General features: G+C 41.7%; 2 protein-coding genes across 4 annotated transcripts; both read left to right on the top strand.

The window, feature by feature from the left end:
* Nucleotides 1-7,439: 7,439 nt before the first annotated feature.
* tbc1d16 (TBC1 domain family, member 16) lies at nt 7,440-127,807 on the top strand. Of its 3 annotated transcripts, XM_068058231.1 has the most exons (12): nt 7,440-7,720; nt 55,298-55,506; nt 67,770-68,397; nt 73,273-73,482; nt 77,483-77,630; nt 85,770-85,934; nt 90,466-90,614; nt 94,040-94,174; nt 96,792-96,978; nt 98,343-98,522; nt 104,522-104,668; nt 111,068-127,807. In XM_068058231.1, exons 2-12 carry the CDS (start codon nt 55,329-55,331, stop codon nt 111,305-111,307), a joined length of 2,367 nt encoding a protein of 788 aa, XP_067914332.1. In that variant the 5' UTR covers nt 7,440-7,720; nt 55,298-55,328; the 3' UTR covers nt 111,308-127,807. The 3 variants fall into 3 exon arrangements, with proteins under 3 accessions (XP_067914332.1, XP_067914334.1, XP_067914335.1); XM_068058233.1 differs by lacking the exon at nt 85,770-85,934; XM_068058234.1 differs by lacking the exons at nt 7,440-7,720; nt 67,770-68,397 and having other exon boundaries at nt 55,448-55,506.
* Nucleotides 127,808-169,144: 41,337 nt separating this feature from the next.
* cbx4 (chromobox homolog 4 (Pc class homolog, Drosophila)) lies at nt 169,145-176,291 on the top strand. The gene is made up of 5 exons (XM_068058230.1): nt 169,145-169,672; nt 169,784-169,827; nt 170,151-170,216; nt 172,560-172,626; nt 173,698-176,291. Exons 1-5 carry the CDS (start codon nt 169,604-169,606, stop codon nt 175,084-175,086), a joined length of 1,635 nt encoding a protein of 544 aa, XP_067914331.1. The 5' UTR covers nt 169,145-169,603; the 3' UTR covers nt 175,087-176,291.
* The last annotated feature ends 67,502 nt before the right edge of the window (nt 176,292-243,793 follow it).

The following is a 243,793-nucleotide window of genomic DNA, read 5'->3' as shown; positions in this document are numbered from 1 at the left end:
CGCCACAGGATTCCTAGCCTCTGACCTGCTCTTGTAGCCACGGTATGTATATGGCTACTCCTGTTCAGTTTCTGGTCAATGTTCCGGGGTACCGATCCTTCCGGCGTGACAGAGGTGGAGGTAAGAGAGGAGGAGGAGTTGCACTATTGATTAGGGAGGACATCACGGCAGTACTTAGAGAGGATGTCCCGGAGGGAATGTCCAGCGAGGCCATATGGGTAGAACTTAGAAATAAGAAAGGGGTGATCACTTTGATGGGATTATACTTTAGGCCCCCCAATAGTCAGAGGGAAGTGGAGGAGCATATATGTAGGGAAATCACAGATAGGTGTAGGAATTATAGGGTTGTAATAGTAGGTGATTTTAACTTCCCTAATATTGACTGGGATTGCCTTAGTGCTAAGGGATCAGATGGGGAAGAATTTGTTAAGTGTGTCCAGGATAGTTTTCTGAAGCAGTATGTGGATGGCCCTACGAGAGAAGGGGCTACATTTGACCTCCTCTTAGGAAATGAGGATGGTCAGGTGGTTGATGTGTCAGTGGGGGAGCACTTTGGGACCAGTGACTATAACTCTACTAGCTTCAAGATAGTTATGGAAAAGGATAGGACTGGTCCTCCGGTTGAAGTCCTAAATTGGGGGAAGGCTAATTTCGATGGCATCAGACAGGAACTCTCAAAAGTTGAATGGGAGAGGCTGTTTACAGGTAAAGGGACGTCTGGCAAGTGGGAGGCTTTTAAAAGTGAGATAGGAAGAGTTCAGGGCCGGCTTGTTCCTGTTAGATGGAAGGGCAAGGCTGGCAAGTTTAGGGAACCTTGGTTGACGAGGGATATTGAGGGTCTGGTCAGGACAAAGAAGGAGGCATATGTCAGGTATAGGCAGCTGGGATCGAGCAAGTCTCTCGAGGAGTATAGGGGATGTAGGATTACACTTAAGAAGGAAATTAGGAGGGTGAAAAGGGACCATGAGATTTCCCTGGCAGATAAGATAAAGGAGAATCCTAAAAGATTCTATCGGTATATTAAGAGTAAAAAGGTAGCTAGGGAGAGAGTAGGTCCCCTTAAGGGTCAGTGTGGCAATCTATGTGTGGAGCCACGGGAAATGGGCGAGGTCTTAAATGGATATTTCTTGTCCGTATTTACCGTGGAGAAGGTCATGGAAGCTAGTGAGTTCAAGGGAGGGAACACTGATATCCTGGAGCATATCAACATTACAAAGGAGGAGGTGTTGGAGGTTTTGAAGCGCATTAAGGTGGATAAGTCCCCAGGGCCTAACCAGGTGTATCCGAGGATGCTATGGGAAGCAAGGGAGGAGATTGCTGGGGCCCTGGCAGAGATTTTTGTATCATCGTTAGCCACGGGTGAGGTACCGGAAGACTGGAGGATAGCTAATGTTGTGTCTTTATTTAAGAAGGGCAGCAGGGATAAGCCAGGGAACTACAGGCCAATGAGCCTTACATCAGTGGTGGGAAAGTTATTGGAAGGGATTCTGAAAGACAGGATTTATATGCATCTGGAAAGGCATAGTCTGATTAGGGATAGTCAGCATGGCTTTGTGCCTGGGAAATCATGTCTCACGAATTTGATTGAGTTTTTTGAGCAGGTGACCAAGAGGATTGATGAGGGCAGGGCGATGGACGTTGTCTGCATGGACTTTAGCAAGGCCTTTGACAAGGTCCCGCATGGTAGGCTGGTCCAGAAGGTTCAAACACATGGGATCCAGAGTGAGCTAGCAAATTGGATACAAAATTGGCTTGGTGATAGGAGGCAGAGGGTGGTCGTGGAGGGTTGTTTTTCAGATTGGAGGCCGGTGACCAGTGGTGTGCCGCAGGGATCGGTGCTGGGCCCTCTGTTGTTTGTCATATATATTAATGACTTGGATGTGAATGTAAGGGGCATGATTAGTAAGTTTGCAGATGACACCAAAATTGGTGGTATAGTGGGCAGTGAAGAAGGTCGTCTAAGGTTACAACAGGATATAGATCAACTGGGAAAATGGGCAAGGAAGTGGCAAATGGAATTTAATGCAGACAAGTGTGAAGTGATGCATCTTGGGAAGTTAAATCAGGGCAGGACATATACAGTGAATGGCAGGGCCCTGGGGAGTGTTCTTGAACAGAGAGATCTTGGGGTGCAAGTACATAGTTCCCTGAAAGTGGCAACACAGGTAGACAGGGTGGTGAAGAAGGCGTATGGCATGCTTGCCTTCATCGGCTGAGGCATTGAGTACAAGAGTTGGGACGTCATGTTACAGTTGTACATAATGTTGGTTAGGCTACATTTGGAGTACTGTGTGCAGTTCTGGTCGCCGTACTACAGGAAAGATGTGATTAAGCTAGAGAGGGTGCAGAAAAGATTCACAAGGATGTTGCCTGGTTTGGAGGGCTTGAGTTATAAAGAGAGATTGGATAGGCTGGGTTTGTTTTCCCTGGAGCGAAGGAGGCAGAGAGGGGACATGATAGAGGTATATAAAATTACGAGAGGCTTATATAGGGCAGATAGAGAGTCTGTTTCCCATGGTTGGGGTGACTAAAACTAGAGGGCATAGAATTAAGGTGAGGGGGAGGAGGTTTAAAGGGGATCAAAAGGGTAAATTTTTCACACAAAGAATAGTGGGTATCTGGAATGAGCTGCCTGAGGAGGTGGTGGAGGCAGGAACAGTAGCGACATTTAAGAGACATCTGGACAGGTACTTGAATGAGCAAGGCATAGAGGGATATGGAATTAATGCAGGCAGGTGGGATTAGTATAGATAGGCATTATGGTCGGCAGGGACACGGTGGGCCTAAGGGACTATTTCTATGCTGTACGACTCTGACTCTATAATGGTAACCCCTCAGGATGTTGATAGTGGCGAATTCAGCGATAGTAATGCCATTGAATGTCAAAGGGAGATGGTTAGATTCTCTCTTGTTGGAGATGGTCATTGCCTGGCACTTGTATGGTGCGAATGTTACTTGCCACTTATCAGCCCAAACCTGGATATTGTCCAGGTCTTGCTGCATTTCTACATGGACTGCTTCAGTATCTGAGGAGTCGCGAATAGTGCTGAACATTGTGCAATCATCAGCGAACATCCCCACTTCTGACCTTATGATTGAAGGAAGGTCATTGATGAAGCAGCTGAAGATGGTTGTGTCCAGGACACTACCCTGAGGAACTCCTGCAGTGATGTCCTGGAGCTGAGATGATTGACCTCCAATGACCACAACCATCTTCCTTTGCGCTAGGTATGACTCCAACCAGTGGAGAGTTTTCCCCCCGATTCCCATTGACTCCAGTTTTGCTAGGACTCCTTGATGCCATACTCGGGTCAAATGCTGCCTTAATGTCAAGGGCAGTCACTCTCACCTCACCTCTTGAGTGGTCATGGTGGAACCCAAACTGAGCGTCAGTGAGCAGGTCATTGCTAAGCAAGTGCCGCTTGATAGCAGTGTCGACGACACCTTCCATCACTTTACTGATGACTGAGAGTAGACTGATGGGGTAATTGGCAGGTTTGGACATGTCCTGCTTTTTGTGTACAGGACATACCTGGGCAATTTTCCACATTGCCGGGTAGATGCCAGTGTTGTAGCTGTACTGGAACAGCTTGGCTAGGGGTGTGGCAAGTTCTGGAGCACAGGTCTTCAGTACTATTGAAAATAGTTTCCCACTTTCCCCTCTCTTTACCTTATAAACCCCCTCTGAATTTTGAATTTCCAAAGCATTGAGAACAACAACTTGTACTGAACAGACACTGAAGCTGAACACAGTGCTCCAGGCCAGATACAACTTCAGCCATCTTTTTGACTATAAGTCACATACCCTAGCTATATATCCTAATATTATATTTGGTTTCTTGAACATTGAACTAATGGCATTAATGAACTATCCACCCAAACCTGAGCTATCTTTCGTATTCTGTTAGCTCAAGCATGTTATCATATGATGTAAGCTCCAAATTCTCGATTCCATTTACAACCCCTCTGCCCATTATAATTACACATACAAATGGATGAAAAGGAAAAGGCCACAAGTTCAAGTCTCATCCAGGCATAGTGCAACTATATACACTATTTACCCACCGCTTACCCATGTAATCTCCTTCGAAAGACAAAAACAAATTGAAGCCAATTTCGGAAATATTCCTTTCCAACTAGCTATGGCAATGAAATAGACCATTCCTCATTGTCATCAAAGCTTTTATTTGTTTTCAGACTATCGGAACACTGGCAAGGTCATATTCACTCACCATCACCAGTTGTTCTTATGTGATTGTGGCGGTGCTCCCATGATGGTGCTAGTAGTTCCAGCATATTGACCCAGCAGCTATGAAGGAACAATGATATATGTCCATGTCCGGATGGTGTGTGACTTGGAGAGGAACTTAGAGGTGATGGTTCTCATGACATTACTTTTTTTTTTATAGCAGAGGTTTTTGGGAGGGAGGTGCTGTTGAAGTAACTTTGGTGAAAGCGCTGTAGTGCATCCTGAAGATTGTTTATACTGTAGTCACAGGGTGGGAGCAGTGGGGAAGTGGTGATTGGGGAAAGGGTTGATCAATCATCCGCTTTGTCCTGGATGGTGTTAAGCTTTGTGAGTATTGCCATGGTCAGGAGATGAACCAGCCTTTGCCCTGCTCTTTTTTTTTATTCATTCATGGGATGTGGGCATCGCTAGCCAGGCCAGCATTTATTGCCCATGCCTAATTGCCCTTGAGAAGGTGGTGGTGAGTTGCCTTCTTGAACCGCTGCAGTCCATTTGGGGTAGGTATACCCACAGTGCTGTTAGGGAGTTCCAGGATTTTGACCCAGTGACAGTGAAGTCAGAATGGTGTGTGACTTGGAGGGGAACTTGCAGGTGGTGGTGTTCCCATGCATTTGCTGCCCTTGTCCTTCTAGTTGGTAGAGGTCGCAGGTTTGGAAGGTGCTGTCTAAGGAGCCTTGGTGCATTGCTGCAGTGCATCTTGTAGATGTTACACACTGCTGCCACTGTGCGTTGGTGGTGGAGGAAGTGAATGTTTAAGGTGGTGGATGGGATGCCGATCAAGCAGGTTGTATTGTCCTGGATGGTGTCGAGCTTCCTGAGTGTTGTTGGCGCTGCATCCATCCAGGCAAGTGGAGAGTATTCTGTTACACATCTGACTGTAGATGGTGGACAGCCTTTCAGGAGTCAGGAGGTGGGTTACTCGCCACAGAATTGCTGAACTCGGGAATGTTAGCGCTGTGCAGTGTCTGAACTTTGCGGAATGTTAAACTCAGCAGTATTAACATTGCAATAAAAACAGAAAATGCTGACAACACTCAGCATGTCAGGCTGCATCTCTAAAGTGAAAAACCAAGTTAGCGTTTCAGGTTGATAATTCAGGTTCATAAAAGGTCATCGACCTCAAACGCTAACTCTGTTTCTCTACAGTTGCTGCTTGACCTCCTGACTGTTTCCAGCATTTTCTGCTTTTCTTCCAGAATTCCACCCTCTATGCAATATTTTCCTTTTGTTTCAGTGTTAACTACTACATTGTCTGAACTCAGAAATGTTTGCAGAGAGCTCAAAGGCTGCAATACAGATTCCAGCCTGAATTGATGAAATTACACAATCCAGGCAGAAAGCTGGGTGAGTAGTGTCTGTCCAATTACATCTCCCTGCGTTGTCTGTGTATACATATAGACCATCTTCACGCTCCGTTTTTCTAGCCTCTTCTAGAAATCATAGAAGGTTTACAGCACAGAAGGAGGCCACGGCCCATCATGTCTGTGCCAAAAACGTTCCACCTATTCTAATCCCACCTTCCAGCATTTGGTCCGTAGCCCTGCAGATTGTGGCACTTGAGGTGCATATCCAGACTACTTTTGAATGAGTTGAGGGTTTTTGCCTCAACTACCCTTTCAGGCAGTGAGTTCCAGACCCCCATCACCCTCTGGGTGAAAAAACATTTCCTCATCTCCCCTCTAATTTTTCTACCAATCACGTTAAATCTATGCCCCCTAGTCACTTACCTCTCTGCTAAGGTAAATAGGCCCTTCACCTCCACTCTATCCAGGCCCCTCAGAATTTTATACATTTCAATCAGATCTCCCCTTAGCCTTCTCTGTTCCAAGAACAACCCCAACCTACCCAATCTTTCCTCATAGCTGCATTTTTCCAGTTCCAGCAACATCCTCATAAATCTCCTCTGTACCGTCTCTAGTGCAATTACCTTCTTTCTGTAATGAGGTGCAGAACTACACACAGTACTCAAGTTGTGGCCTAACCAATGATTTATACAATTCCAGCATAACCTCCCTGCTCTTATATTCTGTACCTTGGCTAATAAAGGAAAGGATTCCATATGCCTTCTTAACCACCTTAACGACCTGTCCTGCTACCTTCAGGGATCTGTGGACATTTACTCAAAGATCCCTCATTTCATCTACGCCTCTCAGTATTTTCCCATTAATCGTGTATTCCTTTGCCTTGTTTGACCTCCCCAAATGCATCACCTCACACTTCTCCAACTTGAATTCCATTTGCCACTTTTCTGCCCATCTGACCAGACCATCAATATCTTCCTGCAGCCTACAGCTATCCTCCTCATTATCTACCACACGGCCAATCTTTGTGTCGCCTGCAAACTTCTTGATCATGCCCCCCACATTTTCGTCCAAATCATTAATATATACCACAAAATGCAGGGGACCCAGTACTAAGCCCTGTGGAACACCACTGGAAACAGCCCTCCAGTCGCAAAAACACCCGTCAACACCCTTTGTTTCCTGCCACTGTGCCAACTTTGTAACCACCTTGCTGCATTTCCCTGGATCCCATGGGATTTTAATTTTTTAACCAGTCTGCCAAGTGGGACCTTGTCAAAAGACTTGCTAAAATCCATGTAGACCACAATTTTAATCGCTCCACTATTGGTGGCTATGCTTCCAGTCGTCCAGGCCCTCATATCATCTCATGTGACTCAGTGTCAATTTTTCCTCTGATAGTTATTCCTGTGAAGCATCATTGGGACGTGTTTACTCTGTTAATGGCGCTATATAAATGCAAGTTGTTATAAAAACTGAAAGTGCTGGAAATACTCAGCAGGTCTGGCAACATCTGTGGAGAGAAAAGCAAAGTTAACGTTTCAGGTCAGTGATCAGTCATCAGAACTTTTGTATAAATGCAAGTTGTTGTTGGGCGCTGTAAACGCAGCCAACCTTTTAATGACAATATTAATCAAAGTTTCCAAACGGTGTTCAATTCTTCGATTTTTCCAGCAACAATAATACTCTTTTAAATTGTGAAACGGAGTTACCTCTCCCCGTCAGCCATGCTCCCCGTTGCTAAGAAACAATAACAACCACCCGCGGCTGCGGCCCGAGTCACGTGTTAGACTGTACCACTATTTGAGGAGGGGGGGGGGCGTTGGGCATTGCGGACTCGCGGTGCCACTAATGGGAGGCGAGAGGGAGTCACTGACCCCCCGGGTGGGGGACTGTGGAGTCGACGTGGAGGCCGCTCTGAGGGAGGGAGGAAGGAAGCAGCTGTCATTTTAGTCAGCTGTTGGAGACTGATTCGCTTCGTTTATGGTTTCCGATCCAGGATCTGCCTCTGACACACACACAATGAACCGGAACCTGTTCCTGCTAATGTTTGTCCAGGTTCAACGTGTCCCAGATTAGCAGGAAAAAGGTTGGCGAACAGCTGAGCACATCTGAATTCTGATTTAATCTTTGAAGGGATGTTGAGTCAGCTACATTGAGCTTTAAGAGGGTAAGTCCTTCTATATCTTGTTGCAAGTAGTTGTGTTTCATTTTAAAGGTATTTGGAGTTGTACACTCACATCAAAATGTGCTCCTTGTTTAAGGTGCTTCCCAGCACGGTTGAGAGAGCGCTTTTAAAGGCGCATTTTTGTCCGTTGGGAAGGTTAACAAATAGGGTAGTGGCTATTCCAGACAACAAAATCACTGTTTCATTAACATTGACAAACACGCTGGTAGACTGTAAATCTGCTTGTATAGTTTTCTAAAATCCTGGTTTCCTCCTCTTCGAAGGCACTGACTGCTGTTGAGTATAGTTCCCCCAAGCTTTCAACATTTCACCCACTGGACATACTCTAAGTATGAACCTGGACAATGGATGTTGACAGGTTATTTTCCCTGGATCTGGAGTAAGTCATCCTTTCGATTTGAAGACAAGAACAAAGAGTTGAACTGTATGTGTTGGGAAAGAGGCGAGTCGATGGAGGTTGGCAAGGACATGGGTGAATGGGATTTAGTTTAGGACAAGATGTGGACAGTGGCATTTTGAATGAGTTGGAGTTCGTGTAACGTGGAGCTTGGGAGAGTGGTAAGCAGGCCATTGGAAAAGTCGAGTTGAGATAACAGAAATGTGGTGGTGGAACTAAGTGGTCAGGGAGATCGATTGGATTTAGAGTTTGAAGTTAGTTCAGGGCGGAAATAGAACTCTGAGAATGTGCATAGTGTGACTTAGCCTGAACAAAAAACTGGTTGCATTTAGGGGGAGTTCTAGCTTAGTTACAAGTTGTTGTCACATGACAAAGTGATAAAACTGTGGTACTTTGTGGAGTCAAGATTGATAGTGGAAAGATAAAATTGGGCATTGTCATTGTATATATGAAAATTGCCAGATCTCTGCAGTTCGATTCTCTTAGGAACAGCATGTAAATGAAGAAAAGAAGGATGCCATGTTTGGAGTTAGGGGATACTCCATAATTGACGATGTGGAGTCAGAAGAGAAGCCATTGCTGTCAGTATGCTGATTACATTGGAAAGGTAGACATAGAATCAAAAGAGTGTGGTCTTCACAGGTATACCGTGCAGAAAAGACAATACATGGGAATGGAGTGAAAAAAGAACTTGGATTTATGTAATGCCTTTCATGACCTACAGATATCCCAAAGTGTTTTACAGCCAATTAAGTACTCTTGAAGTGTAGTCACTATTGTCATGGAGTAATGTGATAAAGACCAGGCAATCTGTTTTAGTGCTTGGTTGTGGGATAAATATTGTCCAGGACACTCAGAACTCCCCTGCTCTTTTAGTGCCAAGGGATCTTTTACATTCACCTGAGCGGATAGACAGAGCATGGTTTAACATCTCATCCAAAAGTCAGCACCTTGGAAGTTACCACCTCCAAGTGGTAATAGTCAAATGTCAGAGAAGTGCAGGAAGACATGTAGGGATGGTACACCATGGTTGCAAGGAAAGGGGAAGGGGTCAGTAACTGTGAGCCAGATTTAAGCTAGGACTAAGGTTGTTGATATACTCATCCAGGCTGAGGAGCATGATGTTGTGGATGGGGAGGGCCTTTATTCACAAGCTGGTGCATATTCTGGAGTGTAGTGTTGAGCAGGCTGGAGGTTGGGAGAGTGGAGATTAGTGGAGGAAAAGGATGTTAGGCTGTCTCCAGCCAACAAACTGGGTATGATATTTGTTGGAAAAAGTGGTTGAGACAGTTAAAATTGTTCTAGGAAAGACAGTGATAGTTGCTATTTTGGTCACAGCTGAAGATGCCTAGGGTAGAGCATGCTGTGGCCACATCCATGAATGGCTCAAGCCTGAAATGGTGATAGGAGAGGAGGAGATTAGGCGTTTGGCAGTCAGGAGATCAGGGTCAGACCACGTGGTGGAATGCATGATATTTTGGGATGTAGCTTGGACTGTTTGATCACTTAAAAACGGTATCAGTGAAATCATTGTAAGATTGCAGTTTATGTCCCTGTTGGATCCTACCAGGTTTTAACTTTGTCACACATTTTAGGTTGACCCGCCAGAAATTACTATCAATGTAGCTTTGGCGCATCCCCCATTTTTTTCTGACTTGCACTTTTTGTTCGTTTGATCATGTCATATTGTCATTGTATTATACACCTTGTTACAGAAGGGAAAGTCTTTGCAGGGACTGAAGGTAAAAAAAAAATAAACAAAACCAACATATTTATTCGTGGGATGTTGGTGTCACTGGCTAGGTCAGCATTTATTGTCCATCCCTAATTGCCGTTGAGAAGGTGGGGGTGAGCTGTCTTCTTGAACTGCTGCAGTCCTTGGGGTGTAGGTACACCAACAATGCTGTTAGGAAGGGAGTTCCAGGATTTTGACCCAGCGACAGTGAAGGAACAGTGATATATTCCCAAGTCAGGATGAAAGATCACAGAACTGAAACGTTAACTCCGCTTCTCTCTCCAAAGATGCTCCTGACCTGGGTATTTCCAGCACATTCTGTTTTTAATTCAGGATGGTGTGGGGCTTGGAGGGGAACTTATAGGTGGTGGTGTTCCTATGCATGCGCTGCTCTTGTCCTTCTAGGTAGTAGAGGTCATTGGTTTGGAAAGAGCCTTGGTGAGTTGCTGCAGTGCATCTTGTAGATGGTACACACTGCTGCCACTGTGTGTTAGTGGTGAAGGGAGCGAATGTTGAAGGGTGGATGGGGTGCCAATCAGGCAGGCTGCTTTGTCCTGGATGGTGTCGAGCTTCTTGAGTGTTGTTGGAGCTGGACCCATTCAAGCAAGTGGAGAGTATTCCATCAGACACTTGACTTGTGCCTTGTAGATGAGAGACAGGAGCTGAGTTACTTGCCACAGAATTCCCAGCCTCTGACCTGCTCTTGTAGCCACAGCATTTATGTGTCCAGTTCAGTTTCTGCTCAATGGTGACCCCCAGGATGTTGATGGTGTGGGATTCAGCGATTGTAATGTCTTTGTACGTCACGGGGAGATGGTTAGATTCTCTCTTGTTTGAGATTGTCATTGCCTGGCATTTGTGTGGTGTGAATATTACTTGCCACTTATCAACCCAAGCCTGGATGTTGTCCAGGTCTGCTTCAGACATGGGCTGCTTCAGTATCTGAGGAGTCGCAAATGGTGCTGAACATTGTGCAATCAGCAGCAAACATCCCCACTTCTGAGCTTATGATGGAGGGAAGGTCATTGATAAAGCAGGTGAAGTCCCTGAAGAACTCCTGCAGTGATGTCCTGGGGCTGAGATGATTGACCTCCAACAACCACAACCATCTGCCTTCGTGCTGGGTATGAGTCCAGAGCTTTCCCCCTGATTTTCATTCTCGTTGACACAAGTTTTACTCGGGCTCCTTGATGTCACTCTCACAACACCTCTGGAGTTCAGCTTTTTTGCCAATGTTTGGACCAAAGCTGCAATGAGGTCAGGAGCTGCGTGGCGGAACCCAAACTGAGCGTCGATGAGCAGGTTATTGCTAAGCAAGTGCTGCTTAATAGCACTGTCGACGACCCCTTCCATTGCTTTGCTGATCGAGAGTAGACTGATAGGGTGGTACTTGGCCAGCTTGGATTTTCCTGCTTTTTGTGCACAGTACATACCTGGGCAACGTTGCACATTGTTGGGTAGATGCCAGTGTTGTAGCTGTACTGGAACAGCTTGGCTAGGGGCTTGTGCTTCTGGAGCACAAGTCTTCAATACTACTGCCGTAATGTTGTCAGGGCCCAAATCCTTTGCAGTATCCAGTGCTTTCGGCTATTTCTTGATGTCACGTGGAGTGAATCAAATTGGCTGAAGACTGTCATCTTTGATGCTGGGGACCTCAGGATCATCCATGGCAATTCTGGCTGAAAAATGGATGAAATGCTTCAGCCTTGTCTTTTACACTGATGTGCTGGGCTCCCCCATCATTGAGGATGGGGATATTTGTGGAGCCTCCTCCTCCTGTCAGTTGTTTGATGGTCCACCACCATTCATGACTGGATGTGGCAGGACTGCAGAGCTTCGATCTGATCCGTTGGTTGTGGGATCGCTGAGCTCTGTCTATTGCACGCTGACATTCAATTGATCATTTTTAAAATGCCTGTCTATTTGCAAAAGTAATTTTATGCAGTGTATTCCTCATCCTTGGATTTTCTTAATCTTGCTGCTGAAAGGAGGAAAGTTAGTTGCAATTTTCACCAAGTGGCTTTCAATCATCATGTAAATCTGACATATTTGTATGAAATCAGTGAATTTTTATATGGTACCTTTGATACCTAGAACACAATGAACTGACATTTATGTATGTATAATTCTCTAAAGGGTATTGGAAGTTGTAGTTTAAAACTACCTTTTCATTGTTTGTGCTTTTGTGATATCTCTGTATAGCCCTCCCCAATAATTTGTACAGACTGAAGTATTTTGTTGTTCCTGCTGAGCATACATTCAATGCTTTTAAAATATTTAATTGCTTCAATTTGTCATTGCTTTCATAAACATCTGTAGTGGACACCTGGTGATAGTTCTCAGGGTATTTGGTGTACATGATGACTGCTTCAGCCACTGACATTTCCAGGAAATGCCTGTACATAAAATTTCCAGAGTCACTATTCTCTGGGAACATTGTCGGGCTGACATCCTTGGAGGCTTGGCCTCAAATTTGAGAGTCTTATGATGCACATTGAGGATGTGTTGTATTCTGAAAGATGTTTTCATTCTACTAAATGCTTGATTTTATGTTTAAAAAATATGAAATCCTGCAGTTCTTGGGGCCATTTAAAACTTGAACCTGAGTGAATGAGTAGGTGATAACTGAATTTTGTATCCCAAATTGAAATATATATTGTGATTTTTTATAATGAATAGTGATTATGATGTGTATCATCCTGCTTGTAATGCCAGGTGCAGATTCCACTTGCATTGCTGACCTTTCATTTTTCTCATTGATTGTTGCTATGGCAGCAATTGGCTGCTTAATCCTTCGAGGCCTACAGCACTAATTCTCTATAATGAGGAATAGAGCAAGGTTTGAAATTTATGTATGATTTTTGTATTTTAATATTACTAAAAAGCTTTGGAGATTCAAGTAAATGAAGCAGTAGTCCACTTCTGAATTAAATAAATGCAGTGACCAAGGGAGAGAAGGCTTGTTAATTAGGCGTGTACTGCAAAAGGCTTACAAGTAAAACTATAGAGTGATAAAATATTAATTTAGTAAATAAGAAAAAAATCTTGTACTAACTGAGTCATGCTTGGGAACTGTATTCATGCGTTTTGCAAAACTTAATTGACTGTAGCAGCACAGAGCACATGCTTATCTCTTTTCCACCCCCACCCTGTCTTTATAGCCCCACTGTGATGCGAAACCTATACAATTCAGGATGTGCATAGTAGTCCAAGGACAATCTGAATAATAATAAAAACAAAGTGCTGGAAAGCACTCAGCAGGTCTGGCAGCATCTGTGGAGAGAGAAGCAGAGTTAACGTTTCAGGTCAGTGACCTTTCATCAAAACTGGCAAGTGTTAGAAATGTAATAGGTTTTAAGCAAATAAAGTGGGGGTGGGGCAAATGAGAACAAAAGGGAAGGTGTTGATGGGACAGAGGGTCTGAAATGATTAAACTCAATGGTCCACTCCTCCATTACCCCCGACACCTCGTCCGCTTCCCACCACACCTTCCCATGCAATCGCAGGAGGTGAAATACCTGCACTTTTACCTCTTCTCTCCTCACTATCCAAGGCCCCAAACACTCCTTTCAGGTGAAGGAGTGATTTAGTATACTGTATTCGCTGCTCACAACGTGGTATCCTTTATATTGGGGAAACCAAATGCAGTGATAACTTTGCGGAACACCTCCACTCAGTCCAAAAAATGACCCCGAGCTTCCTGTCACTTGCCATTTCAATACACCTCCCTGCTCTCATGCCCACATCTCTGTCCTGGGCTTGTTGCAGTGTTCCAGTGAACATCAAAGCAAGCTTGAGGAACAGCACCTCATTTAGCGATTAGGCATGCTACAGCCTACAGGACTGAACATTGAGTTCACTAATTTCAGAGCATGACTGGCACCCCCTTTTTATTTTTAGCTTTACTTTTTATTATTTTTATTTCATTTTATTTTAGTTTGTTTCATCATTCAATTTTTTTTACCATGTGCCTGCCCACTTTTTTTCATGTTTGTGCTTTTGGCTAGGGCTTTCATTATTCTGTCATTTAACACCCTCTCTGCACTAACGCTTGTCTTTCACCACACTATTAACACACTCTTTGACTTTGCCCATGACCTCCTTGTCAGATTTTCTCTGTGACCCTCTGTCCTATGTTCCCTTTCCTTTTGTTCTCTTTTTGCCCCAAACCCACTTTATTTGCTTAAAACCTATTTCATTTCTAACCTTTGCTAGTTCTGATGGAAGGTCACTGACCTGAAACGTGAACTCTGCTTCTCTCTCCACAGATGCTGCCAGACCTGCTGAGTATTTTCCTGCACTTTTTCTGTTTTTATTTCAAATTTCCAGCATCTACAGTATTTTGTTTTTATTACAATCTGAATAATTGCATGTGGATTAGAGCTTCTGTTAACTTGAGTCTCAGTCCTAAGATTCTTGACTTTAAGCTTAGTTCTTGGCATTTGAATTTTTCTCTTGGCAGCATCAATGTTTTAGTGTCTAAAATCAGCATTACTTCTGCCAGTGTCTGCGTTAACATGAGTTTACATTTACCCCGGGGCCACAAATGCAAGCTGTAAATCCATCTGCAGTCCAATCTGTACCTTTTTTAGGTTTTGTTTGGAGTGGGAATTGTGAAATAATCTTACTTCATTCTCTTCATGGACTCTCTGGGCCACATACAATATGATGTAGAATGTCAACAGGCAACCACCGGGTATCCACCATTAAGTCTCTAAGTTGGTTGAGAGGAGACATGAAAACAGTCTGGATACAACTATATGCAATTGGCTTGAAGTGCTATTACCATTTGAACAATGTAAAGCTACTGAAAGATTTAATGCTAATGCATGTACAGATAAAGTAGCTTCCTCAACCCTTTTTTACTGCTGCATCCTGGACTGTTCCAGTTGTTCATTTTTGGAAATCTTGTGATGGGAGAGAAAGCAGCCAGTGTTTTGACAGAAGCAGTCTCTGAGGTATCGCTGCTGCTTGGCACTGACCTCACACCTGACGCTTTGGTGGAATGTTGCTGTCGAAGTCCCATTAGGAGGGTGTCCGGCTGTGATTAACAAGTCTTTGATCAAGGAGCCAACCTGCTCCGCCATTTTCCTTAAGTGGGCTATACAGCCTTTTGTACGCCCATATGTCGGAATTTACTCCAGGGTGGATTCTGCTGTTGGCAGGTAAGTATTTATCTAAGTTTGAATGGATGCTGGAGATCTATGACCATTCTGCAAGGATTACCTAAGGTTATAATGCAGTAAGGAACTAATCACTACAGAAGGAAAGAAAGGATTTTCTTAACACACCATTTTTCCACCCATTCTACTCCTTAATCCCCACCATCACTAGGCCCTTTTTTCCTGCATCCAAAGGCAATAGCTTGGAGAGAAGGTATTGTACCAAACCTAAATTTTATGTTCTTTTCAAAGATTATTTAGCCAATGTTGGCAAAATAATGCTGTCTTTCCTTCTGCTGATGGGTTGCACTTGAATTTTCTCAGGTGAGATTTATTCCTTAATGCTGCTCATGGAGCTATATGTTGTTGTTCATTCCTTTTGAAATGCCTCCAGGCGCGTATCCATTGTCTCTCGAGATAAGGAGGCCAAAGAAAAATATAGTGTGAAGAGGTTAAGGGAAGTCATTGTCAAGATCTCTACAGCAGACTGTCAGTGATGCAGATACCTAAACACTTAATTTAACTTTTTAAATAGAGATTTTTAAATTTGGGGAAACACTTGTTTCAAGCACTGATAAATTTTTGGAAACTGGGAGATTAATATTGTGCTCCTATTTTTAACTTTATTTTCTCTATCTGCATTAATTTTGAAGCCATTGTTTTTGGTCCCCGCTGCAAACTCTGTCCCCCGGCTACCGACTGCACCCTCTCCCTAGCGACAGTCTGAGATTAAGCCAGTCTATTCGCACCTTACTGTCACATTTGACCCCGAGGTGAACTTCCAACCTCCTATTCGTTCCATCATTAAAACCGCCTATTTCCACCTCTGTAACATCACCTGACTTCACCCCATCTCAGCTCATCTACTGCTGAAATCCTCATTCATGCCTTCGTTACTTCTAGACTTGACTATTCCAATGCGCTCCTGGCTGGTCTCCCACATTCTACTCTCTGTAAACTTGAACTCATACAAAACTCTGTTACCCATGTCTTAACTCGCACCAAGTTCCATTCGCCTATCGCCCCTGTGCTCGCTGATCTAAATTGGCTCCTGGTCAAGCAACATCTTGACTTTAAAATTTTCTTCCTTGTTTTCAAATCCTCGATGTCCGTGGCCTCCCCTTCCCTATCTTTGTAATCTCCTCCAGCCCCACAATCCTCCAAGATATCTGCACTTCTCTAACTCTGGTCTCATTAAGCATCTCTGATTTTAATCATTCCGCCATTGGTGACTGTGCTTTCAGTTTCCTAGGCCCCAAGTTTTGGAATAACCCCCCTACACCTCTTCGCCTCTCCACTTCGCTTTCCTCCTTTAAGATATTCCTTAAAACCAACCTCTTTGGCCCAGCTTTTGGTCATCTGACTTAATATCTCCTTTTGTGGCTCGGTGTCATAATTTGTTTTATAATGTTCCTGTGAACCGCCTTGGGACGTTTTATTACATTAAAGGCACAATATAAATATAAGTACTTCTCAGGAAGACTGAGTAGGTTGGAAAAATTAACATGGCCATTTTTAATCCGCAGAAGCAAATCTCATGTTGGCTGGTCAGCATTAACAGGAGGTCTGTAGTGGACTGTTTTACTTTATTGGATATATCGTGGCAGGTGACAATACCCATCCGGCAAGTGGACCTAAATAATCAGGCCTATCAAATTTAATCTGGTCAACAGCTTGTTACTAACTTGGACTTCACACTGGCTACCTGTTCACAATGCACCAATGGTTGCTTGAGTCTCAGTGGAAGAATGCACTTTATAGCACTCAACCAGAAAACAAGGAGAATCTGGTTAAGTCAGTCTCCGGTATCTGCTAGGTAAATTGGTCCCAGTCCAGTTGGGGGATTTTGGTTTCCATAATAGGATTCTGGGTACCTGAGCTACAAAGAAATGTCAGCCAGGGTCCTGTGTTTAATTGCCATCAGGACTGGGCATGAACTTTGCCTCCACAATCAATTAACTCACGTATGTTTGCTGTTCAGGCTCACATGAAGACTGTCCAGCTGGCCAGGTACCAGTTAAATCCCAACATCTCTGAAACTGTGCCGGCATAAATCATCTCCTTCAAAAGCAGAGAGTATGGGAAAAAGTTTGGAGAGAAAATAAACCTATAAATGTAATTATGCAGGCTGAATGCAGAGGGAAGCATCCAGATTATGTCAGTGACTTGGATTTGTAAATCTAGAAATTGACTTTAGCATCACACTCGGCAATGAGTTTAATGAGGAAATACATCATTTTGATAGCAACATGGTGGACTGAATTCTCTGATGCTACAGAATCCCTTTCTAAAGACTTGGGCTTTATTTGAGGTATTAATTGTAGATTGAGATAATCTTGAAATTAATATTTTCTTAATAGTGCAATGATTTTTTTTGCTTACCTTCAGTTGTCTGATTTTGCATTTGCACTTAGCTGGTTATTTTCCTGATGATAAACACTGTTTCAACATTGCATGTGCAAGTCATACCAATCCTGGCTCTGAAAAACAGTGATGCAATTTTCTTCTAAAATGTCAACATACCTTCAGTTGCATATACTTAGAAGATAGCCATAACAATCAGTGGTAATCTGTTGTGGATACCGTTTCCAAGGTATGAACTGTGCCCTATGCAACAGTGACTCCATTCTAATCGGTGCAAACTTGGTGTAACCCAGTCACTTTTAATGAGCTGCATTATAAAACAGCTGAGCTTCTGGTCAAAATACCCAGGCTAACCGTCTTTATAATCCAAGAAATGCATTACTAGGACATTCTAGATGATCAATCAATATATGATCCAGGCTGTTATTGATGAGCTGCTCTTTTGATACCAGCATACATTTTTTATAAAGCTTGTTATCCCACTTACAATTATGCAGAGCCTTGTCTAAACTGTTAAATTAAAACTAACTGACATGTAACTGGGGTTTGTAGATCTGGGCTTGCATTCTACCTACAATAATCACTACTTTATTGTCATGATCTATTTTATTTTTAACCATGTCTCTTCAAAATGTTTTTTGTATTTACTTTGGTATCAGTTCACATTATTTTTGACTTCTTCTTGGCCTTTATTTTTCAGTGCCAGAGTAATCTCTTGTTTCCTCTGTCACCTCTACTCTTTTATTGATCTCTTTCCAATTTTCAGTTTCAGGACTTATTCCTTCCCATTGGCTTCTGGTATTTTTTTTTTGGTCCCACTTGTGCTGTCTCCTTTCTCATTCCACTTTATTTTCTCTCTGGTGTTTATTTTCTTAATTATGTTAAACTTTTGATCAAATCTTGATTTGGCTACACTTGGCAAATTGTGCACAATATTGTGCACAATTCTGGTCTCCAGATTATCAAAAGGATACAAAGGCATTAGTGAGGGCGCAAAAAGATCCGCAAGGATGATACCAGAACGGAGAGGATATACTTATGAGGAAAAGCTGAACAGGCTGGGGCTGGTGCCTCTGGAAAGGAGAAGGCTGAGGGGTGACCTGATTGTGGTCTTTAAGGTAATGAAAGATTTCCACTTGTCCAAACTAAATGTCATAAGTATAAGTTACTCACTAATAAATTCAATAGGGACTTCAGGAGAAACATCTTTACCCAAAGAGTGGGGAACATGCTAGCATAAGGAGTAGTTAAAGCAAAGAGCATGGATGTGTTTAAGGGGAAACTTGATAAACACATGAGGGAGAAACGAGCAAAAGGATATGCTGAGATGGTGAGATGAAGTAGGGTGGGAGGAGGCTCGTGTGGCGCTTCAACACTGACACAAACCAGTTGGGTTGAGTGGCCTGTTTTCTGTACTGTACGCTCCATGTAACTTTATAAGGTCAGCCTGTGCTGCATACAATTCCCCAACCAACAAGGCAGATAGGTAGCCTTCTTTGTCAATGTGGATTAGTTTCATCTGCATTAAGGATCATGTATCAGAGTAGCTGCTATGAAGCAAAAAAATTTTTTTGGAAAAGCAGACAGTTAACCTTGTGGTATTCTAAGAAATTAGTATGAATTATTGATTAAACAGTCAATTCAACTTCAACAAAATGTCTGATAGCCAGACACATAAGACTTTGGCTTAGTACGAATGTTGGGTTTAGCAATAGATTTTAATTATAAAGGTGCACGGTTACTGTTTAACAATAAGTTCAGTGGTTTGCAGCAGCAGTTTTGAAACTGTCCTTGTGATGGATCGAAGAACCTCGACCCAACTTCTGAAAGATACTGGCAGCTACCTAAAGAAGAGTAATACAGAATACATTGTTTCTGTTGCAATAGGCTATTAAAATTTGCTATTAACTCACTTGCACCGAAAAAAGAACAAAATCAAATGATGTTGTGGACCCCCAAGGGCCTAAAAGCTTGAGTTTTAAAACCTATGGCGAATATACCACTCGAGCTAGACTGTAGAAATAAGCTAATGCAGTATGGTGCTTTAGTGTGTTATTGCAGTTTTTATAATAGGCACATAGGAGCAGGAGTAGGCCATTCAATTAGATCATAGCTGATCATCTACCTCAATGCCACTTTCCTGTGTTATCCACAGAATTTTGTAAGTTTTTTTAATGAGATCACCTGTCATTCTTTGAAACTCTAGAGAATACAGGCCTAGTTTCCTCAGTCTCTCCTCATAAAACAATCCCATCATTCCAGGGCTTAGTCTGGTGAACCTCCGTTGCACTCCCTCTATGACAAGTATATCCTTCCTGAGATAAGGAGACCAAAACTTCGCACAATTCTCCAGGTGCAGCCTCACCAAGGCTCTATACAAAAGCAGCAAGACTTCTTTCCTCCAGCACTCAAAACCTCCTGCGATGAAAGCTAATATACCATTTGCCTTTCTAATTGCTTGCTGCATCTGCATGCTAGCTTTTAGTGACTCATGAACATGGACAGCCAGGTCCCTTTGGACGTCAACACTGCCCAACCTCTCACCATTTAAGAAATACTCCGTCTTCCTGCTTTTTCTACCAAAGTGGATTATTTCACACTTATTCACATTATATTCCATCTGCCATGTTCTTGCCCATTTACTTGAAGCCTCATTGCATCCCCCTCACAACTTACATTCCCACCTGGTTTTCTGTCATCAGCAAATTTAGAAATATTTGATTTGGATGTGGGAACCAAATGTTTTATACAGATTGTGAACAGCTTTTGGCCCCAGCACTGATCTTTGCAGTAACCCACTAGCAACAGCCTGCCATCCTGAGAATGACCTGTTTATTCCTACTCTCTGTTTTCTGTCTCAATCCATAACAGTATATTACCCCAATCCCATGTGCTCTAATTTTGTTTACTAATCTCCTGTGTGGGACCTTTTCAAAAGCCTTCTGAAAATCCAAATCCGTCATATCCACTTATTCTTCTTTATCTATGCTACAAGTAGCATCCTCCAAAAAACTCCAATAAGTTTGTCGAACACTATTTCCCTTTCATAAATCTACGTTGACTCTGCCCAATCATATCATTACTTTCTAAGCATCTAGTTATCGCATCCTTTATAATAGATTCTAACATTTTCCCTACTACTGACATCAAACTAACAGGCTTTCTCTCTCCCTCCTTTCTTAAATAGTGGGGTTACATTTGCTACTTTGCAGTCTGCAAGAACCTTTCCAGAATCTATAGAATTTTGAATGAAACCACCAATGCAACTACTTTCTCTATAGCCACCTCCTTCAACGCTAATTGCTGTTTGCTCTTGCTTTGCATATTTTCCATATATACTAGCACATCTGTTGGAAAGCCAGATACCAAAATCCTGAATACTGGAGGATGTTTAAAAGGCTGTTTTTTTTTCTTTAAATGGGATCCTAGATTTTAAAAGCTTTAATCAGATTTTCTTTCAATAAAATAAGACAGTGGTTGAGATAATAGTGTGTAGATTTACACTCCTCCACAGAGTAGATAGAGTACAAGTGTAAAAACTAGGTACAGCAAAGTATAATGAATCTTCATGTTTATGCTTCATTCACAATGTAGGAGTGACTATGCAGCTGTGCTATTTTAATAGTACAATAAATTGTAAACCCCTCAAGTATACTGGGCAATTTATTCAAAAAGGTGGATATTAGCAAAATGAATGCTACATTCAGACAGAAATATTGCTTGCAGACTTCCCTGGCAGGAAGTCTAGTGCTCTAGTGCCCTCCTAGTGCTCAAACTTGACTCATACTTGCAAAACGGCTACTTGATTAAGTAAATGGATGTTTGCAAATGTCAATGGGAAAATACGCTGCCAAGAGCCACAATGTGCTTACAATAGAGGGAGGGAAATGAATGTTCCAGGAGTAATGTATGTACTGTAGTGATGTCATCATCATCTACGTATGTTTATCAAGTAATGGGAAAATTAGAGTCCTGAATCAAAGGTCTCTTATTCCTTCACCTTGTTCTTTGCAGAACTGCTGAAAATTTTACACTTCTCTACTTGGTTACAACCAGGCAAACGCAGTTTCCATAGATTGCAAATTTAGCACATTGCCTGACTGGTTATTCTAGTTTCTAATAGGAAAATAGAAACACGGGCAGGCAATTTTAGCCCCTCGAGCCTGTTCCACCATTCAATGGGATAATAGCTGATCGACAACTTAGATGAACTAACTTGGAAGTTATGGATTTGACGTGTTATTTGAGTTGCGTTTCTACTGTAACCTTGTTGCACCCATTATTCCTGTTTTTGTATTAATTTTTTTTAAACCTTTATGATTTTTATTAAATGTACCTTGATCATTCTAACTGAAGGACATTTTATTTAGTATGGTATGGTATCCTACATGCAGTAGCTGTCTACATTATGCTTCCTGTCTTGGTGAAAAGATGACTACACGCATGATTACTGTAGTGATAATCTTTCTCTCTATGTAAAACAGGACTTTTGGCTATTTCAGATATCTTATTTACTTAGAGGGCTGGCCGAACTAAGGGCTCTCAGATAAAATTGATAAGGGAACTCTGGACTCGAATATAAATTTTATAATGAGCTTTCTGCTTGTTTTTTGATAGTCAATCTAAAATCAATATCAAGGCTTCAGGCCTCTCAAGTATACATGTGCCTAGAATGCTTTAAAGCAAGCAGTCAGTATGCACAAATTTGCCTAATTTTATAAATGGGAAAAGAGTTAAATCTAAGATGTCACTCTCTCAAATTCTGTAGTCAGGGAGCTGTAAAATGACATAAAAACAAGAAATGCTGGAAACACTCAGCAGGTCTGGCAGAATTTGTGGAGAGAGAAGCAGAGTTAACGTTTCAGGTCAGTGACCCTTCATCAGAATTGAGTTCTGATGAAGGGTCACTGACCTAGAGTCATAGTTATACTGCACAGAAATAGGCCCTTCAGCCCATCAAGTCCATGCCAGCCATCAAGCACCTAACTATTCTAATCCCATTTTCCAGCACAGCCCGTAGCCTTGTATGCTATGGCGTTTCAAGTGCTCATCTAAGTAAATAAATAACCTGCTGAGTGTTTCCAGCATTTCTTGTCTTTATTTCAGATTTCCAGCATCTGCAGTATTTTGCTTTTATTTTAGCCATAAAATGACCACTGGTGTCCAAAATGTTAAGTAGTTACAAGAGTCTGATGTAATAAATGCTAAATAGTTGAATAGAATGTGAAATGGGCATTGCCTATTTTGAACGGAGAGCCACATAACCACAGTAAAGAGGGCCTCTTTGTTTCCTGCTGACCCTCAACAAGTAGGCTCTGCCTTTATTATGCAACAGTTAGCTGCATTTTTCAAGAGAGATGCCTTTTTATTTGCTACAATTGTGTCAGTAGGGTTATGCTCCCTGAATTGCAGCAGTGCTCTAGTTTCTTCTGAAGACTGAGTATTACATTACAAATGATACGCTCCCGCACAGTGGTACTTTAGTTATCTGAGGAAACTAGAGCACTGTGTTTGTGACCCATACATGACTGCACACACATTAAATCTGATTGTAGGATTGAGTCTGAGTGTTCAAGGGTTTGGACTTGTGGCAATATTTGTTCTGACTTGATTTCAAATTATGTTGCTATCTGCTTTGGATGCTGAAGTGTTCTCAGCTCTAGCTGAGACCTAAAGTTGGAGCATGAATTTGCACCATCAGCAAATCTGGAATTAAAAGCTAGTCTAATGGTGACCATGAAACCTCGTCCTCACCAATCTACATGTCACAGATGCATCTGTCCACGACAGTATTGTTAGGAGTGACCACCACACATTCCTTGTGGAGATGAAGTCACAGCTTCAGATTGAGGATAACCCCCACCATGCTAAATGGGATAGATTTCGAACAGATCCAGCAACTCAAAACTGGTCATCAATGAGACTGTGGGCCATCATCAGCAAGATTGTATTCAACCACAATCTGTAACCTCATGGCCTGGCATATCCCCCACTCTACCATTACCATCAAGCTGGGGGACCAACCTTGCGTTCAATGAAGGGTGCAGGAGGGCATGCCAGGAGCAGCACCAGGCATACCTAAAAATGAGGTGTCAGCCTGGTGAAGCTACAACACAGGACTACTTGCATGCCAAACTGCATCAGCAGCATGCAATAGACAGGGCTAAGTGATCAGATCTAAGCTTTGTATCCTGCTACATCCAGTCATGAATGGTGATGGAAAATTAAACAACTGACAGGAGGTGGAGGCTCCACAAATATCCCCATCCTCAACAATGGGGGAACCCAGCACATCAGTGCAAAAGACAAGGCTGAAGCATTTGCATCCATCTTCAGCCAGAAGTGCTGAGTGGATGATCCATCTTGGCCTCCTCCTGAGGTCCCCAGCTTGCCAGATGCCAGTTTTCATCCAATTCCATTCACTCCACATGATTTTTTTTTTAAGAGATACAGCACTGAAACAGGTCCTTAGGCCCACCGAGTCTGTGCTGACCAACAACCACCCATTTATACTAACCCTACACTAACCCCATATTCTTGACCAAAATCCCACCATTTTCCTACCACCTACCTACACTAGGGGCAATTTACAACGACCAATTTACCTATCAACCTGCAAGTCTTTTGGAAATGGGAGGAAACCGGAGCACCCGGTGGAAAACCACGCAGACACAGGGAGAACTTGCAAACTCCACACAGGCAGTACCCAGAATTGAACCCAGGTCTCTGGAGCTGCGAGGCTGCGGTGCTAACCATTGCGCCGCCCTCTCAAGAAATAGCTGAAAGCATTGGATACTGCAAAGGCTATGGGCCCTGACAACATTCCAGCAATAGTACTGAAGACGTGCTCCAGAACTAGCTGCGCCCCTAGCCAAGCTGTTCCAGTACAGCTAAAACACTGGCATCTACCCAGCAATGTGGAAAATTGCCCAAGTATGTCCTGTACACAAAAAGCAGGACAAATCCAACCCCGCCAATTGCCGTCCTATCAGTCTACTCTTGATCATCAGAAAAGTGATGGAAGGGGTCGTTGGCAGTGCTATCAAGCAGCACTTGCTCAGCAATAACCTACTCACTGACACTCCATTTGGGTTCTGCCAGATCCACTCGGCTCCTGATCTCATTACAGCCTTGGTCCAAACCTGGATAAAAGAGCTGAACTCCAGAGGTGAGGTGAGAGTGACTGCCCTTGACATCAGCAGCATTTGATCGAGTATGGCATCAAAGAGCCCTAGCATAACTGGAGTCAATGGGAATCAGGTGGAAAACTGTCCACTTATTGGAGTCATACCTCACACAAAGGAAGATGGTTGTGGTTGTTGGAGGTCAATCATCTCAGTCCCGGGACATCACTGCAGGAGTTCCTCAAGGTAGTACCCGAGGCCCAACCATCTTCAGCTGCTTCATCAATGACCTTCCCTCCATCATAAGGTCAGAAGTGGGGATGTTTGCTGCTGATTGGTGCTGAACATTGCACATTCGTGACTCCTCAGATACTGAAGCAGCCACTTCCAGATGCAGCAAAAACTGGATGACATCCATGCTTGGGCTGATAAGTGACAAGTAACAATGGTGCTACACAAGTGCCAGGCAATGACCATCTCAAACAAGAGAGAATCTAACCATCTCCCCTTGACTTTCAATAGCATTATCATTGCTGAATCCCCCACTATCAACATTCTGGGTGTTACCATTGACCAGAAACTGAACTGGAGCAGCCACTTAAATACTGTGGCTACAAGAGCAGGTCAGAGACTGGGAATTCTGTGACGCGTAACTTACTCATGACTCCCCATTGCCTGTCCACCATCTACAAGGCACAAGTCAGGAGTGTGATGGAATACTCTTCACGCCTGGATGAATGGAGCTCCAACAACACTCAAGAAGCTCGACACCATCCAGGACAAAGCAGCCCATTTGGCACCCCATCCATCGCCTTCAACATTCACTCCCATTATCGACGCACAGTGGCAGCAAGTGTGTACCATCTACAAGATGCACTGCAGCAACGCACCAAGGCTCCTTTAAACAGCACCTTCCAAACCTGTGACCTCTACCACCTAGAAGGACAAGGGCAGTAGATACATGGGAACACCACCACTTGCAAGTTCCCCTCCAAGCCACACACCATTCTGACTTTGGAACTATATCACCGTTCCTTCACTGTCGCTGGTCAAAATCCTGGCTCTCCCTTCCTAACAGCACTTTGGGTGGTACCTACACCCCAAGGACTGCAGCGATTTCAAGAAGGCAGCTCACCACCACCTTCGCAAGGGCAATTGGGGTTGGGCAATAAATGCTGGCATAGCCAGCTACACCCACATCCCATGAAAGGATAATTTTAAAAAGCTAGTTTGGAACTGATGGTGGAAATTCATTCTTCAATTTTGGGGTCACAAAGGAGGCTCTGTGGTAAATTGGCATAATGTTTAATTATTGTATTGTTTGTTGCAAAATTTCCACCCATAGAGGCAGCATTAATTCGGTGTGAAAGTTTAGAGCTCAGACAAACAAATCAGACGCTGCTTGTGATTGTAGACTACTGTCTTACATCCCATACTGGATAAGCAGAAATTTCCTCCAATTAAATATTGAGAAGACAGAAGCCATTGTCTTCAGTCCCTGGTATAAACTCAGCTCCCTATCCATTGACTTCATTCCTTTCCCAGGCAACTGTCTGGGGCTGAAAGAGACTGTACAAAACCTTGGTATCTGACTCTGAGCTAAGCTTCTGATCACATAACTATGCCATCATTAAGACTACCTATTTCCACCTCCATAACATCGCCTGACTCCAACCCTGCCTCAGCTTATCTGCTGCTGAACCTTCATCCTCTATATATGTTACCTCTGTATTTGACTTCCAACAGATTCCTGTCCCATTCTACCCTCCATAAACTTGAGGTCATCCAAAACTCTGCTGCCCATGTCCTCACTTGAAACTGCTCCCATTAACCCATCACCCCTCTCGTAGTCTTTGCTGACCTACATAAGTTCCCTGATGTGCAACACCTCTATTTAAATTCTCATCCTTGTTTGCAAAGTGCCCCTTGACCTTGCCTCTCCCTATCTCCTTAATCTCCAGTCCTACAGCCTTCTGAGATATCTGTGCTCCTCTAATTCTGGCCTGCTAAGCACCCCTGATTTTAATTGCTCAACAATTGGTGGCTGTGCCTTCAGCTGCTGTGGCTGCAAACTCTGCAATTCACTCCCTAAACGCCTTTGTGTCTCAGTCTCTCTTTCCTCCTTTTAAAAGGCTTCTTCAAACAGAACATTCGGCCATCTACCCTAATATATCCTTATGTGGCTCATTTTCTAATTTTGCTTTGTAATGTTCTTGTGAAGCCCTTTGGGATGTTTTATTACGATAAAGGTGCTATATAAATGCAAGTTTGTTGATTTTCCTGCCAAGTCTGTCCAGTGAATAGAACTATTCAATCTGCACTCTTTTTTGGGAGTGTATGTGGTATTTTGAAATGCTATAAATAGCTAATTACAATAATAGAGGTGCAATTGATGCACATTAGAACAGAGCAGAGATTGAGTTATGGAGGGCATGCGGGAGAGTGACAAGAGTTGAGACAAGAAGAAGAAAGTGTGTGGGAGGCAATCAGAGCCATCTGTTAATGAAGAATGGTTCACAAATCAAGTCACAGAAACAATTGATAAACAAGTTTACTTTTATCAAAATTTGTATAATTGGATCAGAATTTCAGTCTAAAGTACTTTCACAAAGTTTCTGAAATATTTGATTTAATTCTCTAATTAAATCAAATATTCCAGTCACTGGTATCCTGCTGGAGATCCATTATGTTGTCAGCTGGCTGACTAATGTGCCATGTCTAGCCACAAAACAACCCTTATTGTTTTATTTAAGTGGAAAGAATCTATTTTAGTGGGAACAACCCTTAATAGGAGAAAAGTCTTCAGATTGAAAGTATTCTTTCCTTCCTTCCTCAAAAGGATATTGGCCCGGATTTTGCGGTAATAATGACAACAAAACTGCCAGTACCTGCTTTCAATACACCTCTGAAACCAACAGCAACTTTTGGAGTCTGCACATGCACAGTTAAACATGGCAATCCAGAAGTTGCTGTCAGTGATTCTGTGCTTCAGATGGTGTGCTTTGAGATCTCCTGAGACTGCAGTCAATGCAAAATCATTGAACTGGCGAGAACTTCCACTCTTGCACCTTAGTCTCACTGTAAAAACACCTGGAAAAAGTTATACCTTGTTGAATGAAATACAGCTCGATTTTAAACAGTGTATAACTTCATAATTACTGCTAAACAGACTCACTGGCCCTGAAAAAGTAATTTTATATTTGAATGTCAAATTTCTCCATTATATTCCACATACCCTTAAATGATCTCGACTTTAAATTTTTTTAACTTCAACCTTAATCCCATGTGTATGTTCTAATCATTTACTTTGCTATCTGTGAAAGAAATAAAAATTAAAAGTGAAGGAATTCTGTGGTTTTTACTTCCTGGTTTGCTGTTTGTGCAAATACCTCAATGATTTGGCTGGTTACCGTCCTTGATGATATCACTGTTGCTGGATGCTTAGTGATCTCTTTAACACGGTGCTATAAACAAACTGACACTGGGAAAGGGGAAGTTCTTGCCAATGAGATGGCTAGATCTTTGTGGGCAGCTTTCTTTGGGGTTAGTGATGAGCACCTTTGCAGCACTGCTGACTGCAAAATCCAGCCCATAGTTTCTTTTTCAGTGGGCTTTTGTACAAAGAACGATATGCTAGACAACTTTATCTCCTACTTATTAGGTACTTGAATCATATGTGAAACTTAGTACATGCTAGTAAAGGCCTGCTACCCGACTCAGAACCTGACGGGATCCGATCACATGTGTCGGGGTCGGGTTGCACTTCCAGGTCTGGCATTCGGGCTCGGGCCGGGTCGGACTTAGTCCATCACAGGTAAGTGGCTCCACTGTTAATTTAATTTTTGAACTAGAAAGGTGGTTTTGTTATTTTAAGCTTGTGCAGATCAGCAAGAAAGTGAAAAATAGAAGGTAAGTTAACTGAGGGTCGGGTCTAGCACGGGGAAAAAGTGAAGGGACTGGACTCGGGTCAGATGTGGTTCTGTCAGGCTTGGGTCGGGGTTTTTTTTTTTTGCAGACCCGAGCAGGCCTTTACATGTTAGCAGTCATCTTGCTCAACATCTGTACAGTCAGCTGAAATGGTTGCTCCCAGTTCTGATTCTTCTGGTCTCTTTTTTTTGTCTAGCTCTAAACTTCCAGGGTTCTCTTCCCTTTTGTTCTCTTCCCTACCGCCACCCCCCTCCCCTTCACTTGCTTAAACCTAATATTTTTCTTACCTTTTCCAGTTCTGATGAAAGGTCACAGACCTGAAAAGTTAATTCTGCTTCTTTCTCCACAGATGCTGGCTGACCTGCTGAATATTTCCAGCTGTTTCTGTTTTTATTTCAGGTCTCTATTCTGGTTGCCTCTCCCAGGTTTTTGCTTCAGCCCTCCCTCCTTTCCATCCAGGCTTTCTGCTCACACCCCTAAGATTTCCACTGCTAGATTTGCTTCATTGTCCTCTTTTGCTGGCTTTAGCCCCAGCATCCGAGTGGATAAGTGAGAACAGGATACCAATACTTTTTGTATTTTTTTTGTTTGTTTGATAACTGATAACTGATTTTATTTTTGGACAGTCTCAGCTCTAGCCTTCCTGCTCCTTCTTAGTCTGAGCTCTCTACTCCTTTTTAAACTTGCGTTTCTCTCCCAGGCCCTGGGCCCTACTCTGATTTCGGATGTGCTGTGGAAAAAAACAGGAAGACCATTTAGCCCAGGATAGAAATATGTCCCAACATGGCTGCCAATTGCCCTTAGCTTTCTTAAGTGAAGGATAGAATTGGAGTAAGTTGATAAAGGAACATGTATTGGAGGTATATGGAACAAGGGAGATGTATCAAACAATGGGCGGCACAGTGGTGCAGTGGTTAGCACTGCAGCTTCACAGCTCCAGGGACCCGGGTTCGATTCCGGGTACTGCCTGTGTGGAGTTTGCAAGTTCTCCCTGTGTCTGCGTGGGTTTTCTCCGGGTGCTCCGGTTTCCTCCCACATGCCAAAGACTTGCAGGTTGGTAGGTAAATTGGCCATTATAAATTGTCACTAGTGTAGGTGGTAGGGAAATATAGGGACAGGTGGGGATGTTTGGTAGGAATATGGGATTAGTGTAGGATTAGTATAAATGGGTGGTTGATGTTCGGCACAGACTCGGTGGGCCGAAGGGCCTGTTTCAGTGCTGTATCTCTAATCTAATCTAATGAGAAAATATAACAACGTTTAAAAAAAAAAAAAAGAGTTTGAGACAAACAGAGTGATGCAGGAGTGCAGTGCATGATCTAGACTGACACTTCATGGCAGTGCCTTTTTTGGATGGGACATAGAGACCCTATCAGCTTTCCCAGGTAGATGTAAAAGATCCTACGGCACTATTTGAAGAAGAGTAGGGGAGTTCTCCGGAGTCCTCCAAATACTTATACTTGAGCCATTGCCACTATTCACCACATTTGTTGTTTGTGGGACCTTGCAGTTTTCAAATTAGTTGTTGCCTTTGAATACATCAAAACTGTGACTACACTTCAAAATAGATTAATTAGCTGTGAAGCCTTTTGGGATGTTCTCATGACACCAGTGATGCTATATAAATGTTTCTTACTGGGCTTTCAGTTGCTAGGTATGGCTCTGCTGCCATTCTTAAAGATGGGAACTACATGTGACTGTTTCTAGTCTGTGGTAAATTATCTAGTATTTATCAATTTATCGAGACACGTTTAGTCTCTCCAATGTAGAGGAGACCACATTGTGAGCAGCAAATATGACATAATAATTTGAAAGAACTACAAGTACATCGCTGTTTCACCTGTAAGGAGTATTTGGAGCCTTGGGCAGCGCGAAGGACAAGGTAAAAGGGCAGGTGTTGCATCTCCTGCACTTGCATGAAAAAGTGCCATAGGAAAGGGAGTGGATGTTGGGCCTGACCGAGGAGTGGGCCAGGTTGATCTGTTGAACACTGAAGCAGGTGGGGTGGAACATGAAAACAAGGGGAACCCTATTGTGGTCCTTGGAGGGAAGGGGTGAGAACAGAAGTGCGTGAACTAGATCCGACATAATCGATGGTCCCATTAGCCACAGTTAGGTGGAATCCTCGGTTGAAGAAAAAGGAAGAAATATTGGAAGCGCTAGTATGGAAGGTTGCATCATCTGAATGAATGCGACAGAGGTGGAGAAACCGGGAGAATGGCATAAGAGTCCTTACAGGAGGAAGGGTGTGAAGAAGTGTAGTCAAGGTAGCTGAGGGAGTTGATGGGCTTATAGTGAATATTGGTTGATGGCTTATCCCCTGAAATGGAGACAGAAAAGACAAGGAAGGGAAGAGTTGGAGATGGACTCTGTGAAGGTAAGGGAAAGGTGGACATTGGAAGAAAAGTCAATGAAATTTTCCAGTTCAGAAGCATTGGTTTGTCTCACTTTACACATAATGATATAATGTGGTAATTTTAAACTCTAATTTGAACAGTAATTTTGTGTTTTTAAGCTTTGATTGCCATGTTTTAAATCGAGGTGTTTTATTTTAAGCACCATCAGTTTAACTAGCTGCCCCTTCGCTGTCTCAGCTGAGTACACCACTTTTAAATAGTTTTAAATGCCTGTTTCTTCAAAACAAGCAGCACCATTTTTGTGTATATTTTAAATATATGTCCATTACAGCGATGTAAGCCTCGAACCAGTCAGCTTTTTTCTGTTCTTGCTTCCTATTTGTTGAGAGTGCAGCATTGTAAATGGTATCTCGAAGAACGTTCCATTTCACTTCTGCGCTCTGTTTGAATGCCGGAGAGCACCTGTTCAATGCAGTCGAGGAACTGTTGGTTCTTAGCTGGGCCGGCAGTATGGTTGACATTAATACAAGGACAGCCTTTCAGCTTTGAATGGAAACACTTTAAGGGTTGCAGTCTCACTTTGGTGCACACCAGAGAGATCTGTGTCACAGTCAGCACCCTGGTAGATGTGTTTGTTGAGGATTCAGTTGAGAGTCACAGCTGGTGCCAATGTCCTGACATTTGAAGTCAAGCGATCCGCTCATTAATTACGAGAAGTCGGGCAATAAAACTCTGCACTAAGAGTTGCTTGAAAGTAAGTCCAACAGACTGCTGGCACTGCACCAATGACTACTGGTTACAACTTTGCCAGAGTAAGCTTCATAAAATATACTAAAAATAAAATAACTAATTGAATAAAATATGTAGTTAATTGAAACACATTAAGGATGGCAGGTCAGGTGATGTGTCACGGCTGCAGCATGTGGAAGCTCCTAGATGCCAGTGTGATCCAGGGCAAACATGTCTGCAGTAAGTGTTTGCAGCTTGAAGAGCTTCGGCTCAGAGTCATTGAACTGAGGCCGAACTGCAGACACTGTGACACATCAGGGAGGGGGAAAGTTACCTGGACACTAACAGGAGGTGGTCATACCCCTTAGGATAGGGTCTTTTGATTTGTTCTGTGGTCAGGGACAGGAACAGGAGAGTGTGGCTGCAGCTGAGGCAAGTAAGGGGACCTAGAGGGCAGGACTGCAGGAGCCTCAGCCTTTGCGATTATCCAACAGATTTGAGGTTCTTTCAGCTTGTTTGGATGAGAGTGGGGGCTGCAGGGTGCATGAGCAAACTGACCATGGCACCAGGGTACAGGAAGCCATTCAAGTGGAGGGAGCAAAAAGGAATGTAGTGGTAGTAGGGGACAATATAGTTAGGGGGATTGACACTGTTCCCTGCAGCAACGAGCGAGAGTCCAGACGGCTGTGTTGCCTGCCCAGTGCCAGGGTTCGGGACATCTGCTCAGGGCTGGAGAGGAAGTTAAATGGGGAGGATCCAGTCGTTGTGGTCCATGTAGGTACCAATGATATAGACAGGACAAGGAAGGAGGTTCTGCATAGTCAGTATGAGGAGCTAGGCACCACATTAAGAAGCAGAATCTCAAAGGTATTAATCTCTGGATTATTACCCAAGCCATGTGCAAATTGGCATAGGGCAAATAAGATTGGGGAAATGAATGCGTGGCTCAAAGACTGGTGTGGTAGAAGTGGGTTCCGGTTCATGAGGGCACTGGCGCCAGTACTGGGGAAAGTGGTGGCTGTACCGTTGGGACGGTCTACACCTGAACCGTGCTGGGGCCGGTGTTCTAGCGAGCCGCATAACTAGGGAAGTAGAGAGAGTTTTAAACTGAATAGTGGGGGCAACGAATCAAATTTGGGAATGTGGTAAATCGAGGAGTAGAGACAGACGAGAGAGAAAGGTATTAATATGGAAAATGATAAACAGACTGTGACAGGAAGGGAGAGAGCGTACAAATCTAAGAATAAATCAACAGATAAGGCTAGAGGTTACAAAAATAATAAAAGGACAAAACTAAAGGCTCTATATCTGAATGCACGTAGCATTCAAAAGAAAACAGATGAACTGAGAGCCCAAATAGAAATAAATAAGTACCACCTGATGGACATTACAGAGAATGGCTGCAGGATGACAAAGATTCGGACCTGAATATTGAAGGGTACATGGCATTTAGGAAGGACAGGAAGCGAGGAAAAGGTGGAGGGGTGGCTCTGTTAATTAATGATGGTATTAGCGCAATAGAGAGGGATGACCTAAGTTCAGGAGACCAGGATGCAGAAGTAGTTTGGGTAGAGATGTGAATTGATGAAGGCAAGACGTCACTTGTGGGAGTGGTGTACAGGCCACCTAAGATTAACCACACTGTAGGACGGGGTATAAAGGAAGAAACAATGGACCTTGTCTGAAAGGTACAGCAATAATCATGGGGGATTTTAATCCACATATAGACTGGAATAATCAGATCAACAAAGGTAGCCTAGATGAGTTTATAGAATGTTTTCGGGATAGTTTCTTAGAACAGCACGTTATGGAGCCAACCAGAGAGCAGGCTATACTAGACCTGGTATTGTGCAACAAAATAGAATTAATTGATCACCTCATAGTGAAGGTCCCCCAAGGTAGCAGCGATTATAATATGATTGAATTTTACATTCAGTTTGAGGGGAGAAGAATGGGCCCCGGAGTAGTATTTTAAACTTAAATACAGGTAATTGAGGGTATGAACGCGGAGCTGGCAAATTAGGTTAAGGGATAGGTCGATCGAGATGCAGTGGCAGTGGGGATATTTCAGAATACACAGAATAGATACATTCCAACGAGAGAAAAATTCCAAAGGGGGGACCCGCTATCGTGGTTAACTAAAAAAGTTAAAGATAGTATCAAACTTAAAGAAAAAACATATATTTACGCAGAGATGGGTGGCAGGTTAGAAGATTGGACAAGATATAAAAACAGCAAAGACTGACTAAAAGATTGATAAGGAAGGTAAAATTAGAGTACGAGAGAAAGCTAGCTAGAAATATAAAGACAGATAGTAAGAGTTTCTATAGATATTTGAAAGAGTTAACAAAGTGAGCATTGGTCCCATGGAAGGAGGTGGAATAAGGAGGAGGATAAAAAGAGGTGGCAGATGAATTGAATAGGTATTTTGCATCAGTCTTCACTATAGGTAATACAAGTAACATCCCAGAATTAGCTGTAAGTCAGGAAATAGAGAGGGAGGAACCCAAGAAAATTACAATCACCAGGGAAGTGGTACTGAACAAATTGTTGGAGCTGTGGCTGACAAGTCCCTGGGTCCTGATGGACTTCATCCAAGGGTCTTAAAAGAGGTGGCTAGTGAGATAGTTGATGCATTAGTTTTAATTTCCCAAAATTCCCTAGGATTGGGGAAGGTCCCGTTAAATTGGAAAATAGAGAATGTAACTCCTTTTTTCAAAAAGGGAGACAGAAAGCAGGAAACTACAGGCCAGTTAGCTTAACATCTGTCTCGGGGGAAAATGTTAGAAGCGCAGTGGTTAGCACTGCAGCCTCACAGTTCCAGCGACCCGGGTTCAATTCTGGGTACTGCCTGTGCGGAGTTTGCAAGTTCTCCCTGTGACCGCGTGGGTTTTCGCTGGGTGCTCCGGTTTCCTCCCACTGCCAAAGACTTGCAGGTTGATAGGTAAATTGGTCATTATAAATTGCCCCTAGTAAAGGTAGGTGGGGATGTGGTAGGAATATGGGATTAGTGTAGGATTAGTATAAATGGGTGGTTGATGGTCGGCACAGACTCGGTGGGCCGAAGGGCCTGTTTCAGTGCTGTATCTCTAAATAAAATTTAAAAAATAAAAATGTTATAGCAGGGCGCTTAGTAAAATTCAAGGTAATCAGGCAGAGTCAACATGGTTTGATGAAAGGGAAATCATGTTTAACCAATTTATTGGAGTTCTTTGAGGGAGTTCCATGTGCTGTGGATGAAGGGGAACCGGTGGATTTATTGTACTTAGATTTCCAGAAGGCATTTGATAAGGTGCCACATCAAACAAGAAAGAAACATTTATTGCAAAAAATAAAAGCTCATGGTATGGGGGGTAACATATTGGCATGGATAGAACAAAGAACAGTACAGCACAGGAACAGGCCATTTGGCCCTCCAAGCCTGCGCCGATCTTGATGCCTGCCGAAACTAACACCTTCTGCACTTCCGGGGCCCATATCCCTCTATTCCCTTCCTATTCATATATTTGTCAAGATGTCTCTTAAACGTCGCTATCGTATCTGCTTCCACCACCTCCCCTGGCAGCAAGTTCCAGGCACTTGCCACCCTCTGGGTAAATAACTTGCCTCGCACATCCCCTCTAAACTTTGCCCCTCGCACCTTAAACCTATGTCCCCTAGTAACTGACTCTTCCACCCTGGGAAAAAGCTTCTGACTATCCACTCTGTCCATGCCGCTCATAACTTTGTAAACCTCTATCATGTCGCCCCTCCACCTCCGTCGTTCCAGTGAAAACAATCCGAGTTTATCCAACCTCTCCTCATAGCTAATGCCCTCCAGACCAGGCAACATCCTGGTCAACCTCCTCTGTACCCTCTCCAAAGCCTCCACGTCCTTCTGGTAGTGTGGCGACCAGAATTGCACGCAATATTCTAAGTGTGGCCTAACTAAGGTTCTGTACAGCTGCAACATGACTTGCCAATTTTTATACTCTATGCCCCGACCGATGAAGGCAAGCATGCCGAATGCCTTCTTGACTACCTTATCCACCTGCGTTGCCACTTTGTGACCTGTGGACCTGTACGCCCAGATCTCTCTGCCTGTCAATACTCCTAAGGGTTCTGCCATTTACTGTATCCCTCCCACCTGCATTAGACCTTCCAAAATGCATTACCTCATATTTGTCCGGATTAAACTCCATCTGCCATTTCTCCGCCCAAGTCTCCAACCAATCTATATCCTGCTGTATCCTCTGACAATCCTCAACATTATCCGCAACTCCACCAACCTTTGTGTCGTCCGCAAACTTACTAATCAGACCAGCTACATTTTCCTCCAAATCATTTATATATACTACAAACAGCAAAGGTCCCAGCACTGATCCCTGCGGAACACCACTAGTCACATCCCTCCATTCAGAAAAACACCCATCCACTGTTACCTTCTGTCTTCTGTGACCGAGCCAGTTCTGTATCCATCTTGCCAGCTCACCTCTGATCCCGTGTGACTTCACCTTTTGCACCAGTCTGCCATGCGGGACCTTGTCAAAGGCTTTACTAAAGTCCATATAGACAACATCCACCGCCCTTCCCTCATCAATCATCTTCGTCACTTCCTCAAAAAAACTCAATCAAATTAGTAAGACACGACCTCCCCTTCACAAGACCATGCTGTCTCTCGCTAATAAGTTCGTTTGTTTCCAAATGGGAGTAAATCCTGTCCCGCAGAATCCTCTCCAATAGTTTCCTTACCACTGACGTAAGGCTCACCGGCCTAGAATTTCTTGGATTATCCTTGCCACCCTTCTTAAACAAAGGAACAACATTGGCTATTCTCCAGTCCTCTGGGACCTCACCTGTAGCCAATGAGGATACAAAGATTTCTGTCAAGACCCCAGCAATTTCTTCCCTTGCCTCCCTCAGTATTCTAGGGTAGATCCCATCAGGCCCTGGGGACTTATCTACCTTTAATGCTTTGCAAGGCAACACCACCTCCTTTTTGATAATGAGATGACTGAGACTATCTACACTCCCTTCCCTAGGCTCATCATCCACCAAGTCCTTCTCCTTGGTGAATACTGATGCAAAGTACTCATTTAGCACCTCGCCCATTTCCTCTGGCTCCACGCATAGATTCCCATCTCTGTCCTTGAGTGGGCCAACCCTTTCCCTGGTTACCCTCTTGCTCTTTATATACGTATAAAAAGCCTTGGGATTTTCCTTAATCCTGGTTGCCAATGACTTTTCATGACCCCTTTTAGCCCTCCTATCTCCTTGCTTAAGTTCCTTCCTACTGTCTTTATATTCCTCAAGTGCTTCATCTGTTCCTAGCCTTCCAGCCCTTACAAATGCTTCCTTTTTCTTTTTGACTAGGCTCAATATCCCGTGTTATCCAAGCTTCCCGAAACTTGCCAAACTTGTCTTTCTTCCTCACAGGAACATGCTGGTCCTGGATTCTAATCAGCTGATGTTTGAAAGACTCCCACATGTCAGATGTTGATTTACCCTCAAACAGCTGCCCTCAATCTAAATTCTTCAGCTCCTGTCTAATATTGTTCTAATTAGCCTTCCCCCAATTTAGCACCTTCACCCGAGGACTACTCTTATCCTTATCCACAAGTACCTTTAAAACTTATGGAATTATGGTCACTGCTCCCGAAATGCTCCCCCACTGAAACTTTGACCACCTGGCCAGGCTCATTCCCCAATACCAGGTCCAGAATGGCCCCATCCCTAGTTGGACTATCTACATATTGTTTCAAGAAGCCCTCCTGGATGCTCCTCACAAATTCTGCCCCATCCAAGCCCCTAGCACCAAGTGAGTCCCAGTCAATATTGGGGAAGTTAAAATCACCCACCACTGCAACCCTGTTACCTTGACATCTTTCCAAAATCTGTCTACATATCTGCTCCTCTACCTCCCGCTGGCTGTTGGGAGGCCTGTAGTAAACCCCCAACATCGTGACTGCACCCTTCCTATTCCTGAGCTCCACCCATATTGCCTCGCTGCATGACCCCTCTGAGGTGTCCTTCCGCAGTACAGCTGTGATATTCTCCTTAACCAGTAATGCAACTCCCCCACCCCTTTTACATCCCCCTCTATCCCGCCTGAAGCTTCTAAAGCCTGGAACATTTAGCTGCCAATCCTGCCCTTCCCTCAACCAAGTCTCTGTTATAGTAACATCATATTTCCAAGTACTAATCCAAGCTCTAAGTTCATCTGCCTTACCTGTTATACTTCTCGCATTGAAACAAATGCACTTCAGACCACCAGTCCCGCTGTGCTCAGCAACATCTCCCTGCTTGCTCTTCCTCTTAGTCCTACTGGCCTTATTTACTCTGCCCTCCTCATTTACTTCACTAGCTGTCCTACTTCTATGGTTCCCACCCCCCCTGCCACACTAGTTTAAACCCTCCCGAGTGACGCTAGCAAACCTTGCAGCCCGGATATTAGTGCCCTTCCAGTTTAGATGCAACCCGTCCTTCCTGGACAAGTCCCATCTGTCCCTGAAGAGAGCCCAATGGTCCAGATATCTGAAACCCTCCCTTCTGCAGCTGCTCAGCCACGTGTTGAGCTGCACTATCTTCCTATTTCTAGCCTCACTGGCACATGGCACAGGGAGTAATCCAGAGATTACAACCCTAGAGGTCCTGTCTTTTAACTTTCTACCTAACTTCCTAAACTCTCCCTGCAGGACCTCCTCACTCTTCCTGCCTATGTCATTGGTACCGATGTGTACCACAACCTCTGGCTGTTCACCCTCCCCCTTCAGAATGTCCTCTGTCCGTTCAGAGACATCCTTGACCCTGGCACCAGGGAGGCAACATACCATCCTGGAGTCTCTTTCACGTCCACAGAAGCGCCTATCTGTGCCCCTGACTATAGAGTCCCCTATAACTATTGCTCTTCTGCGCTTTGTCCCTCCCTGCTGAACAACAGTGCCAACCGTGGTGCCACTGCTCTGGCTGCTGCTGTTTTCCCCTGATGGGCCATCCCCCCCCCCCAACAGTATCCAAAACGGTATACTTGTTCGACAGGGGGATAACCACAGGGGATTCCTGCATTGACTGCTTGCCCGTTCTCGCGGTCACCCATCTATCTGCCTGCACTTTGGGTGTAACCACTTCTCTAAAACTCTTGTCTATGACGCTTTCTGCCACCTGCATGCTCCTAAATGCATCCAGTTGCCGCTCCAACCGATCCATGCGGTCTGTGAGGAGCTGCAACTGGGTACACTTCCTGCAGATGTAGTCGCCCGGAACGCTGGAAGCGTCACGGACTTCCCACATCTCACAGGTGAAGCACTTCACCCCTCTAACTGACATTTCTATCACTAATTAGTTAGTTAATATAAAATAAATAAATACTTATTAAATCCTTACTAAATTATGATACACTTCACTATGTGGTCCCTAGTGCTGGATTTCTACAATAAATATTAAATGCTGTCCAAATACAGTAATCACCTCCCTCTGGTTTAGTTACTCTACTTATTAATTAGTTAATTAGTGTTTTAATCAATTTTTATCAGTTTTATTTTCAAATTCGGTACAGGTTCCCTACCAGCCAATTGGGTCACAGCTTTCCTGTGATGTCACTTTTTCAGTTTTTTTTTTTTCCCATCCTGCCGAAGCTGCCGAATTGCTAGGTAAGTACTTTATACTGAAACTTACCTTCCCAGCTGCCCCCTGGCTCGCATTCACTGCTACCACTATTCAAAAAGAAGCTGCCTAATCGCTAGGTAAGTACTTTATACTGAAACTGAAATAAGAAGATTGGCTAGCTAAGAGGAAATAGAGAGTAAGCATAAATGAGCCATTTTCTGGTTGGCGAGATGTAACAAGTGGTGTGCCACAGAGATCTGTGCAGGGGCCTCAACTTTTTACAGTTTATATAAATGATTTAGATGAAGAGACCAAAGGTATGGTTGCTAAATTTGCTGATGACACAAAGATAAGTAGGAAAGTAAGTTGTGAAGAAGACATAAGGAGGCTACAAAGGGATATAGATAGGTTAAATGAGTGGGCAAGGATTTGACAAATGGAGTATAATGTGGAAAAATGTGAAATTGTCCATTTTGGCATGAAGAATAAAAAAGCATATTATCTAAATGGTGAGAGATTGCAGAGCTCTGCAATATTGAGGGATCTGAGTGTCCTAGTGTATGAATCGCAAAAGGTTAGTATGCAGCTCCAGCATGTAATTAGGAAAGCTAATAAATTGTTATCGTTTATTGCGAGGGGAATTTAATACAAAAGTAGGGAGGCAACGCTTCAGCTATACAGGGCATTGGTGAGACCACATCTGGAGTGCTGTGTACAGTATTGGTCTCTTTATTTAAGAAAGGACGTAAATGCGTTGGGAGCCAGAAGGTTTACAAGACTAATACCTAGAATGGGCAGGTTGTCTTATGAGGAGAGGTTGGACAGGCTAGGCTTGTATCCGCTGGAATTTAGAAGAGTAAGAGGCAACATTGATTGAAACACATAAGATCCTGAGGGATCTTCATGTCAAATACATCTCCATTTGCTTCTTCCTCAAGCCCCTCTTTGGATCGATCAAACATCATGGGATGTGACATTTTTAATTCTGATCGTGGTGCAACCAGTGTTGGAGATACTGGTGTAATAGCTGGAGTTGGTTCTGGAGAAACTACATATTCTCTTTCAGGACTGTCAAGAGACACTTCTTCCGTGGCAGCAAAAAGGTCTTCACGGTCATCATCCAGCAAAATGTCAGACTTGGGACCATTAGACTTTATACTTATGTCTTCAGCTGGAAGACTGGCAGGTTTGGGTGAAGACTCCTGAGGGGTCTTGATGGGGTTGATGAGGAAAGAATGTTCTCCCTTGTGGGAGAATCTAGAACTAGGGGTCACTGTTTAGAAATAAGGGTGGCCCATTTAAGACCAAGATGAGGAGAAATTTGTTCTCTGAGGGTCTGAGTCTTTGGAACTCTCTACCTCAAAAGGCGGTGAAAGCAGAGTCCTTGAATATTTTTAAGGCAGAGGTAGCTAGATTCTTGATAAGGGGGTGAAAGGTTATTGGGTAGGCGGGAATGTGGAGTAATCAGTTCAGCCATGAACTTACTGAATGGCGGCGCAGGTTCAAGCGGCCACATGGCCTTCTCCTGCTCCTAGTTTGTATGTTCGTATGTAATATCCACTTGTCCCACACAGGGAAAGCTAGGGGCATGTATGATGGGATCAAAAAGGCAATAGGTCGTTCAGCAAAGGAAAGAGCTCCATTGAAAACAAAGGCAGAAGAGGTCATCACTGACTGCACTAAACAGATGGAGAGACGGGTGGAATACTACCTTAAGTTGTACTCCAGGAAGCTTGTGTCCTCAGTACCTTGCTCTGTGGCAGTGAGGCCTGGACAACGTATGTCAGCCAAGAGCGACGTCTCCGTTCATTCCATCTTCGCTGCCTATGGAGAATCCTTGGCATCAGGTGGCAGGACCGTATTTCCAATGCTGAAGTCCTCGAGGCGGCCAACATCCCCACCCTACTGAGCCAGCGGCGCTTGAGATGGCTTGGCCATGTGAGCCGCATGGAAGATGGCAGGATCCCCAAGGACGCATTGTACCGCGAGCTCGTCACTGGTATCGGACCCACCGGCCGTCCATGTCTCCGCTTTAAAGACGTATGCAAACGCGACATGAAGTCCTGTGACATTGACCACAAGTTGTGGGAGTCAGTTGCCAGTGATCGCCAGAGCTGGTGGACAGCCATAAAGGTGGGGCTAAAGAGTGGCGAGTCGAAGAGACTTAGCAGTTGGCAGGAAAAAAGACAAGCGTAAGGAGAGAGCCAACTGTGTAACAGCCCCGACAACCAATTTTATCTGCAGCGCCTGTAGAAGAGTCTGTCACTCAAGAATTGCCCTTTATAGCCACTCAAGGCACTGCTTCACAAACCATTGACCTCCACCGGGCGCTTACCCATTGTCCCTCGAGACATTGAGGCCAAAGAAAGAAAGACTCCAGGAAGTACACTGCCACTGGGGAAGCTCCAGACACCATAGAGAGCCTGCCTGTCATGGAAAAGTTAGATACCGAACTCTCAGTAAAGCTTTTGATTTGCTGGCCATTGGCAAAGCTCAAGGTCATGATGCTATACCATGTAAACTCAAGCTCGGGAAACCGGCACGAAGGCAGCATCTACACAAACCTTTCTGTATCTGCTGGAGGGAGGGGCAGTGCCTCAGAATATGTGTGATGCAAAGATTGTTACCTTGTACGAGAACAAAGGCAACTCCAACAACTACTATCGAGACATCTCCCTGCTGAATATCATGGTAAAAGTATTTGTCAGTGTTCGTCTTGTCAGACTGCAGATCTTGGCTGAACGCATCTATCCTGAATCTCAATGTGGTTTCTGAACTGGAAGATCCACAATCAACATGATCTTCAGTCCAGTAGTTGTAAGAAAAATGCCATGAACAAAGGAGAGAATGAAGATATTGCCTTCATCCCCAAGGCTTTCTAGTATGTGAGCAGAGGAGTTCTATTTGAGCTGCTGAAGAAAGTTGGCTGACCACTGAAGCTGCTCAGTATGTTATACTTCCATGACTACATGAGGGGCAAGGTCAGCTATGACGGGGTAACATTGGAACCCTTGGAGATCCGCAGTTGGGTCAAATGGTTGCATACTGGCGCTGACGCTCTTTGGCACCTTCTTGTCTTTGTTGCTGTCCTATGCCTTTAGTTCATCTACAGAGGGTGTCTACTTGCATACAAGGACCAATGGAAAAATGTTCAGCTGTGCATGCCTGAGATCCAAGACAAAAGTGCACCAAGTCGTCTTCAGAGAGGTGCTCTATGCTGATGATGTCACACTAGCATTCCATACTGAAGGACACCTTCAACAGTAATGGACAGACCCTCACATGTCTATAAAGTGTTTGGTTTGACCATCAACATCAGGAAGACAAATGTCATGGTCCAGGACGTTGCCATGTGATACTGGAGGTTGTTTGGCTTGACAATCACCAGCAATCTGTCATTTGATGCTGAAATCAACATGCACACAGCAAAAGCTTGAGCTGTTATGTCCAAGCTCAGAGGCAGCAGCAGTGACGGCAGATAAATCAGAGCAGGGGACTGCAGCGCTTCAAGAAGGTGGCTTACCATCTTAAGGGCAATTAGGGATGGGCAACAGATGCTGGCCTTGCTATGCTGTTCCCATCCCATGAAAGTATTTTTTTTAATAAAGAGTGGACCTGATTGGAGGTGGCGGTGGCTAATAAATCAGGGTGGCCGGGTGGGGGAGAGGTGGGGGGGAAGAGTGGATCTTGCAAGATGTATTCCAAAAAAAAAGCAAGAAATGAAATCACAGGATAGCAGGTAGGTGATTAGTTGGTGAGTTCTAAGTTTTATTTTTCTCTCCAAACTTGGGCAGTGGTTTAAGCTAGTTATGGGAAACTACAAAGTATTGTACAAAATTTACAGCTTAGCTAGGTAAACTAATTAAAATTTCAATTGGGGTAAGTTTAACAGTAACAAGGTACTAACTAGATCCTAAAAGAAGGAACAGATTTTTTTTCTTAGAACATGGATGGGCCGCTGAGACCTGTTGCTTGCAATTGCTGCGCCATATGGGAACTACAGGACACTTCATGTGTCTTGGGAGAACCAAGTGTATAGGAAGTGTCTCCAGTTGCTTGAGCTCGAGCTCGGGATTTCTGAGCTTGAAGGGCAGCTGCAGTCTTTGGAATTCTCTTCCCAGAGAGCAGTGGAGGCTGGGTCATTAAATATATTCAGGGCTGAGCTGGATAGATTTTTGATTTACAAGGGCGATGAGGGTTATGGGGGGCAGGCAGGACAGTGGAGTTAAGGCCACAACCTGATCAGCTGTGATCTTATTGAATGACAGAGCAGGCGCGAAAGGTTGAATGGCTGCCTCCTGCTCCTGTTTCTTATGATCTTGGGACTGGGAACAATGTCCTCGGGAGGTTCACAAGTGTGTTTGGGGAGGGATTAAACCGAGGTTGTCCGGCTTTTTCGCGTGATGTGGGGGGGGGGCCACATTACAGTTTTTGTCCTAAATAGGGGGCCGGTGAGAATTTCAGAAAGATAAAGGCATTAAAAATTTATCCTACTATTAATCATAACAAATGTGCATTTTTATGAAGAAGCTTAAAAATGAGATTAATTTATTGACTTAACTTTCTTGTCACTGTTGGACACTGAATTAGTGAGATACCTGACATTTTTTTGCTTGCACAAGTAGTCAACGTTTACCCACCTACTTGTAGCGGTGCTGAGTATTCCGGATAGATGTCCTCTGTGTTGTGTCCGCCCCACCCCCCCCACCCCCACCGTCTCTGTCAGTTGCAGAGAGTGGGAATGCTCAGCAGAGCAGCCTTGTGGTTGGTCAGTTTTTAAAATCACAAATCAGTTTCACAGCCGATTGTGTTGGTCGCAGGACCAGCAGTTTCCCAACTTTGGACAGATTTGTGTTTTCCGGTGGATTCCAATTTTTTTTTCTTTAAAGCCAACCGGAAAGCTCTGAATCTGTTCGAAGTAGGAAAACCGCTGTTCCCACTCCCAGCACCTGTCAGCTGTGAAACTGACATGTGATTTGTTTTGTGCTTTTAAAAGCCATTCTGGAAGAAGAAGCCAATGGGAAATTTGCCATCTCTGAAATTACCAGTTAAGGACCCCTGGCGAGGATGAGGAACGGCCCGGTACAGTTTATATCCATGGGCCAGATTCTAGCCCAGGAGCTGTGTGTTGGACAACTCTGGTTCAAACTAAATTGGCAGGGGATGGGCACCAGCATATAGAAGTAGAAAAAAGGAATAAGGTGCATAAAGGAGTGAGAGTGTTGGATAATACTAGAGATGGTCGTAGTACCATATTAGATGGGAGCAGACTAAGAAGAATTATGAGGAATACAAGGACAGGTTTAGAATGCATGTATGTAAACGCAGAACGTGTGGTGAATAAAGTTGATGAGCTATGTGGTGTTCTTGGGACTGAATGAAGATTCAGCCGAATTTAGTAAAAGATATGAGACCATGTTGAAAATAATGGATTCTTCTTTATTCTTTTGCTTCACTTTCTAGCCCCTCTGCTGGTATCTGTGTGTATAGTAGCCTCAAGTGAACAAAATGCACAGTGCAATTTTCAAAACACTCCATTCCTCCCCTTCTTAAGAAATGAGACACATAGCATGTTTCAATGGTTTGTTTCCAAAAGTGTAAACAATAAACTTAAATAGTTCACTTCGTAACATAGTTATAGAAACATAGACAAATAGGAGCAGGAGTAGGCCATTCGAAACAAAAACAAGAAATGCTGGATTCACTCAGCAGATCTGGCAGCATCTGTGGAAAGAGAAGCAGAGTTAACGTTTCGGGTCAGTGACCCTTCCATTCGAGCCTGATGCACCATTTATTATGATCATAGCTGATCATCCAACTCAATAACCTGTTCCCGCTTTCGCCCCATATCCTTTTGATCCCTTTAAACCCAAGAGCTATATCTAACTCCTCCTTGAAAGCATACAATGTTTTTGCCTCAACTGCTTTCTGTGGTAGCGAATTCCACAGCTTCACCACTGTCTGGGTGAAGAAATTTCTCCTCATCTCAATCTTGAATGGTTTACTCTGTATCCTTAGACTATGACCCCTGGTTCTGGACTCCCCACCCCCCCACTCCCATCGGGAACATCCTTCCTGCATCTACCCTGTCAAGTCCTGTTAGAATTTTATAGGTTTCTAGGAGATCCCCCCCCCCCCCTCACTCTTCTGAACTCCAGCGAATATAATCCTAACCAATTTAAGCGATTGACGTATGAGGGGAGATTAAATTTAGTGGATGTTTTCTCTCACGAGTAGGGTGTCATCTGACATCAGGTGTAGTCTCATTTGACTCGTTCTAAATTTGAGGTGGCAATGTCTGAATCTGATTCAGTGCTTATAAGTGGTGTTTTCAGTTCTTTGAACATTGATGCATTTCGTGTGATGATTTGTGAACCACGCTTAGCAGTGATCATTGATACTTTTGTGTTGGTCATGACAAATAGTTGGATGTCATAATGTGTTGTTTGCTTTTCAAAATGACCATCCTGTTTTACAAGTACTTTATCTCTTGGCTTTAGTGGTGTAACTCTCAGTTTCATGTTTCACTCTGCATTTACCTTCATTCGGTCCTTCGTTCTCAATCATTTTTGCGTACATGCTAATCAATAGCTCCGCAGCGTAGATCAGGAAGACGTGAGAATAGGATTTGCAAAGATGAGTGTAGCTGGAGGTTTTCCAGTACTCGTGTGAGATGTTGCTCTGTAATTAAGGAAACAATATAGCTCTTGTTTTTATGGCTTGCTCTCTGCTGTCGCTGTACATATTACTTTTTACAAGGTTCGCATAAATCTCTCAACTTCTCCATTTAGCTCTTGGCCAATGGGGTGTGATTTCTCAATGATTGAACCCTAGGTAATTCATGCATTTGCTGAACTCATCACTGTTGAATAGGGGTCCATTGCCACTTCTTACTATTTTGAGGGATTCCAAACAAGTCTAGGATCTGGTCAAGGTTTGGGATGACTGCTTTCATTGAAGTTGACATAACAATTTCCACAATTGGGAATTATTGTAGTCGTCCGTTTCAACAAGTTGACCTGTGTGAAAATCTGCAAAGTTAGCGCTAACTTCAATCTGTGGTCCTGGAGGTTGTTCGGACATTTTGAGAGGCTCTTAAAGCTTTGAAATTGGAGTTGCCTGACATGGCAAACACTGATTCATTTTTTTCTCTACCATGTAATCAATTCCTGGGAACTATACCTTTTCCCTAAGGAGTTGTATGATTTTGGTAACTCCCTGGTGTCCTTCATGTGCTATATCAACACATTGCCTTAATGAGTGTGGAATGACAGGACAGTTGTTACATAATATGTGACCACCAGGTGGAGTAGTAGGTGAAGGTAGGTAGTGCAGGAGTCCCCTGTGGCCATCCCCCTCTCAAACAGATATATCACTCTGAATACTGTTGGGGGGGATGGTCTCTTGGGAAAGCAGCAACAGCCAAGTTCGTGGCACCACGGATGGCTCTGCTGCACAGCAGGGGGGGTGGTGGGGGGAGGAAGACTGGGAGAGCCATAGTGATAGGAGATTCAATTGTAAGGGGAACAGATAGGCGTTTCTGTGGCCGCAAACGAGACTCCAGGATGGTATCTTGCCTCCCTGGTGCGAGGGTCAAGGATATCTCTGAGCGGCTGCAGGACATTCTGAAGTGGGAGGGTGAACAGCCAGTGGTCGTGGGACCAACGACATAGGTAGAAAAAGGGATGAGGTCCTGCAAGATGAATTTAAGGAGTTTGGTGCTAAATTAAAAAGCAGGACCTCAAAGGTAGTAATATCAGGATTACTTCCCATGCCACGTGTTAGTGAGTATAGGAACAGGAGAATAAACCAGATGAATGCATGGCTGGAGAAATGGTAAAGGCGGGAGGGATTTAGATTCCTGGGATATTGGGACCGGTTATGGGAAGTTGGGACCTGTACAAGTGGGACGGGTTACACCCAGGCAGGAGTGGAACCGATGTCCTTGCAGGGGTGTTTGCTAGTTCTATTGGGGAGGATTTAAACTAGAATGGCAGGGGGGATGGGATCCTGAGCGGGGAGACTGAGGAGGAGGAAACCAGGATAGAAACGAAAGACAGGAAACAAGAAGGCAAAAGTGGAAGGCATAGTAAACAAATAGGGCCATAGTGCGAAATAATGCTAAGATGAATAAGAATGTTAAAAAGACAAGCCTAAAGGCATGTTGTCTCAATGCGCGGAGTATTCGCAATAAGGTAGGTGAATTAACCGCGCAAATAGATGTAAATGAATATGATATAGTTGCGATTACGGAGACATGGCTGCAGGGTGACCAAGGGTGGGAACTGAACATCCAAGGGTATTCAATATTTAGGGAGTACAAGCAAAAAGGGCAAGGAGGTGGAGTAGCGTTGTTAGTAAAAGAGGAAATCAATACAATAGTGAGGAAGGATATTAGCTCAGAGAATCCTAATGTGGAATCTGTATGGGTGGAGCAAAGAAACACCAAGGGGCAGAAAACATTGGTGGGGGTTGTGTATATAGACCCCCAAACAGCGGTGGTGATGTAGAAGATGGCACTAAACAGGAAATTAGAGACGCATGCAATAAGGGTACAACTGTAATTATGGGTGACTTTAATCTACATATAGATTGAGCAAACCAAATTAGCAGTAATACTGCAGAGGAGGAATTCCTGGAGTGCGTACGTGATTTTTTTTTTTTTTGGACCAATACGTTGAGGAACCAACTGGAGAACAGGCCATCCTAGACTGGGTATTGTGTAATGAGAAAGAATTAGTTAACAATCTTGTGCGGGGTCCCTTGGGGAAGAGCGACCATAACATGATAGAATTCTTCATTAAGATGGTGAGTGAGAGAGAGAGTTGATTCCAAGACTAGGGTCCTGAATCTAAATAAAGGAAGGTATGAGGTGCAAGTTGGCTATGATAGATTGGGGAACGTTACTTAAAGGGTTGACGGTGGATAGGCAATGGCTAACATTTAAAGAGCGCATGGATGAATTACAACAATTGTTCATTCCTGTCTGGCACAAAAATAAAACAGGAAGAGTGGCTCAACCGTGGCTTACAAAATAAATTAGGGATAGTATTGGATCCAAGGAGGAGAAATATAAAATGGCCAGAACAAGCAGCAATCCTGAGGATTGGGAGCAGTTTAGAATTCAGCAAAGGAGGACAAAGGGATTGATTAAGAAGGGGAAAATAGAGTATGAGAGTAAGCTTGCAGAGAACATAAAAACTGACTGTAAAAGCTTCTATAGATATGTGGAGAAAAAGATTAGTGAAGCCAAATGTGGGTCTCTTACAGTCAGAAACGGAGGAATTTATAACGGGGAACAAAGAAATGGCAGACCAATTAAATACATACTTTGGTTTTGTCTTCACAAATGAGGACACTAACTACCTTCCAGAAATGTTGGGGAATGTAGGGTCTGGTGAGAAGGAGGAACTGTATGAAATCAGTATTAGTGGGGAAATGGCATTGGGGAAATTGATAGGTTTGAAGGCCAATAAATCCCCAGGGCCTGATAATCTACCTCCCAGAGTACTTAAGGAAGTGGCACTAAAAATAGTAGATGCATTGCTAGTCATTGTTCAAAATTCCACAGACTCTGGAATCGTTCCAACGGATTAGAGGGTAGCTAATATAACCCAACTATATTTTTTTAAAAAGGAGGTAGATTGAAAACGGGGAATTATAGACCGGTTAGCCTGACATTAGTAGTGGGGAAAATGCTAGAGTCCATTATATAAAATATGTCATAGCAGAGCACTTGGGAAAACAATGACAGGATCTGACAAAGTCGACATGGATTTACAAAAGGTTGTAAATTTACAAATGCTTGACAAATCTACTGGAATTTTTTGAGGATGAACTAGTAGAATAGATAAGGGAGAACCTGTGGACGTGGTGTATTTGGACTTTCAGAAGGCTTTCGAGAAGGTCCCACATAAGAGATTAGCGTGCAAAATTAAAGCACATGGGATTGGGGGTGAGGTACTGCCATGGATAGAGAACTGGTTGGCAAACCGGAAACCGAGTAGGAATAAATGTGTCTTTTTCCGAGTGGCAGACAGTGACTAGTGGGGTCCTGCAGGGATCAGTACTAGGACCCCAGCTATTCACAATATATATTAATGATATAGATGAGGGAACTAAATGTAATATATCCAAGTTTGCAGACAACACAAAGCTGAGTGGGAGTTGTGAGGAGGATGCAGAGAAGCTCCAGTGTGATTTGGACAGGTTGAGTGAGTGGGCAAATACATGGCAGATGCAGTATAATGTGGATAAGTGTGAGGTTATCCACTTTAGTGGCAAAAACAGAAAGGCAGATTATTATCTGAACGGCAATAGATTGGGAAAGGGAGAGGTGCAGCGAGACCTGTGTCCTTGTGCACCAGTCGCTGAAAGTAAGCATGCAGGTGCAGCAGGCAGTTAAGAAGGCAAATGGTATGCTGGCCTTCATAGCGAGAGGATTCGAGTACAGGAGCAAGGATGTCTTGCTGCAATTATACAAGGCCTTGGTGAGACCACATCTGGAGTATTGTGTGCAATTTAGGTCTCCTTATCTGAGGAAGGATGCTCTTGCTGTGGAGGAAGTGCAGCGAAGGTTCACCAGACTGATTCCTGGGATGGCAGGACTGACGTACGAAGAGAGATTGGGGCGATTAAGCTTGTATTCGCTGGAGTTTAGAAGAATGAGGGGATCTCATAGAAACTTACAAAATCCTAACAGGACTGGACAGACTAGATGCAGGAAGGATGTTCCCGATGGCGGGGGAGTCCAGGACCAGGGGTCACAGTCTAAGGATAAAGGGTAAGCCATTTAGGATTGAGATGAGGAGAGATTTCTTCACCCAGAGAGTGGTGAACCTATGGAATTCTCTACCACAGAAAGCAGTTGAGGCTAAATCATTAACTATATTCAATAAAGGTTTAGATATAGTTCTTGGGGTTAATGGGATCAAGGGATACAGGGAGAAAGCGGGAACAGGTTACTGAGTTTGGATGATCAGCCGTGATCGTGTTGAATGGTGGAGTGGGATCGAAGGGCCGAATGGCCTACTCCTGCTCCTATTTTACTATGTTTCTATGAGATCAGATGTGGTTGTAATAGTGAGCTCATTCCAGACATTGTGAAGATCTTGTGTTTGAGTGATTTCATTTGTGGACGCTTTCTCGATCACGTCTTTCCAGTTTCCATACCCTTCAAACGTAATTGCAAAGCCTTATCTTGTTTTGTTGCTGTTTTGACATCGGCTAGTTTTAGCAACTTTGGCACCGCATTAATGCTGATTGTAGTTGAGATATTGTTCAGCAACCTATCTCTCTCGACTAGTCGGATCAACTGTTGGCAATGGATGTCGCTAAAGGTAGTCCGTTGGGTTAAGCTTGCCTGGCTGATACTGAACGTGAAACTCGTATTCTTGTTTAGAGATACAGCACTAAAACAGGCCCTTCGGCCCACCGAGTCTGTGCCGACCATCAACCACCCATTTATACTAATCCTACACTAATCCCAGATTCCTACTACATCCCCACCTGTCCCTCTATTTCCCTACCACCTACCTATACTCGGGGCAATTTTATAATGGCCAATTAACCTATCAACCTGTAAGTCTTTGGCATGTGGGAGGAAACCCACGCAGACACAGGGAGAACTTGCAAACTCCACACAGGCAGTACCCAGAATCGAACCCGGGTCCCTGGAGCTGTGAGGCTGCGGTGCTAACCACTGCGCCGCCCTTTGAGTATCTGACGTTCTATTTGAATGTTTGGCTTGTGGGCTATATGGATTGTTGAACAAACTCCCTAGTGGTCCATGATTAGTTATTACTTTAAACTCGCTTCCATATAGGTAGAGATGAAAGTGTAAGGTACCCCATGTGAATCTATGCAAATAACATTGCTATACAGACGTTAGTGGTCTGCTTGCCGTTGTAATGATTGATGGGTTACCTGTCTTGTCTTTTTCTGTACGAGATCTGCGCCTAAGCCAACTGGGCATGGATGGTTTTCCCGGGGTCGAAATAGGCATTTGTGCAACTTGCTGACAAGCATTGTTTGATGTGGTGTACCGCCTGTTTGTGATTTAGTCCATTTCCACATGGTCTGTTTTTTGTCAGATCGCACAGAGGGGGCAAAAAGTGTAGCCAGGTCATGGATGAAACTACGATATTACGTGATTAGTCCGAGCAGACTCCGGACTTCTTGCATGTTTGTAGGATCTGCAGTGTTTGCAATGGCTTAAACTTTCCGTGGATCAGGTGATACTCCTTCTCCGCTGAACACATGACCGAAGAATTCAATTCTGCTTTAATTGAATAAGCACTCGTCTTTGTTCAAAGTGAAGTTACATTCTCTGAGACGTTGTAGGCATGCATGTAAGCATGTCTCGAGTTCAATTTCAGTGTGACCGTAGATGAGAATGTCATCACTAATGTTCAGCATGCCTTCAAATCCTTGAAGTGTAAATTGAATCAAGTGCTGAAATACCTCAGATGCTGAGCTGACTCCAAAGTTGAGCCTCTTGTATCGAAAAAGTCCAATTTGAGTAGAGAATACAGTAAGATATCTCCATTCTTCTGTAAGCTCAATTTGATGGTAGCCTGCATTGAGGTCAAGTTAAGCCAAGTGTTCAGAGCCATTCACTTTCTCTATCATATCATTGATTGTCGGTTGTCAAATGCCTTTCTCATTTTATGGCTTGGTTTGGTGATCGCATATCAACACAGCTTCTAATCTCCTTCTCACACACGAGTTTCTTGACGTCTTGTATGGGTGAGACCTAAGGGGTAGGCTCATCCCCAACTTTCTCAATGTCAAGGTCAGGTAGGTGTTGGAGTTCTTCCTCTGTCTGTTTCCTTACATGAAATGGTATTCGGCGCTGTTTGATGAGCAACTGGGAGCATATTTTGGTCAACGTGCAGCTTGCACGTAACACCTTTCAGTTTGCCAATACCAGTGAAATGATCAACACACAGTTCGAGAATGTTTTGTTATGTGTAGGAATCGTGTATGTGACTGCAATCATGCAGATCTGTTGCTGTGTTGAAATTGATAAGCATGTCACTTTCTCCAGATATGACATAGAATAGAGCATTTGTTCTAGTAAATTTGAATGAGACTGGTGTTTCAAAAGTCCTGAAAATTTTCAGTGGTTTGTCACTGTTGTAACGGAAAATTTTTGTCTTCCCTGGTTTGCAGAGAATGGGGCAATCCTGAAGTTTGTTGAATGTTTTGCCTCCCATGACATTTGACACATGGTCCTGTATCTTAGGGCATCTATGTCCGAGTAGCCAATGGTCACAGTCGCATGTGGCTATTTATTGTATCTGAGAGAGAGCTCAAAAGTATGTTCAGGGTCATCTGCCTCTACGTTAGCTACATTCTCTCGCCTTTTTGCTGTGGTAAGCATATGTGGCACCTTTTTGTTGATATTGGTCTTAAGTAGTTGATTTTACTGATGAGCGACAAACGCCAGCAAGCTTTGCACTGTTTCATTAGCAGTTTGGGTAAGCACTGCCACAGTGGAAACGTTTTTTGGACAAGTCGCAACTCTGTACGTGAGACGGCTGTTGTTGCTTTGCAGATGGTTTCCTGTGAGTGATGAACAGTGTTCACAGAAGTTTAAATTGGAGTGTGGTAGTTACAGTTAGCAGCCTCAACTTCAGTAACTCTGGACTCTTGAGAGCTATAGTGATCTTGCTAACTCCAGCAGCTCTGACAGCTGTCTGTCTTTCTCGAGTGCTTTTCATCGTAGTTGACTAGAGAGACGATCTTCGATTGTTTGTGTTTTGATTTCCCGTTCAACATGCTCACCATCTCTGAAGTCACATTTGGCTGCTAGTTGTCTTGTTCACATGCAATATTGTTCAGTTGTCTAGTTTGCTTCTTGCTCAGTGTGTCGAAATACAATAGTTTTGTATATGGTATTTTTCTTGGGTGTAAAGTAGGTTGTCAGTGCATTTTTTGCTGAGTTAGTCATTTTGCTCAAGCGAAAGTGTCTCAAAGATATCTTCTAATTCTTCATCTCCATAGTGAAGAAGTAGGGCCTTTTTCCTTTTGTCATCTGTGTTTGCAAATTCTGTCATCATGCCTTCGAACTGTCGCAGATACTTTTGCCAACATGGAAATACCGATGATGGTGCTGAACGTACATCAAAAGGTGGTAAGTTTGGCATAGACAACATCACTTTGATCAGCAACCCAGCGATAATGTGTGATCAAGGATCCGGGATTGCATTCCGTCTGGAGGAAATTTCTCTGCAATGATCCGAGATTAAATTTTTTTTGATTGGATGGTTATTTTGAAGAGATCAATGTGCTTGTATACACTGTACAAGCTTCCTGTGTCAGCTGAGTTTAGTGAAAAATAAGACTGCATGTGTTGAAAACAATGGATTCTTCTTTCCTTTAATTTCACTCTCCAGTCCCGGCATCTGTGTGTATAGTAGCCTTAAGTGAATAAAATGCACAATGCAATTTTCAAAACACTACAAGCACAAGTAACAGGCATAGGTGAGGATCTCAGCACCAGATGAGTTGAGGGAGGAGCCGGGTCGGACAGATATGGAGGTAGTAATGGGCAATCATGGTGATGGATATGTGTCCTCAGTACCTTGCTCTATGGCAGCGAGGCCTGGACAATGTATGTCAGCCAAGAGCGACGTCTCAATTCATTCCATCTTCGCTGCCTCTGGAGAATACTTGGCATCAGGTGGCAGGACCGTATCTCCAACACAGAAGTCCTCGAGGCGGCCAACATCCCCAGCTTGTACACGCTACTGAGTCAGCGGCACTTGAGATGGCTTGGCCATGTGAGCTGCATGGTAGATGGCAGGATCCCCAAAGACACATTGTACAGTGAGCTCGCCACTGGTATCAGACCCACCAGCCGTCCATGTCTCCGCTTTAAAGACGTCTGCAAACGTGACATGAAATCCTGTGACATTGATCACAAGTCGTGGGAGTCAGTTGCCAGCGTTCACCAGAGCTGGCGGGCAGCCATAAAGATGGGGCTAAAATGTGGCGAGTCGAAGAGACTTAGTAGTTGGCAGGAAAAAAGACAGAGGCACAAGGGGAGAGCCAACTGTGCAACAGCCCTGACAAACAAATTTCTCTGCAGCACCTGTGGAAGAGCCTGTCACTCTAGAATTGGCCTTTATAGCCACTCCAGGCGCTGCTTCACAAACCACTGACCACCTCCAGGCGCGTATCCATTGTCTCTCGAGATAAGAAGGCCAAAGAAGAAGAATGGGCAATCATGGTGATGGATATGTGGTCGAAGTTCATCTCTGTGTCAAATACAACTCCAACATTGCGAACAGTCTGGCTTAGCTTGAGAGTTGCCAGGGAGAGGAATAGAATTGGTGGCTAGGGAATGGAATTTGTGGTGGTTACTGAAGACAGTGGCTTCATCTTCCCAGTATTTATTTTGAGAAATTTTCAGCTCATCCAGTACTGGATTTTGGAAAAGCAGTGTGACAATTTTAGAGTCAATAGAGCGGTTGAGACAGGTGGTGGTGTGTTAAGCTGGGTGTTGTCAACGTACTTGTGGCACTTGATGTGTTTATGGATCTTGTCGCCGAGGGGCAGCATGTAGATGAGAAATAGGAGGGTGCCAAGGATAGATCCTTGGAGGACTCCAGAGGTAATGTTGCAGGAGAGGGAAGAGAAGCCACTGCAGGTGATTCTCTGCTATGAGTGCAGCCCTACCCAACTGGATAATGGCGGAGAAGCATTGGAAGATGATAGCATAGTCAACCGTGTCAAAGGCTGCAGACAGTTGGAGAACAACAAGGAGGCACAGAGAAGTCGAGGGTTTTTTTTTGAGGAGGGGTCTAATGGCAGTTTTGAAGGGGAGGAGTACAGTACCTGAGGAGAAGGAACTGTGAATAATATTCAAGGGAAGTAGGAAGGTCAGTAGTTTGATGGGAATAGGCTCAAGGGGTGGTAGAGAACAAGAAATTTAAATGCAAGGCATGAAGGGTGGAACAAGGTGAGCTGCTCAAAAGAGAAAGCGCCAGAGAGTAGGGGAACTGACCAAAGTATGATTTGGTGATGATGGCTACACAGTCATGGTTTATGCAGGGCAAGTGGTGGAAGGTATAGCCAGACTGGGCAGCTTTATTAAGGTGGCATCATCCCTCAGCTAGATTTTTGTCAACTATTTTAATTTTTTTTAATAGATGACATTTTTGTTTTGATCTAGGGTGAAGAATTCAGATGATGGAAATATATTCATGGAGATGTCTCTGGGTCAGCTCTTGCGGCGCGCATCTTCCAAAGCCTCTGACCTCCTGACCTTTAATCAGTCGAGTGGATCCTCCAGGATTCTTGATGGTGAAATTGTTTACTCAAAGAACAATGTTTGCGTCCATCCCTCAGACCTGCTGCGAGGTCTTGGAGAACACCACCCAGGTATGGTACAGGCAGTTGAACTCTTTATGGTTTTGTCTTGAACAGTCTTCACTTCTTAAAATGTCCCTAGTTTCATTAATATTGATTCTAATGAGCAAATTGGACTGCAAAATGAAGTCACAAGTACCTGTAGTAAAACTTGCAATTGCATCCAACCTACATTTGACCATATATTGGATTAGATAGAGATTTCACTCACCATGGACAAAATCAGGACAAACACTGGGGATGAACAGCAAGGTTGTACAATGTGGAAGGTAAGTGCCACACTGAATAAAAACTAGAGGCTATCAGCGTACCGCTTTTGAGTTTTATTTTAACCAATCAGCTCAAAAACAGCACTGATGGAGCTGCCCTGCTTGTTGGCCATGCAGTGGTCTATAATGCAGACCTGAAGGGCACAATAGAGTGAGCAGACATGCATTTAAGTTTTTTTTTTATATAAAAATAAGAGAATTCACTAAATCAACATATATCATTACAAATAATGCTGTTAATTAACATTAATCCTAACTCAAGATCACTGAAAGTCAGAAATATGACTCTCAAAAGCAGAATAAACCTCTTCTCTAGTTAGCTGTTAATGATATGAACAATTCCCTTTTTGTTTCAGTGCCACAAAATACAGCTTTTCTCTTTCCCTGCCCCTTATTTGCATTACATAAAAACATTTTGAGAGTTTTAAGTTAGCAATTGCTGACCTCACTCACTGTCTCAGAACCAGTGAAGCCGTATTGGAAGATTTTCAGATGGAAAAGGTTTACCACTACTTAATGAATTTCAGTTGTGGTTCTGAGATTTTTCAGCAAAATCGAGTGCACTTCCACATCATTCTATGTAACAAATCATTAAAAACCTTTCCCATACCATTTTAATAATAAAGAATATTCTTGAAATTTCACAGCTTTTTAAAAATTCTGCATTTAGTGTCGCAAATGTAGAACTTCGAACAAGCTGCTTAAACTGTATTTAATGTTTCGAAGGAATATTTTGAGTTGACTTTCTGGACTCCTATAAAATATTGGGCTTTTTGAGCCAATCCTTTCTGTACCCTACTGATTTGTTGCAGCAGAATTAACCATTTAGATATTGTAAAAAATCTAGCAGTTGCTATTTCACTAAGAAAATTGCCAATGTGTATCCAATTCTATTTGTATGTTCAGTCCCCAAATAAATGCCATCAAAAGAATTTGAATTAGGATTTCATAACTATAAATTAGTGATAAATATTGGCAGATTTGTTTGTGTAAAAGAACTTTGTCTTGTCTGCCAGGAAGTAAACTGTGTACTTTGCAATGTTATGAAAATGCTGTAGCAAAAAGCAGACAGTAGAAGGTACATATGGACTGTTGTATGGATACAAGTGAGCAGATTATTAGGGGGAAAAGGCATTTCACAATTACTGAAAATCTAGTAGATATGCTAATTTAATGGATTTTAAATTGGCTTTATATCAACATCTGTTTAAAATTCACCACTTCTACTCTTTTCTGTTAATTAATGTGCCAACCTTTACAGAAAACTCTTAATATCTCATGTCTGTTTGTCAAGCTGCTTCATGTGTTTTTACATGTTGGGACTGGAAATTTTGTATGTGAGGAAAGCAAGGAAGGATGCTTGACCTTGAAAAGTTCAGTCCCGTGTACTGAAAATGCTAAGCGAGTATTTGAATATTTCGTGACAGTGCTATGCTACCGAATTGTCTTTACATTAACGTTGGCTAAGAGAAATTAGAGTGCCCTCTAGTGTTGAAGCCACTGCACTTGACCCAGAAATAGATGGAGGTGAGCAAACAGAAGTACAAACCAAAGGTTTCCAAATATATATCATTGATCAGAAAATGGAAAAATAAGTTAATTGATAACTGAGTAAAAAATATTTTCTTGGTACCAATATTTGGAAAAGCGAAAAAGATAATGAGTAGATAATGCCAAGAGGTAGAATTGCCTTGATTCATTCTTTTCTAGGTTAAATGTATTTTTCATGTTCCCTAACAACAGCCATTGTACTGCAAATCTGTATAGAGAAGTTTAAAAAAAAATTTTAGCCGGTCACTGCTACAACAGTCGGGTTCTGATGAAAGGTCACAGACCTGAAACGCTTCTCTCTCCACAGAAGCTGCCTGACCTGCTGAGTATTTCCAGCACTTCGTTTTTATTTCAGATTTCCAATATCTGCAGTATTTTGCTTTCATATTACTGCTACAAGTGTTTGTGAACTGTCTCACTGAAGAGCATTTTTAAAAGGGTGGTTTGTATTTTCTTTTTTTTTAAAAAGCCATAAACAATAAGTTCTATGATAGGGAATGGTTTATTTAACATTATGCCTTCAGACCGAAATGCTGACTGTGATTGGCTGAGGAATAATCATGTGTGAAAATAATAACAATTTTCCAGTTAGTAACTATCTTCATCAAATGACACCATCAACAACAACAATTTGCATTTATATATCATCTTTAGCAAACATGTTCCAAGGCACTAAACAGAAACATAATCAGACAAAAATGGACATGACTTAAAGGAGATGTTAGAATGGGGCCAAAAGCTGGGTCAAAGAGGTGAATTTTATGGTGGGCCTTTAAGGATGCAGGAGAGGTGGAAAGCAGAGAATTCAAGAATGTAGGGTGTAGATGTCAATGATAAGCAAAGGGAGGAGGAAGAGACCAGAGCCATAGAAATGCAGAGTTCTGAGGGTTGTAAGGCTGGCTGAAATAGACCAGGGCAAGGCCATAAAGGAATTGAAACACAAGAACGAGAATTTTGAATTGAAGGCAGTGCAAGATTGGGAACCAGGGGATTGGATAGCAAGGACAGCGAAGATGGATGAGCGGGACTTGGTGCAAGATAGGAACTTGCAACAGAACTGTGTCCTCCTAGTGCTAGATTCTCCGGCCAGGGAAAACATCCTTCCAATGTCTACTCTGTCTAGCCCCTTAACGATGTTATTTGTTTCGATGAGATCACCTCTTTTTCTAATCAGCATCAGAGTATATAGGCCCTTTCTATTCAATCTCATAAGGAGATCCGTCTCACTCCACGAATCAATCCAGTGAACTTTTGTTGCACCCACTCCGAATATATCTTTCCTTGGGTAATGTCATGAAAGGGATTCTGTTTTTTTTGTTAAATTTTTTTTTTTAAAGCAATTTTATAGTTGAGCTAAATAAATGTTGGATCAGTTTTTAATCAAGAGGACAGGGAGCCAGATTGGCAACAATGTTGCTAATTGTCACATGGCTCAGGTTAGGCTTTGAACAGAAATCCTGGCAACGGGCAGAAAAGTGACAAGCACTCCTTTGATTGGACAAGCCCAGTAGCAACAAAGCACACCAGGGATGAGCAGAAGGTGTGTCGGTGTGTGTGTGTGTCGGTGTGTGTGTGTGTGTGTCGGTGTGTGTCGGTGTGTGTGTGTGTGTGTCGGTGGGTGTCTGTGTGTGTGTGTGTCGGTGGGTGTGTGTGTGTGTGTCGGGGGGTGTGTGTGTGTGTGTCGGGGGGTGTGTGTGTGTGTGTCGGGGGGTGTGTGTGTGTGTCGGGGGGTGTGTGTGTGTGTCGGGGTGTGTGTGTGTGTGTCGGGGTGTGTGTGTGTGTGTCGGTGTGTGTGTGTGTGTGTGTGTCGGTGTGTGTGTGTGTGTGTCGTGTCAACGAGTGACTGAATGCCCAGGAAGAACAGACTACAACAACCCAGCTCACTTAACCTTCAAATCCCTAAACGGTTCTGTGAACTTCGCTGTGTCCATTCATCTTGTTTCCTGTATTTCATGAAAGCCTGCTAAAAATAATTCTCATTGCCGCCTGAAGAGATCTGTTCTAAAGAGCCTGTCTGCGTGTGCTCCGACGTTAGACTGTGTGCCAGTTTGGTGCAGTCTGTCTCCTCTGTTGTATTTTTCCAGGGGTGGGCAAGTATCTGCCCGGGGGTGTTTTTTTTTTGTCTGTAATAGAGCTCTGATCCAAAAATCCCTTTTTTATCTTTTTTCGGTTAACCAATGTGTATGTGTGTGACTGTGAAGGGACTAACATAAAAGGGGAGTTTAAAATTTGGTTAAAGTAGAAAGGGGAAGTTTGAAATTTAATGTTCGATTTTTAAAAAAAAATTATTTGATCCATGTATATTGTTTTACTTCATTACTAGTTAAGACTTGTTTTATATCTGTTAATTTTGTTGTTCAGTAAAGAAACCTGGTAGGTGTGTTCCATTCTGGGAAAAATAGTGTATCTGATCGTATCGATAAGTGAGAATTTTTTTTTTAAATGTTGTGACCTGTGGAGAAGTGGGACTGAATTAACAGTGCACTCCTCCTATTTCAGTTTTAACAATAAGGAGACCAAAATTGTACCCAGTACTCCAGGTGTGGCCTCACCAAATCCCTATATAAGTGCAGCAAGACTTGCTTACTCTTAAACGCCAACCCCCTTGCAATAAAGGTTAACATACCATTTACCTTCCAAATAGCTGCCAGACTGGGTCTGCGGCAGGTGGTGGGGGAACCAACACGAGGGAACAACATACTTGACCTTGTCAGGAGCAGCACCAGGCATACCTCAAAATGAGGTGTCAAGCTGGTGAAGCTACTACCCAGGACTACTTGCATGCCAAACTGCATCAGCAGCATGCAATAGACAGAGCTAGCGATCCCATAACCAACGGATCAGATCTAAGCTCTGCAGTCCTGCCACATCCAGTCATGAATGGTGGTGGACAATTAAACAACTAACTGGAGGAGGTGGTTCCACAAATATCCTCATCCTCAATGATGGGGGAGCCCAGCACATCAGTGCGAAAGATAAGGCTGAAGTATTTGCAACAATCTTCAGCCAGAAGTGCCGAGTTGATGATCCATCTCAGCCCCCTCCTGAAGTCCCCAGCATTACAGATGCCAGACTTCAGCCAATTCGATTCACTCCGCGTGATATCAAGAAACGACTGAAGGCACTGAATACTGCAAAGGATATGGGTCCTGACAATATTCCAGCAATAGTACTGAAGACCTGTGCTCCAGAACGTGCCGCACCCCTAGCCAAGCTGTTCCAGTATATCTACAACACTGGCATCTACCCGGCAATGTGGAAAATTGCCCAGGTATGTCCTGTACACAAAAAGCAGGACAAGTCCAACCCGGCCAATTACCGCCCCATCAGTCTACTCTCAATCATCAGTAAAGTGATGGAAGGTGTCATCAAAAGTGGCATCAAGCGGTACTTGCTTAGCAATAACCTGCTCAATGATGCTCAGTTTGGGTTCCGCCAGGGCCACTCAGCTCCTGACCACATTACAGCCTTGGTTCAAACATGGACAAAAGGGCTGAACTCGTGAGGTGAGGTGAGAGTGACTGCCCTTGATATCAAGCCACCATTTGACTGAGTATGGCATCAAGGAGCCCGAGCAGAACTGGAGTCCATGGGAATCGGGGAGAAAACTCTCTGCTGGTTGGAGTCATTCCTAGCGCAAAGGAAGATGGCTGTGGTTGTTGGAGGTCAAACATCTGAGCTCCAGGACATCACTGCAGGAGTTCCTCAGGGTAGTGTCCTAGGCCCAACCATCTTCAGCTGCTTCATCAATGACCTTCCTTCTATCATAAAGTCAGAAGTGGGGATGTTCGCTGATGATTGCACAATGTTAAGCACCATTTGCGACGACTCAAATACTGAAGCAGTCTGTATAGAAATGCAGCAAGACCTGGACAATATCCAGGCTTGGGCTGATAAGTGGCAAGTAACATTTGCGCCACACAAGTGCCAGGTAATGACCATCTCCAACAAGAGAGAATCTAACCATCTCCCCTTGACATTTAACAGCATTACCATCGCTGAATCCCCCACTATCAACATCCTAGGGGCTACCATTGACCAGAAACTGAACTGGAGTAGCCATATAAATACCGTGGCTACAAGAGCAGGCCAGAGGCTAGGAATCCTGAGGCGAGTAACTCACTTCCTGACTCCCCAAAGCCTGTCCACCATCTACAAGGCACAAGTCAGGTGTGTGATGGAATACTCTCCACTTGCCTGGATGGATGCAGCTCCAACAACACTCAAGAAGCTCGACACCATCCAGAACAAAGCAGCCCACTTTGTTTGTTTGTGCATGGTGTGCCATTCACTCCCTCCACCACCGACGCACAGTGGCAGCAGTGTGTACCATCTACAAGATGCACTGCAGCAACACACCAAGGCTCCTTAGACAGCACCTTCCAAACCCGCGACCTCTACCACCTCGAAGGACAAGAGCAGCAGATGCATGGGAACACCACCACCTGCAAGTTCCCGTCCAAGTCACACACCATCCTGACTTGGAATTATATCGCCGTTACTTCACTGTCGCTGGGTCAAAATCCTGGAACACTCTTCCTAACAGCACTGTGGGTGTACCTACCTCACATGGACTGCAGCGGTTCATCACCACCTTCTGAAGGGCAATTACAGATTGGCCACATCCCATGAATGAATTAAAAAAAAAAAGAATTGGTTTGCGCTACCTTCATGTCAACTTTGTGATTCATGTACCCCAAATCCCTCGGAATACCAACATTTACTTGTCTCTCTCATCTCTCTCCACAGATGCTAACGTTTCAGGTCAGTGACTTTTCATCAGAACTGATGAAACGTCACTGACCTGAAATGTTAACTCTGCTTCTCTCTCCACAGATGCTGCCAGACCTACTGAGTATTTCCAGCACTTTCGGTTTTTATTTCGGATTTCCAGCAGTTGCAGTCTTTTTCTTCTTTGGCCTCCTTGTCTCGAGAGACAATGGGTATGCGCCTGGAGGTGGTCAGTGGATTGTGAAGCAGCGCCTGGAGTGGCTATAAAGGCCAATTCTAGAGTGACAGTCTCTTCCACAGGTGCTACAGATAAAATTGGTTGTCGGGGCTGTTACACAGTTGGCTCTCCCCTTGCGCTTCTGTCTTTTTTCCTGCCAACTACTAAGTCTGTTCGACTCGCCACACTTTAACCCTGCCTTTATGGCTGCCCGCCAGCTCTAGCGATCGCTGGCAACTGACTCCCACGACTTGTGATCAATGTCACAGGACTTCATGTCGCGTTTGCAGACGTCTTTAAAACTGAGACATGGACGGCTGATGGGTCTGATACCAGTGGCGAGCTCGCTGTACAATGTGTCCTTGGGGATCCTGCCATCTTCCATACGGCTCACATGGCCAAGCCATCTCAAGTGCCGCTGGCTCAGTAGGGTGTATATGCTGGGGATGTTGGCCGCCTCGAGGACTTCTGTGTTGGAGATACGGTCCTGCCACCTGATGCTAAGGATTCTCCGGAAGCAGCGAAGATGGAATGAATTGAGACGTCGCTCTTGGCTGACATACGTTGTCCAGGCCTCGCTGCCATAGAGCAAGGTACTGAGGACACAGGCTTGATACACTCGGACTTCTGTGTTCCGTGTCAGTGCGCCATTTTCCCACACTCTCTTGGCCAGTCTGGACATAGCAGTGGAAACTTTTCCCATGCGCTTGTTGATTTCTGCATCGAGAGACAGGTTACTGGTGATAGTTGAGCCTAGGTAGGTGAACTCTTGAACCACTTCCAGCGCGTGGTCGCCGATATTGATGGATGGAGCATTTCTGACGTCCTGTCCCATGATGTTCGTTTTCTTGAGGCTGATGGTTAGGCCAAATTCGTTGCAGGCAGCCGCAATCCTGTCGATGAGTCTCTGCAGACACTCTTCTGTGTGAGATGTTAAAGCAGCATTGTCCGCAAAGAGGAGTTCCCTGATGAGGACTTTCCGTACTTTGGTCTTCGCTCTTAGACGGGCAAGGTTGAACAACCTGCCCCCTGATCTTGTGTGGAGGAAAATTCCTTCTTCTGAAGACTTGAACGCATGTGAGAGCAGCAGGGAGTATTTTGCTTTTATTTACTTGTCTCTCCCCATCTTTAAAAAAGATTCTGTTTTTCCATTCTTCCTACTGAAGTGGATAATTTCACACTTCCCCACACTATACTCCATCTGTCTAATCACTTAACTGGTCTATATCCCATATAAGTGAGAAGGAGGAAGGGGCCAGAATAGATCTTTGCAGTCTACGTAATTAATGGGTACAGGGGTGGGAAGAGGAGCAATTTCTGGAGGTGCGCTGACTACAGTCAGATTTCGTGAAAGTAAAACCAAGTGAGGGCAGTCCCTTTGAGCTGGACAAGGAGGAGATGTGTTGGAAGAAAAAAGTGTAGTTATTCATGCCAAAGTCTGCTGAGGGATCAAGAAAACTGAGGTGGTATAACGTAGGGTGGTCACAGTCACAGAGCATGTCATTTATGACTTTGATCAGAGCCGTTTCATTGTTGTATGTAGCAGAGGCAGAAAGCTGATGGAGATTGAAGTGTGGGAAGGATGGGCAGGGATTTGGGAGGTCACAACACGTTGTGACATTGGCGTGGAAAAGGAAGTTGGAGATGGGGCTGCAGTTTATAAGGACAGAATGGTCATGGTTGGATTTTCTGACAAGTGAACAAAGTTGGTCATAATTTTTGTGGTGTCCTAGGAGCAAAAGATGGGTCCCATGGATGATGAACTTGAGGGCATGAGGGTCGATAAAGGAGCAACTAGACAATGATTCAAGTTCAGGACTATGACAGAGGAATCTTTGTGGAAGGTTTAACTTGTGAACAAAGGGAAGAGGGGAATTCAGCAGAGGTAAAGAAGTCTGTGAACTCATCCCACTTGTTAGAGGTGAGAGTGAAGGGGACGAGCGGGGTTTAAGGAGACTGTTTGGTAGTTGAGAAAAGAAGCTGAGGATTATCTTTGCTCTCGAGGATGATGATGGAGTTTTTTGCAGAGGAGAGAGAGGCCTGATGGTACTTAATTTTGTCCACTCAGTTCTGATTAAGCTCGATCAGGGTTGTCCAACATACAGCCTGTGGGCCAGAGTCCAGCCCACCAAAGGTTTTCATCCGGCCCACGGATAAACTATAAAATATAATCCTGCTTTCCTCGATCAACAGTTTACTGAAGTAGCTTCAACTACAGTCAATATTTGTTTTCTTTCCTTTTTGTATTGTAACACTGCTGTACTTTAATAATCAAACTTTGGGCACATTCTCTCAGTTTATTATGCTTCAGCCTTGAAATTTTGCTGTTCTAAACAAGCATATCAATGCTAAGTATATGAAATTCCTTCCCTACTTTAAAAAAAAAAGGCATTCACCCATTTATTTCAACAGGTTAAAATTGAAATAGATGAAGTAATTCCATTTAAATATGAGATATTCATTTAGTATAACCTCCAGGCTTATGTTTTACTATGACATACTTCCTCTACATGGTCTTCTTTGGCCTCTTTGTCTCCAGAGACAATGGGTAAGCACCTAGAGGTAGTCAGTGGTATGTGAAGCAGCACCTGGAGTGGCTATAAAGGCCAATTCTAGAGTGACAGACTCTTCCACAGGCGCTGAAGATAAAATTGTTTGTCGGGGATGTTACACAGTTGGCTCTCCTTGCGCTACTGTCTTTTTTCCTGCCAACTGCTAAGTCTCTTCGACTTGCCACTCTTTCACCCCGCCTTTATGGCTGTCCACCAGCTCTGGCGATCACTGGCAACTGACTCCCACGACTTGAGGTCAATGTCACAGGACTACATGGTGGATTATGAAAATGTACTGGAAATTTCTCTTTATCATGTAAATTGGAAATGTTTTCAAACTCATTAACCAAAGCAGACAGGCTGTAAAATTCAGTTGAATCTTTGTAAATCCATAACCACTGCAGTTTGGCCAGGGATGTTCCATGTAGGCTGCTGACATAAAAGAACAGCTTATATTTATATCCCAATTCACTTAGTCATTTCTGACACAACTGAAGCTAAATAAATGTAACTAAGGAGAACTGGATTTTACAAGTAATTGTTAGTTCATCAAAGATAACTAATAAGAGGACTAACCATATTTAACAATGGAAATTTGAATATTGCAAACACTCTGCCCTTGAATCAGGATTAAACATTTAACTGTACCATGGTCAGGATGTTTAGATAATAGGATTGTGTGAAGTGATTTGATGCATTTGAATTCACTTTAGTTCTATGCGATTATCTGGATTTAGCTACTGCTGTTGAGCGCTAATTCTGTCATTTCTTGTGGAAGGTTTAACCACTTTTATCTAAATGGAGTATCTTTCTGGTGTAAAGTCTAGGGGGAAATTTATCTCTCTGCTAATGCTGGCAAAATTGTAAATTCATTTAGTAAAATCAAAAACTGATTCTTTATATCAATGATACATAGAGACATACTTCTCCCTGACGCAGTTATTACTGAAATGTCCTGAATAGAAGAGAAGTAAATGAATAATTAGGAAGAAACTTTTCTGAACAGTTCTGCAATTTTGAAGGATGAAATTACAAGGGTGCTTCCATTAAAATATTTTTGCCTTTTCAGTTTTAAACAACACAAGGGTAAGTAGCATAATGTTAAATAGAGTATTCGGTCAACCATGTTTAAACCATTCTGAACCAAAAGTTTGTGCAACTCCTTTTTATTGGAGTTAATTAATCAATTAATTACTTTTGATTCGTATGGGTTTCGCTTAATGACTCCATGATGGAAGGGTCTTTATTCTGTTTCAGTTTCCTGTGTCCAGCTTGCCACTACTTTAGTTATGCCTGAGATTGCAATTTATGTTAAATACCTGACTGCATTTATGTTACAAATTTTACAACCATACAAGTAACATGATCAGTTAGTTAGCATTTTATTGAAAACAACATTTTCAGTTTTGTCCAAAAACATTGATTGAAGACTTGTTAAAACTTTGCAGTCAGGAGTGGGTTTAAGTATTTTCATTCAACTCTTTTATCTTCGAATAAACTACTCGGTGAAGGTGAACAGTCAGAAGCAACAGATTCATTCTTTTGGTAAAGAAACCAAAAGAACTAAAGTTGGAATCGTTAACTTTTCTGTGTTTGTTCCATTTTGGTTGTACAGGTTTATCAAATATCAAGGATTTCTTAGTGCTATGAAGTGCTTTTTCTACATTAAAGGTGCTATATAAATGCAAGTTGTTGAAGAAGATGTAAAGCTACTGAAGGAATGACTAACAAGACTTTTTAATGACCAAAATTTTTTCTTAAGAGAATAAGCATTGACAGAGGAACTTCTATCTTTTTTGAACAACATAATCAAAAAGTATTAGCTATTTGGCGCAAATTTCATTTGGATAGCTGAGATCCTCCTTTACAAAGACCATAAATATTTACTCACTGACTAGCTAGTGAAAAGATAATCAATTTACAAAATACTTTAAAACACCTTTATTTTAGTCTTGAAGACCTTCCATGTCACCAAACAGGATTTAATATGGTATCTTACTATCCGATTTAGCTTAACAGGATCGTTAAGAGATCAGTGTTTGCAAGAGCCCTTCTGCTACATGGATTAATCCAGTAGAATGCGATTTTAAGCCATGGCAATGTGTTATTGTGAATAACTCTTTTTTTAATGTATGAAACTGTAATGAAAGGAAGTCTTACCCCATGATCAAAACGACGTCAATGTCAGAATTCATTAAAAGTATGTTTTGGAAAGTTGTAGCTTTGAATGCAGTTGAAGGAATGAGCTATAATGCTATTACTCCTTGGTTGTAGTTTACATCCTTTTTTTTGTATGCCAAGGATGTGGAGACACTGGAAAAAGTACAGGGATAATGCCAGGGCTGGACTGTTATGGCTGTCAGGGAGACTGGAGGGGGCTGGGGTGATCGAGTGGATGTCATTGGAGTTGTGGAGGTTTGCTGGGGTGGTTGTGGACAAGATGTTTCCACTTGAGGGGAAATGAAAATTAGGTCATAAATATAAGATAATCACTAATAAATCCAATAGAGAATTCAGGAGAAACTTCTTTGCGCAAAGAGGAGGCTCATAGAATCATGGCAAGTTTAAGTGTGGAGCATAAACACTGGCACAGACCAGTTGGTCTGAATGGTCTGTTTCTGTGCTATACATTCTATGTATTGTGGGGAAGAGAGAAAGAAAGTTGTATAAAACATGGAATAAATGCCTTAAAGGTACCTGCTTTTTTTGTGGGATGTGGAGGATATTTAATTGAAAGGCAGTAATTTATTTTCTGTTTTTTTGCAATGTGATGTTTCCTTTCCTTATGACTGACATGATTATTGAACTGAATTAGTTTTGTAAGTGAAGGTTTTATTGTGTAGTGATATTTCATGCTTTTTTGGATTTTGCTTTTCTCAAAATAACATTTTGCCCTGGCTTCTCTTTTCTATACCCCTCCCCCCCACCACCCCCTCCACCATTCTTCAAATCTAGGATATTTATGCATACATTTGGAAAAGGATGAATTACTGGGAACAACACTTATAATCACCTGGATCCCAAACACCCGTATCCAACGACAGGATGAGGAGGCTTTAAGATACATCACTCCTGAAAGTTCTCCTGTTCGAAAAGTACAGCGTCGCAGATGCCGACATGCACACACATCTGTTGCACACCAACCAGTGAGCACTACAGGACAAAGACAAGCATTGGTTCCACCAGAGGAGGATGAGATCATAACTGTATCACAGAGCATGACTAACTCCATGCATATTGGATCAGCAGGAACAGAGCAGAGTACATCACTGCATTCCCCCACTTTGCAAATCTCCCATGGTGCACTACTGCAAGCTCATAGTGACTCAGAAACATCTGCGACAATAACATGCCAGGATGGCCAGAAAGATCTTGAGGTTCCTGAAGTAGGTCAAGATGAGGCTAATTCTAAGAGGGAGCAAGGAGAAGATGAAACATCATATGATCTAACCACTGATGATATCAGCAGGGACAGCACCATTGGCTCAGATTCTGATACGTTCTCATCTCCATTATGTCTGTCTCCAATTGGTGACCCTATGGCAGAAAGTAGCAGATCTGTGTTTCTTGATGCAGAAAACAGGTAGTGTCACTGGAAGTTCTGTTACCGATCTCACTATTATAGTTTTTATATACTTTATTGAAGAACTTGCCCCAGAAAATAAAGACAAACAAATAATAACTATTGCCATAAAAACTAAGCATAATATTCTATCTGGTGAAGCAGGGCAGCCATTATAAGTATAATATTGTATACAGGTCTTAAAAAGTTGAAATAAGATGGCATGAAACGTCTGAGCGTTTATTCTGAAAAGCAAGGGATTTGGTCAATCTGATGTTGCTTAGGCTGAAGCAGAGAGGGAATTGCAGGCTATCCTACCTGTATGTGGTAAAGAGAATGTAGTGGGGAAGAAAGAGCATGGAAAAACAGAGGGAAAGGAAGGAGAGATCCCTAAACTTGTTGGGTCACAGGCTGAGGTAGGTTGAAGGATTGCCAGTTTTTGAAAAAGAAAGGGGGAGCGAAGAAACTGGTTGCTTGTATCTGTGCTTCTGCTGCTCCCTGAAACCTTCTTGCTGAGTAGGACCTATCCTGGGCCTCCTGCTGTTTCTCAACATGCTGCACCTTGACAACATCAGAAGAAAATGTCAATTTCTACATGTACGCTGACGATACTAAGCTCTATTTCATCTAAACCTCGTGACCCTTCACTGCCTCTATATTGTTAGACTGCTTGTCTGACATTCAGCCTTGAATGTGACAAAATTTCCTCAAACTAAACATTGGGAAGACTGAAGCCAATGATGTCTTTGGCCTCCACTGCAAACACTGTTCCTAGCCACCATTTTTTTTTTTTCCATTTTTCTCCCAGGCCACAGGCTCTGAATCAACCAGACTGTTGGCAACCTCGACATTCTATTTAACCTTGAGCTGAGCTTCCAGCCCCATATCTTCTCCAACTTCCATCATAACATCACCGTGTCTCCACCCTGCTTCACCCATCTGCTGGTGAAACCCTCACATTTGCTTTGTGACCTGTAGACTTGACTATACCGATTCTCTTGTTGACTGGACTCCCATCTTCAGCCTGCATAAACTTGAGCTCATCCTAAACTTTGCAGACTGTATTATAACTTGCACCATGTCCCATTCACCAACTGCCCTACACTTGCTGACCTACATTGCTCCAAACCCTGAAATGCCTCAAATTTAAGATTCTCATCCTTGTGTTCAAATCTTTCCATGGCCTCGCCCCTCCCTACTTCTGCAACCATTTCCAACTCTACAGCCCTCCAAGAACTCTACATTTCTGCAACTCTGGTCTCTTGTCCATTCCACATTTCCTGGACCCCAGCATCGGCTGCCTTGCCTTCAGCTGCCAAGGTCCTAAGCTCTGGAATTCCCTTCCTAAAACACTCTACCTCTCGTTTGACCAAGCTTTTGTATAACCTGTTGTATTATCACTTTATATGGCTTGGTGCTAAATTTTGCATCAACACTCCTATGAAGCACTTTGGGATGGTTTACTGTGTTAAATATGCTATATAAATGCAAATTATTCCTGTTGTATACCAATGTTAGGTATGTTCGATGCCATCTTTACAATGTTTTCCCTAATATAATTTTATCTCTGCCATTAAAAATAATTGCTTTTAAGGTAGTTTTGGCCATGCATTTGATAAAGTCTTGAATTGACTGAATGTTAACATGAGAACAGAGATTGAATTTTGCCACTCAACACCTGTCACTACCTGTTATCATACTGAAAGATATTGGCTTCAAATTGTTCATAACTCAAATGAGCTGTCAGAAGACACTGTTGGGAATTCAACACAAGTGCTGTACATAAAGACTACTAAGTTAAGCATGTGTTTGACAGTCCATCAGCAAATTAGGATTCTATTTCTTCTGTCAACCAACCCCCCCCCCCCTCCCCCCACAAATTCTAAAGTTGTAAATATTAAGTTGTGTTTGGAATATGATCCCCAGGTTACTTCACAAATGAGGAAAGTGTGATAACCCATTTTCAAGTAAAACAGAATAGTCCCATTTTGATGTAATTAAGGTGTTTCATTACATTAGGTGGTCTTGAATAGTGAAGCTACATCAAAATGTAATTCCCTGTAATTATTTTGTTATTGGATTTAAAAAGGAAATTCTCCATCAAGTGGTACAATGACTATTTCAATTCATGATGTGACTGAAGTAGAAAAGATAAACCGAAGTGTTTTTTTTAAAAAGGTAGGGAGGAGAAAATGGTTCAACATATTGCTTACTCTTTTTGCTGTGGAATATTGTACAGTGCATGGAAATGGAGAAAAGAACAGAGAAAAATCTTTTTTAAAAGATAGAAGTAAGCAAGAAAACTGCCTGAGAAAGTAAATGCTACACAAAGAAGTGAGATAGCCTCTGTTCGATGGGGAAATTGGACAAAGAAAGAAAATGTAGAAGTTTTGTACAAATTGTGCATAATCTTTTGAGAAAATAATTTGAGAACTAGCTATTTGCATGGTAATGGGGCAACTTGCACCTAGCTGAGGTGTGACTATTTTGGGTGTATTTGTATATCAATTTTCGCTTTCTTTGTGATAGTTATGTCACTTGGCATTAACCATTTTATGATGCTGAACTGGGTAGCAAAGTAAGTATTTTGGCTTCATGGCTATTGAGTTTCACTATAATTGCTAAGATTGCTGTTTGTCGTGTTTGACACACATTCTATTTGCAGATTGCCTTGTAGATATGAAATTGTATTAGCTGAACTAACTTAGAAATACTCTTGTAGCCAGGTCTATTTTAAGTATCCGCTGTGTTAAAGTTTCTTTTCCATTGGAAGCTAACAAAACATATTTTTGATTACTTGTCAGTAAGTCATTGGAAGAGAGAGTCCCATGGTGACAAGAGAGATCCATTGAGACAGCTACTTTGTTGCATTCTGTTGTCCCATAGGCTTTATATAATTATTTAGCTATTCAGGATTCTCATGTCAAGTGTAAAGGAGTACTACTCCTGAGACTGAATTGGTATACGACAGCTAACGTGCCTTTGCTATGACTGCATCACCCAGAGGGAAAATTCAGGTGCTAAAGCTTTGGGGCTGAGATTGTAGCTATTTAATGATATAAAGTTAGGCAAAATAGTCCTAAGCACTCTGATGTACTATTTAAATATGCACAACCACAATATGCTTCTGTAAAGTGATTAAGCAATTAATAGTTAAGAATTGATGTGAGAAATAATACTCTTTAGCTAGGCAACACGTGCATTATGATATGTTTTCATAGTTGACTACCGTTATCAGAATATATTTCTAGCTTTTATTCCTTTCTTTCTTGCTCTCTCTTCCCTCACGCTAGCTGGACCGAAGCTATCCACACAAACATAGGCATACAATGTTCGAGTGATTAAGCTACAGTTCCAGGACTGTGCTCTACGGTAACTGGCTGTTAAGGGCTACATAAAAATAAGCGCAGTGTGCAACTCCCAATGAGTTACAGGGGAGCACCTGACCTCCACTCTACCGTTCACTAGTGACCCAGTCAACATCAGGGTCTAGACATGCAAGGACATGTGCCCATGAGTCTGTGTTCTTGGAATCTGGTTCAACATGCTTCATCTTGGGACCTGAAGGAAATTCTGTAGTTTCTGGTATTTCATACCACAACTCTGCCATACCTCTGATTTATCATATTTAATTTTAAATGCTTTTTATTCTGTACAATTTCACATCCATCTAGCATTCTGCAATCATATTTGTATAAACCCAATGTGCATCTCCTAGTGATTTGCATGGGAGCACCAGACATCTGATTTGTACCCATCATCAGTGACCCAATCAAAATCAGGAACTCTGTACAGGATGACTTGTGTCACTGGCCAATTCAAACAGCGATTTTAAAGTTAAATTTGCACTTCTAATATTTTCTATGGCTTGTTTTGCTATTTTTTTGGTAACAGTAGTTACCTTTCGTTTTTAACTACTGCAAAGGGCAAACTGATATGCAAACACATTTGTACTCCGTTTCCTGTCATCTTTGTAGCATTTTTGAATAAACTTGCCAATTAGTGCCAATTATGTATTATTTTGCTTTGTAGAACAGCAGTATGACTTATCTTTGACTATGTTCAAATCTGAAAGAAGAGTTTTGCAACTCACTGCGTGCTCTGTCATAGAGTCAGTCATAGGGAGATATAGCACCAAAACATTAATCCCATTTCCCTCTCACATCCCCACCTTCCCTCAATTCTCATACCACCTACCTACACTAGTGGCAATTTACAATGGCCTCTATTTAAAAGCTGGTATAATTCTGTATCTGCATTGGTGGAAAATATATTACATGAAATGAACTTGTTAGTGTATGAAGTAAGACCTTTGAGTTTAACCTCCTTGAATTTGGATTCTACTTCTAAATTTGGAAGCTCAAATGATATCAAGGAGCAGTAGAGAATATGTAGAAAGCATTAATCATAACTTTAGTAATAAAAACAGAAAATGCCAGAAGCACTCAACAGGTCGGGCAGCATCTTTGAAGAGAGGAGCAGAGTTAACATTTGAGATCAATGACCTTTTGTCAGAACAGCCGATGACCTGATGAAAGGTCATCAACGTGAAACGTTAACACTTTTTTTTCCTCTCTCTCTCTCTCTACAGATGCTGCCTGACCTGAGAGTTTCCAGCATTTTCTGTTTTTATTTCAGATTTCCAGCATCTGCAGTAGTTTTCATTTCCATTGTTGATTTGAATTTTTCGTTGGTAATGTTTCACTTTGAAAGGACCCTGATACTAAAATTGGCTGTTTAAACTATCAATTTGAATTTAAAATGGCAGTGAAGAGGTTACTGTTATCCAATTTAACAAACCATTACTTTGGATAAATTTATATTTTCCACTCTAATTTTACTTTAGAAAATATACTTTAATAATCACTTTCTTTCCCCTTTTTCCTCATTATACAGAGAGATGTGCGAAGAACATATGGCTAATTTGGCAAGCTCCATCTCAGACCACTCTTCTGATACACAGTACACTTTGCAGTTTTCTGAGAATTGTACACAACCACACAGCACAAAATGGGAAGAACAGCAGAAGGTGTTGGCACTTGAGCAACTCTATGGTGTTTTTAGAGTTGATTTGGGCCAAATGCGATCACTGCGCCTTTTTTTCAGGTTAGAAATCTAGCTCCCATTAGTATAAGGAATTTCTACATTTATTATTTCTTTCTCTCTTTCTCCCATATGTATTATTCATCTATAAAGAGAAGCTCCAAACAGTTTAACAAAAGATGCTCTCTCTAGTCCTGTTTGGATTGTTACCTGGAATAACTCCAACATGCTCTATGGGCCTAATTGACAGTTCTGATGAGGAAGATGCTACTGCCTGTGCTGCATGAAGGTGTGGTAAAGCCTGCATGTTGAAACCTATTGTGATGTATGTATATCATGTCATTAACATACAGTGTCTGATTAATAATGCAGTTGATGAGTTAGTTGAACTTGAGTTATTATGCTTGTACCTAAACAAAATGATCTGCAGCTCATGATTCTAGATGACTTTGTTCTGGATTAACATTTTTAGGAAGATTTAAATTTGGAGAAAAGTTTCCTTGAGATTAATAAATTAATAATGAATTTTAGTTTTTTTCAGGGGAGGGTTCTTATTTATTTAAAAAAAAGTGTCCATATCCAGGATGGAAATGTCTGAAACAAACATTGTGTACAAAATACCGGAATGATACTGATCTGTGTTTTGTTAATGGTTTCGTCTGCAATGATTGAATCTAGATTAAATTAGTCACAAATAAAATCCAATAACAGAGCTTTAAGGCTGCTTCTTATTGTCATGACAGACTTCTACAAACATTCTCAATGTATGCTATCAATCTGTCACTATCCTTGTTTCGAGTACAACTAAATTCTGCAAGTTTTCAAAAGATAAATATATTAAAATTCATTGACTTCTAAATTCCTTGTAACTGCTTATTGGTACCCATTCTTTGGATTCCAGATTCATCTATTTTCTCTTTTTGACTTTTTTTGCCTGGAAAAAGGATAACTTTTTGACCTTCTTTGTGCCACCATTGGTTAACATCAACAGAGCAGGCCTTTTTTTAAACTGAGAAACACAGGAAAGAGCCAAGACTCATTGTGAACAACACCACCAAGGTTAAAAGTTGTAAAAGACTTCTTTCAAATGTCTGTCTCATTCAAGACATAAAGGTTCTGAATAAAAAGTGTTTAGAGAAAAACTACTGAAGTTCATGCATCAGGTCTTCATTCTATTTACCTAATAAATTATAGAATTTGTGACATGCCATTGAATATGAAGTATCGCAGACATTGGTTTGTAGTAAATTGCAACTGTTTAAAGTTAGTTGTTAACTTGATCCTGCATAAACTGGATTGGACCAAATCAATGTGAGGCAGCTGCAAGCTGAAAGTTCTTTATCAATGAATGTTAACTGGGAAGTAATGCTGCTCCAAAAATTGCAGGTAACTCATTTTTGAAAGCTGCAGTGATTTCTTCAGCTTTTCTTAAGATGATAATGCAATAGTATTAATTTTTTCTTGTATCATTTTGCATTGGTTTTTTGTTGGAAATGTTCAATATATTTTTTTTTTTGAAAGTTGCTAAGTTTGCACATATTAAACTAAAAAATAAATTGTTTCAATATGAGTCCTTGCAATGTCAATGGAAATGAGCCAACAGGATACAGCTGTCACTACTAAAGGAGCAAGATGAATGGCATCACACAAGCCTGCAATCTTTAATAGAAATAGTTTGCTTAGTTTGATGCAGGCAATTTTGTAAATATTTTTATATCCAGAATAAAATTATTATTTTGAGGTTTCTTTTGAAGTGAAAGCAGTTAAATGTAATTTTGAAGTATTCAGTCTTGTAATTATTTCGTCCTTTTAATGTGAATTTAAATTATCCATTTAACCAAGAAATTGGACATATTGCAACATTTTAAAACAAATGTAATATTGATATAAATTTGTCAGGTGATTTGGAAAGGGTTACTTTATGTAATTTTAATATATATTTAATGCCAGTCTGACTGAGGAAATCTGGCTTTGAAGACTTGCATTGATTTTTTTTTTTTCAATTCCTTCCTTTTATTCTTTTGCTTACTTTGCATATCCCTTATGGCACCTGAATGTATTAACATCTAATTATGATTGTTATTCTGCTGATGTATAAGATCTCAAGGATATGAAAGCGGTCCTCTGATAACACCACTGTGCTGCAGAATTGCTGCCATGTTGTTATGAGTTAATGCCATTGAGCACTGAATGTTTTTTTTGCAGTTTTTAAAATGTACGAGTTCTGTCTTTCCACATCTGTAAATAGTTCATTTTGCTGCTTCTGACCAAAACTGCTAAAAGCAGTCATCCATTTCCCCACAAAGTTTGCAGGAGTCCCAGTTATGTTGCAGCTTCAGCGTTATGTTGTTAAATGATGTAGATTTGCTGCTTCATGCTAAGTTCATACTTTTGGTTGGTTGTGATCGGAAGTAGTACTGCTTTCACTCTCCAGTTTGGGAAATGGGAAAAGAGTACATTTCAAATAGAAACAGAAAATGCTGGAAATACTCAGCAGGTCAGGCAGTATGCATGGAGAAAGAAACAGAGTTAATGTTTCAGGTCAATGACCTTTCATCAGAACTCTGTTCATCGTCCTAAAACATTAACTCTGTTTCTCCCTCCACAGATGCTGCCCGAACTGAGTATTTCCAGCATTTTTCTGTTTTTTATTTCAGATTTCTATCACCCACAGTATTTTGCTTTTGTGCATTTCAAATATAACCTGTTTTATAATGGAATAAACAATTGTACTGAAAGAAAAAGGTGATCAGACAGCAAACACTAACAAAATACGTTATAAGTTTTAGATTAATTGCTACTGGAGTCCAGGGGAGATTTTTTTTAAAACTGCAAAGAAAGCTGTATTCTAAGACATGAACATTAGAATGCTCATTTTAAAAATATTTTATCTGTATGTATGTTCATGAAATTAGAAAGCTCATTTTGTCCATATAAAAGAATATAAGTAATCAAATAATGGCAAAGATGCTGCAAATGCCATCGCTCTTTTCTGTTGAATGTTCAATAAATTATGGGAAATGTATTTAAATGCTATTTCATTAAGAAAGAAATGTGGATTGCACCATCTCTTTGCAATTGCCTCTGGAGTGCATAGTGTGTTTCTCAATCAATAAACTCTAAACTCTAAGTGCTGTGTTCATTTCGTTAGTAGTTAGTACTTCAGAGCACTTGTCTATCTGAATAGAAGTAATGAAAGGGAAGGTTAAATTTAAAGAATCTGAGTACCAGGACACTTCTTAATGGATTGCAAAAAGGTTTGCGTGTACAACATATTTCTTCAGCAGTACAGCATTTTGCATATTTACTTGCATTCCATTTTGTTTTGCAAAGAAATGTATGTCAGATACCCCCGCTGCCCCAGTTATGTTTCTTTACTGTATTTATTAGCTTGATTGTTGAAACTGTCAGAATTGATCAGTGTAACAATATTGCCTATAAGATCCATATCTTTTTTCAACATTAAAGTTTTTACTGTAGTATGAAGCATAATATTAACTAACATTTAGTAGGCTGCTCAAATAATACATTTACAGGTGTTTTTCTGTTTTAAATGTATCAGGTCTGTCAGCATCTGTGGACAGATCTGAGAATCAACACTTCAGGCTCGTAATGCTTCTTCCAACGAAGCTTATAAGCCTAGACATTGTGCAGAGTGCAGAAAATAAGATGCTCATTGACCTTTGTTTTTCCTGCTTTTATTGATTTCCAGCATTTGCAGTATTTTTGCTTTATATCAAAAATATGTGTTAGTTGAATTTTTGATTTAGATCCTGATTCAAATCTGTGATTTCCAGCACAAAATTACGCCTGAGAAAAATATTTTGTTCTTAACTGATTCAGCGGCAGTAACCTCCATCAACTTGCCTCTCATAAACTCTGGAGACTATCGGGAAATCTATTTATAGTATCCTAACTAGATTTTTCTAATTTCAATCCATTCCTAGCAGATATGAATAATCATCCCTTGCCTTCAAAACAAATGCATGCAAAAGGTGGCTATATATAACTACGGGCAGTGTACAGAATATAATCTTTTGTTTCTCCAATGTATTGCTCCTAGTGATGAAGCATGCACATGTGGACAACTAGTCATTGCTAGCCGTGAAAGTCAGTACAAGATTTTCCATTTTCACCATGGTGGTCTTGATAAACTTAGTGAAGTGTTTCAACAATGGAAATATTGCACTGAGACCCATCAAAGAGATCAGGTATGTAATCAACATGACTTGAGATACTTGCATGATTACATTGATCCTGGGAGTAGGCAGTCAGTGCTAATTCTGGTTCTGCTCTTGGTCACTTGAAAACTATTTACATACCTCATGGTAATTTAACTACCTGGAAACAGATTCCAAATTTAATTGTATTGCACAGATGCAGATCACCATAATGCTTTCATAGATAGTGATACTTTGCTGTGACACTTTGTAATTCTGTTAAATGCTTTTAATATTGTCAGATGAAAGTTTCATTTTCTTTCTGTTCTTTAACCTAAATGTTCCTTCAGTCTTCTAGATATACCAAAAATTCAGTTGTATTACGCTAGCTTGCAAAGCATTTTCGGATGCAAAAGCATTTGAAGAAATCAATTAGCAGTTTCATCACAGCCAGCTTTTACACAAACTGGTAACAGACCATCAGTTAACACATCTCTGCCAGTAATTATGTTTTCAGAACAATCTGGTCCTTGCATGGTGACCCATGCAAACTAGATTATGGTTGAGAAGGGTTCTGGCTTGTGAAGCGTATTGCTGATGCCATGCTGAGGAATTCTCTGTCTCCCTCCTCCTATTCATTTGTTTCGAAGGTGGAAGGTGAGGATCTGAAGAAGAATGAAAGAAAATAGCGTTTAGATTAGAGGTGGGTTGCCCACATAACCCTCACATGTGGAGCTATTCTACAGAGTGATGCATAGGTACTTGGGTTTGCCTGTGGAGAGCCTTATTTGCAAGCTCCACATCACCAAGGAGATAGTTACAGTATTATGCTGTGTCCTCCAATCTGACCTTCAGACAAGATGACAACCGAGATGACACTGCTAGTGCCTTAAATGCTTATGCCTCATGTTCATTCCAAGCTGCCACAGGGCATATCAACATCAGTCAATGCACCAATGCATCAAACAGGTCATTGATGATATATGTCCGCAAGTGCATTAAAAATGTGTATTTTCCCCCCCAAAAACGCAACAGCGGTGAAATGGGCTGAAAATTATTTTCACATCAGATTCCCGAAAGTTTAGTCCATTATTGGCACCAATGTGACTATTTCTGCACAGGGTTCAAGCCCATACTTTTCATGAACAATGAGGCTTGCCACTCCAAGTTAGTAACCACTTCCCACACCATTTCCTGTTAAAACAATTCTTTGTACCTGGTCCATTTTAAGAAGGTAGATAGCAAGGAGCATGTTCTGTTCAATTGTGAGCAGCAGCATAAGAGCAACGATAGGTGTGTCACCAAGATCATTATTAAACATACTATAGGCATCTTGAAGTAGTGCTTCAGGTAACTTGTGGGTGACTTACAATAAGGCCTGACTTAAACTCTAAGAGCACTATAATCTGTCACCTCCTGCATTACTTTGCTATCCAAAGAGACCGAGTATGGAGGAGGAGGGCCACCCATAGGCAAGGGTGCAGCAAGAAAGGCAGAATCTACCAGAAGATTATTCCTGGTGAAATAAGAGGTACAGCAGGCTCTTGCAGAAGAAACATTACCTGATTACTACTAAAACATATCCTTAGCTTTGTCACCTCCCAGCTCTATTACTTACAGTGCTCTGCTTGCCTACCTCCCGAATACTGCCCTTCAACTCACCTTAAAACTTGAACTACATCTATCCCACATTAATTCCTGCTCGCCTTTTGTTTAGGAAGCTTCATTATAAAGGCACTGTATGTGGAAGACATTGTTACTTCCACCAGTTACTTCTGCTACTGGGCACTCTCGGGATGTCCACTAGTGTGCATGGGAGTAGGACTGAGGGTGCTGGTGAAGTCAATGATGTCCTATCTCGAGGGTTCTTTCCAGCATTGTGATGTTAAATAGGACACTAGGAGTCCTATGTCTCCATAGTATGAGTATCCATAACAGATGCTCCACTAGGGTTTAGGACCTCTGCCATTGGGGGGTCTGCTGCAGATAGCCTTGGAGTTGCCATGTTCTCTGTTAAGCAATTGTACACTGTTAGGCAGTGGAATCTTCCTCAGTTGTCATCAGACTTTGCAGGGTGCTTTAAGTTAATCCTTGGAAAGCATTCTTTCACATTCCGAGAAGCCCCAACTTCTGGCTTTAGCCCTCAGGTGTGCATGCACCGGTTCCTCTACAGCTGCTTCCACTTAATTCTGCTCGTTCATGCTCTGTGCTTCACCCTGTGCTCCCTCCTCAAACTGTCCTAATCTTCCAGAGTCAATGTACCTGTTCTGGTTGTTGCAACATTTGATGTCAATGATGATTTGTACTGTGAGGTATTACCTTACCCTCCAGCATTGAAAGCTTATGGCTTTTTTAAAAATTCTTTCATGGGATGTGGGTGTCACAGGCCAGGCCAGCATTTATTGCCCATCCCAAATTGCCCTTGAACTGAGTGGCTTGCTAGGCCATTTCATGTAAGGGCATGTAAGAGTCAACCACATTGCTGTGGATCTGGAGTCACATGTAGGCCAGACCAGGTAAGGACAGCAGATTTCCTTCCCTAAAGGACATTAGTGAACCAGATGGGTTTTTACAACAATCGACAATGGTTTCATGGGATGGGTTTTTACAACAATTGACAATGGTTTCATGGCCATCATTAGACTAGCTTTAAATTCCAGATTTTTTTTTTTTAATTGAATTCAAATTTCGCCTTCTGCTGTGGTGGGATTCGAATCCATGTCCCCAGAGCAATACCTGGGTCTCTGGGTTACTAGTCCAGTGACAATACCAGTACGCCACCGCCTCCCCTCTCCTGCTCTTTAGGGAATGCCTATAGCAATAGAAGAGAAACTTAGGTTTAAAAACCTGGCTGCAATTTATCCCTTCAACTCAAGCCTACATTGCATCATACTACATATCATGCTGTTGTGCTGCAGTGTATGGTGGAGATCATGAGTGAGTAGAGCGAGAGAGTGGGTGCCAAATGAATGGTGCTAACCCTGAGGTTCGGAAGGCTTCCAATTGCACTCCCCTTACATCCCATATTCCCTCTATCTACTGAACTTAGTTGTGTCTCCAAATTGACTTTACTGGCCTGAAGTTGCAGAGCATCCTTCTGTGCACTTTTGCTTTCTTCCTTTATGTGCCACCTCCACTCGCAAACAGCGGATTATTGAGATATTGGAAGTTTGAAGAATACAGATAATGACAAGTGCTTACCCTGCATTAGTAAATGATCATGCACAGGTATTGTTGGAAGCTTGCTTTATTGGCACAACTTTACAGATTTAAATAGGACAGTAGTCCTACATTTCAGGAGTAGCTACCAAGTTTGACTTGCAGCAATTCGGACATGCATGTGAATCTCTGAAAATGTTTGCATGATTTTCATGTGGCCTCAATCAAGCTGTAAGGTTGAGAGGAAATTGTTTTGAGGATGCATATTTTGCTTATTTAGCTTGGCAAGGCAAGTGCTGAGTATTCTGTCTTGGCCATTTTCCTGTTGCTGCCAAATTTTTGGCTCATTTTCACATTTCTGTGGGCAGTGGGGAATACATTTGCTCTTTTGGCCACAACCTCTCATACAGTGCATATGGTTGTTCACAGAAAGGGTGCCTTTCTGTCCAGTAGAGCATCCCCTTTCCTCCTTTCCTGCACTTACTTTAGTAGCACTTCCACTGCTTTATTTGAGAAAAGGGCAGTTGTCCTTTTTCCTCCATGTCATTGAATGAAGGACTGAGCTTTGCTGGAGTGCATTTTGTGGCTGACACCTAGAAAATCAACAGCAACCTGTTGCTTTTGCAGGACATTCCACCCCATGTTGTGAGCTGCTTGTTAACTGGGAGTTAAGTTGACACCCAGTTGAAGCTGAAGGCTTATTGTGGATATTTGATTAGGCCAAATTCAAGATTGTGCAAGGTCAGCCTTTTTGTATACTAACAGGAAAAATGTTCACCTATGAAAGAAAACAAAGACTTGCATTTATATAGTGGCTTTCACGATCAGAGGACGTCTTAAAGTGTTTATTGCCAATGAAGTACTTTTGATGTGTAGTCACTGTTGTAATCTAGGAAATGTGACAGCCAATTTGCACACATGTGATGATGACCAGATAATCTGTTTTTTTGATGTTGATTGAAGGATAAATATGAACCAGGACAACAGGGATAACTCCCCGGCTCTTCTTTGAAATAGTGCCATGGGATCTTGTACGTCCACCTCAGAGGAGAGATGGGGCCTCGGTTTAACTTCTCATCTGAAAGGCAGCACCTCCAACAGTGCAGCACTACTCCGTGCCGTACTGAAGTGTCATTCTAGATTATGTGCTCAAGTCCTTGGAGTGGGACCTGAACCCAAAAACCTTCTGACTCAAGAGGCGCGAGTGCTACCAACAGGCCCATGACTGATGTATGATCTAAACCCATTGTGTCAGGAACAGGATCAGAAAACCTATCTGCAGAAGATTACCAGCTCCTGGGGATTCATAATCCAGTGTAGTCAACACCTTCAGGACAAACAAAGAAAATTAGCAGAGTGGGGGTGGAAACATTTTAAAAGAATGAGCATAATTTTAATGTGGATTGGCTTAATAGATTACAAAGATCATCATCATCCCAGGCATTGTGCAACACAATAATAGAATAAATAGGAGTTCCGAAGAAGGGTCACTGACCCGAAACGTTAACTCTGCTTCTCTTTCCACAGATGCTGCCAGACCTGCTGAGTGATTCCAGCATTTCTTGTTTTTGTTTCAGATTTCCAGCATCCGCAGTATTTTGCTTTTATAATAGAATAAATAGGTTCACTCCAGAACAAGGGGCATCTTATAAACTGTACTTTAAGAAATTTATCACTTCCTTTTTCTCATCTCATCTGTTCATTTTATAGTTTCTCAGGAAATTGAGACAATATTTTGTGAAAAAAGTGGAGTAAACATTGGAGCCAACAAATTCGTCCAATAAATGTCAGTCCATATTGGCTTATAGAAGGTGTACTTTTACACAGTAGGATTGATTTGAAACAGTTTTTCTTTCCTTCCTTTCTCCACCCCTTTAAGCTGTTCTATTTAACAAACTGTGAAACCTCACCAAATGCTGTTAACCAAGTCCAAATATTATTTAAGGCTAGAATTTAGATTTGGGGCATCTTGATTAGCAGTCTACTGCTAGTGCTCCCTAATTTAATTTGCATCTTGTTAATTGATTTTGGGAGAGTAATCACTGAAGTGTTAAAATGCACAATTTTAATTTAGCATTTTGTGAAATCCCTTTGGCCTGAATTATAGCCTGGACCATCTGTGGCTTTGTGGAGACCTATTTAACTTTAGTCTCTAGAAATGTTTGCCCATTCCTTTGCAGTAATATATGTTAGTACGTTGATGTGCCTGGACATCCTGCTTTTTGTTTTTAATTATACATTAATTCATCTGTAGAGTGTTAATGGTATTTTAATTGTGTTCAGGTGGGCATTAACTGGGGTTTTACCTGTGCTCGTCTAAGTAGGAGCAGGCTGAAACTGTGGTTGTTGGATTGGAGATGCATGATATGTATTGTGTGTCTCTGTGTAAATAAAAGCTTGTATGTAAAGACGAGGCTCAAGTTCTATCCTTCGCCACCTGGCTATCTTAAGTTGCAACATGGAGGTTAGGCCAGATGAATGTGGAGGTCATTTTTTTGCTTGGTTCAAGATAATTCAGTGTACTACAGAGGCTTCCCACATGGTGAGTTCCCACTCCATCTCAGTTGTGCTATCTATGGTTGAGACCAAGTAGAGCTTTGGCATTTCCTTACACGAAAAAAATGTGGGAACACCAACAGTCAAGTCATAAGTAATTTCTGTGCATCTTTTTAAAAATTAGCAGGCAAGTCAAGTCACCATAAGCCATTTCTGTGCATTTTATGGCTGGGTCACTTTACAGTGCTAAATGCCCAAAAGCAGATTGCCAATCTACAACTTGAATGTGGAATCCCGATGGTTTAGAAGGAATGAAGCCTATACTTTTTGTTATCTGCTACGCTAAAATTATTCAAGTTCAACAGAAGTATGGGACGATCTGAGAACATAGTAGAGTTGCCAACCCTGCAGATGTGTCCTGGAGTCCTCAGGAATTAAAGATTAATCTCCTGTGCACTGCTGTGAACCATCCAGAAGAAAAATAATAGGGGAATTTTTTTTTAAGTTTTATTTTTACATTTTCTTTGAACCCTTGCATTCATCAGTTATAAAAATATTGGCTGACCAGTAGGGTCAGTTGAAGGTGAAAGGTCATGTGATGAAACCTCTAGGATTATGTTCAACCAGAGTTGGTAACGCTAGCATGTAGGTTCCTTGATGACCAACATTCATGCCTCCGTGCACAGGACACCTCCCTGCCAATTTTAGCTTCCTTTTTTATCTTCTCCTCCAAGCTCCCAAAAAGGATATAGAACATTTAGCCCCTAGTGGTATCATGATTTGGCATAGGCAGGACCAAATAAAGTAGCTGGTAGAATTCGTTTGTGTATGCCAAATGATTTTTAATATGATGTAGTCATTCACCTACCTAGGCTCAACTATCACCAGTAACCTGTCTCTAGATGCAGAAATCAACAAGCGCATGGGTAAGGCTTCCACTGCTATGTCCAGACTGGCCAAGAGAGTGTGGGAAAATGGCGCACTGACACGGAACACAAAAGTCCGAGTGTATCAGGCCTGTGTCCTCAGTACCTTGCTCTACGGCAGCGAGGCCTGGACAACGTATGCCAGCCAAGAGCGACGTCTCAATTCATTCCATCTTCGCTGCCTTCGGAGAATACTTGGCATCAGGTGGCAGGACTATATCTCCAACACAGAAGTCCTTGAAGCGGCCAACACCCCCAGCTTATACACACTACTGAGTCAGCGGCGCTTGAGATGGCTTGGCCATGTGAGCCGCATGGAAGATGGCAGGATCCCCAAAGACACATTGTACAGCGAGCTCGCCACTGGTATCAGACCCACCGGCCGTCCATGTCTCCGTTATAAAGACGTCTGCAAACGCGACATGAAATCGTGTGACATTGATCACAAGTCGTGGGAGTCAGTTGCCAGCATTCGCCAGAGCTGGCGGGCAGCCATAAAGACAGGGCTAAATTGTGGCGAGTCGAAGAGACTTAGTAGTTGGCAGGAAAAAAGACAGAGGCGCAAGGGGAGAGCCAACTGTGCAACAGCCCCAACAAACAAATTTCTCTGCAGCACCTGTGGAAGAGCCTGTCACTCCAGAATTGGCCTTTATAGCCACTCCAGGCGCTGCTTCACAAACCACTGACCACCTCCAGGCGCGTATCCATTGTCTCTCGAGATAAGGAGGCCCAAAAGAAAGAAAGTCATTCACACACACACACAATGCTGAAATGGACTGTTGTTTGAGTCCAGCAAGAGATGTCTGCCTGGAGTCCCACACCTAGCAAGGAGTTAGCAAGCTTGATTGCAGATTTGGCAGTTGTCAATGTGTAGTTAGGAGTGGAAAAAGTGACACAAAGGAGAGAGAGAAAGAGAGCTTGGAGTCAACATGTTTCAGGGATTCGCTGGTCTGTGAAGTGAAATTAGCCTGTTATCGAGGCAAGCGTCTCGTGATTTGTTTTCTGTCTCAAGGAACATTTTGAAATATACTAAAGACCATATCCTATTTATTTGTATATCCATACAAAATAAACCAGCTTGTTGGTTTACTGTTGGCCTTGTCTCATTAGTATTTATAATTCTGTCTTTGAAAGATGGGAGAAACGCACAAGGAGGCACATGTGAGATTGTAGTATCCAGTATAGACAAAAGGTTTCATTGCATACAACAGTCGATATCATATAATTTATGTATTGGGGTGTAAGGATAAGCTTTTGATCATAATGGATTTAAGATTTGGTTACAAGAGTGAGTGGCAATGCTGAAATGAGTGCAGAACTGAAATAATTCGTAGCCAATCCAAAAGAAACAAAGTTCATTCACCTGGGCTCCAATTCAAATTCTATGAATGAGAGTTCACCAGCCACGAGAGCTACAAATGGGCAACACTAGCTTCTATCTTAGCTCTCTTATGCAGGAGATATTTTCCTTTTGTATTTTGTGTATCTTAGTCTGAAGGAGCTGTGCTATTGCATTTTTTTGCTTTTACTTGTGTAGAACCATATATCAGTTCAAGGATGTAACTGCATTTTTTACAGCTGTATAACCTGTAAATGTCATTTCCTCCAGGTGTCTGATCTAAAGGCTTGCATGCAGTTCTCAATAAAACGCCCTAATCTGCCATCATCAGAAACGCACCCAGAGGAGAATATGTACAAACGGTTAGATGTCACCCTATGGCTAAACCACCTGAATGATGCTGGTCAGGTGGAAGAGGAATATAAACTCCGCAAGGTTTGAGAACTGCTTAACCATTCAATGTCTGTAGCGCTAGCTAGCCAACAGGTGGGACATGTTAAGGATGCTGCCCATGGTTTCCCACATGATTAGTGTTAAATGGTTCTAAGCCAAATGGTGAAGAATTAAGCTAGGCACAGATCCTTTTCTTGCTAGTCAATTTATTCACAGAATGTAGCATTACATAGCTGTGCCTCCTGCTTTCTCACACTTGTCCCAACAGGGCCTCCTTTTATATCTGCTCTAAGTCCTTATTAAACAATGCCCTTCACCTGTGTATTTTTAACAACATAATTAACCTACCATTAATAATTGTCCTGATTATTGGCAGGGTTGTCAGCAAAAAAGCTGAGAACAATAGGCTTCTTTGTTGCAAGAAAGGAGAAGAGAAAATCCTGTTGCTCGTCATTCCTTTCTTAGAAGCCATCTCTAGAGCAATGTAGGCAGATGCCTGAGCAAAGTGTTTTCTGTGAAATGGGACTCAAAGAAGAGTTTTGAGGATAATAGAGATGTGTTGAGTTGGTTAACCATAGTTCATTCTGGGCATCAGAAGGAAGAAGTATTACTTAACCAGTTTATGCTGCTTTGCAGTATGAACAGCTCCATTTCAGAGTGGGCCATAAAAAATCAGTGAGGCACAATGGTAGATCTCCAATCAGTTGAGCTACAGAATGTTCACTATAATGAATTCCATGATTCCACCATGGAATCACAGGAAAGAAAAGGTCATTCCAGTTATCATTGGCAACCAGGTGCCTAGAATGACATTGAGAGAAATCTTGGAACAGTTTTCTCTTTGTGCTCTCTCTCTTCCCCTCGCACATGCTCACACACTTCCTCGCTCTCTCTCCCTGCCCGCTCGCTCCCTCTGTCCCACATTCCCTTTCTTCCCATCCACCCCTGCTTACACCTGCCCACTCTTCTTCCTTTCTCCCACAGGCTTGCTTTCTTCTATTTTATCGGCTCTACTATAGGAAATGCAAAATCCATGATGCATATGAATTGGGGAAGAAATTCAAAGTGCCTTGATTCTGATTTAGCAGACAGCCCACAGTTAAGGGTTTTTGTACTAATATTAGGCCAGAGTGTAGAGAAGTTTGATGATAAAGCTAGGTTTATTCACTGTAATAAATTGAAATGGAAAGGGTATGCAATTGAATGTATCTGTAAAAATACGTTGCCTGTGTTTAGTAGTTATTCATAATTGATTCCTCTCTACTTATTCCTTTTGAACTTAGCTTACAGAAATAAAGGAAATGCTAATATTCTTCTACTTGGCTTTCTTTTTTGTTAAAGCTTATGGGCTGCTTGTGGATCAGTAGTTGAAAATTGCCCAAATATGGGCTACATATTTACATAAAACGAATCAAATCTTTTATTTCCCCAAATAGATCTTCATTTGGGGAATAATGGAACAGCTCAGCAGTATAACATGTTTAGCACGTTATGCCCATGAGCTGGAAGAATTTTGAAACTTAGCCATGAGTTATGTTCCTCCAGGCAACTAGCTACTGATCTTGGCTTTATCATTGGGCACAGTACTGAAATGAGGTGCCTTGTTGAAAGGAAGCAGGAAAATTTGGCTGCACCTTGTTTCACAATCTAACTCTAGCATATCATACCAGCTGGCCACAAATGAGCATTGGCAGAGAAACCATGGAGAAGTCTGCAGTTTTCTACCCATCCTCTCAACCCTGGTTCTGCTAAAGCAAATAGTAAGGAGGAGTACAGGATCCTTTTTGGTGAAGAAGAAAAAATATGTATCTTTTAGCATATTTAAAATATGTACATCTGCATTCATTTGCTGTCTGTGCCATTTGGCTTTCTACTGCCTTTTGAATGACTACTACAGATAGACGATGTATTTGCATAGATACATTTATCTGTAATGCCTCTTTCAGTTTTATTAATCCAGCATTGACACAACTTTACAATGAAACTTGTACTCCACACTCCCAAATATTACTTGTAGTCATGACTTTTAACTTTGTGAATGTTGCTCAATTAGTTTCTAAACACTTCTGAGTTTTTGTCGCTGTTTGTGTCAACTTTTTCCCATTATAATGTTCTATGTTCACATTTAACATGGGGTTTGCCTATGTAAACCTACCATGCTGCAGGTGCACCCTCCCACTGCTAGTATCCCTGCAGCATGTCTTCTGTCCTAGTGCCCAGTTGTACAACTGGTTCTGTAGCTGCTGAATCCCCAGCTATGTAGTGATCCTCCTCCCACTGAACAATTAAGCAGCCATGTTGCTGCCAGCCCTGCTGCTGCCAGCCCTGCTGCAAGAGAATGATTCTTTTTTGAAAAGTTGGCCCTAATTCTGAGCTTGATGGTACTTTTTCTTATTCATATGGTCAGACTTCAAGCAGGAATTGCGAATAGTTTTACATTATAATTATATCAACTAGATTCTGAGATGCATGATTTTTAAAAAGTTAAATATTAATATTGGTCTATTCTGAGCTTTTTAAAATTATTTATATTAGTCTCATTTTATGTGCTGGTAAGCCTCCATAGAGAATTCTTTTTGATCAGTCAGCCCTAGTATTTGTTCCATATGGCACAGTTGCTGGTCCCTGCCTGGTTTCATCAGTATGTGATGACTATGGTGATAATTGGGTTTGGAGAAGCATTAAATTTCCACAACAAGAGCTGAGTATTCTGCACCAGCAGAGAGAAGATTAATACTGAACTGGAGGAGATGGATGACCTGTGGAGCCTTGACAATGACACAGTGATGCTTTTGATCGCAGCTGAGGCCCTAGCCAAGACTGGCAGGGTTCTAGTATGTACCATTGCTGTAGAGTAGCATATGGATTTGAAGAGATTCTTAATTATAAATAATGAAGGCCAAGCACACTCTGACAGGACAATTCAATTAGTAATTAAAAAATAAATTAAATCAGCCTTGCTTCTTCCAGGTGAGAGACAGAGTGGCAGAACACTGTGGTATGAAGCTTAATAAATGTCAGCACATAGGCTAGGCTAACAGTGCAATACTGAGGGAGTGTTGCATTGTGTTTTGGATGAGAGGGTAAACGGAGTTCCTAAGTACTTGCTAAAGTAGACATTAAAAAAAAATCCAATGGCACAATTCACACACAACAGAGCAAGGAGTTCTCCTAATGCCTGGACAATATTTATTCTTCATCCAACACCATATTTATCTCAGTGAGTCAGTCAGCATCTCTGGAGAGAGAAACCGAGTTAATGTTTCAGGTTGGTGACCCTTTGTCAAGAGTTCTGACAAATGGTCAATGGTCTGAAACGTTAACTCTGTTTCTCTCTCCATGGACGCTGGCAGATCTGCTGAGTATTTCCAGCAATTTCTGTTCTTATTTCAGATTTCCAACATCTGCAGTACTTTGTTCTTGTACCATATTTATCTCATTGCTGTTGGTGGAACCTTGTGTGAAAATTAGCTGCCTTGTTTTCCTAAATAAGCGACTACATTTCAGAAGTACATTGTTGCCTACGAAGCGCTTTGAGAAGTCCTGAACACATGAAAGGTGATATGTAAAAACATCAAATGTATTGTTACGTAAGCAATTACACCAGCCATTTTGCACACCAAGGTTCTACAAATAGAAATAGGATGAATCTGCTTTTTGAGGTGTGGTTGATTGAGGAATGTTGGTCAGGACAGAGGAAGAGTTCTGTGTTCTTTGTCAAAATAGCTGTGTGGAATCTTTGATATCTACCTGAAGAGGCAGATTTTTTAAAAATCCAACATGTTGGGAAGGTTTGGGTCATATTGCCATGATGCATTGGGGCATCCTGAGCTTTGTTAACTAACACTTACTTGATTCCTCCAGAGCCTATTCTATTTTAACTGTGGGACACTATTGCTCACTTATTTTTATAAGAAGCATTTTGGCCAGGGAACTACACAGATTTGTTTAGCTAACTCTTTGCAACCTACATCTAGACCACTTTATTGTGCTGTGTAATACTTCATTTGTATTGCATATTTGTGTAAGCAATTCTGTTTTTAAATAAATCTGACGAAAGAGTCTTGCATTGCTGGTATTATCAGTCTTCTAAGATACGATGGTGAAATCCTACATATTATCTAATAGCAATTTTACTGTTAAAAGGGTAGATCATTCACCCTGATGCACATTACTCTTGTTCATCACACATTTCAAAATTGCAGTTTCTAGATCATAGGGGTTGAAAATTTGTTTCAGAATTGCATTTTGCTGTGAACCTGAATACAGAGAACTATTAAGAAGTCCCTTATTGTAACAGTTTGCTCTATTCAAAATTTGTTAACCATAGTAATATAACAGCTGGGTGGAAGTCACCTCTACAGGTTTCATCTCAAGACACTCTGATTCCCTTTGCTTTAATTAAAGCCCTGAAAGTTTGTTTGGACTACAAGAAAGCTAAAATATAAGCGCCCACCTACTTGTTTATGTCTCCATTTTCTGTGTGATACCGCTGTCTGGAAAGAACTAGTAATGAGAATATAGAAAATAATTTGAATTAAAAATTGTGAAGTTTTCTGTGTTTTCTTCAAAGGCAATCTTTTTTGGAGGCATTGATCCTACAATCCGTGGAGAAGTCTGGCCATTTCTGTTGGGGTTTTACAGCTGTGAATCAACATCAGAAGAACGGGAAGCTCTGCGGATTCAGAAACATATAGAATATGAAGAAATTCAGCAAAAAAGGTAAATTTATAAGTGATGGACACATAACCAGTACTGACTACTTGAGTATTTCTTCAGAACACTGGAATTATTTGCTGTTGACCCATTGCTCATTTGTCAGCTGAGAAATAAGCAGATATTGGCAAATCTTAAAAATTCCTGTGCAGTACTGAGGGAAGGCTGCAGTGTTGATGGTGCCACCTGTCAGATGTGGCATTAAACTGAGGCCATATCTGCTCTTTCAAGTTCTTTTTCTTCATTCATGAGATGTGGGCACCGCTGGCCCTGCCAGCATTTATTGCCCATCCCTAATTTTGCTTTCACATGGCAGTGAGCTACCATTCTGAAATGCAGTTTGTGGATTACAGTTTTTCATAGCAGTATTTGATACAACTGAGTAACTTGCTTGGCTACTTCAGAGGTCAGTTAAGAGCCAACCACATTGCTGTGGGTTTGGAGTCAAATATAGGCCAGATCAGGTGAAGATGGTGAGTTTCTTCCCTAAAGGACATTAGTGGATGTAGAAGATCCTATGACACTATTTCAAAGAAGAGCAGGGGAGTTATCCTTGGCGTCCTTGTTAATTGTGTGTTTGATTATATGTAGGTGGAGGGTGTTAATTGGGGTCTTACTTGAGCACTTATAAGCAGACACTTACTGAGGCTGGTGAAGGATTTGAGTGAGGAGCTACATGTCTTTAATCCTTTTACTCTGTGCAATAAATGTGAAACTGAGTCAAGATAGGCTCCAGCTTTATCTTTCCATAACAAGCTTTCTGAAGTTTAACATCCTGATGCATATTTATCCCTCAACCACATTGCAAAAACAGATATCTGTTCATTATCACATTGCAGTTTGTGGGAGCTTGCTGTGTGCAAATTGGCTGCCACATTTCCTACATTACAACACTACATTACACTGCAAAAGTACTTCATTGGTTGTAAATTACTTTGGGATGTCCTAAGGTCCTGAAAGGTGCTATATAAAATGTAAGTCTTTTTCTTTTCATACTGGAACAGAAAGGAGCTGTACAGTTGGGACAGTCTGCATCTGAAACGCACTGTAACCAAGATCCTAGCAGAAAGGATAAATGGGATTATAGAAAAAGGATTTAGGCTTGTAAAGGGGAAGAGGGTTTCAGGTGGACATAATAACCTAATGATAAGAAAAAGGGATGAGAGCATTCGTCAGTACAAACAGAGGTAAAGGTGAGATAAATATGTATGGAACAGAAAAGTTATAGGAAAACAATAATGCAATGCCTATTAAAAATCAAGCAGAAGTAATGAAAAATAAGAACGTACCAGATTGCTTGTATGGTGCTGTGCAGAGCAGCCGCAACAAAATGGGGAAATTGGAGGCAGTAATTAGAAAAATATGGCAGCAGATAGGACAGGATTAGCAGTTAAATATTGCATATTATAATGTATGTAGAAATGCTAAGGAGGAGTGGTGAGGTGGCTGTGTTGATCAGAAATGACAATGGCAGTAAAGAAAAATCTTGACTAAAGAGATGCAAACCGAATACATATGGATTGAAATAAAGGATAGGAAGGGATTAGTCACTATTATTACACATCACCAAATAATGGAAAGGAAATGGAGGGAGAAATATGTAGGAAAATGAATGAAATAAGTAAACAATCATAATCATAGGGGATTTCAAGTACAAACAAATAAGTTGGCAAGAGATGGAATGAAAGGGATAGAGTTTTATATTAGGCTAGAATTTTCTGTAGCAAGGCATCTAACAGCTTCTGACATTCGTTAGACTTGCTCTTGCACCCTTCTGCTTAAAATAAAAAGTGTGCCCACAATGTTTCTAAATGTGTAAGCTTTTTACGGTGTTGTAAGGGAATCTGGGACAAGCGGGCAACCAGCAGGGTATTTCCTGAACCAATAAGGTTTAAAGATTGGAAAATAAATATAGGAAGGACTGCAAAGGAGGGAAAGAAAGATTGGATTAAGAGGGAGAGGGAAAAAAGGAACAGAAAAGAAATTAAGACATTTTTTGAAAGAAAAAAAAGTTAACACTTATAAAAACTCCCCAAAAATTCAAAACCTGAAGAAGTGAGACTCCACACTTGTAACAGCTATATTTCAATAATGGTGAAATTGTTTGGCCGTCATTAACATTGATCACATTGTTGAAGGGGTACTCCTGCTACTAATTATGATCTCTAAATATCAGTGACGGGTTTAGCTCGTATCACCCAGTAGCACAAAACAGGCTGATAGCGATTGGCTTCAGTGGAAAGGAGAATCTGGAATGTTGTAAAACAGGCTGCTGATTTGTTATAAAACTCCTTTTGCACTACTGGCATAGACAGGTATAATGCCCAAGTTCTCCAGAGGTGGTCAGTGAGTGGGTAGCTTATTAGTTAATGAAAACACAGTTTCACATTACTAGTAACCTTGTTTAATGCATTTTTTTGCAGCTTGCTATATCCTTGTAACTGGCTGGTTGTCATTATTTTTTTTTTCTGCAGTATTTATTTTCCTGTAATTCACGACAGCCTTTTAGAGTTTATATTTTTAAAAAAATAGTGTGCCACAGTGTGGTAGAGTGTGTCTTTCATCTGTAGTTAATTTGAATTACAGCCTCTGTTGGGCCATTGGGCAGAGTACTAAATAGAGGTTAGGCTGTTTAATTTCAAAGGAAAAATGAAAAGCATGTCAACACAAGCTACTCTTATACCTCCCAGTCATGACAGAAATCAGTGTCTATCAATAGGAATGATTAGATTAAAAATGGGAGAGCCAAAAAAAATTTAAATAGGAAAGAATCAATGGAAAGCACTGTTATATCTGTAATATTAAAGTTAGCTACACTTTGAACAAAAGTGTTTGAGCAGGTTTAAAAGTGTACCTTTGAATATGTATGTGCCAAGTATGAGTGTTTTTGGTTTGTTATACTGGTGACCTTTTAATGCAAGTTTTTTAAAGTAATTAAACTGAGGAAATGTCAAGAACTGGAGAACACTTGCCTTACTTATTTAAAGTCAAATTTTCTGTTATAAATAAGAAAATCAAACCTTAAAACAACGCTAAGGGAAATGTTAAATTTCAAAATATGTTTCAGTATGGTTCATTTGGGTTCAATAACTACTTTGTATAAAGGGGCAGTATTGCTTTTTAACATTCGTGCTCATTATCCATGTTACTACCAACATTGAGTCAAAAATATAATTTATTTTGTTTGACTTCTCAATATATTTTAGAAATTACTTTGCGTTTTTTTAACTAAAATGTTAAAAATAAATGTAATCACAATTGTAATAGGTTCACACATCTGTCACTGCACCTGATCTGAAGGAAGGAGCAGGTAATAAGCAGATCCTCTCCAACTTGTTGCTGGATGGCTATATAAAGGCAGCTAGCCAGAAAAACGGGAGGTGGGTGTGTGAATGACAGGAACTGAGGCTTAAATTATTCCCCTTTTGCAGATTGTCAATGACTCCAGAGGAATGTGAAGATTTTTGGCGAAAAGTTCAGTTCACTGTCGATAAAGATGTGGTTCGGACTGATCGATCCAAACAGTTCTTCAAAGGGGAAAACAACCCCAATGTAGAAGCGATGAGGTAGGGTTGTTATGCTGTGTGTGACTGTAGATTGGGTAGTTTTGGACAACTTTCGAAAGTGGCAATGTGACACTCAAATTTAAAAGTACTTGGCGAGCAATAGTCTGCATTATAGTTTGACTACTTTCAATTTTACAATGTCTTTCATGTCGCAGAGAATTGCATTTTGCATTAACTTTGCATTTGATGCAATTAATGTTCATGCTGTGTTTGTCTACAAAACATTGACTGCATTTCAAAGCAATTTATTCTATATTGTGATATTTCTGAAAAATTTGACAAAATAAATGAATACAAGCCTTTTCTTTTTATCTCTGATACTCAACAAAAGGGCTGGCATTTGGTGACACTGCATTGATTCATGGAAATATCCAATATCCAGCTTTGAGGAGACTGTGGAAAATGTCATGAAGACTACAGGAAATAGTTTGAGTCATGCAGTGCTGCATTAAGATCATGCACATGGCCTCAAGCCTCTCTTATTTTAAAAGTTAATGTTACATGTTCAGGTCTTGCCTTAAAATATTGTTTCATATATAGAGGTTCCAGTTACTTCCTTAAGCGGCCTGAGCATTTTATGTTTCAAGGAGTGGCCATTTTGCCCAATATCTAACTAAACTAAAGCATAACCCAGGGGTGTAAATAGATATTCGTGTCTTTTGCACATGTTCAGAATGAACAAGCACTTAGCGAGACAAGGCCAGATATGAATCATTAAGCTGCTTTATTTCACAGCACATACAGAGGCTAAGATGATGATCGGATTCCCTTATTTCAGTCAGTACAACATTTTGTATTTGCATAATACAAGTAATGAATATTGTTACTGTCGAATGAGGAGGGGTCGAAGGGCTTCCCTTTTTTCCTCCTTGTTTGATCACAACAGGTTTAATTCTTTCTTAAAGTGGATATACTGGCCAATTCAGTAGGTTTTTGATTGATTTTTGTTTTGATCATAACCAGAACCAATTGGACAGGTTTTCTTGAGTTTACAAAGAAAGAGGTTAACTTCTGTGGTTTTAAGCTGGTGTTTTTCTCTGCTGCAGAGGAGAAGCAACTGGACTCTGACATGAGCAGACGGTAAGTGGGGGTCCTCCCTCTCTCTCTCTCCAATCCAGCATGAGAGCTAAACTGAACTAATAAAATAATAAACAACTTGCCAACTCTCGCTCCCACTCACACGCTCCCACTCACACGCTCCCACTCACACGCTCCCACTCACACGCTCCCACTCACACGCTCCCACTCACACACGCTCCCACTCACACACGCTCCCACTCACACACGCTCCCACTCACACACGCTCCCACTCACACACGCTCCCACTCACACACGCTCCCTCACACACGCTCCCTCACACACGCTCCCTCACACACACACAAGTTACAGAGTGGGGAAAGGTAGATTGGTTGAGTTAGAGTCTATTTGTTTCAAAAAAGGTAAACAGTCTGTGGAGTTTGGCAATCTGGCTGGCTTCTAGCTGCATTTACTGGTCCTGAGGCTTGTAGTTTGAAGAGGTAGACGACTGGTTCGGTGAGTCTCTTGTAGATAGCAATGCAGATGATTTTGTCCAACGGGGTTTCTGATTGTAGGAGGAGTATGCAAAGATCGTCAGTCAACAAGGAGGATTTGGAAGCTTTCATGCTGGAATGGAGAGAGAGGGAGGGCCCTCACTTACGGTCTGCTCATGTCAGAGTCCAGTTGCTTCTCCTCTACAGCAGAGAAAAATACCAGCTTAAAACCACAGATGGGGAGAGACTTGTCGCATGACAGTCACTCAGTGATTCAAATATAGCAGTTAGCAGTATTTCTCTGCTTGCTGAAAAGAACAGGTAGGTCCTTTAACCTCCTGGATCTTGGTTCTTGCTGGGAAATGCACAGACATTTCGTCTCCTTGCTCACAGTCCTTTGCGATGTAGGATATGGTGTTGCAAACTAGATGATCATCTTAAGCTGCCAGCAGTCATTCTATTTTAAATGTTCTTTTTAAATTTCTTTTAAAAATATATATATAAATTCAGATCTCCAGTCAGTGGACCAAAGAAAATTATTATTCAACAAAACACATTGGCGTAACAATATGCTGTGCCTCTCCCTATCAGTAAGTCGTCTTGTTTGATGTAAACAAAGTAATTTCTAACTACCCCTGCACTATAACCTACTTGCAGCCTTCATTGGTCCTGACTGACCTCTCAACATTTGGGTCTTCCTTGTTACTGTCCCATAGTTAATTGGGGCTTGGTGCTTGAATTCCCCCATACATGTGGAGTTGGCTAGAAAGCTGCCAGCCAAGACTATTACTGGACTGCCCCCACACTTTGAAACCAGCTTCGTGCAAAGCTGATCAAGAAGGGAATTCCAACTCATGACATGCATACTTTTGGGATGTGCTTATTTAACAATTCTCCTGTTTTGAGAGGTATCTTGGGTAACAGTTTCCATGTCTGGCTTTACTACACAGTCTCCAAATACCTACAGCTTGTGGTCTTTTTCTTTAGCTTGTGAAAATACGCAACACTTGCCCATTGTGAATACCGAAATCCTTTCCGTGAATAAAAAAATGATCAAAATTCCCAAAATGTGACACTTATGCATATTTATTTGGACATCATTTCAGGAGAATTTTGCTGCACTACGCAGTTTACAGCCCTGGAATAGGGTATTCCCAGGGAATGTCAGATCTGGTGGCTCCAATCTTGTCAGAGGTCAGGGATGAATCCGACACATTTTGGTGTTTTGTGGGACTAATGCAGAATACAATTTTCGTCAGCTCACCACGCGATGATGATATGGAAAAACAACTGGTAAGTGCTGAGTCAGCTGGGAAAAATATCTTTGAGTGACAATGAAAATGATTGAAGGGAGCTAAATTAATTTTTGGAGAAAGGTTTCATTCTAATATTTTTTTTTTAAATTTCAGTTAAGACAAATTTTGGCAGCAAGATTAGCTGCCGCCTTGAAAATTCTTTACGATCCAGGATACATTGGAACAAGTCACGTTTCATGAAATATTGTTTTTTTTCAATCGTATTATTTCCTGAGAATTTTTAGCTGTTTTCATCATTTTTGATGCGACCTCAACTAGTTTTGGATACTTGGAGCAGAAATCACTTGAACAGCTAAATGAACATTGCCACTGAAATTTAACTTTGTAGTTAACTGTGAATGGTTTAGAAAGAATTTCAATGATTAGGATTAAATTATCCTCATATGCACTTGTTCCAATGTTGGCATTGGTGCTCGGAATCCTTCATAAAGTGTAAATGGAGCTAATTTAGAGCACCAGTAGCCCTACTGCATCATGCATTATAAATGGGACATAATGTATGTTGTCACAAGAAATAGAAGCAGGAGTAGACCATATGGCCCATCGAGCCTGCTCCGCCTTTCTAAACGATCATGACTGATCTTGGGATTCAGCTCCACTTGCCCGCCCGCTGACCAGACCTCTCGATTCCCTGAGAGACCAAAAATCTGTCTATCCCAGCCTTAAATGTTTTCAACGATGGAGCATCCACAACCCTCTGGGGTAGAGAATTGCAAAGATTCACAAACCTTTGAGTGAAGTAATTTCTTCTCATCTCTGTCCTAAATGATGAGCCCCTTATCCTGAGACTGTACCCCCATGTTTTGGATTCCCTGGCGAGCGAAAATTCTCTCTCCATGTCTACTCTATCCAGCCCCTTTAGAATCATTATGTTTCAATGAGATCACCTCTCATTCTTCTAAACTCCAGAGAATGCAGGCACAATTTACTTAGTGTCTCATCACAGTACAACCCCCTCATCCCAGGGACCCATCTAGTGAACCTTCACTGCACTGCAAACAATTTAAGTATATCCTTTCTTAAATGTGGAGACCAAAACTGCACACAGTATTCCAGATGTGGTCTCACCAAACCCATGTACAATTTTAGCAATTCTTCCTTATTCCTGTACTCCAGTCCCCTTGCAATAAAGACCAAAAGTCCATTGTATATATGGCGAAGTTTTTTTAGAACTTTTTTTTAATTAGATATATCTGTATACTTGACCTCAATTTTTTTTAAATTATGGGAAATCTTATCTGTTTAAGAACATTTTACAGTTTTTATATATATATTAAATGCATACACGTAGTAAGTTTATTTTTATATATGCAATGTCTATGTATTTTTTTTTTTTTAAAGCTGTACCTGAGAGAGTTACTGAGATTGATGCACCCCCGTTTTTATCAACGCTTGGTGTCCCTGGGTGAGGATGGGCTGCAGATGTTGTTCTGCCATCGGTGGATTCTTCTCTGCTTTAAACGCGAGTTTCCTGAAGCAGAGGCACTTCGCATTTGGGAGGCATGTTGGGCTCATTATCAGGTTAGGATTTGCTCTTCTGGCACAGGTTAAGTCCAGTAGATCAGATAAATGCTGATCGTTGGGGTAACAAACTTGCAGTAACTTTATTTTAAAACCGAGTATTGAATTTAGTTTGCAGTTTACACTTAACGGCATCATGGCCTGCACTATATGTAATAGTTCTAATCTTTTGTTTTTACATGCAAAACCATAGTTAAAATCCATCACAGATATGTGAAGGGGTCATAAGATAGATCTAGGTAAGGGAGACCATTCAGCCATCTTCACTCATCTGTGCAGAAAGACGCTACCCAGAAGTATCTCATCCTGTCCTACCCAGAAGTCTGTTACTGTGTAAAGAAAAGCCTCTTAACATCAGACCTAAATTTGCCTAAATTGAACTGTGCCCTACTGTCATACCATTATAATTTAGTTTGTAATGTTCTTAATCCACCCTGTTCATCTTAAATACCTTCTGAGGCCACCTTTCAAATATTTTCTTTCAAGGATGAAAAGCCCAAGTTTCTTCACTCTCCTAATCACACAGTTGTCTGATGCTTAGGATCTATCTCGTGGCTCCTTTCTGTGCTTTTAGGGCTTGACTCTCTGAACAAAATTAGGAGTAGTAAATAAGGTAAGGTGTCTTGTAACCAGAGCTTTGTACAGTTTGACTTCCTCCAACTTGTCATATTTTGCCTGTGTAGTTCAGCATTCTATTTGCTTTGTTGGCTATTGTGCTGCAGTGATACTTGCTTGATAGTAGTACTAGGTGCAAAAAGGAAGAATTCATGTTTACACTGCTGTTACTTTTTTTAAAAAAAAGTAGATTCTGGAATTAGTGGATTGATTGGTAGGTATAAAATGTAACACTGTTATTCAAGAAAGGAGAGGGAGAGAGAAAACAGGAGACTACAGATCAGTTAGCTTGACATCTGTCATTGGGAAAATGCTGGAATCCATTATTAAGAAAGTGGTAACAGAGCACTTAAAATCCTAATATGATTAGACAGTCAACATGATTTTATGAAAGTGTTTGAAAAATCTACTAGAATTTTTTGAGGATGTAACTAGCAGGGTAGATAAAAGGGAACCAGTGGATGCAGTATATTTTTGGATTTTCAAAAGGCATTCAGTAAGGTGCCATATGAAAGATTATTACACAAGGTAAGAGCTCGTGGGGTTGGAGATAATATTTAGCATGGATAGAAAATTGGTTAAAGGATTGAAAACCGACAGGAACAAACAGCTCATTTTCAGTTTGGCAGACTGTTACTATGGAGTGCAGCAAGGATCTCAAGAGGCCTCCGCTTTTTAAAATCTATATTAATGACTAAGATGCAGGGACTGAGTGTAAAGTATCGAAATTTGCTGATGAAACTAAGTTAGGTAGGAAAGTAAGTTATGAAGAGGACACGAGTACACATAGATTAAGTTATTGGGTAAGATGGTGTTGGATGGAGTATAACGGGGGGGGAAATGTCAGGTTATTCACTTTGGTAAGAAAAATAGAAAAGCAGAATATTTTTTCAATGGTGAGAAATTATCAAATGTTGATCAGAGAGATTTGGATGTCCTTGTACAATAAACACAGAAAGTTAACTTGCAGGTAAAGCAAGCAGTTAGGAAGGCAAATAGTATGTTGGCCTTGATTGCAAGGGGTAAGGAAGTCTTGCTGCAATTGTATGGGTCTTTGGTAAGACCACACCTGGAGTACGCTGTAACTAAGGAAGTATATACTTGCCTTAGAGGAGGTGCAATGAAAGTTCACTAGACTGATTCCTGGCATGAGAGGGTTGTCTTTATGAGGAGAGATTGAGTAGAATGGCTCTGTTACTCTTTGGAGTTTAGAAGAATGGGAGGTGATCAAATAGGTAGAAAATTCTGAGAGCGCTTGATATGGTAGATGCTGAAAGGCTGTTTCCCCTATCTGGAGGGTCTAAAGCTTAAGGGATGTTGTCTCAGGATAAGGGGTCAGCCATTTAGGACTGAGATGAGGAGAAATTTCTTCACTCAGAGGGTTGTGAATCTTTGAAATTCTGCACACCAGAGGGCTATGAATGCTCAGTTGTTGAATATGTTCAAGGCTGAGATTGATAGCTTTTTGGACTGTAAGGGAACCATGGGCTATGGAGATTGGGTGGGAAAGTGGAGTTGAGGTTGCGTATCAGCCATGATATTATAGAACGGCAGAGTAGGTGCAAAAGGTTGCATGACCTACCTCTCATTTCTTATATTCTTATGAATAGCTGAACTTAACACTTCTGAAATAGCTACTGTTCTGTAACTCTGTTTAATGTGCATTTACTTTATAGCATGATAACCAACAGCAGCTCGGTTTGGTAACTATATGGTAAGGTTAATGTGGTGCTGCTTCTGGATGCACTGACCTACAGGAACAGATATTTTTTCTTCCACCTAGGGCAGCACATATATTGTTGTGGATGGCCTGTGTGTTCTTTCAATGTAGACAGGCCAGCAAAATAGTTTGCCAATCATTCATCAATATGGACCATCTTCCCCTCCCACCAACACCACCACCACCACCCGTTTCTCGACTACTAAAGGTCCAACAAGAAGTAGTGAAATTGCTGATCTTGATTTTCAAGCAATTGTGCTGTGCTTTGTTTTCCTGGTTCTGTGATATGTGCTCTGCCATGTAAAGAAGGTGAATTCTATTGTGCCAGCAGCTTAAAGCATTAGAGAAATGTTTTTGCTTAAGTGGTTCTATAATATAAATGTAGGATAAAACAATGCAGTATACACTCCATTCTGTCAATGTTGTCCTCTGGCCTAAATGAGTTATTGCTTGGACTGCTGTCCTTTTAGACAGCGCATGCTTTAATTTTAGTCCCTTGCTTTGCCGATAGAGTACCACTGAAATGACAAAATTTTTGCACAAAAATCAAGCAAGTCCGATTACTGTTTCAGTGCACTTAATTAATAATTTAATGGATTTTTAAAAAAAAAGAACACAAACTAAAATCTTGGAAATGGTGCTCTAAAATAGAAGCAAAATACTGCAGATGCTGGAAATCTGAAATAACAAACTGCTGGAAATACTCAGCAGGTCTGGCAGCATCTGTGGAGAGAGAGAAGCAGAGTTAATGTTTCAGGTTGATAACCTTTCATCAAAATAGAGGTAATCTTGACTTTGTAGTTGTATTATTTCATACTAAGTTGTATATTGGCCACTATTCTCTGTCAGCTGAAATGACAGAATAATCATTGTAGTAAATGTAATTTACTGCAGTCATGTCCCGTCTTGGTTCATCAACCAGAACCTAAATAGAATCAGCTGTCTGTAACTATTTATTGATAAAACTCAGTCAACTGAGGTAAGTGGCTGAGGACGAGGAATTTAACTTGCAATCTACTGATTAGGAATTGATTTCTTTCCACTAGTTTTAAGGGCTATGTTTTCTTACACTTTGTGCCTTTAGATCCTTCCCCCACCACCCTCCTCACCCGACATATGTGACATTTTATCACATTAGTGAAATCTCAACTATTCAGTCTTTCAACCACTTCCAGCTGGGGGGAAAATATCTGAAGTATATGCTGGAGGTACACTATGTCCCAATCCCAGCAGTTAATATGTTAATATTCTACTATGCTAGTATGTCGAATGGTTACCAGTATGAATATGAACAACATAGCAGAAAAGAAGCACTTTGAGTCATGATAGTGTCTTTCCTTGCTCCCATATTGAATGCAAGAGGCGGCACCTGTTTATTTCTCCCTTCCAGGTTAATGTTCTGCCCCGTGCTTCAACAATTGGCTATTTGTTTCCTCTCAGTTTCCAGTTACTGATTGTACTTGGTTATCATACCTGATTTTGTTCAATTTCAATAAAAGCAGATTTTTTTTCCCCATCATTATGTTTGGTGGAATGAGATTTAAATATTGTTCTAAGTACAGCCAGACTTTCACAATCTCTGACAAGGATGACACGTGTCTTTGTTGTTAGTCTTCAGCACAATTTAGTGTGCCAAGCTCTCTCTTTTTTCCAGCTTAAACATCAACACTTCTGTGCAATTCTCGAGGAACATATACAATGTTATTCCAATATTGAATCTGCCGCCACAATAGCACCACCAAGCCTCAGATTTAGTCTGCCTAGGAGAGGCTGACCACACATTTCGTTCGTTAGTTTACCAGGTCAACCAATGGCTTTTACTCCAGGGTGCATTCCACAGTCTTAACAAACCTCTGTGTAAAAATTTTTCTCTTGTTCTGAAACCTAAAGAGATTGCATCTAATTTTGCATCTATGTCCTCTTGTTTAGACCCCTCAATCACTCAGTCTGTTTCTTTCTAATGTGTCCCATCCTTTCACTTCATAATTTTAAGCACCTCTATCAAATCACTCTGTAATCTCGCTTGTTTTAGAAAAAACAGCCCCAACCATTCATGTCTTTTTATATGTTTGCACTTCCTTGTACTAGACACCCTCTGAGTAAATCTGTATTGCTCCCTCTCTATTGCCTCAACAACTTTCCTATGGTGAGGAGCCCAAAACTGCACACAGTATTCCATCTGTTACCTTATGGTTTTATATAAATTAATTATTACATCTCAGCTTTAATATTCTATCCCTCTTGCTATAAAACTCAGTTTTCCATTAGTTTTTAAAAACATTTTCTAATTTGCTTGAGGTGCTACATTTAAGCTCTCAAAAACCTGAGCCCCCAAATCACTCAGCTCTTGCACATCACCCAGCCTTCCCATTCAAAGTATAATTTTGTTTTATCAGAATGTACCAACTCACATTTACTGATATTTAATTTTATCTGCTATTTTTATGCCCATTCCATCATATTATTGATGAGTTAGGTAGAGTCCTTGATAGTTCAGATGCAACAGGTTTGATGAGTTGAATGGCCTTGTCTCCTCCCATGCTATCTGATGAAACTTATTAATTCAATGTTTTTTTAAAATGCAATTATTTTGTTTTCTGATGCTGAAACCATCCTTCGACAAATACTCCTTCACAGGAGTTGCGGTTGTTGGCTGAAGAGGCAAGGTTCAGTGAAGGAGCAGTGAGGCCTAGTGCTTACAGCCAAAGTCCTTAGTGTGCTGCTGGAAAATAGCAGAATGCCGCATCAGTGCAATATACCAGAGAACAGCCAAGGCTTTGGATATATTCAACCTGGTAACAATGTTGTTCATAAGTTATTTTTTAAAACATCTGTACAAATATTTCAACATTATAAAACAAATTATACATCTTTACAAATGACCCTTTTTGTTTAATGATCTTTATTTGCATTTTAATCAATGTTTTGCCATAGTGAAGTAAAGTTTATCTGACTAATCTACAGCAGTAGAACCCATGTAAATTTAACTTCTGTGTTCTGGTGCATATTAGTTGTTATTAGTTGGACCTGTTCTTCAAGATCATTAGTATATCTCTTTACTGAATTTGAATTGGATAATACACTCTGCAAATTTTAAGAATAACCACACATTCCCTGCCTATCCTATTTATATTTTTTAATTCAACTATTGGGCTACATTCCTTTTACAGAAGTGATATGAAATATACTTGATATCAGCATATGTGAATTTAAAATCTATCCCAACCAGAAATGCCTGGCTTGTATTTCATGGTCAATATTTATTGATTATTTAAATTTCATTCATGATTAGGTAGCTGAAAAATATATTGCATGAAAGCAAGGATGTCCATCCTACTGAGGAAGAGGAAGAAAATTGATATTGTTCTCCTTATTCCTCCTCCTTCTTCTAGCTATGTTTGTTGTAGATGTGCACAAAGTCTAAAACCATTCCTACTTCCAAACTTAAAAGAACGAAGGCGAGTGGCCTTCAAAGGGAGACCTTTTGGGAGATTGTGATGGGTGCGTGGGAAGAAGTACAGCAAAGTGCTGGCAGTATTTCCGTTACTGACCAGTCAGTGCATTGGCTATCAGTCTTGCAGATCTGATATTTGCAATGGTGAATGATTAATGTGTACCTTAGATTTACGTCTGTTAGTGAAGTCATTATGTATATGTCTTGCAGACTGACTACTTCCACCTGTTTGTTTGTGTGGCCATTGTTGTGATTTATGGGGATGATGTGATTGAACAGCAGTTAGCAACAGACCAGATGCTGCTTCATTTCAGCAACCTGGCCATGCATATGAGTGGGGAGATTGTCCTAAGGAAGGTAAGAACCGGTAGAAATGTTTGTTTATAAAATATGATCAAATGCGCATGTTTTCAAATGTAATTGATATTGCTTATGTATGGCACATTTTTTAGTTATTGTAAAATGCCCCTCACCTATAATGAAAAGTAGAGAGACATTGAGGGGCCTATTAAGGGGTATTCAGAAGTCTTGATACAGCTGTATTATTAACGTAATGATGGATTGTTTGTTTGGTTTCCTCTACAACATAAATTCCTTGCAACCACCCCATCTTGCACAAGGAAAACAAACAATATGAACAATGCCTTATTGGTAATGCCCTGTTCATTGTCACGTAACCTGAATTTACAGAAACCATTTTGATGACTGAATTAATTGCCTTCTCAATTGTAAATAATTTTTTCAGGCATTGCTGCAATATGAACATCGTGGTACTATTATATTATGTCAGAGTCCTGTGTTCTGTTCTTTTATTGTTGTGTAGTGATGTTGAAGCAGTGTGTTCCTGGCTTCATTTCTTTAAAAAATGGTTACAACTTGAATGAGATTTTTTTTCTGTTTGATATTGTACACAAGGAAGGGTGCATGATTTTAGAACTCTGTTCTATGCAGTGGGGAAAGTCACACTTATTAAATTGCAATATTCACATTTTAGTAAATGTAAGTGCTGTGAGCCATCTGTGCAGATGTTTAATCTCATTTCATATAGCTATGATATTCACAATGCATAGAAAGTGAAATTGTGTGTTTAGTAACTATATTATTAAAAGTGTCGTGAGGAGCATCATCTGTTTCTTTTATTATAAGTATGTAAAATCAGGTTAAAATTACATACACAAGCCAAAACTGCTAGTTTTACTTTACCTTGATTTAATTTGGAAGCATGTAGGACAAACAAATATTTTATTACATTTAGTTTAATTGTAGCCTTAAAAGAATGTTTTTTTTTCTGGATTTATAGTATGTATATCCAGATTCACATGGGATATTTGTCTACCAGGCTGTCCTAATTTCCAAATGTATTGCTTTTTACACAGGTGTGGTTCCCAATATTTATCCAAAGTACAAAAGAAAAATTTTATAAGTGCATTGTAGGCAGTTGTCCGTGACCATCTTTTCTCAACACTGGAATCAGTGAAACGTTTTAGTCTTCAGTGGCATGACAGGTTGTGTATCAATGCACACACTGGGTTATTCCTCACAACTAGAATATGAGTCATCATTCTTTGTTTAGGTCAGTGAGTGAGAAATACCGAAAATGAGAACAATGAACATTTTAAAAAGTGAGTAAGTAATTCAGGTTCTCCTGATCCTCTAATATACCCGTTGCAGTTGTATAGGACCAGGTTGACTCCCCATGTTCCTCATGTGTAGAGTTTCCAGTCGCAGCTGAATTATTGGGCGATGTGGTGAGTAAAGGCCAAAAGACAATCTACAGGAAGGGGAGGTGAATCTGAAGGGGCACTGATTGCTGTTGGGCAACCCCTAGGTTTCCTGCAGAGCCTATGGCGTTGCCAGCTGCACACTGTGCTGGAGAAGAATATGCAATAGGAGTAGGTCATTCAGCCCCTGAGCCTGTTCTGCTATTTAATCAGAGCATGGTTGACTCAGTTGTATCTGCTGCATTTATCTGCATTTGATCCATATCCCTTGATCATCTTACCTAACAAAAATCTATTGACTTTAGGCTTTGAAGATTTCTGTTGACCAGCTTCCACAGCCTTTTGGGAAAAGAGTTCTAGATTTGCACTTTGTCTTTGTCTGAAAAAAAAACACTTCCTGATTTCTCTCCTAAATGTCCCAGCTCCAATTTTCAGATTGTGCCCCCTTTGTTCTGGATTTCCCCACCAGAGGAGGTCATTTCTCTATACTGAAGCTAATTAAAGCTTAAAGGGTAACTTTATTTTTTGTGAATGGCAAATAATTCATCCAATTTAGACATGGTCCTTTTGTGCTCAGTCCTTGGGCCTCAGCCTGGGTTTGAAAGGAAACATTGTAGCTTAGAGCCTTTTTTCACAGCAGTTTATTTCCATATATCTTGAGCAACAAGGAAGTTGTTACCGTACTCTTTTTTTTAAACTCAAATATATAGGATTACTTGTAACTGTCTCTCAGTTAAAAGAAAACGATTGTAATTATAGTGTTCTGCTGACATCTAGATTGACAAAGTGGCCGTGCCCTAATCCTAAAATTCAATTCGAGTCTTGTGTCTAGGTATTTGTTTTGCATGTGTTTCAATGGGTGGAAAATTGTAGACTGTCAAGTGCAGTAGCAGAGAACGCCCAGCCAATCTTTTTACAATTGTGATATCTGGTTATTGTCTGAAATGTTTGTGTAGAAATGGTGAACTGGATGTGGTCATTGAGGTGAGATACCTGGTTTTTAAATTATCAAAATATGCACAGACTACACAAATGTTAAATTCAGCTTTACATTGAAAATAATTGTGATTTTCTATGGCAATACAGTCCTTTTTTTTTGTCAATATTGTTTAGCCATTGGAGAATTAAGATTAGCTTTTGTGCTGGGTAGCTGGACTGAATTATACTGCCATCCTAATTTCATTAGTCATCAGTGTTGTCAAAAGAAGTCTATGGAAGATGGGAGGATGGCCAAGGGACTATTACAGTAATAGAGTCTGAAAGTAACAAAAGCATTGACTGACCGTATTGGTCCTCTAATATATCTGATACAGTAGTGTAGGACCAGGTCGAAAAGGACAGTGAGGTTGTTACCAGTCTCAGCATGAGACGTGGCTAGGGAGGAATGGAATAAATGACGAGGGAATGGAGTTTGAGACATGAGCCAAAAACAGTGTTCGCAGTTTTTAATGGGGAATTGCAGCTCATCCAGGATTTGATGTTGAACAATTTAGCTAACAAAACACAGGCAGTGGAGGGGCTGAGAGTCATCGTAGTAAGATAGAGTTGTGTGTCGTTGGCGTACATGTGGAATCTGATGTCATTGAGGGAAAGCGTGCAGAGGGATATGGACTGGTTAGGCGAGTGGGCAAGAACATGGCACATGGAATGGAATGTGGCGAAATGTGAAGTTATCCACTTCAATAGGAAAATTTAAAAAATAACAGAATATTTTTTGAATGATGAGGGACTGGGAAGTGTGTGCATTCAGAGGGCCTGTACATGAATCACAAGAAATTAACATGCAGGTAGATCAACCAAGTAGGAAGGCAAATAGCTTTTATTACAAAGGGATTAGAATATAGGAGTAAAGAAGTCTTATGACAGTTGTACAGGGAATTAGGAGTACTGGAGTACTGTTTGCAGTTTTGGTCTAAGGAAGGACGTACTTGCCCTAGGGGGACTGCAGAGTGCAATGAAGACAACTAGACTGGTTCCTGGGATGAGGGGATTGTCTTATGAGGGGAGACCAAGAACACTCTGCCTATGTTCCCTGGAGTTTAAAAGAATGAGATGATCTAATTGAAACATAAAAAATTCTTAAGGAGCTTGGCAGGGTAGATGCTGAGAAAACATTTCACCTGGCTGGGGAATCTAGAACACGGGGTCACAGTCTCAGAATAAGGGGTCGGCCATTTAGGATTGAGATGAGGAGAAATTTATTCATTCAATGGGTTCTGAATCTTTGGAGTTCTCTAACCCAGAGAGCTGCGGATGCTCAGTTGTTGAGTATATTCAAGACAAAAGTTATGAGATTTTTGGGAACTAAGGAAATTAAGGGATCTGGGGATAATACGGGAAGGTGGAGTTGAGTTAGAAAAGCAGCCTTGATCTTATTAAATCTTATTAAAAGACTTGAAGGGCCAAATAGTCTAATCCTGTTTCTTATGTTCTTAAATAGGAGGGGCCTAGATAGATCCCTGGGAGATTCCAGAGGTAGTGGTCTAGGGATGGGAAGAGAAACCATTGCAGGAGATTCTCCTAACTACAACAAAATAGGTAGAAGTGGAACCAGACAAGAGCAGTGCGGCTCGGCTGAATAACAGGAGGCCTGGTCAACAGTATTCATGACTGCAGAGAGGTTTTGAATGATAATCAGCTGCTAGTAAAGAAATGAAGCCAGAAGTTATCGTCATTTTCCAAGATGAATAGAAAAAATTTGCAGGGCTATGGGAAAAGGCGGGGAGTGGGACTATCTGAGTTGCTTTTAGAGAGTCAGCACAGATAAGACAGGCTGAATGGCCTCCTTCTGTGCTGTAACATTCTAGTAGTGGTTTTACTGGGAACAAGAACATCAGATATGAAGGAGAGGCAGCAATTGACCAGATCATCAGCTGCAGATATATTGTGGCAAATGGCAGACCAAAGGCTAGACAGTTGGGAGTTTGAAAGTGTCATTACAAGTGATGGGGAGAGGTTTTCCAGGGATGGGTTGGAAGATATTAAGGCAGTGAGTGGTGATGAATACAAGGAAGTGATCAGAGATGGCCTTCCCTGTGATTGAAACAGTGGGAACAAAAAGACTGTGTGAGATGGCAAAGTTGACGGGGTGGTCATTCATATGGGTGGGAGAGTCTGTAAGGAGTGAGTGGTTAAGGGAGGTTGAGAAACCAGTTGAAGAACGGAACTGGAGCCAATCTCTACTCAATCTAAGATTTATTTACTGAGTCATAGACATTTATAGCACAGAACGAGGCCATTCAGCCCATTGAGTTCATGCCAGCTCTCCACAGAGCTATCCAGTCAGTCCCACTTCCCCTTTCGATCCCCATAGCCCTGCAAGTTTATTTCCTTCAAGTGGCCATCCAATTTCCTTTTGAAGTCATTGTCTCTGCTTCCACCACCCTTGTGGGCAGCAAGTTCCAGGTCATTACCACCCACTGCATAAAAAAGTTCTATCTCTTATTTACCCTTTCTTGCCTGAAACCTTCAATCTGTGAACTCTAGTCCTTGTACCATTAGTTAAGGGGAACAGTTTTTCCTTGTCTAACTTATAAGCCTGTCATAATCTTGTACACTTCTATTAAATATCCCCTCCATCTTCTTCGCTCTAAGGAGAACAACCCCAGCTTTTCCAACCTAACCTTGTAACTAAAATCCCCCATCCCTGGAACCATTCTGGTAAATCTTCTCTGCACCCTCTCAAGGACCCTTACATCCTTCCTAAAGTTTGGTGACCAGAACTGGAAGCAGTATTCCAGTGGGGGCCTAACCAGAGCTTTATAAGGGTTCAGCATAACTTCCCCGCTTTTGTACTCAATGCCTCTATTTAGTTATGAAGCCCAAGGTCAAATGGGTCTATGCGATTGGTTAAAATGGGGGCTGGATACAGAATAAAGACTCAGTTTACATAGAAACTTAGAGACAGAGTGAGGAAACTTGCACCCTTATTAGATTTTGCTGGATTCAGACCCCCATACCCTATAGATAATAGAACATGAATCTAACCCAGTGCAGCATTCAATCAATGCTTTTTTAAAAAAAAGTTAAGCATTCTCCATAACAGTAATTTTTTAAAAGATACTGTTCATAGCACTTACCCTTTACACACAAAAGTATAGTATTAAACAAGTAGTACTCTTGTAGCAACAGGTTGGTTTGTAATATTTTATTTCTATTGTTAGATTAGAAAAAAGATGTCACATCTTACAATGATGTACAGCTGTTGGCAGATTGTTGTTTCCTGCTGATTTCTTTATATGAGGAAGTAGTTCTCTTCGTGGTATTTTTGTGCATTTTTGGTTGTTTACAAGTTTGTGACTTACTCTTTTGTGGAGAGAATTAAAACAGTATAAAAACATACTACAAACATTGTGCTCAGGGCGTGCATTGTTTTGCCCTAAAGTGCACTGTAGTCCAAAACCATATTTAATGATTTAATGTAATGACAGCTGGAGAATTGTTGTCAACAACAGCTAGACTCTAGTGGTTGGTGAATAGCTGATTCCCCAGCAGTGTTTGTAAATGTTTCAATGGACCTTGTTAATCTCCAGTGTTAGGGTATTGTGTGTATGGATTGCAGAACAGTCTATTTAAGAGAAAGAAAATTACCAAAATTAGCATCTAGATAAAGGTGGATTCTGCTTTACCATGTTTTTTGGGTGCTGCTCAAGGACGAACTGCAATGCTGTCAGAGACACATGTAACAAAGTAAGTGGCTATGCAGTTTTTCCTGCCAATGCAAGAGCCAAGCGGTATGCTGGCAGGCACAGACAAAAAAAATATAGTCATCTGTGAACTGAATAACTGAAGTATTCCCCTCCACCTCTAAGAGCCAGCAAATTGGTTTCACTAGTACAAATCACCATTACAGGTTTTCTCCAGACATGGGAGAAAAAAAGTCTTGGCAAAATCATAACAAACTGTGACTTTAAACAGAGTTTTTATGTAAATGGAAATATCTGAAATGTGTTTTTTTTTTAAGCTCTTCACAAATAAAAACTTTGAAAGAAGCAAGTCTTATTCAATCCTGTTTAACACATTTTCTTCTTTATAGGCACGGAGCCTTTTGTACCAATTTCGTCTCTTGCCCAGAATCCCCTGCAGTCTGCATGACCTGTGTAAGCTGTGTGGGACTGGAATGTGGGACAGCGGATACATCCCAGCAGTGGAGTGCACATTAAATCACCTGGATTTTGATGGCTGCCCGTATGGAGGGACTTCTGCTACTCCATCTCCAAGATCAGCACATGAAGGCAAAAGAGGGGCAAAAGATGTTTTCACTTTCCTAAGATAGTCTTTCTAACTAATCATATTTCGTGCTGAAAACTCCAGCTAATTACTAAGCATTGTTTTGGAGGTAGTTTAATTGATGTGGGCTGAACCTGATTACTTAGTAACTATATTTTTTTTAGTACCAATGAGCAAGTATTGATACTTCTCCTATAATGGGACTGTTTTGGGCATCCCTGGGATTGGTACAGTTGTGGAAGACTGAATAATGTGATTTTTCTGAACCTAGGTGACTTGAGTTGAAGTGGAAAAGGTACACAAGGAGAGAGAGCTGATGGTGACCTGAGCACTTTAACATATGGAATTACATATGGATATCTTGGGGATCCCCTCAAGTAGCCTAAACATGGTGTTTAATTTGAATGATTACAGAAGGGAAAGTCAATTTTCATATGTCTTATCTGGAATATTTATGATGTGTTGCAAAAAATGCAGTTGACTTTTAGAAGCTGCTGTGAAAAATATGCAGTTTATTGGACTATTTCCATTCAGGGAAGCACTTTTTAGTGCTGATTTAAACATATTTTTAAAATCGCTGGCACCCAACAAGCTGCAGTATTTCTATAAATATCATTTAACTACATCCCTATCAAGGAACAGTTGTACCTGAAAACATAATCCCCCAGGCACAAAAGTAGCTAAATGTATTGCCTTTTCATACAATACTGTTATCTAATTGTATACAGTCAGCTGAACTTCTGTCAAGCTGCGAATTTGTGACAGTTGTAAGAATTCAGGTATTTCTTGCAAAGGTAAAGCTTTAATGGGGCCACTTTTTGGGGAAAACTAAAACACCCACTTATCAGATTATCCTGTTAAATTGCCACATCCTGATTTAACTGTCAGTAATTGTAGGATCAGAAAGCATTTGAAATCTGTTAGTATTTCTGTCATTTCACTGGACACTACTTTTCATTTTATGAAAGCACCTTAAGTCAGTGTTTCTCAAACTTCTTTGGTTGAAAGACCACTTTTCAAATAGATTAGTAATCATTGACTTTCCAGTCTATATTATACTGTATAGTACTCATAATATGAAAAGGCTGCATGTGAGGACTGTTTTAATACTTCATTTAAGAAAACAAGGATTTACTTAGAAATATCAGTGAGATGGGTGTGCCTGCTTCTCACTGCATTCCTTGTTGTGATGTTTGACAATTACACTCGTAAATCATTCTCCACTTCGAGATTGACCTGTACTTTGTCTTAGTTTTCTACTATGGCAGCAATCATGTTTGCCAAATATATGTTGTTGGGAAAGGTAGCAACACTTTCGTTGCTTCATTCACCAGTTCTGGGTACTTTACAGCAACATAGCCAAAACTGGGAGGGCATTGGTTCCTGGACTTTAATTTTCAGTGAGCGCTCACAGCAAAGTACCACCCACTCATCTTTTTCTACTCAGACAACATGATGACGTAGCAAACATTGAAAATGAGTCCTGAATCCAATCGTACTTATCTATGTTTATGTCTTCAAAATAAACACTGAAGTACATTGTCGGTGTTGTAAGATGCGCAATGATCCTTTCTTTCACGCATTGTGTTTGATCCAGAAACTGAGAGTAGCGGGAACATATCTGAAACTCAATTGCTCAGTCAAATTTTCCAAATCTCAATTTTCTTCCTAAGTGTTGCATTGTTGTTAATTACTTCAAGCCTCTTGTATTGATGGATTCAATGTATTTAACAGGTTAAAAATGTCAGTAAAGTATGCAAGGTTTGTTGCTCATATTTGGTCAGAGAAGTTTTCAGCTAATGCAGGATTATGCCCAAAGAAAAGCCAGTAGCTCTTTATGAAGCTCAAATACATTCTAGGACCCTGCCACAGGATAATCAATGTACTTCAGTGTGAAACAATTTTTCATGTCCTGCACCCATTTCTGAACACAGCTTTGCAAAGAGATGTGATTTCACAAAATTCACAGCTATCGTAGCTGCATTTCAGCGCCGCATGTAATTTGGGTTCCATTCTTTTTGAAGTAAGGTTGGCCATGCAGTATAGAAGGTGCCACAATTACCTACCTGTTTTCGGCTTTTCTTCTTGCAGCACTACTGCTATTGCCTGCCGTAGAGTCATGATCTGTGCAACAGCAATGCAGTTTTTCCACTTAAGCAATTCTGATTCTGTGAAATTATCCAGTAACTTGAATATTTCCTCACCTGTTGTTAGTTCTGGTAACGTCTGACATAAAAGAAAATCTTCTAAAATTTCCCCCCAGCAAACATAGCGATTGTAAACTGCTAATTGTGCTACACTACCAGCATCTGTTTTGTCAACCAGCTGAATTGCAAACTGCTCACGTTCACAAAGCCTTTCTATCAATTGGCATTATATATCTCTTTAAAAACTCCATGATTCTTCAACTAACTGTCATTAGAAAGTGCTGTAGCCTTTAACTTTTGTTCTGCGTCTTCACTCCCTATAACTAAATAGTGGGGGCAAGGGATCAAATTTGGGAAGATGTGGTAAATCAAAGAGTAGAGACAAGGCAAGTGAGAAAGGTATTAATATGGGAAAAGATAAACAGACCGTGACAGGAAGGAACAGTGGTTTCAAATCTAAGAGTAAATAAGCAGACAAGGCTAGAGATTACAAAAATAATAAAATGACAAAACTAAAGGCTCAGTATCTTAATGCACGTAGCATTCAAAACAAAACAGATGAACTGAGCGCAAATAGAAATAAATAAGTATGGTCTGATAGCCATTACAGCGACATGGCTGCAGGATGGCATAGATTGGGACCTGAATATTGAAGGGTACATGACATTTAAGAAGGACCAGAAGCAAGGAAAAGTTGGAGGGGTGGCTTTGTTAATTAATGATGGTATTAGTACAATAGAGAGGGATGACCTAAATTCAGGAAACCAGGATGTAGAAGTGGTTTGGGTCGAGATGAGAAATAATAATGGCTCGTGGGAGTGGTGTACAGCACCCCCCCCCCCCCCCCCCCCACCCACTAACAGTAACCACACAGTAGGACAGGGTATAAAAGAAGAAATAATGGGAGCTTGTCTGAAAGGTACAATGATAATCATGGGGGATTTTAATGTACATATAGATTGGGAAAATCAGATGGGCAAAGGTAGCCTAGGTGAGGAGTTTATATAATTTTTTCAGGATAGTTTCTTGGAGCAGCATGTTATGGAGCCAACCAGATAGTAGGCTATACTAGACCTAGTATTGTGCAACGAGATGGGATTAATTAATGACCTCATGGTGAAGGTGCCCCTAGGCAGCAGCGATCGTAATATGATTGAATTTTACATTGCATTTGAGGGAGAGAAGAGTGGGTCTAAGACTAGTATTTTAAAATTAAATAAAGGCAATTATGCAGAACTAGCAAAAGTGAACTGGCAAAGTAGATTAAGGGATGGGTCAATAGAGATGCAGTGGCAGATATTTATGGGGATATTTCAGAATATACAGAATAGATACATTCCAAGGGGAGGACCCACCATCGTGGTTAACTAAAAAAGTTAAAGATAGTATCAAACTTAAAGAAAAAGCATATAGTTGCGCAACGATGGGTGACAGGTCAGAAGATTGGACAGAATATAAAAAGCAGCAAAGAACGACTAAAAGATTAATAAGGAAGGAAAAATTAGAGTACGAGAGAAAGCTGACGAGAAATATAAAGACAGATAGTAAGCGTTTCTATAAATATTTTTAAAAGAAAAGTTAACAAAATGAGTGCTGGTCCTATAGAAAGTGAGTCTGGGGAATTAAGGGAAAATAAGGAGATGGCAGATGAATTGAACAGGTATTTTGCATCAGTCTTTGCTATAGAGGATAGAAGTAGCATCCCAGAATTAGCTGTAAATCAGGAAATGGAAGGGAGGGAGGCACTCAAGAAAATTATATTCACCAGGGAAGTGGTACTGAGCAAATTGTTGGAGCTGTGGGCTGTCAAGTCCCCGGGTCCTGATGGACTTCATCCTAGGATCTTAAAAGATTTGGTTTTGGTTTCAATATTCCCTAGATTCGGGGACGGTTCCATTAGATTGGAAAACAGCCAATCTAACTCCTTTATTCAAAAAGGGAGGGAGCCAAAGCAGAAAACTACAGGCCAGTTAGCTGAACATTTGTCATAGGGAAAATGTTAGAAGCTATTATTAAAGACATTATAGTAGGGCACTTTTTAAAAAAAAAAAAAATTCAAGGTAATCGGACAGAGTCAACATGGTTTTGTGAAACGGAAGTCATGTCTAACCAATTTATTGGAGTTCTTTGAAGAAGTAACATGTGCCGTGGATAAAGGGGAACGATGGATTTCCAGAAGGCATTTGATAAGGTGCCATATCAAAGGTTATTGTGGAAAATAAAAGTTCATGGTGTAGGGGGTAACATTTCAGCATGGATAGAAGATTGGCTAGCTAACAGGAAACAGAGAGTAGGCATAAGTGGGTCATTTTCTGGTTGACAAGATGTAACAAGTGGTGTGCCGTAGGGATCCGTGCTGGGACTTCAACTTTTTAGAATTTATATAAATGACTTGGATGAAGGGTCCAAAGGTATGGTTGCTAAATTTGCTGATGACACAAAGATAGGTAGGAAAGTAAGTTGTGAAGAGGACATAAGGAGGCTACAAAGGGATATAGATAGATTAAGTGAGTGGGCAAAGATCTGGCAAATGGAGTATATGTGGGAAAATGTGAAATTGTCCATTTTGGTAGGAAGAATAAGAAAGAAACATATAATCTAAACGGTGAGAGATTGCAGAGCTCTAAGATGCAGAGGGATCTGGGTGTCCTAGAGCATGAATCGCAAAAGGTTAGTATGCAGGTAAAATGAGTAATTAGGAAAGCTAATAGAATGTTATTGTTGTGAGGGGAATTGAATACAAAAGTAGGAGGTTATACTTGGGCTGTTTAGGGCATTGGTGAGACCACATCTGGAATACTGTGTACAGTATTGGTCTCCTTATTTAAGGAAGGATGTAAATGCATTGGAAGCAGTTCAGAGAAGGTTTACTAGACTAATACCTGGAATGGGCGGGTTCTCTTACGAGGAAAGATTGGACAGGCTAGGCTTGTATCCTCTGGAGTTTAGAAGAGCAAGAGGCAACTTGACTGAAACGTTGATTCTGAGGGGTCTTGACAAGGTGGATGTCGAAAGGATGTTTCCCCTTGAGAGAATCTAGAACTAGGGGTCACTATTTAAAAATAAGGGGTCACCCATTTAAGATAAATGAGGAAGAATGTTTTCTCTGAGGGTCGTGAGTCTTTGGAACACTTCCTCAAAAGGCAGAAGCAGAGTCTTTGAATATTTTTAAGGCAGAAGTAGATAGATTCTTAATAAGCAAGTGGGTGAAAGGTTATCGGGGGTAGGCAGGAATGTGGAGTTGAGGTTACAATTAGATCAGCCATGATCTTATTGAATGGCAGAACAGGCTTGAGGGCCCAAGTGGCCTACTCCTGCTCCTAATTCGTATGTGCGTATGCACATTTCTACAGCACCTGGAAGAATCAGCTCCTCTCTGAACGTGTGGGCATTTTTGCTTTTAGCAATCCGAAATCTTGATAAGAGGGATACTATCAGGGCCTTTTCCAGAACTGATGTGATATTTGTCACTTGAATTTTCTGGCTACTGTTTTGCCATTTTTATTCAAATTTGTCTTCATATTCCAGCTGTTTTGTTTTAAGGTGTTGCTTTATTTTGCACATTTCATTGCTTTATTGGATAAAATTTGGAAGTGCACAACATATTGTGGCTGTCCATCACTGAGCTCTATAAATCCAAATTCTGTATAACTCTCCTCATACTTTCTGTTCATTTGTTTCTCACAACTAGACTCAGTACTGTCCATGCCTTCAGCTGAAGTCCCTGCAATGGCTGTATGAGTCTATTTAAAGTAATTTACTCATTGATCAAGTTTTTAAGGGCGTCTGTGTTGCACAGAAGCACATCGTTGCCAGAATGACAAAACCACAAACTATTTTCCAAAGGTAATACATATGTATACTTTTATTTGTTTTTCTTTGCTCTATACGGCAACTGTGAGCTTCCGCAATGCAGTATTGCAGAATTTTCAGGTATCGTAAGCAAGAAGTTTTTACAGTTACACTCGGTAACAGGACCAACCTTAGGGAAAAAGGTGCCCTGGCCAAACTTGTATTTTGACGCCCTTTCTTTTGAGTTTAAGTATCTAGCACTTAGGATTTTTTTTTAAGAAAAACTCCCCTCTCCAACAAGGCTGGACTCACCTAACACCCACCACCAACCTTGGTAACTGTGGTTTGAAATGGCGACCTTTGTGCCATGCTCAACGCTCCTCCATGCACGAGCCCTTCCTAGGTGAGACAGCCAGCCCACATTGTGCTGCACATGTTGTGGCCGCAGTCTGCTCCCAGCTTGCACCAAGCCTGCCCCAGGCCACTGCTCATTCTCTTTACCATAACATGCCCTGACCACCACGCACTGTATGGTTGCCTGCTCAGTAAGCATATTATTTCTTGAACCCCTTGGAAAGTCTCTGGGGATCCATGGACCACAATTGAAGAGCCACTGTATAAGATATTGACCTTTTTATTGAAAAGTGTAGTTCTTGCAGTGGCAAATTTAGACTTCCAAAAATAAGTATTTGTTTTACATGTGTGCTGTTGTCAGTGAAAGGATAAGCATATCTTCAACTTGACAAATCTGTACCCGTAACCTTTATGTCACATGCTAAAGGTTTTTATGTTATTGTTTCAGTTGTATAGTATTTAATTATTTTGATATTTAAGCAACTTCACCTCTGCCTTTGGTTAATCACATATGAAATTGTGGCCGCAATGACATCTTCAGTCAAGCTCAAGCCCCTCTCAATCAATGATGGGGGATACTTTTGTAGCAGATCAGATTTCAGCATTTAAATAAGTTTTGGCTGACTAAAAATGTTTTTTTTTTATGAAACCCGTTTGAGGCAGTTCTCTCATATCCAGTATTTTATGATTAAAAACAATGATGGTACAACTGAACTGTAAATTCCAGAGGTAATTTCTGTAGGTGAAAAATATAAACTTGGGGGAAATTTTAATGTGGAGACATTCTCTGAGCAGGGAATCCAGAAGTACCTGCAGCATGTCTATCAGTGGCATTTTAGCCTCGCCCCTCTGTTTGTGTCTGATTTCTTGGCTTCCCAAACAATTAACGTGAACAGGTATGATGGCAATCTGTATGAGTTGCTTTCAGCTGAACTATTTAAAGAGACACAGCAAAGGTGAATTGCGGAGTTGGGGGAACAAAAGTAGCAATTGTAGTAATGAATTCCCAATGTGGCAAGACTATGTCTTGATTCACAGATGCATCCCTAAACTTGATCTGCAGTGTGCAAGGGCCTGCAGGAAGATACCATGCACCAGCTCAGATACACGCACTTTTGGTGGGACCAGTAAAACATAATTGGGTTTTCACCTGATGTCTCATGCATCACTACTGATCAAGAGCAAATGGTGGATACAGGAAGAGCAGTGAAGATTTTGTTTGAGTATGCAGGATGCTCCAAGCTCTGCTCAGCTGGTTTCAGATACTGAACCTTGGGGGGCTGTTAACATAAGAGAATAATTCTGGAGCAGCAGCAAAAAATGTGTGAGGTACTGGAAGGTTTTTCAGCCGCACTATGCACACTTGCAAAGTGATTGGAGGGGTCTGTCTGGAGCATAACTGCCATGATGATGACTATTTTGCCCATGGAAAGAAAGAGTGACCACCTGCATAGAGCATCAAATGCAGCAGTTTGATAAGTGTATGTAGACCGTCACCAACAGCTTTCACACTTTAGATACCACTTTAAATAGGATTGATAAAACCCTAATCTTAACTCTCATGCCGCACTGATGTGCAGCAAAATTCTCTGCAGCTCATTGCTAGCAGGGAAGTACAGTGGGCCAGGAGAAGGAAGATTGAAAAAGGGGACATGAAGGTAGGAACTCTGCTGAGAGCACTTCCATCTCACCTGTTACCACCCCACCATCACCACCCCAACCACCCCCCCCCCCCCCCCCCCCCCAGAAGTCAATGCCCCGCAGACTGCCTCATATCCCAATGGCCGAGTCTTTCCTTGCACAGGTGGCAGAGAAGCAGTCTTTGACAGGACCCTCAAGGGTTCCAAAGCTTAAAAGGACACCAGCCAAGAGCATCTGAGCTGTCTACCTCTACCTCTGCTGAAGCCATAGGGGTTGCAGCACTTTGGAGTAGCAGAAAAAGGACAATCAAAGATTTGTGGTTGCACAGGATTTGCACATGGTGTGTTACACGATGTTACATTATTAAGTTTCTGTTTATTTGTTTACACCAGTTTCCCAACTTGCCCATTTTTGCCTGCTGCCTGGCAAGTGGTCTTCTCACCTGTGATGAATGGTAAGGCAAGACTTTAAGAACAGCAATGGGTGTCTGAAAGGGATGTTCTATTGATTGCAGGGTTGCTTTGTGTTTTTGGTGGGGGTTGGGGTGACAGCGGTAGAGGTGGCATGGTAAGAGGGTTCAGCATGTGGCTACCAGGTGGGTCCACTGGTGCAACCTAACTAAATCCTGCCATTATGAGGCCATCCCGGGCAGCAATGTGTGCTGCTGCTGGTGCCATGGTAAAGTCACGTTCCTCCTCCTCTGAAGAGGCTCTCTGCTTTGCTGCTCCTGCAGCTCCAGTCTTCGCTGCTGTGCAATGTTGTGCAGAGCACAACACAGCACAATCATTCTCAAGACCCTGGCTGATGTGTATTGAAGGGGGCATACAAATCTGTCCAGGCACCTGAAGCACATCTGCAGCGTCTTAATTGTTTTCTCAAAGATGCATCTCATCATATGGCTTTGATTATAGCACTCTTGGGCCTTATTGCTTGGGCTCCTCACTGGTGTCAACTGCCATGTTGAAGTGGATAGCCTTTGTGCTTAAGCAGCCAGCCGACAGCACTGTTCTGAGTTGCGAAGAGCTCAGGAAGGGTGAACTGGTGCTGGATGAATACATCATGGCAGCTCCCTGGGAATCTTGCGCACACCTGCAAAACTTTTTGTGGTTGTGAACGAGCTGCACATTGGTGGAGTGGAAGCCCTTATTGTTTACAAACACTGCTGGGCACCTTGATTGCCATGTGTGCAGCTGATGATGCCCTGCACCTGTGAGAAGCCAGCCAGAGCTGCAAACCCGAGCATCCATTCATTCTGACCAGTTTCACCAGTGGCAAAGTGTATGTAATTGTCTTGCCTGGCGTCGATCACTGATGTGATACATTTGTCGGCGATTGACTGCAGAATCCTGGAAATATCTCCTGCAGATCCCTGGAAGAAGCCGGAGGCAAAGAAGTTGAGGGCTATGATCATTTGGACAGCCGCTGGTAAAGTGTGACCATCAGGTCCATTGGCTGCAGGTGGCCTTCCACCAGGCCGCTAATGTCTGTGATGACCTGATGCAATACCCTGAGGCTCCTGGTGCACTGATGTTCAGACATGACCTCTTGTGCTCATCCCCTCTCTCCTGTGGAGTGGCTCCCACTGTTGCTGTTCATTTTGGTCCTCATCTGAGATCCAAGGTAAAGCAGTATGTGGCACTCATGCTGATCAGATGATAGATGGGAATTGGGAATAAGTTGCACAAACCTCCAGTCTACTGAAAGTCACCTCCAAAGTTGTGGAAGTCACTAAAAATAAACTTTCAAATCAAGTCCTGTGAGCATAGGCCTTTCAATTTGGCAAAACATCCCAAAAGTACTGAGATCTCATACCTGCCTCCATGCCTGTTATTTATTCAGCTCCCTCAATTACTGCTGTTCTCTCACCTTGCTTTCAACTGGAAAGTTTCAGGAAGCTTGGGAAACCTGTGAACCCACAGTTAAAGTTGAAAACCAATACCTCTTAACATATTTAAATTGGCAAGCTGCCTCTCCCAAGAGGCTTTCCTGCATGCAGCCAAGCATGCTGCAGTTAAATGCAGAAGTCAGCAGCTTGCAACTGGCTCCCAATGCGCTGTCAATTTCAGCACTTTTAACCACCCACTGCTCCCAAACCCCTTTGTTGTAGGAAGTTAAAATTGCACCCCCCCACCCCCACCTTGTCTTTGAAAGCACAATTTCTTCAAGTCTGTGTAAACTTTCAATATCACTTCAACAGTAGAACTTTGTGAAATACCTCCCTGTCACTATTTTCTATGACTATCATATTGTCCTGCCTAATATATGAAAGAAAAACTTCAGATAATTATCAAGGTATGTCCTGTTACCCATATGTCACTTTTGGATCAATTCCCAAAAAACCATCTGAGTGTTCTAAAATGGGGGAGGAAAAACTGAAATTTTGAGATTCTTAGTTCCAAAGATTTATCTTGTACAGCGCAGTAATTAATTTTAAAATTGTGAAATCTTGAAAGCTTTGGAAAATCTCCAAAGATTTTGGCCAAAAATTTCAATTGACGGTTATACTTTTTAAAAATATTGATGGTTGAAAGGATGAAAGCAATAGCAAGCTAATTCTAAATGGCACAATTAAAAAACATAGGTACAGATATCTTTCTACTGTGGAAATTTCACAAATGTGCTTATCAGTTTCAATATAATTGCGCCCGCAGAACAACACTGTTGAGTGATGTTGGCATTTCAACCCTCTGGCCACACTCTAGGGCCGGGATTTTGTCCTGGCAACGGGAGTTTCAACCACTGGCAAAAGTACCGGTGAGACCTGCCAAATCAAGTGCCAGTTAGGCACTTGAGTGGACAGTGGCAAACCACCTCCGGGTTCAAGGACCCTGGCGGCACAAGTTCCACCTGCTAAGAGCAGTCGGCAAAGGAGAGGCCAGTAGCTCTTTAACTGAGCAGCGCCACTGGGGAGATGGTGGCTGCTGCCAGGACAGGACTCGCCCTAAGCCCTGGACCCAGGCTACAGGTAAATTATGGCAGGAGGGGTTTCACAGGGTCTGGTCGTGGGGGATTGGGGTGTAGGGGAGTCGGCAGCAAGAGCAGGGACGTAGCTGTCAGCAGAACCCCCACCCCCCCCTGCCTGAGGCTGGGTCCCTCATTCAGGCACTAAGTGCCTTTTAACAAGGGACCCCCCCCAGAGCTAGCAAGAATCCCACATGGGTTTGCATGGCGTGCTCCACGTGCAGCAACAGGGCTAATTCTAGCGGCGGCAGGATGAGGCCCTTAATTGTATGTTAATTGCCCACTTAAGGGCCTCAATTGGTGACAGCGCAGGCAGGCCTTTCACAGGCCTTCCCACCCTGGACTTAATTTGGGTAGAGGCAGGAAGGTGGCAGGGTCACCTCCCTCTTTCCCCCCTCTCCCCCCCCCCCCCCCCCCAACCCTGCCTCCAAACCTGACCGGGGGAAAGCATAAAATTCCCCCTATGTGCCAAAAACCATTGCTAAAAAGTAGCACAATTTATTCCCTTGTTCTCGCTGGCTTACTTTGGAAGATTTCAGAGTTACATGTTTGAACTTCATAAGATTCACACATTCCAAGTAATGCATGCTATCTCAAAAATACAAGTGCTTGCAAATTCTCCAGGGTTTTATATCTTTGGTGTTCTTCAGTGTTACAGTAGTTGTGGTAGCGGATGGTTTTGGGTTGGTTCAAAAAAATATAGATGGCTAATGGGAAAACTAAAGATGAAAACCGGTCGTAAGAAATATTTTGACGTGTCAACATGGTGACTTTATTTCACCTGCTTCAGTTTGGATGTAACAGTCACATCATTGTGTTATAAAACAGATCTTGCTCTTTCTTTCCAAACTGGCCTCTAAAGTTGAAGGTATTCATTTTTTTAAACTTTAATCTGGTATCTATTGCCAAGCTGACAACAATGTGCTGCTGATGTTTTAATAAATCTGGCAGTGGATTATTTCAAATGTAACAAGCATTTCATTCTTTCAGTGTGCTTAGTTGCTATAGCAAAAAGTCTGATTTCTTCAGTAACTGTTTTTGAAATGTTCTTTTATTGTTGATCCTATTTGCATAACTTGCTATGCTGTTGCACCTCTTCAATTTCTGTCCAGTCATAGACTGTAGAACTGCAGAAAAATTGTATTGTTTAAAAAGGAAACCATGTACAGACTGATCTATGTACAGAGTTGGAGGCCAGTCTAAATGTAGATTTAGGTCAGTAAAAGGATTTAAAGTTAATATTTAACATTAAAAGTGAATTTTGCTGTTTTATAGCTGAAAGCTATTTCATTATTGTCTAGCAGAGAATGCTGGAACACCTTCAAACTGTGTATTGTACATCAAAGTGTTTTATTGTTATATTGGAAGTCTGACTTTACCTATCTAGTTATGAATCAAAATCAGTTATAAACTTGTTACATTAGAATTTCAAGTGATAACGAGAGTTATAGTGCCTAAGAGCAACCTTAGTGAAGAGCGGACTGGCTGATTGCTTGTTTTAGAATATTGCCTTTTCATGTCTGAAATCCAGGTTGTTAGATGTGATGGTGGTCTGTGATGAAGGACTGAGTAATATTCACTCCAGAAATATTGACTCCTTTATCTGATGATGCCTGACTGATGCATGTATTGGGCCAATGCCCTCAACTGGAAATCGGTTGATATCTAGATTACAAAGATTCTGTGTCTCTTCTAGCATCTCTGTGTTTGAAACTTCTGATTGCTTTTAAGGTCCCGGTTGCAATTTTTAATGCATTTCTTTTTTAAATGGTATGTGGAGGAGACTGTGGAGTAGTGGTAATGCCACTGAACTAGTAATCCAGAGTTCAAATCCCACTACAGCAGCTGGTAGAATTTAGGGAAAAAAGGTGAAGTGAAAAAGCAAAGAGAGATTATTAAAGAGACTGGCAGCTAACATAAAAGGGAATCCCAAAGTCTTCTATAGGCTTATAAATAGTAAAAGGGTGGTAAAAGGAGGAGTGGGGCTGATTAGGGACCATGGACGCATGAATGCAGGAGGAATAGCTGATGTATGAAATGAATATCTGGTGAAAGAGGAGGTAATTATTTTATTTTTATTTTATTTAGAGATACCGCACTGAAACAGGCCCTTCGGCCCGCCGAGTCTGTGCCGACCAACAACCACCCATTTATACTAATCCTACATTAATCCCATATTCCCTACTACATCCCCACCATTCTCCTACCTACACTAGGGGCAATTTACAATGGCCAATTTACCTATCAACCTGCAAGTCTTTGGCTGTGGGAGGAAACCGGAACACCCGGAGGAAACCCACGCGGTCACAGGGAGAACTTGCAAACTCCACACAGGCAGTATTGGATAGACTACTTAAAAGTGGATAAGGCACCATGACAGGATGAGATGCATCCACGGACACTGAGGGAAATTAGAGTGGAAATTGTGGAGGCACTGACTGTAATTTTCTAGTCTTCCTTAGACTCGGGTGGTGCCAGAGGATTGGAAAATTGCAAATGTTACACTCTTGTTCAAAATGGGGTGTAAAGATAACCCCAGCAACTACAGGCCAGTCAGTTTAACGTCAGTGGTGGGGAAACTTCTAGAAACAATAATTCGAGACAAAATTAATGGTTTGTTGGACAAATATTACAGTACTGCACAACAGACTTGTGAGCAAAGTTACAGCTCATAGAATAAAAGGAACAGTAATAACATGGATACAAAATTGGTTGAGTGATATGAAATGAAGATGGTGATTAATGGGTGTTTTATGGACTGGAAGAAGGTTTATAGTGGAGTCCCCCAGGGGTCAGTTTAGGGACCCTTGCTTTTCCTGATATAATATTAGTGACTTGAACCTTGGTGTACAGGGCACAATTTCAAAATTTGCAGATGATACGAAACTTGGAAGTATTGTGAACTGTGAGGAAGATGCAGTGGATCTTCAAGAGGATATAGACAAGTTGGTGGAATGGGCGGGCAAGTGGCAGTTGAATTTCAATGCGGAGAAGTGTGAAGTGATTCATTTTGGTAAGAAGAACATGGAGAGAACATATAAAATTAAGGGTACAACTCTAAAGGGGCTGCAGGAGCAGAGGGACCTGGGTGCATATGTGCATAAGTTATTGAAGGTGGCAGGACAGATTGATAGAGCATACAGTATCCTATGCTTTATTAGTAGGGGCATAGAGCACAAGAGCAAGGAGGTTATCTTAAACTTGTATAAAACACTGATTCAGCCTCAACTGGAGTATAGCGTCCAGTTCTGGGTGCCGCACTTAAGGAAAGATGTGACGGCATTTGAGAGAGTGCAGAAAAAATTCACTAGAATGGTGCCAGGGACGTGGAACTTCAGTTATGAAGATAGATTGGTGAAGTTGGAACTGTTTTCCTTGGAGATGAGAATGTTGAGAAGAGATTTGATAGATTCAAAATCATGAGGGGTCTGGACAGAGTAGATGGGGAAAAAACTGTTCCCACTCATGAAGGATCAAGAAGCAGTTTTAAGGTAGTTGGCAAAAGAAGCAATGGCGACATGAGGAAATACTGCTTCATGCAGTGGATGGGTAGGCTCTGGAATGCACTGCCAGGGTGTGTGGTGGAGGCATGTTCAATCGAGATATTCAAAAGGGAATTAGACTGTTATCGGAAAAGGAATAATGTGCAGGGTTATGGGGAGAAGGCAGGGAATGGCACAAAGTGAATTGCTTACTGAGAGCCAGTGCACATGATGGGCTGAATAGCCACCTCCTGTGCTGTAACAATTCTGTGATTCAACGTGTAACATATCAATGAAAATAGAGATTGGCAACAAAGCCTAAACAGCAAAGGGAAAAAAATCTTAATGTGTGGGTGTTTATGGAAAAGTATTCTGATTTCAAAACCTGTAATCTTGCAAAAAGCTTTCAAAGTGATGCATCTAACTAGCTGTGACCATTGTTTATGGACCTACTTTAGGTGCTGTTTTTGATCTGCAAATTGCAGTTATTTTTTGGTACTTTTACATTTTTGATCATTAAAAACCTGCCTGGCAATTTGAACATGTTGAAATGATAACTTTCCTACCCATATAGTTTGTGGCAAGAAGCTAGTGTTAAATTATGTACAGAATTACCACTTTCAATACTGTGGATACAATTTCAGTCAATATGCATTTACTATGTATCAGAAAGATGAACCAAGAATCATGTTATAGTCCATTCTTTCAACTTTTTTTTTATTAACATGGCTTTCATATTGGAACTAGTAAACTTCCAGTACTGTACTGTAAACCCTTCATTCTGTATTTAGAAGTCATGCAAAAATGCATGCTGTAATGAAGGGATTGTTGTGGAGAGTGTTTTTATAAGACTTATTAATAAGGGAACAGTAAATAATGTCTTTCAATTAATAGTCATTGTGATTTTCCAAAAAGGAATGTTCTGTGAACCCCAACCAGCACTAACATCATGCTGGGGGGACCGTTCCCATGGGTCCCTGGAGTCCTCCAGCTCCTGTCCAAATTTCTGTTCCCACCTGCCAGTTCTGACCTCACTCCCACTGGTTTTCAGAGGGAGACATTGCTACGATATTCCAATGAGAGTTAAAATTGCCCAGGCCTCTGACTGAACTCTCCACATGTGTTTCCCTCCTGCCTGCCTGAACATACCCCTGAGTTAAAGTTGACCCATAATGTCTATATAAAACCTTCTACATTGTGATTTGAAAAATAAGTTTTGGATTTCTTTTTAAGATAGTGTGAAAAATTACAGCTGGCCAGATTTGCATTTGTTGAACACCTCCAAAACTGCAGTACAGTATTGCAGTATCTTGCTCTCAAATGCCACTTATATAACCAGGTCATTAATTAAGTCTTTAAGCTAGAATGTCCATTCTACTCAGGAATTCCTACTTTAGGATTATATCCTCTTTATAGAAAGTCTAAATGTACTGTAACAGTGTCTGATACAATTTAACCTTTAGATTGCTGTGTATCTTGTAAATATATTTGAAATCTTGCAGTATATGGCGGTCCAAAGGTTAAATAAATTCCAAAATGTGTTATGTCAATTGGAAATAAAGCATGTGTTTTCTATCTTGCTCCTTCTGCCTCGGTGGTATTGCAAAGGCGCCTATTTTGGTCATTGTGTAAATTTTAGTGTCTATGTTACACTAACAACAAATGAGAAATATAGAAATACATTTTTGTAAAATATGTAATTTTAATTCTGTTAACGGACTGGATGTTGTATTAAAACATTTGTGGAATTTGGGATTGAATCTAATTTGGATAGGCGGGATGAAGGTGTTCTTGGTCAGATGGGCATTGAAATGACTCATCTCAATTCAGTTCCTAATGTACATGAGTCCGCAGCACAACACTGCCAGTTGGGCACTGTGCTCAGAAGGTCATGAAGTCCATGATGTTGCGAAGTGTTACTAGTACGCGCACCATTTGTATTGTAATGCCTGAGAGAAGGCAGAGTATGAATCTGGGCTGCTCTGACTCATGGTTTCCCCCACCCCCAATATGTGATTTTGCTAACATTATCAGATGCAAGTGCCAACTCGGGATTTGTTTTTATAGGTTGTTGTCAGTGTGCCATATTACATCTGTACAAACACTACTAAGGGGCAGGAATCTATTTTGGTTTTATGTGGGGGTTGGAAAAAGCCAAAGAAGAAAAAATTGGTGGTGGTTGAGGGAGGGGGGTGCGGGGCGGGGGGTTGGTGGTGTGAGATTTCCAGGTGCTGCATGGTACCCAGTGGATCTTGCACGAGTAACAGCTGGCATGAACTCGATGGGCTGAATGATCTCCTTCTGTGCTAAAACTTACTCTGACAGTACTATACATTTCATTTGCAAGTGACTAGTTTCAGAACACTTGTGTTTGAGCATAAATACAATAAATTTTATATCGAGGCATTTTGTCTTGGTCCTTGCAGCACAAAAGTTGAATATTTTGCCTAGCCCTACCATTGCCATCTTATCATAGTTACAAATGTATTTTAAATCTGCTTTCAACACAACTTATTCTCTGAGCACGTTTAACTAGAAGTTAATTGTATTTAAAAATGTCTGTGCAGTTGTAAAATGGATAATAGCAATTTTTACAGCAGGGGAATTGTTTTGTCCTAAAGACTGAAAACCTAAAGCTAAACCTGAACCTGCATATCCTGCCTGCTGGCTTGATATGTTTTACTGAAGCTTAATGAGGGATTGTTACTTTACCTTTTTTTCTGGGGAGAAACTAAATCATCTTACATTGGGGAGATGCACATTTAGGCAATTAGACATAAATTTGATTTTGATATGCCTCCATTTTAGAAATGGGGCATACTCTGTATTTGTTTGCTTGAAAGAAAGAGGATGATCATTGTGGTCAACAGACTGTATGTCTGTCAAATGCAGTATGGGGAACCAAAAGGAAACTAGTGGTTTTAGCAAGTGGATACTGAAGCTTAAAAGGAAGCATGGCTCTTGATGCACATCAACACGTAGAGAGCTGTGACCCAGTGCTAATTAAGCAAAGGAGATTTTCTTTGTTCGAATGCCTGTTTCACAAGTTCCTTTATAATTAAAACACAACAAAAGCTTCATTTATCTAAACTTGCTTCCACTAACTATCCCTATAGGCTAAAAAGAGATCTTTTTGAAATTGTTTTGTTTAAAATAAAGTTTTATCAACATGAACTGTTCTTGTATAAAAACTAAATAATTGACACCTCTAAAGCACTATTTTAAATAAATTGGATTCTGCTGTTGTTACTATTTCCTCTAAACTTGCTTGTTTTTAAACTAGTGCATTGAGGAATCATTGTGAATGTATCTGTTCTGAAGTATCTGCTTGTGTCCCACATAACTTTATAAAAAGTGGCATTTATGGAAAAGGTATTATCAGCATATTTTCTGACAGTTTACTTCTAATGACAGATGGTTCAGTTATGATTATTCATCACAGAAATAATTAGTCCCAAAATGTGCTGGTATTGCACATTTGAATTGCAAAATAATGGTATTAACATTTTTCCATTACATTTTCCATTGTACTTTAGTACTTCAATTATATAGATTGATATCACTAAAATCTTAGAATTTTTTGAAGTACTCATTCCTGTAAAGCCGGTTTCAACATTGCCACTGTTTTTGAGTTTATTGGATCATGTCTTGATGGTTCTTCTGTTGAAATTGATACTTGCTCAGGTATGGTTTGCTTACAGCTTTACTTCTCAAATAGGCATTATTAATTCATAAACATTAATTGTAAATTTTATGTCCTAAATAATAGCATTTACCCTAATCATAGTGTATAAGAAATGTGGCAAAGATCAAGTTTAGTTGTAGTTTTATAACGGAATGCTGGTCTCTGTTCAGAACATGTCAAATGTAGTTTTGACCAATCTCATTATTAGCAATGCTTTGAAACACTGGCTGGTTTTTAGTTGGTACCAGAACAGTTACATCAATGAGTATAGTAATATCAATGAGTGAACCATCAATCCAAACTCTCATTCATTTGGTTCATCACTTTTTAAAAGCAATATTGTGTCTCAGTATAAATAAGTGTTCAGTTTTAGCAATGTAGGTGTATAATTTAAAAAAAACAACTCCACAAAACAGCTGATCTAAAGCGCAATATTTGAAGAAGTGCATTTGTTCAAGATCTAAATCTTGACCTCTGACTCAATCTGTGGGATTTTCATTTTAGATTCAGTGAAGGATCACTACTAAATTGTGTTTAAGCAGTTTTGATCTAATTATAGCTCATTTCTTAAAGTGTGCTGAATTTAGCATGTAATTCAGTGGTCTATTTTCTAGTAGGTCCAATGTTAAAGTAGTAAAGAGTGGAATCATAAAACTGATAGTACAGCTAGTGCTTTTCTGAAGCTGAGGTTCACAACTCCGAGCAAGATAAGGGGAGCAATCCTGTAAGGCCATGTATATTTTGATTTTGTAAGACCCTGTGGTGAGACAATGACAGAGATTAACTTTGACTCAAACAAGCTGGTTTATTCGGTTATCAAACAACAGTTTTATTCAGTAAAATGGTGTATGCATACAACTGCAGAGTACACTTTAGAACATAGCTTGATCAGACCTTTGTTCTGGGAGAGCCAGAGTGACTATCTTGTCGATAGTTCTCAGCACTGAGCAATTAGCTACTCGATATCAATACCATTTTGCTCTCCTGCCTCTCTCTCAACTCGACCTCCTTTTTATACCATCTCCAGTAGCTTGAGTTGTTACCAAATAAAACATGGTCCCTCTGCTCCTCCCAAGAGTCTTTTGTTACCAGGCCCATATAAGTTTTTCCACACTTCTAATCACATATCTGGCCTCTTGGTGAAGGATTTTGCTCTTGGGGTTGTTGAACTGGTAGTTCACTCAGTAGTTCTGCTGTTTCATTATATCATTGCTTATTATCATGTTCTTGCAGTTCATTATCATGATAAATCCTGGTTCTTACAGTTCTGCACCCAGCATCTACTGCACCAGTCTTAGAAACTTGGGGAAACTGGCAGAATGTGTAATGGGAATGAGTTCTATTTTCAGAACGGTCCTTAATTTTGAGGAAAAACGCACGTTATTCTTCGTGAAATGCATAGTAAGTCTGTTATAAAGCAAGCTATATAGAAATTTAAAGAAAAGTACCATACTTAAAAGTTTAATGTATTTTATCTTATCTGACCGTTCTAATAAAACCAATGAAGGATCTGTTGGTCTTTGTGAGCTGACCAGTTTTATACATAAATGTATAGTATGCCTTTAAGTAGTGCACTAAAACCTCATGAACACTGGAACTGTTGAAGTTTGCACTTCCAGTTTGTTTGTTGAAAGAAGAAATGCCATCTGCATTATTTGTAAATTTGCATTAATGTTCCTTTTGATGTTACTGGGAAGCAAAATTGTAAAGTAAATTCTTAACAAGGCTGCTGCTCTTTCTTTGACCTACATTTGAAAGCTGGCAATAATTCATGCATATTCATTTATGTTGTATAACCTAGTTTATGGAGTTCTGTAGTGTAGAATATTTACATTTGTTGAATCTGAGAGAAGGTTTGCCAAAGGTTTTTTCCATTATTCATATTTTATGCATGTGAATCTTTACTGAAGGTAAAACCTGATCTAAACACTGAAGGGAGACTTTGTTTACATTCAAAAGTGGTTTTGTTTACAATTAAAACATAAATTCCATACATCCTCCTTACCCTCAATATATTGGGAGAGACTGTGATCTTCTCCATGTTACTAAGTGATACTCATTGATTCACTGATGAGGGATCACCTGTCTGTCTATGGTGGAGAAAGAGGGGCAAGGAGCCCAGAAAATTGGCAATTTTTCCGAAGCTTCTAATCATTTCAACCCCTTGGTCCCGATGGAGTGGCAAGGCCCTTGATTACATAGTAAATATGCATGTATCCTTCATTATTCAATTAATAATTTCAACTATTATTTGGTATACTTTGATCATTTTAAATTAGGACATTTTAACATTTGCATTATATATTTTGAAAGATTATATTGATGTGCTGGCCAGCAATAAGTTTCTGGGTTTAGATGAACTTTTTAACCATCTCAGGTGGTTTGATCTCTAGAGGGACTGAAGCTGCAGACTTAATTGTAAGAAATGGTATAGAAACAGATGCTTCAATTACCATTAAAGTGCAGAATTACCTGTTCAATCTCAGGCTTTTTTTTCTTCCAAAGAATAATGTGAATCTTAAATTGTTTTGTTTGGGAAATAAAGTGATGGAAAATTCTACTGTGATTTGGTAAGCTTTTTCTTAGTGTGATTTGCTTTATTTATACAGCATTTAAAGTGCATTGAAATGCTTTTCTTGGGGACAGCACTAGAAAAATTGCCTTTATTCAGTTCACAAAGGTAAGTATAGATGGGGGAGGCTATTCAACCTGTCGAACTCATCCTTCCACAGAAAGCAGTGATGATGTTTCCTCAATCCTGAACTTGCTTTTCACTAATGGCTCCTTGTCAAAAGTTTAACTTAATAACATATTCAGATTTCTCTCTCCTAGTTAGCTTAGTATCTTTCCTTCCTCTATTTTCCCTTTCTTTCAATTCCTTTCAAGGCTGAAGGGTTTGAGTTTTTCTTGTTCACACTTTCCCTCATTATACTCCATCTGCCAAATCTTTGCCCACTCATTTAACCTATCTATATCCTTTTGCAGACTCCTTATGTCCCCTTCACAACTTACTCTCCTACATATCTTTGTGTCATCAGCAAATTTAGCAACCAGACATTCTGTCCCTTCATCCAAGTCATTGATATAGACTGTAAATAGTTGAGGCCCCAGCATTGATCCCTGTGGCACTCCAGTAGTTACAGCTTGCCAATCCTAAACGACCCATTTATGCCTACTCTGTTTCCTGTTAGCTAACCAATCCTCTATCCATGCTAATATGTTACCCCCCCCCCCCCCCCACCCCATACCATGGGGCTGTTATTTTGTTTAGTACCCTTTGATGCAGCACCTTGTCAAATGCCTTCTGGAAATCTAAATACACCACATCCACCGGTTCCCCTTTATCCACGTTGCTTGTTACTTCCTCAAAGAACTTTAATAAATTAGTCAAACATGATTTCCCTTTCACAAAACCATGTTGACTCTGCTTGATTGCATTGTGATTTTCTAAATGACCTGCTATAATCTCCTTAATAATAGATTCCATTGTTTTCCTTATGACAAATGTAAAGCTAACTGGGCTGCAGTTTCCTGCTTTCAGTCTTCCTCCTTTCTTGAATAGTGGAGTTACATTCGCTATTTTCCACTCTGATTGGACCTTTCCGGGATATAGGGAATTTTGGAAAATTAAAACTAATACATCCACTATCTCAGCAGCCACTTCTTTTAAGTTCCTCAGATGAAGTCCATCAGGACCTGGGATCTTGTCAGCTTTTAGTTCTAATAATTTTCTCAGTACCCTTTCCCTGGTAATGGTAATTGTTTTAAGTTCCTCCCTTTCAACTCTTGAATCACGATTATTTCTGGGATGTTATTTGTATCCTCTACAGTGAAGACAGATGCAAAAAAATCTGTTCCATTCCTCCACCATTTCCTTATTTTCCATTATTGATTCCCCAGACTCGTTAGAGGACCAACACTTTACTTACTCTTTTCCTTTTTAGATACCTGTAGAAACTCTTACTATCCATTTTTATATTTCTATCCAGCTTTCTCTCTTACTCTAATTTCTGTCTAGTTATTCTTTGTCATTCTTTGCTGTTTTTAATATTCTATCCAATCTTCTGACCTGCCACTACTCTTCACTGATTTGAATGCTTTTTCTTTCAATTTGATACTATCTTTAACTTCCTTAGTTTGACACGGATGATGCGTCCTTCCCACTGGAATGTATCTTAGCTGAGTGTTATGAAATATCTGCTTAAATATCTGCCACTGCATCTCTACTGACCTATCCCTTAACCTAGTTTCCCAGATTACTTTAGCCAGCTCTGTCTTCAAACCCTCATAATTACCCTTATTTAAGTTTAAAACACTGTATCCATATCCAATCCGATTATTGCCGTACCTTTCTCACAAGCCCCCATTATTTCTTCCTGTATACCCCGTCCTACAGTGTGGTTACTATTAGGGGGGCCTATAACCAGTCCACAAGTGACTTCCTACCTTTACTGTTTCTTATCTCTATCCAAACTGATTTTACATCTTGATTTTTAGAACTAAGGTCACCTCTCCCTATTGTACTAATGTCATCCTTAATTAACAGAGCTACACCTCCACCTTTTCCTAGTTTCCTGTCCTTCTGAAATGTCATGTACCCTTGAATATTCAGGTCCCAACCTTTGTCATCTTGCAGCCATGTCTCTGCAATAGCCATCAGATCATGCATATTTATTTCTATTTGAGCTGTCAATTCATTTGTTTTGTTATTGACCTAGAATAGAAAATAGGAGCAGGAGTAGGCCATTTGGCCCTTTGAGCCTGCTCCGCCATTCATTATGATCATGGCTGATCATCCAGCTCAGTAACCTGTTCCTGCTTTCGCCCCATTCCCTTTAGACCCAAGAGCTATATGTAACTCCTTCTTGAAAACATACAATGTTTTGGCCTCAACTGCTTTCTGTGGTAGCGAATTCCACAGGCTCACCACTCTCTGGGTGAAGAAATTTCTCCTCATCTCAGTCCTGAAAGGTTTACCCCGTATCCTTAGACTATGACCCCTGGTTCTGGACGCCCCCACCATCGGGAACATCCTTCCTGCATCAACCCTGTCAAGACCTGTTAGAATTTTATAGGTTTCTATGAGATCCCCCCCTCTTCTGAACTTCAGCCAATATAATCCTAACTGACTCGATCTCTCCTCGTACGTCAGACCCGCCATCCCAGGAATCAGTCTGATAAACCTCCCTCTATAGCAAGAACATCCTTCCTCAGATAAGGAGACCAAAACTGCACACAGTATTCCAGGTGTGGCCTCGCCAAGGCCCTGTATAATTGCAGCAAGACATCCCTGCTCCTGTATTCAAATCCTCTCGCTATGAAGGCCAACATACCAGTTGCCTTTTTTACTGCCTGTTGCACCTGCATGCTTACCTTCAGCAACTGGTGTACGAGAACACCCAGGTCTTGCTGCATATTCCCCTCTCTCAGTTTATAGCCATTCAGATAATTTGCCTTTCTGTTTTTGCTACCAAAGTGGATAACCTCACATTTATCCACATTATAATGCATCTGCCATGCATTAGCCCACTCACTCAACTTTTCCAAATCACCCTGAAACCTCTCTGCATCCTCCTCCTAACTCACCCTCCCACCCAGTTTTGTGCCATCTGCAAATTTGGAGATAATACATTTAGTTCCCTCATCTAAATCATTAATGTATATTGTGAATAGCTGGGCTCCTAGCACTGATCCCTGCGGTACCCCACTAGTCACTGCCTGCCATTCGGAAAAAGACCCATTTATTCCTATTCTTGGTTTCCTGTCTGCCAACCAATTTTCTATCCATCGCAATACACTACCCCCAATCCCATGTGCTTTAATTTTGCATGCTAATTTCTTATGTGGGACTTTGTTGAAAGCCTTCTGAAAGTCCAAATAAACCACATCCACTGGCTCCCCCTCATCAACTCTACTACTTACATCCTCGAAGAATTCTAGTAGATTTGTCAAGCATGATTTCCCTTTCGTAAATCTACGCTGACACTGCCCGATTCTACCACTGTTCTCCAAGTGCTGTGCTATAAAATCTTTGATAATGGACTCTAGAATTTTCCCCACTGCCGACGTCAGGCTGACTGGTCTATAATTCCCTGCTTTCTCTCTCCCTCCCTTTTTAAATAGTGGTGTTACATTAGCTACCTTCCAATCTGTAGGAACTGTTCCAGAGTCTATAGAATCTTGGAAGATGACCACCAATGCATCCACTATTTCTAGGGCCACTTCCTTAAGTGCTCTGGATGCATACCATCAGGCCCTGGGGATTTATCGGCCTTCAATCCCATCAATTTCCCCAACACCATTTCTCTACTAATATTGATTTCTTTCAGTATCTCTCTCTCATTAAGCCCTGTGTTCCCCAACATTTCTGGAATGCTGTGCACATTCAAATACAGAGCCTTCAGTTCTGTCTTTTTACTATTTACTTTTTACTAGCCTTAGCTGCTTGCACACTCTTAAGTTTGTACATTCTGTCCCTTCTTGCCATTGTTTGATTACTATTTCTCATTGCTACCTTGCTCTGTTGCCTTGTCCTCTCTCTTTAATTTAACACATCTTCTCTCACTTGATCCCTTACCCCCATTATTTAGTTTAAAGTCCCCTCTACCACTCTAGTTATGCGACTCGCCAGAACACTGGTCCCAATATGGTTCAGGTGAGGACCGTCCCAACGGTACAACTCCCACTTTCTCCATTACTGGTGCCAGTGCCCCATTTCTCCCACACCAATCTTTGAGCCACGTGTTTAACTCTCTAATCTTATTTACCCTACGCCAAATTGCTTGTGGTTCAAGTAATAATCCAGAGATTATTACAAACAAAGAACAGTACAGCACAGGAACAGGCCATTCAGCCCTCCAAGCCTGCGCCGAACTTGATGCCTGCCTAAACTAACACCTTCTGCACTTCCGGGGCCTATATTCCTCTATTCCCTTCCTATTCATGTATTTGTCAAGATGTCTCTTAAACGTCGCTATCGTATCTGCTTCCACCACCTCCCCTGGCAGCAAGTTCCAGGCACTCACCACCCTCTGTGTTAAAAAAAACTTGCCGCGCACATCCCCTCTAAACTTTGCCCCTCGCACCTCAAACCTATGTCCCCTAGTAACTGATTCTTCCACCCTGGGAAAAAGCTTCTGACTATCCACTCTGTCCATGCCGCTGATAACTTTGTAAACCTCTATCATGTCGCCCCTCCACCTCCGTTGTTCCAGTGAAAACAATCCGAGTTTATCCAACCTCTCCTCATAGCTAATGCCCTCCAGACCAGGCAACATCCTGGTAAACCTCCTCTGTACCTTCTCCAAAGCCTCCACGTCCTTCTGGTAGTGTGGCGACCAGAATTGCACGCAATATTCTGAGTGTGGCCTAACTAAGGTTCTGTACAGCTGCAACATGACTTGCCAATTTTTATACTCTATGCCCTGACCGATGAAGGCAAGCATGCCGTATTCCTTCTTGACTACCTTATCCACCTGCGTTGCCACTTTCAGTGACCTGTGGACCTGTACGCCCAGATCTCTCTGCCTGTCAATACTCCTAAGGGTTCTGCCATTTACTGTATCCCTCCCACCTACATTAGACCTTCCAAAATGCATTACCTCACATTTGTCCGGATTAAACTCCATCTGCCTTTTCTCCGCCCAAGTCTCCAACCGATCTATATCCTGCTGTATCCTCTGACAATCCTCATCATTATCCGCAACTCCACCAACCTTTGTGTCGTCCGCAAATTTACTAATCAGACCAGCTACATTTTCCTCCAAATCATTTATATACACTACAAACAGCAAAGGTCCCAGCACTGATCCCTGCGGAACACCACTAGTCACATCCCTCCATTCAGAAAAACACCCATCCACTGTTGCCCTCTGTCTTCTGTGACCGAGCCAGTTCTGTATCCATCTTGCCAGCTCACCTCTGATCCCGTGTGACTTCACCTTTTGCACCATTCTGCCATGCGGGACCTTGTCAAAGGCTTTACTAAAGTCCATATAGACAACATCCACCGCCCTTCCCTCATCAATCATCTTCGTCACTTGCTCAAAAGACTCAATCAAATTAGTAAGACACGACCTCCCCTTCACAAAACCATGCTGTCTCTTGCTAATAAGTTTGTTTGTTTCCAAATGGAGGTAAATCCTGTCCCGAAGAATCCTCTCTCATAGTTTCCCTACCACTGACGTAAGGCTCACCGGCCTAGAATTTCCTGGATTATCCTTGCCACCCTTCTTAAACAAAGGAACAACATTGGCTATTCTCCAGTCCTCTGGGACCTCACCTGTAGCCAATGAGGATGCAAAGATTTCTGTCAAGGCCCCAGCAATTTCTTCCCTTGCCTCCCTTAGTATTCTGGGGTAGATCCCATCAGGCCCTGGGGATTTATCTACCTTAATGCTTTGCAAGACACCCAACACCACCTCCTTTTTGATAATGAGATGACTGAGACTATCTGCACTCCCTTCCCTAGGCTCATCATCCACCAAGTCCTTCTCCTTGGTGAATACGGATGCAAAGTACTCATTTAGCACCTCGCCCATTTCCTCTGGCTCCACGCATAGATTCCCATCTCTGTCCTTGAGTTTCTGATTTTTAATTTAGCCCCTAGCTGTTCATACTCCCCATGCAGAACCTCTTTCCTAGTCTTATCTATGTCATTAGTACCCACGTGGACCATGACAACTGGATCCTCCCCCTTCCACTGCAAGTTCCTCTCCAGCCTAGAGCAAATGTCCTGAACCCTGGCACCAGGCAACAGAACCTTCTGGACTCTCACTCTTGGCTGCAGAGAATTGTGTCCATCCCTCTGATCATACTATCTCCTACTACTCCCCCAGCTTGAATGTCTTCCTGTACCATGGTGCCATGGTCAGTTTTCTCATCCATCCTGCAGCCCTCACTCGCATCTATACAAGCTGTAAGAACCTCAAACTTGGACAATTGCAAGGACTGAGGCTTCTCAAGTCTGCCTTCTCGAACCCCTTACCTGCCTCACTCACAGTCATACCCTCCTGTCCCTGACCACTGACTCAGTTGAAAGGTTCCTGAATCAAAAGATCCTTGACATTCATAGCATCCTGAGAGGACCCTTATGCCCTGGGTTGTGCCTGGCTGCCTCCTTGTGCAGGCGGAGAACCTCAGTGTTCTGTATCCTCCCCCTCTGCATTCACTTCTTCCTCCTCTCTTACCTACTTCCAGTGCTATCTGGTTCCATGTCCACACCTGTCTAGAGGGCTATATAATGGAGGGCACAGCAGACCATCACAAACCACAATGACTGAGACCCTTGCAGGAGTGTATTGGAGGGCACCACCTGACCAGTCCAGGCACCAGAATTGCATTTTGGGAAGCCTGATGGCCTATTCAATGGTAATCCTGGTTAGCAGATGGCTTTGGTTGTCTGGGGCTCTCATAGAGGATTGGCCATCTCTTCAAGGGATATCCCTTGTCTTCTAGGATCTATCCATGGAGTTTGGTAGGTGAAGATCTGCGTCAGCCTGGACTGGCAGAGGATGGATGGGTCATGGCAGCTGCCAGGAAAGCGAGCACACACATGGAGGAGGCTCTTATTGTGGTCGCAGACCAGCTGAACATTGAGGGAATGGAAACCCTTCCTGTTGATGGATCTCACTGGCCTGTCACTGGGTGCCTTGATGGCCACATGGGTGCAATCGATGTCCTGCACCTTGGGGGAATTCAGCAATTGTGGTGAAACCCAATGCCCTCTATGCCTGTGAGTCCTCATCTCCTGAAATCAAAGTATTGTCCAGCTCTGGTTTATAGGGCATCAGTGAAAGCAGTTTGTGAGATGACACCAAACTCCTCAGCTGATCGTTGGAAAGAGCCAGAAGCAAAGAAGTTCAAGGCTACGGTGACTTTATTGGCTACTGGCAGGGTATGGCAGCCAGTGCTGCAAGGTGTGAGGTCTTCAGCAACAGACACAGATCTCTGTGACCAGTTGCCTGGAATGTCACAGTCTCCTGCGGCATTGGTTCTCTATCATCTCCAGGTAGCTCCTTCAGTGGTCGATCATGTGCAGAGGGTATGGTCTCCGTGTCTTTCCTGCCCCTCGTTGCTGCTGCCCTGTGGTCAGCTGGTTGCCTGGTTGTCTTTGGAAGCCTTGCCCATACTTTTCTGCCCCCACAATGCCAAGAGGATTATGACCCCCTACACTGCCTGAGTGCTTACTCTCCACTTTCACTGCCACCTGCACAGTGCCAACGGCATCTGCCTCCCAGTGGCAGAGTCCACCTCTGCACTGTTGAAACTTTTATGCCTCTGGTGTAATTCCCTGGGGTGGCCATGACTGGCTTCATACTCTGTACCCATTTCCTTTCACCTGGTCTGCCTCAGCCAGCACATGTATCCTCTGCACCCCATGAAACTCTCAACTCCCCCATTAATGAGCTCTCCAAGTACTTTAATTGCCCTTAATCAGGGATCAGGCAGGGACCAAAAATTCAGCCCCAAGTCTCCTGCGCCCATCTCTCCTGAGTTCACTGACCTACGTTGGCTTCCAGTTAAGCAACCTCTCAATTTAAAAAAAAAAAATTACATCTTTATTTTCAAATCCCTCCATGGCCTCACCCCTCCTTATTTCTGTACCCACTTCCAGCCCTATAATTCCCCAAGATATCTGCGCTCCTTACTGATTTTAATTGCTCCACCATTGACAGCCATGCCTTCAGCTACTAAGGCCCTAAGCTCTAGAATTCTCTCCTTAAACCTCTTGTCTCTCTCTCCACCTTTTAAGATGCTCCTTAAAGTCTACCTCTTTGACCAAACTTTTGATCATCTGCGCTAATATCTCTTTATGTGGCTCGGTGTCAAATCTTGTTTCGTAATGCTCCTGTGAAGCACCTTGGGTTGATCTACTATGTTAAAGGCACTATATAAATACTTGATGTTGGAATGCTTTTGATGTGTCATCATTTACTAATGCTACAGTTACCTTGCAGTATCCTATATCTGCAAACTTCTTCAGTCTTCACTCCCAACTTTGTACACCAACTCTTGTACCACAGTCTTCATCTGTCATGGTTCTAAATTCTGGACCCCTTCATCTCTCCCACCTTGAGAAGCCTCGTATAACTTCAGCCATGCCTTTGGTCTTATTCCCTTACCTCTGAATACCTGTTTGCTGTTCATCAGTCATTATGAAGCACCTTGGAACATTTTACCACTTTAAAGGAACTACGTAATGAAAGTTAATATGGTCTGTGAGTTAAAAAGACATTCATAAGACATTGAAGAAGTGACGTGATGAAACAGTGTGGTGGTGTGCCAAAGTGTTGTACCATGAATGTAAGCACAAAGGGTTTCCCTTGGGATTCTTCATTGCTAACTTTTTGACCACAGTGATGCTACTGAGGAAATTCCAGTGTGTTTGCCAGTTAGGGAATGCGTGAGTGCAAGTTTTGCAGTTTATGATGGCTTTAAAGTAGTATTAGTTTGATGAAAGGCATCAAATTGGATAAAATAAAGTGTCAGGGCTCCTTCAGGCTCCTTTGTTAGAAAAATTGTTAAAATTTGCTACAGTTAATCTATAAATGGATTGATGTTTAATACTACCACATTTACCAAAAATATATACCAGTTTAAGTACTTACAGAATTTTCACTTTACAGGAGAAAATTTGGCATGTAATCCAATAAGCAAATTATTACAATTTCCCATTTTTAATAGTTTCAAAGATAAATTGGATATCGCACCATTCAGAACTTTTGGTGAGTTAGTAGAGTAATTATTGAAATTCTGTAGTTTAAAATATCAGTTCAAACTAAAGCAATAAGTGAAATGAAAGGAAGGGACAATTCAGCTTGCTGCATCTTACTGCAATAAGTAGAGGATGCAACACTATGTTGCTCCTAGTTATCCAAGTAGCTTTATTTAGAGTTATGAACTATACATGGTGATGTGCAGGCACACATTAGTAGAAGTATAGATGTAGAACAGGTTGAAGAATTTTTAACCCCTGTTGTATATCAAAAACACAAAAGACCCATCCACTGTTGCTTTTCATGCCCTAGGAATCTAATAATTTCCAGTCTTGCATTGTTTTGGGGATTTCTAATGGACAAATCTTGTTGAGAAGTGATGCCACTGTGGGGAATGATAATTTTGGTTTCTTAAAATTAAAAATTACTTTTGAAATAAATTTCAACTAGTTTTTGCCTTACATTTTTAATTGCTGAATACTTAATAGAACCAGGAGTCCCTGCATCTTTGTGTTTATATCGCAGCTCGTGGTTAGATTTGAAAACAGCCTAAAAATCTACCCTGGGATTTTCCTCTGCCAGATTTGATATAGTAAGTGGAGCAAAACACCCTCTTCCCCGCGCCCCCCCCCCCCCCCCCCGCCCCCCCAATCCCAAAACAAAAAACCAGCAGTTTCATTTTCTATCTGGCCAGGAGTGTAATCTTTCATTTGTTAACAGGGTCAAGAGAGCTAGCCCTCTGAGCCATTTTCCTCAACTTCAGCCTCAAATAATCACAGCCACTATGTAAGTGCCAGTGGTAACTTCAGTAAAGAAATCCTGAAGCAGTACCACAATGAGGAGGCTATGTTGTCAGTTGCTACCAAAAGTTGATGTTGCTTTGCCTGCATATTATCGCATTAGTACTTTGGAGTTTCAGTCAGGACTTTTGCTCAAATTACTGCTTTGCAGTGTGGACATGGATTTGCCAGTGGAGATACCTTTATTATTATTCGCTGAAGAGAAGAATATAAAAGAGGTTGGATATAAGGCTGAGAGTCAGGCTTTACAGTTTCTTGCACACTAATATCCATTCAGCATGGTCTACAGAAGGACTGTCTTAAAGTTTGATGAATGTCGGTGCCTCCAAAAGGCTGCACTCCCCCTGGAGGTTATTGAGGAAAAGCTAAAGACCTGCAGCCCACTTCCACTAGAAAAACATAATTGTCTGTGCCAGTCAAGGTCACCACAGCCTTGAATGTTTTTGTAGTTGGATCCTTCCAGGCAGTCTCTGGTGATCTTTGCCAATTCATATCCTTCACAATGGGCGCAAACATAGAGAGTGAAAGTGTACATATCTAGTTTGACAGATTCTCATAGCTGCAAGTAATGATTGACAGAATACATGTGGCACTCGAACCCCATATGACACCTTCCTCAATCTTACGAATAGGAAAAGCTTTCATTCTGTTATGTCCAGCTCGTGTGCTGAACCATATCATCTTTGCTTGCATATTATTTTGTTTAATACTTTGGAGGTTCGACAGGACTTTTGTTGTTGGTTTTATTTAGCCTGCACATTATCTTGCTTTGACTGTGGTAGCACTCTTGCCTCTGGATGATCAGTGTTCTCCCCTCTCTTTGTGGAAACATTGCTGAAACCATAACCCTGACTACAGGGAAGTAACAAATACAGAAAGGCCCAAGCTAATTCAAGAAGCGCCATGCAGGACACAAATGGTGAGAAATTGGGTATGTCAGTGCCTGCTTTTTGGCTGATACAAACCCTTGGAATCCAAGAATGAGGCTTGTTGTGTGTCCATGTGCATTTGTGGGACAAATCGCCCCAGACACCACATTGGTGCAGGGTTTGGTGTGCATGCAGTGAATCCATCAGAAGTATGCAGAGCAGGCTGCTCATGATGTCAAGCAGCTTGGAATGTTGATTTGATGCCACCAGTGCCATTTTGGAACTCAACACTCCAGCCAATACCCTCTTTTTTTTTTTTAGATTAGAGATACAGCACTGAAACAGGCCCTTCGGCCCACCGAGTCTGTGCCGAACATCAACCACCCATTTTATACTAATCCTACACTAATCCCATATTCCCAACAAACATTCCCACCTGTCCCTATATTTCCCTACCACCTACCTATACGAGTGACAATTTATAATGGCCAATTTACCTATCAACCTGCAAGTCTTTTGGCTTGTGGGAGGAAACCGGAGTACCCGGAGAAAACCCACGCAGACACAGGGAGAACTTGCAAACTCCACACAGGCAGTACCCGGAATCGAACCCGGGTCCCTGGAGCTGTGAGGCTGCGGTGCTAACCACTGCGCCACTGTGCCGCCCTTTTTAACCTCACACAGCTGAACAAGTGTTCAGCAGCAGGAAGGAGCCCAAATCAGCACTATTTAAAGGGATCATCAACTACTTATAGGTTGGTTGCTGGTTGATTTCTTCTGATTGTTGCTATGATTCTATAATTGTTTCAACTTGCAAAAGTCTACAGAAAATGGTGTTGCAGTTGCTGAAGAAATCTTTTTTACTGGCTTCAAGGCTTCTGTACAATTCAGTTGCTCCCAGACATGAGAAAACTAGTAAGCATTCCCCTTGGAATAGAGCATGATTTGGAGAACAAACAGAGACCACACAGAGCAGGGCAAGCTGCTGGAAGGAGGAGGAGGAGGAGAAGGGCTCTCATCAGGAGGTCATATCACCCAGATGGCTCGGAACAATTCTACTACCTGAACCGCATCGAGGAATCTGGTATGGGACGTCTGTACTTCAGTAAGTATATCCTCACTGAAATCTACCTCCTGCTACAGCTACAACTGCAAACTCAGAGCAGAATAAAGACTACATTGTGAGTGGCTGTGAAGGTAACTGTGGTGATGAGCTATTCTGCATCTGGCTCCTTCCAGCCTGAAGCTGGAGGTATTTGCAACATCTCGCATTTTGCTGTGCAATGTTGCAAAAGGAGATCCCTGAGGCTCTCTATTCAAGGAGTGTTAACAAAATTTCATTCTCTCCTGCCAGAGACAAACAGGTAGGATGAACACAAAGCTTCACTAGGATTGCAGTCTTCCTCTTGATGATTTGACGGAAACCACACCTGCCAAATGTAAACATATTAATTTTGTCATATGGGACACTGCTTGAATCTCTTACTGGACACTACAAAAGACTTTTTAAAAGGAAAAAACAGAACTGAACAGCTAAAAAGGTGGTCGCATATTTGCATTCTGAGAAGACCAGGGCTAGCTGAGAGACGGCTGAATAGAAAGATAATGGGAGAGCTCCCTGATCCAATTAGTGAGATTGGTTTTGTTAATAGGGGTAATCAAAAGACATCGACACCCCTTTGACTTTGTAGGAGCCAAATGCCACCTCCCACCGAATATGTCTAAAAGACTCTAAAGTTCAAAGACCCTCCCCCACCCAGAAGTTGCTGTTTCAAACAAACGGCCACATGATATACCTGCTGGCAACACTGAGTCTTTCAAGTCATTGTGCCTGAGGGTGTGAGTAAAAGACTGCAACTGGACTGGCAGAAGTCTCTCTCGCTCTCGCTCGCTCTCGCGCTCGCTCGCTCTCTTCTGTCTGTCTCTCCAGCAAAGTCCCAGGGAACCCACGGTGGTAGCTTTTAAAACCTCAAAACTGCAGAACTTTCCAGATGACCACTAAAAAGACTGTTGAAACCTACCTTCAGCCTTCTGGTACCAGAGAAGCAAGCCTGGAATTGTGCACGTGTCCCCAGCAAGGACTCCCAGACTTCAACTTCAATCAAGGGCATTACATCAAGGACACTAAGGGCAGTATCTGTATTTCATTTATTGCCAACTCTACTTCAATCTCCCAATTCTTTCTTCCCCTCTGTATCTATTTGTGCCTCTCGTGTATGTGTGAGTGTGGATGCATAGCATATTTTAATAATTTTAACCGTTAGAGTGATAAGGTTAATAAACTTCCATCTTTCTTGTTTAAACCCAAGAAAACTTGTCTGGTTCATTTACAATTGTAATTAGTGTGCAGTGATCAAAGGCTCGCTGAGGTGGTAAGCTAAAATCACTGTGTTTAAAAAGATAAACCCTGTTATGGCCAACCTAGAGAAAGGGCAAGAAGGGAGCCTGAGACCCCCTTCCTTACCTGGTTGTAACGATGTTGACTGTATGCACAACCCTTTGCTGTCAACTCTGCCCTATACCGGAACCAGCTGCTGTGTGACTGTAGACAGCAAATCATACAGTTCAATGACAGGTATCCTAGAAGCAGGCATAATGCCTTAATTCTGCAGCAGTCTGCATTTAACTCACCACAACAAACCAAAGGATTACTACTGGACAACAAAGGCTATCCACTGATGTCATGGCTAAAGACTCTGTTGTGCAACCCACATAAACATGGGAGGCAAACAACGAAAGCCATTCTGCCAAATGAAATGTGATGGAGCAAACCATTAACATGCTAAAACAATGCTTCTACTGCCTGGATGACTGTGGAGGAACCCTATACTATTCAACAAATTGGGTGTTTAGACTCATGGTGGTTTGCTGCATCCTGCACAACTTTTCCCTTATGACCAGCTGTATGGTGAACAGCTGAGGAACGGAGGAGGCAACTTAAACAGCTCTCTACCCTGTGATGCCAATAAACGCAACCCCAAATTCCCCACTCAGCAACAGTCCCACACTTTACCTTACATTCTGTCACTGACCATCACACCATCCACTTGGCCACAATGTAATAACAAAAGCCATCATAAAATATTCCAAACCAAATTTATAAATTAAATCATTTTATATTGTATACAAAAGTCAATTGATTAACCTTGTACATTCTCTTAGTGCCTGTCATCTGAGTATCTTGGCCTATTCTAATGCACCTTCACAGTGCTACCCCAGTGGCTGCACCATGGCTGGCAGAAGACTGCTGACTTTTAGGGCTGGATTTTCCCACAAGCGTCGGAACCAAATTGGTATCCCAAGCCCATGCTTGCCGGCAGTGAGACCAGGTCAGCAATTTTCCAGGAGGTGACCTCCTAGCTCACCAATTAAGGACGTCGGGTGGGCTGTCAATGCTGCAGGCTCAGCAACCCTACTGGGTGAGGTGGGCGCTGCTGAGGCAGGTCGGGGACCAAGTGGGCGCCTCAACATGGAGGCGTCCTCACTGACCTGAATAACAGTGCAGAAATTAACGAGATCGATGCTGGCAGATCCATCAGAATAGAGGGGAAACCCCGCTGCTGGATCGGGATCAGCCGTGATTGAACCTACAGCAATGAGGCTGCCTCCATTGAGCTGGCAGTCTCCACATGCGGCAAAATTCCAGGGAGGCTGCAAAATCCTTCCTAATTGGGGTGGCAATCACTTTAATTGTCCGCCGCCCTCCTTGGTGCGTGCAGCCGATCTTGTTCCCAACCCGCCCCTGGGAAACTTAGTGACGGTACACCCTATTTTCCCAACGCTCCCACCCCACCCCCACCCCCTCCAACTCCATCTCCACGAGGCTGGGAAAATCCAACCCTTAGTGTAGGATGACCTCAAGCAGCTCTCTAGTAGACCCAACTGTGTACTGCACCATCTCTGCATGGGTGGCAGCAGTCTAGGCTGGTTGACTGATGGGCAACAGCAAGGTCAATGGTAGAGTGGTTGAGGTCACACGGCAAATGCTGTCTTCCTGAGAAAGAACAGCAGATTCATGTTCCTTGGAGCCACTGCCACTTCTCGTGGGCAGCGCCTCAGCAGTCCTAGTAGTCTGTTGGAGGACAGATTGCTGGACTGCTGAGATACCCTGCAAGCCCCCTTTTCACACTGTATCCTGACAGGCTGAGTTTTACTGGCAGCATGTTTAACTTGCATGACAGAAATCTGCACTGCCACTGTAGCACTCGACATTCATTGGCTGCTGCTTGTACTGCAATGGATGCAGCAGCCATCAGACACTGCATCATGGTTGGGTCCACAAATTTATGAACCGAGTTGGCCACTGCTTCCATACTGGAAGGGATGGGCTCCAAGCTCTGTTCAAAGCCTTGTGCCAAGTTAGTGCTAGATTCCGCCATGCTCTCTGATATTGCCCGCATGCTTTTTGGCAGGCTTCCCAATGCACCAGGCATTTCATGTGCATACCTACCTGTGTTCTTCTGAAGGCTGTCCCATCAAAGACTTCATCTGAGTCCTCTGCAGTGAAACCTATGTCTGACTTCACCCTCCAGCAAGCTGGCACCTTTACTATCCTCGCTTCCTGCCCCAGTTGCAGACTACTCATGCATGCTGTCTCACCACATACAGGTTCCACCTCTAATCTATTTTCTAAGATACGTGCAGTGTTGGTGGCTGCCAGAATGATGGTGCACTGTCTTCATCATCATCATTCTTTTTGGTGTTCCTCCACTGTCTGGCCAGGTTGCACCTCCTGGATATCTGAAAGGAAAAGGCCACAAGGGTAAGGCTGTGGTGCAGGGAGAGGGGCAAGGTAAGTTTGCATACTTACACCATCTGCAGCTTGTAAATCAGAAGAGTGGGATGAGGAGGAAGTAGGATGTGAGAAAGAAGATCAGGTATGAGGATGCTGTCATCTTTGATAGTTTCAGCCCTGCCACTGGCTACAGCCTCAACAGTTACTATTCCAATAATGCGCTTTCACATGGAGAAAGTGGTTCAGGCCATCTGTCCTCCGATTTAGCTCCTACTGCCTTCGGTTGTGAGCCACCTTGTACTGCAAGACAGGGAAATGTGTCCGTGAGTGTTGTGCAGTCTGATTGGCTTTCGTGGTTGAATAGCATGCAGTGTGTGCAACCTGAGAAATGTGGGTGTAATATGTGCAACAGTGCTAAGTGTGAGGCTGAGGTAAATGTTAGGTATGAGGCCTGATTAATGGAAATTGTTGGGAGGTTAATGATAGGGGTGTGTAATTTGAGCAGTGCCTGAGGCTACTAGTGCAGTTGGTAGGATATGCTATTTGAAAATGCATTCCCTAACTTTGACCACTTGTGTGAAGTCATTGAACTTCTTACTGGACTACACCCAGGTCCTCGAGGCTTGACTCCTGGCATTGACCATTCTAATCCCACTGCCTTCTCGCACCTCTTACCCCCCCCCCCCTCCCCCTCCCACCCCCCACCCTGGGAACCACCCCCTGCCCAAGGATACAGGATATCTCTTCTTTCCACCTCCTCCTCCAAGACCTCCAATGCAGTATCTGAAAATCTTGCTGCCCACTGTCTTCCCTGTTGTGCCATTCCTCGCTCTTTCTTGGGTCAGATTCTCTTCAACATGACTCCCACCATCTGCTCCAGCCACAATGCACCTCCCCTTTAAGCACTGCAGGCTAGTTTTAAGTGGCACTAGCCAAGCACTATATCGGTCCTCTACTGATGCATCCAGCCAATGAAACAGTATGGTTAGCACTGGCTGGACACAGAGGTCATTCAAATGAGCAGGCATCACAAATCCAAAAGATACGGTCATTTATATTGATGTCAGCTTTTTAGAAATTCCCAAATTGAATTCAGTTTAAAAAGATCTCGCAGGATTTTTATTCTTATCTGTCTAACTGTAGCCAGAAAATCAACATCAATGGCTTCTTTTCCCACTCTCACACTGTTACCTCTCATGTCCCCCAAGGATCTATCCTTGGCCACCTCCTATTTCTCAACTACATGCTGTCGCTCGACGACATCAGTTTCCACATGTAGGCTGACAACACCCAGCTTTACCTCACCACCACCCCTCTCAACCTTTCCACTGTCTCTAATTTTTCGGACTGCTTATCTGACATTCAGTATTGGATGAGCAGAAATTTCCTCCAGTTAAATATTGGAAAGACTGAAGCCATTGTCTTCGGTACCAGCCACAAACTCCGTTCCTTTGCTACCAACTCCATCTCTCTCCTTGGCAACTGTCTGAGGTTGAATCAGACTATTCACAACCTCAGTGTCATATTTGACCTATTGATGAGCTTTCAACCACATATTCATGCTGTCACTAAAATCACCTATTTTCACCTCCATAACCTGGTCATATTTCAGCCCTCCTTCAACTCTTCTGCTGAAACCATCTTTTGTGCCTTTATTAACTCCAGACTTGACTATTCTAATGCACTGGTGGCCACATATTCTACCCTCCATAAACTTGAGCTCATCTGCTGCCCATGTCCTAACTTGCATCAAGTTCCTTTCACCCATCATTAGTGTGCTCACTGATCTATATTGGCTCCCAGTTAAACAACGCCTCAATTTTAAAATTCTCATCATTGTTTTTAAATTGTCCCATTGTCTAGTCCCTCCCTATCTCTATAACCTCCTCCAGCCCTGTAAACCTCTGAGATATCTGTGCTTCTCCATTTCCAGCCTCTTCAGCATCTCCAATTTTAATTGCTTCTCCAATAATGGCTGGGCTTTTAGCTGCCTAGGCCCTCAGCTCTGGAATTACCTTCCTAAATCTCTCCATCCCTCTACCTCAATTTTATCCTTTAAAACACTCCTTAAAATCTTCGACCAAGCTTTTGGTCATCTGCCCTAATATCTCCTTATGTGGCTTGGCGCCTTGGGACATTTTATTATGTTAAAGGTGCTATACAAATACAAGATGTTGCTGTTGTTTAGTCCAGACCTCTAGGTTACTAGTCCAGCAACACAAGCACTATACTGTGGTACTCTGTTTTAAAGACTGGGACAATGAAATCTGGATCCTTAGACTCCTCAGCCAAGGATGGTTGTTTCCTCCAGTTTTCATAATACCTAAATGCTGAAAGAGACAGAGTAGAAGAGGTAAGGACATGAATAAAGGTTATTTGACTGGTGGAACATGTCTGGTGGGAAGAGTATCTTATCTTACCCTGGCTATCCTTGTGATATTGATTGTGAATGCTAATCTTTGTACACATTTTTAGTTACAAATAACCGTACATTTAATCCTTTAATCAGGAACTCCAGACCAGTAACTAGTAAACAGAGGGAAAATACTATATTATATAGTAAATGTACTTTATTCCAATTCTTATCATTTCAGATCAAAAATATGATTGAGAGAGTGCAACATACTCATATCTAAACATGAGGTGCAATGAATTGGTATTTCATGGGCTCACAACCACAATTACCTATGAACTTAGTTTCAAAACTGCCATTCCATCGAAGAAAGGTAAATTTAAAAAGGAGAGGTCAAAGCTACGGGTGTAATAGATAAAGGTATCCTAATCAGATGTAAATCTGGTCAAACTGTAATGATTTTATATGAAATGTGTTTGGGAAAACTCAATTTAGCTCATCTCAGCATATGATCATGGCACAAAAGTGTCTTTAGTTCTTACATTACTTATCACCAAATTCCCACATTAACAAAAAGTTGGAAGAATGCTGGTCTTTTCTCCCCCAATAATTAACAACCCCTTTATGAAATTGCTGGGATTTCTTAGTATACAATTTCACTTCCTTAATTATCTTGATGTCTCGGAAGCCACAAGGATTGCTTGTATGGAACATTGGTGCAGTAAGTGCTGCTGTTCTGAGGTTGTGGTGGAGGCAATGCTTTAGCTGAGCCAAAGCTTGATGCTGTCAAAGGACTTGAATTTGCAACCTTCTGACTCTGAGGTGAGAGAACTACCATTGAGCCAAACTGGCAAGAGGAATAAAACAAAACACTTCAAAACTATTTTTATTAACTTATTATTACAATTAGTCCAAACTAATCCAGAAAAAAGATAAATTTTCTAGATTTGGAAGCAAAATCAGAACCAGGAAAAGTTAGAAATGTAATAGTTTTTAAGCAAATGAAAGGGAGGAGAGTGGGGAAAGCACAAAAGGGAAGGTCTGTGATAGGGTGGAAGGCAGGAGAGATTAAATGACAATAGGTTTCATGGTGCAAACCCAAAGGGAGTGGTAGTGGGACAAATAAAGAAACTAAAGATGTTCAAAAGAGCGACGGCAGAGAGAGAGAGAGCGCGAATGAGCAGGACCAGCAGGCAGTTCAAAGCTATCCAGTCCAGTCCACCAGAACGGACCGACTTCGTTCTGAGGAGAGAAAACAAAATCAGTGTGATGACAGGTAGTTGATTGGTGAGTTTTTTGTCATTTATCTTTCAAAACTCGGGTAATTTTACGAATTGTAAGGTTTTAGTTACTAATACTAATTAAGCTTAATAGATTGGCTGGTGAATATTTCATATTAATTAAGTAAATAATTAATTATTTATTTAAAACACAATAAAGATGGCAGGGCAGGTGATGTGTTGTAGCTGCAGTATGTGGGAGCTGATGGATGCCAGTTTAATGCATGGCAAATATGTCTGCAGTGCCTGCAGCTCGAGGAGCTTCGGCTTAGAGTTGGTGAACTGGAGGCCCAGCCACAGACACTGCGGTCCATCAGGGAGGGGGAAAGTTACCTGGACACTTCGTTCCAGGAGGCAGTCAATGCCCCCCCCCCCCCCCCCCCACAATTGGATAGGGCCTTCTGATTTGGTTGATGGTCAGGGACAGGAAGGTGTGACTACGAGCAAGGCAGGTAAGGGGTTCAAGAAGGCAGGTGGAGGAGCCTCAGCCTTTGCAATTGTCTAACAGGTTTGAGGTTCTTTCAGCTTGTATGGATGAGAGCAGGGACTGCAGGGTGAATGAGCAAACTGACCATGGCACCATGGTACAGGAGGCCATTCAAGCAGGGGGAGTAAATAGGAATGTAGTGGTAGTAGGGGACAGTATAGTTAGGGGGATAGACACCATTCTCTGCAGCCAAGAGCGAGAGTCCAGAAGGCTGTGTTCCATGTCCGGTGCCAGGGTTTGAGACATCTGTTTGGGGCTCGAGAGGAACTTGCAGTGTGAGGGGGAGGACCCAGTTGTCATGGTCCACGTGGGTACCAATGACATAAATAGGACTAGGAAAGAGGTTCTGCATAGGAAGTATGAGCAGCTAGGGGCTAAACTAAAAAAGCAGAACCTCAAAGGTAATAATCTCTGGGTTATTACCTGAGTCATGAGCAAACTGGTGTAGGGTAAATGAGATTATACAGTTAAATACTTGGCTCAAAGATTGGTGTGGGAGAAGTAGGTTTTGATTCATGGGGCATTGGCACCAATACTGGGGAAAGTGGGAGGTCTACCGTTAGGACGGTCTACACCTGAACCCTGCTAGGACCAGTGTTCTAGCGAGTTGTATAACTAGGGCAGTAGAGAGGGCTTTAAACTAAATAGTGGGGGGCGAGGGATCAAGTGAGGGAAGATGTGATAGTTTAAAGAGAGAGAAGAAGGCAAGAGAGCAAGATAACAATAAGGATAATGATAATCAGGGTGTGGCAGGAAGGAACAGTGCGTACAAACTTGAGTGAGCCAGCAGGTATAAACTAGAGGTTGTGAACTAAGAGTGGGGGGAGGGTTTGGGAGAGGTGAGATTTAGAAATTCAAAGAGAAAGGCCAAGGTATCGGAACAGTATGGCGTTGTGGGTAAAGACAAGCAGAATAGGACAGTAAGGGACATCAGCAGATAAGGCCATTGAAGGGAATAGAAGCAAAAAAAAAGGAAATTAAAGGTTCCATATCTGAATGCGCGAAGCATCTGCAATAAGATAGATGAACTAGTAGCACAAATAGAGGTAAATGATTTAGATCTAATCACCATCAGAGACATGGTTACATGGTGATCAAGGTTGGGAAATAAGTATTCCAGGGTACACAATATTTCAGAAAGACAGACAGAATAGCAAAGGAGGAGGGGTAGCACTATGGTAAAGGATGACATAAGGGCATTAGTGAGAAAGGATCTGGCCTCAGGAGATCCTGAAGTAGAATCAGTATGGGTGGAAATAAGGAATAGCAAGAACCAAAAAACAGTGGTGGGAGTAGTTTATAGGTTCCCTAACAGTAGTTATACCATTGGACAGAGCATTAAACAAGAAATTATTGGAGCTTGGCAATGTAATAATTGTGGGGACTTTAATCTTCATATGGACTGGTACAATGAAATTAGAAGGAGTGGTCTAGAAGATGATATTGTAGAATGTTTTCAGGACACTTTCTTGGAGCAATATATTGTGGAGCCAACTAGGGATAAAGCTATCTTAGATCTAGTATTGTGTAATGAAGCAAGGTTAATAAACAATGTCATAGTAAAAGATCCACTGGGAAACAGTGATCATAATACCATTGAATTCCATGTTAAGTTTGAAAGTGACATGCTCCAATCACAAACAAGAATCTTAAACAAAGCCAATTACATTGGCATGAGGGGAGAACTGGCTAAAGTAAATTGGGTAAATAGACTAAAGGGTATGGCGGTAAATGAACAGTGGGGAACCTTTAAAGAAACAATTCAAAATGTTCAACAAAAATACATTCCTTAGAAAAACAAAAACTCCGCCAGAAAGACCCATCTGTGGCTCACTCTGGAAGTTAAGGATAGTATTAGATTAAAAGAAAAGGCTTACAATGTTGCAAAAAAGAATAGCAAGTCTGAGGATTGGGAGTGTTTTGGAAACCAGCAAAGGACCACCAACATGTTGATTTTTAAAAAAGGAAAAAAATAGAATGAGTAAACTAACCAGTAACATACAAACAGATTGCAAGAGCTTTTATCAAAAGGAAGAGAGTAGCTAAAATAAACATTGGTCCCTTGGAAGCAGAGACAGGAGAAATTGTCATGGGGAATGAGGAAATGGCAGAGGCATCAAACAAATATTTTGTGTCTATCATCACAGTGGAAGACACAAGTTCCATATCAGAAATAGGCAATAACCTAGCGGCTAAAAAGAGTGAGGAAATTAAGGAAATTCATATCAGCAGAGAAAAAGTATTGGAGAAACTTAAGGGACTAAAATCTGACCAATCTCCAGGACCTGACTGCCTACACACTAGGGTTCTAAAAGAGCTGCAGAGATAGTGGATGTGCTAACAATGATTTTCCAAAATTCCTTAGATTTGAGAACAGTCCCATCAGATTGAAAGTTGACAAATGTTACAGCGCTTTTCAAGAAAGGAGGGAGAAAGAAAACAGGGAACTACAGGCTAGTTAACCTAACATCAGTCGTTGGAAAAATGCTAGAATATGTTATTTAGGAAGTCTTAACACAGTATGCAAGCACAGTATGATTAGAACAAGTCAACATGGTTTTACTAAAGGGAAATGCTGTTTGAAAATTTATTAGAGTTTTTTGAGGATGTAACTAGTATGGTAGATAAAGGGGAACCAGTAGATGTAGCATACCTGGATTTCCAAAAGGTGCCACACAAAAGGTTAATTGGCAAGATAAGGGCTCATAGAGTTGGGGATAGTATATTAGCATGGATAGATGATTAGTTAACAGGCAGGAAGCAATGAATGGGCATAAATGGGGCACTTTCAAGTTGGTAGGCAATAAATAGTGGAGTGCTGCAAGGATCAGTGCTAGGGCCTCAGCTATTTACAATCTATATTAATGACTTAGATGAAGAGACAGAGAGTAATGTATCTAAGTTTGCTGATGATACAAAGTTAAGTGGAAAGGTAAACTGTGGGAAGGACACAGAGAAGCTGCAAAGAGATATAGACAGGTTAAATGAGTGGGCAACAAAATGGCAGATGGAGTATGAAATATGGAAGTGTGAAGTTACGCACTTTGGTCATAAGAATAGAAAAGCAGAATATTTTTTAAAAGGTGTGCAACTTGTAAGTATCGATGTTCAAAGAGACTTGGGTGTGCTTGTACGCAGAAAGTTAACATGCAGGTACAATAAGCAATTAGGAAGACACATGGCATGTTGGCCTTTATTGCAAGGGGATTGGAGTACAGGAATAAGGAAGTATTGCTACAATTGTACAGGGTTTTGGTGAGACCACATCTGGAATACTATGTGCAGTTTTCGTCTCCACATTTAAAAAAGGATATCCTTGCATTGGAGACAGTGCAGTAAAGATTCACTAGATTGGTCCCTGGGATGAAGGGGTTGTCCCACGATGAGAGTCTAAGTAAATTGGGCCTGTATTCTCTGGAGTTTAGAAGAATGAGAGGTGATCTCATTAAAACATAAAAGACTCTAAAGGAGCTGGATAGGGTAGACACTGATAGATTATTTTCACTGGTTGGGGATCCTAAATCACGGGGGTACAGTTTCAGGATAAGGGGCCAATCATTTAGGACTGAGATGAGGAGAAATTACTTCACTCAAAGGGTTGTGGATCTTTGGAATTTTCTACCCCAGAGAGTTGTGGCTGCTCCATCATTGAATACATTTGTGGCTGGGATAGATAGGTTTTTGGTGTCTCAGGGAATCAAGGGGTATAATGAGCGGGCAGGAAAGTAAAGTTAAATCCCAAGGTAAGCCATAATCATTTTGAATGGCGGAGCAGGCTCGATGGGTCATATGGTCTACTCCTGCTCCTATTGTGTTCTTGTGTCTCGAGCAGGTGTAAATGGCAGAATCATGAACATCTGCCATCCAAAAGCAAAAAAAGAGAAAAACGAGAGGGAAGAAAACAAAACCAGCAAAGAAAATGAAAACAAAATGGGGCAAAGGTTATGATCTAAAACCGTTGAACGTAATGTTGAGTCCAGAAGGCTCAATTTGTTTGACCTCGTCATTTGATTTAAGTGTTGAATTACAATCATGTTACTCACCTTTTCATTTCAGGTCAGGTCTGATGAAGGGTCATTGACCTGAAATGTAACTCTCTTTCTCTCTCCACGGATGCTACCAGACATGGTAGGTATTTCAAGCATTTTTTGCTTTTATTTCAGATTTCCAGCATCCACTGTATTTTTGTTTTAGTTTTCTTAGGATGTCATTTTGATTCTCATCACATTCATTACTCTTCGGTAGTTATCATTCTTTCAAGTTTGAACTTTGTCATTTCATTTTGTTATATGTTGTTTCCACTGCTCACGTTCATCTTTATCAGTTATACTAATCACTTTTTAGTTTGTCGTGTGAGTATAGAGCTGGCTGAGCCTCTAACGTTACGTCACTTTCTTAATGGGCCACTTTCCACGATTAGCAACTGATACCATCTGAGTAGGCTTTTCACAGCTACCATCACTCGAGGGGAAAAAACAAGCTATACAATCCAAATACAAAAACTCTTGATATCCAGTTGAACATGTGAAAGTAAAACAAATGTCAGATCAGTGAAATATCCACTGCACCACGAGGAATCAGCCCCAACTTCCGGTACATTAATGAAGGCTGCGCCACAAGGCACATAAACATAAGGCTGGTCCTAGCCTTTTTAAAAAAAAATTAAATTAAATAGCGGACATTAGTGAGCTATTCATCTGGGGTTTAATGTGAAATGCTATTTAAACAACTTGTTGAGTGACTGATCACTTCGACTTCATTGACTCTTGTGTTGTGTGGTCAGTGTTATTTCAAGATCTAATCTTGCTATTGTTATTTACATCGTGCAAAAGTAAAACCGGTTCGTTGAAGAATGAACTGTGTGACAAGAAGGGCGGATTTTACCAAAACACTTAACGTTTCAGATCAGTCACCCTTCTTCAGCACGCTAATTCTGCTTCTTTCTCCACAGATGCTGCCAAACCTGCTGAGTATTTCCAGCGTTTCTTGTTTTTATTTCTGATTTCCAGCATCTGCAGTATTTTGCTTTTATTATAGCGTGCCACATATATTGTGCAAATAGTTGCCCAAGTACGTGGAGGACCAACTGATTTTGCACTGAATAGGAATTATATGCTGGGGGCGTTCAGGGGTTTAACGCTTTGGAGTACTGGTTTTCAAGTGCACAATTTTATTTTTGTACATTCTTTTCTCATTTTTTCATTAAACTTTGTGGGTGGGGGTTGCAAATGTTCATGATGCTGAGTAAGAGTGTAATAGAATAGATCTATCCCATGATTTTCCGGCTGTAAAATCTTGGTCTGAAATGCGGTGAGTGTTGGTCCCAGAATGAAAATCCTCCACTCCACGGTATTTGAGTGCTGTAATCTGTAGATGAACTGGTTCACATACAAAAGCGTATGTTTCCTTATGGATAAATGCAGTTTCTGTAAATGTTTGGTAAAATATGTTAAATTGCTGGTGCCTATGGACCCTATTGATTAATAGAGTGAAAGCTGGCGATAGAGTATCTGGACCTATTCTGCTTCTGAGGCTACAGGGAAAGGAGTTTGTAAACATAGGGAAGGACATCAAACGCAGGTCGAACTCTTCAAAGTGGAAGGGGCCGGCGAGGCAACTTTCCGTGGTCAATACCTTGAACAGTTTCGCTCGTCACCAAGGTCAAAGCACAAACCCCCATACACTAAACACCCACTCACCCGTGCAGCATTACTACCTGCCCTAAACAGCGATTCTATCGGTGGGCGTCAGATACAGCCAGTGGTGTGGGGGTGGAAGAGAGACTACTGCCGATGGAGTGGCGGAATTCTGCTTTTCTTTAACAGCAGCGGCCACGAAAACCCTCCCAGGTTCCCCGGCTGGTTGCGCTGGAGCCAGGTCTGAGATCTGACGCAAACGGAAAGTGTCTCCAGAGCTTAAAGACGAATAATGTGCGTCAAAGGCTGGCCTCAGGGCGAGCAACAGAGGCCGCGTAACACATAAGGCATTATTATAGGTGCGCGGTCTGACACCGAGCCGAATTTGAACAAGTCTTTCTCAAATGCTGTAAATAAAAGAATAATGGCAAGAGTAGAGTATGAGAGCTGTTCAAATGAAAGAAATCACTCTTTTAGGACAACAAGCGAGAATAATTCTGAGAGCCTGAAACAACATTTTTAAAAATGATTTAAGAAGGTGGGGAGTGAAAGGGGTTCTCGAAGAGGCTGATTGACAATGGCACAGCAATTGGAAGTTCAAAATAGATTCACTGATGGGGTATTCTCTCTTTGTGCTTTGATTTGAGTAAAGCTGGGAACACTTGACAGGGGTTTAAACTCAGTGATATGCTGCGTGATCCACAGTAAACCTGAAGCGAAACTTGCACATTACAGCAACTGCACCAATTGGAAAAGGATTCATTCTACGTGCGTGTGCAAATTGGAAACTCGCGTTTCGGAGAAACCGATGCTAAGCCTGAACCTCTCTACCCGGAGATCAGAGAGATTGGCATCTGTACGCTGGCTCTCTGTTACTATAAATACACCACATTGCAGCGGCTGCGTCAATGTATGCTGCAACTGATCGACCAATAACAAATTTCCACGGAACACAAATAAAAAACAGCCACATCTGGATAGATTATGGACGGGGGCGGGGGCGGTTTTTTTTTAGGAGATTAAAGAGAAAATGTTATCCCTCTAAATCTCAGTAAATATTTTAACCATAACTAGGTGTAATAATATACAGGTGCTGAAGATTTATTCCGCACTAACACCTGACACTTCAGCGAGCTGGATTGCTGAGGTCATCTCCCAGGACCATGCTGTTGCTTTTTTGGTTTCTGTTCACTAAAACCCCGGCGCTTCCTCTTTTCCAATAAACTGATCAACAGATACAGATATTAAAAATCAGCCCGCGCTCTTTCCTTTTAAAGGAAGAGGTTTTCGTTAAACGGCTCATTCCAATGTTAGAACTGTTAAATAATTTGGGATTGCTTGCTGGATGGAGACTGGCGACAAAATCTCCCACTGGAGCAAAGAATCCCGAATTACCTTCAGAATGGAATCATTATTTTAGGATGAATCTTTGATAAGGGACCTGAAATCGACCTAAAGTCGACCAATTTATTTAAAGAATTTGAATTTGCATTCACATCATCGGTTCTCCTCAGATGTCAGAACAGCTTCTAACGTTCTTTGTGAGCTGAGGTATGTAGCAGCACAGCTGCAATAATGTGGCTGCTCATGTGTGCAGATAACACACTTGAAGCCTATTCTCGGCGTGTTTCAATATGACTGATCTCCATAGGGGCTTCCAGCCAAATTCAGGGGTTAAGATATGAAGTGTTGCAAAGCCACTGAATTCAGTCGGCTTCAATCTAAAAGCACGGAGATGTTGCAGTAAAGGCTTGAATTACAAATCAAACATTTGACGTGCTTGTGTTGGTAAATTCTTGCGGCTGTAGACGTAATAAGATGATGGACAGGATTTTATTTGTCCCAGTGACAGCACCAGGCACTTCATCCTTGAACCTGTAATTCAGATACTGTGTCCACCTTTCCTGCGGGGCCTCTTTAATCGGTTTTGTCTCTAAAATATAGCAAACGAAATTTAGTTTGAAAATCCATACGTACCTGTAATCGTTCGCCATACACGAGGTTAAGTTCTAGGTCTATAATTTAAGTTTAGACATGGTTACAACACAAACAAATATAGTTGCACTTCTATCGACGCGTGTAGGAATCCAATCTATTGTTGTTTTGGAGAATAGCTACAGGTTTTAAAAGTTTCACAATCAAACATTGGAATAGCCATATTCCCAGCGAGACACTTACAATTAACGTTAGGGCTACTTTTGGGGATCTGGGTTAGTCACTTTGGTTAAGATTTTGTTTTCGAACAATATTATTCCATGTAGCTTAATAAAAGATACCGCCACATCGATTTAAAAAAAAGAAACTTAAATGAATGTGTAATATGGGGGAACCAGTTGCTCTGCAGATGGCGTTGGGGAGGTCCCGAGAACTGCCGAGTTTCCGGTGTAACAAGTACGGCGCAGGAACATTTCAACCGAAAGCACACACAGACTGCAGTCAGTGGCAGGGCTGCCTCAGAATGTGGGACACAATCACTTTCCAACCCAGCAGAGACTTGCAATTTTACAAACAATCATTTGTCAACATCTCCACATTTAAAACAAAAACATTGCGGTTTCTGCAAAATGCAAATGAGCAGTAAGCCCTTCTCGGTCGACAGCCCAACTGTGAAACATGAAAATATTTATCGGCAGCAGAGAAATGTCTCAACGTGTTGGTGTGACATTAAATCAAAATGGCGGATATTGAAAGGTTAATGATAATCAAAACGCTCAGTCCTGAGAACATCAGAGGCAACTGGCGTCCCGGTGCTTAGGTCAAGACGTTACATACATTGAACTTGTTTTCTTACTCATGCGTCGCTGGCAAGGCCAGCATTTGTTGCCCATCCCTAATTTAATTGATCTTGAGAAGGTGGTGGTGAGCTGCCTTCATGAACCGCTGCAGTCCATGTGGTGTAGGTACACCCACAGTGCTGCTAGGGAGGGAATGCCAGGATTTTGACCAAACCACTACAGAGGAACGGCAATGCATTTCCAAGTCAGGATGTTGAGTGACTTGGAAGGGAACTTGGAGATGGTGGCGTCCGCATGCGCCTGTTGTCCTTGTCATCTTAAGTCACGGGTTTGGGAGGTACTGTGGCGGAAGCCTTGGCAAGAAGAAACCTTGCACACAAGTGGATCTGAGTATAGGTTGTATATGATCGCCTCATTCTGTGGATGTCAATGTAAATGAAGCGTGACCCTCAACGTCAGGATCTTCATAGTCAAATTCGATGTTCTTAACATTGGAAAAGTCAAGGAGTAGAAAATACGGTTGTGTTCATTCAAATTCATCTCTAGCACCCTAACTCCCCAATCTTTATATCAAAATACTTTTTAAAAAGTCATTATCAGACAATTGGAAGAAATACTGTCAATTATAATTGATGGTTCACAGAGCAAATCATGTCTGTGTCATAAATATTTTAATAATCGTGTCCATCAATATTCTTTTAATTAAAATAAATGCACACCAGAAACCATTTGTTGAAGAAAATTAACATAATTTCTCTCTGCTTAATTGCCCAGTGTGTTGTGCATCATGTATTATTTTTACGATCACAACTGGACATGTATTGATTAGTAATCAATATCCTTTAAATCCTAATCATGGTCTTTATACCCCATGACATGGCATTGATGCACATCACACTTTCAATGCGAGTTACAATAAGCGGCGTCTTTTCTCTCTGACTTCAAATTTTCATTGCGCCCATTTGGACCTTTTAGCTATTTAATGATGTTGACAAATATATCAAATATACATCTTACCGACAACTGTATTACTTAAACGTATAAATTATAATTTAAAAAGAGTAGTGTGAAAGAGCGAGGAAACCCCCTCAGATATCAATAACTGTCTGCCAGGAAATGATTGCTGATTAAAAATGGAGAAGAGTTTCGTTTTTAAGGTCAAACCGCTCAAGCACAGCGAGGGGCAAGTGGGTCGTTGTAAGAGCAGTGTTAGTATTGTTAAAGAACACGTACGTGAACTCTGAGGACTAGGGTTGGAAATGAAGGCAGCTGGTAGACCATTGTTTGGTGAGCAAGGTGGCACAACTATCTGAAAGGACTGAGGGCTGAATTTGAGGGTTAAGAGTTAGAATCTTCATCATTTCCAGAAGAGTTTGCAACACTATTGATTGCTTACATAATGGCCATGAACTAAGCAACATAGCTACTGGTAGGTTGCTATAGCACCTATCTCTCATTGATTTATTGACGACCTCCTCTTTTGTCGATTTCAATGCTAATAAAATGACTGTCGTTTACTTGAACAAAGGGGTAACTCCTCGCAAAATAACTGCAAGAGAAACGATATTTCCAACCATCTTGGCATACTGTATTGTTCGGAAATTGAATGGTGGTCTTCTGAGTAAAACAGATTTCTATCGCAAAGGCGCCCACCACGAACCCCATTTTCATTTAATAGGGGCAGTTGGAAAGCAACACTTGCCGACGTGCGACTTTCCATTCTAAGCTAATGTCTTACGTGAGTGGTTGCTTAGCTGGCCCCAGTGAGGACGGTTTTGACAGGTAATCTGCTGAGAACCGATCTGAAACTAGCTGAAGACTAGTCACCGAGTTCCCTCAAGTCACGAGACACAAAATACTTTCAAGTCATCTGGCTCAGTTGGATTCAAATCAAGCAGTTGTCCCGGAGCGTTCTTACCTACTGTAGTCTCTTTTGAAGATGTCGAGTGGAGGAAATCTATCTACGTTAAAGGTTCAGGGTTCAGGTCAGGCATCAAACTTAATTGCCAAGAATGGGTTTCGAAGTTCTTTCAAAACCAGACAGCAGTGGAACGTATATCAAGAAATCTAACACAAGCAAACGGTAGTATGAAATTAAAAGATCATCATTGGATCTTTAATGTATTTAGGGGTCCAATGTTGTTACAAATATAGGGAAGGGGGAGCAACAACCATGAAACCAATCCCATTCGGATGCAACCGCTACACCATTTACACATCACCCTTTTACTCATCGAGGAGAGGCAAAAAACTGAGGCCAGTTTACGAAAAGCAAGAAATTTCTGTCACCCTTAGGACAATGAAGCAAAGCTACAGAGACCACGATTGTCCCTTCTTGTCACCACATCTAACTACCTTACCTTTTAGAACTGAAAATATATTTTACAGTATATTGTTGAGTTCATGGTCCTTTGGGCTAATGGTCGGGCTCTTGTCAGACTTCTGTCGTATTATTCCAGCCACTGGCGCGTGAAAACAGTGGAATTTTGCTGGATAAATCAATGAGTGACCGAATAGGGGGAAAATACTCGATCTGTTCCAACTGAAACCCGCATTATGAATGGTTAGACATTCAAATTACATTGAATATTTTGCCTTTTCTGAATCATCAACATATATTCTTTACAGGCTCTTATTCACAATTTGCATATTTTAACGTCCAAAACATCCATGAACGTACCGTTAATGATCAAATGAAACACAAGTGCTCAGAAAATGGCGGTTTCTCTCTTGGCTGTTTTGTTGTTTTTCTGTTAGTTTTCTAATGGAGTAGCTTTTTGAAGTGGTGGGGAAAAATAGATGTCTAGACACTATATTTTGATATGGACAATGATACTGTTGAAAATATTTATGGTTAGTTACTTAACTATATAAAAATGCATTAAATGAAGCATTCACTCTACACTTGACGTGTTTCATTCATTTGAATTTAAATCGTATGTTGCTGATTTATCCCATTCTAGAAACAAGGGTTGCTTTATATGTTTGGAAAGGGCTTGAAATGAACCTAAATATTATCAATCATATCCCATAAACTCTCATATTAATAAACGATTGCATTAATCGAGCAATTGGAACAGCACATTCACTGTCATGTGCCTTAGCCATCTTGAAATATATCATGTATCATCGGAACTGGTAAAACAGCCAATATTTGTCATATGATGACACAGTGATTGCTCAGGTCGGCAATTGCTATTAAAATGTTATTTTTTTACACTGGAATTCTTCGAAACTGTATAGTGTTATTGAATAGTCCGCAGGAGATTGCTAAAGGTTGGTAGTGCTGCACAATGTCGGATTTTGGACTCCGGTTATAAACAGGGTGTGAAAAACATTAGTAAATAATAGTTTTAAGAACGTATTGACCACAAAAGCCACGTTTCAATCAAAGACTTTTCTATCAATGGGCTATTGTACTTCTATTTAACACGTTTTCAAGACAGCTTGAACAAAAGTTGGACTCTAATACGCGGTGCTTACACGTCCCCTTTACTTAGTACCCCACTCTACGTGCAATCTACACCTTTCATTTTCTAATCCCTATACGAAGTAGTACTGCCATTGTACTCAGCACCTCGACATCATTAAGGTTTCCATCCTGGAATGATTTACAAAGAACCAAAGGAGCCATTAAATAGTAGTATTTAAATGCTTTGAAATTGGCACGGCAGTCATACTTGCTGGAAAGAAGAACTGGTGAAATGGATTCCCCTTCCCACGTGCTCCTCTTCCTCCGTCATTGGTTGGCCCATTGGTATTATGTGCAAGAAAACGTGGTAGGACGGTTGTATTATAACGCCTAAACGAGATGACAGTTTTTTCTCTCTCCCCGCAGTTTGGGAATTGGTATTTGTCGACTGATTGATTAATTAACTATCTAAGTAAGTAGCAAGTCCACTACAAATCATGCCAACAAACAACTGTAGCAATTTGACTCATGTACCCGAAAGAATCAGTCAGATTCTAATTGATTTGGGCTAAGCATCATCAATATTTTCCTCTACTACTTCCATCGCGTGTATTAAAAATTATCATAAAAATGTTGAGATAGCATTGGACAGCTGGTGAATAAAATTCCGACTGAGCTTTGAATTTAGGCATATATGCACATGAACCTTTACAAAGGAAGTCTATGAACTTCCCGATACTCCACAGAAAATATATTACACGAAACTTCTTTTGAAAGAATAAATGCTATATGTGAGCATTATCCATGCTCTAGAGGCTAACTAGAAATCCAAACACGCAATATATAACATCCATCAAAAATCTAGCTCCCAGCAAGACATTCAGAATTTCAACTTCAAACAGGATGTTCTAAACTGATGTGTTCAATTACACAATATTGGCCATCTCTCATTAGATAGTGTTAAAATGGTAACTGACTGAAATGTGGAGAATTATAACAACATTTCATTATAGACTGTAAGATGGTCATTATCCCAACTCATCAGTTGGTCATTGACGAGTTGAATTTTGTGAAAGTTCCAATAAAAAATCTGCTACGTTTTAACAGAAAGGTTATCCAAAAGCATAGGTATTTTGTGATACTAGTTATTACATGCAGAGGCAAGTGTCCCAGAGCTTCAAATTAATTTAATCCCCAGATGTGACAAAAGATCAATCCACAGTCATCAATTGCAATTTGAAGCAAGACAGTTCTTGACTAAAGCAGGAGGTATTTCTATGTTCAAATATAAGGGCTTGAGAATCTACAAAAGTTACCATCTAATGAAACTCCATGATGAATTGTCTAAACTATGTCCTCAGACATCCTGGTCCAATATTACGATTTGATGGATCATCCAGAACACAATGTGGATTTTAATAGTATTTGGATCCTCAAACATTCCTGAGGAAATGTGCACACCAACGCCTATGTTGCTGTAGCTCAGGGCATTGCTAACGCAGATGGAAAACCATACTATTTTGTTTATCATAAAGACTCAAACTGGGCAATTGCTTCATTTCCATTCTGTAAAGCTATCTTTAACAGTTCAAGTCCCCCATGTACACCAGTGAGAGGTGTATCATCATATAATGAAAAGAGCAGTAATGATCTCTTAAGCATTTAATGGCTCCATCTATGTAAATGGAACACACTGTTTAAAACAATTTCTCCTACAGAGATGAAATGTGATGGTGAATTATATGACGAGTTTGTGCTAGAGCTTAGTGGGTGGAGGAATATGCTGCACAATGACTGAGCCAGGAGGTTTCTTTGAATAGATAATGAGTTTGGATGCATACAAAAAAATATTGTGTATTATTGTGAAAATACCAGCATCCACGAAACCAATTTGTGTATCGTATGGATGCTGGCATTTTCCAATTGGTATATTTGTGTAATGATGGCAACCCTTTCCCATGCAATATTGTGCCAGATGCCATTATCTTCAATATTATCACTGTAATGTCACCAGTTTGTAGGTATAATTTTGAGGTTAATACATGATGTGGGAATTAATCTGGGAATTCATAAGTGGGAACTGGGAATTTATAATTTTATTTTAATGTGTAAGGATTTGCAAGAAATTATCTTCTAAAGCTGAAGCAAGAATGAAAATGGATGAAAAGCTCCTCTGTGTCATAAATTCTATACTAATCCCAGGACTCTTTTAAAATGTGGGTAAATAGTTTGTGCAAATCTAATCACTGATATTTAAAGAAAGCCAGTCACTGTCAGTTCTCTTGAAAATAGTGTCAACATGGCATCTAGCAGAATCATGGCAATATTTACAGCCTGCTGTTTTATCAGTTCATGGGTCTATAAATACAATGAAGGAATGTTCAAGTGCAAATCCAAAAAAAAAACTTGCATTATTCATAAGTCAAAATTCCAGGTAATTATTAGAACAACTCTTCCTTATTTTGTTGAAATAGAGTAAATAAACTGAATCGTTATTTAAAGAAGAAATTCTATGCATCTCAAAGTGTCCAATTAAAATATTGTAATTCAATAGTATGGTGAGAAGATGTTGAAGCCAACATAGTTGCAGTCATTAGCAAATTTATATAATAATACTGTAATTAAGCTATTGGATACAATTAACATGACATTTTAGTATTGCCTATAAGCAATGATATGTAATGCCTGGGCCAATGACCATAACTTGTTGAAATTCTGATAAATTAACAGATGATAGCTGATGAAGTTGAAAATATCTACTTCAAATAAAGTCAAGTAGACTTTTTTTTTTACATTATTGTGTTGGATTGGTACGTGCTTTGATTTGAATATTCTACCTTTTTTTCCTTAACCATTAAATACAGATTGGAGAGCAACCATTGTTTGTTTCATTGCCAAAGAATATCAAGTGATTCAAATAATAAATCACCTATTTTGCTTATAAGCAATTATAAGTCATGGAATTAATACCTCAATTCTTATTTTACATAAATTAAGAAGCTGACATGCTCTGGACACCCTCTTTATTGCCTTTCTTAGTAGATTATCTGAGAGTTAATGGATTTTAACAGGAAAGAGAAACCCCAAGATTGATGGAAAGCTAATCACAGAAAGACATAGAAACATAGGCATCAATTTAGAAGAGCTGCAATACCTCACATGAACTATGACATTTACTGTTGAGATCGTCTGAGACAATTGTCTGAGAGTTTTTACAACCTTGGATTCACATTATTTTAGCACCATAATCAATGTATGAGTTGCACATTTCTAAGATGAAATCATGCATACATGCATTGCCTGCTATAAGTTTATAAGAATTTATTTTCATTAAATATAAGTAATCTTAATACTTAATTATTATAATTAACAAACTTTCTGACCATCATGTAGATCCTGTTATGCTTCATGGAATTAATTATTCTTTAACATTTTCTATCCAATATGTTAAGACTTGAAAATAAATCCTGAACAGGCTTAGTCCAAATTTTAAGACTCCACTTTCAACTCTACTGATACTTTGTTGTTTTAGATTAATCTTCATGCTCAATGTCCCTACACCAAATATGTTGATGTAAAAGTTCTGAATTGTATCCTTGTTCATGGACTAGAAAATATCAGAATGCAATAGCTATTAAAATGGTCCACTCAGCATAATATTTGTACATTAATGTTAAGAAAGGAAAATATCTGTGTTCCTTCTTTTCTAATGCAATTATGTATGTACCTAGGTTATTGTCAGGGTTGTGGAGCCAAACTGCTAGGTCATTATTTCCAGTAATTTAAAATGACATCACATGGATTATATTTACACCAAAGCAAGCATTTACCTATATCATGTAACTGTCATGAGAAGAAGCGGATCATCTGATTTGGAATGAGTCTACATTTATTTATGAGTAGTCAGATTATGTTTACAACATCCCTGCCAAGTTTGAATCTTTCATAATAGATGCAGCAAACTTAAATTACACTGAGATTATGCTGAAGCATAAATTCTTTGTGTGGGGCAGATAACTGCAAGAAATATTTCAGTGAGATGTAAAAATTCATTAATAAGTGTCAACCATATAATCCATTTACTGACAAATACAAATAGGTGCTGCCCAGTGATTTAAAAAAAAACAGTTAATTCAGCCCCTTTGTATTGCTGGGCCTCTGCACTGTTCTGGTGCTAAGAGTTGTTAACCATTCATGGTATTTTGCTTGTGCTGCGTATATTTGCTTGCCATTTTATTCGGTGTTTTTTTATTGTTTGCAAACTTAACCTCTTGGTTGCAAATCTTTTAGGTTGATGACTCCATTTATCTCCTGAGGGCCAATAGTAACAAACTACAAGAAGACAAGCTATATTATAGTAACGATGTGTGTGAGTAGGTGCATTGACTGGGTTTATCCAGTACTTTCAATTTATACCAATACTATCAAACTGTATGCCGTGTCCGGGAGAAGATTTCAAGACAAGGACATGATATACTGCGGATGATTACAATAAAAGTCGCAAGGTTCAACCTTCTCTTAGCCAATTAGCCATGTGTTAATCATAGTAACGATTACCTTTCCCATCATCAGGTAATAGTTTCGACATTTTTCTCCAGATAATTCACCCATTGCCGGTAAATTTCCTATTCGGTTTAGATGTGGGCACCAGAATACATGGTTATTCCATTTATCTATTCTCTTTTAAATATGTTTAAATATTGCGATTAATTGTTGCGTTCAATAGAAAGTAGATTTAATCATAAAAGCATACCGGGCGTATACAACAATAGTTATACATTTCGCGTCTGTGACCAATATCCTAATATGGGCATTCGGTGTCAGAAGCATTTTGAGTGTTGATAAATACGAGTCGAGGACGATGGGGAGGGGGAGGGGATACGCTGCGCTTTTTCAGCGACTAGGTTGCCTCTCCCAAGCGGTTTGTCTGAAATCCTTCAATTTCTATTTTGTGCCAATGGATTTCTTTCATTTCAGCTTTGCATTTTTAAAAATCAACGCTCAGAGAGATGGACATCTTGGAAGTTGCGCTAATATCAGTACGAGTTACCTTCAATCATCCATTCGAACTTAATACCTATACAAGGCTTCTGTTTACCTTTTGTAACTAATTGTATAGCGATTGTAAAACAATCGATGCACATTGATTGATGTTTCTCATATTTACTTACATTGAGTGAAACATAAACCAAAAACAGCAAAGCAAAACTTGCTACTGCGGTATTGTGTCCTGAAGGCTTGCCTATGTTGAACACTGAATGCTGGCAGAGTTACAGCTTGAAATTGGCAATGCCCTACCAGAAGGAGCCATGGTTGCTCTTTGAATGAGGGAGAATATTGTGTGCTCGTTTCAAAGGTTTTATCATGTAACACTCCACCATAGTGGATGGCACTAAATTACAAGCCACTGAGACAAATGAACATTGAATAAGATGATACCACGGTGCCATAATCATTAATATTGCCACGATCGTGTATCATATCTGCTCAGTGTGTGTATGGGGGGGGGGAGGTGGACAAGCTGATTGACGGTGCTGTATACTTTACAAAATGTACGCACAATAAAGGGAGATTGTACCAGTATTGGTTATCTGGTAGTAGGTAAAATGAAATAAAACAGTGACGCGCTTTGATGCATGTCAGAAACGAAGCAGGTTTCTCAAAGAACGCAAGACATTGCTAGCCCGATGCATAGCCAATTAGAAGAGGACACGAAAGACATTTGCACATCGCAGTGGAACAAAACTGTGAGCCCGGGGAATTACATTGTTTAGATGCGAGACAACAGTCACAATCAGAAGAGAAAGGGAGAGGGAGGGGGAAGCACGGTCTTCTGGTGTTCATTTTCATGTCGTTCTTTCTTAATTTGGGAAAAAATCATTTATCTTTCTGCTATTACCATACAAGGCTGCGTCTTGCCCGTATTTGGTGCTGTAGTTAGATTCTCCGACCTCAGGCGGGGCTGCATTGATTGACAGCTCAAGCTCCTGACGCCACAGCGTTGTGTTGCTGCGTTTATGCGTTGCCGGCTCTGCAGCAGAGAGAGAGAGCGAGAGAGGGAGAGAGAGCGAGAGAGGAACGATCTGTGACCAACGAGTCTAGATCCAAGGGGACATAAAAGCCTGTTCGGAAAGGGTGCCAAAAAAAAGAGTGCAGAAAGAAAAGCTGAGACTACACCCAGGAAAAGAGCGGTTGGGTGAAGCGATCTGCAGCCAGCAGAAGGTCAAGCGGCGTCCGTTCAGCTCCTCGCATCGCTATGGAGTTGCCAGCCGCAGGGGAGCACGTATTTGCCGTGGAGAGCATCGAGAAAAAGCGGATCAGGAAGGTAAATGTGAGCAGCTCCAGCTCACCTCCCCACTAATTCCGCCACGTTATTGATCAGTAACAGGACTGTCTCTGCTTTTCACTGATCAGTGTTGTCTGTATTTCTCCACAGGGAAGAGTCGAATACCTGGTGAAATGGAGGGGATGGTCTCCCAAGTGAGTCCCATTTTTATATGTTTTTTTTTACATAAACTACAGTGGCTGTGTGTGTGCATGGTGGAAGAATATTGTGGGACTCAGTCATTTCCCTTATTACAAATGCCATCGGGGAATTGTTAGTAGATAGCCAATGTAACAAAAAAAAATGGCCAATGGGAGTCCTGGAATGTCTTAATGGACTGTGAAAGATATGATAGTGTGTGAATGGAGTGAAAATGGCCTCCCTTATACACTGCTTGAATAGCAGCACTAGTTCGTTTTAATTTGCTGCTTGTGAATTTTGAGAGGTTCTGAGTGAACTGCTGATGTCTTCTCCGCAGATACAACACGTGGGAGCCAGAGGAGAACATCCTGGATCCTCGACTGCTCCTGGCTTTCCAGCACAGGTAATGGAAAACAAGAGCGAGGGGAGAAACAACTCTGCCACTCGGCTGCAAATACATATATAGTATACACATACACACACACACACACACACACTATAACCAAAGAATACACAGGGCTTAAAGACGAGAGCTTTCGAAAGTAAGAGGGGCTGCACAGTTTCGAAATGAAACCAGAATAGTACACTGCAATGTTTCGGTGCAGATGTGCTCGGAACGAATGGAAAGTCTGGGTAGTCAGGAGCTATTCTAGCAGCGATTTAGCAGAAGAAAATCGACCGCGAAATGTGTCAAGATAGCCCTTACCATAAGGGGGAAGAAGAGGGATCGACAGTCAGCTGGTAGCGTTAGAGTTCCAAATGAAAATATGTCTCTTGCCTTTGCTGAAGTTGAAATTGTGCAAGAAAATTAAATAATAACTTGATAACATCTAAGAAAAATCGGTGGATGCTGGAATATAAAATTTTAAAAAGCCCGCTTTTAACTACTACTGCAATAGTGATGTAACTAACTGCTGGTGCGATGTTCCAGATCGTAGCTAGATGGTGCATTTATCTCCGAAGTGAGACTCGTGTAGGGAGGTTCTAGGCTGTCAGATCACAGAACGTCCTTCTAACGACGATCTGCAATGTTCCTGTTTCTAATGGCCCCGGTACACTTATGCTCCTGATGCACAAGTATCATTTTAAAGGGACAACGCTTGTTGTAACTATCACTGTAATCTGAAAAAAATGGGAAGGACACGCAGGGTTGCGTATCCTTTTTAATTAGTTACACGATAATCGATCTGACTGGTGAGTAGCTCACGGGGTTGCCATAGCTGCCTGCAATCATGTGAATAAATATAGTGGAGTCATGCTGCGTGTAATAGGATAGGAGGGACAAAAAGTTGCTTATAACTAGTCCTTCATGAAACAGGAATAATTGGACTAGTAACTAAATCAATAACGCGTTTTTTTTTTAAAAAAGAGGCTTATAGATTTGCATATAGGAAAGCATTATCTTCGTTTAAATTTAATCAAACAGACACAGCAGGACTAGGGGAGGGCCAGCGATTGAAACTGCAGTATCTTCTTTCTACCTGCTGTCAGTTACAAGTCGGTTGCTGTTATTCAAAATCAGCTAACCAGTAACTTTTACATATTGTGACCGAGTTGCAGGAGCACACCAGTGAACATATAACCACAGTCAAACCCCAATATTGTGTGTAAAAAAAAACTGAAACAAGAAGCACACTTTTGCTAAGGTACTTGATAGGTTGCATTCCAGGCCTTCTTATGGTGGTAAGAATGCAATAGTCTGATCTCAATTAATTCAAAAGTACAATTTCACACTGAGAGAATTAATACAAAGCATTGCAGTAATATGCAGAAAGAAATTATCAAAAACAACTGATGCATGTTAGATCAGTTAGTTGCATACTTATTTAAACTCATTTAACAACATGGCAACAGAATAGTATGAAATATTTGGGAACTATATAAGGGAGCCAAAGAGAAAAGGAGGGAAGTGTTCCCTTGACACATTGTTGGCGTTAGATATTCTTTTTTAATGTGCACATTACATTACAATAAAAGTGAAATTATTAGAAAACTGATAGGAATTAGTAAAATGTCTCCTTAGGGATTCATTTGCTCACATTTTAGCTGGATATACTGCTATGTGATTCTGTGGTACAGTTGAGGTAGCTCCAACATTCGGATAATGGGCATCTAAGTGAACTCTCACAAAGTAGTTGCACATACTTTACAGGAATTTACAATTAATATTCCCTATAAGTATGTAACATTTGAAAATGAGTACAGAAAGGCAGATAATAATCTGGAATATAAGCGGTAAATAAAACATGGTGGATTTTCCAACCTGGGCAGATGTAAGAACAAGGAAGGCTAATCAGCATATGCAGGCTTGTTAGATAACACAGACATTCTTTTCGGACCCAGATTTGGTCACTGAAAACAATATTCACTCTGCATGCCCTCTCATTAAATGTTTATAGTCTATTGTGTAGATGGTTTAAGTTTTCAGATACACACCCTTAATAAAAAAGACTGGATATAAATTTTAAATCAGGAGTACCCCTCCCGCCACAACTTGTATATTCTGCAACACTATCTTTGCAGCGGTATGTGACAACTGGCTATGCAAGTGTAAATATTGTCAGAACACCTAATGACTTTTTATGTGATGTTAAAAAAAAGTATTTTTGGTCATATTAGATGTTGCAGGTTACATGCAAAATATGGTGCAACTAAGATCTCCAGTCTTTTTGGGAGTGGGAATAGAAAACATTTCTTAAACTGATTAGTAAACTTAATGCTGACTTTATTTTACTTGTGACTGCAGGGAAAGACAAGAGCAATCGATGGGCTATCGTAAACGAGGACCCAAGCCTAAACACCTACTGGTTCAGGTAATATCATCTGCCTAATGCTCATTTGATTGTGTTAAATATGAACCACATTGGAGCAATCTATCACATATTACCTAGTTCCATGTAATCAAGTTGAATCCTATTTCATAAATATATTCTCAACCAAACTACAGACCTACTTAGGAAAGGCAATTCTGTAAATGCCAGTGTAATGTTATAAAGTAATGTTGACACAGACCCTTGAGTACAAGGAGCATGCTGCTGATAGGCATAAATAGTTCCAAGAAAACAGATGCTAAATTTGAGTATAAAATTATCTGGATTTCTGTTTTTTAAGCAATAATATTGTTTTAAAAATAGCACATAAAACATGTTTAGTTATTCAAATGAAAAGTATCCATTATATTAGATCACATGTTGCTCGATGTAATTCAATAGAATCTCAACTCTATAATGTTACAGGTTTGCAATATGCAGTCACGTAATATCATAAAATACAACAACAACTGATATTTACAGAGCACCTTCAAAGCGCTTTACATCTAAAATAACAGGGCACACATTCATTTTTTTAATGGATTAATTGATGAAGGGTTGGCATACAAAGCAACAATGGCAGTATCTAATCAAAAGCAGAATTCCTGTGCTGGAACACTAAACACAAGCTGATGTTGATTACTACAGGACATTTGGTGCTCAGAAATGAATAGATTAGTAAGAACTGTTGGGACCTTGTGGAGGTCAGATGCTTTGAAGCATCGACCAAGAAGGAACCAATGGTTGAGTCACCATATGTTGCCAATGGGTCCTGTCTCAGTCTATGGAGCAGATTGACAGTAGAATAGACCTTGGTGCTCACCTGCCTGTCCTATCAGCTGGGAATGGAACCTGCCAGGTGAGGGAGTTAAAACAAATAAAAAGGTGAAAATGTAAACCCATGCTGTTTGGGCCTTGCTACAGAGGTAACAGTTGCAAAATTCACATTTCAGTGACCATTGGATAAATATATCTACAGATTCAAGTTCTAGCCTTACCTTATAATTCATTGATTATAGGTTACTTACTAGAATTTGAAACCCAAATAATAATCTATTTACTGACAATTTCCAGCTACCAGCTTTTGCTCGACGTTCAAATGTCCCTTCGGAGTTGCAGGATACTTATACAGAAGAAGAACGATCGAAGAACGATAACCAGCAGCAGCCAATCAAACGTCAATATCAACTGAACAGTAAAAAGCTTCATCAGTACAAACCCTGTAACACTGAGGAACAACGTCAGCATCAAGCCACTAAACATTACTACCAACTCAACAGCAAAAAGCATCACCATTATCAACCGGATATCATGTACCCGAATCAGCAGGCGGACTTTCACCGGAGCGAAACTGAAGTTAATCAGGAGCAATACCAAACCGTTCAGGAACACGAAGCCCTACACAGTTTTATCAAGAGTGGAAATCATACCCATGTTGTAGGCATGGAGAAGCCTGAAGTCAAGGAATTGGATTCGAAATCCGGGAATAGGCCAGAATTAGCCAAGGAAAGTGTGAAAAACAATGGCATGAATGGTAGAATGAAAATAGTAAAAAATAAAAACAAGAATGGTAGGATTGTAATAGTCATGAGCAAATATATGGATAATGGGATACAGTCGGCGAAGGATAAACACAGTAAGAGCGGGAATGGAGGGATTGAGTCAGTGGCAAGCAAGACTGGAGATCGTGAGCTCTGGATAGTCAAAAATGGACATGGTAAAACTGTGGCTGCGGAGGGAAGATTGCAGAAGGTCAAGGATAATAATACTGCAAATGGGTGGCAGGAGACGGCTAAGACTCGTAATGTAAACAAAGAGGCAGAGGCCGAAAAGAATGGTTATATTAGGACTTTGGTGGTTAAAGAGGCGGCAGCTGCAGCGCAAAACAAAAATATGAACGGGGAGGTAGGCGACAAAGAAAGTAGTGAAATAGCAAATGGGAAAGAGGTGAGGACTCAAAAGGAACAACGTCCCTCGGTGCAAGAGCAACGTGACCAACCAACTACAATGCAATGGCCTTGTGATTCGGACGTCTCCAGAAGGGATGGGTTATACTCCAAACTGCCCAAGTCCAGGAAACGCTATCTGTCAGAACCCATTGTAGACAGAGAGGCCAAAAAACCAACAACGTGCAGAAGCATCAGTGTCCCGGGAAGCGCAGTCCAGCTGGAGCAGGATGACCTAATTGAGCTGCAGGCGGTCGATCGTTATCGGAATGAGGGAATTGATGGGACTTTGGACTCAAATCCCGAGCAGCCAATCGATCTGAGCTGTGTAAAGTCCAGGCCAGCGCCTCAGAAGGCAATGGCGCAGCAGGCGGAGATTGAGGAGAAAGAGGAAACGGCTAAGGGGGAGCAGCAGTATCCATGGACTGGCCTCAAACCTTACCTTGGCAATCTGATTATCACAGATGTCACAGCGAACTGCCTCACGGTTACATTTAAGGAATATGTAACGGTGTGAAGGAAACTTAAGGCGGATTTAGAAGCCATGTAGAATGAAAGCAGAAATCCTTAAGAGTGAATGCACTCTTTAACCCAAATCTTCATTCTTTACATTGAACAGTTCATATGTGTACAAATGTATTTATAAACGGGCACATTAAATAAGTAGAAGCAAATACGTGTCTGCAGGCACACCGGACCGACCGGCAGTAAAGGACATCGAAGAAGCTGCTTCCTTAAATCTGGATTTTCAATTTTTTTAAAAGCAAAATCTTAAATAATAAAACCACATTATGGATGTTTGATACATTGTTTCAATTTTTAATCCTATGTCAGATATAATGAATATTTGTGATAATATGTGTGCTATTTAAATGTGCAGATTCTTTGTATTTCCTGTCTGTTTGATATTTCCGAAGCTGGCGGGCTTGTGCTGCTATGATAGAATTGTATTTTTTTGTGTGCTTGAATGTAAATATGCGAAAACGCCTTTAATGCACCGTATTCGCTGTTGCAATAGGGCAACAGTCAATAAGATAATGGAAGAATGTTGATATTCTGTTTTGTATCTACGGGACGCCATTTTTGACGTGGCGTTTATTATTACCAGCTGAACAGTGAATAGAAATTCTATGAAACACGACTGAGTCATATTAGTAATTTGTGCCCCGCAATGTAAAATTCAATATACTGTCATCGTGAAGTTACTCTCTCGAAGGACTCTGGTACTATTTCTGAGTGAATGAAATAATGAAACTCTGGAGCTGCCTTTGAAATCTTGCTGCACATATTTTAAAGTAACATTTTATTGAAATAAGTCATACTGCGTGTAGCTGTGGTTACCAGCTGGCGTCATTTCTCGGAAACCACAGTTTGATATGTGTCACATTGACAAACTGTGCAGATTAAAATAGTCAAGGAGGCAACATCCTGTGACTTGAGTGAAATAACTGTACATCAAAGTATCATTCCTCTTCAGGCCTCTGACCCAGGAATGCTTCTTCACAGAGTCTGCCATCAAAGTGACTGTTACCCCTGGCGGACCTCTCAGGGTATCCATCTGGAAATGCAATTATTAGAAATACATGGCTATCTTAATCCTAAACAAGGCGACCGTTTGTCCTAACTATGAAACTATCCTTAAAACAAAACACCACATTAATACCCACGTTGTATTATAAATACAAATCCAAGAATAAAAGGTTTTTGGTTTTACAATTTTAATTTTAGAGTTTCAAGATACCTATTCCAGTTTGGATCAATGCTATAGATTGAAACTGGGTAAGCGGCAATCTGTGATTGTGGGAGTGCTTTGGGACCAGAAAGATAAAAGAGTAAATTCAGGCGCCGTCTGAAAAGGAAGGCATTATTGTGTTTGATTTTTTGAAATCAGTAAATGAAAGATCGACGCAGTTTTAGTACAGAGGGTTTGTGATCTGCCGAAAGGTGTTATTAAGTGCATTGTGAACTGCTGTAGAAACCTTTACACTGCGGATACGTTTGGAAGTCTAAGTCCAAGAATCTGGTCAGACGACCTAAAAAGTAATTATTCGGAAGAGAGAAGTAAGCAAGACATTTTGGGGTCAATTTGGTCCCAAGATGAGACGTGTAAGAGGCTGCAATCAGTAGATAACGTGGCAGACTTGGCAATTCAATACGTCAGTCAATTCTGGAGTCTTCCAAACTGTTGTTGCTGACTGTCCAACCATTTTGCTTTAATCATGGCCTTTGAAGCCGAAAGCTTGGCATTCTTGTCACTTTGCGCCAGACAACGGTAAGCTGGTTCTACCTTGGACGAGCAGCGGTGATCCTACCAGCACTTTGTGGCGATAATCTGCATGATTTTAGCCATTTATACTCCAGAAATACCACCATCTATTCTTGGAAGTTCCTAAGTCTGGCTGTCGCCAACCCGTGTCTCAATGTTCTGTCCTCAGATGTGTTCCTTAGGGGAGACGAATGAGCATTCCATATCAAAAATGGAAAATACTTAAGTGGGTTCCTCAGTGGTTTGGTTTGGAGATATGATGCTGGATTTCAATATATCAGGCAGGTGGGTGAACAAAAAAAGGTATTTTTCAATCAACACCAATTTTCAACCAAAATTAAAATGAAAAGTATAGCAGGAATAAGCAAAGCACGTCCAACACAGCAGACCAGGAAGACCAACCTGTGGCTACTAACCCTTGATAGTCTGACTCCCCAGGCACCATTTCCTGGTTTGTTTTGTTGAATTCTTTGAGCCTGGAGATTTGCAAAGAGCTGTTTTAATGGCAATACTTCATTGGTGGATAATCCTGAACTTGAACACCGAGCTCCATTACCATTCGCAGTTTGAAATAATTCAAAATTAGTGGGAACATGGACGTAATCTATATATTTGCCTCTAAGACTCTATGGTAGAGTCTCTGCAGTCCAAGAAGACAACAACTCGGACACTAAACCATTATCAACACAATAGAAATAATCTACCATCATCGAGGCTCCTTTGGAAACCCAAATACATGTTTGATAATAACACAGTAAATCGTGTTGTAACGCTGACAGAAGTATGTGCATTTCTTTGCGTCCTGACTTTCTGAACATTACCTCCAGTGTTTCCTTTTATAAGATTTTGATTTCTGAATATAAAACTGCAGATCTGCCAATCTATTGCACGCGAGTCAAAAGGCTTTGAACAATTGAATCGCTTGTATGTAGCACGTTCGGTGCATACTAATAATAAACAAGCTTACAACAGTGTGGAGACTATACAAATCTACGCTTCCTAAATATAGAACAACTGGCATCAACTTCCATTGCCCGGGATCTCCTTTTACACTAATAACCTCCAGCCATCTCGTCACGGTGCTAGTCTAGTCCTTAAAAAATCCGCCTGTGAGTCTGTTGGATTCCAATCGGCTGACCAAGATTCCAGGAGGAGGTGTGGGACGGAACTGGTGAAGACAATATCATCCAGTCATCCTGTTAGCTATACACTCAGTTTCCTCATCAATTTAAACCACTGCGCCGGAAAAGCGGGTGGCTTCTTTTTTGGGTGGGCGAAATTCAGTCGAGAGCAGGTGGAAGGTTCGGTGAAGATATCTGTGCGTGTAAGGATGGTTCAGTTAACTACCAAGGTTATTGTTGGGTAGAAAACTTAAACTGCTAGGTAAAAACGAAACAACTGCGAACATACTCTTATTGTAGAAACGTGAATCGTAGGACTCCTTCATGGTTCGGGAAATATACATTATGCACTTCCCAGCAGTTTATGAGTAACTGAAGTGTAATGCAAGATTGAGGTCAGATCATGAGACACCCCACACATATCTCATCTCTCATGAGATCATCTTTCAAGCATGTCACTATGCATGAATGTTTGAGATTATGTACACTTGAATAGTGTTTATATATATCACGGGATTATAAGATTTTCGCTGTATGTGTGTAGTATCTCAATAAACTCTTGGATATTTCAATCTATTCCGAAAGATTTTAATGGGAGTTGTGACAGAGGGAATGACAGTTGCCATTTTCTATGGCTCTTCAGGTATTCCTGTATACACAGGTCCAGTACGACAGGGATAGTTTGTCAGTCTTAGAAAAACACGGCAATGTAGGTATTTATCATGTCTTTCGAATACTCTTTCTAACCTATTTAAATCTACATTTACACGCAGAAGCACCTTCCGTAATTCACTGTAATCGTTCTCTTCAAATTTTCAGTCATAAAATGGATCAAAAACGGTGCATTGAAAAATAGCTCAATTTTTGCCAAATATAGCCATTGAAGCCCGAGATTAAACTGTAACGATGCTCTGTAGAACGAAGGCGGGCGGTGTTGTGAAAAAAAAAAGAAACAGCTGCTCATTTTGTTTCTCGACGTGGTCAGTCTGGTTACATAAATAATAACTAAAATTTCATTTATATGGCGCATTAACACGTCTTCAGAACTCCCGAAGGCGCTTCACACTGCTATGCAGTCAAATACGACAGTCAATCGGACTGTCATATTCCACTGAAAGCAAATCGTTAAGCTGGATGAAGAATCTGAACCAGGTCATTTGGTGTTCTTGAATTGTGTCATCCACCTGAACCCGCAGGTTTAACCTGGGAAACCTGGTTCGTACCATGCAGCACTCCCCTAGTACTGTACTGGAGCTTCCGCATAGGGCGGGACTTAAACCCGCAATCTCCCAACTCAGGGGCGTCAGTTACACTAAGAAACAGTTACAGTTCGGAAGGAGTCAACATCCCATTCTCCAGTGAACTGCTTTGTAAAGTCAGTCTAAATGCCGCCCGGGACCAGTGTACTGTCAGTATTGGTAAACCATGCTATGTGTGTTTTGCGGGGTCGGGGGTGCAGGGGTGCAAAACTGCAAACATTTCCAAAAGTCATTTGTAGGGAATCATGTGGCTGTGTTTCTAGCACCAGTTGCTGTACTGTAGGCAAACAAGAGCCAGAACACGCTCGGGGTAAAAACACTGGGGTTTCACCATATGCATGAAGTAAAATTCCATTAATAACACAAACAAGTCCCCGGGGGTGGCGGTCGGTCTCTGGTGGCCAGCATGTGCCCGCAAGGCGTATGAAAGCGGCATCCTGTTCCTTGAGCACCTGAAAGTGAGGCTCCCATTCTCCACCCGACCGGATATTCCGGCCAGAATGCATCGAGCCGTTCAGTCCATCAGGTTCGCCCCTTTAATAATTCACACTTCTGGAAGGATGGTGAACGCTACTGTCCTATTGGCCCAAACAACATTTTCTGCAAGATTCCAAGCTCATTTACAACTGCAGTTGTGACCTCATGTAACCCTGGGTGTAAACTAGTGTCCCACTATTCTCCCTCTGTACATCCAAATAAATGATTCACAGTTTAAGCTTTCACACTAGGTGGCGATTCATTTTATTCCATCGGTGAGAGGACATTAAAAACACTCCTGTTTCTAGTCCAGATTTTAGAAATTTTGCAAACGTGTCTTCTTGTTCCACGGACCCATTAATAATTCCTATTGTAAACCTCTATCCGTGCAATATTGCACTAACACCCTTCCTCCTACAGTCTAATGAAAAAAAAATCGAATGTCTTCAGAACGCAATGATCCAAATCTGGAATCCTCCCAGTTTTTCTTCATCCGGCGACCCAGTTAGTCGGTGACCAGACCTGATATATTGGTCGAAATGTGACCTAGCCGAGACATCGCTGAGCTAATGAAACCGTTTATAGAAATGACGATCTTTTTATGCATGTTAGGACCTGAAGTAACTTCACTGCCGATGTCCCTGTTGCTCAGACACGGATTGTGTTGGAAGGTCGGTCGCCATATTTCGGTCTGTAGGTGTCTGTCTGCAATCGTGACTCCAGAATAGCCAGGCTTTCAAATCGGGGAGGGACTCAACTGCTCTATAATATACCGCACAAAATGTATTTCACCTAGTTATTAATATTAATGAGATGATCCTTCCATCAATGATGTACTTTACTAGATTTGTAATAGTGCAATAGTCTTTCACTGGCTTCAATGGAAACCGCTTACCAGAGCGAATTCCAACACAGTGAAACAATGGCCGGCCAGCTCCGCGGCAGCTTGGTTCTATTTCCATCTATAGCCATTTATTGTGTGTGTGAACTTGTTTTACCATTTTTTCCTAATATCATCTGTTGGAAATATGGATCGTTGTCCTTGCAAAGCTACTGCCGTTATGGTGCTATTGTGAGATGGCTGTAAAATAATCAAAATTAGTTCTCTGGGCGGTTAAGGTTGGTTTGTTTTAATTTAAAAAAAATACAGCTTTAAAAGACGATTTTGATTTTCAGACATTTGCCCTCGATTGTTTCATGTTTATGTAGAGGTCCTTTTCAAACATACTGGACATTTGACGTTTACGTTAATGAGTCAATACACATGCAAATACTCATAAACAATGCCTCGGCAAATCTTTCAGCTGCTTTTTTTTACGATAGAATTGTTATGCCACCCTAAAATACGGTAACCTTAACCCTAACCCTAGAATTAGCCGGACCCTATGAACACATAGGCAACGAAAGAATTTACAAACAATTGCACTGTTAAAAGTCGTGGTGATTCCTATTTGACTTTACATCACCTTTGCATGGAAACGATTTAATTCATATGACAGATTAATGGAAAAGAAAATTCATATGTCAAACTTTTAAAAATAAACAATACCTGTAAAAGTCAGTGATGCAACCATAGCTCATTTGCTAGAAGATTCTCAAACACTGTAAATTGAACTCTATAAGAAGTGAGATTATCGTTAACCGATTAGGATTTTTTTTTACTCCGGCGTATCTCTGGTATATACATAAGAACATAAGACAGCACCTTCCAAACCCGCGACCTCTACCAACTAGAAGGACAAGGGCAGTAGATGCATGGGAACACCACCACCTGCAAGTTCCCCTCCAAGGCACATACCATCCTGACATGGAACTATATCGCCGTTCCTTCACTGTCGCTGGGTCAAAATCCTGGAACTCCCTTCCTAACAGCACTCTGGGTGTACCTACCCCACATGGACTGCAACGGTTCAAGAAGGCAGCTCACCACCACCTTCTCACCGGCAATTAGGGGATAGGCAATAAATGCTGGCCTGGCCAGTGACGCCCACATCCCATGAATGAATTTTAAAAAATAGGAGCTGGACTAGGCAATTTGTCCCTTCGTGCCTGCTCCGCTATTCAATGAGATCATGGCAGATCATCTACCTCACCTCCACCTTCCAGCACGATCGACATATCCCTTAATTTCCTTAGTACCCAAAAATCTATCGACCTCTGTCTTGAATATACTCAATGACTGAGCATCCACAGCTCTCTGTGTATATCAGATGAATAATCTATATCTGTAGATAGATTGATGATATATGCATATTTAAAGTACATTGTATATCTGAGATATAAATGCAGTAAACTATACCTGAACCATACTGTGGTATACTATATATCTATAGTAAACATATATTTGAGGTATACTATATATTTGAGATGAAGTATACTGCATATCTATGACACATGCACTTAATGTCACATTTGGTACTGCATCTTAGTTCAATAATGCTTGTCAATCTACTATGTCTATTGCATCTGGCAGCTTGATCATTCTGAAGCATGCCAACCAAACCTTATCTCTGCTGGTGTCATCTGTATATCCAATTCAGCCACCAAGATTAACATCACGTTTTATTCATGATTCATCTGTTACAGTCTCTTCTCTCCATTGGTGTCCATCCCATTGTCCTCAAGATATGTGTTTCTTGTTCTATGCCATCTGTTCAATCTCTTTTTATTCCCAGTCCACTTTCCTTCGCTTTGGAAATTTGATCATGTTCATCCTATCCCTTCGAATCTCTACCCAATTGTCCTTAAATTGATATTTTCAACATTTATGCAAGCTACTATTACCACCCAATTTACCCATTAGCTTGAAAGTTCTAGCCTAATACATGATCAGCAGCATGGACGATAAATACACTTGTGATCTTGTCACCTATACTATGCACTTCTGGAGCTATAGTCCTGAATACTTCAGTAAATAATCTGTCATTGCCTTAGATATCTCCAAAGCTTCTGACAGAGTTTAGCACCATGCACCTCTAAACAAGTTACCATCATATGGCCTACCACCAAAGCTATGTTAATGTTTATCCAGGTTCCTCTAGATCACTCTATCTGTGATGAAGCTGTTGATTCATACTCTGACTACCTTAGATGGCACCATCCCTTGTCCTTCTTTGTCTATTAATATTGTTGTCCTCAACAATACCTTCTGCCCTAAACATCCTCTGAACTCCAATCTCCAAAATTGCCAACGCCGTCTCCAGAAGTTCAGATTCTTCTTTTAAGCCCCAAACGTATTCCTTGCTCAACAGCTCAACTCTCAACAAAGCCCTTGTCTATCCAAGAATTGAATACTGCTCAGATTTTTGGAAAGATTGTTCTCACAGATTCTTTGACGGGTACAAGAGTTTTTCAACTGGTACAAAATTATTCCTTCACTTTCAGCATCTGAGCTCTCTCCTTCCATTCTAACATTTTTTGTCTTTCTCTATTTTATCAATACTATTATGATTGGCGCTCCTCAAAACTTCCTACAATTGTTTCTCCAAAGCACTAAATATGCCTTTATAGATGTTCCTTTTCCTCCTCAAATTCCATTGTGTTGAAATCCAGAGTCGCCATATTATGTAATCTTGATTTACTGTTTATATGTGCACAGGGTGATGGAAGTAATTACCTCATCTTCCCATCCTACCTTCTAATATATTCAGACTTTCAAAATCCAAGCTTGGTTTTACATACATTTGATCTCATAATTTACCTGGGCTTTTTATCCTTTCCCACCTTGGTGACAATCGGCACTTTGGACCTTGACCTAACATGGTTTGAAATTTTGTCTTAAAATGTTGGAGATAAATGCATGTGTGTTACATTTTATAGAGAACTTTGGGTTTCTGTAAGTGTTTCAAATACAACGAGTAACTTTCCTGTTGTAACCATTATTTTGTAAGGAAGCTGACCACCATTTTTCGTACAGCTGCAAGAATAGCAGTTAATCTGTGATAGTGATACTGTTTGAGGGAAGAGCATTGGTTCACGGGAGTATCCCTGCTTTGTCTTCAACTAGTATCAGAGATCATTAAACTGAACAAGTAGACAGGATTTCATATCTCAACCAAGGGGCAGCATCTCCATCATGGCAGTTCCTTCAGTGATATACTGCCTCGTCAATCCAGATTATGTACTTCATTTCTAGAGTGGGACTTGAATTCATTATCTTCTGATCAGTCACAGAACTACTACCAATTGAACCAAGCTGACGTTCACAGACACGGCATTTTGTTATTCTTGCTGTGTACTGTGAATCTGGGCTGTTTGCATAATTGTTGTACATGTAAATTTGAAGTCCATATATGTATTGTTGTTCATGTACAGTGGTAGTATATTGTGTATATGCAGCATACTGTGTCCCTGCAACATGCTACATACCTGCACACCTGTGTTGTATGTTGGTTTACCGTGCATAACCCTTGCAAATTGGCCACTTAAGAGTAAAAAAAAAGTTTGGCAAAACATCGGCAAGGGAAAAGGGAAGTGGAAGTTTCAAGAAACAATTCTAATATTACCATATCATGTGTAAAACTTTCGTAGTTGATACACTTTAGCCCTTGGGAGGATTGGTTGCGCATTCGCGCGCATATCCTATTTTCTGGGAGTAGCAGCATGTAACATCCTGGCAAACAGTTGGGAATTTGCAGCTGTATCGACCCTGAGCACATAAACAAAGCCAATCTGGCAAGGTCGTTTTCATATTCTGCTAAGTAAATTCATCTGGAGTGAGCATAAATCTTAGTAGGATGGAGACAACACTTACAAGAGGATAGAATTCGACTTCTAAAAGCTTATTTTAGAGATATGCGATTACAGAGACATCTGAAGGAGTTGCAGCCAGTGAATATCAGGAAAAAGACACAAATATCCACTTTCTATTAAACTAAAACACATACATACATACATACAACACACATACACGTATTTTTATGCACCTGGACTCTTGCAATATTTGCATTTTTGTCACGCTGAATTATATTTTTAATGAAACGCTTCCAAATGGAATAAATAGAAATAGGCACCAGTGCAGAACTGAAAGAAAAAATATGGATGCTGGAAATCTACCAGAAACACATAAAATCCTGGAAATCCCGGGCGGATGAACTTTATTTGGGAGAATCCGTTCATTAGCCCGGACAGTTAACCCCGCCTATCTCTTTCAGATACTGACTAACGCGTCGTGTATTTCCAGCATATTCTATCTGAGTACAGAATTAAAGCTTGCTTTGTTCCAAATATCACTCATGTAGAGAAATGTTAGAATCGCACTAACTTCACTAATGACTAAAGATGGAGTTCAGTTTATTGTCACAGGAAGCGGCGCCACGACACCGGGTGTTGAAGCAGCTCAAGGGGGTTTCAGGACTTGTCGGAATGAATTCACAAACACTGACAGTAAATCACGGGTTTTTGACAAACCACCTGGGAAAGATCTGTTTTAACTGATCACCAACAATTTAATTGTGAAATTTTGGCAGCACTTTAACCTTTTCAATACTGAGTTTTTTAGTTTCCGATGGGGGAAAATAATCCACATATTTCCTTTCTTTTTTAATATTTGAATTGAGAATTACATAACAGTTCTCCGGCTACCACAAATAGTATGAGCAGGGTTTGTTGTATATACACAAAATTGCCTTGGATGGAAAATAAGCTTTGGATATGACGAAATGTCTCAAGACCTGTGGTCATTCATTAAACCGATGCCTGGAGTCAGCGAGATGACTGTTAACTTCACAAACCCATTGTGCACATTGACCATGCTCTTAAAAAGTAAATCTTAATGAAAAGGCATTCTGGTGACAGATTGAACAGCTGCCGTCAGGTGATAAAAGGTTGGAAAACACTGGTGACTGAACGGTAACCTGGATGGGGATCAGATATTACTCTCTGATTAATCATCCATAATTCTACTTTGAATGCCTAGCTTCCAACCACGGGGGGGAAAAAATCTTTGTGATCAAAGTGGAGTGCAGGCTGAAAACAATCACTGCCCCTGAAAAAACACCATTATAAAAATTGTGTACACTACAGTAACAGCAGGGTCAGGGGTGTGCTTTGATCTGCTGCAATGGGCAATTTATGAATACAATGGCGATGACCTACCCGTGGTTCCCTGGGGTAATGGGCCGTATGTTCAGCCCATTAAACATCAAAATCATGCATTAAATTAACAGATTTACAACAATAACCTTTCATTTTTCTCATCTGATTCAATTATTATTAATTCCCCCTCGTTTATCACATGCTTTATTTGTCTCTCGCTTCATTTCCCCATTTCCTATGTTCCCCGTTACGCCAACTCCCTGTTCTGTGCTTACTTGGTTTCCTTTCTGCACTTTGGTTCCTTTTTCGAACAGGTTTGCAAAAATAGAAGAATTAACGAATGGCGGGGGCACTATGGGAAACGACGTGGGTGTTTGTGGAGGCGGCTGCTTCAGAATGAGATGCCTTTCCGATGTTAAAACTCGACATCATGATTCGGAAAATGGCGTTTCGGTTGGAAAGTTGAAGTTTCCTTTGTACCAGAAAGCGCATATGTGGGTGGAAAGGCTGCTCTTTGGTTCCTGTGTTCCACCTATAAATATGCCTTATGATCGATCGTCAGATACAATGTGGTGTTCCAGTGTTATACCAATGTATGTTGGTTTCTTTCTCCCCTTTCACCTATCCATGAGAGTGAAAAGTGCCCACTGATGAAACAGGAGGGCATGTATCTGACTTTATAGTGACTTGGATGGAAAGGGCTTCCAAGATTTTGCAGGCTTCACCAGCCTGTTGTCCTGCTCAGATCCAAAGGTTGAGTTCACCAGTAACCATGCATCCAATTGTAGACTGGAAATAACATACCTACAAAAGAGTGAAAGTTGGAAAACAATAGTACTGGTTGGATATTAAAATAGTCATAAATGTTCTATAAACAGTACTGACAACTTCTGTCAATGCTAAAATTCAGGCATTTCAGAGATTTCCACCAAATATTCAAATATAATTGGCACCATTTCATTACCTCCGGAATAGCCAGATAATGGTTTTACCCTAGACATTACTCTTAAGGACTTCATGGACCTAATAGAAGGGAAACTTTGCACTTCAAAAATTTGCCATCATATTTATATTTGTGTATCTGAAAGAAAACTTAAAGGCAATTAGTCCTATGTAATATTTTACTGAGAATGCCTCTCGCCTAGTAAATACAGGGCAAATATATAAGGAATATTTTGGAAACTGAGCCATTCTTCAAATGCAGAGGGAGGTTATGAATTTTTAGTACAAAATAGTACAAGAGCACTAATGGAAATGAATATAATCTCTTAAGTTTTTTTTCCATCCTAAACAAAAAATCCAAACCCTAAATGGATGGAATAGTCTGATGATCTGACATTCTAGGTAAAACACTGATCTATTTAGTCTCGCAGAATTTCTAAAAATGCGTTACATTATTGTAATGTTGATTTCTTCAGTAAATGCTTATTCCTGAATGTGCGCATGCCCAACCTGTATTCTAGCCTCAAAGATACCAATATATGTGGCTGAATCTGGTTCACTAATATCCTTTAGGAAAGGGGATCTGCCGGCCTTACCTGGTCCGGCCTACATGTGACTCCAGACCCACAGCAATGTGGTTGACTCTTAAAATGCCCTCTAAAATGGCCTAGCAAGCCACTCAGTTCAAGGGGAATTAGGGATGGGCAATAAATGCTGGCCTAGCCAGTAACACTCATATCCCACAAAACGAATTTTAAAAATAAAAAATAAAAGCAGTTGTTTTAACCATACCAAGTTGGCTCCCATATCTTGTGATTGTTGAGTCAGAGAAATACATTTTTACCAAATAAAAGTGCTGCCAGGCACTTAGCCATGTAGAAACTTGAATTCTTGGTTTCACAATGGGCAGGTGAAAGCATCTTCTATCTTGATGACGCAGATACAGATGCCATATTTTAAACTGCATGGCATACTTTAAGTTTTTAATAGAAAGAATTTTGCATCGGATCAGTAAATCAATCTTGCATCTCCTTGGTACGGTCAGTCTTAAAATGGAAGTATCCCATTAACTCTGACATTAGAATAATACTTCTTTCAAAAGTATTGGCAGAGCAGTTAAGCATCTGAGAACCTGCTTCTCTCATTTCCTTTTTAATATTAATCATATAACAATTTAGACAATGAACTGATTTCATTAGAATAGATAATTACTTAAATGTGATCCAAGTCTTAAGAACTATGTACCTCAATCCCAAAGATGTTGGCTATTTGGAAGGTAAATAGATTGCAGTCACTAGAACTTAACTACTCTTTCTACTTTAAATACAAAGCATTTGGGAAATCCAATACTATAGGGGCTGATTACTGAAGTGTGGTAACATAACTGTTCTAATAGAAGAGCAAACAGATGCTACGTCATGACCAAAGGTGAGGTCTGATAAATATCTTCAATTTCTGTTAAACAGTTTGGCACTAACTCTTGATGATATTGGGTTTGGTTAATGAGTTATCTAGTCAAAATCATAAATGAGGATATTTAATGTACCATAGTGTTAGTTGCTTGTTTCAATGTTTTGATTAAAATCTAATATTCATTGCTATTTTACCCAAGTAGATCATAAGAAACTGCCCAGTAATATTTGTAATAATGTTATACTGGAGTCAGTCTGATAACAGGGAACTGTCATGAGTATGCATGTACCAGAATAATTTCATAAATATGCCTCATGATTAGCCAGTGTCCAGGATGTAAGTGAATTCTGAAGTCCAGAAGGAACCCACTATCTATAAAATATTGAACTTATTTGTTTTTTTTAAATTTATTTTTTCAGAAATAAAATTGATGATATGAGGTTTCTGAAAATAGGAGTAACTTTCGATATAAAATCAGAAAATGCTGGAAATACTCAGCAGGTCAGGCAGTATCTGGAGAGTGAGAAACTGTGTTAATGTTTCAGATCGATGACCTTTTGTCTGAACTGACAAAACTGTCCAGTTCTGATAAAAGGTCATTGACCTGAAATGTTAATTGTGTGTATCTCTTCACAAATGCTGCCTGACTTGCTGAGTAGTTCCAGATTTTTCTGTTTTTATTTCAAATTTCCTGCATCTGCATTATTTTGCTTTTGTATTAATGATCTTCAGGTGCTACTTCAATGGATTGAATCATCAAAAGATCATTTGGATGGTTTGTGCATAAAGAATGATTAAAAGTGGAAGGAAGACACTAGAGAGGAAGAGCACAAAAAACACTTGTCAACCTACATTTGGGATGGTATTGTGTCCAAGCAACTTAGCTTTTGGAAGCAATGTATCTGACAGGAATATTTGGCATAGCTATTCTGTTATAACTCCCACTTGTCTGACTGGAAAAATGATTTGGCCACATCAGCAGCTTTTGGAAACTGATGGTAACATTTTATTTCATTTCTTGTGTATTTATGTAAGAAAAACCTGTTACTCATAGTTTACATTTTTCAATGATTATTTTTTTTTGTAAAATAATGTTAACAATTATAGTTACTATGATGAAGGGGATTTAGAATCCTATGTTCCTGTTGTTTTGCTATTACTCTTGTAACATCATTTCCCAGAGACCAGGCTCACCTTTGTGAAGTGCGTTAGTGATGGACTTGTTAACAGTTTCCTTTTCTGCATATTGCTTTACTGATTGGAAATCACCAAACCATCCAACCTGAAAAATCAAATGGATTCTGCAGGAACCCACTCCTGCATTTTACTACTTAGTGAAATTTTACATTAGAACACACAGAAAACAGGTTTACATCATTTGTTTATGAAAGTTATTGATAGATTGTCAACATATTGTTATGGAAGTCATTCTGTTTTTTGTCAATTTTTTTTGAGGAATTCATAGTCAAACTGAATAAATGTTGGACCATTTTCTTTTCAAGAGGGTCATCAAGAGGACACTGAATGAACTGGTTTGGCAACAATGTTTACTGGTTGTCACATGAATCAAGTTAAAACTAGAACAGAAATCTTGCTAACTAGGGAATATGCGGGCAGAGAAGTCAGTCATGTGCCCCTTGATAGGACAAGCCCAGGAGCAGCAGCGCACACCTGGGAGAGCAGCAAACTCACAAGCTTTTGGTTGTAGTGTCAGTGTGTTCACCTTCTGGAAGGAGATAAAGTTAGCTCCTGCTGCTGAAGAAGTGTCATGGAGGAAGACCAGATTCTTGCTGAAAGTTTGAAGAAAAGCCTGCTAAATTAGGTCTCAATGCCACCTGAAAAGAACTGTTCTAAAAAAAAACAGTGACCCATCTACCTGTACTGGGAAGTTAGACTGTATGCCAGTTTTGGAACACAACATATCTGATCTGCAGTTTTCTTCAGGAATGAGCAAGTATTCAGCCTAAGTATTTTTTTGTCTGTAACAGAGCTCTGAGCAAAAATCCCTTTTACTTTTCCAGTTAATTGGTGTATGTGTGTGTATGTGTGACAGTGTGAGGAGCTAAGGTAAAAAAGGAACTTTAACATTTCCATCTGTGTGTTTATGCTTTACTTCATTACTGGTTAAGACTTATTTGATAATATACTGATAATTTTGTTGTTCATTAAAGAAACCAGGTTCATGTTTTTTTATTCTGGGAAAAATAGAGTATATAATTGACTGTGTCGCTAAGTGGGAAAATTTAATATATATATATGTTGTGACCTGTGGAGAAGTGTTACAATATCAACAAAGCAATGAAAAATCTGCATCAAACTTTTATCTAAACTGGAAAGGTCTGAGTGGCCTGCTTTATTACAAGGTAAGGAGTGTTTTCTGGAGATGAGCCAATTGACTTTTAAATTGAGATGTAGACAATATAAAATCAAAGACCTTATCTGACACACAGCAAGTGTATAATAAAATTGACATTATATTGGAATGAAGTGAGAAATAAAAATTTGCATTGACATAATACCTTATCACATCGCTCAGCAATATATCAAAGAACTTAACAACTTTAGTTATGTAGGTGAACATGGCACCCATATTGAGCACACAGCCATATGATGAATGGCCAGTTAGTCTGTTTTTGGTGGTATTGCTTAATGAAAGAACACCAAGAGAGCCCCCAGTTCTTAAAATTGTGCCAGGTGATCTTCAGTATTAATTTGAGCCACTGGCACATTGAAGAATGATTTCTTTAATAGTAGAATTTCAGTTTTGTAATGGAATATCAGCCTAATTTATGAACTAAAGTCCTGGAGCAGAGTTTGAACCCAAAAAACCTTCTGACTCAGAAATGAAAATGTTACAGGCATGTCAAGCTAATGCTTAAACATTAAGAGAAATCAACGTTTTAGAAACTCAATGAGCACAAAATCACACTTTTTCTGCAATTTAAAGGAATGGAGAGGTAGTGACAGAGTTATCTGTATTCCTTTTCTTTTTCAGGCTTAAAATACATGTCAGCTGTTTGAAGACTTGCCATGCCTGAAGAGGAAAAAGAGGAAAGAAAGATCATGAAAAATTAAAGTGAAAACAAACCTAATATGGAGATATGAAATAGGAGCTGTGGGCAAGTGATAGAGCAGTGCAACAGCTGGCCCCTATTCTATGGAGCTGCTTCTTCTTGAAGTGAGTGTGAGGAAGGAGGTCCTGACTAGCACTCCAGGGTATTCTCCTTAGAGGACAGCAGTGCAGGAAGTGGAGGTCAGGAGCAATGTTCATCCCTGACTGGAAAGACTATAACTAGGGGACATAGTGGTATGAAAGTGCTTCTATTTTTTAATATTTTTTGAGGACATGTGTTTTGGAGTTGTGGAGATGGAGTCATTGGAGGTCTGAAGTGATTCCATTGATGCTGGACTTTGTTTTTCTAAAGGGTCACTGGAAGGACACTGTTTAAAATCAACATTTACTGGATGTCACATGTCTTCAGCTAAGTAAACAACAGGTGCCTTCTGACTATGGGAATTATTTACAAGAGAAGTGACGTGCCAAGATTTATGGTGCTGAAGAGTGAGTTTCATTTTTGAATAATGTTTTGATTCAGTTGGGTTTGTAGCCTGCTGGAAGAAACACCCAGCTCATCTTTTCTCCATGTCTCTGAGAAACCCTGAAAAAAAATCTAGTGTGTGTTAACTGTAATGTCTGATGCCATATTTCTCCTGAGAAGCTTTTGGAAGACTTTCTCTTGACAGTTCCTGAACAAACTGCTTCTGAAAAGATCCCAGTGACCCGTGTATTTGTACTTGGATGCCAGACTGTATGCCATCTGGAACATAACATATCTTATCCTCTTTCTTCAAGAATTAACAAGTACTTTGGCCAAAGCATCTTTATTTTTACTTTAACCGTATGTGTGTGTGTATTGGGTATTTAGAAGGGAATATATATATATTAACTGTCATATTTCAAACTGTGTGTTAAAACTTTGTATCTTTATTGATTAAGTCTTGTTTTATAATAAATTAATACTATTATTGTTTATTCAAGAAACCTGGTTGGTGGATTTTATTCTGAAACTGAAATAGATAGAGTATATAACTGGCCACATTGGTAACTGGGTACACATTTAAATATATGCTGTGACCTGTGGTGAAGTTTAACTAGAGAAAGAGAGTGCACTCCTCCTGCCTTGGTCATAACATATAATTGTGCAGGATAACCCAAAGCCAATGACATGCAATTGTAAGTGGGGTAATAAAAAGGGAAAAGGAAAACCCCAGGTTTCGTGTGCATTAAAGTAATGTTTACACGACCAGAAAGGCTTTGTCAGTTACTATGACCTTTCTAGAGAGGGAGGACTTATCCCTGGGTGATTTGCAAATCTTAACCAAGGCTAGGTTAAAAGAATTGGCAGCAAAGTTGGAGTTAGAGTTAAAATCAGGGACTAAGAAAGCAGACATTATTGAGGTAATAGCACAGCATTTAAATTGGAAGAAGGAAAAAGCAATTCAGATGATAAATCAGTTGAATTAGCTAGAATTCTGTTACAGATGAAGCAATTTGAACAGGGAAGAAAATTGGAAACAAAAAAACTTGAGCTTGAACTGGAAAAAGAAATGAAAAAAACTTGAACTACAATTTCAAAAGGAAAGAGAAGAGAGGCAGGAGAGAGAAAGAAACAGAGAGAGAGAGAGAGAAAAAGAAGAAAGGGAGCAAGAAAGGGTATTCAAACTGAAAAAGCTGGAACTAAAAAAACAGGATGAAAATTCTGGTGAGGAAAGCACTGACTCCAGCCCAGGACCCAGTGGAGAGCTGTTTAAAATTTGCAAGCCCTCCCAAAGTTTGAGGAAAGGGATGCAAAGGCATTTTTCAGGTCAGATGAGCTGACCGAAAGAAAATTGAACACGACTCATGCAAAGCAGATTGACTGGCAGAGCTCATGAAGTTTATGCCATGCTTTCTGAGGTGGCCTCTGCAGATTATAAGTTGGCAAAAAAAGCTTTTCTCGCTGCTTATGAGTTAGTCCCTGAACCTTATAGGCAGAAATTTCAGAACCTCTGGAAACAACCTGGGCAAACTTATATAGATTTTGAGAGAGTAAAGCAAATTAACTTTGATCATTGGATGCGGGCACTAAAGGTAGAGGCCATGTATGAGACCTTTAGGGAAATAATTCTCCTGGTAGAATTTAAAAATTCACTCCCTCTGTTAATAAGAACCTATGTAGAGAACCAGAAGGTTTCAACAGCCAGACAGGCAGCTGAGATTGCTGATGATTACGAGCTCATTTACAAGCCCAAACCCTTTGTCTGTCACCCCCACAAACCCAAGAAGGATAAAGGTGGGAGGGTGAAAGGAAGGCAAGTAGCCAGGGACAAGAAGGGAGAACTGGGAATGCCTCCAGAATCTCCTCCTCAGGTCAGAAAGGAAGATGCTGAGGGTGGAAGTGAGGTCTGAAACCCGAAGTGTTTCCATTTCCACAAGGTGGGAAACCTTTGTGCAGAATGCTGGAAGTTGTGGGTAAACCCATGGGACTTATTGGGGTACACAAGGTCAATGCAGAGAAAGGGGCCTGACTGAGAATATGACAGAGCAAGCTGTAGCTCTGACTGCAGCTGTAAGGCCAAGTACAAAAACTACTGTAAGTGTGGGGGACGTGAACAGGATACCTAAGAGTTATAGGGAATTCTTGTCAAAAGGAAAAGTAACTCCTTATCCCTCAAGTGAGGCAGGTAAACTCTTAGTTATACTTAGGGATACAGGAGCCACCCAAACTCTTTTTGCTGGGGAAAGGCATAACTGTTCCACCAGAGAGCACACTGGATGCCAAGGTCTTAGTGAATGGTATAGGCAGGGAGTATATACCCATACCTTTGTATCGAGTGCACCTGGAGTGTAACCTAATGTCCTTAACTGTAACTTTTTTAAAAAAAAATTTATTTTAGAGATACAGCACTGAAACAGGCCCTTCAGCCCACTGAGTCTGTGCCGACCAACAACCACCCATTTATACTAACCCTACAGTAATCCCATATTCCCTACCACCTACCTACACTAGGGGAAATTTACAACAGCCAATTTATCTATCACCTGCAAGTCTTTGGCTGTGGGAGGAAACCGGAGCACCCAGCGAAAACTCACGCGGTTACAGGGAGAACATGCAAACTCCGCACAGGCAGTACCCATAATCGAACCCGGGTCCCTGGAGCTGTGAGGCTGTGGTGCTAACCACTGCGCCACTGTGCCGCCCAACTGTAGGAGTAGTCCATAGTTTGCCAGTAGATGGAGTTGACCTACTCCTGGGGAATAATTTGGCCGGAGCAAAGGTAGTAGCTTCTCCAGTAGTCACAGAAAGACCAAGTGAAGTCAAAGAGACAGAGCAGTTGCAGGAAAAGGTTCCAGGAATTTTTCCTTCTTGTGTAGTGACCTGAGCAATGGTTAAACAAGTTCCATTGTCGGAAGTCAGATTGGCACCAGAGAGAGATAGCTGAATATCTGAAACTTTCTTTCGGGATTTGGATAATCCGAAGGAAATGTTCAGTAAGTCTTCTCTGATCGAGGCTCAGCAAGCCAATCCAGAGTTAAGTAAAGTGGCACAATTGGCTTTAACTGAAGCTAAGGCAAAGGGACTTCCGGAAGGCTACTATATTAAAAATGGGAGTCTGATGAGGAAGTGGAGACCTCCTCACAGACCTGCCGACGAAGAATGGACCAGATAGTGGGACCGCCCAAATATCGCCGGGAAATATTAAGGATAGTCCATGAAATTCCTATGCGGGGACATGTGGGAATCTAGAAGACCCAATCACATATAGTTGACATTTTTACTGGCCAGGTCTTTCCAAGAACAAGGTGCAGTTTAGTAAAACGTGCCATCCGTGCCAGATTGTGGGAATACCACAACCTGCCATAAAACTGGCACTTCTAATTTCCATACTAATGTTTGGAGAACATTTAATAGCGTGTTGGTAGACTGTGTGGGACCTTTACCAAAAACAAAAGCGGGACATCAACATATACTCACTATTATGGATATGGCTGCTCGGTTCCCAGAGGCCATTTACTTGAGAACAATTTCTGCTAAGGTAGTGGTAGAAAAGTTAACTCAGTTCTTCACTCGATATAGATTACCAATTGAGATCCAGTCGGATCAAGGTTCCAATTTTATGTCGAAATTTTTTCAGGAAGTTATGAGTAATCACAGTTAAGATCTTCAGCCTAAGGGGCTTTAGAAAGGTACCATCAGACCCTCAAAATGATGATCAGGGCATACTGTCATTAATATCCCCATGATTGGGATAAAGGGTTGGAATTTCTTTTGCTTGCTAATTGGGATTCACTGAATGAGTCAACTGATTTTAGTCCTTTTGAACTAGTTTATGGACATGAGGTCATGGCTGATCTTGGGCTTCAATTCCACTTTCCTGCCCGCTTCCCATCTCCCTTGATTCCCTGCGAGACCAAAAATCTACCTATCCCAGCCTTAAATATATTCAATGATGGAGCATCCACAACCCTCTGGGTAGAGAATTCAAAGATTCACAACTCTTTGAGTGTAATAATTTCTCCTAATCTCAGTCCTGAATGATTGACCCCTTATCCTGAGACTGTGTCACCATGTTCTAGATTCCCTGACCAGTGGGAACAATCTTTCAACTTCGATCCTATCAAGCCCTTTCAGAATCTTGTATGTCTCAATTAGATCACCTCTCATTCTTCTAAACTCAAGAGAATATAGGCCCAATTTACTCAGCCTCTTATCATAGGACAACCCCCCTCATCCCAGGGACCAATTTAGTAAATCTTCGCTGCACTGCCTCCTGTGCAAGTCTATCCTTTCTTAAACGTGGAGACTAAAACTACACACAGTATTCCAGGTACGGTCTCACCAAAGTCCTGTACAATTTTAGTAAGACTTCTTTATTCCTGTACTCCAATCCCCTTGCAATAAAGGCCAACATGTCATTTGCCTTCCTAACAGCCTGCTGTACCTGCATGTTAACTTTGTGCATTCCTTGTAAGAGTGCCCCCAAGTCTCTCTGAACATCAACACTTACCAGTTTCACAGCTTTTAAAAAATATTCTGCTTTTCTATTTTTACAACCAAAGTGAGCAACTTCACTCTTTCCTACATTATACTCCATTTGCCATCTTGTTGCCCACTCACTTAACCTGTCTATATCTCTTTGCAGCCTCTCTACATCCTTCCCGCAGCTTACCTTTCCACCAAACTTTGTATCAACAGAAAACTTAGATACATTACTCTCTGTTTCTTCATTCAAGTCATTAATATAGCAGAGACCTCAGCATTGATCCTTACGGCACCCCACTATTCATTGCCTGCCAACTTGAAAATGTCCCATTTATGCCTACTCTCTGCTTACTGTCTGTTAACCAATCCTCTATCCACGCTAATATATTACCCCCAAAACCATGAGCCCTTATCTTGCCTATTAATCTTTTATGTGGTACATTATCGAAAGCCTTTTGAAAATCCAGGTATACTATATCTACTAGTTCCCCTTTATCTACCCGACAAGTTACATCCTCAATAAACCCTAATAAATTTGTCAAACAGGATCTCCCTTTCGTAAAACCATGCCGACGTGTTCTAATCATACTGTGCTTTTCCAAGTGCAATGTTAAGACTTCTTTAATAATAGTTTCCAGCATCTTCCCAATGACTGATGGTAGGCTAACTGGCCTGTAGTTCCGTATTTTCTCTCTACTTCCTTTCTTGAAAAGCGGTGTAACATTTGCCAACTTTCAATCTAACAGGATCATTCCTGAATCTAAGGCATTCTGGAAAATCATAGCCAGTGCATCCACTATCTCTGCAGCTATCTCTTTTAGAACCCGAGGATGTAGGCCATCTGATCCCGGGGACTTGTCAGATTTTAGTCCCTCAAGTTTCTCCAAAACGAATCAAAGAAAAGTTTTTAGAATAGAGGGATGAATCTTCTGTGTTAGATTACGTATCTGTGTTCTGGGAGCAGCTCATGAGAGCATGCAAAGTGGCTCAGGAACACTCTAAAGCTTCCCAAACAACCATGAAGAAATGGGCAGATAAGAATGCCAAGACCTGAATATTTCAACTTGGGGATGAGGTATTAGCATTACTGCCTTTACAGGGTGAACCACTAAAAGGATGGTTCAGTGGACCTTATAGAGTAGTCAAAAGGATTGGTAAAGTAAATTATTTGATTGACATCCCAGATCATTGGAAAAAGAATCAGCTGTGTCTCATCAATATGTTGAAACAATATCACCGCCGGGAGGTGGACAAGGAAGAAAAGGTATGTCAGGTAGCAGGGATAGTGAAGGATAAAAAGGATAGTGAGGATGAGGCAGAAGGAGGCCCAGATAATTCTCAAATTGGACCTCCTACTATCCGGTTAATGAATACTGAATTGTTAGGAGATTAGACACTGTGCTTTCATATTTAGATGCAGAACAACAAGAAGACCTAACAAGGCTACTCACATCATTTAAAGGAGTCTGGAGGGATAAACCAGGATGTACATCCTTAGCCATACATGATGTGGATGTAGGAGAATCCTCTCCTATATAACAGCATCCTTGTGGTTTACATCAAGAGAAACAGGCACAGGTGAAAGCAGAGCTCCAATACATATTGGAAAACTGTCTAATTGAACACAGTCAAAGCAGCTGAAATTCCCTAGTGGTCTTAGGACCTAAGCCTGATGGTTCAACTAAGTTTTGCATCGACTACAGAGAGGTTAATGCAGTAACAAAGGCAGACTCCTAACCAATTCCTCACTTGGAAGACTGTATTGATAGAGTTTGCAGTGCCATGTTTCTTACCAAAATAGATATGTTAAAGGGATACTGGCAAGTTCCTTTAACATGCCAAGCTAAAGAAATATCAGCCTTTGTCACACCAGATGGTCCTTTCCAATGCCAAGTGATGCCATTCAGGCTATAAAATGCCCCAGCAACTTTCCAGAGACGAATGAACCAAGTGGTAGCCAGTGTTACTAATTGAGTGGTTTACCTTGATGATGTGCTGGTATACAGTGACACTTGGAAGGATTACTTGGAACAACTAAAAGCTCTGTTTAGAAAATTACAGTTGGCTCATTTGGTGATAAACCTTGTCAAAAGTGAATTTGCAAAAACGTGGGTAACCTATCTCGGGCATATAGTGGGGCAAGGACAAGTGTTGCCAAGAACAGCAAAAGTACAAGCTTTGATGGAGTTCCCTGTCCCTAAGACTAAGCTAGCTAGAGATGTAAAAATGGATAGTAAGAATTTCTACAGGTATTTAAAAAGGAAAAGAGTAAGTAAAGTAAACTCTTCTGGAGAGTTGGAATGGGAAGCTAACAGTAGATAATAAGGAAATGGTGGATGCAATAAACAAATATTTTGCTTCTGTCTTCACTATATACTAAAAACATTCTGGCAATAGCTGTAAATCAGGAGGTGAAAGAAAGAGAGGAACTTGGTGAAATTACAATCACCAGGGAAGCGGTACTGACCAAACTGATGGAGCTGCAGGCTGACAAGTCCCCGGGTCCTGATGGATTTCACCCTAGGGTCTTAAAGGAGGTGGCTAATGAGGTAGAAGATGCATTGGTATTAACTTTTCAAACTTCGCTAGATTCCGGAAAGATTCCATCAGACTGGAAAGTAGCAAGTACAACCTCTCTATTCAAGAAGTGGGGGAAGCAGAAAACAGGTAACTATAGGCCAGTTAGCTTGATGTCTGTCATGGGGAAGGTGTTAGAATCAATCATTAAGGAGATTGTATCTGGGCACTTAGAAAAACTCAAGGTAATTGAGAATAGTTTTGTGAAAGGGAAATCATGTTTGACCAATTTGGGGCGGCACAGTGGCGCAGTGGTTAGCACTGCAGCCTCACAGCTCCAGCGACCCGGGTTCAATTCTGGGTACTGCCTGTGTGGAGTTTGCAAGTTCTCCCTGTGTCTGCGTGGGTTTTCTCCGGGTGCTCCGGTTTCCTCCCACAAGCCAAAAGACTTGCAGGTTGGTAGGTAAATTGGCCATTATAAATTGCCCCTAGTATAGGTAGGTGGTAGGGAAATATAGGGACAGGTGGGGATGTAGTAGGGAACATGGGTTTAGTGTAGGATTAGTATAAATGGGTGGTTGATGGTCGGCATAGACTTGGTGGGCCAAAGGGCCTGTTTCAGTGCTGTATCTCTAAACTAAACTAAACTAAACAATTTGTTGGAGTTCTTTGAAGGAGTGACATGTGCTGTGGATAAAGGGGAGCCCGTTGACATACTGTGCTTGGATTTCCAGAAGGCATTTGACAATGTGCCACATAAAAGGTTATTGCACAAAGTAGGAGCTCATGATGTAGGGGATAACATGTTAGCATGGACAGAAGAATGGCTGGCTGGCAGAAAACAGAGTCTGCATAAATGGGTCCTTTTCTGATTGGCAGGATGTGACGAGTGGTGTACCGCAGGGGTCTGTGCTGGAGCCTCAACTTTTTACAATTTATGTCAATGACTAGATGAGGGGAGTGATGGCATGGTAGCTAAATTTGCAGATGACACAAAGCTAGGTAGGAAGGTAGGTTGTGAAGAAGACATAAGGAGGTTGCAGGCCGATATAGATAGGTTGAGTGAGTGAGCAAAAATCTGGCAGATGGAGTATAATGTGGGAAAATGTGAAGTTGTTCACTTTGGCAGGAAGAATAAAAAGCAGAATATTATTTAAACAGAGAACAACTGTAGAATTCCGAGGTGCAGAGGGATCTAGGTGTTCCAGTGCATGAGTCACAAAAAGTTAATATGCAGATACAGCAGGTAATAAAGAAGTGCTACGACCAGGTTAGAAAGGTGTTGAGGGGTCTTTCTCAGCCTTCACCTGGTCTTATTTTAACAGGGTTTCATTTTTTAAACACACCGTGTTTTGAGCTTCCCCTTGGTGAATCCTTGTTCACTGCTTTCCAATTATAAGGCAAAGAAACCAGCACACCAGGTTTTCTCAGGTTTAAAGAAGAAAAGTGAAATTTATTAAAACTTAAACTTAAACTCTAAGTCGGTTAACGCCTACAGATACATACCACGCTCCACACTAGCATGCATACGCGATACGCACATGCAAATAGAGACAGAAAAGAGCAGAAGAAAAAATAGAGAGGTTTGAGGCAATATCAGAAGAGATTCTTGTTACTGTGCTTTGAGCTCACTGTAGTCTTTTTGTAGGTAGTTCTTGCTTGTAGGTAATTCTTGCTTTTCATTGGGGCCCAGTATTCTTCTTAAACCTTGTTCACTGTAGGGGACTTTTCTCTTTTTGGGTACCTGTGTCTTCAATGGGTTCCAAAGCTGGTGAGAAAGAGATGAGCAGACAGGAGAGAGGTCTTTTCCAGTCCAGGAGCCAACAGCTTTCTGAATTTTAAAACTCTATGGCAAGTTCAAATTCAGAAAACTCCAACAGCTTGTTAGTCATGTGACCAAACTGGTCTGACCGTGTCTGTTTGTATATTGAGGGAGCAGGGACTGGTTCCTTTGTTCCAACACTGTCTGCTAGTAACTCGGTGGAATCCTGCTGTAAGATGATGAATCAGGCATCGAATGGCCAGTGGGATACTTTTCCAAAAAATTAAATTGACACCAAAAGTAATACTCAACAGTGGGAAAAGAAACCTTGGGCTTATTACTAGCTCTCAAGCATTTTGAAATCTATGCCTGCCATGACTACAGAGAGACACTGGTATATACTGATCATAACCCCCTAACAATTGTGGAAAAATTCAAAAACCAGAATGCCAGACTATTTTGATGGAGTTTATTATTGCAGCCCTATCACTTAAAGATTATCCACATGCAGGGAAAAATAATGTAATTGCTGATGCTTTGTCTAGAATTTAACCTTGCTTTGAATTATCTGAGTACAAAGATGGTACAGGGCATAGCTGTATTAGTTACAGGTAAAGAGTGAATGAGAATGAGTGTGTAAATATGCTTTAATATTTTTCATCTTCTGTTTTTTTTCCATACTTTGTAATGAGATGCATTTAAAAATGGCATTTCATTCCTCCAAGGATGGAAGTGTTATGAAAGTGCTTCTATTTTTATAAATATTTTTTGAGGATTTGTGTTTTAGAATTGTGGAGATGGATTCATTGGAGGACTGAAGTGATTCCATAGATGCTGAACTTTGTTTTTTTAAAGGGTCACTGGAAGGACACTGTTTAAAAACAACATTTACTGGATGTCACATGTCTTCAGCTAAGTAAACAACAGGTGCCTTCTGACTATGGGAGTTCAGGATTTATGGTGCTGAAGAGTGGGTTCATTTTTGAATACTGTTTTGAGTCAGTTGGGTTTGTAGCCTGCTGAAAGAAACACCCAGCTCATCTTTTCTCCACCTTTTTGAGAAACCCTGCAAAAAAATCCAGTGTGTGATAACTGTAATGCCTGATGCCACATTTCTCCTGAGTAGCTTTTGGAAGACTTCCTCTTGACATCTCCTGAACAAACTGCTTCTGAAAAGATCCCAGTGATCTGTCTATGTGTACTTGAACGCCAGATTGTATGCCATCTGGAACATAACATATCTTATCCTTTTTCTTCAAGAATTAACAAGTACTTTGGCCAAAGCATCTTTATTTTTCCTTTAACTGGTGTGTGTGTGTATGTGTGTGTTGGGTATTTAGAAAGGAATATATATATGTACTGTCATATTTCAAACTGTGTGTTAAAGCTTTGCATCTTTATTGACTAAATCTTGTTTTATAATAAATTAATACTTCTGTTGTTTATTCAAGAAACCTGGTGGGTGGATTTTATTCTGAAACTAAAATATATCGAGTATATAATTGGCCGCATCAGTAACTGGGTACACATTTAAATATATGTTGTGACCTGTGGAGAAGTGGAACTGGAGAAAGACAGTGCACTCCTCCTGCCTTGGTTATAACAATAGTCTCAAGATAAGGCGATGGCCATTTCAGACTGAGATCAGGGAAAGTTTCTTAACTCAGAGGGTTGTAAATCTTTGGAATTCTCTACCCAAGAGGGCTGTGAATATATTCTATGCTGAGATGGACAATTTTTGGACTTTAAGGAAATCAAGAAATATGGAGATCAGGCGGGAAAGTGAATTTGAGGTTGAGGATCCACCATGATGCCATTAAATGGCAATGCCAGCTCTAGGGACTATATGGCCTACTCCTGCTCCTATTTATTATGTTCTTATGTTGTGCATATTGCCTGTACACTACCTGCAGGACCTGGAATAGATGAAGAAGAAGATAAAACATTTTCAAGAATCTGGCAACATAATGTAAGCCAACAGTACCAAGTATTGGGTAGCTGGTCCAAGATTACTTACCACAAAGTGCTGCCTGTCAACCTGTTTCATGCCATGCTCTCACACAAATTTACAAGTCTCATATTGCATCTCATGTATAACCCACACCACAAAATAAAGATAGAAGAAAGAGCTTTCATTTATACAATGCCCTTCATGACAACAGGATGTCCTAAAATGCAGGAAACATGGCAACCAATTTGCAAACAACAAGATCCCACAATTTACAATGAAATAAATGACCAGTCATCTGCTTTAATGTGTTGATGAGGGATAAATGTTGCTGAGGACACTGAGAGAACTCCACTACTCCTCTGCGAATAATGCCATGGGTTCTTATCTCCACTTGAGAAGGCAGACGGGACCTTAGCTTGATGTCTCATCTGAAAGATAACATGGCACACATTCAAGATACTACATACAATTGAAAGCCTTGCCACAATGACATATGCCAAGGCGGAGAATTTATGTGAAGTTTTCCTGTTGTCCCACCATATCTTTGGCAGATTGGTGGAAATGGCCGTTTCTACCATTTTCCCAGGAGCTCCACTAATCTTATACAAGTAGATTGGGAGCTCCCCTGCAGAAAGTCCAGGCACATGCCTCAATTCATTGTAATACAACATGGCTTCATGATGCATGGTCACTCATTTTCATTCAGGTTACAATGCAAGCTCGGCACATGTTTGCCACAGTGTGCCTTAAGACTACTTCTACTTTTACAGCAAGATTTTAAATATTATTAGATAACCTCTGGAGGACTAGAATACCAACAGGTTAGAAGTTATGCTGCACATATACTTGTTAGACTATACCTAGATCACCGTGTCCCGTTCCAGGGACAAACACCTTAGGAAGGGTATATTGGCCTTGGTGAATGTGCAGTGTAGATTTACCAAAATGCTAACTGGACTCCAGGGTTAAATTATGTGGAATTTAATACAACTGGGGTTGTATTCCCTGTAATTTAGAAGGTTAAGGGGTGATTTGATCAAAGTTTTCACAATATTAAAGGAAACTGATAGAGTAGATAGAGATAAAGAATTTCCACTGGTTGAGGAGTCTAGGATTAGAGGACATAGGATAAAAAATAGAGCCAAACCTTTCAAGTGTGAAGTTAGGAAACACTTCTACATGACAAGAGTGGTAGAAGTTGGAACTCTCTTCCACAAATGGCTGTTGATGCTCGTTCAATTGTTATTAAATCTGAGATTGATAAATTTATGTTAATCAAAGGTATTAAGGAAGATAGGACAAAGGTGTGTATCTGGAGTTAGTTCACAGATCAGCCATGATCTCACTGAATGTTGAAATTAGCTTGAGGGGCTAAACAGCCTACTCCTGTTCCATCTCTGACACTTCCCTTCCCTTCCTCGACTTCTCTGTCTCCATCTCTGGGGATAGGTTGTCTACCAATATCCATTATAAGCCCACTGACTCCCACAGCTACCTCGACTACACTTCTTCACACCCTACCTCCTGTAAGGACTCCATTCCATTCTCCCAGTTTCTCCCTCTCCGACGCATCTGCTCTGATGATGCTACCTTTCATGACGGTGCTTCTGATATGACCTCCTTTTTCCTCAACCGAGGATTTCCCCCCACTGTGGTTGACAGGGCCCTCAACCGTGTCCGACCCATTCCCCGCACCTCTACCCTCACCCCTTCCCCTCCCTCCCAGAACCGTGACAGGGTTCCCCTTGTCCTCACTTTTCATCCCACCAGCCTCCATATCCAAAGGATCATCCTCCGCCATTTTCGCCACCTCCAGCGTGATGCCACTACCAGTCGCATCTTCCCCTCCCTTCCCCTGTCAGCATTCCGAAGGGATCGTTCCCTCCGCGACACCCTGGTCCACTCCTCCATTACCCCCACCACCTCGTCCCCGTCCCAGGGCACCTTCCCTTGCAATCGCAGGAGGTGTAATACCTGCCCATTTACCTCCTCTCTCCTCACTATCCCAGGCCCCAAACACTCCTTTCAGGTGAAGCAGCGATTTACTTGTACTTCTTTCAATGTAGTATACTGTATTCGCTGCTCACAGTGTGGTCTCCTCTACATTGGGGAGACCAAGCGCAGACTGGGTGACCGCTTTGCGGAACATCTCCGCTCAGTCCGCAAGCAGGACCCTGAGCTTCCGGTTGCTTGCCATTTCAACACTCCCCCCTGCTCTCATGCTCACATCTCTGTCCTGGGATTGCTGCAGTGTTCCAGTGAACATCAACGCAAGCTCGAGGAACAGCATCTCATCTACCGATTAGGCACACTACAGCCTGCCGGACTGAACATTGAGTTCAATAATTTCAGAGCATGACAGCCCCCCACTTTACTTTCATTTTTAGTCATTTTTAGTTATTTTTTCTTCCTTTTTTTTTGCATTCCTTTTTAAAATTTTAAAAAATTTTTTGCATTTATTTCATTTCATCTTAGTTTGTTCAGTTTGCTTACCCACTGTTTTTTTCAGGTTGTTTTTCTTCAGGTTTGCACTTGCTGATGTTCTATATTCAGTATATTCACACCTAATCTGTACTAATGCTTTGTCTTTCAAAACACCATTAACATATTGTTTGCCTTTGCTCCGTGACCTTTTGGTCAGCTATGTGGCCTGGTCCAATCTGCACCTTCTCCTTTGTTATCTCTTGCCCAACCCCCACCTCACTTGTTTATAATCTGTGACTTTTCTAATATTTGTCAGTTCCGAAGAAGGGTCACTGACCCGAAACGTTAACTCTGCTTCTCTTTCCACAGATGCTGCCAGACCTGCTGAGTGATTCCAGCATTTCTTGTTTTACTCCTGTTCCTATGTTCATATCTCCTCTGATATGCATGGATATATCAGGTGAGCTCTATAGAATTGAATGGTTGGGTAATGATCGTATGTGCAGGCTGTCTCAGTTGCTGGTGATCCCCTCTTTGATCCTTCTGTTGCAGATCTTTTTTCATTGATTCATTCATAGGATATGAACATTGCTGGCAAGACCAGCACTCATTGCCCATACCTAATTGCCATTGAGAATGTTGTGGACAGCCGCCTTCTTGAAATGCTGCAGTTTATATGATGTTGGTGCATCCACAGTGCTGTTAGGTAGGAAGTTCCAGGATTTTCATCCAGCGATAGTGAAGGAACAGCGATATAGTTACCAGTCAGGATAGTGTGGAACTTGTAGGTGATGGTGTTCCCATGCACCTCCTGCCCTTGTCCTTCTAGGTGGTAGAGGTTGCGGGTTTGGAAGGTGCTGTTAAAGGATCCTTGGTGAGTTGCTGTAATGCATCTTGTAGATGGTACACACTGCTGCTGGTAGTGCAGGGAGTGAGTGTTTAAGTTGGTATTTGGGGTGCCAATTAAAAGGGCTGCTTTGTACTTGATGGTGTTGAGCTTCTTGAGTGTTGTGGAGCAGTACTCATCCAGGCAAGTGGAGAGTATTCCATCGAACACCTGGCTTTTGCCTTGTAGATGGTGATGGAAAGGCTTTGAGGAGTTAGGAAGTGAATTATGTTCCACAGAATTCCCAGCCTCTGACCTGCTCTTATAGCGACAGTATTTATGCGGCTCATCCAGTTAAGTTTCTGATCAATAGTGACTCCCAGGATGTTGATGGTGAGGGATTCGGCAATGGTAATGTCATGAAATGTCAAGGGGAGATGATTAGATTTTCCTTCGTCGGAGATGGTCATTGCCTGGGACTTGCATGGCACGAGTGTTGCTTGCCACTTATCAGCCCAAGCCTGAATATTGTCCAGGTCTTACTGCATGCAGGCACAGACTGTTTCATTCTCTGATGAGTTGTGAATAGAACTGTATATGTGCAATCATTAGCAAGCAACCCCACTTCTGATCTTATGATGGAGGGAAGGTCATGATGAAGCAGCTGAAAGTGGTTAGGTCTAGGACACTGCCCTGGAGTACTCCTATTGATCCCTTATAACAAGAGGAATTCCCAGAGGAATGCACATTTTAGGGTGCCTGAAATTGAGTTTTAAGCTTTCTGAAATGTTACAATTTGAAAAGAACAGCCATGGCAGAAGAATTTAAAAAGAAGCAAGCACTAAGTTAAAAAAGACCCAAAAATGCAAAAAAAAAAGGAAGTTGAAAAAAGAAAAAATGCTGGACCAGCACCAGCTAGCTTTAATATTGAAAAGCTCAAAGGAGCTTTTTACTCTAAACATTTCCACTGAAAACAGAAAACCGCATGCCAGCTGAAGTTAAATAATTCTGGAAATCTTAATGAAACTCTTGTGTATCATCAGCAAGAGCTGACTGTAATCTCAAAGCTGCCCAACTGTGAAATACTGGGCTGTGCAATCCAGGCACAGATTTGGCACAAAGCCTGCCCCTGAGCTTTCAGACTGCCAGCTCCACACAAATCTGCAGTCAGTACATTTCATCGTAAAGGTTCTCCTACAAATCTTCTGCCATGCACATTATGCATTTCCTTTCCAGACCAATGACACATCTGTTATTTGACTGAACAGCAGTTTAATTTACTTTCTCACCATCCCTGGATAGGTCGACTGTTCCAGATGCCACTAACTGAAATCGGCCACTGGAAAGTGAATAAGACCAACTTTGGGTAACTGTCTCATTATGAGGTGTGCAGCACATGGTAGAGGTTGGATGCATGTGGAAGATTATTTGCCAGTGAATCTCTACTACTCCAGCAGACAGTGTCAAGATTCTGGTACATCCTGCCACTGCATGGCCACAATGCAGGAAACCTTTGGTGAATGACCAAAAACACACAAACAAAAGACAGATGTTTAATGAAATACACCATTGTCATTGTCAAATGCACAGGTAGACTAAGAAGAATTGTGCTGGGATATTAAAGGACAAGTCATAGATTTTTTGATGAAGATTTCAACATCCCTAATTCAGTAAGTGATATTTATCTGTGTACTTTAATTATATGTACAGTTTAGAGAGTTCTAGATAGCACTGTCTAGAGTTTTGACAGCAGGAAAAGGTTCTGCAAAGCTTTGAAGTAATGACTGTTTAACCTCACAGATTAACTCTTAGAGAAGTCAAGGATTTCCTGGTAATAGTAACTTCTGATGTTACATTTACAATTCACATAGGGGGTACTTAAATCCTTTTGATTGTGCCTTTTCATAGCAGTTTCCCACACTCCAGACATCAGAGCTAAAGTGTTCGCTGAGATGTTCAACAATGCCAGAGAAAAGCAAAAGAATACTGTACTGTAAAAAAAGAGAGCATTAGGAAGTCTGTTAAAGTCATTATACAGTATTATCCATCATTATAAAAAAACTTAATGATAGCAATAGCATGAGGTCAGAATTTTATTAATATTATCTTTTTCTTAGGAAAAATAAAGTGTATGCCCAATTTACAAGTGCTCATATCTAGTGGGAGGCTTATCTGGAAAATCTTGCATATTGGGAAATTGCAGGCCCACTTCCCATGATTTCCCATCCATTAAAATCAATGGATGGAAAAGTGTGATTATACACCTACAATTTTTCCGAATTGCCTGTCTGAGAGTCAAGGCTCCATGCTGCCTGGGCACCATGATCTGGAACTCCTCACCTTCAGCTCTCCATGCCTTTCTCCTTCTTTAAGTCCTTCTTGAAAACCTCCTGCTCTTTGATCAAATCTTTGGGCAACCGTCCTAAAATCTCCTTTTACATAGAATCCACTTATTCCTGATTATGCTTTTGTGAAGCACCTTGGAACATTTTTTGACATGAAAGGCAACGTATAAATGCAACTGTTGTTATAATTATGTGAGACTGATATTCCACTTACTGTACAATCAGTGCTTTGAATAGGGGCTAAATGTTTCTTGCCCTTTTTGCTCACGTGCAGAAATGCACAATTTTATTTTTTCTGGAAGTTCAGCAAGCACCAAAGTGCTATTTAACGCAACTGAGTGGCCAATCTGAAAGCATCTGGCAGAACATTGTTTAACGAACTAAATAGCTACTTAACCACTATAAATATGCACCATGAGCCTATCAACTGTGGAATACAAAGGGCTGAATGTTATCAGCGCACTACGCACCGCAGCGGCGTGCTGTGAAGGCGGCAGCCTTCCGACACAGAAGTGCCGCTGCACAGCCCCTGCGATGTTATGCGCAGGGGCTGATATAAATGGAGGGGGCAGAGTGGCCGCCCCTGATAATGTAGAGGGGTTGGTTGCCGTGTCCCCAGCAACGGCATCTGGCGCTACCGCACAGGCGCTGGTGCTATTTTTAAAGGGCTTCAAGCCCTTCAGGATATATTTAAATCTTTAAAGGTGCCAGTGAGCTTAAAAGAATTAATACACGGTTATTGTAACATTGAATCCCCTCTCCCACCCCCTCACTGAGTCCTAAACATATAAATTGACCTATCCTCCCAAAAATACACTTTTTGAAATTGTTACGACCAGGTGAGAAAGATGTCTGGGGTCCCTTTTAGCCTTCACCTGGTCTTATTGTAACAGGATTTAATTTTTAAACACACTGTGTTTTGAATTCCCCCTTGGTGAATCCTTGTTCACCGCTTTCCAATTATAAGGCAAAGAAATGAGCACAAACAGGCCTTCTTAGGTTTAAAGAAGTAAAGTGAAATTTATTAAAACTTAAACGTCAACTCTAATTTGGTTAACGCCTACAGAGACATGCTGCGCCCCACACTAGCATGCATATGTGATATGCACATACAAGTAGAGACAGAAAAGAGCAGAAGAAAAATAAAGCAGAGAGGTTTGAGGCAATATCTGAAGAGTTTCTTGTTACTGTGCTTCGTGCTCATTGTAGTCCTTTTGTAGGTAGTCTTCCTTTTCATTGGGGCCCAGTATTATTTTTAAACCTTGTTCACTGTTGGGGATCATGTGTCTTAAATGGGTCTTCAATTCATGAGAAAGAGATGGGAGCAGACAGGAGAGAGATGTTCTCAATCTAGGAGCAAACAGCTTTCTGAGTTCAAATTCTCTGTGGCAAGTTCAAGTTCAAAAAACCCCAACAACCAGTTAGTCATGTGACTAAACTGGTCTGACCACGTTTTCTGTGTATTGGGGGAGCAGGGAGCGGCCCCTTTGTCCTTTCCAAGCACTGTCTGTTACTATGCAAATGTCTTTCCTGTCAGGGGCTTGGCAACCCCTTATAATAGGCCTTCTTTTCTTCCCAGCAACAATTTTAAAATTTAATGTCCATGTGGCAAAATATCTGTGCCCCATTCTTGGCAGATGGGGGCCTGCATGACAAAATTCTGAACTTCCCCCCCCACCCCCGAACTTCAGTATCTTTGACCCTCAACCCCTTCCCACCATCCCCACAACCAATAGGAATAGTTTTTCCCGCTTCCCCTCCCCCAGCCCTGATAATTTTGTTCCTCCCCTCTCACCGCCAGTATCTCACCTCGGAACTTCAACGGAGTTCCGAAGGTGTCTGAGTTGCGGCCAGTTGGCTGTAAAATTGGCGTGGGACAGCCGGCTGCAGGTAAGTTCATTTTCAGTTTAATGTGGCTAATTTCAATATTTTAATGAAGGCCCCGCCGCTTGGCGGCGGGGGGGTGGGGGTGGCCGCACCAAGGCCTCGTTGCCACCGTTAATATTCAGCAGGGCCTTCTCGGCGTCATAGGTCATGGCGGGCCGCTCCCACTAGCATTTTACTGGCCTCCCTGGCACAACCCACGGCGTCGAGGGGCTGGTAAAATTCAGCCCAAAATTTCTGGACAACATAGAAGGCAAATCCATTTGGCACAAACTCAGATTCCGTGACAATGATATGCTGGTGACTGTTCATAATGTGAGGGCAGAGAGAAATGTGGAAGGACAGCATACTAATATCTACATAAATTAGCTGTAAAAGGCCATCACCCTGGGAGTCAGTGAGCGATTATGTAGCTGGAGACATATCTGCAGGAAGCTATCTGATTCATAGATAATGGCAAGAAAAGACTACTAATTTACAGAGGCAGCCATATATGTAGTAAGTGAGTCAGAGTAAGTTACAGGCTGTAAAAGTTAATAAGCAAGATAGAATTGACAGCATTATATAGATGGTTAAATTATAGTGGTGGTAGGCGTTAATTGGGATTAAATCAGTCTCCAGATACAAAAAAACATAGGTCCTAGCAGTTAGGTGTAAGAATGGTGTAAGAATGGAATGTTAATTTTTGGACTGGCACCAGGCCACCTGGAAAACAGGAGGGGAGTGTAAAAGAAGAATAAGATTTTCTGTATTAAATATTGAAAGGCAATAGGTAAGTGAAGGATATCAAGGTGAAATATAATCAGTCGTGTGGGAAATGTCCAAAGAACAATCAATAGATAGCAGTAACAATAAAAATGCGCAGGATGGAGAGATACAATGATCTATTAACCAGGCATTCCCATGCATCAGCTGCACTTAGTAGAAATGCATTTACATATTAACCTCACGCTTATCTTACATCAGTAACTGTTTAAGGTGCTGTACTTTAGGAACTTTACCTAGTCTTGCATCGGACTAGCATGAGTGATGAGAGAAGGCAGTTTGTGATCTCTCCAATGAGTTCTCTGTTCGTGAGTTATTTTGGAAGCAATCTCATGACCACTGCCTGGAATAGTTCTAGACTGGTTGCAACACAGAAGAAGGCCATTTGGCCTGTCAAGCCCACGCAAAAGCAATTTAGCTAGTCCGACTCCCCCACCCTCTCTCTGTAATTATGTGTTAGTGTGTTCATTAATCAGACATTTCTCGATCTCTTGAATCCATGTGCCTGTATTATAATGGGAGGATAGTGAGCATCCTGAACCCAAAATAGGTGTCAGATAATTTTTCTAAGTGAACTTAACACAGACCCATCAATTAACTTGCTGCAATTGCAACATAAGGGGAAGTAATGAAAAAGATTGTGAACTACATGGCCCAAGATTTGTGGTAGTAATGACAGTTAAACTGTTAGCATTCGCCATCATTAATCCTTTGAAACTGACAGTAACTTCTGGAGTCTGCACATGCACATTTAAATGCGGAAATCCAGAAATCAGTGACTCTATGCGTCTCCATAGGGTGCAGCTGTTGAAATCCACAATTTTTAGAGATCACTGATTCAACTTTCCACTTTTACACTGTTAGTCTCACTGTAAAAGCCCTTGAATGAGGTGTAACTGGATTTTTAACAATTTACTAAGTTCATAATTAGTGCTGAACCACATCTGTGGCCCTGAAAAGCTAATTTTATATTTGTTAATGTCAGGTTTCTCCATTATGATAAAAAAAATGGATTCTTAAAATAATTTTTAAAATGTTTTTATGATATTTCAGCTTCTACCATAATCCCATGTGTATGTCCCAATCATTTATTTCACTCTCTGTAAAATGTAATTAAAAGTGAATGATAATCAGGGCATTTTACTTCCTGGTTTGCTGTCCGTGAGAAGTAACTCAATGTGATTGGCTGTTTACCCTGCTTGATGGCATCACTGCTGCCAGGCACCTGGGGATCCCCTCTACTTGAGTCAGACTGCTTGAGACAGACTCAAACAAACTGGGCGCAGTGTGAAAACAGGATCAACAGCCTCCTGCGTTTGGCCAAGGTGAGTGCTCCATATCACTCTCATTTTTGGGCAGTGCATGTGACAATGCGGGAGGGTGCGCAGCATGGGGAGGGTGGCACTACAACGGCGGTGGTAGAGGGGCTAAGGTATTACCTCATCCTGAGAGATGCATGACTGCATCTTGGCCACAGGCCACCTTCCTTCATAGCTCACCCCCATTAACTCCTGTTACGAAAGTGTTTCTGTGTTTTGTGAAATATACTTTTTGAGGATTCATTTTTGAAAGATTGAAGAAATGTTAAACTTTGGGGTTTCCAAAGGGGGTCATGTAAAGGCCATTTGACTTTGAAAAAAAGTACCTGGAAATGTTTTTTAAAAGGGGCACTGAGAGGTCTTGTGAGGAAAACAGGCCTTTCCGGGAAACCACTTTACTTCCAGTAACAACAACAAGCCTTTCTAGGAAACCACCTGACATCCAGTTCAATAAATAACAGAGAACTTTGGACACCTGGAGAAGTTGCTTACAATGAAGTAACAGGTCTAGATTGATGGAGGTCAAAAGGTTGACCTCCTGTTGACAGTTTCGCTTTTGAATTTTTTTGAGTTAGGGTTGAACTGTATAAAAAGGGAGAAGAACTTCAAAGGAGAGAAGTGAACTTCGAAGGAGAGAAGAGAATTCCCAAGGAAGGAGAGAAGACCATAACCCAGTTCAGCTTTCCAACACCTCTCTAAAAGGCCCTGAGAAGTCCACTGTGTCAATTCATCTCGTCTCCTGTCTTTAAAGAAAAGCCTGCTAAATTAATTCTCAATGCTGCCTGAAAATAATTGTTCTAAAAGATCCCAGTGACCCGTCTACATGTACTCGGAGGCCAGTTTTGGAACACAACATATTTCATCTGCTGTTTCTTCAAGAATGAGCAAGTATTCAGCCTGTGTTTTTTTTTGTCTGTAACAGAGCTCTAAACAAAAATTCCTTTATTTTTCTAGTTAACCGGTATACGTGTGTGTGTGTGAGTGTGAGTGTGAGGGGCTAAGGTAAAAAGGGAACTGTAATATTTCAATCTGTGTGTTTATGCTTTATTTCATTACTGGTTAAGACTTGTTTTATAATAAACCGATAATTCTATTGTTTAGTAAAGAAACTTGGTTGGTGTGTTCTCTTCTTGGAAAAAAAGAGTATCTGACTGACTGTATCAGTAAATGGGAATATTTTATATATGTTGTGACTCATGGAGAAGTGGAACTAAAATAAACAATTTACTCCTCCTACCTCAGGTCATAACACTCCTCTGACAGTGTGTGGCAGCATGAGAGATATCAGATCCTCCAGTAGGGGACGACGGGCTGACACTAGCAGAACTATGTTGATCTTTCTGCCAATCCTTACTACTTCCATCCTTCCTATAGCAGGGCAAGAGGGCCCACAGTAGGATGGAGATGGCCCAGATGGCGGAGGAGTTCCTGATCTGTGTCCTCTCACCATTTCCGAGGAAGAGGCCTTAGAACTGGTGGAGACCCAGGGTGGCTGCACAATTTCAGATGCTGAGACTGGAGTCCCTGTGCAAGAGAGTGAGGATTGGCTTCCATCGACATGCTGATTAATGTTGGAGACCCACGTCATGCATTGTTGGCATGAAGAGATCTTCACAGCCTAACCTACACATGTTTATGTTCTCTCATGCAAGTCAGCGTGTGCAGGGGACTGCAGCCACAGGGGCACAGATGCCCACCTCTGAGGAGGAGAACCACTCAGAAGATGCACCGTCCCATCACTCTCCTGCACCCACCAGTGCAGATATGTTCACCTCGGTGGGTACCCGCTTGGCATTAGAATCAGGGTCACAAGCTGGTGAGAGCACCGGACATACACCCGAGCAGCTGGCTGAGGCTGAGGCAGCCGAGCCCTCTGAAAGTCAGAGGACTGTGGGTGACCAGGCCCATGCTAAGGCCCAGGCTGATGATGAGCCTCTGGTGTTGACAGCACAGGGCATGCTGGAATTGCAGAGAGACGTAAGGCAACATCTGGCGGAGATGGTAGAGGTAATGCGCAGCCATGAGCGGATGATGGAGGTGTCCATCCATGCCAAGACTGCTGCATTTCTCAGACATATGAGTGCATGGCTCCCTCCATCATGAGGTTGGCAACCCTCATGGAGAGCCAGTTCCCACAGATACACACAGACCTGTACACCATTGCTTTGGCCATGAGATCAATGCAGTAGTGGCAAGGCGAGAGAAGGACCAGGAGCCTGGAGACTTCAGCCACTCCTCGTCCTTCAGTGGTGAGCAGGGAAGTTCAAGTGAGCCTTTAAAGGGAGGAGGAGAGGCTGACCTCCACATCTGAGGGCTCCCCTGCGAGCGTGGACACTGGCTTCGCAGCCCCTCCACCAGTGAGCCCAGCTCCAGCAGCCACAACAACTGAGATGAGTCCTGCACCAGTGCAGTTCACGTCCAGGCAGCTGGGGCCCTCTAGGCCTCAGGCATCAACAGGACGTCCGCCAAAGTTTCACAGGCCAAGGGGCAGCCTGATCAGCAGCCTACCTCCACCCTCTTACTGTGTAGGAGCATCCACAAACATATTAAGAGACCACCTAGCCACACTTTGGGTCTCAGGAGTGTAGCAAATATGTAATGTAGTGATTAATTCAAAATTCTTTTGTGCAAATCATTAGCCATCATTGTCTGAAAGCCATTATGCCGTAATTCTGAGCTAATGACTTCCCCCTTCACATGCCAATGTGATCACAGTGCTCATTAACAGGCCAATGTGATGAGAGCCCTTGTTAACATATGGCCTCCCATGTGTACTAACATGTACTGCAGCCGGTTGCAAGACAGAGCACAAATGGAAAGGAGGTGGCAGAGTTCATGCATTAAGGTGGGTCTTTAATTGATGCTCTGTGGGTTGACTTAAGGGTGGCTGAAACAAGTCATTATGAGGTTGTTTCTTGCCTCCTTTGCATGTCACTCAACCCATCTGGTTTCAGAGTCTTCACCATCCAGTACTGCTTGCCCCTCTCCCTCCTCGTCGGTGGAGGAGTGTTGCTCAGGCATGTCCTCCCCCCTCTGTAGTGCTAGATTATGCAGAGCAGACAACCACGATACGCAAGCCCCACGCTGGGGCATACTGCCGGGCTCCACCAGATCGATCAAGGCAGTGGAATCTCATCTTCAGTAGCCCAATGGCCTGCTCGATTGTCCCTTGAGTGGAGCCATGGCAAATGTTGTACCTCTCCTCCTCTGCAGTGGGAGGGTTCCTCACAGGTGTCAGGAGTCAAGACTTCAATGGGTATCCCTTGTGCCCGAGAATCCATCGCTGAAGACGAGCAGTGGGGGTGGGGGGGGGTTGGGGGAGGTACTGTCGTGAGCATCTCAGCAGACTCTGATTCTCCTGAAAAAAATATCACCTTTGCTTAACACTTCCCCACTTTTCTATCCCTTTGTTAATGGGCCATCGCAGTGTCCTCTTGGCCAAAATCCTGAAATAAAAGACAGCACAAACCAACCATTCCATACCAACTTTAATCCAACAACTCTTCCAATATAATACATTACTCACTGTGACGGAAACCATACCTGCCAAAATGAGACATATTAATTTCATCATATGGAAACATAATTTTTGAACTGTTACTGGACTTAAAATAACTTGTTAAAAAGACTGGCTGAAAATATGGCTGCACATTTGTATTCTAAAAGACAGTTACATGAAGAAGACAATGGGAGTATTCCCTGATTCAATTAGCCAGATGGATTTTTGTCAATAGAGATGATCAAGAGACATTGAGAGTCATTGAGCCAGCATTCCACCACCACTCCCCCCCTCCCAACTGAGAGTGCCTGGTGAGCTTGAAGGAATCCACAAAACTCGCAGGTGAGGCTGCTCTAAACAAAGAGCTAGTCACATGACCAACCTGCTGGCCAACCTGGGTTTTTTTTGAGTTGTGCCTGACACAGAACAGTTTGGGAAGAGACTGCAACTGAACTTCAAGAAGAGAACATCTCTCTCCCTGTCTCTCTCTCTCTGTCTCACAGGCAAAGTTACAGCGATCCACTGAAGTAATTTAAGCCTCAAGACAGAAGACCAGCGAAACAAGTTTGAAAGTGTCCACTGGGCCCCAACGAGAACTGCAAGACTTAACTTCAATCAAAGACTTTACATCCAATCCAAGACCAGTAACTAAACTCCAGCTATTACTTCAAACCTTTCCCCATCCTTGTCCTCTGTCTCTATTTGCATGTGTGTTGATCATGTTTATTTTATTTTTATTTAGAGATACAGCACTGAAACAGGCCCTTCGGCCCACCAAGTCTGTGCTGACCAACAACCACCCATTTATACTAACCCTACAGTAATCCCATATTCCCTACCACCTACCTGCACTAGGGGCAATTTACCATGGCCAATTTACCTATCACCTGCAAGTCTTTGACTGTGGGAGGAAACCGGAGCACCTGGCGAAAACCCACGTGGTCACAGGGAGAACTTGCAAACTCCGCACAGGTAGTACCCAGAATCGAACCCGGGTCCCTGGAGCTGTGAGGCTGCGGTGCTAACCACTGCGCCACTGTGCCGCATTGTGAGCATGCTAGTGTGGTTGTGTCGCGTATTTTTAGTAGTTTTAACTGAATTAGAGTTTTAAGGTTAATAAGCTTACACCTTTCTTGCTTAAATCTAAAAAAACCTGTCTGGTTGATTTCTTTGCAATCACAATTAGAGAGCAGTTAGCCAGGATTCACTGAGGGGAAGCTAAAAACACGGTGTTTTAAAAATTGAACCCTGTTACGGCCAAACCAGCAAAAGGCTGAGAGGGGAGCCCTGGACCCCTTTCTCACATCCCATACTCACCCTTGTGCTTTCCCTTAGTACCTGTCTTGCACTTGTCTTTGCCTGTCCTAGTTCTCCTACACAGTGCTACTCCAGTGGCTGCAGCATGGCTGGTGGAAGGCTGCTGACTTTTACTGGGGAAGACTGCAGATAGCCTTGCAGGATGACCTCGAGCAGCTCTGGGCCTAGAAGTACCGGCTTCAGACTGCACCACCTCGGTATGGGCAGCAGCAGTCTGGGCTGGTCAGCTGACAGGCAACAACACAGGCACTGGTGAAGTGGCAGTGGTGGGAGGACAAATGCTGTCATCCTGAGAGAGGACAGAAGGTTTGTGTACTACGGAGCCAGTGCCCTCCCCACCAGAATGGTGCCTCAGCAATTCTAGTAAGCTGCGGGAGGACAAATTGCCGGCCTGCTGTGAGACCCTGCAAGCTCCTTTGAGCACTGGTAATATGCAGCCATGAGGGCAGAAGTCTGAGCCTGCATGGCAGCAAGCTGTGCTTGCATGGTAACAAGCGGAGATCTCATGACCCCTGTATGAGCTTCCACTGCAGCACTCAGACATTGGGTGATTTCTGTCGGTGCTGCAATGGCAGCTGAGACATCGGCCATCAGACCCTGCATCATGTCTGGGTCTGCCAATGTTTTCATGGAGTTGGCCACCACTTCCACGCTCCAGAGGATGGGGTCCAAGCTCTGCACGAAGCCCTGTGCCAAGTTGGAACTAGACCCCTCCAGGCTCCTTGACACTAACAGGTCAACAGGTCTGTCAATGCACCAAGCATTTCAGTGTACTTTTCCATCAGCCTTTTCCCGAATGCCACCCTATCATAGACCTCATCTGAGTCCTCTGCAGCAGAATGCGTCCTCGCCCTCTGAGGAGCTGGCACAAATTCTATCCTTTCCCCCTGCCCAGGCTGCAGCCCACTCATGCCTAGTGACTCACCACATGCAGATCCCGCCTCTATACTACCATATAAGGTAAGTGCAGTAACAGTATCTGAGCTGGTGTCTATTTTGTCAGATCAGTGATGGTGCGTCTTCCTCAGAGGTGTGCTGTCTGCTGGGCCTTCATCCTCAGGTCCCACGGCTGTGCACATAAATGCATAAAGGGCTGGGGTGGGGGAAGCTGGAGGGTGGAAAGCAAGAGATGCATGGTTTCACCATCTGCAGCTAGTACATCATGCCAGATTGTGGGATGAGAATGAAGTTAAGTTTGTGAAGTTACATAAGACAGGAACGTACCATCATTCTGAAAAGCTGCAGCAACACTGCTTCCCATGACCTTAGTGACAGACATGCCAATAATGCCGAGCAACGCCTCCTCAAGGGGGTGAGGACATGCAGCCATCCCTGTTCACCACTGGTTCTTTGTTGCTCCGTCCTGTTATGGGCCATCATATCAAGAGAGAGGGAAGAGTGTCAGTGAGTGTGTGGCAATGTTTTTGGGTGATGTGTCTGCCATAGCTGATTGGTTGGCAGTATGTGGAAGCTGTGTAATGTGGTTGTAAGGATTGTAGCAGTGGGAAGTGTTTGAGGAACATATGAATGCTAGGTATGAATCATTGCCAGAAATTGCAGATGGGTGAGTGATGGGGATGTGGGCATTGAGCAGTGTGTGTGGTTGGCAGTGTAGTTAGTAGGAAATAGCATTTGAAGATGCATTCACTGACCTTGACAACCTGTGTGAATTTTTTCTGGCACTGTATTCAAATCCTTGGGGCCAGACTCCTGGCATTGACCTCCATGGCTATCAGCTCCCATTCCATTCTAACTATAAGTCTGGAAAGCCTCCTGGTCCCCTGTGGAAAGATGATCTCTCGACTCCTTTCCACTAGGGCCTCCAGCACTGCATCTGAGAACCTCAGAGCCCTCTCTCTGGCCTACTGCTCCATTGCTCCAGTTTTTTCTGTCACGTACACTGGAAGTGCAATGATACAACAATCATGGACTAACTCTGAAGAGTTTGAAAAATGGACTTTGTCTTTAAGAAATGAACCTTTGTTTTAAAAGTGAATAATGGTTCAAAATGGCCACTGAAGAGAAAGGGATTGGCCTTTTGTGTATTCAAACTGTCTGACAAAGACAAAGGAGAAATCTTCAAAGCCAAAAGTTGTCAATGGAACCCATCCTACACCTATGCTAAAACATTGCAAAAGTGAATGTCTTCTTCTGAAACAAAGGAAGTGTGAAGTAGCCACGTCCTGATTCATTGTGTGATCACCATGGGGAAGAGATGAGAATGTCTCCTACTAGGAGGTGAGAGGTGACACAGCTTTAAAAAGAAAGACAGCAGAGAGAGAGAGAGAAAGACTCACCCAGAAGCAAAGCAACATCAAACAGCTTGCATTCTAGCCAATCCAGGAAGCACATGCCCTGCTGAAAAATCCGACATCTACAGTATACAGCGTGAGAGCTGGAAATAACCCAACGTCTTCGACAGAACCTTCAATCAAGAGAGAAATCTACAATTTTCTCAGGCCTGCATCTAACTAGAACTTGATTTGCAAGAGAATTCAACAGGTTTATCGTAACCTTTCCCCCCACAAAGAGCCACCTTCCTTTTTCCCTTCTTTATCTGTCTCTTTTTCTGTGTGTTTGCGAGCGAATACGGTTGCGACAATTCCAGGATAAGGCGTATTGATCAATAGACAATTGACTTTGTTTTTAAAAACCTGCAAGAAAACCTGTCGCTGTCTGTTTGTTTGAAAAATAAAACACCAAAGGGGCTATACTCTAATACAAATACACTTGCTGCAGTCAGGTGAGGAGCTGAACAGTGGGAACCACCCGCTTCACATCACATGGTTGCAACACTTCCTTTTCAAAGGCTCTTCTTCAGCCACTTCCAAAACCTGCTGCAGCCAGAATGCACTTCACCTTTAAAAAGTGCAGGCTAGCTTTACTTGGTACTATCCTTGCACAAAACCTAGGGCCCCTGCTGAGTGTGCAGCTACTAGCAGCATGTTCAGCGCTACAATCATGTAAATGAGCAGGCAGCATGAAGTTTCTGTGTTGCCTGCATCACTTCCATCAGGCACTAGATAATTGCCCATTGCCATCCCTGTGCCCGCTAATGGGCCTTATCCAATTTTTAGCCCAATGTGTTGTAACATTTGCTATTTTTTCTACACAGTAACAACATGCCCAACCACCGAGATGTACCATGTGCCATTTTGTTCTTGTCACAGATCTGCACAATTGGACGTTACCGAAAGTCAGGCCTGCTTGACAATAAGCGTTGCCACAGTACTCAGTGTTATCATAACATGAAGGAGGCATCAACCTAAAGAAACACACTCCACAGGGGTTAAAGCAGCAAGCACAGGCTAAGTCATTTGTCTTCAAAGAGAAGGGTTGGCGGTAGCTGAGTGAAATCCCAGCATTGCCACAATCCCTACTGAGCCATTTTGTGATTCTGACCTTTACGAAATGGAGGATACTTTAGGAGAACAAATGGATGCAACAGATTCCTGACTCTTTGGCCCAATGGAAACGGAGGTTGTCACAGTTGTTATCAAGTTTTTGCAGTAAGGGTATTCTAATGTGCAGATCATGTCTGGTTTCAGGATTCATTAATGCCTTTCACAGTCAGAAAAGGTTTCCTCACACATTGTTTACCACTGAGGGTGAAGCAACTCTGCCACCTGCTCTAAGCTTGCTGTTGATCAGTAGTAGTGGCCCTCCTCCTTTGGCCTTAAATCTCCATGGCCCTATTTGGCTGCTGATCGACCACCTGTCTAACAAAATGAAACTTACTAATGAATCTAGGCTGTGGTGTGGACTGAAACAATTGAGTTTCTCTTAGCAGTCGCCTTTACCGCACTACATGCTGGACTTTTGCTGATTTCCACTCCTTATTGTTACGCTTACAATGAGTGATTTTAACATGATGCAAGCTGGAAAGCAAGCCTTCATATCCAATAGACTGATGGAAGATAGTTTTGTGTACGTACCGCAGGAAAAGAGTAACAATAAAGTCAATTATTTGAACCCTCCACTTGTCTACAGCAATCTTGTTTGACTTCCAATAAAGTATATTTTATGGGGTTATATTTAAAGGCACCATTCAGTACTTTTCAAGTATCACAACTCCAGCTCATGTCTCTTGCATAGCGCTCCTGGTATCTTAGGATGCGTTAGACACAACAACAGCACAATGCTACATTATGGACATGTCCTCTCTCTGCCACATACAACTCATGCCAAAGATACCTACATCCTTGAAGATGACCTCAATCAGAGGATCGATTACTAGAACAAACAGGAGTGGCGACAGTTAGCAATTTGATAAGGTGCTCTTTCCCAAGTAAAATAATCAATGCCTTTCTTTTGGTGCAATTATATGACATTTAAACCTGATGTATAATATCTCCACTGGAATAGCAAGAATTACTAAGCAGCACAGCGCATCAATGTCATAGATTAACTTTGCTAGTGTTGTGAAAGTGCTTCTATTTTTTAATATGTTTTGAGGACTTGGCTTTTCGAATTGTGGAGATGGATTCATTTGAGACTGAAAGGATTCCATGGATGTGTTTTTTTAAAAAGGGTCACTGGAAGGACTCTGTTTAAAAATATTTACCGGATGTCCAGGTCTTCAGATAAGTAAACAACAGGTGCCTTCTGATTATGGGAGTTGTTTACAGGAGAAGTGACATGTTAAGATTTATGGTGCTCAAGAGTCAGTTTCATTTTTGAATCCTGTTTTGAGTCAGTTGGGTTTAGCCTGCTGAAAGAAACACCCCGCTCATCTTTTCTCCACCTTTTTGAGAAACCCTGAAAAAAATCCAGTGTGTAAGGCTTGATGCCGCATTTCTCCTGAGTAGCTTTTGGAAGACTTCCTCTTGACATCTCCTGAACAAACTGCTTCTGAAAAGATCCCAGTGACCTGTCTATGTGTACTTGGATGCCAGATTGTATGCTACCTGGAACATAACATATCTTATCCTTTTTCCTCACAGAATTAACAAGTACTTTGGCCAAAGCATCTTTATTTTTCCTTTAACCTGTTTGTGTGTGAGTGTGTGTGTGTTGGATGTTTAGAAGGGAATTTTATATACTGTCATATTTCAAACTGTGTGTTAAAACTTTGCACCTTTATTGACTAAATCTCATTTTATAATAAATTAATACTTTTGTTGTTTATTCAAGAAACATGGTTGGTGGATTTTATTCTGAAACTAAAATGGATAAAGTATATAATTGGCCGCATCAGGAACTGGGTACACATTTAAATATTTGTTGTGACTTGTGGGGAAGTGGAAATAGAGAAAGGCAGTACACTTCTCTCGCCTTGGTTGTAACACTAGTTCCATAGGTATTCTAAAGAACTTTATTTTTTCCTATTTACATTATAAACCTCTTTGTATCAGCAACAGTTAATTGAATCATCCAATTAATTAGATTTTTTTTGAAAGAATTTATTTTCTTGTATAAAACATATACTTAGTGTACTTGGCTCCAAAACAGTAGCTTGTTATTCTGATCAGCTACTCGAAAATTTACATCAAATGCACAAAAAGTTAAATCAAAATTTGTTACACAGGTTTCATAGTGAAATGTGATTCTCAAAAGAAATACTTAAACTGAGAAAAATGAAAATGCAGGTCAACCTCTCTGTTCTGATGAAACATCTACATTATTTTTATTCATTCATGGGATGTCGGCATCACTGGCTAAGCCAGCATTTATTGCCCATCCCTAATTGCCCTTGAGAAGGTGGTGGTGAGCTGCCTTCTTGAACCGCTGCAGTCCATTTGGGGTAGGTATACCCACAGTGCTGTTAGGAAGGGAGTTCCAGGATTTTAACCCAGTGACACTGAAAGAACAGCGATATAGTTCCAAGTCAGGATGGTGTGTGGCTTGGAGGGGAACTTGCAGGTGGTGGTGTTCCCATGCATTTGCTGCCTTTGTCCTTCTAGCTGTTAGAGGTCGCGGGTTTAGAAGGTGCTGTCTAAGCAGCCTTGCTGCGTTGCTGCAGCGCATCTTGTAGATGGTACACACTGCTGCCACTGTGCGTCGGTGGTGGAGGGAGTGAATGTTTGTGGATGGGGTGCCAATCAAGCTTTATCCTGGATGGTGTCGAGCTTCTTGAGTGTTGTTGGAGCTGCACCTATCCAGGCAAGTGGAGAGTATGCCATCACACTCCTGACTTGTGCCTTGTAGATGGTGAACAGGCTTTGGGGAGTCAGGAGGTTACTCGCCACAGGATTCCTAGCCTCTGACCTGCTCTTGTAGCCATGGTATTTATATGGCTACTCCAGTTCAGTTTCTGGTCAATGATAGTCCCTAGGATGTTAATAGTGGGGGATTCAGCAATGGTAATGCCATTGAATGTCAAGGGGAAATGGTTAGATTCTCTCTTGTTTGAGATGGTCATTGCCTGGCACTTGTGTGGTACATATGTTACTTGTCACTTATCAGCCCAAGCCTGGATATTGTCCAGGTCTTACTGCATTTTTACGCGGACTGCTTCAGCATCTGAGGGGTCGCGAATGATGCGGAACATTATGCAATCATCAGCGAACATCCCCACTTCTGACCTTACGATTGAAGGAAGGTCATTGATGAAGCAGCTGAAGATGGTTGGGCCTAGGACACTACCCTGAGGAACTCCTGCAGTGATGTCCTGGAGCTCAGATGATTGACCTCCAACAACCACAACCATCTTTCTTTGCGCTAGGTATGACTGCAACCAGCGAAGAGTTTTCCCCCTGATTCCCATTGATTCCAGTTTTGCTAGGGTTTCTTTATGCCACACTTGGTAGAATGCTGCCTTGATGTCAAGGGCAGTCACTCTCACGTCACCTCTTGAGTTCAGCTCTTTTGTTCATGTTTGGACCAAGGCTGTGATGCGGTCAGGAGTTGAGTGGCCCTGGCAGAACCCAAACTGAGTGTCAATGAGCAGGTTGTAGCTAAGCATGTGGCAGTTGATAGCAGTGTCGACGATACCTTCCATCACTTTACTGATGATTGGGAGTAGACTGATGGGGCAGTAATTGGCAGGGTTGGACTTGTCCTGCTTTTTGTGCACAGGACATACCTGGGTAATTTTCCACATTGCTGGGTAGATGTCAGTGCTGTTGCTGTACTGGAACAGATTGGCTAGGGGTGCGGTATGTTCTGGAGCACAGGTCTTCAGTACCATTGCCGGAATATTGTCAGGGCCAATCTAAAATATTAACCTGCCTTTTCTTTTTTCAAATATTAATGTACCAGCTGTTTTTATTTTCGATTTCCATTTGCAGCTTTTCAATTTCCCTCTGTTCTTTGTACTTACACCTTCCATTTAACTTGCTAATAATTTTAAGTTAATTGTAAAGTGAAAAGGCAGAAGACTGTAATATTTTAACAGCAATACAAAATGTTTTAGGAATTGTTATTATTTCAGTTAATGAAACAAAGCTTGGTTAGTACATCAAAACAAGTGTTCCCAAAGGCGATCTCATTCAGAAGCATATACTGTGTTATGTGGTTAGTGTGTATTGCAATGTTTTGGTAATGTTTCACTGAATCTCAAGGGGATAACTAATGTTTCACTGTATGAACTTTTTAAAAGCATTATGAATCATATTTATGTTTACTTTTGAAAGGTTCCTCCCTTCCATGTTTGGATTATTCCAGAAACAGCTGGCACTGGTCTTTATGTATGGCCTTTCTAAGCAGGAGGCTACTTGAGAGTGTTAGTTCAGGCATGTCTAAAAATCCTGATAGGATCGTTTCATGTCATCGAATGTTATTTTAAATTGGGCAGAACTGAATTACTGATTTTCAAACATATTTAAAATTGAATTTGAGAATTTGAGTATTTAGATTATTTATTAATTGAAAAGGGGAGACAATGTCAGAGTGGTAATGCCACTGAACTACTAGCCCAGAGGCCCGGGACAATGCCTAGCGGTGTTCCGCAGGGATCAGTGCTGGGACCTTTGCTGTTTGTAGTATATATAAATGATTTGGAGGAAAATGTAGCTGGTCTGATTAGTAAGTTTGCGGACGACATAAAGGTTGGTGGAGTTGCGGATAGTGATGAGGATTGTCAGAGGATACAGCAGAACATAGATCGGTTGGAGACTTGGGCGGAGAAATGGCAGATGGAGTTTAATCTGGACAAATGTGAGGTAATGCATTTTGGAAGGTCTAATGCAGGTGGGAAGTATACAGTAAATGGCAGAATCCTTAGGAGTATTGACAGGCAGAGAGATCTGGGCGTATAGGTCCACAGGTCACAAAGTGGCAACGCAGGTGGATAAGGTAGTCAAGAAGGCATATGGCATGCTTGCCTTCATCGGTCGGGGCATAGAGTATAAAAATTGGCAAGTCATGCTGCAGCTGTACAGAACTTCAGTTAGGCCACACTTAGAATATTGCGTGCAATTCTGGTCGCCACACTACCAGGAGGACGTGGAGGCTTTGGAGAGGGTACAGAGGAGGTTTACCAGGATGTTGCCTGGTCTGGAGGGCATTAGCTATGAGGAGAGGTTGGATAAACTCGGATTGTTTTCACTGGAACGACGGAGGTGGAGGGGCGACATGATAGAGGTTTACAAAGTTATGAGCGGCATGGACAGAGTGGATAGTCAGAAGCTTTTTCCCAGGGTGGAAGAGTCAGTTACTAGGGGACATAGGTTTAAGGTGAGAGGGTCAAAGTTTAGAGGGGATGTGCGAGGCAGGTTCTTTACACAGAGGGTGGTGAGTGCCTGGAACTTGCTGCCGGGGGAGGTGGTGGAAGCAGATACGATAGCGACGTTTAAGAGGCATCTTGACAAATACATGAATAGGATGGGAATAGAGGGATACGGTCCCCAGAAGAGCAGAAGGTTTTAGTTTAGGCAGGCATCAAGATCGGCGCAGGCTTGGAGGGCCGAATGGCCTGTTCCTGTGCTGTACTGTTCTTTGTTCTTTGTTCTTTTGTAACAGGAAGAATCTTCATCAAAATAGAAAAAAAACTCACATCCATAGATATACCTGACATTACAAAATAAACAAAAAATTATACCATCATGAACATTTGGACTGAAGTATTAGTCAAGTCATGTATGAAAGATAAGTCTAGACTTGAAAAAGATCAGCCTTCACAGGAAAATACATAAACTTAGAAAGATTAGTGATCTTCTGCCTAAATTTTACTACTAGAAATCTCATATTTAATCCTTCATTGAAGTTGTTGACTGAAGTTAACCAGTTCTGTGTACAGGGTTCCTCAGACGTAAAGGGAATACAGATCCATTCTTGCAGGGATGTAATGCTGGAACTGTATAAAATGCTGGTTAGGCCACAGTTGGAGTATTGCATACAGTTCTGGTCACCACATTACAGAAAGGACATAAATGCTCTGGAGAGAGTACAGAGGAGATTTACAAGAATGTTGCCAGGGCTCAAAAGTTGCAGCTACGAGGAAGGATTGGATAGGCTAGGGCTGTTTTCCTTAGAACAGAGGAGACTGAGGGGTGAGTTAATAGAGTTGTACAAAATTGTGAGGGGCCTAGATAGAGTTGACAGGAAGGACCTGTTTCCCCTAGTGGAGAGTTCAATCACCAGTGAGCACAGATTTAAGGTGATTGGTAGAAGGATTAGAGGGGACATGAGGAAAATCTTTTTCACCCAGAGGGTGGTGGGTGTCTGGAATTCACTGCGAGGAATGGTGGTGGAGGCAGAAACCCTCAATTCTTTGAAAAGGTACCTGGACATGCACCTGAAATGCTGTAACCAGCAAGGCTATGGACCAGGTGCTGGAAAGTGGGATTAGATTGGGCAGCTAGTTCTTTTGGCCAGCACGGATGGGCTGAATGGCCTCCTTCTGTGCTGTAATTTTTCTATGGTCCTATGGCTAACCAGATGCCAAAAACCAGCTGCATACTACGGTATGCATGTTTATCACCAGATCATTTGGAATAGAGACAACTAACTCAGTAGACTGTCATAGGTTACCTAAGAACATAAGAACATAAGAAATAGGAGCAGGAGTAGTCCATTCACTCCTTTGAGCCAGCTCCGCCATTCAAACAATCATGGCTGATCACTATCTACATAACCCTTAATTCCCTTAGTATCCAAAAATCTATTGATCTCTGTCTCAAATATACTCAACTACTGAGCATCCACAACCTTCCAGGGTAGAGAATTCCAAAGATCCACAACCTTTTGAGTGAAGAAATTTCTCCTCATCACAGTTCTAAATGGATGACCTCTTATTCTGAGACTGATACTCCTAATTCTAGACTCTCCAGCCAGGGAAAACATCCTCCCAGCTTACTTTCCCACCTAACTTTGTACCATCTGCAAACTTGGATGCATTATACTTGGTCCCCTCATCTAATAGATTGTAAATACCTGAGGCCCAAAAACTTGCTGCAGCCATACAAAAATGACTCATTTATTCCTACTCTTTGTTTTCTATCCATTAACCAATCCTCAATGCAATTATCCCCAAACCCATGAGCCCTAATTTTGTGCAATAATCTCTTGTGCGGCACCTTTTTCAAAGCTTTCGAAAATCTAGATGCATTACATCCATTGGGTCCCCCTATCTACCCTCCTAGTTACACCCTCAAAAAGCTCTAATAGATTTGTCAAACACAATTTCCCTTTCATAAATCTGCATTGACTCTGCCTAATCATAGAGTCACAGAGTCATTTATGACACAGTAGGAAGCCATTTGGCCCATTGAGTCTATGCCAGCCCTCCCTCGAGCAATTCAATCAGTCCCTTTCCCCACTCTATCTCCATGGCCGTGCAAGTTTATTTTCTTCAAGCGTCCATCCAATTTCCTTTTGAAATCATTGATCATCCCTGTGTCCACCACCCTCGTAGGCAGCGAGTTCCAGGTTGTTACCACTTGCTGCATAAAAAAGTTCTTCTTTACATCCCCTCTACATCTGCTGCACAAAACCTTCAATCTGTGTCCCCTTGTCCTTGTACTACCAGCTAATGGGAACAGCTTTTCTTTGTCGACCTGTCATAATCCTGTACACCTCTATCAAATCTCCCCTCAATCTTCTTTGCTCCAAGGAGAACAAGCCCAGCTTCTCCAACCTAACCTTGTAGTCAAAATCCCTCATCCCTGAAACCATTCTGGTAAATCTCCTGTGCACCCTCTCACTGACTCTCACATCCTTCCTAAAGTGTGGTGACCAGAGCTGGACACAACGTTGTGGCCTAACCAGTGCTTCATAAAGGTTCAGCATAACTTCTGTGCTTTTGCACTTAATAGGCTGAAATTTATACAACCGCCGCTGAAATTAGTAGCGGGCGAAAACAATGGCAGCCTTCCCACGCAATATTCAGCATGGCGGCTCATTTAAATAGCCGGGGTGGACCCCTCCCCCAATGACGTGGAGGGGATGGGCTGTCCATCCCCAGCAATGGCGTCTGTTGTCTGTGCGCAGGCACTGATGCCATTTTTGAAGGGCTTCGAGCACTACCATGTGTTTTAACTATTTAAAGAAATACTGAATGAAAAAAATTAAATACCTTTATTTTGCCCCTCTCCCTCCCCCCAGTAACCACAAAATTAATTACTTACCCTCTCCCCCAAAACACTTACATTGTCCACCGGACCTTTTGTCCCCTAAAAAGTATATAAACTTTAAACCATAACCCTTTCCACCATCACCTACACCAATGATATTACTTTGACCTCGCTCAACCCTCCCCACCCCCTGTACTGAGAAACTTACCTCCTCCTTCCTCCCCACAAGTATTCTGCCTTGGTTCTACGGCCGTAGATCCGAAGGTGCAGGAGTGCCAGCCAGCAGCACGAAGATTGTACCGGGACACATGACAGGAGTGTAAGGGTAATCAATTCATTTATTTTAATTAAGTTAAATATTTAATATGGGGCTCCCGTCGCCGAATGGTGGGGGCGCTGCCACAAGGCCTCGCTGCAGCTGGCAATATTGGGATGGGCCCTGCCGGTATCGAGGTCCGTGGCAGGCCTCATCCAGGGCAATTTTCATGCCCCCCACCCCCCGCTCACCACGGTTCCCGTTGAGGCCTCCATAAAATCCAGCCCAATATCTATTTATGAAGCTCAAGATCCCATATGCTTTGCTCATGACTCTCTGCCACCTTCAAAGATCTACACACATGCAATCCTCTGTCCATGCACACTCTTTAGAAATGTGTTATTAACTCTATATTGCCTCACCCTATGCTTCTGCCAAAATGCATCAACTCACACTTCTCTGTATTAAATTTCATTTGCCACTTGTCTGTTCATTCTGCTAGCCTATCTATGGCCTGTTGCATTTAATTTGTATCATCCTCACTGTTCCACTCTTCCAAGTTTGATAATATTGGTAAATTTTGAAATTTTGCACTGTATTCCAATATCAAAGTCATTTAAATATATGAAAAAAGCAGTGATCCTAGCACTGACCCTTGGGGAAAAATAACCATTTTCCATGACTCGTTGTTTTCTGCCCATATGACACTTTTTTATTCATGCTGACACTGACACTCCTATTCCACGAGCCTCAATTTTGTTAAGCAGCTTTTCATGTGTTACTTTGTCAAACACTTTCTTAAAATCCACGTAGACAACATCCATTGTATTCCCTTCATCAACCTTCTCTGTTATTTCATCAAAAAATTCAATTAGATTAGCCAAGCACAATTTGCCTTTTACAAATCCGTGCTGGCTCTCCTTAATTAAAGCAAACCTCTCCAAGTGCCTGTTGTTTTCTTTCCAGGATTGTTGTTTCTGAAACCTTACATACCACTGATGTTAAACTGACTGGCCTGTAGTTCCTAAACCCATTCGCTATCTCCGCCCTCACTTCGTTTTGCAACCTGGGATGTAAGCCAACTGGACCAGGCGATTTATCCACACTAAGCAAAGCTAACCTTTCTAGCACCTCCTGTCTCTCAATTTTCACCCTAACCGTTATCTCTACCATCTCCACTTCTACTGATATTTTGTCAGCATCCTCTTTCTTAGTAATCATATGATTTTCCAAGTGTCCTGTTACCACGTCCCTCATGATAGATTCTAGTATTATCCCGAATAGTGATATCAGGCTAACTGACCTAGAGGGCTGAATTTTACCAGCGCACTGTGAAGTTGGCGGCCTTCCGACACAGAAGTGCTGCCGCCGAGCCCCACGATATTACGCGCGGGGGCTCATGTAAATAGAGGGGGCAGAGCGGCTACCCCGATGATGTAGAGGGGGGTGGCTGCCGCGTCCCCGTCAATGGCGTCCAGCACCACTGCACAGGTGCTGGCACCATTTTTAAAGGGCTTCAATGCCCTTAGATGAAATTTTAATATTTAAAGGGGAATTTGTTTACACCTCATTTGAAAACTTTGTTGAAACCTGGAGGCACTTTCAACCCATCCCCCAATGTCTATTTTATGGCCACCTACCCTGAATTAGAGGCCTGCTTTAGGTCAGGAAAAAGAACCCGACCCGAACCCGACCCAAACTACAGCGGACCTGAGGCCGACCCGGCCCGAGTCCCTCCGATTTTGCCCCGAACCCGATCCGACCCGACCCGACCCGACCCGACCCGAACCCGCCACTACTCGACCCGACCCGACCCGAGCCTGACCCGACCATCCCTTTACTTACCTTCCTGACACCGAACCTGCCGGAAGCTGCAGCGCATGCGCGATGACGTCATAGTGACATCGGTCGCTCACTGCGCATACTCAGTTTCGTCCCGGACTCCCAGCTCAGTTAAGTTTTTTAATTCCAATACTTACTAGCAGAGCACTTACTGTGTGTGTCCGACCGTGTCTGGCCCGACCCGATCCGACCTGGACTCGGCCCGACCTGACTCGAGCCCGAAAGCCAGCCCTGGAAGATGGGCCTGAGCCGACCTGCACCCGACACATGTCGTCAGGTCCCGTTGGGTTCGGGTCGGGTAGCAGGCCTCTACCCTGAATTAACTTTATTGTATTGCAAACTTTCCTCCCCAACCTGGTGACTTTTGCCTTCAACCCCTTCCCACCATCCCCACAGCCAATAAAACATGATTTCCCCACTTCCCCCCCCACCCTGCTAATTTTAGTCCTCCCCCCTCCCCACCAGTTTATCGTCTCGGAACTCCGTATGGAGATCCAAAGGCGCGCGAGTTGTGATCGGCGGCCGTAAAATCAGTGGGAACGGCCGCCGCCAGCAGGTAAGGTCATTTGCATGTTAATTTTTGTGATTTCCATATTTTAGTGAAGGCGTGGCTGCACCGAGGCCTAGCCGCCGCTGCTAATATCTGGCAGGGCCTTCTTGGCGTCGTGGGTCATGGCAGGCTGCTCCTGCTAGCAATTTACGGGCCACCCCACCATGACCTATGGAGTCATGGGGCTGGTAAAATTCAGCCCATAGTTTCCTGTTTTCTCTCTCCCTCCAGTCGTGAATAGTGGAGTTATGTTTGCTATTTTCCAATCCATGGGGATCGTTCTAAAATCTAGGGAATTCTGGAAGACCAATGTCTCTTCCATTATCTTATTCCCTGTTATAATATCTCCTGTCTCTGCCTCTAAGGAGCTTTTGTTGACTTTCGCTAATCTCTTCCTTTTTACATACATATAGAAGTGTTCACAATCTGTTTTTATGTCTCTTGCTAGTTTACTTTCATTTTTTCTTTTTCTTTATCAATTTCTTAATCATTCTTTGCTGAATTCTTAAACCCTCCCAATCTTCAGGCTTACTACTCTTTTTGCCAATGTTATAAACCTCTTCTTTCAATCTAATACTACCTTTAGCTTGTTAGCCACAGTTAGACTACTTTTCCCATGAGGTTTTTATTCTTTAAGGAACTGAGCTGGGTGAAGATTTTGCCACCAAGATGGGTCAAAGGAGAGAGAGGATGCATAGCGGGCTGAGTCAGATGAATGCAGTGTCAGAAGGGCACAAAGAGTTGAAGGATATTGAAGATGGATTTATAATCAAGGACAGGGCTTTAGAATTATATGCTTAGGGCAACAACAGCTGTAGGTCAGTGAGGACAGCTGGATGAGCAAGACTTAATTCAGTTGTGTTTTGGAGGATGGGGATGAGAGGCAGCAAGGAAAGCATTAGAGTAGTTAACTTTGGAGGTGACAAAAGCATGTTTCTGGGTTCCACTGGCAGAAGGATAGAGATAGGAGTGGATCTGGGCACTGCCGCAGAGATATAAGTAAGCAGTATTGAGATGAATAGACTGCAAACTTTAACGCTCAGTTCAGGATTGAATGCCAAGATTCTGAATAGCCTGCTTTAGACTGAGAGTGATGCAGAAGAGGGTGGAGTCAATGGCAAGGAAGCAGAGTTTTGAAAAGGGATGAAGGCAATGACTTCATTCTTCCTTTATGTTGAACTGGATGAAGCTTTGGCTCATCCAGCTTGATGTTGGGCAAGCAGTTGGACTACACAGAGGTAGTCAAGAAATCATGGGAAGTGGTGGAGAGGTAGCACTGGGTATCAATGGTGTACATGAGAAATGCTGACCTGATACTAGTGAATGATATCATGGAGGAGTGGCATGTACCTAAGGAAGAGTACAGTGCCAAGGATAGAGCCTTGTGGAAACTGAAAGATGATAGTTTGGGGAAGGAAAAGATTGCTTGAACTCAAGCACATATTTGCAATGCCAAAGGTCAGATGCATAATTGGATTAATAATCATAACAAAACTGCATGGAGACTTTTTTAACCAACCTCTTCACTCTAAGGAATTTGATGAATACTTGCCACTATAGGTTGCATTTTCCTATGTGCAGTAATATTAGTGCAAAATGTAACAATGAGTAAATATTGGATTCCTGCCCTTCCGAACATCGAATGATATAAAGTGAGCATAAGGACTGTTATTTTGATGGTTCAGGCCTTGTTACAAGGACAATATTGATGAATTCATGTAGCATTCTATAGCTACACAGTCAAATTGAAAAAAAAAACTGTTTTATTTAGGCTAAAGCCAGAGTTAATGAATTGAATAGGTTGCACAAAAGAAGGGGAAGGGGGTTTCAGGAGAAAGATTAAATGTGCTGCAGATTCTGCTGTGGCCCTGCTCGTACTGCAGACACAGTCTTATCATGCAGCGTTCATTCATAATATTCACCCTCAGGTTGTACATACATCATCTCATTCATGCATTACAATTTTGAAACATTTTGATATTTGTTTTATTACTCTGTTTTGCTTTTGTGCTAAAAGTCATGCCTGTGATAAAGATACTGGTGTCCACATTGCACTTTGTTCATTATTAATTACATAGCTTTTGAATTAAAAGGATATATATTTATCCTGATCTTTATTACACTTGGCTCCTACTATGAGAAAATAGATTGCGATGACTTTAATATAATTTTTCCCATGAAGCCATGTTTCATATTATCAATGACCTCAGGATGAAGGTGTTAAAAACACTATTGCAAACCATATCCAACAGAAGTTTTAAGGATGTTAATAAACAACTGCACCCCTCTCCATCCCACATCCCCCCACCATATGAGAGCTAGTATTTAAGGTGTAAAGAAGATGGTTTCAATCCAGGAGAAAATGTTAATGTATCATGGATTACAATCACATTAATGACAATACAGATGGCTAAAGAAAACTACATATCATGCACTAAGTATGTAAATTTGACTGTCCACCATGTTTTTAGGGTAACAGAACATTTTTCTCATGGTAAATGGTAGATTTAAGCCTTTCTCTGCGAATATGTGCTGCTTTTATTACCTGTCAGATGTGAACTTTGCTTGAATTTTAAACGATAAATAGCATAAGCATTTCAGCGAACTAATATAACAGTATAAAATTAGACTATTTAAAATAAATTAACTGCTTTACATTTACAAAGCGATACTGCTACTACATTTTTATCCAAGGAATGTCACACATGGAGAGAAACGAATAATGAAAATGGCACACATTAACAGAGAGCAGCTCATTCAACCAACAGGCGGTGATTACCAGAAGTAAAAATGTTTGGGGTATTCGTGCGAAGATAAACAGAAGGTTTATTTAAAGTGACAACTAGTTTTTCTAATGGAACCCTTTTTCTGCGATAAATTATTTAAACGTATATATCTTTAAGGAGCAGTAGTTTTCTGTGCTTGAATTATTTTATTTTCAGCGGCCAATCAAGGATTATAAATCCTGCATTCATTTAGCAGGAGTATTAAATTCATTTCAAAAGTCATTGTTCCTCTTTTTCAGGTCAATGGACGAATCCTTGGCTTAGAACACAGGCAGTCAACTGGCACCCAGGCCACCCATTAGAACTGTTTTGTTGCATAAGAGTTGCCGGGGAGACTCACTGTTTGGTTCACACCTCTGTGTGGAAGTCATTTAGCTTGGCTCCTATCTCCAACAATGCCAAGTGAGATTGGCCACTTTCCATGAGGAAGGTTATGGCTACTAGCCCATTTTCTAACTCTCCATTATTTCTTTTGAAGAATATTTTCCCTCTGTGGTTTATAAACTGTTTCAAAGAGAAGTTTTAGGTGATTTTTTTTTCGTTTGGACAAGCCATTCTTTCTGTGATGTCAACCTATTGGCACATGTTTACTGAACTGAATATATGTCAAGAAATCTCAGTCAGTATTTTTCTTTATTATGTACCCTGTCAAAAAGGAGACTGACTAATGCACTCCTCATGAGTCAGTTGGAATTGCTGAGAAAGGTCAGAAGGATAGATGCTCGATCCTGGTCTGAGCTGAAATAGCTGGTAGGAGTCTTACATAAGTCTTCAGCTGCCCTGAAATAGGGGAGAAATAAAGGTTCTCATTCTTAGAACATAGAACATAGAAAAAATACAGCACAGAACAGGCCCTTCGGCCCACGATGTTGTGCCGATCCTTTGTCCTCTGTCAAGGACAATTTAATCTATACCCCATCATTCTCCTTTATCCATATACCTATCTAAAAGCCGTTAGAAAGTCCCTAAAGTTTCTGACTCAACAACTTCCCCAGGCAAGGCATTCCATGCCCCGACCACTCTCTGGGTAAAGAACCTTCCCCTGACATCCCCCTTATATCTCCCACCCTTCACCTTAAATTTATGACCCCTTGTAACGCTTTGCTCCACCCGGGGAAAAAGTTTCTGACTGTCTACCCTATCTATTCCCCTGATCATCTTATAAACCTCTATCATGTCACCCCTCATCCTTCTCCGTTCTAATGAGAAGAGGCCTAGAATGTTCAGCCTTTCCTCGTAAGACTTATTCTCCATTCCAGGCAACATCCTGGTAAATCTCCTCTGCACCCTCTCCAAGGCTTCCACATCCTTCCTAAAATGAGGCGACCAGAACTGCACACAGTACTCCAAATGAGGCCTTACCAAGGTCCTGTACAGCTGCATCATCACCTCACGGCTCTTAAATTCAATCCCTCTGCTAATGAACGCTAACACCCCATATGCCTTCTTCACAGCCCTATCCACTTGAGTTGCAACTTTCAACGATCTATGCACATAGACCCCAAGGTCTCTCTGCTCCTCCACATGCCCAAGAACCCTACCGTTAACCCAGTATTTTGCATTCGTGTTTGTCCTTCCAAAATGGACGACCTCACACTTTTCAGGGTTAAACTCCATCTGCCACTTTTCAGCCCAGCACTGCAACCTATCCAAGTCCCTTTGCAGACGACAATAGCCCTCCTCGGTATCCACAACTCCACCAACCTTTGTATCATCTGCAAATTTACTGACCCACCCTTCGACTTCCTCATCCAAGTCGTTAATAAAAATCACAAACAGGAGAGGACCCAGAACTGATCCCTGTGGCACGCCACTGGTAACTGGGCTCCAGGCTGAGTATTTACCATCTAAGACCACTCTCTGCCTTCTATCAGTTAGCCAATTCTTAATCCAACTGGCCACATTCCCCACTATCCCATGCCTCCTGACTTTCTCCATATCCAATTGCTGTCCAATGATAACTGCTGAAAAGTTTGCATTTATGGATGTCAGAGGAAGGACATCACTGAGCTTGGCTGTTTTGTTCACCAAGATCAGCCCAACGACACCATGCCTAGACTCAGCCATAAAATATAGGTATTTGGGTAAGATACAAAAAGTCAGCATGTACATATGATACTGTACCATGAGTCCAGCATGAGTTAGTGCTTTCAAGAGAGGAGAGATCGGAACTAAAAATAAAAAAGCCGGTTCAAACTACTTCTAGGAATGGTTCTCAGAGTTATTGACCTCAGAAAACTCTACCAGAAAGCTTACAGTGAAAGGGCCAATTGCAGCAATGGAACAGTTCCTTGGATAATGTGAAGATGTTCCCTCTGTGTATTGAACTGGAAGGTGGAGCATAATAAAGAGAGTGATGGCATATGAATAACATGCTGACTGTCATAAATTGGCAGCATAAAGTAAAAAAGAGGAATGGGTGAGAATGTCAAACATTTTCAACCATTATGCTATCAGCAATTGTCAAAATGTGCTTTTTGGTGCAATTGTTCTTATATCATGTTAATTATGTTTTCACTACTAATTGGGAATAAGCCAGACAATGGATAAAACCATGCCATTCAAGAGATCATGAGAGCCCTCCTGTTCATAGGCAAGCTGAGCTGGTACATGTACAATTCTTGGCATTTGTTCCTAGAGATCAGCCAATGAATCCACAGCTATAGCTGAAGGAATTACAATTAGGAAATTGTATTGCAACATTGGAATAATATGGGCAACTATTGAAACGTTCTAGCTATAATGAGAATGACAATTCCCACTACAAAGAACTGTTATGTGAAATAGCTGATCTACTTGTGTGGTGTTACCTTTAACATTAGCGGCTAAAAATTTGTTTCCTCCCATTTATGTGTGTCGTGTTCTGCCCATGCCCAGTCCCATTGAGGTGAGTAGCACACAAACTTTGTGCTGCCTCCTCATCTGAAAGATTGTAGAGCTCAGCCCAGCAGGACTTGTGATGCTGGCTGTCTGAATGTTCAACTGGGTACCTAGCAGCATGCGAGGCTAACACATGTTCCAGCTGCCTCCACTCTTAGAGGGGAGTTGCACTCATATTACGTGGAAGTTGCTGCTGACTGCCAGTACTGCAATTGTCTACAATTGGAAACAAAGGAAATGGAGCACCAGGGCAGAGATAGGGCTCCCAGGTTTACAGATAGAACGCAGAGGCCTTACTAATGGAGGTGAAAGGAGGAGAGAGAGGCCATGTTTCCCTGTGTTTGTGGGGGGTGGGGGGTGGGTGTGGTGGGCAGGGGGATCTCAAGGAATGCCCTGTGAAGGGAATGGGAGCAGGTGACCATGGAGGTAAACTCCTGGAGTGTGGCTTTGAAAACCTGGCAGCTGTGTTGGAAGACGTTCAATGACTTAAAGTGGGTGGGCAAGGTCAGTGAATGAATCTTCACATGACTTCTACTAGCCACCAAAACACCAGCCTCTCGTGCTCCTCAATGCACTACAACCCCATCACTCACCCATCAGCAATCCCTGGCATTCAGGACTCAGACCTAACATTCAGATACTCCACCTCACCCTTACACACTTTCCAATGATGTCAGCCTCACAATCACCTCTCACTGACTCCACATACCTCCAACTATTCAACAATGACAGGCACATCACCCAAACACAGCGTAACACTGTCACTGACATTCCTCCCTCTCTCTTACAGGGCAAGATCGCCCACAATAGAATGCAATAAAGCAGAGCTGGTTGGGGACAGGCACACCTACACCTCCTAAGCCCTACAGAGGAGATGGTACTCTGCATCATGGGGCCACCACAGCAGAGTCTGTTCATCTGGCATCACCAAGAGCATTCAGGATGATGGTATGTTACTGTCTTATGCCCCTTCTCAAATCCTACCTAACCTTCATCCTGTACCTGGCATGAAATGTAAACTGCAGATGGTGTGACAATAAATCTCTTACTTTCCACCCCACTCCCTCTTCCCTCACCCCATCCCTCCCCTTCTGATTTTTTGCTTTCAGGTACCCGAGAGCAACCACCAGCCCAACCACAGTAGCCTCAGGAAGAAGAGAGAGACCAACACCACAGCACTGAGGAAGAAGCACCATCACTTGGTCTGACTCTCACAGCTACCTGCTCAGATACTGGCACTGTGCAAACTTTCGAGGCTAGTATAAAGTTGGGATCAGTATAATGAGTCACTGGGCATGAGTAGCCTGCAGCAAGGCCAGGGTGAATGGATAGCTCGTGTGCCAGCTCAATGGAGAGTGAGATTGCAGACAAGTTCTGCTACCAGAATCTCAGATATGGAATTTGACAGGGCGGCATACAAAAGAACGCTGGTGCGAATGCATACCAAGATGATTGGTGTATTGGTAGGCCTGTCAGACGGCCTCTTGCCACTGTCAAAGAGCATTAGAGGGATCTGGCTCCAACATGGCACATGGTATCGCACAGAGTTTGTAGCCCATCCTTTCAAGCATGTAAGTGGTAGCCAACTACATGACAGCGCATGCATGCCTAGCTATGATGCAGCTTCTGGTGGTCACTGTCTCAGCTTCCACTGCAGCACAGACAGAAGCCACCTAGCATCTCAATGCTGCAGTGGAAGCTTAGATATAGGTCATGAGATCCATGCTTGCTGCCATACAGGTTCAGACTGCTGCCATCAGGGTTGCAGATCTCAGTGCTCAAAAGGGCATGCAGGCTCTCGTGGCAGTCAGCAATCTGTCGTCCAACTGATTACTAGGATTGCTGAGCTGCTGCCCCAGAGGAGTGGTAGTGGCACTGTGGAGCATGAACCTTCTGTCCTCTCTCAGGATGACAGCATTCATGCCCCCAGCACTGCCTTTCTGCCAGTGCCTTTGCTCTCAAGCAGCAGCCCAGACTACTGCCCCCTATGTCAAGGCGGTACAGTTCTAAGTCGGGCCCTCAAGGTCCAGAGCTGCTCAAGGTCATCCTGCAAGGCAATCTGCAGTCTCCCCTGTGAATGTCAGTAGCCTTCCACCAGACATCCTACAGTACCCCTATTGGGGTAACTCTGCATAGGAGCACTATACCAGGCAAAGGTACCCGCGAGACAGGTGCTAAGGGAATGCACAAGGGTGAATAGTTCATTCCTGCTTGTATAAGTGTGTTTTAGTTAAAGATGTTATCGAGAAGTCATTGTTAATGGCTTGTATTGAAGGACCAAGGCCAAGGGTTGCTGTGATTGGGCATACCATATGGTAGGTGGAGCAAGGTGGCGAAGGGATGTTTGTCTAAGGGAAGTGTGTCTGAGCAGCTGATGTTGGACAGCCAGCTGCATCTTTCCTTCCTCTTCTTCCTCCTCTTGAGGTGGCTTCTGGATGCCTGGTGACAATGGCAGTGCCCTCATGATGGCGATGTTGTGAAGGATGCAGCAGACTGCCACAAGCTTGGAGACACGCTCCAGCGAGTACCAGAAGGTTCCCCAATGGGGTCCAGGCATAAAATGCATTGCTTTAGCTCACTGATGGTCTGCTCCATGAGGTTTCTGGTGGCTGTATGTCTTTTATTATATCATCTGTTGTCTTCATGTGGTTGGGCGGCAGAGGGGGTCATCAGCAAGATGTAGAGGGGGTATACCTTCTCTCCTAGCAATTGGCCTCTGGTTCCTCTTGGAGGCCTGAAGATGGTGCGAATGGCAGACTGCCTCAGGATGAAGGCATCATGGCTGCTGCCAGGATAGCGGGCATTCACCAACATTATGGTCTGTGCATGGTCACACATCAACGGCCCTTGCGATCCCTGTACCTCACTCCCTGCACCATTGGTAAACCCGCTACCTTGGCAAAGCCACGTGCCCTCTCATCCTGCTTCGCCCTGCTTAGAGAGAACATAATGCATTCACCTCCCTTCACATGTATGCTCTGCGTTACCTCCCAAATGCAGCAATTGATAGCGTTCTGGGTGATGTTCAGTATGTGGCCTGCTCCCCTCTAGAATGATCTGGTCGCATAGAAGTTTAATGTGACTGTGACTGTGACCTTTACAACTACTGGCAGTGCCATCCTGACCCTGGTGTGAGGCTGCAGGTCATGTTGAAGGAGTTCAGTGACCACCTACTTCTTGAATCAGCGTCTCCTCAGGCATTGCTCCTGGATGAGGTGGAGGCATGAGAAGTGCTCTCTGAAAACATGTGGTGGGTAGGGCCTTCTGTGAAGAGCCCTCCAATGCCTCCCTTTGCGCAGCTTCCCCTGTCTGCTCCATTTCTTGGGCATGTTGCAGACCCGGAGGCATTGCAACCAAAGCCCCCCTATCTCTTGGTGTGTACAAGTGACCAATTCCCTCACTAAATGGGTGCACCAGTTCTCCAGCAGACCTCCCAATACAAGTCACAGCACTTCCACAAACTTTTCCACAGCAGAAGGAAGTCAAAAGAACCTCACCTGCCTTTTACATAGCACTAGCATTTGGAGTCCCTCTTGCTGTGAGCAATTAGCATAGGCATTCTGGCAGAACCTGCACAGATGAAGTTACGAAAATATGTTTTTTTTATTAATTCTTTGGATGCGACCATCGCAGACAAAGCCAGCATTTATTGCCCATCTCTAACTGCCCTTGGAAAGGTGGTGCTGAGCCACCTTCTTGAACCACAGCAATCCATGTGGTGCAGGTACACCCACAGTGCTTCTGTAGCAGTTTGATACAACCGAGTGGCTTGCTAGGCCATTTCAGAGGGTATTTAAGAGCCAATCACATTGCTGTGGAACTGGAGTCACATGTAGGCCAGACGGGATATGGATGGCAGATTTTCTCCCCTGAAGACCATTAGTGAACCAGATGAGTTTTTACAACAATCAGGTAGTTTCGTGATCATCATTAATGAGACTAGCATTTTATTCCAGATTTATTAATTAATTGAATTTACACTCCTCCAGCTGCTGTGGTGAGATTTGAACTCATGTCTCCAGAGCATTAGTTCAGGCCTCTGAATTACTAGTCCAGTAACATGTGCTTTAAATCAGCCAGAAAGGCTGATTGACATCAATATCCAACCTCTCCTGACGCTAGTGCCTTCTCGGCAAGGGGTGCTCTGCAGGCTGTGCCAGAAGTGGCAGGCAGTGCAGCGCAGACCATTTTCTGCATTCAGGCTACTGTGGCACTGGCACAGTGGCGCTATGGAGACCAATTTCATGGCCTTGATCTTTTAGACAAAGCTCAATGGAACAGCACATTATTACCTAAATGAAAAAAGAAAGTAGTCAGGTCACCAGTTACTTTACACCATGTACAAAATATGCTAAATATAGTGTGATGTATAGCAGTGTCGAGGGATGAGACAACAGGTACGAGCAGATGTGAACAAGTCAACGTGTCCTTTGATGCAAGGACCTTGGTTTTAAAACACAGGTTCAATGATGACGATGATCCTGTTAATCTTCAATAAAAAATAGAACACAGTGGTGCAGTGGTTAGCACCGCAGCCTCACAGTTCCAGGGACCTGGGTTCAATTCTGGGTATTGCCTGTGCAGAGTTTGCAAGTTCTCCCTGTGACCACGTCGGTTTTTGCCGGGTTTCCTCCCACAGCCAAAGACTTGCAGGTGATTTGTAAATTGCCCCTAGTGTAGGTAGGTGGTAGTGAATATGGGATCACTGTAGGGTTAGTATAAATGGGTGGTTGTTGGTCGGCACAGACTCGGTGGGCTGAAGGGCCTGTTTCAGTGCTGTATCTATAAATAAATAAATAACAAGCAAAAAAGAACAAGCAGATGTTGAAATATTACCAATTTCTATTTTAGAAGGATTGTTATGACAGCAAAATATTATGACCTGTGCAGTAAGTGTGACTGTGTTGTAAACTGTAACTTCCAATGCTCTGTACTAATTCAATTCTTCTCATAGCTTTAGGCTAATACAATGACAGAAAATGTCTGAATAGAAGTGCTTTGTTGTGTTACAGATGTTGCACAATTTCACTTATGGCAGTGCTCGGAGGCATTGCATTACGCATCCAGTTTATTAAAAATGAAACTCAAATAAAACCCTTCAGAAAATAAGACTTTGTGGAAGTTCTCTCTTGAAGCCATGCAATCAGTAAGGGAAATATGTTGGCATCCCAGATGTTTTGGAAAGAAATACAGGAAAGTACTTGCCAGTCTTGAGTGGCAGTTGGAGCTGAGTAATCTACTGCTTCTACTACTTGACTTCAATAATTGATTCTTCTCTTTGCAAGAGATCATCGGCAAATGTTACATTTTAGTAAGTACTTTGTTACGTTGTTAATATGATTAAGGCAGGCGCGGTCCTAAATAAAAAACAGCACTAATCACAGATCAAAAGAAAAGTTTAAAAGATCTTTGCATGCAGTTCTCAGAAAACATCTCAGAAACAGAAATCTTGCTCAGCAGCATTAACTAGGGAATATTTCCAAGGGAAGGTCTGGAATTAAAAATGACTGTGTTACTGGGAATGTTGCTCCATAAAAGACAGCGTTTTCCAGAATTTTACACCCCCTTGTTCCATTGCTGAATCAGAGTATTTTCAAATTTCAGTTTTTGTTGGTACTTTGGTGGCACAGCAATTGTGAAATGATAGAACGTAAATTATACACTCAGGATTGCTCATAACAGAGAGTTCTTAATAGATCTCAATTAGTCATGTGGGGCAAGAGATGGCAGAGAAACCAAATGGAGGCCATAGGAAGAAAAAGCAGATGGTGAGTTACCACAGACTGTTCCTCAGCTTCTTGGAATGAAGAACTCAACAAGCAGCAGAATCTGGTGTGAAATGAATGTGGCGATCGCAACTTGCGCCCAAAGGTGTCAGCCTGAGGCCTGATCGAAATTGGGCCTATGGCCTTATTTGCATTAAACTGGCATTCGGATGCAGCTTGCCAGTTGGGGCCTGACTGATTCTGGCTGGTTCTGATGCTGAGCTGATCGGCAGCTAGGTCCTGTGAGGGAGGGAGGAAGGGAGGGGGGCTGGGGTGAAGTGGGCAGGGAGGTTCTGGTCTGGGGTGGCCTGCAGGTTGGTCTTTACCTGGCATTGGTTACCACCTAAACATTGATTTTACAGCAAAAAGCAGGGGTACGACATTGACTTTCTCCCCAGTCTTGTATCTGGGACAGGGGCACCCTGCTTACCCTCACTTCCAAAATATATTCCTTGGTATGGGGAAATCTAAAACAGGAAGAAAAGAAAGTAACTTTTAATTTAATGACAAGAAAATTGATAATTTAGTATCTGTTCTTTTACTCAGTATCTTATACTGGTGAGGATTGCATTCAACTGTAAAACAACAATTATTACTTTACAGATTATTAGTTTAAAATGTGTTCAAATTCAATATTTTGTAAGTTGCAGGTCCTTTCTGTTATTTATTGCTGTCCGGTTGCAATCATTGTTGAATATTTTCCGAAGCAGCCGTTTTATTATTGCTTTCTCAAAGTGTCTCAGTTGCTTTTCACCACGCAGTTCATTTAGTATTGGTTTCCTTTTCCTTGCTGGCTTGTACTGAAAGTAAGTAAATAAACACAGTGTTGTGGTAGCACAGTGTGCGGCACATTTCCAGCACACACCATCATAGTGGGACACAGCTTCATGTCGATGATTCCTCTCAATGTATTCTTATTCTCACCAGTGCCAAGTGGGGAGATATGGGGTGGAGCAGAGGCATCAGAAGGAGCAGTGGATCAGAGATTGACTTTTGAGTCGGCCATGTGTACCTCTCAGGAGCTGATTACTAAGCTAGGGTGACCAGGTTGTGAAGTTTCCTAAGGTGCATTTACACTACAGCTACTAGTCTAAGATTGCACTTTGGGTTTCAGCCAGGCAGAATCCTGTTTACATTGCTTGGCTCCTGCCTGGCTGGAACTTTAACTGTCCTGTTCAGCAGACAGGTCTGCACTTGCCTGGATACTTGCATGGGGCACAGCCAACTTCCAAAATTGACAAATGCATTTATTTAGAGAGAAGGAAGGTGTGATGGGTTTGGGGTGGGGATGGTGGGGAGTGGGGATCTCGGCACTCTAGACATTTAAATTAAGGTCAGATAAGTTTATAAAATGAGGATACAAACACTCTGCAATGTTTGACACTGCACCGGATTTACATTCTGCATGGTATCAAGCCAAAGCAGTATGAGACTACTCCATCCAGCTAGTTCCACAATGCGTTGCTCTCAGTGGCTCTGTTTGCCTCATTGGGCCTTAGGAATTTGCCTGACTCTTCACACACCGATGGTCACACACACTCACAG

This window comes from Heterodontus francisci, chromosome 26 (assembly GCF_036365525.1).
Source record: "Heterodontus francisci isolate sHetFra1 chromosome 26, sHetFra1.hap1, whole genome shotgun sequence".
NCBI lineage: Eukaryota > Metazoa > Chordata > Chondrichthyes > Heterodontiformes > Heterodontidae > Heterodontus > Heterodontus francisci.
The sequence above is the reverse complement of the archived record's forward strand: the minus strand, read 5'-3'. Positions and strand labels throughout refer to the sequence as shown.

Coding starts and splice junctions, on each gene's coding strand:
- cbx4 (XM_068058230.1), top strand. CDS start 169,604: ATGGAGTTGCCAGCCGCAGGGGAGCACGTATTTGCCGTGGAGAGCATC. Junction 169,673..169,783: donor AGAAAAAGCGGATCAGGAAG/GTAAATGTGAGC, acceptor ATTTCTCCACAG/GGAAGAGTCGAATACCTGGT. Junction 169,828..170,150: donor TGGAGGGGATGGTCTCCCAA/GTGAGTCCCATT, acceptor TCTTCTCCGCAG/ATACAACACGTGGGAGCCAG.
- tbc1d16 (XM_068058231.1), top strand. CDS start 55,329: ATGGAGATGTCTCTGGGTCAGCTCTTGCGGCGCGCATCTTCCAAAGCC. Junction 98,523..104,521: donor CATGTTGGGCTCATTATCAG/GTTAGGATTTGC, acceptor TATGTCTTGCAG/ACTGACTACTTCCACCTGTT. Junction 104,669..111,067: donor GGGAGATTGTCCTAAGGAAG/GTAAGAACCGGT, acceptor TCTTCTTTATAG/GCACGGAGCCTTTTGTACCA.